The sequence below is a fragment of the Elephas maximus genome, chromosome 7 (genome assembly GCF_024166365.1).
Source record: "Elephas maximus indicus isolate mEleMax1 chromosome 7, mEleMax1 primary haplotype, whole genome shotgun sequence".
In the NCBI taxonomy this organism is placed as follows: Eukaryota; Metazoa; Chordata; class Mammalia; order Proboscidea; family Elephantidae; genus Elephas; species Elephas maximus.
This window is the reverse complement of record NC_064825.1, coordinates 91,014,883-91,230,996: the sequence shown is the minus strand read 5'-3', so window position 1 is coordinate 91,230,996 and position 216,114 is coordinate 91,014,883. Positions and strand designations below refer to the sequence as shown.

Below are 216,114 nucleotides of genomic sequence, written 5' to 3'. Positions count from 1 at the left end.
CTACTAACCAAAAGGCTGGCTGTTTGAATCCACCCAGAGATGCCTTGGAAGAAAGGCCTGGTGATCCACTTCTGAAAGATCACAGCCATTGAAAATCCTATGGAGCACAGTTCTACTCTGATACACACGGGGTCACTGTGAGTCAGAATCAACTCAACTGTAACTGGCTTGATATTTGGTTTGCAGTAATCTGAAGGCTTCACTTACCCAGCTGTTGGCTGGAGGCCTCAGTTGCTCACCATGTAAGCCTCTCCATAGACTGCTGGAGTGTCCTTATGACATGGTGGCTGGCTTTAGTTAGAGCAAGATGGAAGAGAGAAATAGGAGCTTCAATATCTTTGTCTTTTATGGTCTAGCCTTGAAAGTCACATGTCATCATTTCTGCACTATCCTGTTCATTAGAAGCTAGTCGCTAAGTCCAGCCTATACTCGAGGGGAGGGAAATTAGCCTCCATTTTTTGAAAGAAGACTGTCAAAGAATTTGAGGACATATTTTAAAACCATTATGCCAATAGTGATAGAATGCATGGCAAGTTAAGGAGAGGGGCTGCTTCCCAAATAAGCCAGTGTCTTTGTCCCTTTAATTACCCTTGAGAAACCTTTTTAATTCTCCTGGAATCCAGATTTCTGGCTTTCATGGAAGTTGGGGTAACCCACATGTCATGGATTGAATTATGTCCCCCCCAAAATGTGTGTATCAGTTTTGCTGGGCCATGATTCCCGGTATTGTGTGATTTTCCTGTATGTTGTAAATCTGCCTCTATGATGTTAACGAGGGAGGATGGGCAGCAGTTGTGTTAGTTAGGCAGGACTCAATCTACAAGACAGGATTGTGTTTTAAGGCAATCTTTTGAGATATAAAAGAAACAACCAAGCAGAGAGACAGGGGGACCTCATACCACCAAGAATGTATCACCAGGAGCAGAGCACGTCCTTTGGACTCAGGATCCCTGCACCTAAGAAGCTCCTTGACCATGGGAGGATTGAGGACAAGGACCTTATTCCGGAGCCAACAGAAAGAAAGCCTTTCCCTAGCGCTGAAATGTCTTGAATTTGGACTTTTAGCCTACTTTACTGCAAGGAAATAAATTTCTCTTTGTTAAAGCAATCCACTTGTGGTATTTCTGTTACAGTAGCACTAGATGACTAAGACACCACACAAGCCACTGCCCTTAGGATCCTTTTGAACCTTAAGCCTTGAAAAAACTGGTTTTTAAAAGTTACTTTTTAGTCACACTATGGTCTAGATAAACGAGTGAGACCATTTTGCTTTGGGCATTGTGCTCTTTTGATGAATTCAATCAGTTTCAGGAAACAGACTCAAATCCAAGGGTCAGACTGGGAGCTATGTTTAGGGTAAATCAGTAATTATTTTAATTGTTCTCCAAGACAACGCTGTTAATTATGGTTAAGACTGTGTGTCAATTTGGTTGGGCCATGATTCTCAGTGTTTATATGTGATCACCCCCATGATGGGATCTGCTGTGATTAGCCAGTCAGTTGAAAGGGAGTTTCCTTGGGTGAGTGGCCTGCATCTGACTATAAGTGGATGTTCTGGCTTTTGCTTCTCTGGATCCTGCAGCTGGATCTCGCTGCTGCCTCCTGTTCATCTGACTTCCGGTTCTTGGGACTTGAGCTAGCAGCTTACCTGCCCATCTTGGGATTCATCGATCTTCACAGCCTATGAACAAGAGCCCTGCTCTCCAACCTGCTGGCTGTGTTCACCAGCCCCTGCAGCTACGTGAATCAGAAGAAGCCTCTATCCTGATCCATGGACTTGGGTCACTCCAGCCTCTACAATCACATGAGCTGTTTCCTTGATATAAATCTCTATGTATTTATACGTTTTACTGGTTTTGCTTCTCTAGAAAACCCAGCCTAAGACAGCCATATGAAAATCCTTCCTGACCACAAATACATTTTTCAGTTTTCTTCTGGCCTTTCTTTTCCCATGACAATGCCAATAAGATTTGGTATAAGAGTGTTTTGATGTTCTCTCATCTTCTGAACATTTTTTGACTCTAAATAGTCAAAATGTTCTCTTGGTTTCCAAATTTTATATTAAATAAACTTCAGTTAATTTCTGTCATTGGCTTAATATGATTTTTGTTTTATCACTCTGTTGATCCTCCATGAAAAAGATGCAAAATTTCCAATTTCCAGTATAGTTGAACATAGGCTTAGAAATGGAAGAGAAAATGTTTCTAGTTCATTCCACAAACTCTTATCGAATGCTTTCTATATGCCTTGTTCTATGCTGGGCATTAGAAATAAAGAGGTGATTAATACAAATCTCTGCTCTCTGGGGGCTTGCTGCCTAACAGAGAGACAGATAGAAAATCAGAATAAAATAGGATATGGTCACTTTTATCTCCCCCTGTGTTTTCCATTTTCATGTGCTCTTCTTTCTCAGTTCTTATGACAAATAATATTTCCTCATTTATTTGCTTATTTTCTTGTTTATTATTGCTTTATTCCCCCACTGTATCCCCAATGCCCAGTACAGTAGCTGCTACATAGATGTGCTCAATAAATGTGAATGAATGACTGTGATAAGGTAAGCCCAGTGAACTATGGCAGCAGGTAGAAGGGATGCCCAACCCAGCCTTGGTAGATCAAGGAAGGCTTCTTGGAGGAAGTGATCCTATGTTGAGATTTGAATATAAACAGGAGTTAGCAAGGTGCAGCATGTGTATATTATTACCATTCCTAGGAACAAGATCCAAAGCTGAAAGAGAATCCAGTGTATTTAGGGAGGTGCAAACACTGGAATGGTATGGCTGGAGAAGAGAAAGTGGCTGGGGTATGGAGGGAAGAGGAAGGATTTCAGAGAGAGTAATGAGAGATAAGAGTAAAGATGCAGCAGAATAAGGTCATTAAGAACTTCCTTGTGAGATAATCTGAGGAATTTGGACTTTATTCTAAAATCAGTGGGGAGCTGTTGAAGGTATTGAAGTAGGAGAGTGACAAGATCAGGTAGTTGTTGTTTTTGCTGTTCTAGCAAAGACAAGAAGGCCTCCCCAAGCTACCCCCTCCATGTTTTGAAAGTAGGGGCTACAGGTGCCCCAGAAACCAGACTCCAAAAGGTAATACTACAGAAGTTATTTCTGTACCATCTTTCTGAAGAATGTACAACCCTTTCCTCCATCCCTTGGTGAAGGGCAGGAGCTCTACTTCAGTGGCAGAGGCAGGAGCATGGAGCACCATCTGCCTCAAGCCCATAAGGCTAGGCCTTGCTGAGACCTCACCCAGGTGCCCTCAGAGTTTATATAAAGCAAACCCCAGCTCCTCCTCATTCTCTGGCTCCCTTTCAGAAATGAAGTTAGAGTGGGTGCCTCAAAATCTAATTACTAGAGCTGAGGGACTATGATTTGGAAAGCACATTTCCCCCACAACTTAGGAGAACGTTCTGCTTCCTAGGATCTCCTCACTGGAATTATCTGTGGAATGTGCAGAATAACAGTAAAGCTGTTTTCTCTTGGAGGCATATGGAAAAATTTGTTTGCTTGGAGGAAAATTGTAACTTGTTGTTTTCCCCCCAGAGGAAAATTAAAACTCTCACACATTTAGTCTTTTCAATCCCTATTTGTCTGCACTTTTGAACCAAAATGCAGGCATGGGGAGAGTGATGCTTGCTGGTAAACAGGAAATCTTGGTTGAAGGGTTGGGTCCACTGGCCAAACTATAGGAATTCAAACTCAAATCACCCATTCAGCGTCTCTAAGGCAAGAATGGGGTCGTTGGGCCGCAAAGCCAAATGGCACATCTTTCACAGAAGGGAGGATGGCACTGACTATATAGTGTGTTTGTGTGGGGGTGGCTGGGTTGGGGGTGGGGGAATAGATAATAGGGAAGTGTGAAAAATCCAAACGTTATCTCCAAAGCAGGCTTGAAATAATCCTCCCTTTGGGGACCTGATCTTCCCAGTCAAGATGGAAACAAAAGAAAATGACCTGTCTTTCATTTGGTTCACTGGTCCAGAAAATAGGCCCCTGGAAGATGAGGCTAAGCTGGGAGTTTGAGGTGAATGCAAGGAGCTGGGATGCATTCGATGGGGATTTCTTTTGCTCCAGGGATTCCTCAACCTGGAGCCTCCCTCTCCCAGGAGACTCACTGAAGCTGCCCTTTCATCCCCTCAACATCCCACTTTGAACAGAGAAGAGCTCTGTTCTTGGTAACATGAGAAACTAACTATATGCAAGCCTTCAAGGACACAAGCTGAATGATGACTTACACTCGCTTGTTCATAGTTCATAGCCGCCCCTCCCCCCAATAATTCTTCCAGAAAGCATTTAGCTGATTTGGAAAAAGTATATTAAATTTCCCAGAGAACAGCATGCATCTTAACTCTGGATGAATACAATTCTGACCACTCTCTGAATGCTCAAACTTTATAAACTGAGTAACCTAAATGCACTAAAAACTTCTTTCCAGCTTCTGAGGAGGAAATTAGCTACACCTGAGTGGAAATTGAGAGTGGGTGGAGGATATGGAAAATGATTCTCTGGATAGGCCATTTGAAAAATCTTGTGTGGACTTCTAGAAATAGGACTAAAGTGATCCAAATTAATCATACTTTCCCCCTTAAAAACAAAAACAGCCCAAGTGGAAAGGACCTTTCAAGGTACTTCTCATCACCCATAAGGTGGTCAAACTGAAAGAAGTCAAACCTTGGATTCATTACACCCAGCTGAAAGCAGCACCTGCCCCAGACCCCAACCCTACAATGACAACTCTTCAGGACAACAGGAACTATGAGCCATTATAAGATCTGACCTATGTGTCTAGGAGACACTGAGTTTTTAACCCACGGTGTTCGTTAACTGTGGTTTTTTTCCTTCCTGTTCATATTTCACCGGTTTAAGAGAGTAAGTCTCTTAAGCTAGACCTTCTTTCATGCAAATGTGAAGCTGTAGTATCTTACCTTCATTCTTCTCCTAACTCTGTCCCTCACATAGTCTTGGCATAGTAATACTTTTATGAAGTTCGCACAATCAGCAGCAAGTGTGACCAACATGGCTAAATGTTGGATTTTGTCAATACATCAGAAAGTTACTTGGATTCATGTTCCTAACCAAGATAGGTCAAATATCTTTGACTGGCTCAAATCCTGGTTATGTAACTATAATTGGGTAAAGCATTTGTTTACCATTTTTATTTTCTTTAATCGTAACAGAAATTTTTGTCTGCTATTCTATAAGACATCCCCTACATCAAGGAGCCATTGCCCAATTTAGAAGATGCTCTCCACAACTCAGGGGATATGGGGATAAAAGAGAAGGAGGAATTGATAGTCAATGCAGTCAGGAGATGCTTAAAAAAAAATTGCTGTCACGTCAATTCTGACTCATAGTCACCTAGGACAGAGTAGAACTGCCCCACCATAGGGCTTCCATGGAGCTGGTGGATTTGAACTGCCAGCCTTTTGGTTAGCAGCCAAACTCTTAACCACTACACCACCAGGATTTCCAGGAACTTCTTAGCCATTTAAGTGACAGAACCGCCTGTGGCTCAACTGGGAGCTGCTCCTATCAAGTGGAACCTGCCCCCTCCTGTCCATTGTCTTCAAAGTGCTGGGTGTGGCTCAAGCCAGTCAAGCCCAGTTTACTAGCCTACATGCCAAGGAAAAACTGCAATTTGTCTTACTGCACCTGCATGCCATGATAACCTAGGTAGTCCATAACGTTTGTATGCACTTCCTTGTGAGAGACGGTATAAAAGCTTCTGCCTCCCTTTGTTTGGGGAGCTTGATTTGAAGTATATACCTCCTTGCTCCTTGCCTGCATGCTTGCAATAAACGCTCTTCCTCCCTCCTCAAAAAAAAAAAAAAAAGCTTACTAAGCACCTAACATGTGCCAAGAACTGCACTCAGTGTTTGTAAAGATTTACGAAAGCACGTTGAGTGAGTCCTGAGCAAGGGAAAACACATGAGGTAAGCCCCACGTTCAACCCAGCTTCTTTCCAGAAGACATTTCCTAAATGGCAGCATAAGAAAGTAGATCCCAAAGGGCAGCACTAGTGTCATTGGGTGAAGCAAACAGAATTCAGAGTTCAAGATGCTGAAGTGGCTGGAATTTGTGAGGCGGGCACTAAAGAAGAAAGAGCAGAAGAAACCTGCATAGGGGTTCCCTACAGTCTTTGGCCAAATAAAAAGCTGCACACGTGCAGGGCAAGATGCTGGATGGCCTGGCTAGTGATAGGTCATGGGCTGGATGGAGATTCTTGAGGTTTTACAATGCTGGAAAACAATGGCTTTCTGATCAGTCACATGGTAGAGATAATAGTGAACACTCTAGGCATTCAGTTGAGACCCCAGGAAGGCCAATTTTTAAGATTAGGACTACTCTAGCCAAAGCTTATGGCCTATTCTTGACCCAACTTAATAAAGTTAAACAACAAGCCTTAATTAAACCAATAAATTAAATCTCTGACAAAACAAAACTGAATGCTCTTTAAAGGAAAACGGCATAACCCAGATTCAACACTGTAGCATTCCAATGTCCAGCATTCAATAAAAAATTACTAGATATACACAGTAGAAGAAAATGTGACCCATATAGGAAAATAAAGTAGAAACAGAAACAGATCCAGAGGTGATACACATATAGACTATAGCAGAAAAGGACTTTAAAACAGTTATTACAAGAACATTCAAGGATAAAAAGGTGGACATCTCAATACAGAGAAAGAGAAACTTTAAAAAGAAACAAATGCAAATTATAGAAATAAAAATTCAACTTATAAAATGAAAAATTTACTGGATGGGCATAATATTATATTGGACAATGAAGAAGGAAATATCAGTGTAGTTGAAAACAGGTCAACAGGAATTATCCAAACTGAAGCACTAAAAAAAAAAAAAGAACAGAGACTCAGTGATCTGAAGGAAAACATCAGGCAGTCTAATATACTTGTAAAAGGAGTCCCAGAAGAGAGGAAAATATGTGGCTGAACAAATAACTGAAGAAATAATGCCCAAAATATCTCCAAATTTGATTTTTAAAAAAGTCAACATACAGATCTAAAAAACTCAATGAAGCCTATTCAAGATAAACATATGGAAAACCACACCTAAGCACATCATAATCACATTGCTGAAAATCAAACACAGGGAAAAATTTTAAAGCAGCCAGATGGAGAAAAAAGGTAGATTACATATAAGAGAATAATGATTTGAAAAACCACTGATTTCCCATGAAACATAATACAAGTTAGACGACAATGGAACATCTTTAAAGCACTGAAAACAAAAAACCCATCAACCTAGAATTTTAAATCCAGCAAAAACAGTATTAAAAAAACAAAGACGGGGGCGGTCCAAAACAGCAGAGTAGTCAGACACTTCATAACGTCCCTCTTAAAACAAAGACCCAAGAAAACAAGTGAATCAGATATAGATGACAACTTTGGAACTCAGAGCGTCAAAGACAAGTATGAAAAATCAGACCAAACACCAAATGGAAGGAGAAACAGTACAAAACAAGTGGACACAGAGAATTACAGATCACCAGCACCCTGCTAGCCAAACCTGCACAGTGTGGCCATATTGAGACAAGCAGGCAGCGTTCCCAGCCGAAACCTGCATCACCTGGTGCAGCCAAGCAGGAGAGACTCTGCGTTCATGTCCAGAGCCAGGCAGGAATGCTTCCCACCCTGCAAAAGTTAAGTTCACGCACCACACCCACCATGCCCACTCCACTGCTCTTTCCTAAAACCCTGTGGGCCTATGGGACACCCCCACCCTCTCACAAATCCCCCCTCCCCGCAACCAATCTCAGTCCAGTGACATCCACCACTACCCCACCCTCTAAGCTGGAAGCCCACAGACTGGAGGTGCCCAACCCTTCGCTCAGCCACTCACACTGGGGGCCCACAAAACTGTAACACCTCCTACTCCCCACAGCCACCCGCAACAGGGGCCCAAGGACCAGCAGTGCCTCCCACTCCCTCTGACCACCCACGCCAGGGGACTGAGGGCTGGCGGTGTTTCCCACTCCCTCCGGCTGCCCATACCAGGGGACCGAGGGCCAGCAGTGCCTCCCACTTCGTATGGCCACATGTGCCAGGGACCTGAGGGATGGTGGTGCCTCCTACTCCCTACAGCCAGTTGTGCCGGGGGCATGAGAACGGAATGCACAACCTCCTCTGTGATGCATTCTAGCAGACACAGGCATGTCCTCCAACTGGGCCCCCATGGACAGGTGACATCCTCCCCGTCTCATCCCCCGCATTGCCCACCCCCACAACCAGAAGCTTATGTCCACTCTGAACACCCCTGCATGCCTGCCTGGGACCATAGGTGCAAGTTTCTGCACCACCCACCTGATAACTGACAACCCAGGCACCCTCGCCCCGAGCACTCAGCAATCAGCAAAGCGCACACACAACACCCAAGCCAGTGACCAGACGGAACACCCTCTACACCCACAGCCAGGTGACCAGCCAGGAAGATATTTTACCTCACCAGAAATGCCAGCTACATCCTCAGCAGACCTCCAAGACCAATGAACAGAGACCCACGCTCACACACCCAGTCGCTGCCTCACCCACCTGGAGACAGGAGGTGAGAGCGTCAATGCAACCAGATTAGCGCGACCAGAGTAGCATATATGCCCAGCCTACTTGGATATATCAAAACAAAATAAAAATTGAGGATGCAGAAAAAAAAAAAAGCACATTAAATAAATAAATATAATAACTTCTTGATACCTCAGAGACAACAGACAGTATCAAATCACAAAAGGAACAAGACAAGATGGCTGCAGCAAGTGACCAAAATAAAGAACCAGAACCAAAAGAGACCTATATAAGTAGAAAAACATAACCTTGCTCATGGATAGGAAGACTCAACATTGTAAAAATATCTATTCTACTGAAAACGGTCTATAGATACAACACAATTCCAATCCAAATTCCAGCGAAGCCCACAGTTGCCAGAAGAAAGGAAATTATAAAGATTAGAGCAGAAACAAATGAAACAGAGAACAGAAAAACAATAGAAAGAATCAAAAGACCAGGAGTTGGTTCTTGGAAAGGATCAACAATATTAACAAACCACTGATGAAACTGACAAAAGAAAAGCAGGAGAGGAAGCAAATAACCCAAATAAGAAATGATATGGGTGACATTACAACAGAACCAACTGAAATAAAAAGAATCATATGGAATACGAGGAGAAACTGTACTCCAACAAATTTGAAAACCTAGAGGAAATGGACAAATTTCTAGAAACACACTACCTACCTAAACTAACATAAACTCAAGCAGAAAAACTGAACAGACCCATAACAAAAGAAGAGATTGAAGAGGTAAGAAAAATAACTCCCAACAACAAATAAGCCCTAGCCCAGATGACTTCACTGGAGAAATCTATCAAACATTCAGAGAAAAATTCACACCAATACTACTCAAACTATTTCAGAGTATAGAAAAGGAAGGAATACTCCCAAATTCATTCTATGAAGCCAACATAACCCTGATACCATAGCCACGCAAAGACGCTAAACAAAAAAGGAAATTACAGACCAATATCCCTCATGAATACCAAAGCCACCAAACCAGACCCATTGCTGTCGAGTCTATTTCAACTCATAGCGACCCTATAGGAGAGAGTAGAACTGTCCCACAGAGTTTCCAAGGAGCACCTGGTAGATTTGAACTGCTGACCTTTTGGTTGGCAGCCGTAGCACTTAACCACTACGCCACTAGGGTTTTCCCCTCATGAATACAGATGTAAAAATTCCCAGCAAAATTCTAGTCAGTAGAATTCAACAGCATAACAAATAATAATAATAATACATCACGACTAAGTGGGATTCATACTAGGTATGCAAGGATGGTTCAACATTAGAAAATCAATCAATGTAATCTACCATATAAATAAAAGAATCTTACGATCATCTCAATCAATGGAGAAGGGGCATTTGATAAAGTCCAATACCCATCCGTGATAAAAACTCTCAGCAAAATAGGAACAGAAAACAAATTTCTCAGCATAATAAAGGGCCTTTACACTGGGTTGGTTTTTTTTTTTTATACAAAACCAACGGCCAACATTATTCTCAATGGAGAGAGACTGAAAGCATTCCCCTTGAGAACGGGAACCAGACAAGGATGCCCTTTATCACCGGTGACTCATTCAACATTGTGCCGGAAGGCCTAGCTAGAGCAAGAAGGCAAGAGAAAGAAATAAAAGGCATCCAAATTATTAAGTGTCTTAGTTATTTAGTGCTGCAATAACAAAATACCACAAGTGGATGGCTTTAACAAAGAGAAACTTATTCTTTCACAGTCTAGGAGGCTAGAAGTCTGAATTCAGGGTTCCAGATCCAGGGGAAGGTGTTCTCTCTCTGTCGGTTCTGGCATAAGGTCCTTGTCATCAATCTTCCCCAGTCGAGGAGCTTCTCAGCATGGGGACCCCAGGTCTGAAGGACCCACTATTCTCCCGGCTCTTGTTTCTTGGTGGTATGAGGTCCCTGTGTCTCTCTGCTCGCTTCTCTCTTTTATATCTCAAAATACATTGGCTCAAGACAAGATCCAATCTTGCAGTTTGAGTCCTGCCTCATTAACGTAACTGTTGCTAGTCCCACCTTATCAAGAATATAGAGATAGAATTTAAAATACATGGGAAAATCATATCAGATGACAAAATAGTAGACAATTACACAACACTGGGAATCACGGCTTAGCCAATTTGACACACATTTTTGGGGGACACAGTTCAATCCATAACAGTAAGGAAGAAGTAAAACTATCCCTATTTGCAGATGATATGATCCTATACATATAAAACTCGAAAAATTTCATAAGAAAGCTCTTGGAACTAATAAGAGGATTCAGCAAAGTGGCAGGATACAAAATCAGCATACAAAAGTCAGTCTGATTCCTATACACCAATAAAGAGAACTTTGAAAAGGAAATCAGGAAAACAATAGTATTTATAATCGTCCCCCAAAAGATAAAATACTTAGGAATAAATCTGACCAGGGATGTAAAAGACCTATACAAAAAAAAAAACAAACTACAAAACAGTATTGCAAGAAACAAAAGAGACCTACATAAATGGAAAAACATATCATGCTCATGGATAAGAAAACTCAACATTGTGAAAATATCAAAGTGATCTACTGCTATGATGCAATCCCAATCCAAATTCCGAAAGCATTCTTTAAGAGATGGAAAAACTAATCGCCAACTTCATATGGAAAGGAAAGAGGCCTTGGGTAAGTAGCAGTATTGAGGAAAAACAAAGTAGAAGCCCTTGTACCACCTGATCTCAGAATCTACTATACAGCCATGATAGTCAAAACAGCCTGGTAGTGGTACAACGAAAAGCACAAAGACCAATGGAACAGAATGGAGAACCCAGACATAAACCCATCCACCTGTGGACAACTGATCTTTGACAAAGGGTCAAAGTCCATTAAATGAGGAAAAGACAGTCTCTTTAACAAATGGTGCTGGCAAAAAATGGATGTCCATATGTAAAAAAAACTGGGCCCGTACCTCACACCATACACAAAAACTAACTCCAAATGGATCAAAGACCTAAATACAAAACCTAAAAAAACTAAAGAGAAAATAGGAACAACCCTAGGGATCCTAATATATGGCATAAATAGAATACCAAACATAACTAAAAACGTACACACAGCAGACTAGCTAGATAAGTGGGACCTCCTAAAAACTAAACGCTATGCTTATTAAAAGACTTCTCCAAAAAAGTAAAAAAGAATTTACAGACTGGGAAAAAAAAATTGGCTTCAAGGTATCTGACAAGGGTCTAATCTCTAAAATTTACAGAAAACTTTGACATCTCAACAACAATAAGACAAACGATCGAATTTAAAAATGGGCTAAGGATACGAATAGACACTTCACCAAAGAAGACATTCAGATGGGTAACAAACACATGAAGTAATGCTCATGATCACTAGCCTTTAGAGAGATGCAAATTAAAACTACAATGAGATACCATTTTACCCCAACATTACTGGCACTAATCAAAAATCAGAAAATAACAAATGTTGGAGAGGTTGTGGGGAGGTTGGAGCTCTTATAGACTGCTGGTGGGGATGTAAAATGGTACAACCACTACAGAAGACAGTATGGTACTTCCTTAAAAACTAGAAATAGAAATACCATATGGTCTAGCAATCCCATCCTAGATATATACTCTAAAGAAATAAGAACCGTGACATGAATAGACATATGCACACCTATGTTCATTACAGCATTATTCACAATAGCAAAAAAATGGAAACAACCTAAGTGCCTGTCAACAGATGAATGGATTAACAAACCATGGTACCTACACACAATGGTATACTATGCAACCATAAAGAATAATGACTAATCTGCAAAACATTCACAACATGGGTGAATCTCGAGGGTATTATGTGGAGTAAAAATTAGTCAATCACAAAAGGACAAATATGGTACGAAACCACTACTATAAAGAAACTAAAAAGGTTTACATACCCACACAAAACTAAAAACATTCTCTGATGGTTACCAGGAATGGGAGGGGGAGAGAGAAAGAGGGAAAATTACCAAATAGATAGAAAACATGTGTTAACATTAGTGAGGATCCCTGGTAGCATAGAGGTTAAGAGCTTAGCTGCTAACCAAAAGGTCAGCAGTTTGAATCTACCAGCTGCTCCTTGGAAACTCTATGGGGGCAGTTCTACTCTGTCATATAGGGTCACTGTGAGTTAGAATTGACCTGGTGGCAACAGATTTGGCTTGTTTGTTTGTTTTAATATTGGTGAAAGAAAAGGCAATACACAATATGAGGGAAGTGGGTAAAATATGACCACGTTATGGGAGGACACTGAGAGGAACACAAGAACAAAGGACAACAGCGGTAATTACTACACCATAGACAATCCTGCAAAAATACTATTAACAAATACTAAGTTATGAATGGATACATAGGTAGATAGGTATGCGAAGAGGTGTGGGAGTGTGTAAGGGAACACACCCATCTGTAGATATAGGTTTCAAGAAAAACTCATTCCTGTTGAGTTGATTCCGAATCATAGTGACCTTACAAGACAGAGTAGAACTGCCCCATAGAGTTTCTAAGGGGTACCTGGTGGATTTGAACTGCTGACCTTTTGGTTAGCAGCCGTAGCACTTAACGACTACGCCACCAGGGTTTGGTGGTGGATATTTCTACATACATAACTATAGGTGCTGCTTATATATTAATACAGACAACAGACCACACAAAGGCCACTTCTTAGACATAATCAAATACCTCACAGGATGTCAGGGCAACTTCTTAGGCATAATCAAATACCTCGCCCTGCAGTCTTCCTTGATTCTCCCTGAGTGAAGGCCAGGTCAGATGCCCCTGCTGCCGCTCCTATAGTGCCCTGCACTTCCACTCTCATGGCTCTTACTACACTATTTTGTGCTTGGCTGTTCACTGGTCCACACCTCCTCCCCTTGTCCCTTTGAAGCTTTCGGTGAGTTTGTCTCTGAGTGTGTGAGGCAGGAGTGGGGAGAGTCTGCTCCTGTGTACAATCTTTAGACCCTATAACTGGGGAACGGGGTGTTTCATGAGTTGGACCTCAAACCTTTGGAAGGACACCAACTTCAAGTGGAAAAACAGAATACCTCCCTTTGGGTTATGGCAGAAACTGTTATAAATGGACATGTGTTGCTTTTGCTTACCCACATCTCTTTGGCCTTCTTTTTATAATAGCAGCTGGTTCTTTGTGGAATCATTTTTGTCCATCATATAAGGCTTGTGTCCCTTGTGTCCTGTGTTCCTTGATCTTTGTCCTGTGTTCCCTGTCTTGGCCAAATTGAGCTGATCAGATGCTCTCTCCCAGGAATCTCGAATCCTGAGGTGGAGCAACACCTGATAGGCAAACAGTTTGAACGGGCTTTTCTTGAAGGTAGTTTTTTAATGTGACTGCCCAATATTAGTTCCTACTACCCAGATTCTTAGAACTGCTGGGGCTTCTACCCTTGATAAAGTCCTTAGATTTAGCTTTTCCTAGGATTTTCTGAGTTATCCTATAGCCTTTCAACAGTCACCCCTATTTTGTTTTATTAAATTAACCAGGCTCAATTTCTATTACTTATAATTAAAAAACTACAGCTGATAACCACAACTAAATGTTCAACAATTTCGGATGCCACTCTGTGTCTTCTCTTTGATTCTGGTCCACCAGGAAGTGTGTAGGGTGTTTGGCAGCTCTTATTTAGGGTGAATTGACCTTTGAGCTCTTTTAAAGCTCATTGTAACAGGCAAAGCCCTGGATAATTCAAGGGTGTCAGCAACTGGGAACTTCAAGTGTATACATCTTTGCTTTGCCAAGCAGGGACAGGAACTTCTTGCCGCAGCTGGAATAACAAGTGGCTACTGGGTACTCTATACCAATTCCTGGACGTTAAAAATTTACGCCCAATAATTACACTTGCAGAATAGGTCTTTTGACTATTTTTAGTGCTTTAAGGAAGGAGGTCGCCAGTAGAAATTACCAAGACTGGTGGGCTAGAAGGCAACCTGGAAGTTACCATGTTGCATACCCAAATAAATCTCCCAACTGAGGAGCCTCTTTTTTTTCTTTTCATTTTTAAGCCAGGTGTTAAGGATTGAATTATGTCACCCAAAATGTATGTGGAAGTCCTAATCCCTATACTGGTAAGTATGACCCTGTTTCTTTTGCTATGTTAATGAGGTCAAACCAGAAAAGGGTGGGTCCTAAACCTAATCACTTCTGAGTGGTGTCTTATAAAAACAGCAGAATAGAGAGACACACACAGACACAAGACAGATGCGAAAGAATGTCAAGGAACACCGAGGAACTCCTGGGGCTACCGACAAGGAAGGACCCTGCCCTAGAGCCAATGCTCTCATTTGGACTTTTTGCCTCCAAAATTGTGAGACAATAAATTGCTGTTCTTTAAAGGCATCCGCTTGTGGTATTCTCTGTTGTGGCAGCACTAGGTAACTAAGACACCAGGCCTTAATGCACTTTCATAGGCCCTGGGCATTTTCACATGTTACATCAGCGAGACAGCATGTGAACTGATGCACTAACATGGCAGTTAGCCCGGCTCACTGAAGAGGAGGCCCAAGGCACAGCTCGGCAGCTGATCCTCGCTTTGTGATGAAGCCACTTAATGAGTGACAGTGTAGAACAAAGGCATCCACCCATTAGTTCCTGCTCGCCAGAAATTTACTCCACCCATGTAAAAACAAATTAGGGAATCCTGTCCTCATTTGGGACAAATGACACCCCTAGTTTATTCTTAATTGTCCTTCTATGCAAATTATTCTTTTCCTTTCTAATTTGTCGTGTGGGAAAAGTTAAATTAGCCTGAGCATGGGGGAACAGACTCTACTGATTTTGAGCTCTTCACTTCCTTCCCTCAGGCATTTAATCAGCTCTAATTTTTAGACTAGATTTGTTTGGCAAGTTAAAGAGAAGATAACAAGACAGGGGGTGGGGGAGGCAGTTTTTTAAAGATAGAAGTACAAAAGGAGCTGCCATTGGAGGTCTCCAATTAGGATGTAAGTCACATTCTCTACAGCTATAAAAAAAAAAAAAAAAAACAGCTATATCTTACCATAATTGAAAGTTTAAAACAGAGTGGATTTGATTTGAATCAAGAGGCAGCAATTAAATTTATTTTTCTGAGAAGTGCACTCTTAGTATATAATATAGCTTTAATGCCTGCTCTTCACAACTAACTTGGAGAAGAGTATATTTCATTGTAAAGATAGTTCATCTTAAAGAGTATTTTTCATTTTAATGTAAAGATTTTTGAGAGGCAATGAGGTACAGTGGAAAATGCATTAGGTTTTCAGAGGACCTAAATTTTGGCTCCTTTTCCACTACTACCTGCTGGGTGACCTTGCATAAGTCCCTTAACTCTCTGAGCCACAGTTTCTTCTATAAAATAGTAACCTCTGATCTGACCTGCCTAAGCTACAGGGCCCCTATGCTTAATAAAGGGTAAAACCAAAAAAAAAAAAAAAAAAACCTTTGCTGTCAAGTTGATTTTGACTCATAGTGACCCTATAGGACAGAATAGAACTGTCCCATTGGGTTTCCAAGGAGTGCCTGGTGGATTTGAACTGCCAAATGGTTAGCAGACAAATGCTTAACCACGATGACAAAAGAGTAAGGTGCTTTGTAAATGTGAGTGGCTGATAGGATTCACAGGGTGTGTACGCTGGGAGCTGGACCCAGAATTCCTGGCAACCAGCAACCAACTTGACCTGGACAGGTTCAGGGAAGTGGGCTATCCTGAGATAAAGAAAGAACCAAAGCCTTAGGTTCATCTGGGATGGACTTCCGGACTCCAGGGTTCTGATATAGTAAGTACTAAGAAGCCCTGATGGCACAGTGGTTAAGCACTGGGCTGCTAAATGAAAGGTCAGCGGTTCAAACTCACCAGCCACTCCAAGGGAGAAAGATGTGGTGTCTGCTTCCATAAAGATTACAGCCTTGGAAACCCTACCGGGCAGTTCTACTCTGTCCTACACGGTCGATATGAGTTGGAATTGACTCCCTTGCAGTGGGTTTGGTTTTGGTTCACATTTAGCATCCATAATTGCTGTAAGTTGAAATTGCCTGACCGCACCAAGTTTTTCAACAGTACGCAAATACCATGGGAGGGTAAAAATTGACATAGCTTTCTGGACCGCAATTTGGCATTCTCTATTTTTTTTTATTAAAAGTAGGGAGACTGTGCGTGGCGCAAATTGTTAAGCAATTGGCTAACTGAAAAGTTAGCCGTTCAAATCCACCCAGAGGTGCCTCAAAAGAAAGGTCTTCAATCTATCTCTGAAAACCCCAAACCGAAAACCAAACCCAGTGCCGTCAAGTCGATTCCGACTCATAGCGACCCTATAGGACAGAGTAGAACTGCTCCATAGAGTTTCCAAGGAGCATCTGGCGGGTTCAAGCTGCCAACCCTTTGGTTAGCAGCTGTAGCACTTAACCACTACACCACCAGGGTTTCCTCTGAAAACCTAGCCAAGGAAAACCCTATGGAGCCATAAGTTGGAATAGGGGCGCCATGAGTTGGAATCAGCTTTACGACAACTTTTTTTTTTTTTTTTAAAGTAAGTAAATGATGAATGCACCCTTGAATCTGGGCTTATACTTCTAGTAATTTATTCCACTGAAATACCTACACAAGTCATAAAAAAAATAAGGATAGTTGTCACTGGATATTACCAGGTACTACATATAAACTACCTAGGACTTGGTACTAGGTCCTTCATATGTATTAACTCATTTAACCCTCACAACAACCCTTTGAGATTATTATCTCCACTTCACAAATGAGGAAACCAAGGCACAGAGAGGTGAAGTAACCTGCACAGGGTCGCAGAGCTGGTTGATGGCCCCACTGGGATCTGAAGCTGGGCAGTATGGCTCTGGAGCCTGCATGTTCATTATGCAGGGATGGATCCAGGTTTTGTGGAGCCAGAAGCTCACATAATTTTAGAGGGCCTCATTAAAAAAAAAACAAAATTATACATACAAGTCAGGCACAAAAGTGAGTATTTATTTAGAATGAGAAAAACAACCCCAAAACTTGTTTTAAGTTTTAAAAAGCTGCATATTTTTGTTAATTTACTATCTGATGCACCTTTATAAAGCCTTTTTTCTACATTTTATTGGCTGTATATTTTTTGATCACTTCCTATGATATCAATTTTCAATATCATCTTCTATAAAGGGAATAGAAAGATAATTCAGTCCTTCCTATAACACGGTAACTAGAAATTTGTTTTTTCTATTAATGATCGCTGTGATGCATAAAGCATGTGACTTCTCACAGACATATACTCACTGTAGTACTGCTACAGACTTGTGCCCTACAAACTCAGAAACTCTGATAAATTCTATTCTCCAGGGTTCCCATCAAAAAAGAAAAAACTGTATGGGATACATGATGAAGTAGAAAGCACAAGTTGTAGGATAATATAGCTAGTATATTCCTGTTTGTATATTTAAAAAATTGATGTATTTGTCAATGCAGAGACACATATCAGAAGAATAGATAAGAAAATGTGAAAAGTGATTGTCTCTGGGGAATTTGGACTAGGGATTCATGGGGTGGGAAGGAAGACTTTTTTTTTATTGTGCTTTAAGTGCAAGTTTACAAATCAAGTCAGTCTCTCATACAAAAACTTATATACACCCTGCTATGTACTCCTAGTTACTCTCCCCCTAATGAGACAGCATACTCCTTCTCTCCACCTTGTATTCCTGTGTCCATTCAGCCAGCTTCTATGCCCCTCTGGAGAAGAAAGACTTCTAATTTTCACTTTATACCTTTCCGTACTGTTTGAATTATAGCATAGATTGAGTCTATGTTTATGCACACACGCACACATGCATTTGCAGATAACAGAAGACCAACTCAAAACAGACTAAGAAAAGGACACTGACTGATTTTATACAACTGTTTTGGCCAGGATCATCACAGGGCTAAATCCAGGTACTCAAAGGTTATCATCAGGAATCTGCCTTTTACATCTCTTCACTTAGCTTTCCTTCCCATTGCCTTTACCCCTTGGCTTTCCTCCCTGCAGACTTTATCCCCAGACAGACTTTCCCTTTGTGGTGGCAAATGGCCACCAACAACCCCACACTATATTAGCTCAGCAATCCCAGTAAAAAGAGAATTTCTCTTTTTAGAGGCTCCAGTAAAAGTCCTAGGGTTGACTCTTGTGGAATCAGTTCTGGGCTCACGTTCATCTGTAAACCATTCACAGGGACCAGAAAGATGAACTAGGCTGATTGGCCAGATGAGATCATACGGTAACCCTGGACCAGGAGGCAGGGTTGGTTCAACCCAGACTACATGTGCTGAGTGTTGTAGAGGCCGTTGGGGGGAACCCACCAATGAACATTGAAAGGAAGATGAGGAAATGATCACTGACAGGCAAGAACAGCCATCTACATCGCATGCATTACATTTATAATTTTAAAGACAGAGTTTAAAAAAGAAACAGTATGGATTGTCCAAGGAAAATCTCAGAGCAGGTCAAAAGTCAAATATATCATTGCTAGTAACGCAAAGTAGAAAATACTGATGACAACAACTGAACTTCAGGGTAGAGAAAATTCCTTTCTGCTATCTTTGTGAAAGAATCTAAACTTGTATTGTTTGCTGGAAGAATTAACCCAAAAAAACAATTAGGCTGATTGAATAATTACTAGGAAATATCAGGGTAAATTTAATAAATCATAGTATATGATAGATAATACGCAGCCATTAAAATGATGTAGTAGACAAATACTAATATAGAAAAAGTTCCTACAATTACTTCCAGAAAAAAAATGCAGGTTATAAAACAATATTTATAATATGATCTCACTTTTACTTTTAAAATGTGCATATATGTTTGTACATACATTGAACTGTGTTTTGTTGACTATGTAAAGGCATTTGACTGCATGGATTATAACAAATTATGGATAACATATGAAGAATGGGAATTCCAGAACACTTAATTGTGCTTATTAGGAACCTTTACATAGATCAAGAGGCATTTGTTTGGACAGAACAAGGGGATACTGAGTGGTTTAAAGTTAGGAAAGGTGTGCATCAGAGTTGTATCCTTTCACCATACCTATTCAATCTGTATGCTGAGCAAATAATCCGAGAAGCTGGACTATATGAAAAACAAGGCATCAGGATTAGAAGACTCATCAACGACCTGCATTATGCAGATGATACAATTTGCCTGCTGGAAGCGAAAAGAATTTGAAGCACTTACTAATGAAAATCAAAGATCACAGCCTTCAGTATAGATTGCACCTCAACATAAAGAAAACAAAAATCTTCACAACTGGACGAATGAGCAATATCATGATAAATGGAGAAAAGATGGATGTTGTGAAGGATTTCATTTTGCTTGGATCCACAATCAACAGCCATGGAAGCAGCAGTCAAGAAATCAAAAGACGCATTGCATTGGGTAAATCTGCTGCAACCGACCACTTTAAAGTGTTGAAAAGCAAAGATGTCACCTTGAAGACTAAGGTGCACCTAACCCAAGCCATGGTATTTTCAATCGCATCATATGCGTGTGAAAGCTAGACAATGAATAAGGAAGACTGAAGAAGAGTTGACGCCTTTCAATTCTGATGTCGGCGAAGAATATTGAACACACCAAAGACTGCCAAAAGGATGAGCAAATCTGTCCTGGAAGAAGTACAACCAGAATGCTCCTTAGAAGCAAGGATGGCGAGACTGTGTCTTACATACTTTGGACACGTTGTCAGGAGGGATCAGTCCCTGGAGAAGGACATCATGCTTGGCAAAGTACAGGGTCAGTGGAAAAGAGGAAGACCCTCAACGAGGTGGATTGACACAGTGGCAGCAACAATGAGCTCAAGCATAACAACGACTGTAAGGATGGTGCAGGACCGGGCAGTGTTTCATTCTGTTGCACATAGGGTCGCTATGAGTTGGAACCGACGCAGTGGCACCTAACAACAACAACAACAACATATGTTTGTACAGTAAAACTCAGAAGAAATGCACCAGTGTTTTATCAGCAGCTTTTCTGGGTGATATGGTATGAATTTTTTTTCATCTTTTTGCATATTTGTATTTTCTCAATTTCATCAATGGGTATTTGTTAGCTTTTTAAACAAATTTTTAAATTTATCAAGGTTATAAATGTTCCTGGTTTAAAAAGCCAAACAGGACTATGAAGCCTATGAGCAAAAAACAGCCCTCTCTTCACCCCGTCCTCACTCCTAGAGGCAACCAGTTTCAAGCCTTTTAGATGTTTCTTCTGATATTCACCTCCATTTTTCTAAGTTGTTAAGTTGCCATTGAGTCGATTCTACCCCATGGCGACCTCAAGTGTACAGAGCAGAACTGCTCCAAAGGGTTTTCAAGGCTGTGACCTTTTGGCAGCAGATCACCAGGCCTCACATCTGAGGGGTCTCTGTGTGGGTTTGAACTGCTAACTTCTCTGTTAGTAGTCCAGTTCTGAATAATCTGTACCACCCAGGAACTCTATTTTTCTAAGTAGTAGGTTTAAATGGCTGTTCTTGACTTTCAGACTTAGGTACTATGTTCTGACTTCCTAATAAGGAAGAGGAAGATTCAACTCAGTTAAAGCGCTCCTCACACACACAATTCCCCTTCACCCATCCTCCTAGTATGGTTTAAGTCACCTTTTGACTGGAGGAGGAAGTCATTCTCTAGAAGGGATGTTCTTGAGCACCATTTTCTTCACTAACCTGTTTTGGGCTCTTGGTTATCTTTCACTCAAACTGCACTTAAAAATAAAGGTAAAACATAGAAGAATATCTTAAGGGAAAAATAAAAGCTAAATATGAGAGTGCGTCAAAACACATAGAAACAGAGTACCCACCCAATAGACTGAAGAATTGTAGGTCTTTCTTGTTTGGTGTTGCTTGCATTAACAAAGCATTTTGAGTTCATCCAAACATGGCTAGCAATTCAAACATGTCCAATATGCTAGTCTCTGACTGGAAACTCTTGAGTCAATTGGTAAGTGTGTCATTGCCTGAAATTATAATACCAAAATATCACTTCTTACAGCCTACGTATTTAATGTGTTTCTTGTGAAAATGTGTTACCCTCAAAATAAAAATCAAATTAAAAAAGCAGTTGTCTGAAAATCGGTGTTATTTTACAAAAGACCTTATGGAAAAAAATTGTAACAGTCCTTTTATGAGGTAATCGTAAAATGTTTTATTTTTCTTAGATTTACTGCTTTTTTAAAAAAGAAATTGGTGTTCTTCAAATTTCTGGCGCTATGTTCTGTCAACTATAGAATACCTCTCCGTGCAGTCAAACATGTTAAATAATCTACCAATTTCATTTTTTACCCCCAAAGACACTCTATGTAGAGACCTTAGTTCCCCAAGATCTACTCGAGATTAATTTTCCTCTTGAAACAGCTGTTTTCCTGGGTCTCTTTGCTATCATCCTGAAAATTCTCTTTCTTCTCTCTCCTGCTACCCAGACCATTCTCTTGTGCTAAAAACCACATCCTATCCCTTTTTCTCAGTTTACGCCCTCATTTTGATGGAGCACACCCATCGGTACCTTCTTTAGAGAAGTATGCGGGAAGTAAATTTTTAAGACCTCATATTTCTGAAAATGTCTCTATTCTATCCTCATTCTTGATTGATAGTTTGGCGGGTTATAACTCAAGGTTAAAAACATTTTTTCCTCTGAATTTTCAAAGCATTGCTCTGTAGCCTTTTAGTTTGATGCCATTCTGATTCTTACCTATTTCTCCCTGACAGCTTTGTATTATCTTCTTTATTTCTGGTGATCTGAAGTTTGGGGATGACAGGTTTTGATCTGAGTCTTTGTTCACTGTGCTGGGCTCTGTGAAGGCCCTTTCAATCTGGAAACTTACATTCTTCAGTTCTAGAAAAGGCTCCTCTATTATTCTTTGATATTACCTCCCCTTCATTTTCTCTATTATTTGAACACTGGATCTCCGGAGAGATCTTCTCTTTTTCTCTCTTATTTTCCATTTCCTGTCCTTATGTTTGTATTTCTGAATTCCTTCAATTTTCTCATTCATCTATTATATTTTTATTTCTGTTCCCACATTTTTAATTTCCTGGCATTCTTTCTTGTTTCCTGTTATCTTTTTATGGTCTTTCATTCTTGTTTTATAGTCGTAGTATATTCTCTTATTACGGTTATTAATTACAAATTTGGGGGAAGTGTTACTTTGTCCCCTGCTTGGTATAGTCTCAGAGTTTTCTTCCTTCCTTCCTCCCTTCCTCCATCCCTCCCTTTTTTTCCTTCTGCCCGATTGTTTAGTCTGTCTTTCCTGTTGAAATCTGTCCCTTAGTATCTGATGGACACCTAGAAGAGAGGCTCTAAACTGCTGGGTGGGGGTCCTTTACCCACTGGAGTGGCTTCCAGTGGCTGGACTTCACTTCAGGCAGACTGGGTGGGACCTGGCTGTTTCACTGAAGACTCCCAGTTGTTTATGTTTAGACGTCATTTTTCTGGGTTGATTAAAACCCTCTAAGCTCCTGCCTGCGAAGAATGGCAATTCCAGAACACTTTAATTGTGCTCATAAGGAACCTTTACATGGATCAAGAGACAGTTGTTCGGAGAGAACAAGGGGATACTGATTAGTTTAAAGTCAGAAAAGGTATGCCTCGGGGTTGTATTCTTTCACCATACCTGTTTAATCTGTATGCCGAACAAATAATACGAGAAGCTGGACTATATGAAGAAGAACGGGGTATCAGGATTGGAGGAAGACTCATTAACAACCTGCGTTATGCAGATGACACAACCTTGCTTGCTGAAAGTGAAGAGGACTTGAAGCACTTACTAATGAAGATCAAAGACCACAGCCTTCGGTATGGATTGCACCTCAACATAAAGAAAACAAAAACCCTCACAACTGGACCAATGAGCAACATCATGATAAATGGAGAAAAGATTGAAGTTGTCAAGGATTTCATCTTACTTGGATCCACAATCAACACCCATGGAAGCAGCAGTCAAGAAATCAAAAGATGCATTGCATTGGGCAAATCTGCTGCACTGGACCTCTTCAAAGTGTTGAAGAGCAAAGATGTCACCCTGAAGACTAAGGTACGCCTGACCCAAGCCATGGTATTTTCAATCGCATCATATGCATGTGAAATCTGGACAATGAATAAGGAAGGCTGAAGAAGAGTTGATGCTTTTGAATTGTGGTGTTGGCGAAGAATATTGAATATACCATGGACTGCCAAAAGAATGAACAAATCTGTCTTGGAAGAAGTGCGGCCAGAATGCTCCTCAGAGGCAAGGATGGCGAGACTGCGTCTTACATACTTTGGACATGTTGTCAGGAGGGATGAGTCCTGGAGAAGGACATCATGCTTGGCAGAGTACAGGGTCAGCGGAAAATAGGAAGACCCTCAACAAGGTGGATTGACACAGTGGCTGCAACAATGAGCTCAAGCATAACAACGATTGTAAGGCTGGCACAGGACCGGGCAGTGTTTCGTTCTGTTATGCATAGGGTTGCTATGAGTTGGAACCGACTCGATGGCACCTAACAACAACAACAAGCTCTTGCCTGGGGTGGAGTGGACTAAGTCTGGATGCCAGCTCCCTGAGATCCAGGTAAGAGCAGTGGGTTGAGGGTCTGACTCCTCAGAATATAAGTCGCACGTTTAGTAAGCATCACCCCAGCTGTGCCCCATGTCTACAAGTGGACCTCACCAGAAAATAAGTCTGCTGTCTACTGCCAGGGTAAGGGAGTATAGTTACTGGACTGTGAGGATAGAGGTTGGCCATCTGGGTACCTATAGGCTGTCTTAAAGGTTCACCCATGTTTAAGTGGACATTGTGCATTATGTTTTCGTTTTTTTAAAGATCGCTATTTTAATGGAAGGGCAATTATACTCCACTTAAATCAAACTTCACCTCATTAAGACCAAATGATTCCAATAGCACATACATCCTGGCCCTGCAAGATACCTGACTGCTCACCAAGAAAATGTTCAGTAAGCAGAAAACCAAGAGCGACTTCTTGAACTCTGAACTGTAAAGAACAATGAAAATATAATCCCGAGGGCATCATATCTCCATCACCACCTAAGTTGCCTCATGTACTCCCATAACTACAAATTCTTACTCTGAAGGCTAACGCATGCCATTTTGTGAATTTAACGTAAGAGTAATAAACCTATTTTTTGGCCATGACTTATCCAGCCCCATCTAGCTGCCAGGCTATGCTGGGTGCTTTTAGCACATTATTTCACATCTATATTGCCACAGAAGTTGGTACAGGCTGTGCCCTGCACAACCCAGGAACTGTCATTGACATTGTAGCCCATATAAATGGTGGCCCTCTGGAATTGTGCAGTGTACAACCTGAGCAGCAATATATGGAGGCTCTGAATTTAATCCTCCCAACAATTTCACATGGGAGGTATTTTTCAGATTATTTGAGAGATAACAAAACCATCGTTCAGAGAGGCTAAGTGGCTAAAGTTCACAAAGCTAGCAAGTGTGGGGGCTGAGATTCCAACCCTTAAACTGCCTAATTCTCAAGTCAGTGCTCTTTCCTGACCCGCTTTTCTCACTGCGGCAGGGAGGGCAGCATAGGGTAGGATGGGGTGAGGGATGGAGGGACTGGGGTGGGCACTCTATAATCAGCAGCTGTTCTGAGCAGGTGCCACCCTGCCCTGGAAGCTGCCTCTTAGTCCAGACCTCAGAGTGCCTTGTCATGGTGGAGAAGTCCTCCAGAGAGTTGCTGCCTTTTTCAAGTCCACTCCATGATTCTCCAGTTTAGTGCTGAGCAGGGACAGATTACCCAATAAGCAAGGTACACACAGGTTTACTTGTGCTTACTCACTAATCTGTAGTGCACAACTTCGCCTGTTTTTCACCATGTCAAAGATGTGGCGAAACTGACGTGAAATTATGCTACAGAGTATTATGTAGACACAAGTAAGCCTGTGCATACCTTGCTTACCGGTTAATTTGCCCCCGGTGTTGAGGCTTCTCTGGGTGGCGCCTGAGGCCAGGACTGGCATGTGTATACTCAGAGCTGTCAGTCCTGCTCATACCCAGACCACTAGAGGGGTCTGTGTCTTGAAGGGATGAGTGTCTTTGAGGGGCTGCCCTCAACAAGGATCTTTTGGCTCAGAAAACGCAGTCTCAGGTGTCAAGAGGGTCACAGAAGACAGCCATGCTTGTACTGGGCACAGGGTCTAGGAAGGAACTGGAGGGCAATAGTGGCTGTAAGGGTTCAATATCTTTCCCAAGTCCTCCAAGCCAGGCACAGTGAGGTAACTGCACTACACAGAGTCTCTCCTTTTAGGGGGAAGGGGGGCGGGAGAGTGGAGGATGTATGTTCATGTGTGCATGTGAATCCATACATGTGTGTTCAGGCACATGTGTGCACATGTGGTGTTCACAACATCTAGGTATATTCATTCTGGGGAACAATGGCAGTGGGGATGAAAAGAGCATGAAGCCTACATCTTCTCTATGAATGGGACACACGTACACATACACAGGCTTACATAACTAGTCTAGTTTGCACATGATGTTTGTTTTGTTCCTGATCCCCAACCCAGGCATATTTGGAGACTTTTATTTTTCTTTCTCTGAAAATTTCTCAAACTTCTTGGTAATAATAACCACTTATTGTTCTTGCAAGGAGCCCTGATGGTGCAGCAGTTAAGCACTCAGCTGCTAACTGAAAGGTTGACAGTTCAAACCCACCAGCCGCTCTGCTGGAGAAAGATGGGGCAGTCTGCTTCCACAAAGATTTATAGCCTTGGAAACCCTATGAAGCAGTTCTACTCTGTCCTATAGGTTGCTATGAATTGGAATCGACTCAGCGGGAATGTGTTTGGGTTTGGTGAGTATTGTTCTTGCAACAGCAAATGGCTGCCGGTTATTTATTTTTTTTCTAAGCCAGATGCTGTGCTCAGCCCTCTACATCCACTATCTAACTGACTCTTCCCAGGAATCATACCAAGTAGATATTCTACCCAATTTACAGATAAGGAAATTGAGACTCAGAGAGCTGAAGTAATTTACCCAGAGTCTCATTGTTCATAACTGGCCAAGCACATATCTGAACCCAGGTCTGACTGCAAACATGGGTTCTTTCCAATGTATTCATAATTCTGCAAACATTTACTGAACACCTACTATGTGCTAGGCTGTGTTCTGTTTGCTGAGGATATGGCAGTGAATGACACAGACAAAAGTTACTGACCTCATGAAGTTTATATACTATCAGGAGAAACAGATAAAACAAATTAAATGATAAAGTTATTTAATGTTAATACTAAGCAGGGAAGGTGAATAAAAGCAGTTTGGAGTGGCTGGAATTTTGGATAGAGTGGCCAAGGAGGGCTTCATGGAATAAGTGACATTTGTGTGAAGACCCAAAAGTAGCAGGAGAGTAAGCCATGTGGATACCTAGGGGAGAAGTACTCCAGACAGAGGGAACACCAAATACAAAGGTCCTGAGGTAAGGGTGTCTCTGGTGTGTTCAAAGACAACTGAGGAAACTAGCATAGAGGGAGTGGAGGGCACGCTTTACTTCCTTTAGTAGTGAAATAAAAGTCTGCATGTTATCACTGCCGGATATACATTGGTGTTTTAACTCTGACAAAGCACTTTCACCATACTCTTCATTTCTCCATACTCTGCATTCCTGTATCTTTCACTAAACTCCACAGAGACTGGAGGCTGCTTTTGTCTATAGAGAAAACAAGGGAACTTCTAGATTTCCATGATGTCCACCAAAGCTGAAAAAACCTGCAGGGTGGAGGGATGGTCCAGTGAGGGACTGGAAAACCTCATCCTTCTTATTACAATGGTGTTACCCTCAAGGAACTTGGCAGCTAGCCTTATAGCAGTCCTGAAGGTCCCTGTACAATTATACCCCTAAGAATTACCTATGGTCCTGGCTTTCTCCTTGTTGTTGGAGCCAAAACCGAAGCGCTGTATAATCCTTAAGACCACATATTTAGCTAGCCTGCTCTGGCCCAAGTGATGTTTTATGAGGAATTAGTCTAGTGGTTGACCATCTTTCACACCCTGACAGTGGTTAATGTGTCCCAGGGAGACCTCACTGCTGAGCCAGCTGCCCTGCTCTTGGCAGGGCCTGGGCCTGGGCCAGAGAAACGGTGCATGTCTGGCCTTGGTTCTAGGTGCAAGCTGAGTCTAGGGGTTTTGGAGGTCTTCAGGAAATCAGGGCCAACCCAAAGGGAATAAGACACAGAGAACAAAACAAATTGAACTTTTTGAGGAAATCGCTTTTTGCCTCTCACGTCTAGTTTCCTTTTATTTAATTTTTGGGACTCTGTATGAGTTAGTTACACACAACTGACTCAGTGTTTTCCACTCATTCATCAATAAATATTAAACAGTAAAGAATCCAATGTTTGGATGGCTGGTGAGCCTGGACAGGCATAGTTCTAGAATCCCTGCTATGCCTCTGCCTCCTTCCTGGGGATCCCTTCCACTAAGCTGCCTCAGTAGTACCTCGTGACTCCTGTCTCCCTGGCCATTGGGAATCGATTCCCTTGCTTAAGGACAACCTAAGCCGGGTCTAATAGGGACAAGGGTGACTATCTGGTCCAGTAGATTCCCTTACTGAGAGAATCTGACCTCAAAATCTGGGCACTTGAATGCTTGGTAGCAGGAGCTACAGCTAAACACCCAAAGAGAAAGGCAGAGACAGAGTAGCTAAAGTTTGATAAGAAGGGGTAAAGAGGTAACTGGTTGCAAGAATGTTCTAGATCCTAGACAACCTCTCTTTTCTCTCCACTGTCTTCTCACTCCCTTTCTCTCTAACCTGCACCACTTCCTTCCACCATCTTTTTCTCTCCCCATCTCCAAGCTGTGAGACCTCATACATTCCAGTGGCAAAAAGGTAGAGGAGGGAGAAGGTATGGTCCAAACTATGTAAGCTCTTGGCTTACATCACTGTAGCTGGAAACTCCAGCAGGAGAAAATGCCAGGGAAGACCTTTGAGTGGTCTGTGTGGGTAACACGCTACCCCTCACATGGCAAATCACTATGGCTGCGGGATGGGCTATTTGGTTAGTCTGAGTTAAGTCACATGCCTAGACCAGGGACTGGGCAGGCAGCCCCCTGAATCACACGGAATGAGATGAAGTTCCTTTACAATATAAAGGAATTCATCATTATAGACACCACTATCAAAGAAGACGCTAAGCACTGATGGCCATACACAGACCTACGCATCAGCTGTCCATACCTAATAATCCACCCTGTTCTAAGCACCTGTGAGCCAATATGGGCACAGACCCTCCCCTGTACTGGAAAAGATAGCAAACCCAACAGAGACAACTATCGGCTCTTACAAAGCAACAGGTCGCCATGGGAAAACTGGGATTCCTCCAAACCAAGGGTATTATCTAGTCACTTACTGAGCTCCATGCCCCGCCCCATCTGCTTCATAGGGCCTCGCCGTGTTGTGTGGAGAGCATGTGGAAGGCAGTGTGTGGGACCACTTCCCTACAGCCCCTCGGCAAATTCTCATGCTGTTGGACACTTGACAATTGGGGGAAAGGAGGTGAGTTGGGTGGAGGAAAATGTGTACCAGGCTATGACTGTCCCTATCTAAAGACAGTCAGGTGATTCAGAGGACGCTGAGCCAATGGCAGATTGTCCACCAGTGTACTCTCCCTGAGTTACTGAGTTGAAGGTAAGGTATGAGGAAATGCTTTAAAAAACACAGGTTTAGGGGTCAAACCAGAAGTGGCGGTCCTGAACCTGGACAACCTCATTAATGCAAACCACTTATATTGGGCCTCACTCCTAGCAAGGTCAGACTGATTATGGGAGTGGCGTGGCCTACAGATTTAGGAGACGAGAAGGAAGGTAGGGTCCCTGAGTGATGAAAATGGTTAACGCTCACAACTGCTAACCCAAAGGTTGGTGGTTCGAGTACATCTAAAGGTGCCTCAAAACAAAGGCCTGGAGATCTACTTCTAAAAAATTAGCCATCGAAAACCCTATGCAGTACAGTTCACCTTGGACACACACAGGGTAACCAGAGTCAGGGTCAATGTGATGGCTACTGGTAAGTGGCTGAGGAAGCCCTGGTGGCACAGTGGTTATGTGCTCAGCTGCTAACTGAAGAGTCAGTGGTTTGAACTTGCCAGCTGCTCTGCAGGAAGAAGATGTGGCAGTCTGCTTTTATAAAGATTACAGCCTTAGAAACCCCATGGGGGCAGTTCTACTCTGTCCTATAGGGTCACTGTGAGTTAGAATCCACTTGACAGGAGTGGGTTTTTTTTTTTTTTTTTTGCAACTGGTTAAGAAGGAAAGCAAGATGGGGGGAAGTATGGAGAACAGTTTGGCAAGCTCCATCCACTCTTGGAATAAGAGTTGAAAAGAGCTTATAGATACCACCTCAGATGCTTTCAAGCACTAAGGGCTAGAACCAAAAGACAGGGGGATGAGGTTTTTGAGGAAACAGATGGAGCTCTGAACTGAATATATTAAGAGGAGACTAATAAATGTCCCTTGGTCTCAGGAGAAGGCCTCCAGACCAGGTGACACTCATTTTCTAGAAGAAAAGCTATATCCAGATTTAATTAGGAGGAAGGGACATATTATCCAGGACCAAAATGGAATGGAGGGGCCAGTTGGAAGTAGAAGAATTGGAAGCCAAGAAGCCAGGAGAGGTCCACAGGGCTTCAGACAAGTAGGGTCTTTGTCCTGGAGCCATAAAACAAGAACTTTCATGGAGTATCTTTCATGTGCCAAGTTCTTTTAGACCTTAAATGAGTTAATCAATGTAAATTGATTATGTCCCCTGCTAGCACAGCCACTTCAGGTGAAAGGTGGGATGGTCGTGGGGTAGAGGCAGGGAGGGGGAGGCCAGGCAGGCCTGGGGTACCAGGAGGCAGGGAGCAGGCAGCAGAGAACCTGTACTGGGGAGGCAGGGAGGTGGTGAAAGGAGGGACCACATGTGAGCTGAGGCTTCAAGCCCCTAGTGCATGTTCTGTTGTCCCACTGGACTTCACTTGTAAAGCACAAATTTGAAGATAAAATTATTAAGAGTTTCAAGACAGTGATTAAAGAGCAATAAACCCCACGCATGGGCCCCTGTGTGACTACACTGGTCACATGCTTGTAAAGCTAGCCCCGCTCAGGTGTAACAGAGGTGAGAATTAGTGTCTCAGAAGCTGGCCCCAGAATTCGTCTTGGGGAGTGGGCTGAATTTGGGTTGAAGGCAATATCCCAAAAGCATGGGTGCTGGCAAGGTGACAGAGAACAAAACTAAACTGCTTTGAGTGAGCCCAGGAGAAGAATCATCCCTTTGTTTCAGAGGGGCAGGAAGAGACATACCTGTAAGAGAGTATGAGGCTGGAAACCATATAAACGTGTAGGGAACAGTGGTGGAGAAAAGTGCCCGGTGGCGTGGTAGTTGGAGGGCCTTTTAAGCACTGGGAAGGATAATGTTGAATTTTTAAAGTTCTTTGCAAATATGTCATTAAAACTCTCTTCTATCTCTCCCTTCCAAAGCACCATGATTTGGTAAACCCCAAATCCCCACATGCTTTGGATGAGTGTCTGTGGGTATATGCACCCAGGTAGGTTGAGGAAGGAGTTGAGTTTCATATCAGGTTTAAAATAATACATGCCAGAGAAGACATAGAATCAGAAGCCTCGAGAATATAACCTCCTCCCCAGCTCTACCCCAGGAACAAGAAATCCTGGGGACGGCTTTGCATTTCTGTGGGGTTTTAAAGCGGAGAAGGGAGCATCCAGGCCAACTCTACCTAAATCTCCAGGGGCTACATGATTCATGGGCCAAACAAACCGCTGCAGTCTAAGATCTAAGTAGTAATCCTGAATTACCTAAGTAGTGATGGTGACGGTAATCACGATGTGAGGACCGTGTCAAAAACTGTTCAATATAATTCTTAAACCACCCTATCAAGAAGGAACTCTTTATTGTTCTTTTATGGACGAAGATACTGAAGCACAGAGAAGTTAGGTAATTAGTCCAAAGTTACCTATCTATTAAATAAAACAAAGTCCATCTTGACTGAACTTGTGTTTTTATGGTTTGCCTGACAGGATGGGGTGTGGGCACGTCCATCCGTACTGCTGTGCGTTGCACAATCCATGGATTCTGTTCCTACTGTCATCTATGTCAATGGTGCTCCCTGCAGCTGTGCAGGGCACAGCCCGAGTGACCACATCAGTAAAGCATTTCCTCGATATCTCAACAATCAGCTGGGTATGGCATAACTGACTCATTCAACACCAAATGGGCATGGAGACTAACAGCGTGCCAAGAACTGTGCTGGGCCCTGAGGATACAGGGAAGATGGCATGGTTCCTGAGAGAGACAGTCACATGGGGTTGTGTTTGTATAACTGTCCAAGTGGTAGGAGTAGAGAGAAGTGAGCATTTTATTCTATCTAGAGTTAGAGAGGGTAGTCTGAGAAGGCGTCAAGAAGGAGGTGATACTTGAACTGAGGCTTAAAGGGTAAAGAGTTCATGAGATAGACCAAGAATGGTAGGAAGGCCCACTCCTGGCAGAGCAGACAGCACATAATACAAAGGCAAAAAAAAAAAAAAAAAAAAAAATGTCCTGCCTAAGGGGGAAAGCTAGTTTAGATATTTTAGTTTGCAGTGGTGTAGGGGGAAACCCTGGTGGCATAGTGGTTAAGTGCTACAGCTGCTAACCAAAGGGTTGGCAGTTTGAATCCACCAGGTGCTCCTTGGAAACTCTATGGGGCAGTTCTACTCTGTCCTATAGGGTCGCTATGAGTCGGAATTGACTCGACGGCACTGGGTTTGGTTTTTGGGTTTTGGTATGGTGTAGGGTTTAAATGTGTGGCTGAGTAAGTACTGGAATAGAAATTCTGATCTTGAAGAGCCTCAAGAGTCTTGCTATGAAGGTAGACGTCCATACTGAAGAGGTATATAAAGAAGCAAGGACCTCGGTCTTGTGTAACCTGTAAAGGAACCTCCATCTCCAACCTCTAAAACATGGGATGCTAGTGGAAGTAATGAGAAGGGAAATGGAGAGCCTCTTTGGAGGGGCCTGAGGGCAGAGGCACTAAATGTATGTGCCTACTTGCCAAAAGGGACTATACTTACTAAAAAAGGCTCTTTAAATGTATTAACCAAATGCCTACTGGGGAAGTAGGTAAAGAGTGAAGTTGGCAGGTGTGAGAGATAATGGGGACTGGCGGGGACTCTGGTGGACTGAAGCATGCATGCCCCATCTGAAGGACACAGCCAGTTGTTGTCAATTCTAGTCAGTTGTTGACCCAAAGGAATATGGGCCCAGTTTTGGTGAAGCTTCCGTTTTCAAGAGAAGCCAGAAATCCAGGTTTTTAGGTAAATTCTTCTGCTCTTTAAATGAGACCAACTAATTTAAATGGTTTCAAAATACCATGCAGGATAAACAAAATTCAAACATGGACAGGATTTAACTAGCCATCTATCTCCCTCACCCATCCATTCATTTATCCACCCACCCATTTATCCATCCGTCCACTCACCTTTCCAGGCATCCATCCATCCATCCACCCACGCATCTATAAACACACCCATTCATCCTTCCATTCATCTTTCACTGTTAAAGTACATTCCCTCCCAAACCTCTACAGGACTGAAACACTCATTTTGTTTCCATCTGCCCTTGGCCTTTAGAAGTCCTACTTCCCTCCAAGTGCAAGTAAATTATAAGTTTGTAAAGAAGTGCAAATAAGAGCAAGCTTGTGCCTGCCTCTTTTTACAGGGAAATTTTTGCTTTCTCTGTCCTTGCTGTGCTGCCTGAAGCAGGAGGGCATTTTTTCCTCCCCTTGGATATGAGGCTTCACAAGTGTTCCAGGACAAAATTAAACCAAGTGGAGAATTAGATTCCCTCCCTTTTTCTTGGAAATATCTTGCCACTGGGCCATACTCCCTGGGAATTAAACAAGTTTTCAAAAAAAGATCAGAAACAGATTTCTTAGCGGGGTTTCTAGATGTCAGTAAATGGATTTATGGAAAGTGGGTTAGGTTTGGCAATTTTAAATTGTGACCGGGCGAATGTGCAATATATCTGCGCAAATGGCCCTTCTTCCTCTTTACTTCTCCTCCTCCATATCCAATTGGAACTCCTGCTCCGTTAATGTCCTGCTTCAATTGTCCTTTCTTGCTTCACCTCTGCCTCAAGGACGGTGGATTGGAAAGGTCGGGGGGAGGGGGGTAGATAACCAGTATTTATTGTGCTAAATGCCTTGTATCTGCATTTTCATTCCCAGTTTCAGTGGCATATATTCCAGCATGATCTAAATAGGAGGGCATCCTTAGATGTATAAAGTCTTGGAGCCTCAGTTTCCTCATCTGTTAAAATGGGACAAAGCTTCCTCTCCAATCCAAATTAAAATATTTTCACAGGGTCTGCCAACGTGCCTGACACCACCACCACCACCACCACCACGATTAGTTCACCTCAGAGGAATTAAAACTTTGTTAAAATATAAATGTTCTCTAAGAGCTCCTCCTACTGTCCAGTCAGCTTTCATTATTAATTCAAATGTATCTGTCAGGCCCCTGAGGGTATGGAACACAGGGTGGGTAGGTATGATGGAGCCAAAGAAAGGTTAGCATAGTAGTTGCCAGGGAGGGAAATGGGGAAGGGCATGATCCTGGGATCTGGGGAACATAAGGGGCAATGTGAATGCTGTCTGGGGAAGCGATGGGAGAGGAGATCCCTACTCTAGACTTTTTTGTCTGTTACTTTCTCAAGTGGAATACCTCCGTTTCTGTGAGGCATCATGGTGTATCCAACAGGATGGTGTCATGGAGATAGATGGTCATCATCTGTGACCCTCAATTTCCCTTTCTATCAAATAAGCCTACCTCACTGGGTTGCTGTGAAGGACCAAACAAGATAAATCAGGCTAATCCTGTGTGGGGCCTGCCTTCTCCAAGGAGTTGCTTCAGACAGAGCTTAGTCATTCTGGGATTGGGCCTCTCCTGATACCAAGAACTGGAGGGCAGAAAGGGGTCTTCACAGATGGGACCAGATGTGAGGGCAGAACAGGTGACCTATTAGCCTTCAATTACCCACAGGCTTGCAAAGGAAGTAACAAGAATAACAATGCAGCGTCCCTTAGTGTTTGAGTCAAGCACTCTGCAGATGTTTCAGTTAATACTGTCAACAACCCCCTGAAGTAGGGACTCTTCTGATTCCCACTGTATAACTAAGGGAATTGAGGCACACAGCGCTTAAATAATTTCTTCCATAGCCCCAGAGTGGAGCAGTAGGACAGAGTGGTGCAATAGAGACAGTATGGCCCACAAAGCCTGAAATACCACCTAGCCCTTTATAGAAAGTGAGATAGCTGCTATAGTGGAGCAGAGCTACTGCAGGAACCCCAGCAAGGCAGAGAGGGAGGGAAGGAGGAGTACCCTGGCTGCTCTTTCCTCCTGCTCTCAGTATCCACCCAGGAACCCAGGAAGTCTGGGTCTAGCAGTTGTGCTTTCAACCACCAGACTTTGCAGTCTTCCTGTTTAAAGGCTTTCCTATGAGACAGGAAGGTTCTGGAAGACTGTCACGGATTTTAGGCATCAGGATAGCTCAGAAACAAAGATCCAAATCCCGACTTTCTCGCTGTGTGAACACAGCAAGTTCGTAATCTTTCTAGGCCATAGTTTCCCCATCTTGATAATGGGACTAGTGTTCACACCCACCTCATAGGGTCAATGCAGGGTCTGAGGGAGACAATCTTGTAAGGCTCGAACAGAGCTCCTGGCGACAGAAAGGTCTTTATCTGAACTTGCTCCTTGTTCCTTATGCCTTGGAGATTCTTCCTCAGAGAACCTCCCTGACCTCCTCCCTCCCCTCACCCTGCTTTATTTTTCTTCACAGCATTCACCTCTACTCATGTTTTACATATATGTATATACATACGAGCCCTGGTGGCACAGTGGTTAAGAGATTGGCTGCTAACCAAAAGGTTGGCAGTTCGAATCCCCTAGCCGCACCTTGGAAACCCTATTGGGCAGTTCTACTCTGTCCCATAGGGTCACTGTGAGTGGTAATCAATTTGGAGGCAATCGGTTTTTTTTGTTGTTGTTATATACATATGTAGTGCATATGGCATACATGTATTTTATATATTAAAAAAAAAAAAACCGATTGCCATCAAGTTGATTGTGACTCATAGACTGCCAACCTTTTGGTAACCAGCCGTAGCACTTAACCACTATGCCACCAGGGTTTCCATTTTATATATACACATGCATATGTATTGGTTACATACATATGTGCACATGTATACATGCAAACACATACATGTATTAGTTTATTATCTCACTCCCACCTTGTGTCATCTTATTCATCATTCTATCCCCAGTGCTTAAAACACTGACCCACTCGAATTAGGCATTCGATAAATGCTGGTTGAATGAATGAATGAATGACATAATTAACGTTAGTCTGTTTTAACAATTTCTTTTGTATCCCTGTTATGGACTGAACTGTATTCCCCCCAAATATGCATCGAATCCTTAACCTTGTACCTGTAAATATGACCCTGTTTGGAAATAGGGCTTTTTTTTTTTTTTTTTGCTATATTAATAAGATCATATCAGACTAGAGTGGGTCTTAAATTTAATCACTTCTGAGTTATAAAAAGGGCAGGATAGACACAGAAACACACACAGGGGAAGAGAGATGCCATGAGGATCATCTACAACAAGCCGAGGAATGCCAAGGAACCAAGGAACAACCGGGGCTGCTGACAAGGAAGAAATCCACACAGCTGAGACCGATTTGGACTTTCAGCCTCCAGACCTGAGAAAATAAATGTCTCTTCTTTGAAGCCATTCACTTGTGTTTGTGTTGCAGCAGCACTGGGAAACTAAGACAATCCTCTTGACTGCCCGGCTGGCCATGGCTCTCGACTCTCACCACATGTGGAAGCTGTTCCAGGTGAGAGGAGGTGTTTTTGATACGTATGTAAATAAGTACATCCTAGACTGGGATCCTTAAGTGGGGCTGGGGCCCACAGTCTACATGAGCAGCTCTCTGACCATCCTTGTGCCCTCGGCTCTGCCCCTCGCCCTGGACTTGCTTGCCCTTTGGATTAGCCCACCCTCGTTTCCTCTCCCAACAGCCTTAGGTGGCTGGTGCACAGGGCAAACAGCTGTGCTGCCAACCAGCACCAAAGGCAGGGAAAACATGTGCAATTTCCTGAGCAACACATGAGGAAAGCGAGGTTCATAAAGAAAAGGAAAGACGAATTATGAGGCTGGCTGGCAGCTTGCTAGCTTCATTTCCTGGGGTCTCCTGCAGCTGGCAAAGAATGACTGGAGTGTCACAAAGCAAAGCTCCTCTCAGGGCATCTGACTGGAAGTATCCTGAGAGAGAACCTATGACCGATTCCAAGGATGGGTTGCAGAAGAGTCTTTTTACCTTTACATGATACTCTCCTTGTTCTGTGTTTCTTAGGGCTTTACCCAAAATACACTTGGCATCTCAAATAGACTTATTTCAGGGAGTCTATTTCAGCCTTTGAAGCTCAGTGACTTTTTTCTACTTAGTGCTTGAACTGACAGGCATAATACAGGTGTAGCCAGTCTCCAAATTACTCACCCTTCTCTTAGGGTGAAAACGTAGTTTCTTTCTTTGACTATGACTACCTTACTTTTTCTTACAGGCCCCACCTGCTACAGAGAAGGGCAAAACATTTTTTTTTAGTCCAATCCTATAAACTTTGACAAAAATTTTAGAAGCCATTTTAGGTTAATGGTTAAACTCTTTAAGAACACAAAAACAAAACAAAAAACCCTTTCAGTTTCTCATGTTTCCTTCCTGTTCATTACCGCTTTCTGAAATAGTGCCTGACTGGGTATGTGGAGAAAGACTGTGGCTCACACACGTTGCTGCAAACAAAGATGATGGCTTTCAGATTCTTGCTGGTTATAACTGCGGACTGGCTGGTCCGAGCTACTCCTTGGACTGGGCCTGCTGAGTGCGACTGGGTCACACCTGGCCTCCAGGTGCAGGCCATTGAAGTCTGCGGCTGGTGTGATATGTTGTCTGGCCCCTCTCTCTTGGCGTGGTCAGGTCCTGGGCATACTTTCTGCCTGGATCAGCCACATCTTGGCTCTCACCCTTGAGCATCTGCCATGTTCTCCATATAGTTCTTGATCTAGCACTCCACAGAGCCAAGGAACAAGTCATATCATTTTCACCTTCCAAAGCTCTTTTTTTCCCACTATTATTTTCATTATGGAAAATTTCAGTGTCCTGGCCAGAAAAAGATGATACAGTCACAAGGCATTTAGCTGAAAAGAACTAAATGGAGGACTAAGGAAGGCATGGCCAGGGTTAATGGAACCAGAACAGAAGAGTGACACACCCAGAGATTAGCAATAGTGGGAGCTGTTTGTTACCACCCTTCAGCCTGAAAGGGCAGACACCATTGAGAAGCAGACACATGAAAAAGGGGCTGCCCAACAGCAGCTAGCGCCAGAACACTAAAGCCAAAAACCAAACCCACTGCCATCAAGTAGATTCCAACTCATAGCTACCCTACAGGACAGAGTAGAACTGCCCCATAGAGTTTCCAAGGAGCAGCTGTTGGATTCTCATTGACGACCTTTTGGTAAGCAGTCATAGGGGGTTGTTAAACTATATAGCCTGTGTGCCAAATCTGGCCTGCCACCTGGTTTTGTAAATAAAGTTTTATTGGAACACAGCCACACTCATTTTTTTACATACTGTCTACAGCTGCTTTGTGCTAAAATGGCAGAGTTGAGTAATGGCAACAGGGTCTGCATGGCCTGCAAAGCCTCAAATACTTACTATCAGGCTGATTACAGAAAGTTTGCTGACCACTGCTGTAGCAGAGCAAGAATTACTCCAAGATCGACAGGAAGGCAGAGAGGGAGTGAAGGGAATTAATACCCTGACTACTCTTTTTTTCTGGCTCCTGAGCTACTGTTGGAACCACTGAGTAAACCCACCTAGAAGCCACCCAACAAAGGAGTCTGGGTAATGCAACTGATAAAGGTTGGCCTCCCAGAGCACACAGCAGAGCAGAACAGAGAAAGCAGAACAACCAGCACATACACAAAATACTAGAAAGAATGGTATAATGAACTCCTGTGTATCCATGACCCAGCTTCAATTATCAACATTTTCCCATTCTTGTTTCATCTCTCTCCTCACTTTTTTGTTGTTCTTGGAGTATTTGAGAGTGAATTCCAGTAACCATATCATTTCAGCCAAGTAGTTCAATATGCATTTATAATAGTTTTTTTTTTTTAACACGGCCACAACGCTCATACCTAATAAAATTTACAAAAATTCCTTAATATCATCTTATCCCAGTCCATTCTCAGATTTCCCCCATTGTCTCACAAATGTCTTTTAACAGTTGTTCGTTCTAATCGGGAACCCAAGCCTATCATTACATTCATTTTTTTTTTTTTAAAAACTTGGTCATTTTCCTGCAGATTCCACATTCTGTACCTGGCTGATTGAATCATTGTGTCATTGTTTAACTTGTTCCTCTGTCCTCTGAATTTCCTGTAAATTTATTGTTGTTGTAAGGTGCCGTCAAGTTGGCTCCGACTCATAGTGACCCCATGTATCACAGAACAAAAAGTTGCCCAGGCCTGCACCACCTTCACAATAGTATGTCTGAGCCCATTGTTGCAGCCACTGTATCAATCCTTCTCCAGGGATTGGTCCCTCCTGATTATAAATTGGTAAGTAGATTCAAAGGCTTGACTAGGTTCAGGCTCAGTATTGATGGTTGGTGCCTTCTACTGCATCACATTACAAGGCACAGAAAATCTGCTTGTCTCACTTTTGGTGATGTTGTGAATGCTAAGTGCGTTCAGGTGTGCAGCCTGATAACTCCTTTATCAAGTCCCCCAATAACCTTTAACCTAACAATGTTAGTGTTCATTGATGATCACGGCCAAATCCATTATTTCATTAGGGTTTGCAAAACGGTGTTTTCTCAATCTATCATTCCTTCTGCATTTATTAAGTGAAATTCTTCTGTAAAGAAAAACTTTCCCTCATCAATTATTTATTTACTCTGAAGTACAATTTGCCCAGGAAAGACAGAATAGATCCATAATTCTTACTCTTTATCAATTTTCAGAATACCAAATTGGTAGACTAGCTACCAATGCATTTTTTTTTTTTTTTTAGTATCATTAAGAACTCATGATTTTAGTGGACATCTAAGATACTCGACTGGTCTCACCTCTTCCGGAGTAAGGGTGGATAAAGAAAACTGAAGACACAAAGGAAAGATTAGTTCAAAGGACTAATGTGCCACAACTAGCACAGCCTCCACCAGACTGAGTCCAGTACAAATCGATGGTGCCCAGCTACCACCACTGACTGCTCTGACAGGCATCACAATAGAGGATCCTGGACAGAGCGGGAGAAAAATGCAGAACAAAAATCTTTTTTTAATATAAATTTTTATTGTGCTTTAAGTTAAAGTTTACAAATCAAGTCAGTCTCTCACATAAAGCTTTATATACACCTTGCTATATACTTTTTACACTCCTAGTTGCTCTCCCCCTAACGAGACAACACATTCCTTCTCTCCACCGTGTTTCGTGTCCATTCAGCCAGCTTCTGTCCCCATCAGCCTTCACATCTCCCCTCCAGACACAAGCTGCCCACATAGCCTCACGTGTCTACTTGATCCAAGAAGCCCATTCCTCACCAGTATCATTTTCTGTCTTATAGTCCAGCCCGATCCCTGTCTGAAGAGTTGGCTTCGGGAATGGTTCCTGTCTTGGGCTAACAGAAGGTCTGGGGACCATGACCTCCAGGGTCCCTCCAGTCTCAGTCAGACCAGTAAGCCCGGTCTTTTTACGAGAATTTGGGGTCTACATCCCACTGCTCTCCTGCTCCTTCAGGGATTCCCTGTTGTGTTCCCTGTCAGGGCAGTCATCGGTTGTAGCTGAGCACCATCTAGTTCTTCTGGTCTCAGGTTGATGTAGTCTCTGATTTATGTGGACCTTTCTGACTCTTGGGCTCATACTTACCTTGTGTCTTTGGTGTTCTTCCTTCTCCTTTGCTCCAGGTGGGTTGAGGCCAATTGTTGCATCTTAGATGGCAGCTTGCTAGCGTTTAAGACCCCAGATGCCGCTATCCAAAATGGGATGCAGAATGTTTTCTTAATAGATTTTATTATGCCAGTTGGCCTAGATGTACCCTGAAGCCATGGTCCCCAAACCCCTGCCCCTGCTACGCTGGCCTTTGAAGCTTCTAGTTTATTCAGAAAACTGCTTTGGTTTTAGTTTAGTCCAGCTCTGCTGACCTTTCCTGTATTGTGTGTTGTCTGTCCTTCCCTTCACACAAATTAGTTCTTGTCTACCATCTAATTAGTGAATACCCCTCTCTCTCCCTCCCCACTCTCGTAACCATCGAAGAATATTTTCTTCTCTGTTTAAACATGTAAGAATGTGCAGCCATTTTCTGGTATTGTAGAAGTTAGTATAAAGAAATGGCCACCATGAGCTGGAGGGGTCAGGGAAGGTTTCATGAAGCAGGTGGGAATCTGAGCAAGGCTTAGAAGGATGGGTAGGATTTGGAGAGTTATAGTAACAAGGGGAAGGCAAGCCTGGCAGAAGATGACATGAGCCAAGAAAAAAGGTGTATTTTCCCAGGTTAATGAAGAAACCCATTTGACTTACGATGAGCATCTGCAGAGAATATAATAATAGCACAAAGAATAATATAATTTATCTAGCACTTACTTTGTCCTGGATACCATACTAAGTGCTTTGCTGCATCATGCCATTTAATCCTCCTACCAATCTCATGAAGGTTCAATGACAGTGAAGCCTGTGAGAGCTGGAACTGGACAGGACTGCCTTGCTTCTCCAGGTCTCGAAAGTTTTCTGCCTTTGACAGGGTGCAGTCTTGCCACTTTTCTATCGCTCGTTTCTTTATACTAACTTCTACAATACCAGAAAATGGTTGCACATTCTTACAACCTTTTCTTTCTCTGACAGGTTTCTGCCTTACACAGGTTCCAGCTTTCACAGGTTTGACTGTATTACCCTAAATACATACATGAGAAAACAGAAGACTATCAGTGCCATGTAACTTGACAGCAAGTAGTAACAGTCCAGATTTGAAACCCACAATTTTACTCCAGAGGTAGAGTGGAAAAGTGGGCTGGGTAATAACTCCGAAGGCCTTGAAATACCAGGTGTATTCATTTTCTATTACTGCATAACAAATTACCACAAATTTAGCAGCTGAAAACACCACCAAATTATTGTATCATAGTTTCATGGGTCAAAAGTCTAGGAGGGCTTGTCTGGGTTGTCTGTTTAGGGTCCCACATGGCTCAAATCTAGGTGTTGGGCTCTTATCTGGAGGCTCTGGGGGAAAAATCAGCTACAGTGCTCATTCAGATTGTTGGCTGAATTCAGTTCCTTTTGATTGTAGGATCAAGGTTCTCATTTCCTTGCTGGCTGTCAGTCGGGGAGTTCTCTTAGTTCCTAACTGCCGCCCATATTCCATGGCATGTGGCTCCGTCCATCTTCAAAGCCAGCAACAATGCACTGAATCCTCCTTCTGCCTCTAATCTCTGATTTCCTCTTTTGCTATCAACCTGAGAAAACTCTCTAGGTTTAAAGGACTCATATGATTAGATCAAGCCAACCTGGATAATCTCCCTTTGGCTGTGTAATTACAGCCAACTATTACATGATTACAGGAGTGCTATCTCATCATATTAACAGGTTCCACCCACACTCACAGGGGAGTGGATTATACAAGGGCAAGTGTCATTGGGAGTCATTCTTAGCATTTTGCCACCACACCAGGCTAAGAATTTTGTGTTTTGTCTCGGTAAAGGTGACTTACTGAAGGTTTTGAAGATGGACACATCTAACTGAATAGTGGGTTTTAGAAAGATTAGTGGATATTAGTGTATAGTTAGGACTGAGATGAGGAAAGAGTGAAGGCAAGGAGACCCAGAGAGCACGGAAGGCTGATGATGACCTCGAGTAGGGCAGGCTCACGGGAGCTGAAAGGAGAAAACAGATGGGAATGGATTGAGAGTCGTGGGCATCTGGTGATTCATTCATTCTGTAGAACTTCTGACCTTCCGGAACACTTTTTTATCTGCTACTTCATCGAATCCTCATTACACACCTGTAAGGCAAAAGGCATTATTCTCCCTATCGGACAATTGAGGAAACTGGAAAGTCCCCAAACATCTCTGTGCCTCAAAGGTCACACTTTGAATCTGGGGCCCAGGCACCTGACTCATCCCCATACTTCCTGGAGCTCAGGAAATTGTGCAGGACAGATTATGGCCGTATTATGACGGGCCACCCTTGCTTCTGCCATCTACTTGGGTCCATGGGCTGCTTCAGTGGCAAAGGGGCAGTTCCTTTCCACTTAAAATGTCTGGGGGAATCTGATTGACAAGTGCATGGCTTAGGCCAGAAGGAATTCCTTTCACATCCCTGGACTCCTAGCATCCTTAGTGAGGCTGTAATGAGGGCAAAGGGGAGTGGGAGAAAAGGAGAAGGCAGCAGAGACAGGATTTTCCTCATCCCTGTAAAGCGAGTGAGAGAGAGAGAAGACATTATTATCATTTTTTTAAATCATCACTTCAAACAGGGAAGGAGAAGGGCAAGAGAGAGTGGGAAAATCATGGAGAGTGAAAAAGGGGTGCAGAGTAGCCCAACAACACCTATTTGCTTACTGATTATAAATGATACAAGTTTATAGAAAATAAGTGAGGTATTAAAGACAAGCAATAAGGAAAAGAAGTCGCCCATAACCCTACCAGGCCAAATAACCCCTTTATGCTGGCTCCTAATTTTCAGATTTTCTATGTTAATACATATGTACTATAATCAGGGGCGGATTAACCAGTAAGCAAGCCATGCACGGAAACCCCGGTGGCCTAGTGGTTAAGAGTTCGGCTGCTAACCAAAAGGTCAACAGCTGGAATCCACCAGCCGCTCCTTGGAAACCCTATGGGGCAGTTCTACTCTGTCAGATAGGGTCGCAATAAGTCAGGATCGACTTGAAGGCAGTGCTTTTTTCGTGGGTTAAGGTGTTCACACCAGCTTGTGTTTACTTACTAATTTGTAGTGCACACATTTCACATGGGTTTCCCCACATCAAACAGGTGAAATTGTGCACTACAGATTAGTAAGTACACAAAAGTCAGCCTATGCATACCTTGATTATTGGGTACTCCGTCCCCTCCTGTAATAGGTATCTGTTGTTCTAGAATCTGCTTTTATTGTTTATCTATGCCAATCACAGCAGGCAGGGATGGATCCCTGGGGCCAGTCAGAACTGAAGCCTCTGTAAGCAAATTCCACCTGAGCTACTCTCTCAACCTCACCCCACCCCCCACCCCCACCAGTATGGACAGGCAGCAGGCAAGCCTGGGAGTGGTCTTCTCTCCAGGAAGGCAGTCCACTTTGCCTGCCCTAGGCCACCTATTCTTCAGTAACAAATCACTTAAAAAAAAAAAGACCATTTAGAAATCCAGCCCCAGTCATCTCATCCCTCAAATGCCTGCTTTTTCTCCAGTCTGCCTGAATAGGAGAAAAGCAGACAGGAGCATTTCAAACGGCACATATTGATCGGCTTGGCTCCCCAAAAGAAGGTACTTTTACCAGCTTTTCAAATTAAAATTTATTCAACAGTGAAAAAGTAACTCAATTTGAAAAAGAGCCCTGATTCTTCTTAGGAGTTGCTTTCTCTCCACTTAAGTTATATCAATAGCATGGTTCACTCATCACTCTCTGAAAACCACTGGGCATAAGCACAGTTCTTGGCACCTAGGAGGCAATCAATAAGGTTTTTAAATTAATGAGACTGTAACTGCCAGGGAAGTTCAAATTCCAGAGACTTGGGAAATGCAGTGTGGTAGGAAATGAGTTTAATTTGCAAGGTTTGCTCCCTTTTGTGGTGTCCCTGGGTGGTGCAAATGGTTGATACATTCGGGCGCTAACCAAAAGACTGGAAGTTCAAGACCACTAAGAGGTGCCTCGGAAGAAAGGCCTGGCAATCCACGGCCAAAAAATCAGCTATTAAAAATCCGGTGGAGCAAAGTTCTAGTCTGACACACATGGGGTTACCATGAGTCGAAGTCAACTCGATGGCAATGGTACCATCCCCTTTGGCTGGAACTAGGAAGATCGCAAAGTTTAGAATCAGCCTGAGTTAGGTTCAAATCCTGCCCCATTTCAACTCTGCATCTTTCACATCTCTGAGTCTTGTTTCACATCTCTGAGCCTTGCTTCTCAGCAATAATGGGATTGACACCCCTCCTGCACACGTTGTGAGAGTTCAAATAGACATTCTCCAGCAAGTGCATTCGACAAAACCAGACAGAGATGGTGTCAGCATCACCCCTGGAAAGTGGAGTGTCTTGCTGGAGACTGAGGTTTGCTTTCTCAAAGAGGAGGCAGCCATGCCTTTAGTCTACTATTTGTTCAATGAAAATGCAGAGCGGTAGAGTCCAGCTTCTCTCTCAGCAGCCCTCATCAGTGAGGGAGATGAGCCTTGGGAAAATGCTGACAGGTGGTCTTTGGCCTGGATTTCTCCGACAGCAGTGAATGCAGACTTTCCAGCTCATGGGTAAAGAGAACAGGTACAGAGCCTAGGAAGTATGTGGCTAGGACATGTGTTGCTCCCAGCAAGCTGACAAGCCTATTTTTAGGGTCCAAGAGACCCTATTTTCCTGGGCTTTCCTCTTCTTTCTGTATTTTTAGGAAAAGAGTAATTACTTCTCATAGCAGTGAGTCACTAACAGCAGAATCTCAGGTGTGTGTGTGCACATACACGCACTGGTGGTAGGTGGCATGGAGAAAAGGGGAGGGGGTTATTTGGGGCAGGGGACAGAGCCAGATCTCTGCCTGCTATCAGGAGTGCTTTTAGGCTTGTGAACTTCATAGGAAGTTAGGCCTCAGAGATGAGGTTAATCATGAGCCACAAAATTTGATACCAAGAGACAAGAAAGAGATTCAGAGAGCAATTTGTTTGCACAAACGCCTTTGGGTGACACGAGGTTTTCTTTTTTTCAATATCTGAAATCTCCAAGGGCAGAGTGAACCAGGCTAGACTGACTAAAGGCTCAATAAAGGTTATTGTCTTGAGCATTCAACTACACTTTTTAGGGGACCCAGTAGGAGTAAAAGAGATTAGCTTTGTTTCCAAACGGCCTGTAAACTAGCAAAGAAATAAAACACATACACACACGTACATAGCTCACAAATCTTTGCACAGGTTGTAGTAGCTTATAAGAGTGCACTATGGCTGGTCATGCATCCTTTCGTCATATTCACTCAATCTGTATGCTGAGCAAATAATCCAAGAAGCTGCGTTATATGAAGAACAGGGCGTCAGGATTGGAGGAATTCTCATAAACAACGTGCATTATGCAGATGACACAACCTTGCTTGCTGAATGTGAAGAGGATTTGAAGCACTTACTGAGGAAGATCAAAGACCACAGCCTTCACTATGGATTACACCTCAACATAAAGAAAACAAAAATCCTCACAACTGGACCAATGAGCAACATTATGATAAATGGAGGAAAGATTGAAGTTGTCAAGGATTTCATTTTACTTGGATCCACAATCAACAGCCATGGAAGCAGCAGTCAAGAAATCAATCGGTGCATTGCAATCCACAAATCTGCTGCAAAAGACTTCTTTAAAGTGTTAAAAAGCAGAGATGTCACCTTGAAGACTAAGGTGCACCTGACCCAAGACATGGTGTTTTCAATTGACTCATATACTTGTGAAAGCTGGGCAATGAATAAGGAAGACCTAAGAAGAATTGATACCTTTGAATTATGGTGTTGGCAAAGAATACTGAATATACCATGGACTGCCAAAAGAACGAACAAATCTGTCTTGGAAGAAGTACAACCAGAATGCTCCTTAAAAGTGAGGATGGCGAGACTTCATCTTATATACTTTGGACATGTTATCAGAAGGGATCAGTCCCTGGAGAAGGATATCATGCTTGGTAAAGCAGAGGGTCAAAGAAAAGAGGAAGACCCTCAACGAGATGAGATGACACAGTGGCTGCAACAATGGGCTCAAGCATAACAACTATCGTAAGTATGGCATAGGATGGGACTATGTTTCGTTCTGCTGTACACAGGGTCGCTCCGAGTCAGCACCAACTTGATGGCACCTAACAACAACAACAGGGCTGGTCAGGAGGCATGACCAGTTGGGCTATGTGACCTTGGGCAAGTTCCTTCCTGTCTCTGCACCTCAGTTTTCTCATATATAAGGGAAAGAGCTGGATCAGACAATCTTGAGGGTCCCCTTCAGATACGAATTCTCTTGAAATATCTAACAGACTATCAAACAAATCAGACTTTATTTATCTTATACAAGGCTAAAGTAGTCCAGGACTTATGTGGCAGCTCAGTGATGTCGATAAGACCCAAACCCTTTGTCTTTCTGCTCTGCCACTCTTAAAGTATTTGCTTGTTTCATAATCACTGTATCTCCAAGAATCACATATTTGTTCTAGGCAGTGAAAAGCAAAGGAGAAAAAGAGAAGAAAGGTGTATACCAACTGAGTCTGTCCCCATTTATAAGAGAAGCAAGGACTTTCCTGGAAGTCCCACCCTGAAGATTTGTACTTATATCTCATTAGCCAGAATTGTGCCCCCTGGCTACCTAGCTATAACGTGGCTAGAGAGAAGGGAATTCTGGACGGAGATTGGTTCAGTCAACCCACGGTGTCTGCTGCAAACACTAACTGTAAATTCATACAGTCCAGAAGGAGCACCTTTGGGGCTTTGTACCCATGGGATCTTCTGGAAAGAAGTCCCTCTGTTAACATTTCTCACATAACTCCATAGGGCTCTAAGTTGTGTGGGGACAGGACCTCGTTTGCTTGATCTCACCTGGAGCTTCAGGGCTTAGTTCAGGGCCTGGTATATTATTGGTTCGCAATAAACATCTGAGAATGAATGGATTTTCCATCAATGTGGCCTGATCTCAATAGACTGGGGACTCAGGAAGTAAGGATTCTGGTTAATTGGATTTTCCAGCAGCCTGAGGGTGAGGCAGAAAAGCTTATAACTTCAAATTAATTCCAGCAACATTGATTGAGTACCTTCCATGTCCAGGGCTCCAAGGTAATAAAACATATGCTATGTATGTATTGGTCATGGTTCCCGCAGGATACAGAAGGCGTACTCAATCAGGGAATAGACAAGAGTTCAATAAGCAACTACTTACAAAGGTGTGACAGGATTAAGGGGAGCCAACAAGATGCTAGCAACACTGGGGACTTGTTACCACCCCTGGGTTGAAAGAGTAAGGGGAGGGAATGGCTCCCAAAACAAGAAGAGAGCTATATACTTTTTCCTCACTTACTATCTCGTTATCTGATATTTTGCATTTACAATAGTAAGATATCTAATATCTGACTATTTTTCACACTGATGATGTACATCTGGCAGTAACAAATGGTGAGGTGCAAGGTGAAAGTAACACTGGCTGTGATGGTTAAGGTTATGTGTCAACTTGGCTGGGCCATGATTCTCAGTGGTTTGACAGTTACATAATGATGTAATTTGGCAGTTATGTAATGATGTAGTCATCATCCTTTTTGTGATTAGATGTGGTCATCCTCTATTTTTGCATAAGGCTGACATCATATAACAATCTGGTCTTTGGAACCAAACCATGTCAATAAGCGAGGAGAAGGTGTAGTGGTATCTGTGTGTGTAGCTGTATCTGGATCTGTAGGAGTGGGCTGCCTGTGGCCTTCCATAGAGGAACACAGCCTTCCACAGGGCAAGACAGATGCTACCATGGGTTGGGGCCCCAGCACAGAGGGAGCCAGGGAATAAACACTATGACCTCTCTTTCCTTCTATCCTTTCATTACCTGGTGCATCTCATTTGCTCGGCTGTACTGGAAGCCAGCGGGCAAGGGCCGCATTGATATAGTCCTTGAGATCAACTTCCAGGACACAAGGGAATGGGAAGAAGGATAGAGAGAGGATCTAGGGAGGAAGGCAGATGGAGAGTATTTCTTAACATATAATTTTACATTCTCACAATAACTCTTTGAGATGGATACTATGCACCCATTTTATAGACGGTAAAACAGAGGATCAGGTTAGGTCAGTCACTCATCCAACCTCATATGGCTAATTAGTGGCAAAGCTGGAACTAGGGCTCAGATCACCTGACTCTTATTCCAGTGCTCATTCCTCTGTTCCATGCCACCACCCATACCAGCCTTCTAGGCAAAGAGCCTGCTCATTCCTTTGACTGCTGAATTCTTGTGAATGATGAGACCAAGGTGGAAAACAACTGCCTTTCTGTGCAGCAGATTAAATTCTGCTAAATGCCAGAGTGGGGTGGGGATTTTTACTGAAGCCTTTTTGAAGTGGAAAGAGTGGGTTGGCAGTCAGCAGGGAAGAGTTCTAGTTCTGCCCCCCACTAACAACTGGTATTTTTTATTGAGCTGCTGCTATGTGCCAGACGTGCTGAATGCTTCATTTACATTCTCTCTAACCCTTCAAAGAACCTACTATTATTTCCATTTTACCGGCCTGAAAACTGAAGCACAGAGTGGTTCCATTACCTGTTATAGGTAGAAATAGGAATCAAAATCAGGACTGTCTGACTGCAAAGGCCAAGCTCTTTCCTTTTCCCAGTGGCTGCCCTTTGCAGGCCTGAAAAGCTGATTTTGATCCAGTTATAGGGTTGCAATGAGTTGGAATCAACTCAACAGCAACATGTTTGGTTTTGGGGTTTTTTTCGGGGGGGGGACACCAAGAATCATTAAAAAAATCAAATCGATGGCCAGCATATTGACTTGTGCAACATCACGTAAAAATCTGGATTTCAGACTTATATTAAAAAAATTGGCAGGTCTGAAACCATGGCCCACACTATTGTATGGTAATGATTGACAATGATTGACTGAAGCTGAGTAACAGCTGCCCACTTTAGATGGTGGATTTGCTGTTGATTTTGGCACAGTCCCTGCCACACCCAATTGCCCCCAGTACTGAGGTTAAGAATCAGTTACCATTTCTTAACCTGCTTGGACCACTGATTCTGCTGCGCTCAGTCCATTCCACTTATTTATGGTGCCTGCTCGGCTCATCATAAGACACCTGAGTTTGTGTCTCTAAAGTGCCCACTTCATTAAGGGTACGACATGAGCTACTGGCGTGAGAGAACCAAATACTGAACCTTCTGTTAATATGCATGATCTCGTTCCTTTTTAATGTTCATCTTCATATTTTATAATATATTGTATATTAATACAATAGTCATGGCTATGACTTATAAATGGTGCATATATACTGGCGGTATTTGCTCAGAATTTTTTTCTGATAGGGCTCCAAGATCAGAAAAGTTTGAAGATCACTGTTCGCAACTACTTCCCTTTATACTAGCTGTCAGACATTGTGCAAATCCATTTGACTTTCTGGGCCTAGACTTTTTCATCTGGAAAATTGAGATATTGATACTGTCTACCTTGAAGGGTTGTTTCAAAATTCCATACACCCAGCAAACTGTAAAGTACAGAGCAATAAAAGTGGAAGGTCACCCTGAGAGAAGTCACCGGGTACAGCCATGCAGTGGCTGCTCCTTTCAGGCTAATGTGGATCTGGAGGGCTGACTGGAAGGTTCTCGGTAGGGTGTTGAGTCATAAAGCCAGCATGGCTGGGCGTCCCAGCCCAACCCCCTGCACAGCAACAAAGATTGGTTTTCAGGCTTATTAGTGTTGCTGATGTGCTCCTGGGGAAGACAATTGCCATGCTCTCATTAAACAGAAGTGACTGCCCCATTTCTGTTCACCTTCTCCTAACCTCCAGCTTATACCTGGTATCCCAGGGAGAACATTTCCCATGTCCTTCAACCCACTGGCCTCCTTTGTCCTTGGATTCATTCTTGCTTAGGGATAGGCAACATTTAACCAGTGGCTCAGAGGCTCAGATGAGGGCGTCAACTGAGTGCTCACACTAGTTGTGGTCATGACAAGGCTCCCTACCCCAACGGAAGAGAGATCACACACCTGATAACTTCTCAAGGGCATGTCAGCCTGAGAGTGGGGGCTGGGTGGGCTCTGGGGGTTAGGGAAGAAGTCCCTGGGTGGCACAAACAGTTAAGCACTCAACTAACTGAAAGGATGATGGTTTGAACCCACCCACAGATGCCTTGGAAGAAACGCCTGGTGATCTGCTTCCGAAAGGTCACAGCCCTGAAAACCCTATGGGGCAGTTCTACTTTGCACGCATGGGGTCACCATGAATCGGAAATTGACTTGATAACAACTGGTTTGGTTTTTGGTTTGGGGAGTTAGGGTATAACCTGAATGCTGCTGAGTGTCTGGGACAGGACACCCAAAGCACTCACTTCTTTTATTCTAACTACTGAGAGTGAGAGTGATTTTAGAACTGCTTGAATCCCTGAGGTAGGAAGAGAGAAAGCTAGCTGAGGATCACAGCCTACCAAGGGTGAAGCTAGAGTGACCATCTTTCCTGGTTTGCCTGGACTGAGGGGTTTCCTGGAATGTGGGGCTTTCAGTGCTAAAACTGGGATAGTTCAGAGTAAGCGGGGGAGGGGGGCTTGGTCATCCTAGATGGAGCTGGAATTCAAACTCCTGCAATCTGTCTCCCAAACCCACGTGCTAAGTCACTACTCTAAAACATTTTGAATGAGGACAGAGAAAGCCAATGAGAGGTGTGCAATGTGACAGGCAGTGAATGCCCAGAGAAGGAAAGAAAAAGCTTCAAGTGTAGGGCCAAGTTCTCTGTGTTGTTTCTCTTACTGCCTTTTGGGGCAGGAGATGCCAGAGAGTATGATCTCCATAGCCACCCTACTGGCAAGATGAGATTCCAGTAGGAAGAGAGCCAAAGCCTGTGCAGATACCAAGAGCTACTTTTTATGGAGCATCTTTTACAATTATAACTTTGGTCCAAACCCTAGTGAGGTAGCTCTTATATGTCCTATTTCCCAGATGAGGAAACCAGTGCTTTGAGAGGTCCAGGAACCTGACCAATGCCTCCAAGTTCAAAGTAGTAGGATCTGCATTTGACTTAGGTCTGATTGCTTCTAGGACCTGTACTTATAACCACTATGCAACACGGTGTCTCCAGAAGGACTTCTGTAAAACATAGCATCATTTCTCATTATTATTATTAAACTCAGGAGCTGGTTGTGGTGGGGGGTATGTGGGTGGGAGCTTTGTTCAATCTTTCTCTGCCTTTTCAGTATTCTCAACTTTCCATTAATTGTAGGCTGCAGAGAGAGGGTCAAACTGCAGTGTCTCATATTTCCTACTTAGTAGCACCTGATCGGAGCCCTGGTGGTGCAATGGTTAAGAGCTTGGCTGCCAACCAAAAGTTCAACAGTTTGAATCCACCAGCCACTCCCTGGAAGCTCTATGCGGTAGTTCTAGTCTGTCCTATAGAGTTGCTATGAGTTGGAATCAATTGAAGGCAACGGGCTTAGCACCTGGTCAGGAGAGAAGGTCAAGGCTGTCAAGTGCCATGAGGTCTCCGAGCTGTCTGTGGCTCTCCATTATCCACCAGAAAACACACACACACGCGCGCGAGCGCGCACACACGCACGCACGTGCACCCACACACACCCAGCCTTTGCGTGAATTTAACTCAAAAGACACAGGAGGTGGGAGATTGCCTGAGGCTTTGGGAGGGGGCTTAGGGAGGGTACGGTATTGTCACACATGTGTACATTCTAGGTTTAATTCATCAGTGTTACTAATTGTAAAAAAAAAAAAAAAAAGGCTTTTCAGCACTGCCTACGGGTAAGCACAAAATTAAAGTCTTATTTAAAATACATAAGAGAGATGGACAGTCATTTAAATAGCTTAAAATAGTGTGAGACTTCACCAATTGTAAAATACTACCTTGTTGGGAAATTCATTCCAAAGAAGAGTTTATTCCTAGGTCTTAAAAGTACATGGTCACATCTGAGCAGAAGTCATTCATTCATTTATCTAGTCATTCCACAAACATTTATTAAATATCTCCTATGGGCCTTTTTTTTTATGGGCCAGGCACTGTGCTAGGTGCTGTAGGGATATCAAGATGAGACTGAATAGGATCTTCCCATCATGGAGTCTCTGGGTCATTAAAGCAGAAAAGACACAGAAAAACTAATAATCTATTGGGTTGTTGTTTGCAGTCGAGTCGATTCCGACTCTGGCAACTCCATGTGTGCAGAGTAGAACTGCTCCATAGGGTTTTCAAGGCAGATTGCCAGGCTTTTCTTCTCAGGTGCCTCTGGGTGGGTTGAACTGCCAGGCTTTCAGCTGGTAGTCAAGTGCTTAATCATTTGTGCCACCCAGATGCTCCATGAAGAAAGGGAAATGTATCCCAGGCAGGGTGAATTGGCTGAGCAAAAATCTGGATGATGGAAGATCAGTATACTTGGGGCTGGGGAAGAGCCTAGTTTGGTTTGCGTAGCACACAGGAACAAAGAAATACAGGATGCAGCGAAGAAAAAGCCCCTGACGCCAGATCTCTATTCCATAAACTGCCCAGAGATGCGGAGACACGTAAGCCAGAATTAGGATCCAGGAAGATACAATAGTCAATGACAAGAGTTAAATGTTGATAAATGACACAGATTTGAGGAATTGCCAAATCCAGGGCATGGGTAATGAGGTCAGAAACGCACTTGAGGGAGAGCTTAGAATATGAGCTGGCGGAGATTTAGTGTGTTTCATGGGCAGAACTGGAATTCAACCTAGAAGTGGGCTTCGAAGAATGCAAAGAACTTCCTTGGTTGGAGTGGACTGCCTGAGCAGAGAGACTGCCTGAAGAAAGGTAGGGAGGAGGGAAACAGGAGGTATGCCTGGGATGGGTGAGCACCCTGCTTTGCCCAGAGCAAAAGGGTCCTGCCCTAGCTTTCTCCCATTCAGGACAATTGGACAGACCAGTGTGAAGGGCGGCCCAGGTTTTGGAGGTTGACAGAGCTGAGTTGGGTTGAATTCCAGCTCTGCCATTTACTCATTTAAGAGCACGGGCACGTTTCTGTACCTCCGTTAGCCTCAGTATCCTCATAGGTGAAAAGCCCTTAACAAGGGCCCGCTAGTGCTGGTGCTGCTGTGAGGTTCAGGGCCTTTCGCCAATTAACACGCTTTCACCGCAGGTCATACAAGACACAAACAGACTTACCTTCTGCTTCCTCCTCGGGCTGCTAGGTCACACCTTCAGAAACCAATTGGAAGAAGAGAGACTGGACCATCCCCTGATGACAGGAAATTTCCCAGAAGCCCCCTCAGGTCATATGCCCATTTCTGAACCACTCAGTGGCAAATGGGGCGGGGCTTCCCTTAGGCCAGTCAGGCCTGCCCTTGCACTGAGAAGGAGGGGCCAGTGATCCAGGCAATTGGAACTGGTGAATGCCGGCCCTAAACACCGGAAGAAAGAATAAGGAGCCAAAGCGGCTTAGACGATCTGAAGTGGCTTTTTCAGAACTAGTTTGCAAAATGTACATAGTAGGTTCTCCAGCGGCAGGAACTAACATTGTGAGGATTTCGCAGACTGCCCTAGCTAGCTTTGGCGCCTTGGCGGCCAGGGACAGCTGAGCTCAAGGTGCTTTTCCTTAACTGTGTTACAATTAAAAAAAAAACCCCGAAACAAAACCTATTGCCGTCCAATCAAATTCTGACGGTAGCGACCCTATAGGACTGAGCAGACTGCCCCATAGGGTTTCCAAGGCTGTTAATCTTTAGTGGAGCAGACTGCCACATCTTTTACCAGCCCGGCTGGTGAGTTCGAACCTCCGACTTTTCAGTTAGCAGCCGAGTGCTTAACCACTGTTCCACCAGGGCTCCTTCTGAATAGAAGGGAAGGAGTAAATGAGACTTTAAGAGAGCGGAAACAGCTCAGAGTGGTTGGTATCAAAATCCTAGCGTTGTCTATAAAAAAAAAAAAAGTCCTTTTAAATACATCTCGTTCGACTTAAAAAAAAAAAAGTGGCATTTCCCCCCTATTCCCCAAGGTACAGTATAACATGTTTTCAGTTGGTCCTCACAACCACCCAGATTCTTGTGGGGGGAGTTTCAGAGTCCTTCCTGTCACCTCTTCTGTGCCATCTGAAGGTTCATTGCAGTTAGTGCTTGTGGTGATTGTGCCTGGTAAGGGTCCGGCTGCCTGGGTTAAAATCTCAGCTCCAATGCCTTAGAAGTGTGTGAACTTGGCAAGCTAGCCTCTCTGTGCCTGCTTCCTCACCTGGAAAAAATAGATGACTTAAACCTAGTTCTTCTGGTGGTTATGATGATTAAAAAGTTTGGTTTTCTCTGTCTGACAGAGGTGGCCTGGAGAATTTTTGAATCTCGGTAGACTGGATTCTTGGCCCTTCCTGTCATCTCATCAGAGAACAGAACATAGAACAGGGCTATGTGAAGGGAAGGGATGTGCAGCTTAATGAAAAGCATGCATTCCATAATTTAAAGAAATTACAGAACCGTTACTTTCCAGCACAGCAACAAGATATAAATAGATACTAATAAGTCAAATCAGGTTAAATGCTGAAAAAATTACAATTCATAATAGGGTTGCATTATATAAATGTTTGCACATGTAAAAGTCCTTTAATACACATGAATTTTAATTGCTGGATTCGCATGGAAAAATGCCAGCTCTGCCACTCTGCCTGTGTGACTTCGGGAAACTCTTCCCCTCTGGGGACCTCAATTTCATTGGCTATAAAATCAGACTAATAATTTTCTTGTAATAAAGGTTCACATGAGGTAATGTGTGTGAAGGGGCTTTGAAACTGGAAAGCATAATACTCTTTGTAAGTATTTAATGACTACTGTAACAGTCATCCCCAATAAAAATATGTTCAAGAAAGACTTGAGCTCACAGTTTGAAATACCAGCCTGAAGAACAATCCAGAAATACTGCATTCATGTTTTTCTTTACAATGGAGTCTATACGTTGGAGACATTTAATTTGCTCTTTGAGACCTTGTCTTTTTGATTAGTGTCACCTTCAGTCCTCATGGAAACCCTGGTGGTGTAGTGGTTAAGAGCTAGGTCTGCTAACCAAAAGGTTGGCAGTTCAAATCCACCAGGTGCTCCTTGGAAACCCTATGGGGCAGTTCTACTCTGTCCTATAGGGTCGCTATGAGTCAGAATTGACTTGATGGCAACTGGTTTGTTTTTTTTTGTTTCAGTCCTCATGGTATATTTTTTAGAGACAGAACAACAGTTAGTGAATTGTTTCAATCAGAAATCTAGATGCTCCAAGCTCCTGAATTAGGGTAGCCCTCTTTTTGAATGTATTTTCTGGGTAAACATGAAAACCAGATTAAACCAAGCACGTCATTGTGGATATGGAAAATCAATGTACTGTGGGCTGTGCTGTTTACAGTCTTACTACAAAAAATGGTTGCACTGTTTATACCTAGGAGTTCTGGTATCTCAAGCCATCACTGTGAGCTGCTCACTTCATGTTCGTTCATATAGCCCTCACAAAGGACAGTCATTGCGGGTTAAAAGCAACTAATGTCAGACCCCTGCTGGCCTAGTATGGCACTGCAAGGGGGAACACAGTTTCCAACTTCTAATAGGGGAGGCAGCTGAGAAGTCAAATCTTTGGTCTTGCCTCATTTTATATGTAGTTACCTGTATTCTTCAGAAAGTTTGAAGAAATGGGAGCGAGAAGAAAAGTTGAACTTAACTTACAATGGAGAACAATGGTTCTTGAGGGAGAACCAGAATCATAATCTCTCTATGGCGCAGTTTAAGGCTTAGATATGCCTGTCCCACAAGCCAACTCTTCATCGTTAACAGCATGTAGTGTAGCACGTTAAAAAAAAAAGCTGCCGAACAGACGCTGACTCATGGTGACCGTACGTGTATCAGAGTAAATTGTGCTCCATAGGATTTTCAATTGGCTGTTTTTTTTGGAAGATCACAAGGCCTTTCTTCTGAGGTGCCTGTGAGTGGACTTGAACCTGTATTCTTTCTGTTAGCAGACAAGCACTTAACTCTTTGCACCACACACTTTTTAATATGCTCTCAAATCATTGTAGGAGCCCTGGTATCAAAGTAGGTAAGTGCTCGGCAGCTCACCGTAAGGTCGGCAGTTGGAACCCACGAGCTGCTCTTTGGGCGAAAGATGTGGCAGTTTGCTTCCTAAAGATTTACAGACTTGGAAACGCTGTGGGGCAGTTTTACTTTGTCCTGTAGGGTCGCTATGAGTCAGAACAGACTGGAGAACAGTAGGGTTTGGGGTTTGGTCAAATCATTGTTGGTTGTATACTCTAACCTCTAGGGGGCGGAGAAGCTAACTCCAGAGCTTTTTGCTCTACCTCTATGGAGAAGGGACTATGAAGGGTCAAGGCCAAAATGGAGTGCTCAAGGATACATACAATGTAACATCATAATAGGGGTGGAGTCTGGGGATATGAGAACCTTCCAGAATTACAATTCTTTTTCTTCTTGTGGTCTGCACTGTCTCTTGGTTCTCTTCTTTCATGAAACTGAATAAAGTGGCATCTGCCCCTGTCAGGCAAAATGGGGTCTAGGGAAAAGGAGCACAAAATAGGCCAGGGAGAGCAAGAACAACCCAAGCAAAACAAGAACCTTGGATGAAAAGAGCAAAGCTCTTGTTTTGGGGGCGAGGGTATTGATTAACCTCCTCATTGGCAGAAATCAGACTTAGCGAGAATTATGAGTTCATTTTAGAAGACCAGAGGTAGAGGTGGCAAAATGGCGAGGGGCCCAGGCTCCACTCCCAGCCTAGTGTTTCTTGCTTTAGTGAACAGGTAAACCCCAGAGAGCAGCCCAAGGGCTCGGGATGGGGGAACTTGAAGGCAATGGGGAGGCATCCCACTTTCTGTGCTTCTTCCTCTCATACTGGAAAGCTCTAAGGAGGACTAACCCAGAACCCAGTGCCGTTGAATCAGGGCCTAACTCATGTCGCCAACCCTCCTGGCCCCATGACTTTAAAGATGGGGTTGTACCAGGAACCAGGGTATCATTTAGCTGAGCCCCTCCATTGCTTCCTCTTCAGTGCTTGTGCCTCTTCAGGATTTGGTTTGAATTATGCAAACCCACTTTTCCCACTAACACAAAATCATCTTATTAGCATCCCAGAAAATGTTCTGTGATTGCAAGAAGGAAAGCTACGATTGCCTTGGTGACTTTTGGAAGCTTTATTGCCTGGGCTGAGCGAGCAGTGAGAACCCCATCCTCAACTATCTGCAGAATATTCCTCTACATGGAAGTATCCTAAGGTACTTAGCCAGTTACCACTGATGGACATTTAGGTCATTACCGAGTTTTTTGCCATTAAAAGTAATGCTACAGTCCTTATGCAAAAAGCTTTGTATATGTGTAATGTTTCTTTTGGTTAGACAGATTTCTAGGAGTGGAATTGGATACCATCAAATTTCCCTTCAAAATGCCTGTTTTCATTCTTTACCGTATTTTATTATTTATATTTATAATAATGGTAATATTGATGTTTTATTGTAACAATAGTAATATTAAATAATAAATTATTTATTGAGGGCTTACTATGTGCCAGGTACTATATTAACCACTTCATATGAATTATCTGATTTGATTTTCTTATCCATCCAGTGTAGTAGGTTCTATTATTATTCCCATTTTAGAGGTGAGGAAATGGAGGCCAAGAGAGTTACTTGCTTGAAGTCAGTAAGTGTCAGACCCAGGCATTCTGACTCCAGAGTCCACGCTCCCATTGCTTCACTCAAAAGTGACCCCACCTTTATTTCAGGAAAAGAGAGCTTGGGTAAGAGACAGCCACTGGGCCTAGTGAATTTGGCTGCCTCTACTCAGGAAAGGAAGCCATTCTGAAGCTTAATGTTGGAAATATCATCATCTTGGGTCTTCTGTTAACAAATCTTTGGGTTTAGTGTTGATACAAGGACCCAAGGTCAAGTTCACAAGAGGATTTTACTCCAACCGTACCTATACAAGGAAACTCTGGTGGCGTAGTAGTTAAAAGCTATGGCTGCTAACCAAAAGGTCACAAGTTTGAATCTACCAGGTGCTCCTTGGAAACCCTATGGGGCAGTTCTACTCTGTCTTATAGGGTTGCTCTGGTCGGAATCGACTCGATGGCAAGGGGTTTGGTTTTTTTTGTTTGGTACCTACACAACCTCTTTTTAAAATACATAATTCATCAACCTTCCTCTCTCTTCTTCCTCTCATAGTAGAAAGCTCTAAGGAGGATTAACAACATTTACTTAACCTCTGCCAAACTAGTTGAAGGGAATTTGTTCCAATTAAATTAACTAGCCATCTTGGTATACTGTCATGTCAGGCTATGAGCATCATGAAATGGGATGATGGGTTGATTCAGTTCAGGGTATACTTGGTGCGCTGCATTCCTCAAAACAGAGTCACTCTACAGGAGTGAAACATCATTATGAGAATTGGGGACCACCGAGCAATAGCTTTTTCCAGGCGTATTTGTTGTCCACGAACTCCTTTGAGTGGTGCTCAGTTCTCTGTGGGAAAGAAAGAGAAGCAGGAGGCTGAGGAAAGGGGTGAAAAGGAGGAGGCGGAGGAAAGACAGCTGTTCCAGCAAGTGGGGATATTTATTCCTTACTATTGCTAAGTGCTCTTGCTACATTCCAGTGGATGTAATAATCTCCTAAGAAAATACCAGCTTTGTGTCTCTTTTTATTTGGAAGGGCATGAACTTTCTGTATGAGACAGCCGTGACCATGTGGGGGGTGTTTTGATCTGGGTGTCACATACACTTTCTATATAAGGAAGAGGGTCATAGCTAAATCACCAGCCTGAAGACACACACACACACACACACACACACACACACACACACACACACACACGACATAGGCTCGGTCTTGGGGGCATGCCAGTCTGTAAGGTGGGAGATGATGAAGCTTCACTAAAATTGTTATGAGGTGGAGAAGATTGTACCTCTCAGAACTCCTTTCATGGAGATAATTGTGTGGGTTTGGAAAGAATACTTTGAAAGCCATTTGGAAGTGGGCGCGGTGAGACCCCAAAAAGGGTAAGCTAGAATAACAACAGATGGTCATTAAATGATCTTCTAAAGAGGGATCAGGTTAATTAAGGTCAGGGCTTTGGTGTCTATGAGCATGGTGTGTAGGGAGGAACACAGCCTCCAGACCCCGCCCCCCCGGGCCACACACATACACCTGCTCCCATCATCTCCTCTAAAGAAGTGTTGATCTAATATTTAAAGAATATCAATTTGGAGGGGGTGCCAAGTCACTATTCTTCTTGATGTGCCACGTTTCCCTCTGGTGTTCTAAGTATGTGCATGCGCCCACAAACACAGCACACAGTGACACTGGCACTAGCCTTCCATCTCTCCCTGCCAGTACCACTGCCTGCCATACGGATGCTCCCAGGAGTGCACCTAAAGGTGCACTCTGAGGCCTCTGAGGCCTTATGGTAAGTGCCAGGGAAGGAATTTGAGAATGATCCATGATCAACACTGTAAAGAGTCCAGACACAATCTCCCATCTTCGATGATCTCACACCTGTTTCCCAGTCCAGAAAATGGGTGTAGCCATAGCACTCGGGTAAAGACATCTGCTCATGTGCAGAGCTTACCAAACACCTTCACCCTGGTGGTTGGTATATTGGTGTTGACAGAGACCTTAATCAAACAGTTTAGTGCCTCTACTTGTCACAACAGCAGCAACCTCAGAATGTAGCCAGGAAAGAACAGGGGATAGGAGGAGGCAGAAAGAGAGGCAGAGGGTTGTTGTTGTTACCTGTCATCCAGTTGGTTTAGCCTCATGGTGACCCTACGTACAACAGAATGAAACACTGTCTGATTCTGCTCCATCCTCAAAATCATTGTTATGTTGAGCCCACTGTTGCAGCCACTGTGTCAATCCATCTCGTTAAGGGTCTTCCTTGTTTTCTCTGACCCTCTACTTTACCAAGCATGATGTCCTTCTCCAGAGACTGATCCCTCTTGATAACATGTGCAAAGTATGTGAGATATAATCTCACCATCCTTGCTTCCAAGGAGCATTCTGGTTGTACTTCTTCCAAGACAGATATGTTCATTCTTTTGACAGTCCATGGTATATTCGATATTCTTTACCAGCATGACAATCAAAGGTTCCAGTTCTTCTTCAGTCTTCCTTATTCATTATCCAGCTTTCACATGCATGTGAGGTGATTGAAAACACCACAACTTGGGTCAGGCCCACCTTAGTCCTCAAGGTGACATCTTTGCTTTTTAACACTTTAAAAAGATTTTCTGCAGCACATTTGCCCTATGCAATGTGTCCTTTGATTTCTTGACTGCTGCTTCCATGAGTGTTGATTGTGAGTCCAACTTCAATCTTTTCTCCATTTATCATGATGTTGCTTATCGGTCCAATTGTGAGGATTTTTGTTTTATGTTGAGGTGTAATCCATACTGAAGACTGTAGTCTTTGATCTTCATCAGTAAGTGCTTCAAGTCCTCTTCACTTTCAGCAAGCAAGGTTGTGTCATCTGCATAACACAGCTTGTTAATGAGTCTTCCTCCAATCCTGATGCTCTGTTCTTCATATAGTCCAACTTCTCATATTATTTGCTCAGCATACAGACTGAATAAGTATGGTGAAAGGATACATCCCTGATGCACACCTTTCTTGACTTTAAAACATGCAGTATCCTCTTGTTCTATTTGAATGACTGACTCTTGATCCATGTACAGGTTCCTCATGAGTACAATTAAGTGTTCTGGAATTTCCATTCTTTACAATGTTATCCATAATTTATTATGATCCACACACTCAAATGCCTTTGCATGATCAATAAGACACAGGTAAACATCTTTCTGGTATTCTATGCTTTCAGCCAGGATCCATCTGACATCAACAATGATAACCCTCTTCTACGTCCTCTTCTGAATCCAGCTTGAACTTTGGCAGTTCCTTGTCGATGTACTGCTGCTTTTAAATGAACTTCAGCAAAATGTTACTTGCATGTGATATTAATGATATGGTTCGATAATTTCCACATTTGGTGGGATCACCTTTCTTGGGAATAGGCATAAATATGGATCCCTTCCAGTCGGTTGGCCAGGTAGCTGCCTTCCAAATTTCTTGACATACACGAGTGAGTACTTCCAGTGCTGCATCCATTTGTTGAAACATTTCAATTAGTATTCCATCAATTCCTGGAGCCTTGTTTTTCACCAATGGCTTTAGTGCAGGTTGGACTTCTTCCTTCAGTACCATTGGTTCCTGCTCATATGGTACCTCCTGATATGGTTGAATGTCGGCCAATTCTTTTTGGTATAGCGACTCTGTGTGTTACTTCCATCTTCTTTGATGTTTCCTGTGTCGTTTAGTATTTTCCCCATAGAATCCTTCAATATTTCAACTCAAGGCTTGAATTTTTCCTTCAGTCCTTTCAGCTTGAGAAATGCACAGCCTATTCTTGCCTTTTGATTTTCCATCTCCAGGTCTTTGGACACGTCCTTATAATACTTTACTTTGTCTTCTTGAGCCACCCTTTGAAATCTTCTGTTCAGCTCTTTTCTTCATCATTTCTTCCTTTCGCTTTAGCTAGTAGATGTTCAAGATCAAGTTTCAGAATGTCTTCTGACATCCATTTTGGTCTTCTCTTTCTTTACTGTCTTTTTAATGATCTCTTGCTTTCTTCGTGTATGATGTCCTTGATGTCATTCCCTAACTCCTCTGGTCTTTGGTCATTAGTGTTCAATGAGTCAAATCTATTCTTGAGATGGTGTCTAAATTCAGGTGGGATGTACTCAAGGTGGTACTTTGGCTCTTGTTGACTTGTTCTAATTTTCTTCAGTTTCAACTTCAACTAGCATTTGAGCAATTGACAGTCTGTTCCGCATTCAGCCCCTGGCCTTGTTCTGACTGATGATATTGAGCTTTTCCATCGTCTCTTCCCACAGATGTAGTCGATTTGATTCCTGTGTATTCTTCTGGTGAGGTCCACGTGTATAGTCGCCATTTATGTTGGTAAAAAAGGTATTTGCAATGAGTAAGTTGTTGGTGTTGCAAAATTCTATCACGCAATCTCCAGAATCGTTTCTATCACCAAGACCATATTTTCTACTACCGATCCTTCTGCTTTGTCTCCAACTTTTGCATTGCAGTCTCTAGGAATTATCAATGCATCCTGATTGCATGTTCCATCAATTTCAGACTGCAGAAGTTGGTAAGAATCTTCAATTTCTTCATCTTTAGCCTTTGTGGTTGGTGGGTAATTTGAATAATAGTCACATTAACCAGTCTTCCTTGTAGGCATATGGATATATATTATCCTATCACTAACAGTGTTGTACTTCAGGATAGATCTTGAAATACTCTTCTTGATGGTGAATGCAATGCCATTCCTCTTCAAATTGTCGTTCCCAGCATAGTAGACCGTAGGATTTCTGATTCAAAAAGCCTAATACCAGTCTATTTCAGCTCACTAATGCCTAGGATATCAATGTTTATGTGCTCCATTTCACTTCTGCCAACTTCCAATTTTCCTGAATTCATACTTCGTACATTCCATGTTCCAATTATTAATGGATGTTTGCCACTGTTTCTTCCGATTTTGCCACATCAGGAAATGAAGGACCCGAAAGCTTGATTCCATCCCCGTCATCAAGGTTGAATCTATTTTGAGGAGGTAGCTTTTCCCCAGTCGTCTTTTGAGTGCCTTCCAACCTGAGGAGCTCATCTTACAGCACTATATCAAACAGTGTTCCACTGCTATTCATAAAATTTTCACTGGCTAAATCTTTTCAGAAGTAGGTTACTGGGTCCTTTTTCCTAGTCTGTCTTAGTCTGGAAGCTCATCTGAAACCTGTCTGCCATGGGTGACCCTACTGGTATTTGAATACCGGTGGCATAGCTTCCAGCATCGCAGCAACACGCCAGCCCCCACGGAACGACAAAGTGACAAACACACGGGGGGAAGAAGCTGTTGGTCTTGTAAAATTCTATCAGGCGATCTCCAGCATCATTTCTATCACCAAGTCCATGTTTTCCAACCACCGATCCTTCCTTGTTTCCAACTTTCGCATTCCAATCACCAGTAATTATCAATGTGGTCTGATTGCATGTTTGATCAATTTCAGACAGAAGTTGGTAAAAATCTTCAATTTCTTCATCTTTGACCTTAGTGGTATTAACCAGGAGAAGAAGAGAGAAGGAAAAATCATAGCTTGTCAGAGCAAGCACCCAACTCTGTGAGCCAGGGCTGCTCCTCCTTCCTCTTGCTTCTCCACAGTAACTGTGCCAATAGGTACAACCCCGCGTTCCAGATGGTGCTACCCTGACAGGAAAGGATGCCTAGTTGCACTTGTGCTGAACGTAATGTCTATGCAGGTCCTGGAACTGAGAACTGCAGTCTTTCAGATGCTGCCCTTTAGTATCAAAGGAGGGACCTTGGAATGTCTCCCAGAATGTTCCAATGTGGGCTTTTGAGTCACTAAACAGCCTTTCTCTTCTGGGAGACAGTGGCCAAATTTGGATCAGAACTTGGGTTTCCTAGAAAGCCATATTACCTTGGTCAAATCATTTCATCTCTTTGGCCTATTTTCTCATCAGTAAATGAGGTTGAGTTGGACTCATCTCTAAGTCAGTTTTCCCTAAAATTATTTACATGAACAGCAGAGAACCATGCCCTATTTCCCTTTTGAAGCTCCACAGTGCACATGAACATGAAAGCTCCGAGAAGTCCTGCAGGTAAGAAACTTGTTCAACTTTGCTTAGCCTACTGTTTCACTTCCCAATTTAGCTGACTGCAGTGTATTTTTTCATGGCTGTATACCTTTGGAGAAATGCTGCTCTCCATAAAGTCTACATATGAGTCCAGTTCTCTTGGCATATCCCAAGACACAAACACACTCACATACATACACGTGTATGCACACACACACATGCAGATGTGCACACACAGAGGAAAAAGAAGAGGTGCAACTCTTAAGGGAAGTATCTTCACAGTCTGACACTCCTTTGCTAAGATCTTAGAATGTTAGAGCTGGAAGACAATCAAGAGATCCTCCAGTCTGGTCAACTGCACCCCTCGTTTTAGGGTATTTAGAGAGGGAACATGATCTGCCAAATGTTGCACAGCAGGATGGGAGCTGGGTTTCTGGTTTCTTCTGCTAGTATACCTTTTCAGCACACCTCATTGCTTCCCTCTTCTCCTATGGACAGTAGATGCCTTTTGGTGTGACCATCTGCCTTGGACATTCACGTTGGGGTAGATGTAGCCAAAGGTGTCTTCCAGTTTTCTGCATCAAGCTATAATATCCAGGGTAATTTTCGATACAAATGCTATCAAGGTGTCAGTCAGTGTACAAATATTTTTTGAGCATCTACTCTGTGGGAGGCAGTTTTGTTAGCACTGGCAATGCAGCAGCAAACAATATAACTTTCAAAGGGTTACAGACATTAACCACATGAACAAATAAATACACATGATAATTTAAGGCACTTATAATTGATTTTTTAAAAAGTGAGATTTGGTGATGTGGTGGGCAGAACTATGAAGTAGCCTTGGGGAGGATAATAGAGGCTGAGCAGATAAGCTTGGTGTGGGGAAAAATAGACAGGCTCCATCTACTATGTCCCCAACAGGACTCCACTGTGATGAGTGATTGTCACTACAATAAATAGTAATCATAAGTTACCATTTATTAAGTGCTCATTCTGTGTCAGGCACTGTACTAAGACCTGTAGATCCATCTGCTCATTTAATTCCTCACAGTGAAAGAGCCAGTACTAGAACCAAGTCTATCTGCTTCAAAACCCAGCCTCAGGAACAAACTCACTCCATTTTCCAAAGACAGAAGGCCCCACATTGCTCTTTTCCCTGGAGATGCAACATAGGGGTTAAGTGGTTCATAATGTTAACAGTTTTCCTCTAACAATTTCATCTAAATTTTATTTTTCACTTCATTCCACTACTCTGAGGTCTACCCTCCAGAGACCATCCCCTTCCCCAATGACACACACAAAATCAATTACATTGTATTATCTGATGCCAGTTGTGTTTATGCCTCAAAAGGAAGAAAAGTGTTTTTTATGAGTGGAGATTTTGTTTTTCCATTCCACTCCTTCCCGGGGTGGGGAAGGGAGGCAGAACACCTTTTCTGAAGGTAGACATTGTGTGTGGTTTTGGAGCTGAGTTGGCGAGAGGATACACCCCGCACCTTATTTATTTTCCCTTCTGTGGAAAGGTCTTGGCTGTTTTTCCTCCCAAATTGAATTCTCTTACTCTTGAAGGATGACCCAAGCAGAGAAATTTCCCAAACATCTGAAATCTGAGAAACTGTGCCTGGAATCCATGAAACTCTATGGTTTCCAGATGGGAGAGACCAGAAGAAAAGGAGGAGGAGTAGAGAAAGAAGGGTGGAAGGACAAAAGGCAGGGGGAAGCCTGAACTTTAGATCACTTCTGACTAACTTGTGAATGAAGCCAGGTCTTTTATTTGTTCTCTGAGTCTGCTATTTGACAATGTTCCAGGCCTGAAGATACGCAGCACATGGATGTGTCCTTGTGAAACTGTTCAGTGATTGTTAGGAAGTATGTCATTGTGAAGTTGTCTTTTCTGAGGGCAGAGACTGACCTCAGTACTCAGTAGCACAATGTAAAAGGAAGCCCATGGCTTGGCTATCAGGAGGGGCATAAACACTCCAGATGGATAGTCTAACCATCCCAGAAATGGCAAAAGACCAGACACTCCTAAAAATTTGGCTTTTCTACACTACTAAGCATATGTAGTGTGGACCTTGGGTGACCTAACTCTTCCTCCATATATTTTGTCCTCATGCTAGAGGTGGGGAATTGGGCTTACCAGGCAACTTTTCTTTGAGTAAATAGTAAGTATAGTTTGGCCACAAGTGGGCTAGGTGTGGTCTCAGAAGGAATGTCATTGTTTGATCAGAGAGGCCTGTATCTTCTACAGAAAATATGACAGTCTGGGAAAACAGATCAGAACTCACCTGTTAGCAAATGGGAAATTGGTTTAAGTGCTGAGAAACACCCATTTTTATTGTTATCAGTGGTTTCTTTATCATCCTCACCTACAACTGGCCTACTGACTTCCCCTATCTCCACCACCTAGTCAAAAGGCAATCTTGTTCCTGTCATAGTTTTTCCACTTGGAATAGGCTGAATTTGATACTAGGATATATATCCACCCAACTGGGTCCAAAAAGTCCCATAAACCAGAGTGTGTGGAGAGAAACCAAATCCAGAAAAGTTACTTCCAAGTGAACCCTCCAATCTCCAGATGTCTTAATAAAAATGGTCAGGCAGCAAACGATCACCCTCCAGCCAGAGTGCCACACTTGGACTCAATGTTTTCAAAAGCCAAGCAAAGCATTCAACCTCTTCTTAACTCGATCTCCTAGCCTGGGACTGTAAATGTTTGACTACACTCCAGCTTGGAGGAGAAAGCAAGCAGAGGTGAACGGATTATAATGACATCGCTTCACAGACCACTCACGTCGGGTAAGGAATGCAGGAACACTGCCTACCTCTTGAAGCTGAGCAGTGCTCAGAATTTATGAACTTCTGACTATGATGTGAATCTAGCATCTGAGCCAGACATTTTCAATGGGTAAATGGTGGACAATTTCACTCTCCCATTCCCCTCTTTTTCCTATTGCCAATTGTACTGTTCAGAAGTGAATTATGAGTTAATTCCTTCTGCTGTTAAGCGTGCCACAAAATGTTGGTCACAATGCAGTCAAAAAAAAAAATTTAGGAAAGAAATATAAAAAGAGAAGTAAATAGTGCTGTAGCAAATAACAAACACCATCACCACCAGCAAAAGATGGATGGGCATGAAAAAATCCTTGCTGTGGGAAGACAGTGGCCTGTATACCAAATGGAATGCATTTGATGAACTTAGATCATTTCTATATATAATTGATGTGGCCTTTGGGCTTTTACAACCACGCAGTGTTGAAAGCAGTGCATCATGGGAAAAAAGATAGCTCCAGTCACATGCTTCTTGGATTATCTTAGGGTCATCAGGCCAAGTTACCACAAAGTGCTCAATGATCCAGGGAAATGAATCGTGTCTTCCTTCATTCCAGGGCTTAATATATGCATTACATCACTATTAGAAGCAAGCAACTCTTTGGTTGATGACTCCAACATGGATTGAGGTCAAAAGTGGCCCTGGAGACCCAATTCCCTAGTGAGGAATTGCTATACAACTACACATGTCCTTTGCTTCTGAATTCTTTCTTCTCCTAGCAACAACTAAACACCAGCTTGCCAGGCTAGTATTGTGTCTACATAAGGTTTATTCTTCCTGCAGCGAAGAGTTGGAGAAACACAAGGGAGAATCTAATATTAGAGCTTAAATTGTGTTACACCCAAACTTGTGGTGAGGGTCTGGTTTCTTTTTTACCATACTCCAATTCTGTTATGACTAATGCCTGAAATAACTGGGCAGTCGACGGGGACTTAGAGATAACAGGGATGCTTAAGTGATTTTTATAAGTAGCAGTATTTGTTGGTTATTAGTTGTATTCATCACACTGGAAACTTGGCACTTCCATTGTTCATGCCATTATGTGCAAAGAATTGTAGCATGAAAGTCACTTATAAAGCTGTGGGGGCAAAAAAAAAACCTCTCCAAACACAAGAGGCTCATGGAACAATAAAATCTTAGCTAGAGGGGTGTATTGTTTTGTTTAGCCAGATGTTCTAGATAGTTACTAAGGGTTATTCCTTCTAACCACTAAGAGTTTATTACCATTTATGATACAAATATTTCTAAAACATTTGCAATACACAATCTTGCCTTATTCTGACTGTAATTTTGTTTCTTCATGTGTGATGTTTGGGGTCATCATTTTGATTATAGTTATATTGTCCTATCACACAGTGAGGCTCTTAGCGTTGACTGAGGTGTGCATAGAGCTGTTTTGGGCACTAAATGCCTCCTTAAAACAGTGCTTTTTGGGCTTTTCAGCCCACTTAAAATTTTGTCTTTTTTTCCTTCTTGACCTTAGTTTCCTGTAGAAGTCTTTTTTCCTCCTTAAAATCAATCTACTGTAGGCTTAGAAACCAGGCAACCAAACATCTACCATTTTTTGTGAAGAATAAATAGGTTTTGAGGGGGTGCTTGCTGGGTAAAGTGCGTGGCGTTTCTCTGATGTGTTTCCTTCATAGTATTTATTTCAGCTGATCGGAAACTTTACTTGCGTACTTCCTAGTTTCCAGTCCATTTGGAATGGGTTGAGCAGTTGCTGTTGTTGTTAGGTGCTGTGCAGTCTGTTCTGACTCACAGCGACCCTACAGACAACAGAAGCACTGCCTGGTCTCGCGTCATCCTCACAATCATTGCTGTTTGAGCCCATTGTTGTAGCCATTGTGGGCTGAGTGGAGGTTCCAGATTTTTCCAGTTCTAGCTCAGGTACTCATCGTCGAACCACATGTTTGGATTTCAGGTTTAGGCTATATAGACAGGTGAAGCTGTCAGGTGGCTGAGCCCTAGGTAAACGAGTTGCTACTGAATCCCTAAAATGGTCTGAAACTTGTGGGCCATTTTTTTGTTTCATTTTTTTGGCTATTACAAAAGTTCATTTAACAAAAAAATTTAATATGAATATATGAGGCCTGATTTTTACATCATAGTAAAACAGGCCCTTTGGAGAAGGGACACATGGAAATGAATGATAACTGGTGAACAGCCATTACTTATACTTGTTCCAAGGCTTCCAACATGTTACTATTTCCTTGTGTTACCACCATTCCAATTTCCTTCTTTTGTCCACTAGTTGCCACCTCCACACATTTATCTTTCACAAGATTCATAAAGGGACCAAGTCCCCACAATATTCCTTGGGCATGTCTGCCACCATTTAACTTCAATAACTTTTCATCCATAATTTTTTTCAACTTGGGCAGGTGAGCTTTGCTCATTGTGTCTTCTTGGAGAGTTCAAGCTGTCTTGAAACAGAATTTGCAGCCTCCCTCATGCTCTCGTGGTCAGCGGGTGTTTTTGCGGCTGACCAGTTGTGGGCCATTTTAGTAAGGCAAATGGTCTGCTCTGTCCATGATGGCTACACTCAGTAAATGAACTTGAAAACACGCAAGCTCCTTTTATAGTCCCTTTCCAAGAATATGAAGCTGGCCTAACATCAAGCTGTCAGAGGCGCCTTCAAAATGTTTAATTAAATTACAGACTCAGTGTCAAAGCTGGCTAACTTTTGAGGTTCTGAGACCATAGCAAAAGAAGCCATGTCTTTGCCTCTACTGCTGATTTCATTCTTTATAGCCTTGGAATAAAGGAGATAAAGCAAGTCTAATAGTCCCCTCCCTCTAAAAAGTACAATTTCAGGCGAGAAGAGGATTTCACAGGTATCCTTAGCCTTCTTTTCCTCACTGTACACTATACTTCCTATACTGTACAAAACAAGTCCTACCAAAGGGCAAATTCCTTTGCCCAGGGCCACACTGTTGGAGGTGAGGTTGTTTACCAGTGTATGGTGGAAGCAATGTAGCTCAGAGAGATGAAGAGTAGGGGTTTTGAAAAGCACTAGTCCTCCATTTAAACCCTGGCTTCCTACTTATTAGGGTATGACCTTGGACATGATACTTGACATCTGTTTCCTGAGAAATAAAATGGGGGATAATAATATTAGTCCTGTGAGAATAAGAGAATTAAAAATAAGTAACTAGGATACCGCATGGCCCAGGGAAGGAACTCACTAAATGGTAGTTATTATTGTTAACAAGGGGGATGATTTAAGCCTGGAGATTGCAATATTTAACAAGGACACACTCAATACAGCCAGGTATTGGCTATTGGCTTCAAGCAGTCTTTTGTTTTTCTTTTCTTTTTTGTGACATCTTTATTAACACAGGAAGCCTGACTTTCTGTTGGGTGTATCTAACTTTGGAGTCTTGTTAAAGCCAGGAGACAGTCCAGACAGGTTGCAATTGCAACCTCTTACAATTGTAAAGGAAATGGGTCTGTTTATCTGCAAGTTGGGCCAAGCAAGGATCAATGAAACAAAATAAAAGAGTTTTCACAGGGAAAGATATAAAATGAGAAAAGGCTGGGGGCAATGGGATGTGGTGGTGAGATGCTGGCATTTACTAAGTGGGGAAGAAAACCTCCAAACACATTGTGGTTTAGTAAAACACTGAGACTCCCAAGTGCTAGAGTGCTTGGTAGTCCCATCCCACCAGGAAGAGGTAGTGCCCTCTGCAATGGGGGAGGGAGGAAGGAGGGGCTAATGACTGCCACAGGAGACAGACAGTCTGCTTGCTGTCTTGGGCATGACACCAGCCTGACCTTGAGTGACTCATCTCCCTATCTTGGACAATTTTCCCAAAGTGAACAAAGTCCCAAGCTAACGGGTCTAATGAAGTCAAATGTGTTAAAAGGAAACAAATTGGCAGCCCTTCCAGACACACCTGCTGACGGGTTTTAGCAGGATTTTTAAAAAATTGAATTGGAAGGCCTTTAAGGCAAGGCTTGCACTTTCTCATTCACACGGTATCTACCATCATGGGTCTGTACATTTGGCTCCTGAAGGCCTGTGAGTATATGACCCCTGGTTTCAATGCAGCCTCTGCTCCTAATATTAAAAACAGATTGGAATTGCTTAATTTACAACTTAATTCTACCTCTTCACCAATTATATGGTTAATCCAAGTTATAAAACTTTAACGTTACTTAAAAATATCATATAGAACCAAGTATTCTTTCAGTTATGACTCACTTTGCTCAGAAAATTTAACCTAGGAATGATGTGTTTTATTTTGAGGACAAAACTTGCTCTAAATAATAATAATTTTAAGTCTGTCCTCTTGCCACTTCCCAGAGATTTCCTAAGGCACTCCAGGGAAGTCAGGAGGAGTAAATTAGACTCCCCTATCTAATACACCATCACCTCCAGCATTACCACAGTCAAGTATGCAGAGCATCATGAATATTTACACATAACAGGGTCCTTTGTGCACAACTCTGAGAGACAAATGGCATTTCCAGTAATAGTTTATTGATTTCCAAATGCACAGGGGCACTGAGTCTGAACATTCGGGGATAGAGGTAAATCTCTTTTACAAAATAATTTACAGTACGAAAATGATATACTGAAACGTTAACTCAAACGTGTAATTCCCTTGAAAGACTGTGTGTTCCCTTGTTTAACCTAAAGAGTGGAAGGGAAGATCACTAAGGAGGGAATGTGACTGCACAGGAAACAGGCAGAGGACTATGGATTCATTGGTTTTCTGCCCATGCAGCTCAGTCTATCACGGTGGAGACTGTCAAGTGTAAATTTGCTGTCCCACAAAGTTATATTAAGCCCACCATGGGCTCAGTGGCTTTTTGCACCAGTGTGCACACAAACGTCTTCATTTATTTTCCTTTTCCTGCTAGGGCCCTTTTTCTGGCTTTGGTTTATTCTTGTTGTTGTTCTACTGTTTCCAGTGTCTTCTCAGTTCCAAATGATAGTACTTTACCAGGCAGGTGCTCAGAGGGTAGGAACCACCTGGGTCTTATGGATCTTAGAATGGGGTTTCAAAAAACCGCTGGGTGAAGGCAATATTAATGGAGTCTGAGGCCTCCCCATGGGCCTTCTTTTCTCTTACGGCTGGGCTGCAGTCGATCCATAATGAGGTTTTATTTTAAAAGAAAAATCAGGACGGGCTTGGCACGCAGTAAACACACAACCAATTTCCTTATCAAAAAGCATGTATACGACAGCCATTAGGGACTAAGCACTGGGCTAGGTGCTGCTGTGGACACTGACTGAATAAATGGAGGGATATGGACCAAGATCTGTCCTTTATCTAATGGGTAAAGCTTCCCCCTTGCCCTCCTGACACTGATATAATTAATTACCTTTCCACCCTCAAATCCTCAAACCGTGCTCAGAACTTGCAGGTGAATACTGATTTGGCAGAAATACATTTAAAGAACCAAAGGAACCTTACAGGCCACCCAGTTTACTCGTCTCTCCACTTTTTACAGCTTAGAAGACTGAGGTCCAGAGGGGCCAGGCCGTTTGTCAATGTGGTCCCAGTCAGCCCTAAAACCCAGGTCTTCAGGTTACCAGGCTTTCCACTGTACCACTTAACTCTGTACGCTTCCCATCATAGCCTTAATGTGGTGCTTTCCCAGAGGTACCATTTTTGACGGGATCAAAACTCTCCTCTGGTTTAAGTCAAAGGCACAAAGCCCTGAGTGTGGAATTCCAGGTATCAGCAGGAGAGTATTTTCTAGGTGGGGAAAGAAGAATTCCTAGGCCCTGCCACTACAACAAGGTAGTGGATTCTGGAGCTGTGCCCACAGGCCAGACTGGAGCGGTCAGACTCTCAGGTCACCAAAATGGCTCCGTATCCAAATCAGACATCTTGCAGTAGGTAGGTCTGGAGTGCAATCTCTCTCAGGCTGTCACCTTGGCTCAATGTTTTAGGAACTGACAACCTTTGCCAGGGAGTTGCTCTTCTTGTAAGCAAGCAGCTAAGCTCCAGTTATCTGGTGACACTTGTAATCAGGACTGGCAGTAACCTTTGCAGTGGTGTGCAAGAAAATGAAGTGGATGCTCTAAGTTTCCCATAGTTCTTAAATGGTGTGTGTGAGTGAGATAGCACACATATACATATCTATCTATATATGTCTCACTCTCTCTCTGTACATATATAAATAAAACCAGGTATTGGCAGGAGAGTTCAGAGTCACTGGACTTCGAATCGACATCCTCACAGAGTACAGAACGGGCTAGGTATACTAAGATAATGAGTATTTCCTTTTCTGCAGCAGTGTAACAGCAGGCATTTTCAAATAAAGTCAGAGTGGACAATAGAACACCTTTCACTTTTACTATTTCCGAAAAGTTCTGTACTCTTGAAGGCGTAGAAACATTTATGGAAGATAACACCAAAAAGGAATGGCTCCCCAAACTCCTGGAGTGGGCTCAAGTTTGCAATGTGTACTAAAAGCATCTGCTAAAAAAGTGGAGGAATAAGGCCACCTTGACGACATTCCTGAACCAAACTACAGCCATTACACGTTATTGGAAAAAAGAATTCAGAAGGTAGGATGGCCAGATGACAGGGGGGAACCTGAGCCTTTCCTCCTTTTGTGTTTTTAGATCATTCCAGTAAAAAAAAGGCGCACAGTGTGGTACAAAGGTCCTGCCCCCACAGTTAGGGAGAGCTGAGTTCAAAATCTATTACCTAGCTATGTAACTTGAGGGAAGGGACTCTTCTACTTTGCATCTGTTTTACTATCTGAGAAACGGGTGCATAGGACAGGGCCTGGTTCATAGCAGGTCCTCAATATACTTCCCTTATCTGAACTGAGACTCCAAGCATGGCTTAGAATTGCCCCAGATTTAATGATATCAAATCAAAGGACAAACTCTTCTCGGCCTACAGACAGCCAACATTTGGAAGGCAGCCAAGGACCACTGTGAGTACCGATTCATTCTGGAGACATTCATTATCTGCCGGGGATTTTTGCAGCCTGCAGCCAGTCAGGACACAACTCTGAGTGCTCTAACTTGTACTGACCTGGCAGGAAGGAAGCCTCACGTGCTGAGTTTAAGGCAGAGCAGCATGCTGCAGCTCTGGGGGAAGCTGGTGCCACTACAGGGAGCCTCCGAGTTCTTACACTGATAAATGCTGCCGGCAGGAACTTAGAAGCCTGGGCAGAAGCTGCTGTGCTGTGTTTAATGCTTCCCTGGTTAAAGTTTTATCAGGTGCTGAAGACAGCAGGAGCCCATAAAGCAAATCTGAAATCTTTTCTACCTAAAAGCAAAAGTGCTTTCCTTGAGGATTACAGATACGATAATTTACTGAGACAGGCTGGCACATATTTTTATATTTCTGCTCACATCCACTGCATAAATGCTTGACTTCCCAAATACTGATTTAAGGTAATAACATATGATCAGGTATGGAGGAATCAATAATCTGTTCATTGCTAAGATAAGGCTACTATTTGGAAACTAAACACTAATTATTGGAGAAACGCAGCACAAGTTTCCAAATCCCAAAGTCTTCTTAATCTTCTGATGCCTTAACGATGCCTTAACTCTTTCAAAAGCGGCCTTTGGTCCTTCTTTTAGATTAGTTTTGTTGCATATGGTTGGGGTTGTAATTGGTGATATGCCAAATTCTCCAGTCTCTGCAGATAGGTAAAGCACCAAGATTGTCTTAGCCATTTCTGGCCACCACCATTTCAGAGAAAAACACTTAAAAAAAAAAAACAAAACAAAAAACAGCCTATACTCCCAGCCCCACATCTTCTATTTATTTAGTCAGCTGGGGTAATCCTAACCTAGAAACATACATGCCTGGTAGCTACCTGGCCTGAAGGGATAAATCATTTCACAGCACACACAGGACTGAACAACGGCATAAACAGGACTCCTACAGTAAGCAAGTATTGTTTCTGCCTCAAAGCCATCCTGCACACACACAAATTGGCTGGCCCTAAAGCTTTCTGATAGGTACACAGGTCAAAAAAGGGCAGGCAGGAAGAGGAGGATTTCCCCTCTAGAGGTTCCTTTGGTTCTGCCTTTGGGGCACTGGATGGCTAGGCACTGGGGTAGCAGCAACCCCAAAGCCAAAACATGGTTCCACGTGCACTTCTCCAAAGTGAACATCAAAATACCACTAAAGGCAGAGGAGGGAGAACACATACTTTCATTTGAAAACAAGAATTACCTCTGAGGTCTCCATTTTTTTCTTAACGGTTCATGTGTGTACATTCTATTTCATAATGTAATTGTCTGTTTCATATAAAAAATAACATTGTCCCCTTACTCCAAACCTCTTGTTGACTAAGAAGATGCAAGTTTTTTTTTAGCTTGTAGTTTTGTATTCGCCTAGCACATCACTGCTTACTTGGGGGTGAGAGGCTTGCTTGTAAGAAAATGTAATTTGGGAATGGGGAGAGGTGAACAAGTCCAACCATGGGTCTGTCTCTACTCACATCTTGTAAGAGGAAGAGAACCAAGGTGGGGGGTAGGAGCCGATCCCAAGGTCTGTGGGTGGGAATGCTATGAGAAGAAGGTTCCCGCTGGAGTATAAGGATGGTACACCTGCTGGCCATCTGCTGGGCAATGGAGCTCAATTCAGCACCACGAAGTGGCAAGAATTCTCCCTACATTGCATTTAAGCCAAATTAGGCTAAGCAGGGAGGCCAAAAACCTACACTGAAAATTCCCATTTGGTAATATATGTTCCAGTCTTTTATGGTGGGAGAAGACCCATAAAACTTGCAGAATTCACGCAAATAATTCAGCTTACATCATACCTTTAGTGACTGTTTAGAAACTCAGGCAATTTGTCTTGAAAATAGTTAATTCAACTTTTAATCAGATCTTTGTCTTTGGTCTTTTTTTTTTTTTTTTAAGGTTATTTCCTTTCTATCTCCTCATTTTTTTCATCTCCACAGTACTGAATTACGAATCTCAAGTCCTACATAAGCTCACATACTAAAAATATTTCCATGTATTTCTAGCACTTAATTCTTTCCTTCACTCTATTTTCAAGCCATCCATCCTAATTCATGTCACCACATTTTCAGGAATTTAGAATTGGACTTCTAGAGACTATCTATATGAGTCAATTCAGCCTCACGTTGCCCTCGTTTGTTTCATGCTTCGATACGAACCAACTGGGGTTTTTATTAGCAGGTAGGGAAAATTACGACTGTCCCTCAAGATTATCCCAGATCCTTCCTAATAAAGCAATACTGTTTGGTTGTACACTATTACAGAGGCTGCCTTTCCTGAGTCCATTCAAAGCAGCCATTGAAGGATTACCTGAAGGATCCTTCTTCATTGCTCCTGACTGATCAAAGCGGCAATTTTCCTTGACCTACTACAACCGAGAAAGAGAAGCTGTACAGTCAGTCAGTAAGCATGAGAACTGGTCGTCCCTTGGAAAGAATTTGGGGACATATCCGATGAAAGTACGTTTGTTGCTGGGCAACTTTCACAGAAATCAGAAGCCGTTACATACACGCTGTCACAGACACACAAGGGGGAGGGATGATTTCCCACTGGTGATGCAGGCCTTCATGTGTCCTCTTCTTCACTGGCACCACTGCAAAGGAAGACGAGAACGAGGTGAGTTAAGACATCACAAGGAAGGGAGGCAGTAGACTGGTTGAAGCCACAGGCTTTGTTGTCAGACAGTCCTGAATTCCAGTCTCAACTCCAGCATTTTCAAGCCGTGTGGGCTAGGGCAAGTTACTCTGCTTCTCTAAATTTAGATTTCTTTATTTGACTACAGGGACAACGATAATAATAAAACCTACTTTCTTGGGTTACTAGAGGATTAAGTAATACGAGTAAAATGCACAGTGCCTGGTACAAAGTAACAAAACCAAAAACCAAACCTGTTGCCAACCAGTCAATCTCAACTTGTAGTGACCCTACAGGACAAAGCAGAACTGCCCCATAGGTTTTTTCCAAGGTTGTAAATCTTTTAAGGAAGCAGGCTCACATCTTTCTTCCGCAGAGCAGAGTGGCTGGTGGATTCAAACCACCCACCTTATGATTAGCAGCCAAGTGCTTAAGTACTGCGCCACCAGGGCTCCTTGGTACAAAGTAGGCGGGTAGATATTTAAAGGAACAGGTGAGGGTCGATTTCTTTTTTTCAACTTAACTGATAAAATAGATTGCTAGTAGAAATCAGGAGTCTGACTTCCCCTAAGCCTTAAGTCATTTTTTTAGTGGAGTAGAAATCAGGAGTCTGACTACACCTAAGCCTTAAGTCATTTATTGTTAGGAGAAAATAACAGGGAGAAGCTATCATCCTGCACGCCCAATGGCTTGCCTCACTAGATTTCAACTCCTGCCACGGGGATAGTCACTGGGTTTAAATGTCATCTCTTCAGAGAAGGTACTATAAGCAGGACTCTCTGGTTGTTTTTCATCTCAGCACCCTGTTTATTTCTTTCATAGCCCTCATCACCTCCTACAATTATGTTTGTTTGCTATTTACACTCCTCTCTACCCCCCACTAGAGCACAACAAGTAGCAACCCTGTCTATTTTATTAATTAGCACTAGTATTCTGCTAGGCACATGAACGTGTTCAATAAATAATTGTTTATTAAAAAGGAGCAAGACAGTGAGAAAGAAAAATAACAGAGAGGAAGGCAGGAAAAAAGGAAAGCAGCTGAAAGAAAGTCAGCCACTACTGCCCTGGCCAGCATACCCAGATATCAGGGATGTTCCCATAAGCGAGACATTGAGCTCCAGAGGCCTGGGTAACCCTCAGCTGCTCAAGGTTAGAGCTTCCTTGGCTTAGTCCTGGAGTCCCTGGGTGGTGTAAATGGCTAACTGTTTGGCTGCTAACCAAAAGGATGAAGGTTCAAATTCACCCAGAGATGCCTCAGAAGGCAGGCGTGGGATGTACTTTCGAAAAATCAGCCATTGAAAACCTTATGGAACACAGTTGTACTCTGACATAGGTGGGTCACCATGAGTCAGGAATGGCTTGATAGCAGCTGGATTTTTGTTGTTGTTGTTGTTGGCTTGGTCCTGGGAGAGAACACTGTTGGTACAGGGACAGTCTACCTGGGGCAAGAAGGCAGGGGCAGAAAAAGAAAGGGGGCAGTGGTGAGCACACTTAACTTAGTAGAGCAAAAGTAGCAAAATTGTCTAGTTTGTCCTCAGTCACTTCCAGAGGTCACAAGTAGCAAAATTGCCTAGTTTGTCCTCATTCACTTCCAGAGGTTACTATCCTTAAAATGGTAACAAGAGCTAGCCTGGATCGAATATTCACTGTGTGCCAGGGCACTGAGCGAAGAGCTGCTTACCCATGCTTTCTATCACTAACCCTCACAATAATCCTAGGACACACCCACTACTATTCTCCCCATTTTCTGGATGAAGAAAGTGAACCTCTGAGAGATGTAAAATCCTAGGGTCACATAGTAAGACTTCTGTCCTTAAAAATCAAGGGCATTCATTTTGGTCCAATAAAGCCTTTGAAGTAGTTGAGCTGGGGGGCTTGGAAGGGAGGTAAATCTTCCTCTGGTGGAGGCCAGGGGCTAGAGTGGTGAAAGCCTGGGGTGTATCAGCTCCTAGCTATGACCCAGAAACCTTTCATCTCATAATAGGTTATCTGTGTCTATATAAAGTCTGTGCTCTTTTGCAATCATTTGTGAAAACCTGTAAGGGAAAATATCCTAAGCAGTAAATTTCTAGTGCTTCTGCTAAGGGCTAAAACATTTCAAGGTATCAAAAAAAAAAAAAAGAAAAAACAAGGTATGGGGCCTGTAAATTAAGGCAAGTGTACTCTGGGAGCCAAAAGAACCAACTCAGCAATCCTCACAATCCAAAACTGCCCTTTTTCCACTCCTTTTTCCTGCCTGTGTTCCAATCACAGGATGAAGGGTTCCTGTGCATGCTGGGAAGGGTTGGATAGTCATTAAGGAGCAGTGTTTGGTGGCCTGTGTCCCAAAGGGAACAAAGGGTCTTTTGTGAAAGCTTCTCAACAGAATCAAGGCCAAGCTAGAACCGGTGCCATTTCTCCCCCTTGGTATTGTATCCAAAGCAAGCGCTTGTTGTTTTCTTATCAATTTTACTTTAAATATGAGAGGTCTGGCATGGCAACTGCACCCTTTCCCTAAGCTCATTTTTTAGCCTTCTTAACTTGGCATCCATGGTTTTAAGGGTTCGTGAATCTACTGAAATTGTATACAAAAATGTCTGTGTGTTCCTTTGTCCGAGAGTGGATGTGATTTCCATCATATTCTAAAAAAGGTCAACAACCCTCAAAAGATTGAGAATAATCAAATTATAAATAAAGCAAATTCCTCTTGAGTTACTAGGTTCTTTACAATAAGGCTTGTAGAGTTGGCTTGGGAAAAAGGTCAGAAGTCCTGACTATAAAATCTCTTCTCATTCCACAAGAGTCCTTTTCTTCGGCCTTGTCTTAGTTATCTAGTGTTGCTATAACAGAAATACCACAAGTGGATGGCTTTAACAAAGAGAAATTTATTCTCTCACAGTCTAGGAGGCTAGAAGTCCGAATTCAGGGTGCCAGCTTCAGGGGAAGGCTTTCTCTCACTGTAGGCTCTCGGCGAAGGTCCTTGTTATCAATCTTCCCCAGTTAAGGAGCTTCTCAGCACAAGCACCCTGGGTCCAAAGGACACACTATTCTCTTGGCTCTGGTTTCTTGGTGGTATGAGGTCCCCCGTGTCTCTCTGCTCGATTCTTTTTTTTATATCTCAAATGAGATTGACTTAAAACACAACCTAATCTTGTAGACTGAGTCCTGTCTCATTAACATAACTGCCGCTGATCCCATCTCATTAACATCATAGAGATAGGATTTACAACACACATCATATGACAAAATGGTGGACAATCATACAATACTGGAATGGCCTAGCCAAGTTGGCAGATATTTTTGGGGGACACAATTCAATCCATGACAGGCCTGAAAGATTTACTTCACTCTATTAACGACTCGATAACACTATTTTTTTTTTTTTTTTTTTTTATGGCTATGAGTCGGAATCGACTCAACGGCACTGGGTTTGGTTTTTTTGGTTTAAAAGCATGAAAACTAGGGATTCTGGCAAATCATTTATTGATTCCTTATGTGTTCAGTGTTTATTGACTGTCTACTCTATTAAGCATAATGCTAGGCACAATAATGAATATGGTGACATAGTGGTTGCCTTCACTGACTTTACCGCCTAGTAGGTGAGAGAATAGAGTTTTTCTCTCTAGAAAAAACTTGTCCCTGGGTGGTACAAGTGGTTTGCACTTGACTACTAACCTAAAGGAAATCCTGGTGGTGTTTTGTTTTTGTTTTGTTTACTAACCTAAAGGTTGGTGGTTCAAACCCAGCCAGTGACACTGTGGAAGAAGGTCCTGATGATCTGCTTCTGTAAGATGACAGCCAATAAAACCTGTGACCCTGATACTCCCCAGCATGTTTTCCCCTTTTCAAAATGGGCAACTGAAAGCTTGACATAACTAATGCCACTATGAACCTCTGTTTTTCTCCTTCCTCTGCCTGCCTCCTCCTTCTCATACCTTTGTTAATGACTTTGTTTTGACCTAATGTTAATAACTTTGTTCTTTGTTTTAACCTGATGCAAATAACTTTGTTTTGTTCTGTCAGACCACCTGTGACTCACAACCCCCACAGGGAAGTCAGAGCCCGGGTGTCTGATATGTGTATCTTTAGCCTGATAAAGAGATGTCCTCATGTATCTCTTTACACTGGTAAGTCTTTTGTCACTATCTTGTAATGAATAACTCTCTGGCCATGCCATCTTTGGGCTACAAAGACACTTCCCAACAGCTTGTAAAACTGTATATAAGCTCTAATGTAAAATTGCTCTTTGGGGCTCCACGGAGACAGCCTATGTGGCTGTCGGGCCCCAGTGATGTATCCACCTCCTGAATAAACTTTCTCACTCTTTCTGACTTGGAGTATGGTTCATTGGCTTTCCGCTCCAGGGCACGACCCTAATCGGGCAACAAAACCCAACAATTCTATTCTGTAACACAGGGGGTTGCCATGAGTCAGAATTAACTTGACGGCAAGGCTTTTTTTTAAAGAAAGTATATTTTTATAATTAATTAATAAGCTGTCTTTCACAATAATGAAGAAACAGGATCTTAAGTGAATCTATGACACAGTGCTTTGCTAACCTTGCATGTGGTTTCTCCTGGAGCCTTATATAACAACATAAGCAGTGTCAGGCAAATGTCATAGATTGAATTGTGTCCCCCAAAAATGTGTATATCAGTTTGGCTGGGCCATGATTCCTGGTATTGTGTGACTGTCCACCATTTTGTTACCTGATATGATTTTCCTATGTTTTGTAAATCCTGCCTCTGTGACGTTAATGAGGGGGAATAGGCGGCAGTTGTGTTGATGATGGATTGGACTGTGTCTTGAGCCAGTTTCTTTTGGGATATAAAAGACAGAAGCAAGCAGAGTTACAGGGGGACCTCCTATCACCAAGAAAGCATAGCCAGGAGTAGAACGCGTCTTTTGGACTGGGGTTCCTGCGACTCAGAGGCTACGGAAATTCTTTTTATGTTTATATATATATATTTTTTTTGAGAATGAACTAAAGTTGTTAGGCAGTCAGTTCAACTGATAGTAGGTCTTTGCCAATGAAAGAGGTAGCATTATATAATGGCCTTGGAGTCACCAGACCGAGCTAGGTTCAAATCCCTGCTTTGGCACTAATGAACTGGTGGACTTTTGGTAAACTAAACCTCTTTGGGTCTCAGTCCCTTCACAGTAATAATATCTGTTGTACAGGATTATTGTGAAGGCTGTATTTTATATAATACAAATGATCAAGTGTTAGTCCTCTTCCTCAATCCAACTTCGTTCTTGTCAAAATCTGCCTCCTTCTAACTTTCTCTCAATGTTCCTAGTTCTGGCATCTGAAACACTACATTACAGGACAAGTGTTCCCCAAATCCTCTACAAACATCTGAAAAGCTACAGGGCCCTTCTTTGCTTGCTTGGAGAGTTACCTATGACAACTCCAAGCCTAATGAAATACAGATATTGAATAAAAAGGCTAAGTACCATGGTTCTGATCCTTCTACTTGGCAGGTCTCTAGAAAAGAGAAAACCGGTGAAGACAAATACTGAGTGAAGCCTAGTTAACTGGTCTCATTTCAGTCATGGACGGATCTAGTATGTAAAAGTGGAGTATACAAACCCTTAGTGTACATATGCCCTCAGGCATACATAATGACTTTCCAGGGGCTCTCTGGGCATGAATAATTTTAAAAAGGAGGCAAGCATGGTTCAGCAGTAGAATTCTCACCTTTCATGCAGGAGACCCCATTTGGTTTCCAGTTAATGCACCTCACGCGCAACCACTACCCGTCAGTGGAGACTTATGTGTTGTTACGATGCTGAACAGCTTTCAACAGAGCTTCAAGACTAAAATGGACTCGGAAGAAAGGCCTGGCAATTTACTTTCAAAAACCAGCCAATGAATACCCTATGGGTCACAATGGTTCAACCTGCAACCAATCACAGGGGACGAAGCAGCAACAGGCAGCATTTCATTCCGTTGTGCATGCTGTTGCCTTGAGTAGGGGGCTGACTCGATGGCAGCTAACAACAACAATTTTAAGAGAATAAATTTCCAGATCCTGAACTTTCATATAGACTCTTCTCTAAAACTCACCTGCTGAAGAACATGCTTAGGGGCTACAGGTTCTCTTTCCAGTCACCTCTACTTTCACAGTCACCTTACTTCCACTTCAGAAAAGACACACATACCTCTCACTGTCCTGGATTTACCACGGGACAATTCCAGAGTGCCCTGCTTCTAAGAGAAAGTCCTGTGAGAGTAATGGAGACGATCCCTTACTGCATCCAGGAAATAAACCCTTGGCAAGGCTGTGTGCCTCATCTGACTATCCACTCATCTAAGAATTAAAATTCAGAAGTGAGATGGCTGTCATGGTGTGTGTACAAATATGTTAATTAGAAGTGAAAAAAATTAAATCGGACTTAATCTGATAGAAAGCAAGTCTGATTTGGCCTGATGGTTTGATCATAAGAACCAGCTTTGCCAATTAGATTATATAATGAATCGTGCCTGTAAATTCAATAGGCTAAATTCAGTGCCAAAGTTTTGACAAAGTCGTAAAGTTCATATAAACTATATAATGTCAGAAATCACATCCTTTGCAACTATCTAAACTTGATATATAATTTCAAGACTCAAAAATGTACAAGGAGGCACATAATTTTTTCTAAATTCTTTTAGGAACAAAATGTTTAGCTAAAGGAACTGGGAGCTCCTAGTCTGACTGGAAGGACAATGTGAGATTTAGTGCCTCCCTGCTAGGAGTTAGGGGTTGAGGTGACAGGACGGAACTAAGAGGCCCAGCCAGCAGAATGCTGTCATGCCTGTGAAATTGAAGGGGTTGTCAGAGGCATGCCTCCAGCCCCAGTCACATTCAGCCTCCTAATGCCTGCTGATGAAGTGATTATGATTGAGGAGTGTTTCACTGCCTGACAATTTTTTAGACAGGCCAGATAGTCAGGCAGTTCAGGCTTTTTGTGTCTGTCCCCAGAGAGGGTAGCTTATGTGAGGCAGTTAATAAATGAGGAGGCAAGCACTCTGACCTCAGCAAGTTTAATCGTTTCTTTTCCTAAGCATATAATACAACTTAATTTGGTTTGGCATCACTCATGTCTGCTGAGTCCTTGTCTATTTATTAATTAATTATTGCTGTAAAAGGATTATTCAACTCAGGAGGATAGAGAAATTACGAGGTATTGGCAAGGGAGGAAGGCTAGATTCAGTTGAGATTTAAAACACAGATTTAGTATTCTCCAAAAATTAAGCCACACAGGTATTGTATGAGGAACTAATTGGGGAAATCTCAAGCTTTCAGTATCTGAGGCGGTAACTGCCTTGTTTCAGTAAGTCTGAGATCAGTGCTGCTGGGTGAGATGAACCAAACACTCAGATCCAGAGACACTCCCCCTCACTAAACTGAGCAAAGCTGCCACTTTTGACCCTTACATCCTACGCTCATCTGCCCATCGGCCTGGGCTGAAAGTGAGGGGGGTTATCATGAATAAGAGATCAGAACTTATGTTTAGGTGCCACCTGTGGAACTAAGTGAGATATAGATGTAAAACATAGTCAAATGTTCTCAGTTTATCCTGGGAAAACCTAATGAGAGGACTTGAGAGCTCTAGTCCTGACTCTTCTATGCAACTCGGGACCCAGTTTCCTCAACTGGGAAATTATGATGGCTTGGACAAATGAAATTTAGAAAAATTCCAAACCTGACAAAAGCGAAGCTCCTTTCTAACTTACACACTTGCTGAGTTAATTTGCTCTTATTTATAATGTTTTCTTTCTTGCTTCCTATGCCCTTTTTACTATCTCTGTTCCTCTCTACCTCAATCTGAAGGGTGGCCTAAATGTTCCAAGTTCTTCCACCTCTTTTCTGGTTGTGCCCAAACACCAAGGGAATGGCACTGCTTGATCGGCACCTAGTAGAGACTCAATAGCAAGCTCTGCCGTGAGCAGGAGCCCTGTGATTCCTCATCTCACCATGGCCCTTACAAAGTGTGACATGGCTCCAGCCTCTTTCTTCTCAAACCTTTTAAGTCACATTCTACTTTATCCTATGAACCCTCTCTCCTTCAATAATGGCCATTATTCACAGACAGTTTACTTAATGTTCCATGTGCTGTGCTTAGCACTTTATATACATAATCATAAACTGAGACCAAACAATAGCTACGGGGTAGGTATTAGTATTCCCATTTTATAGATAAGAAAATTGTGGCCCAGAGGGTCTGAATGACTTGCTCGAGGCACACTACTTGTAAATGGTAGATCTAGGTTAAGCAATTGGACTCTACAATGCTCAGAAATAAAACTGGGGAAGAAGTGAGACATGAACCTGTATTTTCTGACATCCAGTTACTCAGCCAATAAGTAGCAGCCATTTAAGTTCTCTGAGGCTCAATTTCTTCACCTGAAAAATAGGATAATACTGTTCACCTTCAAGAGTTGTTGCAGTGAGATGGAAAGTACATGCAAGTGCTTTTTCATTGTTGTTGTTAGGTGCCGTCGAGTCAGTCCCAACTCATAGTGATCCTATGCACAACAGAACGAAACACTGCTCTGTCCTGCACCATCCTCACAATTCTTGTTATGCTTGAGCTCACTGTTGCAGCCACTGTGTCAATTCACCTCATTGAAGGTCTTCCTCTTTTTTTGCTGACCCTCTTTCTTACCAACCATGATGTCCTTCTCCAGGGACTGGTCCCTCCTGATAACACATCTGAAGTATGTGAGATGTGGTCTCACCATCCTACTTTCTATGGAACATTCTGACTACTTTTTCCAAGCCAGATTTGCTTGTTCTTCTGGCAGTCCACGGTATATTCAATATTCTTTACCAACACCATAAAAATGCCAGGGAAGGGTAGGAGTACTATAGATGGAGAAGGAAATGCTGATGCTGCGTTTGTCCCTTAGCCCTCGCAGCTGACTGCCCCCTAGAGGCCTACGTGAAGACCTCTGAGAGAAGTATTCGCATGCCCATCACAATGCCAAGTTTGATCCCCAAGCATCTTGCAACCTGTTCTCACAGGTGGCTATCCCTTTTGCACTCCACAGGGGCTGTGTGGGTGGCAGTCTGCTTCTATGGAAGATGGGAAGCAGCCAGCAGGCCTGCTCAGGCAGTGCCCTGCTATACCGAGGTACTTGAATGGGAGCCTGAGAATGTTCCATCTGCTCTCAGAAGTCCCGCCTTTAGAACTGAGTGCTTTTCTGCTGCTACTGCTGAATTTAGAATGGAATCATTCCCAGCCCCCTTTTTTTTTTATTCAAAAACTTTTTTTTTTTTTTTGATGGTTTGTACTTTCTGGAGCAAACAGTTATTACCAGGGATAATCACCATTACCACACTGAAATATATCCATCCATACCCCCTTCTATGCATATAGACATATACATATCTATCTTTTATAAAACTGGCTTATACTTCACAGGCTCTTCATAATTTGCTTTTTTCACTCAACTATCAGTCATGAGTATCTTTCTTTGCCAAGAAATATATTTCTGTAAGATTATGATTCATGACTGAATTGTATGGATTTACCATTTTTTTTTTTTTTTACCATACCTAAGAAGCCCTGGTGGCACAGTGGTTAAGTGCTTGGCTGTTTAACTGAAAGTCTGGCAGTTCAATACCACCAGTGGCTCCAGGGGAGAAAGATGTGGCAACCTGCTAAGGATTTACATTCTTGGAAACCCTATAGGGCAGTTCTCCTTTGTCCTGTAGGGTAACTATGAGTCAGAATCATCTCGATAGCAATGGTTCTTCTGGTTTACTATACCTGATTTTGGACACTTAAGCTATTTCTATCTTTTCACTATTATCCATACCTCAATGACACAAATCCTGTGAGTGAATCTTTAGGTTCATCCTTAATTATTTCCTAAGAAAAAAGTTCCCTTCTAGGGAAACTCCAGGAGCCCTGATGGCTCAGTGGCTAAGTGTTCAGCTGGTAACAGAAAGGTGGGTGGTTTGAACCCACCAGCTGCTCTGCCGGAAAAAAACGTGGCAGTCTGCTTCTGTAAAAATTACAGACTTAATAGAACAGACTACTCTGTCCTATAGGGTCACTATGAGTCAGAGTTGACTCGACGGCAACAGGTTTAGTTTTTGGTAGAGAACCTCCTGGGTTACAGGGCATTCAAAAAAAACAAAGCTTTATTTTTTACAACAGTTTTAGATTTACAGCGAACTTGCAAAGATGGTACAGAGGGTTCTCATATCCAGTTTCACCTATTAACATCCCATATTAGTAAGGTACATTTGTTACAATGAATCAGTATCGATATATTATTATTAACCAAAGTTCATATTTTATTCAAATTTCCTTAGCTTTCCCCTAGCATCCTTTTCGTATTCCAGGATTTCACCCAGGATACCACATTACATTTAGTTGTAGTGTCTCCCTAGGCTTTTCTTGCCTGTGACAATTTCTCAGATTTTTCTTGTTTTTGATGACCTTGACAGGTTTGAGAAGTACCGGTCAGGTATTTTGTAGAATGCCCCTCAATTGGTATTTGCCTGATACTTTTCTCATGAGTAGACCGGGGTTATAGGTTTTTAGAAGGAAAACCACTGAAGTAAAGTATCATCTCAAAGTACCTACTATCAATATGACTTATCACTGTTGATGCTGACCTTGATCACCTGGCTGAGGTAGTGTTTGTAGGTTTCTCCACTGTAAAGTCACTCTTCTTCCCCTTTTCCATATGCACTATCTGGAAGGAAGTCACGATATGCAGCCTATGGTTAAAGAACGAGGAGTTATGCTTCCCCCTCCTTGAGGTGGAAGATCTACATAATTATTTCAAATTCTTCTGCATACAAAATTTGTTTCTTCTCCCTCATTTATTTATTCAGTCATTTACTTTTATCAGTATAGACTCATGGACATTTATCTTATACTTTGGGTTTTAATTCAATACTACTTTATTGACTTTGTTACTCAAATGGTTCCAGCTTTGCCTAACATACCCCTATCAAAGTGTTTTCAGAGCACTTCCTTACTTTCTGGCACAACAAGATACTAGTGCGTCATCCTATATATTTCCTGCCCTAGTCCTAGAATCAGCCATTTCTCAAGGAGCAAAAAAACCAAAAACCACTGCCATTGAGTCAATTCTGCCTCATAGTGACCCTACAGCTCCGAGCAGAACTGCCCCATAGAGTTTCCAAGGAGCACCTGGTAGATTTGAACTGCCAACCTTTTGGTTAGCACCCATAGCACTTAACCACTATGCCACCAGGATTTCCCAAGAAGCAATGAATATGTATTTTTAAAGGCTTCTGACATATCATTGCTAAACTGCCCTCCAGAAATTATCTTTTAGAGATTTACAATAATTACAGTAATAGGTATGACCCTTTGCCCATTCCCTTGGCAACACTGGAGTGACTGTGGGGAGATGACCTGGCATGGTATGGCATGTGTCTGTCTGTCTGTTCCTCTTCCCTGAAATAAATTCCATGTTATCATTCAGGTTTCTATTGAACTCCAAGACGAAAATGCCATGGGGCAGTAAGCATTCCCTTTTCTCTGCCGTTATGGTGGTCTTCTCCAAACTCCCTCCCTTGCCCCAGCAGTGCTGGATTTCACATAACTGTGGATGTCCTGTGGTGAGGGCTAAAAGGAATCTTTCCCATGTCCCCAATTAGGGCCCAGGCGACTCTAGGGGGTGGGACGGCTAGAAGCAGAAAATAGCCCAAGGGTTTACCTTCCCTGCTCCCCACACTTTCAGAAAATCCACCAGACCCAGTTTCCTCATCTTCTCTTGGCATGTGAATAATGGAAACCAAATTTCTCTCAAGCAGTTTCCTTCCACAGAAATCTTAAACAGAAGATTTAATAAAAAGCTGGACTTCAAATTTCCTGTTGCCTCAGCTCTACATCTTACAAGTTACTAAAGGAACAGGGAGAAAGGATCAATAAATAAATATACTCTCAACACTAATCTCTAATCTCTGTATGAATAGCGGGCTTTTTTTTTTTTTTTTAAGTGTCACAAAATAGTTCTTAGTAGTTTTGAGTGATGAGCTTGAATTGAGGCCCGGAAGTTGTAGAAAATTTGAAGTTGGACGCATACCAACCAACCCTCGAGACCTAGTGCTACTTTCCTTATACTGCAATGGGTTATGAATGTGGATCTAGGAGTTAGAAATACCTGGGTTTGAGTCACAGCTCTGCCACTTAACTAGCTGTGGCACTTTGAGTTCAGTGTTCTTACCTGGAAATAAAGGAAAATTTAGTACCTGGACAAGCTGTTGGGAGGATTAAATGAGATTAATGTATATGGAGTGCTTGACATGTGCCATGGATTGAACTGTGTCCCCCCAAAAAATATGTATCAACTTCGTTAGGCCATGATTCCCAGTGCTGTGTGGTTGTCTACCATTTTGTGATCTGATATGATTATCCTATGTGTTATAAATTCTAACCTCTATGATGTTAATGAGGCAGGATTAAAGGCAGTTATGTTAATGAGGTAGGAATCAATCTATAGTATTAGGCTGTATTTTAAGTCAATCTCTTTTGAGGTATAAAAGAGAGGGTAGAGGAGAGAGGAGAGGGACCTCATACCACGAAGAAAGAAGTACCTGGAGCGGAGTTCATCCTTTGCATCTGGGGTCCCTGCACTGAGAAGCTCCTAGACCAGGGGAAGATTGAGGACAAAGACCTTCCCCCAGAACCAACAAAGAGAGAAAGCCTTCCCTGGGAGCTGGTGCCCTGAATGCCAACTTCTAGCCCCCTGAACTGTGAAAGAATAAACTTCTGTTTGTTAGAGACATTTACTTGTGGTACTTCTGTTACAGCAGTGCTAGATAACTAAGACAGCATGTATATAAAGAGCATGACATGGTACCTGGCATGTGTTAAGTGCTCAACACACTTTGTAGTTATGTAGTAATATCACATGAAGAAACCAAAGCTAAGAGTGAGACTGACTGAAAGTCAGTTTCTTGTTCTTGAATACACTACCATACTTGAAACCTCCATTGTCTCTAAGACTATCATTTATTAACAAAAGAGAAGAGCCAACTTCTCTGTAAGCACCATGCTATCATTGGATTGTTCTCTGGTGTTTGATAATAGGCTGTTTGTTAATAACAACAATAGTTGCTATCATTTATTGAGTGCTTTTTATATGCCAAGCATTGTGCTCAAAGCCTTAAGGGCATCATCTCCCTGTCCACTGAGTCTAACAGCAAGTCCTGTTGACTCACCCTGCACAACTGATCCCATATCTGTCCATTCCACTTCTTCACTGCCACCATAGTTTCTTCCTTGAACTACCACAGTTGTCTCTTGACTGGTCTTCCTACTTCTACTCTTCATAACTGTCTATTTTTCAAAAAGCATTTAGAATAATACTGCTAACATGTGCAACAGATTATGTCACTGCTCCACTTTAAAATCCTTCAATGGCTTCCTATAGCTGTCAGAATAAAACCTATGTCCCACAAATCCCTACATGCTTTGGCACCTGCTTACCTGTCCAATGTGATGCATGCCACCTTCTGGCCACATTGGCTTGCTTTCTGTTCCTCAAATAAGCCAAGCTTACTCCTGCCTTAAGGGTTTTGCCTTTGCTGTTCTGTCTCAAAAGCTTCTCCTCACCTCTTAGAATGACTAGATCCTTAACATTCAGGTCTCACCTCCAATGTCACCTTTGCGGAGGCTTTCCCTGACCAAGCAATCTCAAGTAGCCCCCCTCCCTCTCCTGCACCATTACATTAGATTGTTGTATTGTCTTCATAACACTGATCGCTATCTGAAATTATTTTGAGATGAAGAAGGTCCTTAACTATTTTGTTCCCTATTACACCACCAGCACCAGGTAATGTGTCTTGAGGCAATCCCAATATTTTTTGAATGAAAGAACAAGTGAAAGACTAAAACAAATCCATAAATTATTATTGTTCTAGAAACTTTCCAAACCTTCCCAGACACACTGAGGGCAGCTGGCTGGTCTTGGAGATACTGCCCAAGAATCTCACAGATGGCTTATTTACACAGGTGAACCCAGGCTCCACCTTTTTTCTGTCACCACACTGAGCAGGCACATACAACCACTGGGGGCATCAGGTATGGATGAAAATGCTGCATCATAAACTATGACTACTCTTAGGAAAAACTAACCCTTACTGGTAAAGGATGAGTGTGGCCGGTGGACACAGAATGCTTCGTAAGACATCACTGAAGGCAAAGCAGAAGCAAGCTCATATCCAGCCCTCCCTCAGCAAGGAAACCTGAGGAACCAGTTCACCTCTAAGAGGAAATGTTCTCATCTGGCTTCCCTAGAAAATAGCTGCCTGTTTGGCAATGTCCAGCCCTCCACAATCCAGTGGTAAGCTATTCTTAAGGCACGCTTGGATTCCAAGATTTTACCCACTCACCCCTCACCCTAATGGTCTGTGGAGGGAGAGAGGTGAGGACTGTATCAAGCTTTTCAGGGAGGGAAGCCCTGCTGGTGCAGTGGTTAAGTGCTACGGCTGTTAACCAAAAGGTCAGCAGTTCGAATCCACCAGGCACTCCTTGGAAACTCTATGGGCCAGTTCTACCCTGTCCTATAGGGTTGCTATGAATCAGAATTGACTCGACAGCAACAGGGTTGGTTTTGGAAAACCTGGTGGTGTAGTGGTTAAGAGCTATGGCTGCTAACCAAAAGGTCGGCAGTTCGAATCCACCAGACGCTCCTTGGAAACCCTATGGGGCAGTCCTACCCTGTTTTTTAGGGTCACTATGAGTCGGAATCAACTCGATGGCAACAGGTTTTGATTTTTTCAGGCCAAGGTAGAGATTAAGGGGTGCTTAACTCACTGTTCCCCTCTTTCCTTCATATAAAATGTCAGTTAAGGCCTGGATTCAAAAGTGGGAAGGCTGTGTTAGTCATTGTGGTGGTAGTGACAGACAGTAGAAAAAGTACACATCTAAGAGCTGTCGACATGGTTTCAAGCTGACATTCCAGCACACATTACCTTGGGGGAAATTTCTCTCTAAAGTTTCCACAACTGTAAAGTGAGGATGATACACTATAAGTACTGTACTCAGTAAATGGATGCTATTATTATTATTTGTTAAGCTCTGAGCTAATCACTTCACCAATACTTTCCCATTCAGTTTTTGCAATAACCCTGTGTAACAGCATTAACACTCTCATTTTATAGATAAAAAATGAGGAACAGAGAGATGGAGTGACCTCCCCATGGTCCCACAGCTACACAGAGCCGGAACTGCAACTATGGCCTGGCCCTTATTTTTAACCCTGAAGAGTGAGACTCGCTGATGAATGAGAACAGCTACAAGGGGGCCTGAGAAGTCTGTTTGTCCAGGTTATTGCTAACATCTCTGGTAGCAACCTCTGCTGATTGCTACAGATTTTTCCAAGGCCTTGGCAGACTTGAACTCCAGTTCAGATACCAATTACTAGACAACTACCTCCCTGCTACAGGGGATTCAATAATTTCCCTTAAAAAAAAAAAGGCACAGATAGGTTTTTCAGTTTTTACAACTGCAGTCAGTCTGTGACTTTCCTGTTACAACCTAGCTGCAAGGTAATCATTTTCCTAGATTCTCACCTTGGTTCTTGTAAGCTCCACCAAGCATACGTCATGCAAACTGAGGGCCGGCCACCAAGACACTCTCTCTTGGACTTTGGACAGAATAAATCTCTCTGGGTTAGACACTGTTTTCAATTTCCATCCCATCTGTCCTGAGGTGAGAGACACTGTTTTAATTAGGCTGCACAGTAAATATCTTTTGAGACTTCAGCTGATTTTTACTCTCTTTCACTAGAGGATGGAGTTTGAATTAAGCCAAGATGGTATTCTCTTGTCTGCCTTCAGGGAAGCAGAGATGAAGGTGGTTGGACAGACCCCTGCTTTGCTCCTGCAGCCTCCAGGGGCTCAGTGATTCAGCACGCCTTAGCCTAGGTGTATTGTAAATGTCAGTCTTTGCCATTTGAGCTCCTTGCGGGCTGAACCTGTCTCTCATTTCCCATTTTATTCCCAGTGTTTAGCAACATGCCTGGCACTTAGGACACACCTGGTAGCTGGCACATAATTTCTCTCACAATTTGCCTTGGTGTAGGGTAAGGGATTCGCTGGGAGGTGAAAAGTGGAGAAGGCCAATCTCCAAGGCAGAGGCTACTTTCAGCAGGAAAGCAGACCTTTCTCCTAGGAGCACTAAGATCTGTGTACTTGGGAACTTCTATAGGAGGCAATATAATATGTCAGGATTGTCCACTTTGGAGTAAGAAAGACCTGGATCCCTGTGCAAATGTGACCTTGGCAAAGCTATTTAACCTCTCTAAGCCTCCATTCTACCACTCGCATGTCAGCTTGTTGTACTGTGATGGCTTGCATGTCGCTGTGATGCCAGAAGCTATTCCACCTGTATTTCAAAAACCAGCTGGGTCACCCGTGCTGGAAAGATGGCAGCAGAGCTTTCAGACTAAGACAGACTAGGAAGAAAGGCCTGGTAATCTACTGCCAAAAATTAGCCAATGAAAATCTTACAGATCATAACAGAATATTGTCTGATATAGGCTGGAAGGTGAGCCCTCTAGGTTGGAAGTTATGACACAATAGCTGCAACAACAGAGTCAAACATATCAATGATCATGAAGATGGCACAGGACTGGGCAACATATCATTCTCTTATACATAATGTCGCCATGAGTTGTAGTGAACTCTGTGGCAACTAACAACAACAACAAGCCTCCATTTCTTCATTATCTGTGAAATGGGGGCTCAATCATTCATTTATTCATTCATTCACTGAACAAATGTTTATTGATGACACTTAATATTTTAGGCACTGTTTAACAGTTGCTGGGATTACAGCAGTGAACAAGACTGGAGCTTAATTTCTAGTGAAGGAGACAAATAATAAACAAGTAAACATATAATTTCAGGTACTGGGAAGTGCTATAAGAAAATAGAACTGGATGATGGGATATAAAATGATAAGTATATGTGTGTCTCTGTGTATGTGAGAGCAAGTCCGGAAGGAGAAAATATCAGGATCTAGCTTTCAGAGTTGACATTAGCATTAAATGAGATCATGGATGTAAAGTGTTTCGCATACAGCCTAACAAGTAGTGAGCACTCAACCCAAGTCAACTGCTTTTATGTTACTCCCATCCAAAGTCAGCCCCTTCTCTCTCACCTCACAATGACTGCGCCCCTACTATGTGCCAGTGACTGGGCTGGGCTGGGTGATGGGAATACAGAGGTGAACCAGATAGGATCTCTACCCTTAAGGGCCTCGAAGTCTGGCAAGAATGGAGCCTAAGTGCTATGAGAGAAGGAGAACATGGTAAATTTCACCTAAAGAGTCAGAAAAGACTATCAGTCAGTGTTGACAGATGGGTTGGTATTTTCCAGGATGACAACGGAACCAGTAGGAGGGCATGCCAGGTGGAAGGAACAGCTTGAGCAAAGTCTTGGAGATGTGAAACAGATTGGCATGTTCAGAGAGCTGTGGAAAGTTCAGAATGGCCAGAGATGAAGTGTGAGAGGGTAGGCTGAGAAAGTGTCTCATCAGCAGCTCCTATAATGCTTCTCTTCATGGGTCATACTTGAACTGTCTCCTAAAAAGATGAGGGATGTGGATGGGAAAGAACAGGACATGAGAGGGGTACTAGGGCTCCATATGGCATCTGGCACAGTGACAGACACCAAAATATTAACAGGACTATGTATAAAATACTCAAGCTGTGTTCTGTGCAACACTCCACGAGGCAGCACACACAGATGTTTCAGAGAAAGAAGGAAAAACAAACACCCAGTGGTGACTCAATATACACCCTGCATGCGGGGAGGCAAGCAGGCATCAAGCTGCTCAAATGTGATTATATTATCAAGCACAGGTCTGAGACTCAGCTTGCAAGGATAACACAGGTGCCAATCTGATGGTGCTGGAGGTCTGGAGTGAACAGAGACTTGCTCCCAAGCAGAGATGACGGCCCTCTCTTTGCCAAAGTTAGACTCACTTGTCCAAGAGTCCTAAGGCCTATGCCACTGGCAGTGAAAGGGCTCTGGGGAACAGGAAACTACAAGGATGTTTCTTATGCCTGGGTAGGGAAAATCTCAAGACATTTATGCCAGCATGTCTTCTTTGAGATCAGTGTAACTGAGAGGTGGGTGTTTGTGAAAGGGAACCATTCAGACAGTGTCCCCGCTCTCCTGCTGCCTGGTTCCCTGCCTGTTTACTACTTAGTCCTATCCCTGTCCTTGCAGTAAAAGATCTGCCCATGAGTCTCCCCAGGAAATGGAGAAGGTAGTAAGAAAACTATCCCTCCCACCCCTAATATTCTAACAGTTCATGATACAGCCATCAGCTCTGGACTGTAGGAATCTGCCCCTATTGGGAAGAAGGCTGCTTGATGTGGACAGTTGAAGAGATGAACAACACATCCAATTACTCTCGGCTAACCCTCGATGGCACTAGTTTTTTTTTTTTTTAACCTTACCAGAGGCTCTCCCTGGACTTCAGTTCAGTGCTGCCAGATGAGAGAGATGACTAGTCTGGCCAGAAGAGATGATGATCCAAAACCATGAAAATACCAAGTAGGAAAGCTAAGGAAAAGAGAGAAAAGAGGAACTGGAAAGGTGGGTTCCCATTCTTTGCATGTCATCACCCAACCTCAAGCTTTTAACAAAGCCCATTGCTCTGAACTCAAAAGATTGCCCTACGCACTGTGGAAAGTGACAGATACCCAACATGCTATTATGTGAAAATTAGTCAAGGCCTTTGCCACATTTAAAAGATCTTCTCCCCAAAGGCCATTAAACCTGAAGTCTCTAATAGAGTCGTTCCTTTGGTTTAAGGTACTATACTAAAAGGTTCCTTCTGTCTGAGCCCCTAGAGATAAAAATCAGTATATATTACAAAAGAAGAGTAGGTCATGGGACTATCATAAACCACTTAAGCAGAGTCATGAGTTTCTGGGTGAGTCAGCTGTCACGTTCGGAGCTCATGGGATAAGGTGGTGGATGGTTAAGTTTTGCTGGGGAAAAAGAAATGATCACCTTTAAAAAGCCAGGACGAGGGTATAAACGCTGGGTACTAAAAGCAGATAAAGATTATTAAAGATAACACTGTCTTCTTCCTAGTTTTTCCTGAAGCCAGCACCCAAATAGCATAACCCTACCACTTCAAACTTGTTTTCTGTCATCAATGTGCAGATGATTCTGCTTATGGCTCAGTCTCAATATAAATCAGGTGTTAAAAGATTTATTTATGATAGCTGGAAATTGCTTCTATTGGCCCAATTACAAGGTATAGCCAGAAGGGGTAGTCCAAACACCACAAAGGGCACCAGGAGAATGTGCTCCTTAGAACCAAGTAAGGCCTGGTCACCCTTTAAAGCTGCCTACTTAAGGCACTTGTCAGCAATCTAGATGGCAGGGCTCCTGCTGTGGGAACTCTCAGCCCTGACCTTCAGATTGAGAAGCAGAGGCAGCACAGGCTCTGCGGTCAGAGAGGCCATGGTTTGAATCCAGTGCTTCCACTTTTTAACTGGATACGCCTGGATAAAACGTACTCCTCTGGGTCTCAGTTTCCTCATCTATAAAATAGGGTCAGTAATTGCCAGGTTCTTTATGAATGTGCTAGTGCAGCCCAGGGCCCAGCAACATGGTATATGCTCATTAAGTGCTAACACTCCTTATGAAAGGGAGTGCGAGGTAGTGCCCTGCACATAGCAGATTTTCACTACATATTGCTCGGTTCCCCTCCTTCTTTCTTGGATTAGATTATCATTAAGGCTCTCATATTCTATAAGCCTCAGTCAGACTTAAATTTTACATAGAATAATAAATGTATCAGATGGCTCTTTTACACCAGCATGAGAACTTAACAGAAAGTGTACAGATCTATTGCTTTTCTCACCCACTGGCTACTTAAAACATCCCACTGCAGTCTTCACTCAGCCCAGCATGGTGGGGCAGGACTGAGGGAATGACAACAAAATAAATAACTCAGCCTACCACTCTGAGAGAAAGACAAGAGAATTTTGGGGGGAGGGGGGGGGTTTCAAATTAAAAAAAAAATTTGCTGCAAAACAATAAACCTACTTCTCCATAAAAACTTATCTTGGGGGCCCTTGGCTGAAATACATTACAGAAAGGAAATAAAAAAAGTGATAATTCTGTGTGCTAGAGTGTAAGAAAAGCCTGTGGAACTACTTGCTTTATTATCAGCTGGAAAAGAAAGTGCATTTCCTTCCCAAGCTGCTTCTCCGGCCATCTCTCCTGAGTCAGATCTCTGACAGCACCAGGAGCCCTGATGGGACTGAAGGACTCTGGTGGCTGATCATGTGCCTCCTCTCGTCTACTGAAGAGAATGGGAAGGTGAGGCTTTGGAAATGGTGTTAGATTAACTTGGAGGGGTCTAGCGCTCAAGGCTGGGAACTACTGTCTACGTGAAAGACAAGATGATCACCCACTTTGGGCCGATTTATTTTAATTGGCTTGGATGGTCACAACGGGCTATAAAGGGAACTCTTACTTGGGGTCAAACCCGGAGTCTCAAATTAGGTTTAGCAAAGGAATGTAAAAATTGTCTGGAGGAGGCGAATAGAATGACTTCATGAATCTGACATTAACCCCATACTAGAATCTCTACGTTCTTTCATTTTTCCCTCCTTCTTTGGTAAAAGAACAGTAATGACACTGAAATCCATAGATAATCCTTAAATCTCAGTGGCTGCTCCAATTCCAAACTTCTCCTTCACACTGCTCGTTTTAACAGCTGTTAACAAGTTGTAACAAGGAACTCCCTTGCTCCAGCCAGGAATATCCATATCTTTTCTCTTTCCCCACCCAAATCATAACTAGCCTTCCAGTCCTACATCTTTGGTGAAGACCGTGCTGATGACTCCATCTTATAGAGACTCACTTCCAAGTTCTACTTGTAGGGCCCAGGGAAGCTCAGCAGTTACCTGTTCATGGAAATGTAGGAGCCTGAGACTGGTCAGACTGGGTGAGCAAGGCAACAACCATGGAAGTAAGGCTAGTGTCAGAACTGGCAAAGATGAGCAGAGTGGCAGCCCTGAGCAGGAAGCCGTGTCCATAAACAGGATACGGTAATTCATTACAAAGTCTGAATTTCAGCAGGTCCAAGTAGGCTTAGGAGATGGAATGCAAGGTGAATAGGGTTGAGGAGCTCAGGATGGAGCCTGTGAATAGTGCTGAAGTCCTGGCTGCGTGCTTTGGGGCTAAGGCTGCATGAAGCACCTAGTGTGTGATCCATTTCCCTGGCATTGGTCACCTGCTACCAGAGGTGTCTCTTGTGCTGATAATAACCCAGTACTGATACTTGGCTTCTCCTCTTCTAGACAACAAGCTGCTGCTCAAGAGCAAGTATTATGACTCATCACTTACAGCCCTGGTTAGAAGCTGCATGTCTAACATTTGTAGAATGAAGACACAAGGGGTTTGCCCTTTCCCTCCATTTCTTGTAGTTCAATCACCCTCCTCTTGGGGAAGACAGTCACAGTCAGAAGGTACAAAAACAAAAAAAGTGTATATGGAGGGGGCAATCTAGGTGCCCAGGTGGCAGGCCCTGGATCATAGATGATTGGCTCTAGCCGTACACAGGCTGTTCCTAAGCGTACCTCATTTCTCCCAACTGTCTTAACACAGAGACACTGTCGAAATGCACTTCTAGCTGCCCTGTGCTCATTATCTCTAAGTTTTTTTTTTTTGGTTGGTGGTGTTTAAGAATATGGGAGTTCACCCATACCACAATCCTCTACTGATTACACTTCCAGACGTGCAGGACAGAGGTGGTAGAAGGCGTGAGAACAATCTTCGGAGCCCCTCCTCCAGCTGCCTGCCAGCTACTCACGGACACTTCATTGCTTTGCTGGAGCAGAGCCTTACTCCCTCCTCCAGCCCCTCCCCTGCATTCCCAGAGGTCATCGGCAAGTTCACATCAAGCAACAAGCAGTGATTACAAATTGAAGGACTCTTGGGAACATCTTTCTAGTGTCAAGCAGCCATTAAAAGCACTTAAGGAAATCACAAAGGGGAGGTGAGAGAATACTTTAGGGAGAACAAGAGAGTGGGAGGCAGAAGAGAAAGCATCAGCCCACCTCCTACCTTGGAGGGAAACACAGGACACAAAAAGTAAAGTTGGCTCTAAAGAATGGACCTGCTTTTGGGAAACTAAAGAACATATTATCTTCCAAACACTCTCTTGCTGGGACCAAAACCCTTCAGGATGCCTGGGAAGTCTTTTGTTAACACAAGCAAAGTAAAATGGTATAAGGAGCTGTGTATTTTTTTTTTTTTTTTATTTTTATTGTGCTTTAAGTGAAAGCTTACAAGTCAAGTCAGTCTCTCATACAAAAATTTATATAAACCCACCCACTGCCATTGAGTTTATTCCATTAAGTCTGGTCTTATTATGAGAATTTGAGGTCTGCATCCCACTGCTCTCCTGCTCCTTCAGGGGTTCTCTGTTGTGTTCCCTGTCAGGGCAGTCATCAGTTGTAGCTGAGCACCATCTAGTTTTTCTGGTCTCAGGCTTATGTAGTCTCTGATTTATATGCCTTTCTGTCTCTTGGGCTTATAATTACCTTGTGTCTTTGATGTTCTTCATTCTCCTTTGCTCCAGGTGGGTTAAGACCAATTGATGCATCTTAGATGGCCGCTTGCTAGCATTTAAGACCCCAGACGCTACTCTCCAAAGTGGGATGCAGAATGTTTTCTTAACAGATTTTATTATGCCAATTGACCTAGATGTCCCCTGAAACCATGGTCTCCAAACCCCCATCCCTCCTACGCAGGCCTTCAAAGCGTTCAGTTTATTCAGGAAACTTCTTTGCTTTTGATTTAGTCTAGCTGTGCTGACCTCTCCTGTATTGTGTGTTGTCTTTCCCTTTACCTAGACTAGTTCTTGTCTACTATTAAGGAACTATGTGTTTTTTAAAGTTATTCCATGAGCACCTGTTAAGTGACACACATTATGATAGGTACTTACAGAAACTATCTCATTCAATTTGGAATGCATCTCTGTGAAGGAGGCACTATGATTCCTGGTTTTATAGATGTGGACACTTGAGGAGTCAGTGACTTGACCACATTTGGACCCCAGGCTCGTCTGATTACAAAGCCCATGTTCTCCCCACCAAAAAGAACCCTACGCTGGGCTGTGAAACCCTTCCAGGTCTGCATCACTCTGACCTAAGTGTCAGTAGCTCTTGCTCCTGAGTTACCTAGGTACTAATGTGGGTGGTCTGCAAAGCACCGTGGCTTTTTCTGTCCACCCTGACTAAAGAAAGAGTCAACCTATCTAAAGTGGGCTGATAAGAGTATCTTTCTTGAACCTTCAGGTGATCAATAGCCATATACAAGGGGAGAGCTGGAACCTGAGATGAGATTCCTAGGTCGCGCTCAACTACTAACATAAAGGTTGGTAGTTCAAGCCTACACAGCGGCTCTGGGGGAGAAAAACTTGGCAATCTGCTTCTGTAAAGATTAAAAAAAAAAAAAAAATTTTTTTTCTTTACGGCCAAGAAAACCCTATGCAGCAGTTTTACTCTGTAACACATGGGGTCATCATGAGTTGAAATCAAACGGGTTTGGGTTTTTCGGAACTGAGATAAGTAGATAATGTAACCTTGAGAAAGTCACTTTCCTCTCCAAGTTTTAGTACTTGTAACTGTAAAATGTGTCCAATAAAACTTACATAATAGAGTCACTGTGAACACTAAATAAGATACCTTATATAAAGTCCTTAACGTTGTATCCGGGATAAGGTAAATACTTTATAAATGACAGCTGTTATTGTAATTTGTTTTATTTCAGTTAATCATTTCAGAAAATACATAGGTTGGGCACCAACTTGTTCTCATTCTGTTGTTGTTCGGTGCCGTCAGGTTGGCTCCGACTCATAGTGATCCTATGTACAACACAACGAAACACTGCCCAGTCCCCCACCATTCCCACAATTATCGTTATGCTTGACCCCATTGTTGCAGCCACTGCGTCAATCCGTCTTGTTGAGGGTCTTCCTCTTCTTCACTGACCCTCTACTTTACCAAGCAAGATGTCTCTCTCCAGGGACTCGTCACTCCTGATAACATGTCCAAAGTACATGAGATGTAGTCTTGCCATCCTCGTTTCTAGGGGGCATTCTGGTTGTACTTCCTCAAAGACAGATTTGTTCGTTCTTTCAGCAAACCATGGTATATTCAATATTCATCACCAACACCACAATTCAAAGACATCAGTTCTTCTTTGTTCTTCCTTATGCACTGTCCAGCTTTCACATACATATGAAACGAGTGAAAACACCACAATTTGGGTCAGGCACACCTTAGTCTTCAAGGTGACATCTTTGCTGTTCAACACTTTAAGAAATCTTTTCCAGCAGATCTGCCCATGCAATGCATCATTTGATATCTTGCCTGCTGCTTCCATGGGTATTGACTGTGGATCCATATTAAATGAAATCCTTGACAATTTCAGTCTTTTCTCCGTTTATCGTGACATTGTGCGTATTGGTCCAGTTGTGAGGATTTTTGTTTTCTTTATGTTAAGGTGTAATCCATACTGAAGGCTGTGGTCTTTGATCTTCATCACTAAGTGCTTTGAGTCCTCTTCACTTTCAGCAAGCAAAGTTGTGTCATCTGCATAATCCAAGTTCTTAGTGAGTCTTCCTCCAATCCTTCTTGATATGGTCCAGCTTCTGGGGTTATTTGCTCAGTGCACAGACTGAACAGGTATGGTGAAAGGATACAACCCTGACGCACACCTTTCCTGACTTTAAACCACAGTATCTCCGTTGTTCTGTTGAAACAACTGGCTCTTGATCTATGTAGAGGTTCTTCATGAGCACAATTAAGTGTTCTGGAATTTCCATTCTTTGCAATGTTATCCATAAGTTACTATGATTCACACTGTCGAATGCCTCTGCATAGTGATAAAACACAGGTCTCTGCTTTCAGCCAGGATCCATTTGACATCAGCAATGATATCCCTCCTTTCACAACCTCTTCAGAATCCAGCTTGAATTTCTGGCAGTTCCTGGTTGATGTACTGATGTAACCACTTTTGAATGATATTCAGCAAAATTTTACTTGCCTGTGATATTAATCATATTGTTTGCTAATTTCTACATTGGGTGGGATCACCTTTCTTGGGAATAGGCATAAATATGGATCCCTTCCAGTCAGTTGGCCAGGTAGCTGTCTTCCAAATTTTTTGGCATAGACGAGTGAGCACCTCCAGTGCTGCAACCGTTTGTTGAAACATCTCAAGTGGTATTCCGTCAATTCCTGGAGCCTTGTTTTTCACCAATGTCTTCAGTGCAGCTTGGACTTCTTTCTTCAGTACCATTGGTTCCTGATCATATGGTACCTCCTGAAATGGCTGAACATCAACCAATTCTTTTTGGTATAGTGACTCTGTGTATTCCTTCCATCTTCTTTAGATGCTTCCTGCGTCATTTAGTATTTTCCCCATGGAATCCTTCAACATTGCAACTCAAGGCCTGAATTTTTTCTTCAGTTCAGCTTGAGAAATGCTAAGCATGTTCTTCCCTTTTAGTTTTCTAATTCCAGGTCTTTGTACATGTCTGTCCTCTTGAGCTGCCCTTTGAAATCTTCTGTTCAGCTTTTACTTCATCAATTTTTCGTTTTGCTTTTAGCTAGCTGACATTCAAGAGCAAGTTCTGGAGTCTCTTCTGACATCCATTTTGATCTTTTTTTTTTCCTATCTTTTTAATGACGTCTTGCTTTCTTCATGTTCGATGTCCCTGATGTCATTCCACAACTTCCCCAGTCTTTGGTCATTAGTGTTCAACTTGTCAAATCTATTCTTGAGATGGTCTCTAAATTCAGGTGGGATATGCACATGGTCATACTTTGGCTCTTGTGGACTTGTTCTAATTTTTTTCAGCTTCAACTTGAACTTGCATATGAGCAATTGATGGTCTGTTCCACAGTTCGTCCCTGGCCTTGTTCTGACTGATGATATTGAGCTTTTCCATTATCTCTTTCCACAGATGTAGTTGATTTGATTCCTGTGTATTACATCTGGTGAGGTACACGTATACAGTCACTGTTTATGTTGGTGAATAAAGGTATTTGCAATGAAGTCATTGGTCTTGCAAAATTCTGTCATTCAATTTCTAGCATCATTTCTGTCACCAAGGCCGTATTTTTCAACTACTGATTCTTCTTTTCTGTCTCCAACTTTCACATTTCAATCACCAGTAATTATCAATGCATCCTGATTGCATGTTTGATCAATTTCAGACTATGGAAGTTGGTAAAGAATCTTCACCTTCTTCATCTTCGGCCTTAGCGGTTGGTGCATAAATTTGAACAGCAGTTGTATCAACTGGTCTTCCTTGTAGAATATTGTCCTATCACTGACAGCATTTACTTCAGGATAGACCTCGAAATGTTCTTTTTGATGATGAATGTAACACCATTCCTCTTCAAGTTGTCATTCCCAGCATAGTAGGTCGTATGATTGTCCAATTCAAAATGGCCAACGCCGGTCCATTTCAGCTCACTAACGCCTAGAATATCAATATTTATGTGTTCCATTTCATTTTTGATGATTTCCAATTTTCACAGATTCATACTTTGTACGTTCCATGTTCTGATTATTAATGGATGTTTGCAGCTGTTTCTTCTCATTTGAAGAGATATGAAGGTCCCGAAGGCTTGACTCCATCCACGTCATTAAGGTCGACTCTACTTTGACGAGGCAGCTCTTCCCCATTCGTATTTTGGGTGCCTTCCAACCTGGGGGGCTCATCTTCTGGCACCGTATCAGACAATGTTCTGCTGCTATTCATAGGTTTTCACTGGCTGATTCTTTTCAGAAGTAGACAGCCAGGTTCTTCTTCCTAATCTCCCTTAGTCTGGAAGCTCAGCTGAAACCTGTCCGTCAAGTGTGACCCTGCCAGTATTTCAATACTGGTTGCATAGCTTCCAGCACCACAGCAACAAGCAAGCCCCCACAATAAAACAAACTGACAGACGTGTAGGGGTCTCATTCTGTAGGCCTATTATTGTGGAAAATTATTATTTTTTTAATTTTCAGCTATAACAGCATCTCATTCTGAAAGTACCATTATTATTGAAAATTAAAAAAAAAAATCTTGAGTTTGTTTCACGGCTAAGAATAGCTACAACGAAAGAATGGGAGTGGAAGCGCAGACAACTGCTCTTCAGGAAATAAAGTGCCTATTCCCTCTGGGGCTGGTCCCTTCCCATACGGTTCAAACATTTTAAAACAGAGTACAGAAACAGCTATTTACAGACTAGAAACTTATACTATATACATGGATGCGGGGGTGGGGGGGGCTTGAGCATTTTAGGAAGTGAATGACTTGCATAGGATGAACTAATGTAAATGGCTTTGCTTCTAGTTATAAAGTCCCCTGAAAGCACATTTTCGAGAAGAACTCCCTCAAGGTGAGCAGCTCTTCTAGCGGGCAGTTTCCAGGCTTGCCTGCCAGCGCAATTCAGCAGAGAGCAGTGACCTGAAGGAGAATTGGGCTGTAACTGTGTCATCAGCCCCAGCTCCTCACTATGGAGGCTGTGCTCTGGCCCCTAAGGGAGCATCAGACTCAGAGGTTCTTCTCAGGCTTAGTCCGCAATTTGACCCGAAGCTGCCCTGGTGGTAAACTGCATCCAGATTCTGCTCTCACTCTGTCCATGGAAACCTCAAGCCAGTGCTGCAGGAGACAGCTTGTATCTGCATTCTCATTTCTACAACCCTTTCAGGACAGTTTTCTAGGTAGAAGCAAGACTAACACTTCCCCAGGGCAAAAATAAATGTGCTTAGGATCACTGCCCCTGAGGAAATGGTGAGCGGTGGGGAAGACTGCCCAGACATGCAAAGCTCTGAATGGTTTTGCCTTTTCCTGTTTTCTTTTAGCTCTTACGTTAGATACAGCAGCCATTATTGGCATTAGAGTTCACCAATCTGGAGAAAATGGGATTCAGCTCGGAGCTGGATCCATTTAAATTTTAATTCCCAAAATAGTACATTTGGTTCTACAGTATTTCCTGTAAAATAATAGTCTTTTCAGTATAGGACAAGTGTTGGTAGCTTTTTGACACAAAGGTGTCAGAAGAATAACAACTTCTTTAAGGTTACTGCACTGGTCTTATCTGTGCTTTTATTTCTAGGTAGAGTTAGGAAAACTAGTTCTCACAACTATGTCTTCCAGGTACTGACATAAAGTCAGGTGATGCGTTGTGTAAAATTAATGCTGAAGACACTCAAAGAGGGGAAAGCACTCCCTATGAAACAGAAAATGAGAGATAATGAAATTCCACGGACTAGTTGTTTGATAGCAGATTTTCAGCAATAAAAAGCTGGCAAGATTTAAGACCACTTAGATACAGAGAGAAATTGTGCTTGCCCCAAGACAAATTTTAGAAAAGCTTGTCTTTTTTTTGTTAAATGGTAAAATAAACATTTCCAGGACCCCTAATGTATATGTGTGTGTGTGTGAAGCACACACATACACACACACAAAGACACACCCATTTTAACTTCAGCTTGGCATCTCTATTACCTCTGTACTTTGCCATACAATTGCTGAGCTGGTAATCCTACACTGTGTAGCCAATTTTTATTAAACAGCAACTCCTGCATACGTAAAAGATTTAGCTGGAATAGGTGTGGAATAAAAATGTAATATTTTATGGAAATGTGGGATACTTTAATTATATTCTGTGACCCAGCACTCCCCTTTTTAACTACCAGAACCTTTGAATGAGGATTCATAATGCTAGGTATCACTGTACATTAATCCAAGAATCCCCCTGTAGACAAGCTGAATGTCTATTGCATTATGGCCCACGTACTATCTCAAATATGGGGGGCATTTCTCAGGTGGTAGCTGAGTACCCCAGCCTCTCTCTCCAAAGGAGCTACATCCTATCACAACCCAGATTCCTTGGTTATTTCCATGGCTCTACTTTACAGACCTACTCTTACCATACATATCAGCTCACATAACTGATTCCAAACCAATCATATTCTTTTTCCCCGGTGGGCCTCTCACTATTCACCTGCAATGTCAAGAGAGCATCAAGAAGTGCCAGTGTGTGGATGACAGGCAGGGCGCTTGCTGGTACCAGATTATCAACAACCTTTTCTGGTGCGTACATGAAGGCAAGAAGACCATGGGGAACCCCAAATCGGCAGGACTGGAGCCCTCAATCAGCAGGACTCTCCCTCTTTTCCTCCTAACGAAGTTTGACTACATTCGTGCTCATTAAGTAGGTCCAAACACCCATTCACAAAGAAATCTGCTTCTGATGTGCATAGCAAATCACCTCCAATGTGCCCTTCCAGGAAAGGGCCAAACTCTCATTTCAGGCACCCAACTCATTCTGACCAAAACATCCTATCTGTATGCATGTATGCAAAAACATATGCACACACACAGGGTGTCCCTCATTTCCTCTGGAGTAATGGGAGCCTGGGCAATACTTTAAGTATTCATTTTCCAACATAAATTAGAATGGAACATCGAAAACACCAGTGACATCTGCACAGATACTAAATGTATTCATTATGGTTGGTGCTATTACAATGAAAGGAAATGCATTCATAATGGTAGGATATTTGAAATAATGTGTTGCTAAATTCCGTATCCATAAAAGCAATAATGAAGAAACAGGAGTGGGTCACATAAATTAAAAGGAGTAACAGGGCCATGGAGTGGCTTCAAGGGCTCTGGACAACGTCAGTGAGATGGCACATTTGCTGGAACCACAGGGAGAAAGCTCTGATACTTTAAAAGGTCCAAGAGGCAAGAAGACTGTCAGGCTCGCATTCTGGAGAACCGAGATTTGGATTTTCAACCAGCTCCTTTGCTATCCTGGGCAAGTTATATCAAGACCTTCTCACATGTCAGAATACTCCTTTATAAAATGAGGAGAGCCTACCTCACAGGACTGCATGAGGAAGAAATGAAAGAACATATGGAAAGTACTTAGCATAGCCTCTGCTATGTAATGAGCATACAATAAACATTAGCTTTTGTTTTCTTTTTGTTATCACTAAATAAAGGTACAGCTCTATGACCTTAGGCCCCATTTTGCTTTCCATGTCAGTATGAGTTGGATGGCAGTGGGTTTGGTTTTTTTGGTTTTTCTTTCTACCTCACGAGGTCAATTGAGGAGCAAATGAAATTATATGTGTTCAGCAAATACTACTGACTGGCTGACTTAGCAGTTGTTCCCAACTTGTTCTTCCTGGCAACCTTCTACTTTGGAGGGTGGAAGGGTTAAATATTTGCATTTCCAGCTTGTACTACAGTTAGGGGTGGCTGAGTAGCCCAGTTTAGGTCCATGACACAGAAGAATAAGTCTTTCGGTTTGCAGAGAAGTCTTATTGGTTTCCTCGGCAAAGTGTTTACTTTCCTGATTAATAGTGACATGGCCCTTCTTCTGACCCCTTCTTCATGCTTAAACATAGTCATGGCACCCAAAGCTGCAGCCATTTTTCAGTAATAAGGCATGAAGGAAAAGCCTAGGGAATAAGACACAAATAGCAGTTCTAACTTCACTTAGACGCTGAACCAAAGCCAGCAGTCGCCTCCCTCCAAATTCATTACGAGAAACAAACAAACCTTTATTTGCTTTAGCTACCGATACCAGATTTTTCTGTTACAACTGAACACAATTCTAGCTGATACAATTCATAAGTACTCTGGAGAATTAAAAGCTCTATACATAAGTACATGATCTTTCCTCTGCTAAGAATGTCCTTGCCTTGGATCTATCTGGCTCATTTATACACATCCTTTAAGGCTTTTAGATTTAGTAGTATCTCCTCTAGGAAACATTCCAAGGCCCTATCTCCCAGCTGGATTAGTCTCCCTGCAGCCCCTTGGACTTCTCAGAGCACTCCATAAACACCTCTATCAGTACATGTTATACTGTTTTGTAATTATCCATTTATTTGTATCTTTGCCCCACTAGACAGTTAAAATGTCTCAACAGCAAGGTTTTTTGTTTAGTCATTTAAAAAATTTCCTACCGCTTTGCACGGAACCTGATACAAAATAGATAACTCAATAAAGATTTGTTGAAATGCTGAATAAAACCAATGACAGAATGATCTGAAAGGGCATGGATTAAATAATAGCCAGGGTAGCCTTATTATTCATTCATATTTTTGAAACACCGAAAATAGCTCTCTAATTCCTATTACTACTTTCAGGGACTCTAGGTTGGGCTAGCGTAGGTCAAGGCAGTGATTTTTTTTTATTATAATTTTCAAAGTTATATCACTTCATCTCTCTTTGAGCTCGTAATATTCCACTACTTTTACTCCCTAAATTATTTTTGCTGTATATTTAGTCCAAAGTCCCCTATACAAATTCCGTGTTTTAGAATCTATCCCTTCTGATACCCAAAGACGTCCAGGGAACAATGCAACTTGGCACCAAAACAAAGTGGCTTCCTTCCTAGATGTCTGTGTTCTGTCTGTGGGACTGAGGCTTCAGAGGCTTCCTGCTGAGTCTGGCACATCTGGATCCTTCCTGTTGCTGAATACCGTCTGCAGCTCTTTGGGCTAAGCCCATGGTATAGGGGTCTCTGTCAGGAAGCTGATGTAAACTCTCATGTTCCCTTTCCTACAAAGCCAGGTTGTCTCCGTGACTTGAACAGATCACAGCTTTCTTGAAGTAAGGTTTCCTAGCATCACTGCCAAAATACACAAACAACTCCAAATAATGCTACCATTTGGATTATGTTGCTGTTGTTAAGTGCCATCAAGTCGATTTTGACTCATTGTGACCTCATGTGACAGAACACCCCACTGAGTTTCCTAGGCTATAATCTTTACAGGAGCAGATGGCCAGGCCCTTCTCCCATGAAGCCACTGGGTGGGTTGGAACTGCCAACCTTTCCATTAGCGGCTAAGAGCTTAACCATCGTGAGATTATAAATCACAGAAACATGTTCTACTCTTACGCATACTACATTTACTTAAAAAAAAAAAAAAGGTCTAAAAGGTGAGGCAGTTACTAGGGGCCAGACTTGGGCCTGAACTCTATGTTTCCTTCGTCTGGAATGCTCCCAACGCCCATTTTTGCTTGGCTGGCTCCTTCATTTAGTCAGGTTTCTGTTCAAAAGTGACCTCCTTAGTCCTTCTTTGAGCATCTTATCTATAGTAGCTTCTTTTCTCCAGTCCCTATCAAATCACCTTGTTTAATTTCCTTCCTAACACTACTATCTAATATTACTTTGTTCATTTAGTTGTTTACTAATTTTTTTTTTTCCTTATCTCTCTGTACTAGAATTGAATTCCACTACAGAAGGGATCTCATCTATTGTTTTCACCCTGTATCCTCAGCACCAGCTGTGCCTGGCGTAATGTAGGTGATTAATAAATACTTGTTGAAGATGAGTTAGAAGAAAGAGGACACCGTGTATTAACTTAGTAAGTCCATTGTGCTGGCCTTTACTTCAATTTCCTTTTGGAAATGGGGATACAGATGGGTTGATGGGCATTATGTAGGCTTAGAGGTGGTGAGGCTGGCACTGGGAGGCTATGTGGAGTTGGGAAAAGAGCCAGAGTCCTGGTCCTGCTACTTATAATGTGTATGAGAACTGTAACATGTCCCTTAATCTGAGCTTCAGTTTTGTCACCTGCCTAGTAAATGTTTCACAGGATCAGTGCAACAATTTAACGAGACTGCAGTATAAGAAAAGGGCATAGCATAAGTGAGTTCTTCTCCGCCTGTCCCTTAAGGCTATAAAATGAGAAAGCAGTTCCGGAGCCCCGGGGACAGCGGTCTAATACTTTTCCCATTCTAGCAGTCACCTTAGCAACTGCTGAGATTCTTCAGGGATGTAACCTCAGCCGGCTGTATGCGGGAGTCTGAACCACAGGCCAATTCCGAAGAACATGGAGCACACGTCTACCTCGCGAGGTTATTAGAGATTTATTCCTCTCTTCTCAGCCTCCCATCAACTTCCGCTAAACGGGGGCTGATGTTATCCCAGAGGGGAGCTTATCAATCTGTTTTAAAGAATTCTGGGTGCTGATCCTGCCACAGCACGTGCTTCCTCTAGTTTAATAAAAGCCAGGGCATCGGAGTCAGAAATCTGCGGTCCCCAGGCCTGCTGGAGATACTTTTGGTAACATCCTGGACAGCTATTTGACACATCTAATTGCTTACAATCGATTCATTCTGCCTACTCAATTGTTCGAGCCCTGGTGGTGCAGTGGTTGAGTGCTCCGCTCCTAACCCAAAGGTTGACGGTTCAAACTCCCCCAGAGGCTCTGCAGGAGAAGGATGTGGCAGTCTGCTTCTGTAAAGATTCATAGCCTTGGAAACTCTATGGGGCAGTTCTACCCTGTCCTACAGGGTCGCCGTGAGTTGGGGTTGACTCGACCCCAGCAGGTTTGGTTTTTTTTATTCAATTGTTCTATTAGACAAGCATCAATTGAATGCCAACTACAAATCCAGCCCTAGAAATAAGCATCACCATATATTGGACAGTTATTAAATGTTAAGCACTGTGTCTAGCCCTTTATAAGCATCAGTTCATTCACTCCTCAGTTCAACCAGTAGACACTATTATTATCCCCATTTTATAGGCAAGAAAATTGAGGCTGAAGAGTATAAACTGCCTAAGGTCAAGTGACCAATGGTGAGGCCAGTACTCTAACCCCAGGTCACTGACACCAAATCTCACTATATTCTAAGGCATGTCCTGAGGGTGGTGCTTATCATGATACTAGATGCTTTTGTGAATTAAAAAGAAAGAAGGCTAAACTATGATTTTCCTCAGGCGGAAGCTCTGTCTTGCTCTTCTTTGCATTCCCAGGCGCCAGCACAATGCCAATTATGTTTGTTGAACTGATGAACATGTGGCTCCAATTCTCAAAAACAGAATCAATCATTTAAGATTTACATGAAAGCCCTTAAAATAACAACATTTGAAGAAGGCTAATATACAAAACTGTAAAAGGCACAAAAGCTATGAGTGATCACAGCCAGGAAATGGGTTTAACTCTATAACCAAGCAAGAAAATAAGGAGTCTGGACTACAGCAAGCACCACAAACTCAAATGCTTAGAGGGGCCCGATAGGCGATGTAAATAAATGGATTGAGCCAGATGGAGACTGCTGTGAACTGGCAAGAGTGCATGCCCAATCGAAGGGGCCAGCTATTACTCAGCTCCAGCTGGTCACTGCTATGTGGAAATGTAGACCCAGCATTGCCAGAACTTTTGAGTTTTAAAAAAAAGCTAAAAATCTGCTTTATGATGTGAAATTTTCTAATTTTAAGCTCTGGCAATTTATTAAAAAAAAAAAAAAAAACTTTATGAGCCAAATAAAACACATCTTCCGGCCAGATCTGGCTGACAATCCATCAGTTTGCAGTCTCTGGACTAGATAACATTTCACCAACTTTTTACTACCATTTATTTACCCTTCAGAATTTGAAATTCTTTATCTAATAAACAGCACTTAAAAACATTTAGTTTTCTTATATGAATCAAATATAGCAATAACTACCAAGTTTGGGCACCATAGAGGTGCCCTAAACAAAGAAATTTGGCAATTTTGTTGCCAACTGTAAAGTTATTGCGGCAAAATGAAAGATTTTCCGTTACAATTTTCGAAATACTGAAAAGAGCATGTTAGGCTTCTATTCCTATCTTCATGGAGTCCCTTAGGATCTGAGGCCCCCAATAAGAAATTACTAGTCTAAGAAAGTGGCTCTAAGATCTGGTGGCAGTGTGGCATAGTGGAAAAATGTGGGATCTGGACTGAGACAGAACTGGGTTAAATCCTTGTTCTTCAACTTATTTGCTGTGTGACCATCAACAAATGATTTAGATTCTTTCATTCATTCACAAAATGGGAATAACCCCACCCCACTTATCTTTCAGGGAAGCCGTGAGAATTATATGGAATTAAGTGTGCAAGCAAACTTGCATGGTGCCTGGCACAAAGCAGAGAATTAAATAATAAGACCTTCTCCAGGCTCTGTTCTTTATGTAAACTTAAAGTCTGAATCCATGTTAAACTCTCTCTTTGGACCGCTTATTATCAAATCACTGCGTTTTCTTTCAGTTTTTGATCCCCATTCCCCACCTAAATTTCCTCCTTGTCCCTTCTCTGCTAAAGCTCTGCTAAGTTCTTTCTCCCTGAAGAATGTAAGTCAGTGAACGTAACGCTGTGGCAGAGGGCTGTGAGCTGGTGCTACGGACTGACAATGGTTCTAGAGAGCAACCTTCCTACCTCTGCATTAAAAGTTCCACAGCAGCTGCCATGTGATGGCCAACCTCCACCTGAGGAACCAGCTCCCAGGACCAGCGGCCATCAGGAGTCTGCCTAATCGTAACTATAGTCACCACTTACTGAGCATCTATGTGCCAGGGCCCGGCCTGGGAGATTATGCATTTTCTTATCATCTGCATTACACGGATGGGGGATCTGAGGCTCACAGAGGTTAAGCAGTTTCCCAAGGTCAGATGCATTAGAAAATAACTGACGTAAGATTTTATTTTTGAACTCACATCTGTCTAACTTCAAAACTTGTGGTCTTTCCACTACACCAAGTTGTTTCTCTTAAAAAAATATATCTGAGGTGGTAAGTTTTTTTAGGTATAGATGATCATCTTTCCCACAGATAAAGAACGCTATAAGAATAATGTTTCCTCATCATTCCCACCAAAGCACAGAGATGTGCTGGAACCACAGAAAAGGCAAAGAAAAAGAGCTGGCAGCACCTCCTACCTCCTCTCCTTAATTCTCCATCCTGGAACACAGCAGCAAGACTGAAGATCTATTGCACACCCCACCCGTGACTGACAGAGGAAGGAAAAGCGACGAGGTGACCTTGTATGTTAACAAGTCTGATCTTTTCTTCGTTCTTATCCACATCCAAGTAAAGATGGTCCTCAGTTAAATCACATTTGTGACACATTTTTCTCTCACTATCACCATCTAACTAAAAGAAGCACCCCAGATAACAGCTCATTTAACACCATTATAATGATTAAAATAGCTCCAGCTCAAAAATTACTAAAATGAAAGGTCCTCTATCACACACAGGAGCCATAATGCACACTGATGGGGGAGCGCACACGTATTACCTTCCATGACACCTTTCACTCAAAAAACTCCATGCACTTGATGACAATCTGAGATTTATGGCTGGCAAACCAATTGGACACTTTGGTGTGTTTGAGTCTTGCCTAAAGTCGTGCCCAGACGCAAGTAAGCAGATGCCAGAGGATCTATTCCTTAGTCCCTTTTGTTACATGCCAGACATGTGTTCCCGCCTCTGACATAATTTACTAATAACTGAATTCATCCGTACAGTGCTTTACTACTCACAAAATCACTTAACACATGGTCCTCATGTGCTCCTCACTGGCACCCAGGGAGGCTGGCCAGGCACAGGTCAACCCCGTTTTGTGGATTAGGGAGCAGAGGCTCTATGAGGTTGGACCTTGTTCATGGTCAACAAATCTATATCCCAAATTCATGTTTTTCTCATATACCCTGGCTTGGAAGTGGCTGCCGCAAGTCAGTAGCAGGGGTGCTGCTAGAGGCCATATGCTGGTTGAATGACTGCCACTCTGTGTATCTGTGAAATGCTGGGTGTGCGAGAATGGTACTTTTTCTGGGACACACATTAGATGTGGGTACTGAGGGGCACTCTGCTGTCTAACTATAAAAACTATAGGCTAAAAAAATTACCGTCTTAGACTATACAGTCATTTGCCTCTAGGGCAGCACAGCAGAACATCATTCATCTTCTCTGCCTTTCCCAATTTGCCCTCCCCTCCAGCTTGGGGAGGAGAAGCCCTACATACCACATCCCCTCTCCTGCCTTTTTACTACAGCTGATTAGACTAGTCTGACCCCCTAACTCAAGGACAGATAGATTTGCTGGGTTTTCCCTTGAGTCTGTGGTGAGGTCATGGTGAACCCCGGAGCAGGAAAAGCCTGTAGAGCTATAGTCAAAGTTGGTGGCAGGAAAAGCTGAAATTAAAAGGGAAAAGGAGACATGACAAGTAAACAGAGAAGACTGTTCTGCAGGAAGGAATGTGAAGCAGCAAGAAGAAAGAGACAAAGAAAAGAAAGGAGGCAGAAAGAGCAACCTCTGGTCCTCACCAATTCTCACTCCTATCTCCACCACAGACATACTTCCTTTGATTGGGTTCCATATCCTTTCCATAACCCCGTGTTCTGTGTTAGCTGAACCAGTTTGGGTGGATTTCTGTTTCCTTACAATCAGTCTCTGACTAATCCAATAAGAAACAAGAGACAGAGAACAGAGAAAAAGTAGGAGATGGTTAAAAGGAAACAATCTCTTTCAGGATGCACTGAGGGGGAAAAGAATCAATGAATACAACTTAAAAACTGAAAAGGCCCAAATTATAGCCGTCTCAAAATACATGTAAACAGATGACTTCTCTTACGTCCACGCTCTTTTTGAAACCAGAACGATAAATGTTGGGGAAGATTTCTTCTTACAAAATAAAGCACAATGCCAAAAAAGGACTTAAAAGGTGATTTGTTGTTGTTAGGTGCCATAGAGTTGGTTCTGACTCAGAGACCCCATGTGCAACAGATCGAAACACTGCCCTGTCCTGTGCCATCCTGACAGTCATTGCTATGTTTGAGCCCATTGTTGCAGCCATTGTGTCAATCCATCTCATTGAGGGCCTTCCTCTTTTTCACTGACCTTCTATTTTACCAAGCATAATGTCCTCTCCAGGGACTGGTCCCTCCTGATAACACGTTCAAAGTACGTGAGAATGAGTTTCACCATCCTTGCTTCTAAGGAGCATTATGGCTGTACTTCTTCGAAGACGAATTTGTTCATTCTTCTGGCAGTCCACTGCATATTCAATATTCTTTACCAACACCATAATTCAAAGGCATCAACTTTTCTTCAGTCTTCCTTATTCACTGTCCAGCTTTTGCATACGTATGACGCTATAGAAAATTGTATGGCTTGGGTCAGGTATACCTTAGTCCTCAAAGTGACATCTTTGCTTTTCAACACTTTAAAGAAGTTTTTTGCAGCAGATTTGCCCAATGCAATAAGTCATTTGATTTCTTGACTGCTGCTCCCATGGGTGTTAATTGTGGATCCAAGTAAAATGAAATCCTTGACAATTTCGGTGTTTTCTCCGTTTATCATGATGTTGCTTATTGGTCCAGTTTTGAGGATTTTGGTTTTATGTTGAGGTGTAATCCATACTGAAGGCTGCAGGTGATCTTCATCAGTAATAAGCGCTTCACGTCCTCTTTGCTTTCATCAAGAAAGGCTGTGCTATCTGCATATTGCAGTTGTTAATGAGTCTTCCTCCAATCCTGATGCTGTGCTCTTCCTTCTTTATATAGTCCAGCTTCTCAGATTATGTGCTCAGCATACAGATTGAATAAATATGGTGAAAGGGTACAACTCTGATGCATTTTAAACCATGCATCTAGTACATACTTTCCCCCTTGCGAACCACGGTTCAAAAATCCCCTTGCACCTGTCAGAGCTCACTACTATGACGTCCATTCTGCATCCTGCCACCAATCATCTTACTGTTTACAGCTCTGTTCAGGCAACTGGTATGAATGGGTCAGCATCTGTGAAACCTTCCCTGGTTCCCTAAGAAGAATTAGTCACTTTTTACTCTGTCTCCTATAACACTTAATACATTTCTCTATGTGATTCTCATACTGGTATATTGTAATCCTCTGCTCCTGAGTTTCATTTCTCAACTGAACTATAAGCGCCTTGAAAGCAGAGGCCATGGCTGATTCTTTACCTCTATTGTGCCTCAAACAGCGTCTGCCATACAAGCTTATGGGATAAATTCATGCCCATTAGCTCTGTCTTATGGAAGAGGTTCTGGAAACAATAATTAAGATTAAAAATTTTTTCTAAAACAAAGTAACTGGGGTTGCATCCATGTTCACAAATTAGTTCACCATTACAACTGAGTTAGCTTGTCATTTTAGTAAAAAAAAAAAAAAAAAAAAAGTACCAGTATCTTTGATGTCATGTCAGAATTAAGTACCTGCCAGTTAAAAACTTATAGTCCAAAACACTGTGTGTGATATGGAATGAGGGTGGAGGTTAAAAACACAACAACTATTAGTTACAACTCTCATCTTTGGGGAGCTCATAGTGTACAATAAATTTATTACTGAAAAGTCAAAGTAATCATTTAGCTGACATGGCAATCTAAAAAAGTATCAAACCTAGCATTTTAGCAGAAGTGGCTAAAATGCCAGGATACAGAGTTGGACTGAGTTTTTTGGAAATATAATTTATGGGTCAAGCTAGATACTGGTTGATGGTAACTCAACTTTTATAAACTACATCCTATGCAGCATGGCAAATAATGTCTCCTCTTTGATAACTGTACTTTCCTACTGGCAAAGCTGAGGAAGGCAGATAGAAAGCCATTGTAAGTGTGATATGATGTCGAAAGGATTCTGCTGAAGGTCACAGTGTCATTTATTCACCATCTTCTCCAGTTTCAAACAGGGAGAGTAGATACTTATGGAGCTACAACTGTGATCAAGGCACTACATCTGTTAATGGACAGCCAAGTAATTATGGGTAGCACTGACCAAGACGGACTGCCATCTGAGGCTGAAGTAGATGCCTCCTACCACCTCCCGTACTAAATCAAATTTATCTGAACCCTAGAAAAGAAGCGACCTGATTTACTCATCTAGTCACTGATGGAAAGTTGGAACAAACACCTGTCTGGGCCCATCAGAGGCAACTCTTTCCCAGTCTGCTTACTGCCATGGAGAACAGAAGAACAAGGAAGGCTCACCCTGCCTGAGGTTAGGTGATCCAAGAAAGCAAAAGAGAAGAGAGAAAGATGCAGCCATGCTCTTTTCAGTGCAGTGATTAACTAACCGTACACAACAGAGAAGAGAGGCCAAATGACTGCCAGACTCTTGCCAGAGAGTTGCTCCTTTTCCCCTTGGAAAAAACAAGTAAGGAGTAAAAAGAGAGGCAGAAATATGCTCTTGAGGAGGAGGAAGAGTTAGCAGAAGTTTCTGATTCTGTGGAAATGCAGGGGTAGGAGAAAATAAGGGTTTCTCCCCAAACAGACTCCTTAGGCTCACATCTGTGAAGATATTATCATTACGTGAAATATGTTGAAAGAAGCATATAAAGATGCCAGGATAACAAAATATGCTGGAAAAAAAATTGTGCACAAAGCTACATTAGTCCCATGACCTTGAGGTCCTTGTGTGTTCCCAAGACCACCACTTTGGAGATGAAGAATAAATTGTCTCCTTTTTGGAGTTACAACAGAGCCAAGGAGAAAGTGAGGGCTATGAAATAAGGCAAAGAACAAAGGCACACAACCCAAAGGGCTGAGATGAATGCAAAACAGGAGTAGCTATAACATCTTTCTCTCCAAACCAACCTTTCCTCCCAATGGCACCACCCCCTGACTCTGCTTTTTCTTCCAGGACAAAGACCTTGGAGGTAGAGGTGGAAAGAATTTCGGGGCCCATAGCAAACTCAGGCCTCTCATTTTACAAAGGTTCCAACACAAGGCCAGAGATGTTCAGTGACTCGTTTGAGTTTACACAGCTGAGTAGTAGCAGAGCTAGGCTTGGAGGCCAGAGCTCCCTGACTCATCAGATAGAGCACTCCCTAAGTTCTCCCCACACCCCTGTCTATGTTTTCCCCAAGTCCAGAACTTCAAAATCTTTCTTCTGAATCACTGCAACGGCCTTCTAATCTAATGGGCCTTTGGGACTCATCTCCCTGTCCGAAATCACTCCTTAGTCTGGTCCAACAGTGATCCCCTGCTCTACTGGAGTGGGTTGCATGGTATGCCATTTTTCTTTTCCCTCTGTTGGTATGTCCCTCATAGAGGTTGCTTTTACCCTTGGTCTTGGAATGAGGGATAAGGGAGCAGAGCTAAAGCCAATCCATAACGAACATGTAGAATGTGAGAAATAAACATTTATTGTAAGCCACTGAGATTTCAGGGTCATTTGCATGCTCCAAGCACTTAGAAGGCAAACGATAGATGTTTTTACTGAATGAGTAAATCATCATATTTAATCCTTATTTTAGACATTATTAACCCCATTTTAGAGATGAGAAAACCAAGGCCTAGAGAGTTTAAATCGTAGGCCTAAGATTATATAGCTAGTAGGTGGTAAAGCCGGAATTCAAATCCAGAACCTCTGACCCCAAAGGCCATATTCCATAAATCAGTGCATCACACTGATCCTGAGAACTCCTACAACTTCTAGAGTTTGAGGAAAAAAAAAAAATTGGTTCTTAATTATGTATTATTATTGTCTGATTATGTTGTATATGATAATCTTGACTCTCCTCCATCACTTAGCCTTGGTTAAAAGCAACTTGAGGGCAAAGATAAAAACTTTCTCGCTGATTATGGCTGATTTTGGGCAAGACTTGACCCTTCTTTCTTCCAGTCCACAGGGGGTCAGAAATCTGGCTTGGGCACTCCTCACCTTGCCTCAAAGCTCGAGAGGCAAAGACTGAATTTTAAACAACTTTTAGGTGTGACAGAGACATAACCTTTGAAGAAGGAGGTCACTTTCTTTCTTCCCAGATGTCAGCCCTATCACTCAAAGCAGGGGAGGAAGAGAACGGCTGTGTAGAAAGATTGCTTTAAAGATGAGGAAACAGTCAGGCCTCAGTTGGAAAAGTAGGAGTCAGCACAAAAAGTCTGTTTATTTTGGGAAATGTCTCAGGACGATAAATGTGATTTCACACTCAGCTCTTCCAGACAGCAGCCTGCACCACCCGCAGCTTAGAGAGGCAGCCATTCTCTGATCTCATTGTGTCCAAGGTACATGAGTCTGAAGCTAAGAGGGCAGCCACTGTCGTGCAAGCATCTCTCTCTGCAAGCCACTTGCCAAGACCTGGGAAAAGAGCACTGCCCATGCTTCTCCAGGAGCTCTTCTGCCACAGCCCTGATGGCACAGTTTACTTCCCACCCCGAACTCTCCTAGCAGCAGTCCTTTCCTTCTCTGAAGGCTCAAACAGAGCAGACACAACAACTGAGTCTGCTTTAAACAAAAAGAGAAAAGAAACCAGCCTTGAATAGCTAGATTAAAACTCATCTTTTGATCTGACATGCATGAGAGAACTTTCCTTTATTTGTTTCAGGGCAAGCCAACAGTGGTGATTTGAGAAGGCTGCAGAGAGAGGTAGGTTAAGAACTGCTTGCAGCTAGATGGCTTTGGTAAAACCCTGGCCCTATCATTTACTAGATGTGTGATGCTGGCCAAATTATTTTATCTTTCTATGTTTGATTTTCCTCATCTGGAAAATGGGGATGATAATTATCTACCCTCATGGGGTTTTTGTGAGGATTAAATGGAATAATGTCATGTAACACTTTTAGAACAGTGCCTGGCATGTAGTAAGCCCTCAATGAGTGTTAGCTGTATGGCCAGGATCATTATCATCTAAGGAATGGCCAGAGGTTCATGAGTCCTAGTCAGTCAATCACCAAGTCTGGAAAAGTATCACACATGTATATACCCAGAAAATATTATGACAAACCAAACTGTATGTTATGGAGACAAAGAAAAATCAAACACAGATGCTGCCATTCCACAGCTCACAGACTGTTGGTGTGATACAGCATATACATAATCACAAAACAGAGAAAAAAGATTAAGTCCAAACATGAACTATAAAGACTGGAGGATCAAAGAAGGATTCATGGAAGAAGCAGCAAGTTAGCCATAGAAGGCAAGGCAGGAGTTGTACAGGTAACAAAATTCGGGGAGCTGAGTCTCCATAATAAGGAGCATTAGAGTGGGTAGCAACAGAAGCTGCTGCAGAAGGCACAGCTGGGACACTGGCCATCAGCGTTACACTGGATCCGGAATGATGTTTCTGTGAGGCCTGTAAGGAAGCTAAGACTGTCCCCTGTCCTCTTTACTCACCTGAGGATTATTATAATACCAAAAAAACCAAACCCACTGCCATCAAGTTGATTCTGACTCATAATGACCCTACAGATAGCTTCCCTTTAACTAAGGTAATATTAGCATGCCTCTCTTTCATGACGCTGAAAGATTATCACTAACAAAGCTTCACGTCCCTGGCCAACACTCATGTATAAAGTGCTTAGGACTTATTAGGCACTTAGTAAGTATTCAGTAAATGGATTCTATTAGAATTTTACTAATTATTATTATTACCATCACAGGAAACCAGTTATTTTTTCCTCCATTTATTATTTTGACATGGGATTAACATTTGTAACCTGACTCACTTCAGAAAGGGCCAAAATGGAGGCAGGAAGGCATGATTCTTTTAGCCCCATATCCTAGTGCCACTGTTTCATTTACTGAAACTCTTGGTACTACAATCTGTCTCAGCCACCATGTTGTCTCCAGAAGCAGATTAACCATCCCTTCCCTCATCCCCTCCCTTCAACCTAGGATAGAAACAGCAGTAGGTTTGGTCCTAAGACTAGTCTAACTCTTCCTCTTCATGAAGAAACCATCTCCCATGAAACAACAGCATACTCATGATTAGATTTTACTTATTTGCTAAGAACTTCACTGCTCTGTGCCACAACTGTCAACACAACTTACAGCACTCGACCTTTTACCATATTACCTGTCGGCTTCTATTGAGAAAGAAGTGTTTTGGTACAAACGACTATATTGGTCAGAGGATAAACAAGGAGGCTCCTTAAATGAAGTATGGGGAGAAGAGGGTTGTGACTACTAAGACCACCACACAGGCTAAGTGGCTAGGGGCAGAAGATAGCAAAGAGTATGAATCTCTGCACACATAGGCCATAAGTCGGAATCGACTAGACACCAACTAATAACAACATGAATCTCTGAAAGGAATTCTGTCTATCTGGGGGTTACAATGCTCAAAACAGGAGGGCCAGATCCTTTGGATCAATTTTGGCAATTGCATGGGAAAAGGCTTTCTCATTCTAAACAACATTAGTGTAGCTCTGGTTTGAGTAACGACAAACAGCATTACTCACTTATGTAAACACAATCTGGCATGTTCTGAGAAACAAAACAACATTGTCTGCAAGTAACCAAGAGAAAACTTTCCTATCATTATGGTACCCCAAACAGTAGTCCTGACTAACTGAACTGTCCCTAAAACTAATATTACTTGGTTCTTAGCAAAAATTATGATGTATAAACATTATTTCTTATACTCATTTGGGAGCCATATGGCTTGGGCAAGTTTTTCTTTGGGCCTGGATTTCAGGAAGAATGAGAGGGTATAGGTTTAGGATTCTAACATTGCCAGAGTAGAGTCTCTGGCAAGCTGTAAGTGTATAGAGCAGCAGAGAAACATGGAAGAAATGGATTTGCACACATTCCCTACCTCAAGTGCTGTCCTTGAGGAGAAACGGGGTCTGAAAGTCATATACATGCTTTCTCTTCCATGTATATAACATCTTGCTATTTTCAAAGGACCCATACACACTTTCTCATTTAATCCCCCTAAAATTCTATCTTCTTATTGCAATTTTGTGGATAACAAAAACAGAATCACAAATAACTTCCAAAGTTCATAAGGTGATTGAGAATGTGATCAAGTGAACCTAGGGTTTTCCTACTGCAGACAAGAGCTCTCTTCACAACTTAGAAAATGTAGTTTGCATTAAGTATTTATTCATTCAAAAATCAACTGAATGCCTATTATGTTCTTGGCAATGAAAATACAGTGGTGAAAAAGACAAAGTTTTTACCCTGGTGACACTTTTTTTTTAGTGATGAAGAAAGAAAGAAAGAAAACAAGAAGTTAAAAAATACACTCCCATGTAGTGTCAAGCACATGCAGAAAAACCAAAGCAACTAAGGGATTAAGGTCTAAGAGATTAATATTTAAGCAGAGGCCTGGATAAAGTGAGAGGGTGAGTCGCGTGAAGATCTGGGAAAGGGCATTCCAGGCAGAAGGGAACACAAGGGCAAAGGCCCTAAGGAACTCCATGTATGCATGAAGAAGAGTAAGAAAGCAGTGTGGCTGAAGTCAGCAATGGTGTGCGGGCAAGTATGAGGATGGAGAGATACGCAGGAGTCACATCTTATATGATTTTATGGGCTCCCCTGTCCCCAAGTTATTCTGAAGCAAATTCTAGACATGATATGATTCATGTTGGAGTATTTGAATGGAAGAACTACATAATCTTCTTCGTATCCTAAAAGATAACTCTGGTTCCTATGTGAAGAATGGAACAGGGGAGGAGAGGAAGGAGAGATGCATAAGAACGGCAACAGGCGGAAGGCAGGATAACTCTTGGACCAAGATGCTGTGTGGAGGTGAGGAAGTCCTTGGATTTGATATATACTTGAGGGTAAATCTGGCAGGATTTGCTGATTAATTGGATACTGAAGGTGAAGAAAAGAGAGGTGTTAAGGGTAACTCCTAGGTTACTGGCCTGAGACACGATGATGACATTTGCTGAGAAGGAGAAGTCAGGGATAGAAGAGTGTTAGGCAGAGAGGAAAAAACAAAAGTTATATTTTGAACAGAAGTAGCAATGAGAACAAAGGCACGGGATGCAGAACTAGAAGGCCTTACTTCAAGTTTTGACTCTTGTCACATACATTTACAGCTGGGTAACCTTGGACAGGTCACTGACCTGCATTCAATTTCCTCATCCACAATATGGAGACAGCAAAAAATCACCTCTCAGGGTTGTTAGAATAAGAAAATGTTTATGTACACACTGTAAATTGTAAAGGTGTTAGGGTCAAGATCAATTTTCTTGTTTCCTTTGTTATTTCAGGTAATGTTTGTTTAGATGACTCATATTTAAACCTCAGGTTGTAAATACAATTATGTCTTAAAACATATTATAAAAAGACTTAATTTTATATCATCCAATCCTCTTTTACTTGTTCAGTGCTTTATACTTTTAAAGGACATAGACCATTCATTTGTATTTCTTACATAGTATTTTTTTTATATCATTCACATATACAGATTAAAAAAAAAAAAAAAACTCGTTGCTGTCGAGTAGATTCTGACTCATAGCAACCCTACATGACAAAGTAGAACTGCCATACAGGGTTTCCAAGGAGCAGTTGGTGGATCTGAACTGCCGACCTTTTGCTTGGCAGCTGAGCTCTTAATCACTGCACCACCAGGGGTCCTACATAAAGAGGATACTATTGTCCCTAGATGACAGAGAGGCCCTTCAGAAATCCTGACATCTGGTCTCACTGTATACCTCTCTTGCCTGAAGTCTAAATACTGTGATTCTGGTGTATAATCCATTTGGCATTATGGCCTGCTCGTATCAGGGAAATTTATGACATAGAATGCTGAGCACTTCCATGATCATTAGTGAAAAAGTAATGGAACTATTCCTTTGATGCAGTAGTTAACAGTCTGCAAAATACTTTTAAATATATTATTTTCTTGGCTCCTCCCTATAGGTGAAAAGCATGTGAAAACTATCAGATGTGAAAGATAATGTCATGAGACAAAACTTAACCCTACTATAATACTGACTTAAAGCTAGAAAAAATGTCATTGTTTTACATTGTTTTGTATTTAGTAAAGTACCTTTTCATTGACTGACTGATTTACTCATTAATTCAACGAGTATTTAAGGATCTACTCAGTATTAAGCAATGTGCAGGGTGCCTGGTATACAGTGGTAAGCAGTCAATTTTTAAAAATCTCCCAGTGATCCTTTCTAGGACTTCTTTTCCAAGAAATGTGGATCAGTTTCATTATCTACACTCCTGATAGCTACATTTCCAATTGTGTTGGAAATAAATTATATCAAGATTAGAGAAACAGTTCAGGAGTCTCAGTTATTTTAAGCAGATTACAGTAAGATTTCAAACTGAAGAGATACGGACTTGTACTATATTGTCTTACATTCCTTCCACTCTTTCTCTGGATCCTGTCCCAACATCTGGTGGAGAATGTGTAGCACTGCCCAATGCTGAAGAACACTGTTCTAAAGATTATTCATGTATCATGGGTTAAAAGAGTCTTATGTTCAGTAAGTTTGGGAATGCTTGGTTAAACAAAATAGAACAAGTTTCACTATCACAGGGCTGCTCACAGCCTTTATTATACTCCAGTACTTGTGGAACGGCAAGAGACAGGTAAAATACGCAGCACTTTCCAAGCATATTAGACCACGGAGCCTTAGTTTAGGAGAGCGACCCAAACAACTAGCGTCTGACATGATAGGCCTGAGAAACTCTGCACTGGGGGATTGTTTGCTACTGGTAACTATACATGACACGCATCTGTTTAGTAGGCTGCTCAGTCTTTAAGTTTGCAGAGTTGAGCGGCACAGAACAGATGTATGCCCCTGAAATATGAAGAAGAAACCATTCACTATATGGTAGGCGTCAAGCCAGAATTGCATCTAGCTTGCTTTCTACTGTAGCTCCAACATCTAGCACGGCCTGGCATAGAGGAGACACCTGATAAAACTTGTTAAATAAATGGATAAAGGAGAGAATCTTGCAAAAATGACAAGAGGGTCATGGAGATTTCAGAATGAGTAGCCACACTGCTTTTCTGTCTCCAATGATTTCAATTTCCATATCTAGACTTTTAGACAGTGCTTAATTAATTTTCTTAGAACAAAAGACTGAGAATTATTCCAACAGCCTTTTGTATCATGACCCTGCACTAATCTAATAAGAGAGAGGTCACATTGCTCTTTGCTGATGAACGGCACATTAATGAGATCTCCTTGAAATAATCCCATCTCTATTATGCAGGCAAAATTACATTTCCCAGTATAATTATTGTGTCAGTCGAGCTCCCAAATTTTGATATTGTTTCATTTACAAAGGTAACATCAACTTACTAGTTTGTCAAACTTCTGGAAAATTGAGGGGAAGCTCACAGTTTTACGTATCAATCTACACCATACTCTTATTCTATCTTCTGCATGTCTTCCTACTAGCCAAAGGACTGGAAAAGTTTTATTTTCTATACTAGCTATTAAAAGAAGGACCAATGGGTCTCTTTAAAAGGTATCTTTAAACTATATACCACCAACATTCTTCAATCCCTACTTGAGATTTTAGAATGTAAGTTCTTTGAAGGCAAGGGCCTTAAACATTTTGTTCACAACTATATCCCTAGCACTAAAGACAATGCCTGGAACAAAGTAAACACTGCTGAATGAATACCATGCCTCCCCTCCCAATGAGACTCCCTGTTTTAAAGGAAACCAATCAATCTCTCTTTTTCTCTCTTTCTGGCTTTCTCTCTCTCACATACACATACACACACTGATATATATAGGGAAGTCTTATTATACACAATGACATTTTCTCCCATGAAAAATACATATATCATGGGAGTTTGGTTAAAACAAAATGAGAGGAGGGGATAGCGTCTTTGCGTTATGTAATGTTACCAAGCCATCTCCTCCTCCAAGACTTGATCCACCCTGAGCTACAGAACTAGGTCAGGAAGGAATGAGGATTCACAGTGACTCGTATGATCAGGGCTGAGGATGTAGGGCTAATCTTGAGTTATAAGCCCGACAGGACTCAAAAGCACAAGAGGACATTCTCCATCCAATATTATTCATTATTTTTTTGTTTTGTAGCTTACCTTATTTTACCAGAAAGATGTTATTTTCCTTTTTATTATAAACTATTTAAAACAACTTATTTTGTTTTAATTTGAAACCATGATATCCCTACAGAGTAGTACAGGTTCTATTTTATAAATGCAAATCAATAAGATTCAATACATTGGCTTACTAGCTCTGTAATTTTGGGCAAGAGGCTGAACATCTCTGAGTCTGATGTGTGAATAACAAAGCACCTTCCTCCTAGGATGTTGTGAGGACTAAATGAGATAGATAATCCATGTGGTGTGCTTAGCTACTTTCATTACTACAATCTCAGAGGAGTTGATGAACATACAGCCACAATGCTCAAATACTTAAGAAGTTCATCAACTCTGTTAAGTCCTCCTTTTATTTTCTTTCTGATAAGCCACTCTTCTTCATTCCATCCACCAAAGTAGAAACTTCACAATGGGTATGCTTTGTGGCTCCTACTTTCTCCCCAAGCATGAACTCTTCTCGCAGAGTTTAGACAGCATTTCTGGATTGCTTCTGGCTGGGCAGTATCCTTTAAGTGGACTCATTCATCTGGTCCCCTGTATTTCTTTTCACGGGCTATGTATGCAACATCCCTCTGTTTCTCATGTGGTTCCTTGAGAAGACTTGGCTGGCTGGGGGACTCAATCCTTCATTTTAGTTTATCAAAAATTCCTAACCAGAAGGGATGAGCACCAAATGCTAGGGGCATGCTGGGCAGGAGCATCTGTGCCCTGCCTTTTCATCTATGCAGCTTGTCGGTAACTGCCAAGTTTTCCCTCCTGTAACAATTATCCCTCCATTTCTCTCCCCACCCCATCCCACCCCCAGTTAATTATCAGTTCTAGAATTAAACTGCTTGCCTCTCCTACCGTTGCCATGACAACAATTGGCCTGCACCTGCCACTGGGTGAACAGTGGCTCTTTCAGAAGAGGTGATGGCAGTTGCTGGCTCCACAAAAGCCAGGGAGAGTAAACTAATGTTTACCTGTCTGGGGAGAAAAGTTCCTGTTCATTCCACCTCAGGCACTTTTCTGGCAAGCCCCACCTCAACTCCCTTCTCAGACAAACTGCTTGTTGGCATTCAACAAAGAAAAGGAAAATCTTTTTCTGATAAAAATGCCAAATCCCTATTGGCTTGTCACAATCCCATCCATCAGCTTCACTTACTCCTTCCCAAGATATTGGAGTTTTTAAGTCTTCCATCGCCAGACAAAGGCAGTATGGTATACTGGTTGAAGCAGAGACTTTTAAGCCTCATATATTTGGGTTCGAATCTTGACTGAGTCACTTTCCAACTGTGGAGCCATGGCTTAGTCACATACCCTCTTATGCCTTCAATTTTCTCATAAGCAAAAAGGGGGATTAGAATATCTATACCTCACAGAATTGTTTTACACCTTTAAAGACCTAATATATGTAGATCTAGCTCACACTTAATGTTCAACACATAGGCAGGTATCACCATTACTGTTATTTAGCTGCTAACCTTGGACAACCCTGAAAGTAAGAACAAAGTCGGTAGCTCGGTTAGTTTTAACTGGTCCTTGTCTGAGTGACAGTATCTGTGCAGGTGGGACACAATGACACAGTGCCCAACAGCATCTAGACCAAGAACAGCAGCCAGGAAAAGCTAAGAAATGCTTCTCTCCCTGCCTTCACTGCAATTCTGTCAGCTCCTCCCGCTCTGTACTGTTTTTCTCATGCTGAATCTCATTTTCCTGTAAATAGAACTGATGGAACCAGAGGGTAAGGAGACATGTACTCACCAAGGAAACAAAATGCTTCTCCGTTTTACAACTACACTGCAACCCAGAGGGAACAATTCACAGGGGTGATAAGGAGTCGGGGGAATGAGGCATTTGTATAGGAAAGTGTCTTTCTTCCCTGAAGCCCCTCCTTGTCTTGGGTAAGAAAGTATTTCTTTTGTGAACCTGCAATCACTCATGTCTAGGTCCCAGGTCTAAACAAGTACAGGCACGTGAATATCCGCCCTTGGCAAGGACCTTACCATTTAGGGTACCCTGGTTTTATCTCAGCCTTTGACTACCTTTCTTAAAGTTCTGAAGGCACCTTCCTACAACTCTAATTTTAAGGAAACTTACATGCATTGATTCTCAACTTTATACCATCTTGAAAAAACAAACAAACAAACAAACCACCAGCTTGTGCTCCTGGCATCTGTTATTGATGCCTGCTGCAGGTCTCTGGGTAAAGAGGTGGATGCAGTTCAGACAAATAGAGCTTACAAAGAAAAGGAAGGACCCCTTGGAAGCTGTTGGGAAAACGGAATTATCGACCTCTTGCCTGCCTCTCACTGGGAGAAAGCAAGAATATGCATGAGACCAAGAGGTTTCTCCTAAAATGAAAAAGAGCCACTAACAACAATTTGACAGTTTTGCTATTGCTGCCCACAGGTTAGGGGTACAGCACCAAGGACGTCATATTTATTCTTAAAACGTAGGCTGAAGTTTCGTCACTTCCAAAAACCTCTTATGCTTAATGCCAGCCTAAATGGCTATAAAGACAAATGATGAAGAAAACACCTACACTCCAGCCAGACTCTTTAGAGGGACCAGAGTGGCATGCTTTCACATCAATTTAATTCTTTGACTAGTTTTAAGTAAATCATCTACAGCCTTAAATCTTACAGGGGAAATGCTGGCGCTTTAGTATTTTTCTCCATTAATTTAGAAGGAACTAGAAAACTGCCTTCTCAACTTGATTCTAAGTTAGAGGAAGGCAGGAACTGTCAAAACAGGATACAAATCAAATGTACAATTTCCTTCTACAATTATTTTATTTGAGTTGCTTGTTTTGCCACCTAAAAGGAGACTACTTTCAACGCTTCATAGCATATTTGTCCTTCAAGTGTAAAAAGATGTGCTACTTTCATGAGGAAACTGAGGCATAAAAAAAGCAAACCCTTTTCCCATAACAAATCATGGAATGTGACTAGAAGAAGAAGCCCACAAAACTCAGAAGTCTGTCCATTTCTTATATAAATGGGGCGACGCTGCAGTCCAGAGGTAAAGTTCAACAGGATATGGTATGAACCTTTGGTTCACGGCATACAAGGCCCTCAGCAAAATGGACTCAACCCACCTTTTAGCCTCATCTGCTGCCACAGTCCAGTCACACAGTTACTCCCCATAAGCACATATGTTTTTACTCCCCTGAGCTTTTTATACGTGCTGGTCTCTTTGCTTGGGTTGCCTTTTTATCCTTTCCATCTACAAAAGCCTGCCCCTACCCATTCTTCAATGTCCAGAACAAATGTTATCTTTTCTGATTCCCTATTTGTAGTTATATCCTACGCTATATCTAACAACTTTATTATAAAGAGTCAGTATAGTGCAGTGGTTAAGAGTCCACAATCCGGAGTCAGACTACTTATGAATGCCAGCTTTACCACTTTTTAGCTATGTGACCTTATGTAGGCATAACCTTTCTTCAATTGTTTTCTCAACTCATATGAGAAGTGAAGATAAGGTACTAACCACTTATTAGGACAGTCCTGAGAAATAAACAGGATAATATATGTAAATGTTTAAAGTATTTTCTAGCACACAGTTGGTACTCAATAAATGCTTATTCATAATAACTTACAATTATATTGCACTTAAATGTGAAATTATAATTGCTTACTTAGCTCTCCCTTTTAAACCAGACTTTGAGATCTTTAAATGGAGAAATAATCATCTTCATATCCCTTAGGCCTAGCATAGGGCCTGGGGTGCAGTAGGTGCTCAAAAATAATTGCTAAACAAATCAAAAAAATAATTTCTTTACACTACCATGAGATTCTATCTCACTCCAACAAGGGTGGCATTAATCCAAAAAACACAAAATGATAAATGTTGGAGAGGCTGTGGAGAGACTAGAACACTTTATACAATGCTGGCGGGAATGTAAAACGGTACAACCACTTTGGAAATCAATTTGGCGCTTCCTTAAAAAACTAGAAATAGAATTACCATATGATCCGGCAATCCCGCTCCTTGGAAAATATCCTAGAGAATTAAGAGCCTTTACAGAAACAGACATATGCATACCCATGTTCATTGCAGCACTGTTAACAATAGCAAAAAGATGGAAGCAACCAAGGTGCCCATCAATGGATGAATGGATAAATAAATAATGGTATATTCACACAATGGAATATTATGCATCGATGAAGAACAATGATGAATCCATGAAACATTTCATAACATGCAGGAATCTGGGAGGCATTATGCTGAGTGAAATTAGTTGCAAAAGGACAAATATTGTATGAGATCACTATTATAGTAACTGGAGAAACAGTTTAAACAGAGAAGAAAATATTCTTTGATGGTTACAAGAGCGGGGAGGGAGGAAGTAAGGGAGAGGAGTTTTCACTAATAGTAGATAAGAATTGTTTTAGGTGAAGGGAAAGACAATACAATATACGCGAGGTCACCACAACTGGACTAAACTAAAAGCTAAGAAGCTTCCTGAATAAACTGAATGCTTCAAAGTCCAGGGTAGCAGGGGTGGTGGTTTGGGGACCACAGTTTCAGGGGACATCTAAGTCAGTAATAAACACAACATAGGCATAATAAAATCTACTAAGAAAATATTCTGCAACCCACTTTGGAGAGTGGCTTCTGGGGTCTTGAACGCTAGCAAGTGGCCATCTAAGATGCATCAATGGGTCTCAACCCACCTGGAGCAAAGGAGAATGAAGAACACCAAGGACACAAGGTGATTATAAGCCCAAGAGACAGAAAGGACCACATAAACCAGAGACTACATCAGCCTGAGACCAGAAGAACTAGATGGTGCCTGGCTACAACCAATGACTGCCCTGAGAGGGAACACAACAGAGAACCCCTGAGGCAGCAGGAGAGCAGTGAGATGCAGAACCCAAATTCTCATAAAAAGACCAGATTTAATGGTCTGACTGAGACTAGAAGGACCCCACAGGTCATGGACCCCAGATCTTCTGTTAGCCGAAGACAGGAACCATTCCCAAAGTGAACTCTTCAGACTGGGATTGGACTAGACTATGGGATATAAAATGATACTGGTGAATAGTGAGCTTCTTGGATCAAGCAGACACATGAGACTATGTGGGCATCTCCTGTCTAGAAGGGAGATGAGAGGGCAGAGGGGGTCAGAAGCTGGCCTAATGGACATGAAAATAGAGGGATAGAGGGTGGAGGGAAGGAGTGTGCTGACTCATTAGGGGGAGAACAATTAGGAGTACACAGCAAAAAAAAAAAAAATTTTTTTTTCAAGGCGTATATAAATTTTTGTATGAAAGACTGACTCAATTTGTAAACTTTCAATTAAAGCACAACAAAAATTTAAAATAATAATTTCTTTGCAATCTTTCCTGCTTTAGAGATTAGGGAACAGAGCTCCTAGGGGCAAATGTTATCCTGATAATCTCTAAAGTCAAATATAGAAACAAGGTTAGCCTGCCAAGCAACATAACTATTGCACTGAATGGCAAATGAAAATTGATTAGAGTAGAAGCACAGCAGGAAGAGGGCCTGGACAGCACTTTACATGCTGGCCTTTTTCCTTGGCATTATGAAACCAGGAAAGGCAGGCACATGTATGTTGGAATGCTGGCTGCTCCTTGCCAGCATTTCCAGTGTTAGGCAGAGGCAAGAGGCTAGAGGCACCTCAGCTGAATTTTTCAGTTGTAAATGGATTCTCTGGTTATACACCAACATGCACAAAAGAAAATAAAGTTGTGACTTTCACAGGCAAATATCTGAAAATCAATTACTTTAGCAAGGCGGCTTGCTTTTGTTACAGACAGGCAGCATAATGCCTACACTGCTTCATCCTTCATCTAGTTGAAGTAGGGGATAAACAATCCACGTCAGCCTGGGAAAACGAAGAACAGCTCAGGCTCCACAACAGGGAAAGGTGACAGTTAAGGGGCTCTATTTTTTTATGCCGAAGTTGAACTTAGATGTTGGAATCCCACTCTGCATAATAAGCAGCCTTGAAAGCTCCACTCCATTTCACAAGTATCAGAGCCATTTCTAGCTAAACCAAAACCAAACCCATTGCCATCAAGTCAACTCTGACTCACAGTGACCCTATAGGACAGAGTACAACTGCCCCACAGGGTTTCCAAGACTGAAATCTTAATGGAGGCAGGCTGCCACATCTTTCTCCCATGGAGCAGGTGGTGAGTTCAAACCACTGACCTTTCGATTAGCAGCCCAGCACTTAACCACTGTGCCAACAGGGTTCCTGGCTTCCAGTTAAAAACCAAAAAACCAAACCCACTGCCATCGAGTCATTTCCAACTCATAGCGACCCTATATGACAGAGTAGAACTGCCCCATGCAGTTTCCAAGGACTGCCTGGTAGATTCAAACTGCAGACCTTTGGGTTAGCAGCTGTAGCTCTTAACCACTACACCACCAGGGCTTCCAGTTAAGCCTCATTAAATGAAGATAATGCAACAACCAAACCATGATTTGCAATCAGAGGACAGACAAGAGAAACCTTAGTTATCACCACTGACTTAGTCCTCTCTCTCTCTACAAGCAAGGTGATAAGAAATGCCATATCTAAGAACATCCGGTTATTATTTTAGAGGAGGAAAAACACTACCTAGTATACAGATAATTTTTAAAGAATCAAAATTGAGATTAAAAAAAAATTACCAAATTTCAGAATCTATAGGCAGATTTTTTTTCACCCCGTATTTGATACAAGACTGGCATTCTTCCTCAAAATTATATCCCCCAAAACCAGCTATGTGGGGGGCGGGGGAGAAGGCTAGTAGTTACAAAAAAAAAAAAAAAGTAGTTACAGGGAAATAAAAACAGAGTACAAAGAGGTTAAATGACTTGCCCAAGGTCACACAGTCAGTCACAGGCAGAACCAAGCATAGGATCTACATCTGCTGACTCCTGTTCAGCTCTGGCTCCTTGAGAACATGCTTCCCATTTGATCACTGAATCAGCAGGGGCCAGATTCACACTGATCTTTCTCAGCAGGAGCTTTCTGCTTGAATAAGAGCCAGCTTTGAGATGAGAAATTCTGTAGACGTCCCAAGTATGGCTGTTACTATTAGAAAGCCATTTTCCTCTTACTAAAAAAAAAAAAAAATTGCAGAATACCTCAAAGGCAAATCAAAATTTAACATTGATCTTGCTCCTTCTCCTTTGAGCACAAGAGTTTAAAGGTCTTTCCCTTTCCGGCTTCCTCCCACTACAGAATAGTTTTCAAGGCAGCAGATCCACTGCCACCCCCTCTCCCTGAATATATATTCTTTCTCAGCAGGCTCTGGAAGGGGTGGAGAAGAAGCCAATCTGTGATGGAGTCAACACAAGATCTCCCATAATAGCATAGAGAAGACAGAAAATTGCTGCCAAAAGTGTAAATTGCTTTTTTTGCTTGGAAAAAAAAAAAAAAAATCCCTCTGGGTTTCAAAGGCACCCTCTTAAAAGATGACTCCACAGCGGTTAAGAGCCTTCTTCTACGTATTAGGACTTTTTTCCTCCACGTCCTCTGAGAATCCTTACTGTCTATAAACTCTCAGAAGGAGAGGCAATAGGCAGCTATTCTGTGGGGTCAAAGGACATCTTGCTTTGCTGCCTCCCAGTGATTCTAAAAGCACCTCTTCTGCTGCTGACCCTCAGAGGACATTATGTGAGGATAAAGAAATACCTCTTTATAATGACAGAGGCTCAGGAGAGAAGAAACAGCTTCCAGAAAATAGAGGCCACAGGAATTCAATGTCAAAGGAAGTAAGAACACCTATGTTACCGGAACAAAACCAAAGTGATCCTCTGAGGATTATGTGTGAATCCTCTTGGCTTTCCTACGTGGTCACAGAGAGAAGTGTGCTGGTCCTGGGGGTAGTCCAAACGGTGATTGAGGGCATGGGCTCTGAAGCCTGACGAGATTCAAGCCCCTAGCTCTGCCACTTAATAGCTGTGTTGTCTAGGGCAAGTTAATCTCTTGGGGCATTAATTTCCTCACTCCACAAATGGGATAATTACTACATCGTAAGGTTTACATGGGGATTCAATGAGTGCATATAAAGCACTTTGTACATAGCAAACTTTCAATAAATGGTAGCTTTTCAATTACTGCTAATTAGCAGGACAACTGCACAGTAAGATTTGGGGCAAAGGATAGATATGACCAAAAGCATAATATTTGGCCATCTCATGTCAAACAGCTTAGGAAGTCAAAACTGAAAAGAGAAAAGAAGGCAGGGAAACTCCAGCTGGTAAGAAAGGAGAAAAACATATACAGAAAAATACGTTTCAATAGGAAAGGAATGTTTCTTTGTTATTGCCACTGGGGAGACTGGTTGGTATCCAACTCTCCCTGGACTTTTGTGCAGACAAGGGGGAAGTGGCTGTGTGGAAAGAATGCTAGCAAAGGAGATCCAGGTATAATAATACAGACTGGAACGTAGGGTCTACAGATTCATTTCTCTTCCATCTCCTGTGCAGGGAGACCCACACTTCCTACCTGCCTCCATTTCACATCAAGCCCTCGTTTAATACTGTCAGCAATACAGGAGCCTCTGGAACAAAATTCTGTTTGGCTTGTTGAGATGGTAAAGTGTATATCATAAGAGAAATTTCAGATCAAAGGCACTCTGCTCTGGTGTTAATTAGAAGAAACTGAGCCAAATGATAGTTCAACACAAACAAACCAAATGGAACCAACAAATGATGAATTTAAAGACTAAAAAGAAAACTTGACTCCTCTCTTTCTGCTGAACTGGAACGTTCTCTTCAAATGCTCATTGTACCCCCGTGCCAAAAAATAAAAAGGTTCTGTCATGTCCCAGTCCAACAGAATCCCTGCGGACATCCATGGCAGCCTTGCTTAACGGAGACAGCTTGACACCTTGGTTGCTAGTAAAGAAACTGTGCATCACCTCTCTCTTGTCAAAATGACATGAAGGCATCGGCAATTAAACTCTAAAGCCCGTATCTTACACTGTACAGTATCTTTGAAGGGAGTTAATCTCTTTATAAGATCCTTGTATTCTTCTAATCAGGTGACTCTGGCATGTGGTCATAAAGACGATTGTGTTCATCCCATTACAACTGCTGAGGTATGTCCTTTATATCACAGTCTTATTTGAGCTCTCTTCCTGGGAAAGAAGGAGGTCCAGGGCTGTGAGTGCCCTGGATTTTAGGGAGCTAGAGATTTTTTTAGAGATAGTACTGAGGAGCCCTGGTACTGCAGCAGTTAAACATTCAGCGGCTAACTGAAACATTGACGGTTTGAACCCATCAGCCACTCTGTGGGAGAAAGATGTGGCAGTCTGCTTCCCTAAAGATTTACAGCCTTGGAAACCCTATGGGGCAGTTATTTCTACTCTGCTCTATAGAGCTGCCATGAGTCGGAATCGGCTCAATAGCAATGGGTTTGGTTTTGGCTTTAGAGCTAGTATTAAGAGTCAAAGAGGTGATATGCTAAGGAGATAATCTGAAGAGTGTGTCTTAACCAAAGGTCTGTGCAAAATGGTGAACTTGGTCAATAACAAGAAAAGATGTAGGCTTAAGCTCTCATTATCACTAGCCTAGTTGAACTACTCCCCCAGGCTTTAGTCTTGACCCACCTCCAATTCATTTTTTTTCATTCTGCAGGCAAGGGAGGCTTCTAAAATGCAAATCTTCTCAGGTTAATTCCATCCAAAATTCTTTAATTGCTTCCCACTGCCTTCAGGATAGAGCTTAAATTTCCTTAAGGAGGCCTATAAGGCCCTAAATGATTTGGGCTCTGTGCTTTCTTTCCTCCACTTTTCTCTGGCCAGTCTGGAGCTTTTAAACAAGTTGTTCCCTCTACCTGGAACAATCCTATTCCTGCTCCTCCTTCCCTGCCTTCTCATATTTCAGACCTTTGTTTATATATAACCTTTTTTGGTAAGCCTTCCTTTATCCTCCAAGACTGACAGAGAAGCCCTTCCCAAAGCAGCCTGAACTTCCATCATCATTGCACTGCCTCCACAGTATTAGTTCCCAGTTACACACTAGTCCCTTTCATTAGACAAGGACAGGAACCATGTTTATCTCTGTTACCAATGTATATGCAGTGTATAGCACAGTGCCTGACACACAGAGGATGATCATAATAAATATATTTTAAATGGATAAAGGAAGGGAGGGAGGAAAAGAAGGAGAGAGAGGAGAGAAGGAACTGAACCATAACACAGAGGGAGCCTGTTCCTGAGTGTGGCTGGAAGATGGAGTTTGAAGGGATTGCCTGAGGCTCTACAGGTTTAAAGCAGAGTGCCTGTGGCCTTAGCCACAGTAGACAAGGAGCTGAGTAGGTCCTTGCAGTTCTAGAGTAGAGGCTGAGAACCACAGTTCCCAAAAGGGGGAAGTGCCAGGAGATGCAGATGTGGGATAACATATGGCACTAAAAAGGGGCTCAGGATGAAAAGAAAAGGAACTGTATTTATTGCTTTGTAAATAAAACCAAAAAAACCCCACTGTGGTTCTGACTCACAGTGACCCTATAGGACAAAGTGGAACTGCCCCACATAAAACCAAAGAAGGGTCAAATCCTGGCTTCGGTAAGGTGACCTTGGACAATTCATTTAATTTCTTTCAATAAGGGCTTGAACTAATGATTTTCACAATGAGTTCTGAGGAACCCTAGGTTTCCACAGTAGCCCCTCCTGGTCTATTATGAGGAAGAAGGAAGGTTCACAAGCAAATGCAGCCCCCAACTTTAACTAGGGGAAAACAGTTTTATACATTGGGCTTCTACTTAAAGTCCATTTTTTGAAAAAGTGTGCTTCTGCTAAAAAGACATTTGAATAGCAATGGCCTGGATGACCTCTCTGATACCTCCTAGCATTAACGCTCCTTTCTTCCATGTGACAGATGGGACCCATCTGGACATTGCATTTTACTTGGCACAAATGCCCCTCAATTGTGTTGATGGCACAGCTATAGCATTTCCTAAAGCTGGTTCTCACTGCTTGAGCAGAATGACAGGGAAAGTAAGTAAAATGAAGTTCAAGACCACTGCAAAGTTAGGCAATAATGAAATGGACTTTTAAATTCCATCCAACTGTGGTGATACAGAAGCTCAAAGGAGCATTTTTCCCCTAAACAAAGTTTTGTATACCTATGACCTAGGATTCATTGAATAGGTGTCTTAGGTGAGACACAAAGATGTTATAGGTCAGAAATAGAGAATACTGGCTCTAGAGCCCATTAAAAAGGGCAATCCAATTGTAATCAAGGAAGAATAATGAAGTTTATCTAGTCAGTCCAGCTGATAGCCTAATTACCATTCAAATGTAGTGTCTGCTCTTCTTAACAAGGTAGTCTGACTGTGCCAAAGAATAAAGCAAAGTTACTGTCATTTCATTCTTTAAAGTCTACTTTTATCTGAAGGAAACTGGCAGGAAATAACTTAGATGGGAAGGGAGATGGGAGTCTTACAAAAAAAGATCTTCAAAGCCCTGGCTTAAGAAGGAGATCCCTTGTCTGTGCTGTGCCTTGGCTGTCCATATTTCATGAGGCATTAAAAGGTCACAAATGTCACACTACTTCAATTCTGAGGACAGACAAGCAGCAAAAATGTGATCTTACCTGGGTCCTTCCTCGTCACCCTGAAAGACAAACAGAAAAAAACAACATTAAAATCAGGATCTGGTAGAGACCAATTTAGATTTCTTTGTTTTCCCCCTCCTTTCCCAACCTGAAAGCAAGGCTTGTGGATTTATTGCAGCAGAGACAGACCTGTAGATGTCTAAGGACTATGACGAGGGCTAATATAATCAACTCTATGTTCAAACTGTCCAGCAGAGATGAATTGATAATTTGCCCTTGCAAGCAGAGAAGTAAAGGCACAGGCCTAGGAGGCCTAAATAACAGCCTTGCCTTTTTATTTGTATGGCCAGCCGCATTTAGTTCTAAGCAAACAGAGAGCCCAAAATAGCAGCAGGTTTTAGGCAAAAGCTGACCAGCTCAAAAGCATCCAGCTGTTTTCTTCAAAGACTCACTTCTGCCTGGGTCTAGCATTCCACCACCCCCCCCCCCCCCCCGCCCAACACAGAAACTCTAATACATGGCACACTGTGGTGGAAATGGCACTGAACTCAGACTCAAGGAAATTGGGATTCTAGGCCAAATTATGCTACTTATTAGCTATCTGCCCTTGGGCAAGCTAATTAATTAATCTGTAACTTGCTTGGTCTTCTCTTCTGTAAAAGGGTAGTTCTGGCATTTGATGGCCCATATCATTCTTCAGCCAAGCAATGGTTTTCTCCTCACTCACTTTTTTGTGAAAACGTGTGAGGGTTATTTTTGCAGGTAGTACATTCTCTCAACCTTTGTCAGTGATCACAGCAGATTCCTGAGCCTCTTTCTGTGACCAAACAAGACTTTTCAGAAGGCTCTCAAGCCTTTTCTAGGGCCTTCACTCAACCTTTTGTTAACAGAGCATCTTTTACATCCTGTCTCTTTAGCCATTCGGGATTGGTTTCAATAGAGAATATATCCCCTGGCTGCTGATAACTCCCCAGAGAATTAATTAATCAATTTATTTTTAGTTTCTACTGGTATAAAGGAAAATGAGTTCTGGAGTCAGACACTCTGGGTTCAAATCCTGGTTCCATCACTTGTGTGCTGTGCTACCCTGATTGAGTTACTCTGTCTCTCTTAACTTCAATTTCCTAATTTGTAAAATGGGATAATCATTCCTGCATCATAGAATAAAAAAAATGAAGATTAAATGAAATAACGTATATAAATGTCAAGCACAGTGACTGAGACATAGGATGCACTTATTAAAGGTTATTTATCAACATCAGTAGCAATTCAGTATGATTTATTGATAGCTGCTGTTGAGTCGACTCTGACTCACGGCGACCCTATGTACACCAGAACAAAACATCGCCTAGTCCTGTGTTATCCTCACAGTTGCCAGCATGCTCAAGTCCATCATTGTAGCCATTGAGCTAATCCATCCCATCGAGGGTCTCCTTTGCCCACACTGGGCCTCTGCTTCACCAAACATGATGTCCTCCTCCAGCGACTGATCCCTCCTGATGACATGTCCAAAACGACCAAGTCAGATAGTGTTCTGCTGTGATTGTAAGGTTTTCACTGGCTAATTTTTCAAAGTGGACTACCAGGCCTTTCTTTCTAGTCTGTCTTAGTGTGGAAGCTCCACCGAAACCTGTTCACCATGGGTGACCCTGTTGGTATTTGAAGTACCAGTGGCATAGCTTCCAGTATCACAGCAACATGCAAGCCACCACAGTATGACAAACTGACAGACAGGTGGTGGACGATTTATTAAGAAGTTACTATATGTAAGGGCTGAGATGAAAATAATAAATAACCCATAACAACATAACTTTCTAGGAAGACAGAAAATGAACTATGACTAAATGCATTAAGGGTTCCACCAAAGCCATGATCAGAATGTTTTGAGAGTCAAAGAGAAGGACGAATGTTGTCTGGAGAGGGTTCAGGGAGAGGGTGACATTTATATAGGCACTTGAGGCATGATTAGGATTTTCCCAAGCTGACAACAGAGAAGGTGGGAAGGATACTAGACGAGCAAGAGTAAGGACACAAAATTTTTTTTAAAAGCACTGTTTGTTCAAGAAACTTTGAGTTCTGTGAAACTAGAGAAACAGGTTGTGTATGGCTTGGACAGGGGACGTGTGTATGGGGGTCTGGAGTCAGGATCGGGGGTGGAAGTATGAATGGTAAAGAGATTGCCAGCGCACAAACCTGTAAAGAACAGCTGCGGCCAGGAAGGTGATTTAAATCAGATTACACACTGGAGGCTGAATAAGGGCATTTTTAGCAGACTGTTAAGGATTTGCAGTAGTGGAGAGGATGCTAATCATCCGTACTCTGATGAGAGAGAAGTAGGGCGGGTGGTGGAGAGAGGGTATAGGGATGGTGGAAGCCTTCTTTGCATTTTGATCAACTAGTGTGTCTTATGGGAACTATAATCTAGTAAGAAAAAAGTCATATAATTTAAATTTAACATGAGTTACGTAACTATCAATGACACAATTAAACCTCAATACCATTTTTTCAATTAAGTTTGGACATTTAAACATAATTGTCCAAGAAAACCTTATGGAAAAAGGTATTCAAACTTTCTCCCATGATTTAGAGCAAGCCCTCCTCACTATCACATATTTTGGTACAATGCTTAAGAGATGGGCTTTCTGAGTTAGAGAAACATGGCTTCAAATTCTGGTTCATCAATTGCAACAGCAAGGCTTTTGACAATTTACTTAACTTTTCTGAGGTTCAGTTTCCTCATCTGCAAATAGGAAATCCTAATCCTTACCTCACAGGGTCGCTACGTGGATTAAAATAAATATGTAAAACACCAAACGTCTAACACATTATAGGTGTTCAACAAATGGTGGCCATTGTTGTACCTTCCCTGAATTGTTAATTAATAACACCTCTAGGATAGAGTAGAGAAGGACAAAGAAGATGGGGCACAAGGTTTTATGCTGCTTACAGACACATGGTTCTTTTCAGAGATAATAATCACTATTATAATGCATGGGGAGGGCCAGGTGAGACTTTTACTGTTGAAAGTGAATGAATGAATGTAAGAACAAATACACACGTATGATTATAAGAGCATTTTCAATAGGTCAGCAGACATTCAGAAGACTGCTGATCTTGGTAGTAAAATATATCTGCATGCTGTTCCTGCTACCAGATATGTACATCCCTATTCTGAAAGCCTGGCTAATTCCTATTCATTCTTTAAGATCAAGCCTCACTCGAAAACTATTCCTCACTGAGAGCCTGAGTGGGGTAATCTCCTTCTGTCTTCCATGTGTGTATGATGCACACTTCTAGGTTAACTGACTCAGCAGCAACAGGTTTGGTTTTTATGGTTTCTAGGTAAATACTTTGAGACAGGAACTAACACGAAAGTACTGTACAATGCCTTCCTCTTCGGATTTCAACTCTTTGAGAAAAGAATTTGTGTTTTGTTCACCTCTGTATTCACTGCACCTAACAGAGTACAAGAGACATAGTAAATAATTATTCAGAAAAGGAAGAAAAGAGGGCATGATGTAAGTAGGATTTAAGAAGCTTAATTTCTAGCCCCGTTATGAGTGAATTCTTGGTCTCAGAGAATCCGAATGTCAGAGCTGAAAGTCTGTTAAACACCAACTTCCATTTAAATGACTTGTTAGATTAAACAATGCTCTCAAATCCCTCTGTAAAACATACTGACTAATGCTCGCCACACCTGGAATGTTCTCAACTGGTAGGCTATACTCTAGTACAACCTCCTATTACTAGTTCCACCAGTAGAAATGTATGTTCACCAAGAACCAAATACATTTGTTCTTGAGCTTATTCATGCCACTTGAACTTGTAATTATAATGACATGTTTTAATTAAATAACAAAAAATGAGTATGAGTGAGCCAGTGAGAAAGAAAATTGTTTCTTCCATGAGTTGTTGCTTCAATGAAAACTATGGTGAACACTTTGGAATCATTTAATAAAGCCGAATTCCTTAAAAATTGCTGTCAACTGTTGACAATAGCAAAAAGTTGGAAGCAGCCAAGGTGCCCATCAACGGATGAATGGATACATAAATTATGGTATATTCACACAATGGAATACTAGGCAACGATTAAGAACAACAATGAACCTGTGAAACATTTCATAACATGGAGGAATCTGGAAGGCATTATGCTAAGTGAAATTAGTCAACTGCAAAAGAACAAATATTCTATGAGATCACTATTATAAGAACTCTAGATGAAGTTTAAACACAAAAGAAAATATTCTTTGATGGTTACGAGGGTGGGGAGGGAGAGAGAGGGATATTTACTAACTAGATAGTAGACAAAAATTTTTTTAGGTGAAGGGCAACACATAACAGGGATAGTACAACTAGACTAAACCAAAAACAAATAAGTTTCCTGAATACAACCAAAAGTTTCGAAGGCCAGAGTAGCAGGGACAGGGGTCTGGGGACCATCGTTTCAGGGGACATCTGGGCCAACTGGCATAACAAAATGTATTACAAAAACGGTCTGCATTCCACTTTGATGAGAGGCATCTGGGGTCTTAAATGCTAGTAAGTGGCCATCTAACATGCATAAGTTGGTCTCAACCCACCTGGAGCAAAGGAGAATGAAGAACACCAAAGACACAAGGTAAATACGGGCCCAACAGACAGAAAGGGCCATATAAACCAGAGACTCCACCAGTCTGAGGCCAGAAGAACTAGATCGTGCCGGCTACCACCAAATCACTGCCCCAACAGGGAACACGACAGAGAATCCCTGATGGGGCAGCAGAACAGTGGGGTGCAGATCTTAAATTCTCATAAAAAGACCAGGCTTAATGGTCTAAGACTAGAGGGACCCTGACGGTCACAGTCCCCGGACCCTCTGATAGTCCAAGATTAGAACCATTCCCGAAACCAACTCTACAGACATGGATTGGCCTGGACTATAAGATGGACAATGATGCTCGTGAGGAGTGAACTTTGTGGCTCAAGCAGACACATGACACTATGTGGGCAACTCCTGTCTGGTGGCGAGATGACAAGAGGGGGACAGAAGCTGGCTGAATGGACATGGAGAATACAGGATGGAGAGGAGGAATGTGCTGTCTCATTAAGGTGAGAGCAGCTGGGAGTGCACGATGGGGTGTGTATGACTTTTTGTATGAGAGACTGACTTGATTTGTAAACTTTCCCTAAAGCACAATAAATTTTTTAAAAAAGCCGTCAAATTTTTATGTATGTAGGACATGTCTCAGGACATGTACAAAACATTAGAATTATAAAAATCTAAGATTCTGCATTCAGCTTCCTTCGCACGTTCCCCCCACCCTCCCTTTAAAGAGACTGAAACCAGACATCATAAACAGAATGGGAGAAACATGACATCGAACTCCAAACAGCAAACCTATATTCTCAAAGAAAAAGCCTTGACTCTGAACTAAGACCGTACGGATATGTTTTAAGTTAAAATAAGTGTTTAAAGAATGCATATATCATTTTTAATGATTTCCCCATTTCAACTGACTTTTTCTAGTATCTCACTGCAACTCAGTACTCTTCTCTCAAAACGGACAAAAGATGGAAATGTTCATGATATGCAAATACAATAAAGACACGCAATTTTTCAATACTTGACTCTGGCAAAGAGTTTTTTTTTTTTTTAATGATATACAGTCATGCATCATTTAACATCCATGAAACATTCTGTGAAACCAGACATTATATGAGTTGGACGTTGTGTGAACACAGTGTCAAATCAGGCCCCTGGAAGCCACTGTACCCCTGCCCAGGGTAGTCTGGAGGGCAGGGGCCATAAAACATCAGGGCACAGAGACCCCAGGGGCCCAGGGAAGCTCGGTTCAGTCAGCACAGGTTATCCACAACCAAACCCTCTGGCTTTCCAAAAGGACGAAAGGACTGGGAAAGTTTCCTTTTGTGTTGTGTTTGGTCCTGTTCTCCGATTCAGATTTCTGAACTCTATTATAACCTATGTGACCATGGACGTACATGCGGTCAGGCGTTGCCCAAACAGATGTTATGTGGTACGTGACTGTAACTCAATTCAGGCAACTACAGGTGAGACAGTCATTTTCAAAACTGGTGATGAGAACATATGCTGATATAATAGTTTTATGGATAGTTTGTTATGATCCACGCAGTCAAATGCCTTAGCATAGTCAATAAAACACAGGTAAACATCTTTCTGGTATTCTCCGCTTTCAACCAGGATCCATTTGACATCAGCAATGATATCCCTAGTTCCACGTCCTCTTCTAAATCCAGTATGAATTTCTGGCAGCTCCTGGTCAATACACTGCTGCAGCCGCTTTTGAGTATCTTCAGCAAAATTCTGCTTGCGTGTGATATTAATATTGTTCGATAATTTCCACATTCGGTTGGATCACCTTTCTTGGGAATAGGCATAAATATGGATCTCTTCCACCTGGCTGGTCAGGTAGCTGTCTTTCAAATTTCTTGACACAGACGAGTAAACACTTCCAGTGATGCATCCGTTCTTTGAAATATCTCAACTGTCAGTCCATCAATTCCCGGAGCCTTGTTTTTTTGCCTCTGACTTCAGTGCAGCTTGGACTTCTTCCTTCAGTACTAACATTTTTTGATCATATCCTACCTCCTGAAATGGCTGAATGTTGACCAATTCTTTTTGGTATAGTGACTTTGTGTATTTCTACCATCTTCTTATTGATGCTTCCTGTGTCATTTAATATTTTCCCCATAGAATCCTTCAGTACTACAACTTGAGGCTTGAGTTTTTTTCTTCAATTCTTTCAGCTTGAGAAATGCTGAGCATATTCTTCCCTTTTGGTTTTCTATCTCCAGCTCTTTGCACAAGTCATCATAATACTTTACTTTGTCTTCTGGAGCCGCCCTTTGAAATCTGTTCAGCTCTCTCACTTCATTGTTTTTTCCTTTTGCTTTAGCTATTCGATGTTCAAAAGCAAGTTTCAGAGTCTCTTCTGACATCCATTTTGGTCTTTCCTTTCTCTCCTGTCTTTTTAATGACATCTTGCTTTCTTCATGTATGATGTTCTTGATGTCATTCCACAGCTCGTCTGGTCTTTGGTCATTAGTGCTCAATGCATCAAATTTATCCTTGAGACGGTCTCTAAATTCAGGTGTGAGATATTCAAGGTTGTACTTTGGCTCTCCTGTACTTGTTCTAATTTTCTTCAGTTCCAACTTGAACTTGCACGTGAGTAATTGATGGTCTGATCCACAGTCAGCCCCTGGCCTTGTTCTGACTGATGATATTGAGCTTTGCCATCATCTCTTCCCACAGATGTGGTCGATTTGATCCGTGTGTATTCCATCTGGCAAGGTCCATGTGTACAGTCAGTCACCGTCTATCTTGGTGAAAAAGGTATTTGCAATGAAGAAGTCATCGGTCTTGCAAAATTCTATCATTCAGTCTCCATATCATTTCTATCACCAAGGCCGTATTTTCCAACTACCGGTCCTTCATTTCCAACTTTTGCATTCCAATCACCAGTAATTATCAGTGCATCCTGAATGCATGCTTTGATCAACTTCAGACTGCAGAAGTTGGTAAAAGTCTTCAATTTCTTCATCTTTTGCCTTAATGGTTGGTGTGTAAATTTGAGGTAGTCACATTAACTGTTCTTCCTTGCAGGCATATGGATGTTACCCTATCACTGACAGCATTGTGCTTCAGAGCAGATCTTAGAATGTTCTTTTCGATGATGAATGCAATGCCTTTCCTCTTCAGGTTGTCATTCCCTGCACAGTAGACCATACGATTGTCCAATTCAAAATGGCCAATACCAGTCCATTTCAGCTCACTAATGCCTAGAATATCAATCTTTATGCGTTCGATTTCATTTTTGACTTCTAATTTTCCTGATTTCATACTTTGTATATTCCATGTTCTGATTATTAATGGATGCTTGCAGCTGTTTCTTCTCATTTTTTTCATGTCACATCAGCAAATGAAGGTCCTGAAGGCTTAACTCCATCCACATCCTTAAGGTCAATTCTACTTTGAGGAGGCAGCTCTTCCCCAGTGGTATTTTGAGTGCCTTCCAACCTGAGGGGCTCATCTTCTGGCACTGTATCGGACAGTGTTTTGCTATTATTCATAATTCACTAGCTAATTCTTTTCAGAAGTAGACCGCCAGGTCCTTCTTCCTAGTCTGTCTTAGTCTAGAAGCTTAGCTGAAATCTGTCCACCATGGGTGACCCTGCTGGTATTTGAATATTGGTGGCATACCTTCCAGAATCACAGCAACACACAAGCCCCCACAGTACGACAAACTGATGATGCATGTGGAGAATGGGAATTCTGGAACACTTAATTGTGCTCATGAGGAATCCATACATGGATCAAGAGGCAGTCGTTTGAACAGAGCAAGAGGATACTGCATGGCTTAAAGTCAGAAAAGTTGTGCATCAGATTGTATCATTTCACCATGCTTATTCAATCTGTGTTCTGAGCAAATAATCAGAGAAGCTGGACTATATGAAGAATGGGGCATCAGGATTGGAGGAATACTCATTAACAACCTGCTTTATGCAGATGACACAACCTCACTTGCTGAAAGTGAAGAGGATTTGAAGCACTTACTGATGAAGATCAAAGACCACAGCCTTCAGTATGGATTACAACTCAACATAATGAAAACAAAAATCCTCACAACTGGACCAATAAGCAGCATGATGATAAACAGAGAAGAGATTGAAGTTGTCAAGGATTTCATTTTATTTGGATCTACAACCAACACTCATGGTAGCAGCAGTCAAGAAATCATAAGACGCACTGCACTGGGCAAATCAGCTGCAAAAGACCTCTTTAAAGTGTTGAAAAGCAAAGACGTCACCTTGAGGACTAAGGTGCGCCTGACACAAGCTGTGGTGTTTTCAATTGCCTCATATGCACGAGAAAGTTGGACAACTAATAAGGAAGACTGAAGAACTCACATCTTTTGAGTTGTGGTGTTGGCGAGGAATACTGAATATACCACGGACAACCAAAAGAAAGAACAGATCTGTTTTAAAAGAGTACAACCAGGTTTCTCCTCAGAAGCAAGGCTGGAGAGACTGTTTCACGTACTGTACACATGTTATCAGGAGGGATCAGTCAATGGAGAAAGACATCATGCTTGGTGAAGCAGAGGGTCAAAGAAAAAGAGGAAGACCCTCAACGAGATGGACTGACACAGCAGCTACAACAATGTGCCCATGCACGGCAACACTGGTGAGGATGGCGCAGGACCAGGCAGTGTTTTGTTCTGTTGTGCACAGGGTCGCTCTGAGTCGGAACTGACTTGCTGGCACCTAACAACAACATGGATAGTTTGTAGGTATGTACAAGAGCCAAAAGATGTCCATACCTGTGACTCAGTAATTACTCCCAGGAATATGACGCTAAAAATATTCATGAAACTGATTTATATACATTCACTACAATATTATAAATGACAGAAGTTGGAAATAACCCAAAATGCAACAATGAGGTAAAAATTGAATTTGAATCTTTGATTCAGAATTTGAACATTATGTCTATGAAGAATTTCTAATAATACGAGGAAATTTTTAACTTTGAAAAGAAAAATGAAACAAATACACTAATCTATCAGTTTAGTGGTGTGTGTGTTTTTACTTTGTGCTGTGTCTATAATTTTGAAATATTCTATCATGATTAAGAAAGCAACAAACTTTATTTACTTAGTTATTGAAGAGTAATTTTGGACCGTATACTGGACATTTTGAGTATAATGTTACAAAAATCTGGTTCCTACTTAAATCTTCTATCTTAGCAGGTAGACAACTTGTTTAGGTTCAGAATGCATGTCCTGGATCACTTTTGTGGGCTGTGGTTCAGATGTCAATGCAGTTTACAAAGCCTCTGCAATGCTATTCTGGTCTGCCCCACAATGTGTTACTCAGATGATAGAACTTAGCGCCACAGTCTCCACAGTGCTTGCTGGGGAGAAGTACCGACTAATTTCTATAGGGCAGGGGCGGAAGACAAGCTTCCACCCACTGACTCAGGCAGGGAGGGGTACCGCCTAGTTAACACAGGGGTAGGAGGCAGAAGTAAAGAGTTCAGTCCACAGTCTCTGAAGAACAGGGGAGGGGTGCTACAGGGCAGGGGTGGAAGTCAGAGTACTGCCAACAGGCTCCATGAGAGCGGGGCATTACTCATTACTGCAGTGGGATGGCGGAGGAGGAAAGTCAGAGTTTCACACACAGGCTCTCTGGGGGAAGAATGACGCCTCATTACTGCAGGAGAGGGTACAAAACAGGTTTTCACCTCCCTGGCTCCACCACCGCAGTGCCCACTGAAGTAGATAAGGGGGTACAGCTTTTTTCCTAGATAAGGCAGGTATGGTTAAAGAGCTTCTCTAATGCTGGGCCGCCCTTTTCCCAGACCTTTGTCTGGAGAGAGTAGGCTTTACTTGGGACTCATTTTTTGTAGCTGGGTCCTTTGGTGTTTTTGGTTTGCAGGCTCCTCTAACACCACACTAGGACACATAGAAAGTAAGAAAAAACCCCAGGGAACTCACTGTCATGTAGTTCTTCAAATCCCAAGGTCCCAAGCCAGTCTGCCATCTTTTCAACACCTTTCAGAATCTTCTGGTAGGTGACTTAATATATTTTGTTCAGGGATTATTGTTATAATTAGCAAGAGGAGTAAAATGCAATGTGTTTGCTCCATCTTGTTCAGATCCAGAAGATGCAATTTGCTTTTAAATGCCTTGAAAAATAAGATGGATTGATGAATGGAAGGCTGAAAAGATTGCTAGATGTGTAATGAAGCAAGTACAGTAAAATGTTAACGGTAGAATCTAGGTGATGGATATATAGGTATAATCTGTAAAATGCTTTCAACTTTGCTATATGTTTGAAAATTCTCATAATAAAATATTGGAGGGGGATCTTTTGACTAAATTCAAAATGCAAATGATTTTTTAAAAAGTTCCAAGGTGTATAAAGGGAAGAAAAGAGGACTAAAAAGAAAGATTGTTAGAAGAATGGAATTAAGAACCATAAAATTTTCCATTTTTATTGAATTCCTCTGTTGAGTGTAAAAGATGTACCAGAAATTTGCTCTGACCAATCAGTTACCAGATTAGCTGGAACAAGAGACTATTAGATGACAACAGCTCTTTACAAAAGCCCTAGCAAGCTGAATGCTACTTCTTTTTTTTAATAGCTTATTTTGTTCACAGCTTGGTCCTTAGGCTTGTCAGCTCTTGCATTCATAAGAGTAATTCCATCAGAGTTAACAAGCATAGTGCAATTCAGGTGCTTACAGGATGGTTAATGTTGGGGAGGGACTAAATACATTATTTTAAATGACAAGAGGGGGGATAGAGCTCAAATTGAATCTTTATTTTTAAGAAAACAACCTCATCAACACAGAATAAATGTGAGAGTCCAATTTGAGGGGGGCTGGGGACAAACTTATATCACCGATCCCTTGAGTTGACTTTGGTTGAACTTTAAGTTTATTAAGACACAAAGTTAAGAAAAAAACACACAAAGTGACTGCCTCAACGTTGTAAAAGGTCTCAGGGATGCAAAACAGTCTAGGACACTGATTGTTCTAATTCTTCCCAAGATACAACTGGCATGCTTGTCAGTGTCTCTGCATTTCTCTGCCATCTCAATATTCCATCTGTAAAATAGAGATAACTGGCGGAGTACTGATGTAGGGATTAAATGAAAGGATAAATGTAAGTGCTCCGTTCCCTATGTAGAAGCTTACCTAGGCGCACACACAATTCTGTGGAGGATGAATGAAAACAACAGGAGTTATTGTTTGCACACACACTGATGAGAAGTAATCAAGAACCCCGGATAGATGCAGCAGGTAATTGTCCAATAGTCTCTTGCATTTCCTGTCAGTCAGGATGGCCTGGACAATATCTGCCTCGTGGATTACACCTGGACTCTCCTATTAGCTGGTTTATTCTATGGCCAGGCTCTCTTGGGCCAAGGCAAGACTGCCAGTTAAGGTTGAGCTCACTGAATCAGCAGCAGTCCTGAAAGTCCATAGGACTCTTCTAGGTCTTCTTATAGAAGAGTCTAGCCTAAATCTGACATAAACTTGACCTAAATTTTCAACATAATGCTGATGAACATCTTCCCAGTGGGTAAAATACGTTATTAGTTTGTATGTTTTTTAAATGGCTGCCTTAAATTATTTTTTAGAAATAGGTTCTAAACAGGGCTTCAGACCAGTTCTTGCCAGTTCAGTCATGGCCAAGGAAGCAAAACTAGAGTAGAGTAGATTTGATTTTTTAAAATTTGGGTAAACTGGAAGGATAACCAGAGTGGGAAAAATGACGGATTGAAGCCCTGCTGGAAACCTAATCTCCCTCTTAGAAAACAAGGGCAGCATACACGCTGCATAACAATCAAATCTCTTGCCCACTGGATTTTGAGTAGAGTAGAAAACAGAGGTGCCCTGTTCAAAGACGGTGGCCGAACAAGCTGCTATGAATGTGTGTCACTTGCCACAGTATTGCCAAGAGTCCATTTTCGCACATTACGCTCCTGAAAGAGCCCATTACACCTTTTTGAGTCTCCCATTCCAGGGCTTCGACTTGTAATTTTTCCTGTTCTGGTTGTGGTTCCGGATCACCCAAATATAAAAAATTCCAGTCTGTTCACTTTTCCCTTCACTGGCCACGACTGAACTGGTTCAAACTGCTTCAAAGCTCTGGTTCTAAATGCTTCAGTATGTTGTTTGGTAAAATGCCTAAGACCCTGTTATGCTTGTCAGAAAATAACAATGAATACCGTGTCTAACATTTGTACAGTGATTCAATATTTACCTTGTATCTTCTGTTCACACTGTCTTTTTACAGTCTTCACAATGCCCTATCCTACATGCCTCTCTTAATAAGTTATGCCCCTAATTAATACAGTTGGCTCCAAATAAAATCCAGCTTGAGGCACCCATTCACTTCCCCACAGAATCAGTCCAAAATGTTCCATTCTGGCATGCCTTATGCTCTACTTCCTGATCTGTTCTCATCCAGCCCAGTTCTCATTTGTATGATGACTTTCTTTATAGACTCAACCTACTCCTCGAATCTGTCAATTGCCTTCTCTCTGGCTCTGATTTCTGGCCTCCCGTCTTAACTGTGATTAGTATCCGTCCTACTGACCATACTTCTTCAGATAATGGTGGATATAGTGGCCAATACTTCTGTACTGTTACACAACAGTGTAAACACGTATACCCTATGTAAACTTTCAGTTCATTTTCAGGGACCACAGGAGGCATTTCCAGAGCTAACAAATATGGCAGTCACTTTCTTCCTATTTCTCCTGCTATTAATAATTGTGGGGATTCTCCTTTACCTCTGCCTTTGGCTCAGCTGATTCATTAGAGGTATCAAGTTGTTCCTTGGCTTGGGCCATCTGAGTCATCAACCTGTCCATATGGGATTGGATGTCTGCCAGTATCTCAGTCACATGAGCCGTGGCCATTGCCTCCTGGATGTCCACTAGATGAAGGGCCTTCTGTTCCTCATCAGCAATCACTTTCTGAACTTTCTTAAACTCCTGCTGTATGAACATCTTCATCTGGTCCCGCGTTACCTGTAGAACAAGAAGTAGGAAACATAAAATTTAGAGACACAAAGAGAAGTACACAGATACCGCTGTCAGTGCTAGGCAGCCCTGAACAAGATACAAACCATGGTTCCTATCCGATCCTGAAGATTTTGGAATATCCTCTAAACAGTGTTCCTCTAATAGCTTTGATGATTTTTTTCCTGCTAATCTTTTTTTTTTTTAATTAGTTTTTATTGTGCTTTAAGTGAAAGTTTACAAATCAAGTCAGTTCCTCATACAAAAATTTATACACGCCTTGCTATACACTCCTAATTGCTCTCCCCACAATGAGACAGCATACTCCTTCCCTCCACTCTCTCTCCTCATGTCCATTTGGGTAGCTTCTGGCCCCCTCTGCCCCCTTATCTCCCCTCCAGACAGGGAATGCCAACTCAGGCTCATGTATTGACTTGATCCAAGAAGCCTGTTCTTCACCAGTAACATTTTCCATCCTATATTCCAGTCCAATTGCTAACAGAAGGTCTGGGGACCGTGACCTCCGGGGTCCTTCTGGTCTGACCATTAAGTCTGGTCTTTTTACAAGAATTTGGGGTCTGCACCCCACTGCTGTCCTGCACCCTCAGGAGTTCTCTGTTGTTTTTTGCCTGTCAGGGCAGTCATCGGTTGTTGCTGGGTACCATCTAGTTCTTCTGGTCTCAGGCTGATGTACTCTCTGGTTTATGTGGTCCTTTCTGTCTCTTAGGCTCATAGTTACCTTGATGCATCTTAGATTGCCACTTGCTAGCGTTTAAGACCCCAAACGTCACTCCACAAAGTGGGATGCAGTATGTTTTCTTAATAGATTTTATTATGCCAATTGACTTAGATGTCCCCTGAACCCATGGTCCCCAAACTCCCGCCCCTGCTTTGCTGGCCTTTGAAGCATTTAGTTTCTTCAGGAAACTTCTTTGCTTTTGGTTTAATCCAGTTGTGCTGGCCTCTCCTGTACCATGTGTCTTTCCCTTCACCTAAAATAAAACTTATCTATTATCTAATTAGTGAAAACACCTCTCCCTCTCTCCCTCCCTCCTCTCATAATCATCAAAGAATATTTTCTTCTCTGTTAAAACTATTTGTCCAGTTCTTATAAGAGTGGTCTTATACAATATTTGTCCTTTTGCAACTGACTAATTTCACTCAGCATAATTTCTTCCAGATTTCTCCATGTTATGAAAGGTTTCATGGATTCATCATTGTTCTTTATCAATGCGTAGTATTCCACTGTATGAAATATACCATAATTTATTTATCCATTCATCTGTTGATGGGCACCTTGGTTGTTTCCATCTTTTTGCTATTATAAACAGTGCTGCGATGAACATGGGTGTGCACATATCTGTTTGTGTAAAGGCTCTTAATTCTCTAGGATATATTCCAAGGAGTGGGATTGCTGGATCGTATGGTAGTTCTATTTCTAGTCTTTTAAGGAAGCGCCAAATCAATTTCCAAAGCGCTTGTACCATTTACATCCCCACCATCCTGATAATCTCTTTGCCTTTTTCATTCTTCAGGAAGTAATTCCTCATCCCTTCTTTTTGCCTTTCATAATTTTCATATGAATACATAGATTTCTCATATGCAAGTTCAAGCTGAAGCTGAAGAAAATTAAACAAGCCCACAAGAGCCAAAGTACAACCTTAAGTATATCCCACCTGAATTTAGAGACCATCTAATAGATTTGATCTTATGAACACTAATGACTGAAGACCAGACGAGTTGTGGAATGACATCAAGGACATCATACATGATGAAAGCAAAAGGTCATTAAAAAGACAGGAAAGAAAGAAAAGACCAAAATAAAGGTTAGAAGAGACTTGCTCTTGAACGTAGAGCAGCTGAAGCACACAATAGAAATAAAGACCTGAACAGAACATTTCAAAGGGCAGCTTGAGAAGACATAGTACTATAATGAAATGGGCAAAGACCTGGAGTTAGAAAACCAAAAGGGAGAAACATGTTCAGCATTTCTCAAGCTGAAAGAACTGAGGAAAAAATTCAAGCCTCGAGTTGCAATACTGAAGGATTCTATGGAGAAAATACTAGACGATGCAGGAAGCATCCAAAGAAGATGGAAGGAATACACAGGGTCATTATACCAAAAAGAACTGGCTGACTTTCAGCCATTTCAGGAGGTACCATATGAGCAGAAACCAGTGATAGTGAAGGAAGAAGTCCAAGCTGCACCGAAGGCATAGTGGAAAACAAGGCTCCAGGAATTGATGGAATACCAATTGAGATGTTTCAACAAATGGATGCATCGCTAGAAGTGCTCACTTATCTATGCTACGAAATTTAGAAGACAGCTACTTGGTCAGCTAACTAGACAAGAGTCATATTTATGCCTATTCTCAAGAAGGGTGATCCAACCAAATGCAGATATGATTGAACCATATAATTACATCACACACAACTGAAATTTTTGCTGGAAATCATTTGAAAGCAGTTGAAGCAGTGAGTCAGCAAGAAACTGCCAGAAATTCAAGCTGGATTCAGGAGAGGACCTGGAATGGGGGATATCACTGCTAATGTCAGATGGATCTTGGCTGAAAGCAGAGAATACCACAAAGATGTTTACCTGTGTTTTATCGCAGGGTTTTCAAAGACATTTGACTGTGTGGATCACAATAAATTACTGATAACATTGTGAAGAATGGGAATTCCATAACACTTAAGCGTGCTCATGCGGAACTTGTACATAGACCAAGAGGCAGTTGTTCAAACAGAATAAGGTGATACTGCGTGGTTTAAAATCAAGAAAAGGTGTGCATCAGGGTTGTTATCCTTTCACCATAATTATTCAATCTGTATGCTGAGCAAATAATCAGAGAAGCTAAACTATATGAAGAAGGAAGAACAGGCATCAGGATTGGAGGAGGACTCATTAGCAACCTGTGTTATGCAGAAGACACAACCCTGCTTGCTAAAAGTGAAGAGGACTTGAAGTACTTACTGACGAAGATCCAAGACTACAGCCTTCAGTATGGATTACACCTCAACTTAATGAAAACAAAAATCCTCACAACTGAATAATAAGCAGCACCATGATAAGTGGAGAAAATATTGAAGTTGTCAGGAATTTCATTTTACTTGGATTCACAATCAACACGTATGGAAGCAGCAGTCATGAAATCAAACAATGCATTGCATTGGGCAAATTTGCTGCAAAAGAGCTTGTTGAAGTGTTAAAAAGTAAAGATGTCACTTTGAGGACCAAGGTGCACTCGACACAAGCCATGTTATTTTCTATAGCCTCCTATGCATGCGAAAGCTGGACAGTGAATGATGAAGACCAAAGAAGAACTGATGCCTCTGAATTACGGTGTTGGCAAAGAATACTGAATATACCATACACACCTTTCCTACAAGAAGCACAGCCAGAATGTTTCTCAGACGCGAGGATTTCAAGATTGGTCTCACGTACTTTGGACACATTATCAGGAGGAACCAATCTCTGAGAAGGATATCACCCTTGGTAAAGTAGAAAGTCAGTGAAAAAGATTAAGACCCTCAATGAGATAGATTGATACAATGGCTGCAACAACAGGTTCAAATATAGCAACAGCTGTGAGAATGGTGCAGGACTGGGCTGTGTTTCATTCTGTTGTACATAGGGTCGCCATGAGTTGGAACCAACTCAACATCACCTAACAATAATACATAATTACTTAAAAAAAAAAAAATTTTTTTTTTTTATATATTTATCCAGTAACCAGTTGCTATCAAGTCAATTCTGACTCATGGTGACCCCATGTTGTTATCAGAGTAAACCTGTGGTCTGCAGGGTTTTAAAAAGCTGATTTTTTAGAAGTATATCACCAGGCCTTACTTCTGAGGTACATCTGGGTAGACAAAAAATGGAAATGCTCATGATATGCAAATGAAAATAAAGACATACCATTTTTTAAAAATACCTGACTTTGGCAAAGAGTGCATTCCACAATAGATCATGGGGATGGCACAGGACTGGGCAGTGCTCCTTTCTGTTGTGCATGGGGTTGCCATGAGTTGAAGGGCAAGTCGACAGCAGTCAACAATGAAAGTGATGTAAAAACTCATGCTGTTGTAAGAATTAAAAAGTAAAAATAATGCAAGGAAACTTTCAACCCAGTGTCAGCATTATTGTTAGTTGCTGTTAGCTGCTGTCAAGTTGGTCCCCGACTCATGACAACACCAGGCACAATGAGACCAGACTGTGTGATCCACAGGGTTTTCACTGGCTGATTTGTGGAAGTAGATAACCAGGTGTTTCTTCCTAGTCATCTTAGTCTGGAAGCTCTGCTGAAACCTGTTCAGCATTACAACAGCACACAAGCCTCCACTGACAGACAGGTGGTGGCTGCACGTGAGGTACACTGGCCAGGAATCAAATCCAGTTCTCCAGCATGAAAGGCAAGAATTCTACCACTAAACCACCATTGCCCCAGTCAGGCTTATATTACCTTGCTATTATTGCCATTACTGCTAGACAGTAATCAGTTATAAATCAATTGGGAAAAGAGAGATGATGCAATAAATTTTGTGTAACTATAAAGCACATAGCCCAATCTTTTAAAGCTGTGCTTCTTAAACTTTAATGTGCACATGAATAAAATGGGGATCTTGTTAAAAATGCAGATTCTAACTCAGTAGATCTAAGGTGGGGGCCAAAATTCTGCGTTTTTAACAAGCTCCCAGGTGATGCAGATGCTTGTGTACGTGGACCCTACTTAGAATAGCAAGTCTTTAAAGGTTATCAAAATTTATACAGTGAAATGTGAATGGTCCCCTTCAAAATTGTCATCTTGAGGTGATATTTAATTATTCTAAACACATGGCCCCAGCTCTGAACACTTTGACATTATTTTTTGAAGAGTAGAACTTTTCTCATCATAGTTATTTGTACTCTATTTCTAGAGACAGGCCTCTGTGAGCTCTCTTGCCATTCGTCCTGGAGACTTAGAATTATGCTCTTATAGAAGACCATAAACAGTCCTGTCCCAGGTGGTCCTGGCTATCACTTCCTACTGCTGATGTATCACCTGGAACTCACATGAAGAGTCAATAAATCTACTCCTTTACTGACTGCCTTGGAAGTCCAGAAATCTTTCAGTTTATACTGAATCTGCTATCCAGAAAATTTTATTAATTCTGAAGACTATCCAGGCTCTTCTGAGCAAGGTTTACATACCTGCATAAATGCACCTTCTCTAAATAAACTACAGCTTGTAAGTACGACCAGAGTGTGATGTATCGTCTATTAACACTTTCAGGTGATCCCCACTAGATATGAGGGTGGGGGAGAACATGACACAGAATTTACGATTAAGTCACTTAATTTTATTGATATCTCTTATTCACTCATTTGTGCTTTAATCTTGTTTGCTCGTCCTATTCTGACATTCTGGAAAAAAGCAAAAAAAAAAAAAAGGCATCAAAGGGTACCCCTATAAAGGGTACACTTAAAGGAAATGCAACAGAGATTAAGGAAAAAGAGAAGCAAAATTAATTCAATAAAATAATTAAGCTTAAGTATGAAGATAAAAATATAAAAATATTCAGATTTTTATAGAAGACCCCTTACGCTGGAGGAGCTTTCTTGGCTGAGGTCCTAACCACTTGACTAGTCCCAGGAAAGCTGATCCCTATCATTCCTGTTCTCTGATTGCTGGCTGGGGTCATGCTTTTAATCTGCAAAGACTATGGACAGACACCACTAGAAATTGTTGCTGCCATGCCAGCTCCTATCAGCCTGAACTTTTGGACGTAGACTCTGGCCCGGTCTGGATCTAAGTTCACAGGCCCCACTGGACAATGCCATCAGGATCTTTACCTGCTCCAGTATCTACCTGAGTAAAGCAGGCCAGTGGAGATGATGGAAAAGTTAAGGGCTCATGCCTATAATCTAAAGGAGCAACAGGTGCTCAGTTCCAGCAAACTGTTGCCATGTAGAAGTGCAAGTTCCAAATTAACACATCTCTGATTTATCCAAAAAAAAAAAAAGTTGAAAATCTCAGTTTTTATATGAATTCTCCTGACTTTGTATTTTGGCAACTAATTCAAATTAAAACCTATCAGTGAGGAGGGAGGGCCAGGTTGGCGGAATAGATGGATACTTCCTGCCATCCCTCTTACAGCAAATACCTGAAAAAACAAGTGAATTGATTATATATGTCAATCTAGGAATACTAACCATCAAAGCTGAGGACTGGACTGAGTGGCAAGTGGAAGGACAGACAATTCAAAAGCTATAGAGAACTACAGATTGTGAAATCACCAGTGCCCTGCTAGCTGAGTATGCACAGTGCCCATGGGCTGAGGCAAGCAGCATCATTCAAAGATGAGCTTACCACATCGAGTGCAGTCAAACAGCAGTGAATCTCTACGTACCTCCAAAACCAAGTAGGAGTGACACCAGACCTGTTAGAGTTAAGCGCAAGCTTCTAACCTACAGCAAGGGGACAAAATAACTCCTTCCCTTCCTAGAGTTTCACAGAGGAAAACTGCTTCCTTCCCCTCACCCATCCCCCATCCTGCTCTGCTCTGACACCAGTCCAGCAGTATTCAACAACTGCCATGCCCCTTAAGCCAGGAACTCAGGACTCTTAGAGCCACACCGGTCTCGCAGTTTTAAAAAAACACCACATCCCTTAAGCAAGGAACTCAAGGCTGGACGGAAGCCATGTCCCTTTGCCAACCCGCTGGCATAAGGGGTCTATGGATTTGCAGTACCCTTCACCATGCTCAGACATGTGTGGGCTGATTCAACACCTCATACCCTCATTAGCATAAAACAGTAGGGCATACACCTGAAGCCCACTTTCAACTGCAGCAGCCAAGAGGGTGCTGCAGATTCCTGACATCTGACACTGTCCTGCCCCCTAAGCAGGGGTCTCACCCTCCTACACTGTGGGACCTGAGGGCTGGTGGTACCACCCATTCCACCTAGCCTCCCACAACAGGGGTCTGAGAATTAGTGGCAACACTGGGTGCCCAAGGACCCACTGCAATACCCGCTCCCCTACTATGTGCTCTAGGGGATGGGGACACACCCTTCATCCAAACACCTGGGGACAGCTGTCAGCCCCCTGCCTGCTCTACACATAGGCCTCCACTGCAGCCACATACCTGAGCCTGCTCCAAACACCCCTATGCAGCCCTGCTCACCTAGGACTATAGTTGAGAGTCTGCACACACACTCGGTGACCGAAGACCTGGACGCCTGTGCCACATCCCCACAAGAAAAATGAACAGGTTCCTGGGCTTACACATCTAATAGCTGCTCTGACTACCTGGAAACAGGACGTGAGAACTTCAAAGAAGCCAACAACCAAAGAGCTCACATGCCTAGCCTACTTGGGAATATCAAAACAAAATAAAAAGGCAGGACATGGTAAATGAATATACAATAAATAAATAAATATAATAATTTATTGATGTCTTGGAGACAAAAGTCAATATCAAATCACATAAAGAAGCAGTCAAGATAGCTCCAGCAAACGACCAAAATAAAGAACCAGGAAACATTCAGGAGGAAGATAAAGTGATGGAACTACCTGAGAAAGAACTCAAAAGACTAACATACAGAGCTCTCCAACAGATCAGGAAGGAGATCAGTCAAAATTCACACCAAGCCAGGGAAGATGCAGACAAAACAATAGAGGAATTCAGGAAAACAATAAAAGAACCAAACAACAAAATAAACAGGCTGCTAGAAACCACAGAGTGACAGGAACTAGAAATCCAAAAGATTTAACAATAAAATTTCAGAATTAGACAACTCAATAGAATGTCATAGGAGCATAATTCAGACAATGGAAGTCAGAATTAGTGAGATGAAGATAAATTCCTTGACATCGACTTATTTGAGGGAAAATCAGAAAAAATAATTTAAAAAATGAAGAAAGCCTAAGAATTATGTGGGACATTATTAAATAAAAAAGAAGAAAAACATAAAGATTCAGCAAATACAAAATCAACAACAATGAAAAGAAGATACATAAAGAAAAATAACTCAGCACAGAAAACTAAGTGGAACAAAGAAACTATCAACACAACAACAACAACAACAACAAAAATACATCAAAATGACAGGAGTAAACTCATACCTACCAGTAATTACACAGAATACAGAAGATCTAAATGCCACAATCAATCAGCATCACCTCATAGACATATACAGAACACTCCACCCAACAGCAGCAAAATACACATTTTTTTCCAATGTACATGGAACATTCTCCAGGATAGACCACATTTTATGCCACAAAGCAAGCCTTAACAGAATCCAAAACAAAATAATGCAAAGCATCTTTTCTGATCATAATGCCATAAAAGTAGAAATAATAACAGGGAACAGCAAGGCAAAAAAAAAAAAAAAAAAGGAAACTGAACAACACTTTGCTCAAAAACTACTGGGTTATAGAAAAAATCAGCAAATCAATATCATTTACAATAGCCCCCAGGAAGATAAAGTACTTAGGAATAAATCTAACCAGAGACATAAAAGACCTATACAAAGAAAACTACAAAACACTACTGCGAGAAACCAAGAGACTCCCTAGATAAGTAAAGCACTATTGAAGAAGAATAAAGTAGGAGGACTCAAACTACCTGACCTCAGAACCTACTATACAATTACAGTAGTCAAAACAGCCTAGTACTGCTACATTGACAGATACATTGACCAATGGAACAAAATTGAGAACCCAGATGTAAATCCATCTACCTATGGTCACCTGATCTTCAATAAGGGCCCAAAGTCCATCAAATGGGGAAAAGACAGTCTTTTTAACAAACAGTGCTGGCAAAACTGGATGTCCACCTGCAATAAAATGAAACAGGACCCATACCTCACACCATATACAAAAAACCAACTCAAAATGGATCAAAGACCTAAATAAAAAAATAATTTTTTTTTTTTTTTTATAAATAGAAAGCCAAAAACTATGAAGTTCATAGAAGAAAAAATAGGATCAATGTTAGAGGCCCTAACACACAGCATTAACAAGATACAAACCACAACCAACAACACAGAAACTCCAAAAGATAAGTTAGATAGCTGAGATCTTCCAAAAATTAAACAGTTATGCTCATCAGAAGACTTCACCAAAAGAGTAAAAAGAGAACCTACAGACTGGGAAAAAAAATTTTGGCTATCACAAAGCAGACAAAGGTCTAATCTCTAAAATCTACAAGAAAATCCAACACCTCTACAACAAAAAGACAAAAAAATCCAATGAAAAAATTGGCAAAGGAAATGAACAGACACTTCAAAGAAGACATTCAAGCAGCCAACAGACACATGAGGAAATGTTCATCATCACTAGCCATTAGAGAAATACAAATCAAAACCACAATGAGATATCATCTCACCCCGCCATTACTTGCAGGAATTAAAAAAACAGGAAATAACAAATGTTGAAGAGGCCGTGGGGAGATCAGAATTCTGATGCACCACTGGTGGGAATGCAAAATGATACAGCCGTTTTGGAAAACGATATGGCTATTCCTTAGAAAGCTAGAAATAGAAATACCATATGATCCAGCAATCCCACTCCTAGGAATACATACTAAAGAAATGAGTCATGACATGAACAGACATATGCACACCCATGTTCACTGCAGCATTGTTCACAATAGCAAAAATATGGAAACAACCTACATGCCCATCAACAGAAGAATGGATAAACAAACTGTGGTACATACAATGGAGTATTACGCACCAATAAAGAACTATGATGAATCTGTGAAACATTTCATAACATGGATGAATCTGGAAGGCATTATGCTGAGTAAAATAAGTCAATCACAAAAGGACAAATATTGTATGAGATTATTACTGTAAAAACTGAAGAAAAGGTTTATATACAAAAATAAACACTCTGATGGTTATGAGGGAGGGATGGGATGGGGATGGAAAAACACTAAATAGACAATAGGTAAGTGGTAACTTTGGTAAAGGGTAAGACAGTACACAATACTGGGAAGCCAGCACAACCTGTACAAGGCAATGTCATGGAAGCTCCACAGACACATCCAAACTCCCTGAGGGACTGAACTGCTGGGCTGAGGGCTGTGGCAACCATGGTCTCGGGGAACATCTAGCTCAACTGGCACAACCTAGTTTATAAAGAAAATGTTCTACATTCTACTTTGGTGAGTAGCGTCTGGGGTCTTAAAAGCCTGTGAGCGGCCATCTAGGATACTCCACTGGTCTCACCCCTTTGGGAGCAAGGGAGAATGAAGAAAACTAAAGACACAATGGAAAGATTAGTCCAAAGGACTAATGGACCACATCTACCACGGCCTCCATCAGACTGAGTCCAGTACAACTAGATGGTGCCTGGCTACCACCAATGACTGCTCTGACAGGGATCACAATAGAGGGTCCTGGACAGAGCTGGAGAAAAATGTAGAACAAAATTCTAACTCAAAATGAAAGACCAGGCTTGCTAGCCTGACAGAGACTGGAGAAACCCTGAGAGTATGGCCCCCAAACATCCTTTCAGCTCAGTAGTGAAGTCACTCCTGAGGTTTGCCCTTCAGTCAAAGACTGAACAGGCCCATAAAACAAAATGAGACTAAAGGGGCACACCAGCCCCGGGGCAAGGACTAGAAGGCAGGAGGGGACAGAAAAGCTGGTAATAGGGAACCCAAAGTTGAAAGGGGAGAGTGGTGACATGTTGTGGGGTTGTTAACCAATGTCATAAAACAATATGTGTACTAACTGTTTAATGAGAAACTAGTTCGTTCTGTAAACCTTCATCTAAAGTACCATAAAAAATAAAAGAAACCAAGAGACCTACATAAGTGGAAAAACATACGATGCTCATGGACAGGAAGACTCAACACTGTGAAAATGTCAATTCTAGCTCAAGTGATTTACAGATACAATACAATACCGATCCAATTCCAGAGCCATTCTTCAATGAGATGGAGAAAGAGATCACCAATTTTATATGGAAAAGGAAAAGACCCCCGTCTTAATCATCTAGTGCTGCCATAACAGAAATACAAGTGGATGGCTTTAATAAAGAGAAATTTATTTTCTCACAGTCTGGTAGGCTAAAAGTCCAAATTCAAGGCATCAGCTTCAGGGGAAGCCTTTCTCTGTCGGCTCTGGAAGAATGTCCTTGTCCTCAATCTTACCCTGGTCAAGGAGCTTCTCAGGTGCAGGGAGACCCCATGTCCAAAGGACACGCTCTGCTCCTGGCACTGTTTTCTTGGTGGTATGAGGTCCCCAACTCTGCTTGCTTCCCTTTTTTTTCATCTCTTGAGAGATAAAAGGTGGTGCAGGCCACACACCAGGGAAACTCCCTTTACCTTGGATCAGTGAGGTGACCTGAGTAAGGGTGGTGTGACAATTCCACCCTAATCCTCTCAACATAAAAATTACAATCACAAAATGGATGACAACTACACAATACTAGGAATCATGGCCTAACTAAGTTGATACACACATTTTTGGGGGACATAATGCAATTCATGACAGCCCCGGATAAGTAAGCATTACTAAGAAGAACAACTAAGTGGGTTGCCTCACATTACCTGATTTTAGAACCCGTTATACCACCATGGTAGTCAAAACAGCCTGGTGCTGGTTCAACAACAGACACATACGCCAATGAAACAGAACTGAGGACCCAGATGTAACTCCATTCACCTACAAGCTGCTGATATTTGACAAAGGCCCAAAGTCTGTTAAATGGGGAAAACACAAACTAACAAATGGTGCTGGAACAACTGAATATCCATTTGTTAAAAAATGAAACAGGACCCATACCTCATGCCATACATAAAAACTAACTCAAAATGGACCAAAGGCCTAAATATAAAATCTAAATCAATAGAGATCCTGGGAGAAAAAATAGAGACAATGCTAGAGGTAAACAGAATATAAAACATAATTAACAATGCACAAACACCAAGAAGAAAACAGTTAACTGCGAGCACCTAAAAATCAAACACTTAAACGCTCATCCAAAGACTTCACCGAAAGAGTAAAAAGAAGTTTTTAGCTATGACATATGCAGTAAGGGTCTAATCTCAAAAGTCTTCAAGATATTTTAACACCTCAACAATAAGAAGACAAATAATACAATTAAAAAACAGGCAAAGGATATGAACAGACACTTCACCAAAAAAGATGAAAAGCTCACAATCGTAAGCCATTATGCATACCATACCCATTGCCGTCAAGTCAATTTTGACTCATACTGACCCTATAGGCAGAGTAGAACTGTTCCATAGGGTTTCCAAGGAGCAGCTGGTAGATTCAAACTTTTGTCAGTAGCCAAGCTCTTAACCACTGTGCCACCAGGGCTCCAAAATAGAAAATTAAACAACCCATTGCCGTCAAGTCAATTCTGACTCACAGAGACTCTAGAGAAATGATACCATCTCACCCCAACAAGGCCGGCACTAATCCAAAAAAACTCAAAATAACAAATGTTGGAGAGGTTGTGAGCAGACTGGAACTCTTATGCACTGCTGGTAGAAATGTAAAATGGTACAACCACTTTGGAAAATGATGAGGCACTTCCTTAAAAAGCTAGAAGCAGAAGTATCATATGATCCAGCAATCCCACTCCTAGGAATATACCTAAGAGAAGTAAGTCATCACCCAAATAGACATGTGCACGCCCATGTTCACTGCAGCACTATTCACAGTAGGAAAAAGATGGGAACAACCTAAACACCCATCAACAGATGAATGGATAAGTAAATGAGGTACGTACACACAATGGAATACTATGCAACGATAAGGAACAATGATGAATTTGCAAAACATCTCACAACATGGATGAATCTGGAAGGCATTATGCTGAGTGAAATTAAGTCAGTTACAAAAGGACAAATATTGTATGAGAACCACTGTTATAAAAACTCAAGAAAAGGTTTAAACACAGAAAAAAAAGCACTCTTTGATGGTTATGAGGGTGGGGAGGTAGGAAGGAGAAATCACTGACCAGATTGTACACAAGTGTCAACTCTGGTGAAGGCAAGGACAACATACAATACAGAGGAAGGAAGCACAACTGGACCAAAGCAAATGCAGTTTCCTAGACACATCCAAACACTCTGAGGGACAGAATAGCTGGGACTGGGGCCTGGGGACCATAGTTTCGACAGACATCTAGGTCAACTGGCATAACCTAGTTTATAAAGAAAACGTCCTACAGCTCACTTTGGTGAGTAGCATCTGGGGTCTTAAAAGCTTGCGAGCAACCATCTAAAATACATCTATCGGTCTCATCCTACTTGGAGCAAAGGAGAATGAAGAAAACCAAAGACACGAGGAAAATACTAGCCCAAAAGACTAAAGGACCAAATGAACCAGAGACTCCATCAGCTTGAGACCAGAAGAACCAGATGGTGCCTGGCTATCACCAATGACTGCCCTGACAGGGAACATGACAGAAAGTCTTGGACAGAGTAGGAGAAAAACGCAGAGCAGAATTCGAATTCACGTAAAAAGACCACACTTAATGGTCTGAGAGAAAGTGGAGGAACCCCTGAAAGTATGGCCCCCGGATGCTCTTTTAACCCAGAACTGAAAGCATTCACAAAGCCCGCTCTTCAGACAAAGATTAGACAATAGTACAAAACAAAAAAACTAAGAAGGAACATGCTTCTTAGTTCATTCAGATATGAGACCAAATGGGCAACTCCTGTCCGGAGGCAGGAGAAGAAGGCAGGAAGGAACGGAAACTGGGAACCCAAGGTGGAAAGGGGGAGTGTGCTGTCACATTGCAGGGATTGCAACCAATGTCACAAAACAATATATGTATAAATTTTTGAATGAGAAATTAACTTGAGCTGTAAACTTTTACCTAAAGCACAATAAAAAAAGAAAACCTATCAGCACCACCATTGCAACTGTGTATACCAAATACGGAAACACTGGTGACGTAGTAGTTAAGCGCTATGGCTGCTAATCAAGAGGCTGGCAGTTCAACTCTGCCAGGCGCTCCTTGGAAACTCTTTTGGGCAGTTCTACTTTGTCCTGTAGGGTCGCTATGAGTCAGAATAGAGTCGACGGCAGTGGGCTTTTGGTTTATACCAAATACAGAATGACTTGGCCAGGGCATACGGAAGGCAAACAATGCGAGAAATTACCAAAATAAGAACTTCTAAACTCCAAGTCTTGCTGGCAACTACACTTTACTGTTTTCTCACAACCATGTTTATTTTATGAGTACAGCAAAACCTGTGAAAGCCAAAACCCCTGTAAGGAAGAAAGCTATCAGCAAAGGAAAACTTCCACTAACAGAAAACGACAGAACGACAGAAAAGTGTTAAGACCGCAAAGGCAGAAAACTTGCAAGACCTGGATGAACAAGGCAGTCCCGCTGAGTTCCAGCTCTCAAAGGTTTCACCGTATTTTTAAACAACTATGGGTACTGAACAGGCACTCTAGTGGTGCAGTGGTTAAAGTGCTCAGCTGCTAATCGAAACGTCAGTAGTTTATACCCACTAGCTGCTCCACAGGAGAAAGATGTGGCAGTCTGCTTCCATAAAGATTCCAGAAGCAAGCCTGTTGCTGTCGATTCCAACTCGTAGTGACTTAAACTGGTGTATGTTTTGCTGTATATTTCTCAAGGAGAAAAAAAAAGTTCACCTGGCAACATACACCAATTCTACAACTTCTACAATTCGGTGACACTGATTACATTCTTCGAGTTGTGCAACCATTCTCACTGTCCTTTGAGATGAGGCCATTTTTAATTAGACGTTTAAAAACTGAAAGAGGCTTGATATCTTAAGCAGCAGTTTTGTAACACTGCCACAAGGAAGTCAGTGCAAAATAAGGCCTGTATGATGTGTACCAACTCACACACATCAAATGACTAAGTGAAATAAGCCCTCAGGAATTCATACAGACTCTGCAGGTGCCCTCCCCGGTGCAGGAGAAAAGGGGAGGAGGCGTGCTAAATGGTATTAATATCCTTGCAAATTCTATACCAGGTTGAGAACTGTGAGTTGTGTTTATTTATGAAATTCCTTTTTATATTTAGTGTATATAATAATTTCGGGGCTGTTATGCTTTATGACGATCATTTATTGATGAATCTCTACCCCTGAACTAAACTAGGTCTATCCTTTTAAGATCTACGTCTTTCAGAAACCTAACCTCGGAACTTTTAGCTAAGGGAAGAACTTTTCTGAATGCCCTGAGCGACTCGAATTGTTCCAAGTGGCTAAAATTGAAGACCATAATAAAAACTGACTTGCAACCTATTTAACTAGACCTCACATACACAGGGGTTCAAAGTTAGGAAAGCTGACATCACAGTCAAGAAAGGTGTGAACTTGACTGCAGCACGTAAATTATATGATGGTTTAAAAAAATTAAATTCTCTACTTCTCATTATTTTAAATAGGTTTTCAACATGGCACTTTATTTTATACGGCTCAGGCCACAAATGTAAACTGAAGGCACAATAATCTGCTCCATAAAACCTTTATGCTTCTTCTCATTCTCTATCAGGAGTACTAACTAACAAACAGATGTTTTCAACCTAGTCCAAAATGCTAAGGACAAACTTATGGATCATGACATCCACTGAGATTCAGAGCCCAAAGAACAGATACCCTGGGAGACAGGGTGTATGGTAGGTTGGGTACTAGGGGGAAAGGACATACTAAGGGCAGGAGTGGAACGGCTTTACAAATTTCCCTTTCAGGTTCCACTTCACTTCCTGGCCATCAAAACCCCATCTTTCTAAAAATTTCACAGTTGTCCAAGAGCAACAGGCCCTTCAGGCACCCTTCATGCCGGCTATCTGGGAGTCATGCGATTTCCAAGTGGGTTTCTTAGGACTTCGGCCTCTGTCCTCTAGCTCCCCAAAAGTGAGAGGTGTAGCCTCATACTCCTAACTATAACTACATGTGGTGTTACACAGAAAGAGAAAATTCGACATACTCAGAGGAAAGACATAATGAAAAACCCCAAAATAAAACAGAGCCAAGAGAAGATAGGCCTGGCAGCCTGCTTCTGAAAGATCACAGCCTTAACAACTTCTACAGCACAGTTCTGTTCAGCACACACGAAGCTGCCATGAGTCAGAATCAACTCCACAGCAACTAACAACACCATGAGTGGAAGTAATTTGATTAAAAGAAACATTTACCCCTTCACCTCCTTGAAATACTTCCCAGTGCCTTGGTAGTGGTTCCCAGGAAAACCTCGCCTGAGGGACCTGGGTTCTCTATGCATAAGTAACCTTACAAGGAGGTTTCCCCCTCTGGTCAACTGACTGACCTCGGAGTTTTGAAATCTCCAGGCCCTAGATTACAAGTAAGATGATATATCTTTACCACAGTTGCATCAAGGCAAAATGCTACGTTTAAGTTATGTGAGTATGACTAGTTTTCGGTGATGTAATTTGAAAGAACTGGAGATTATTTGTGAATGGTCAAAACTAACTAGTAAACATATGATTGTTCTCATTAAAGCTGAGTTCAACCTTCTAGATTTAACAAAAAAAAAAAATGCTTCTGAGAAGTGCAGTGACAAAGTCAGGTTTAGAAATCAATCCTCCTCTGGTCCAGTCCAGTGTCCTTTCTGCTACAACATATTTCCTTTTAATGATCTCTTTCTGCTTGCTTCAGGTTCTTCAAAATCATTTTCTCTTAATTGAGATGTTTCCTCAGTTAATAGGCTGCTTCTGTTGTTATCCCCATCTTCCCCCCTTTTCCCTCACGTGAATCTTGGGATAAAGGGTTTATATCTGAAGAGTTAAGTCTCATCCCATGGCACTTTTTGTATGTTCTTGTAGTTAGTTATTTCCAAGCTAGGCCAGACCCAAGGGGCTTGTAGACTGGCACTTTACACATACATAATTAAACACATAAAACCTTGAATTAGACGTCTGTACTTAAAAACAACACCCACTCAATGTGCTTGACATGGGCTGGAAGTCATTAATTCTCAGCTAGCTGGCCTGAAGGAAACCAAGGTTTTACTCACTTTTCTATTATGGGCAGATTATAAAAACAAGACTTCTAGATAGAAAGCACCATGGTTTAAGAAAGATTTTGTTCCAGAAAAGTGCTGCCGAGGTAAACAGAGAAAAATGGAACAGGGTCAGGAGCAGAAAGCTACACAAGAGGAAAGCATTCCGGTCTATATGGATTGAAGATTTCAGAAATACTAGTTCTAGTAGCCAAATTTCCTGCAAAGTTTAAAGATGCCACCTCCAAAATCAACAAAGAAAATTGTAGACTGCATGAAAATATTGTGTGAACACCCTAAATACCTCCCCCCAAAGGTCAAAAAGTCCATTTTTAGACTCTTCCTCATCTGTATGGCCACTATTCTAAAACAGAAATACCAAAAAGCAGGAAAAGGAACTTTTTCAGATGCTGCAAGCTGTCTGCATTCCCCAGCACAGTGTTCTCCCAGGCTTCACAAGAACTTTCAGGTTGGGAAGCTCAAAGTCAAGGCTTCTGCACAGCCTCCAGGGTTTACTCTGCAACTGTACTCCAAGGGAGCTCCTTCCAAGCTGCTGCCAAGGCTTCTGTGAAGACAGGCGAGGGAACAGCTTCATCAATGAGGAGGACAGAGGCATTTTTCAGTGGATGACTAGATCTCCTACTTCCTATGTCTCCTGTGTATGGGTGGAACAGCCACTGTTGAACAAAACAACTGCTCACTCTCCAGGTCTGGAAAATTATCCAGCAGCCAGCCTCAAAACATGACAGGAACCATGTGCTAAATACCATTACTAACATTCTCACTGATGTCAGACATATTCCTGACAATCTGGACAGAAGCTGGACTTGCTTGGGTTTTACAAATGGGGTGTTGAGAAGGGTGGAGGAAAAGATTATCTTTTTTAAACCATTTCTCTCATCATCAGAAGCTTCCAGTCAAAGGCAGTTATTTTTACCTCTTTACCTCCTTTCATTACCCCTACCCTTTGTTAATGATGAACCATCCATTATCTACTTAATGACTCCTGGTATCCACTCAATGAAGTTGTAATGATATTTATTACTGTTGTTATTATTATTTCTATTATAAAAGACTAAGAAATACATCAAAATGTTGAAAATGGCTATCTCTGAGTGGCGAGATTACAGTGGTATATAGCTGGCAAGTAGTAAGGCAAAGGAGGTTTACCCTCAGGCCAGGCTGTTCTAAAGACAATGCTCTGACAACTACTGTTATGTCACATTCTGCTATGGAAAAGGAAACTGAGCCTCTGAGAACCAGGATTAGACCCCTGGGAAGCAACTTGGTACAGAAGAAAGCACTGTGGATGGGATGTCAGAGACCCTGTTAGTCAGTCCTGTCTTTCGGAACTGAGTAGCTGTGTGACTTTGGGCAACCCACTTACCTCTCAGGGCTTCAGGCTCCTGAGATGTAAAAAAAAGAAAGGCCAAACTCAGTCTCCTTTATTTCCAAAATGATACAACTGCTGTATTCATTTTAGAGTCTTGGAGCAATAATTTCCCAATCTACATTTGTCTCTAATTACATTTGCTGCCAAAACAAGACTCGTGGGACTAGGAATCTAATTTAGTAGTTGTTAGGGTACAGTCATAATAACAAGTAGAGTTCAGAATAATCCTTTTCTTTTGGCAATGTTTCTCTATCAAGCATTTATCCTCTCTTACCTTTAACCACCAAGTTTTTTAGAAAATTACATAACACTTGCTGCCCTGACTCCTCCACTAGTAAAGACTCCACTAGGAGACTACTAATCACCACCTCCATTCCACCTCACTACCAAGCTCTCTCGAGCATTTAGCACTACTGCACCTCCCTCGGTCTTTTCCATTCTTTCCTCCCATGCTTTCAGTGACCATGAACTTCTCTGGCTCTCTGGTTACTGGCTTCATCCCTGCAATTTTACACTCTCTCCTATTGACTCTAATGGAGAAACTCCTCTATACCAGGGTTTCTCAACCTTGGCACTGTTGATTTTTTAAGCTGATAATTCTTTGTGGGAGAGGAAGGAGGGAGGACTGTCCTGTGCACTGCAGGATGTTTAGCAGCGCCTCTAGCCTCTAAGGACTAGATGCCAGTAGCATCATCCTCCCCAGTTGTGACAACCCAACATGTCCCTAGACGTTGTTAAATGTCCTCTGGGGGCAAAATCACTTCCCATTCAGAAGCACTACTTTATACCCTCTTCCTTAGCTATTTCAAACCATTAGGAGATGGTGCCTAAGCCTGGATTCTCCCTCCAAGTTTCCAGGCTCATAATTCCTCTTGACTGATGCATATCTCCACCTTGATACTTTTCCATTACCCAAACCATCAAGTATCAGACTGAAGCCTCCTTATCACTGCTACCTGTTTTAAGTGCCCCACATACTAGGCATTATGTCAAGCACTTTATACTCACTACTTTAATTAATCATCACAATGATAGCATGAGATGGCCATTATTATTATAACCATTTTACAGATGAAGAAACTGAGATACAGACAGGTAAGAAACCTGCCCAAAGTCGTACACGTAGTGATACCATGGCTTAGGCAATCAAGTAGGCTCCAAACTCTGGAGTCAAGTTTTATTTTCTCCTCCAGATAATAGGTTCCTTGGCTTAATATCTTGGAAGAAATCATGACACCTTAGCTTAGGGCCTTGCACATAATGGTGGGCAATACATACTTGCTGAACTGACTGAATGTCAAAAACTATCTCAAATCTGCCCCTCTACCACAATCTGGCTGAAGAAGAAATGCTCCCCCACATATACATGAAAACCCCCTTCTGTGCATTCCTGTCCTCCTACTCTCCATTAAAGTCTCAGATCCACTCTTTGAAGCTCCATTTTAGCTCCACCGCCTACCCCACCTAGGTTCTTTAACCTAGTCCCACTCCTTCATACCACTAACTTGCTGAACCAAAATTCTAAGTCACAAAGAGCTTCTAGGTGACTGAGGAAAACTGCTTATGATCCTGAGCCTACCTCTAACTTGTTCTTGGCCCTTTCTTATCTCTCCATGGCCCTGAATTCTTAGCTTTTTAATTCTGACCTCAAATCCCACCTTTGCCCCCTTTAGACTTAGGGCCTCTTCTCCTTTATATTTAGACCTTTGCTTTGTTTTATACAGTCTTTCGCTTAGCTTGTACCTTTGACTTCCAGAATCACACTCCCTCTGATAAGAACCTCAGACCTCAGTCATATTATTCCAGACCTCCTCTATTTCTGCCTAGAGTACTTCTTCCTGAGACTATGCATTTTTGTACTTCAGCTTAAATACTGTATTGTTTTTTAAGAGTTTCATAAATATTACCCTGTAATATGCTTCTTTTGAATCTCCCCCCTTCATGTTTCTCCCTCTCCATATACAAACATAAATACACATCCATGTCTATATGCATAAAATACACCTAAATTAATAAAGCATTAGAAGCTTAGGACCATGCTTCCTAGAGGCTTTGTACTTGAAAAGCACCTAATAAACACTTGAATTGAGTCTGCTAATCAGCTGTGAAGTGGATAGCAACTGTGCATCCCTAGTCATTGAGGAAGACATAATCACAGCAGATTGACAAGCAGACCTCGGTGAGAGAGGTAGGAGATCTAACCACTATGGTTGTGGCATCACTGCCAAGCATCTTCTCCTCCCAGGGCTGCTTCTTCATGCTGTCAGTTGTTATGACTTCATTGCCATGACAACCTGATGTGTAACCTAGTGACACAGCACTGAACTGGATGTACCAAAGAACAGTTCACAGGGGATGCTGGGCTCACTTTGAATCAATACTATTACTGCTTTTAAGATGCTTCTTTCTTTGCCTGACCCCAGGGTGCAATAAAGAAAGCAATTACAAACTTCTGAGCACCACTTTTCCTGAGTGAACAGGAAAACATTATGGGTGACCCTCCTGCAGAAATGTGAAAATATAAGAATGGGTTCCCAGAGACACCCAGGACCTGTAACAACCAAGAGGGAGAGCTTCTATTGTATCTTGTTTTCTTGCTTTATTTCTACCTTAATCTGCATATAAACTAGAGAGACAGCTTCTGCTTCAGGAGTTATTGTGTAGTTAGTGGGAGGTGAAAAGTGACAAAACACAGAATTATACTATTTTTAAGCCTGTTAGACTTGAATATACAAGGAAAGCTATTTTATCTGAAGATTAAAGCAATTTTAAAACAAAACTCACCTCAACCTCCATTCCAATTCTCCATCCAAAAACCTCCCCTGCAAAGCCGGTTATTTGTATATGATAGAAACCACAAAACCAAAACAACCACACGCCACCAGAAACGCTCAGGCAAAGGGCACTGAAATGTAAGCTTCCTGTTTTCTGAAGCCTTCTTTGCTATGAGGCTCACAATGGTGAAGCATGTGGAGTGGTAGAAAAAGTACTGGTTCTGTTAACTGTATCCTTCTGAAACTCAGAAAGGTGAAATGGGGGTAGTAATATTGACCTCATAGATATTTCTGTGACATTTACACAAAATAATACATGGAAAGAACTTAGTCTTCTCTGGGCACATAGGAACATGTTCTGGAACATGCTCTGGTAATTAGGGACAATAGTCTCTGTGAACATGTATTATGTGCTTTTCATGTGGCATGCACTGAGTTCTCTCAGATGAAGAGTCCTCAACAAGCTTACTTAGAGGAAAAGAGGGCCTACACCCTTGGAAGTTCAGATTCTAATCTCCGAGGGAACACAGGAAGGACTTTTGTAGGCCCTAAAGAGTGAGGATGTCAATACAGTGGCTTCTTGCATCAATTCCAACAAATGGCCACAGGCTGTCGGGGAGCAATGGCTGCCTTTTCCAGTTCGATAAGATCTGACTGGGCTTCATCTCAGATACAGTCTACTTCAACGATACAGGAGCCAAGCAGAGAGAGAACAGGAAGGCTGGGTCATATCCTGGTCCTCAGCACTTACAAACAGTCTCTGGATAGAGTCAGCTGTTCAGCCTCGCCACTTGCCCCTATCATATTTTCTCTCCTTTGCCGAATAGAACCCTATTCCATCCCCTTGGGCACCTAACAACCTGCTTACCTATGAGCCACAGGGCTTGTTAACTAGCTACAATTGTTAAAATACGTCTTGGGTTATCAAAGGCCCTGATACCAAATCATCCTCATTTCTCATCTCCTCAAAAGTTTCCATTTTCAGGGTACTCATTAATAAAAGTGTAATACGATTAGTCCCACTTTACAGAAGACACTAAAGGCAAGCTCAGGCACATTAAATGATACAGGTAAAAAGTGCCAGTATGTGGACTCAGGTCATCTGACTACAATGTCTATGCTCTTTTCGCCATACTCAAAGCATGATATACTCAATATGAGATATCCCCTCAAAATTCTGAATAATCTCCGGCACAGTATACTATTCCCAATTCATCTTATATATGTAAAAAGTTCATAATTTCCTACAACTACTACTAATTCTATGTAGCTGTCATAAAAAGGCAATTTATTAGCATCATTAGCCCTGTGATCTTAAACAAGTCACTCCAGATGTTTCTGCATCTGTAAAATGAAGATCATAATGCCTAACTAATCAGGTTGGATTAGGAACTGAGCTATCACCTGTTGCGGAAGCGAACAAAGCAATTCAACAAGGGGATAGTGATCAACTGGATCACTGGGTTGAATGGAATTTCTTTAAGCCACAGAAAAACCTGATGTATTTTGCCTTTTGGCTAAATGCAGAATCAATCAAGGGAGAAGGTATTTTCTCAAACCTTATGTTTACATATACATAGAAGCATCTACGCATAGGCCTGATACAGACTGGGGTTTGTATTCTGTAGGTTTAGCCTTTTAAGATGGTCAAAGAAAACACATTTTTCCTTGAGCAAGCCTGAACTCTATATCCTAACTGAATGAGAGGTTGAACTAACATGAAAAGGGAAGGAGGGGGCAGGAGACAAGGTGACACTTAAATAAAAGTCTGGGTGGTTTTATCACTATTATCACAGGAAAGTTTTATATCTAGGTACCCGGCCTCCTAAATTAAATGTCAAATACAATCCCGCAGTGGAAATGTGAAGCACTGCTGCCTATGGGGAAGTCCTGACAGTTCTACTCCCCTCTCCACGTCAGCTGCTTAATCAGCCCTTCAAGCTGTTGGCAAGGAGTATATTATTGAGTCTCCTCCATCAGTGCAGAGGGGAGCTGCAGGACGCAGAGGAGGATAACGTGTTAATTTTAATAAGTCATTTAAAGTTCAACCACTTTGCTTTCTAACAATGCTCTAGCCTACCAAGAAGCCCCAAAACCATAACTACTGTAGTTTTAAAATTCCTAGTGTCCACTGAAAGAGCCCTGGTGGCACTTCGTTAAGCACTTGACTGCCAACTGAAAAGTGGGTGGTTCAAACTCACCAGTTGTTCCACGGAAGAAAGATATGGCGGTCTGCTTCTGTAAAGATTACAGACTTGGAAACCCCATGGGGAAGTTCGACTCTGTCCTACAGGGACACTATGGTTGGCATTGACTCAACAGCAACTGGTTTGGTTTTTGGTTAGTGTCCATTGGTACACTGGCTCAATTAGCAGTTCTGGGGTCCTAAGAGAAATAACAGCTAAAGGGTAAAGCTGCGGGAGAAAGGGTAAAAGGAAGTAGGAGGGGAGGGAAGAAACTCAGTGGTGTTTGCTTTAAAGTAGGGATATGGCTCCTAATGTATCTCTTAAATGCGACTCTTAATTTTTCTTTTTCTTTTAATTCGGCACCAGGCAGTTTTGCTAACTAGAGAGTATGCTCCATAACAATAAACATAATTGCTTCTATGCATTGATTTCTTGTTTCTACTGGGAAGATATGAACACACAGCTGCACACTCCCGAGGCAGATATATTTGCCTTGATTTGAACAGACAATAGAGTTATACTGAACAGTTACTCTGCAGGCAGGCAAGGCTCACAGAGCCAGACAGCTAGGTTGCACTAGCAAGAGATTTCCAACTGTGGAGATTTAACTCAGTTTACCTGCATATCATTATCACTCAAAGAGTTATCAATGGCCCTTTTTTTAATTAAATCAAAACCTGCAATCTGTAAGTGTCGCTAACCCTGGGAAGTGTTAATTGATCAAAGTATAAAAGTCTGTTGTTGTTGTTAGGTGCCATAGACCTTATGCACAACAGAAGTAAACACTGCCTGGTCCTGAGCCATCCTTACAATCGTTGTTATGCTTGAACTCATTGTTGTAGCCACTGTGTCAATCTACCTCCTCGAGGGTCTTCCTCTTTTCTGCTGACTCTGTACTCTGCCAAGCATGATGTCCTTCTCCAGGGACTGATCCCTCCTGACAACATGTCCAAAGTATGTAAGACGCAGTCTCACCATCTTTGCTTCTAAGGAGCATTCTGGTTGTACTTCTTCCAAGACAGATTTGTTCTTTCTTCTGGCAGTCCATGGTATATTCAATATTCTTCACCAGCACAATTTAAAGGTGTCAATTCTTCTTCGATCTTCCTTATTCATCATCCAGCTTTCACATGCATATGATGTGATTGAAAATACCATGGCTTGGGTCAGGCACACCTTAGTCTTCAGGGTGACATCTTTGCTCTTGAGCACTTTGAAGAGGTCCTTTGCAGCAGATTTACCCCATGCACTGCATCTTTTGATTTCCTGACTGCTGCTTCCATGGCTGTTGATTATGAATCCAAGTAAAATGAAATCCTTGACAACTTCAATCTTTTCTCCGTTTATTATGATGTTGCTCATTTGTCCAGTTGTGAGGATTTTTGTTTTATGTTGAGGTGCAAGCGATACTGAAGGCTGTGGTCTTTGACCTTCATTAGTAAGTGCTTCAAGTCCTCTTCACTTTCAGCAAGCAAGGTGGCATTATCTGCATAACGCAGGTTGTTAATGAGTCTTCCTCCAACCCTGATGCCCCGTTCTTCATGTAGTCCAGCTTTTTGTATTACTTGCTCAGCATACAGATTAAATAGGTATGGTTAAAGAATACAACCCTGACGCACACTTTCCTGACTTGTAACCAATCAGTATCCTTTGTTCTGTCCAAACAACTGCCTCTTGATCTATGTAAAGGTTCCTCATGAGCACAATTAAGGGTTCTGGAATTCCCATTCTTCACAATGTCATCTATAGTTTGTTATGATCCACACAGTCGAATGCCTTTGCATAGTCAATAAAACACAGGTAAACTTCCTCCTGGTATCTTCTGCTTTCAGCCAGGATCCATCTGACATCAGCAATGATATTCCTGGTTCCACGTCCTCTTCTGTAACCGGCCTGAACTTCTGGCAGCTCCCTGTCAATATACTGCTGCAGCCATTTTTGAATGATCTTCAGCAGAATTTTGCTTCGTGTGGTTTTAATGACAAAAAAAAAAAAAAAAAAACCCCAGTGGCGTCGAATTGATTCCGACTCATAGCAACCCTATAGAACAGAGTAGAACTGCCCCAAAGAGTTTCCAAGGAGCGCCTGGCGGATTCGAACTGCCAACCCTTTGGTTAGCAGCCATAGCATTTAACCACTACGCCATCAGGGTTTCCGATATTAGTGGTATTGTTCTATAATTTCCACATTCGCTTGGATCACCTTTCTTGGGAATAGGCATAAATATGGATCTCCTCCACTCAGTTGGCCAGGAAGCTGTCTTCCATATTTCTTGGCATAGACGAGTGAGCGCCTCCAGTACTGCATCTGTTTGTTGAAACATCTCAACTGATATTCCATCAATTCCTGGAGCCTTGTTTTTCGCCAATGCCTTCAGAGCAGCTTGGACTTCTTCCTTCAGTACCATCAGTTCCTGATCATATGCCACTTCTTGAAATGGTTGAACATTGACAAATTCTTTTTGGTATAATGACTCTGTGTATTTCTTCCATCTTCTTTTGATGCTTCCTGCATTAACACTTTCCCCATGGAATCCTTCACTATTGCAACTCGAGGCTTGAATTTTTTCTTCAGTTCTTTCAGCTTGAGAAATGCCCAGCGTATTCTTCCCTTTTGGTTTTCTCATTCTAGGTCTTTGTACATGTCATTATAATACTCTGTCTTCTCGAGACGCCGTTTGAAATCTTCTGTTCGGTTCTTTTGCTTCATCAATTCTTCCTTTTGCTTTAGCTGCTCGACGTTCAAGAGCAGGCGTCAGAGTCTCCTCTGACATCTACCCTGGTCTTTTCTTTCTTTTCTGTTTTTTCAATGACCTCTTGCTTTCTTCATGGATGATGCCCTTGATGTCATTCCACAATTCGTGTGGTCTTCGGTCACTAGTGTTCAATGCATGAAATCTATTCTTCAGATGGTCTCTAAATTCAGGTGGGATATACTCAAGGTCATACTTTGGTTCTCGTGGCCTTGCTCTGATTTTCTTCAGTTTCAGCTTGAACTTGCATATGAGCAACTGATAGTCTGTTCCACAGTCGGCCCCTGGCCTTGTTCTGACTGATGATATTGAGGTTTTCCATCATCTCTTTCCACAGATGTAGTCAATTTGATTTCTGTGTGTTCCATCTGGTGAGGTCCATGTGTATAGTCACCATTTATGTTGGTGAAAGAAGGTATTTGCAATGAAGAAGCCGTTGGTCTTCCAAAATTCTATCATTTGATCTACGGCATTGTTTCTATCACCAAGGCCATATTTTCCAACTACTGATCCTTCTTCTTTATCTCCAACTTTTGCATTCTACTCGTCAGTAATTATCAATGCATCTTGATTGCATGTTTGATCAATTTCAGACTGCAGCAGCTGATAAAAATCTTCTATTTCTTCATCTTTGGTCCTAGCGGTTGGTGCATAAATTTGAATAACAGTCGTATTAACTGGTCTTCCTTGTAGGCGTATAGATATTATCCTATCACTGACAGCATCGTACTTCAGGATAGATCTTGAAACGTTCTTTTTGACGATGAATGCAACACCATTCCTCTTCAAGTTTTCACTCCCAGCATAGCAGACTATGAGATTGTCTGATTTCAGCTCACTAATTTCATTAGCTCACTAATGCCTAGGATATCGATGTTTATGCGTTCCATTTCATTTTTGACAATTTCCAATTTTCCTAGATGCATACTTCGTACGTTCCAGGTTCCGATTATTAATGGATGTTTGCAGCTGTTTCTTCTCATTTTGAGTCGTGCTACATCAGCAAATGAAGGTCCCAAAAACTTTACTCTATCCACATCATTAAGGTCAACTCTACTTTGACGAGGCAGCTCTTCCCCAGTCATCTTTTGAGTGCCTTCCAATGTGGGGGGCTCATCTTCCAGCTAATGCTTTTCAGAAATAGACTGCTGGGTCCTTCTTCCTAGTCTTAGTCTGGAAGCTCAGCTGAAACCTGTCCTCCATGGGTGACTCTGCTGGTATCTGAATACCGGTGGCATAGTTTCCAGCATCACAGCATCACACAAGCTTCCACAGTACGACAAACTGACAGACGCGTCTAGTTATTAATAAACAGGTAGCTTATTTTTCAGCAAGGCTCAGAAAGCCTGCCGAACTCTGTGGAGGGGAAGCTGTCCCCACATCCCTCACAGTCATACCGTTGCCCTTCGGCTGGAAACAGTGGCAGTTCTCAGGAGCAGGAGGAAGTGAGAAACAACTACCATTTATAGGATGCTGACCACATGTCAGGCACTTAAAACGGATTATCTCATTTAGTCTCCTTAAAACTTTATGAAGTATGTACTATTATCCCCTATTTTGCAGCTTAAAGAAAGAAACAAAAGCCACTAAGAAATGGAGAAGTTAAATTCAGAATTTGTCCAAGGTTCCACAGCTATCACTGCTGGAGCTGACCTGTCATGGTACAGTCTGAATCCAGGGGCTGAGCTTTTAATAGCTGCAGTATACTGCCCTCCCTGTCAGAGGCTAACATCAGGTTTCTGACCCTTCATCCCTGCCTACAAGAGGAAAAGAGAAATAAAAAGAGTCACTGCTGACACTTCAAGTGAAAAGACTGAAAGGAAAAAAAAAAAGTGATTCAGACATTAAATTTTTCTCTCTCTTGTATCTCTCTTCCCCCTCCTTTTTTTCTGCCTCCTTACCTCTCTTTTCTAATAGCTATATTGAGAGAGTCTACATACCATACAATTCACCCATTTAATTTAAAGTGTACAATTCAGTGCGTGGTAGCATATTCAGAGTTGGGCAACCGTCAACACAACTTCTGAACATTTCATCTCCCAAAAAGAAACCCATTACCCTTTAGCAGTCACCTCCCATTCTCCCATCTGTCCCAACCCTCCAGCCCTGGGCAACCACTAATCTACTTTGTCTCTAAGAATTTGCCAATTTTAGACATTTCACATAAATGGAAACATAATATTTAATCTTTCGTAAGTGGCTTCTTAACATGTTTTTAAAGTTCATAGCTATTGTAGCATGTATCAGTACTTCATTTTTTTTATTGCCAAATAATACCCTATTGTATGGATATGCCAACATTTATTTATCCATTCATCAGGTGAGGCACATTTGGATTGTTTCCAGGTTTTATCTATTACGAGTAACACTGCTTGGAGCATTCATGTGCAAGTTTTTATGTGGACACATGTTTTCATTTCTCTTGGGTATACATCTGGGAGTGGAAGTGCTGGAATATGGTAACTCAATCTTTAATCTTTCGACAAAGTGCCAGACTTTATTCCAAAGCAGCTACACCATTTTATACTCTCATGAACAATGTATGAGAGCTCCAATTTCTTTATACCCTAACCCAGTGAACTTCTCTTTACTGAGAAAAATGTAGAGCTGTAGCCCTGAAAGCTGTCAATCAGACTCTGCTATAATTGGCTGAGTGACTTCAGACAAGCACCCTTACCCTCTCTGGTGCCTCAGTTTCCTCAACTGTAAAGTAGGGAGATTAGAGGAGATGGTCTCAGATTTCCCATTAATCTCCATATTTATTTAGCCACATCACATGAGACCCTCTGACCAATGAAGAGGCAGATCCTGTGAAATGGGTAGTTTGAGGCTGGCTGTACCACTATGTATCTGATTTTCCACTAACTTGTTTTCCACTGTGCCCCAACAACCTTAGACTGTGACTGTAATGCCTGCCTTAAAACAAAACAAAAACTGCTCAAAGAATCTGTTTTGACAACTAGGAAGAAAACAGAAACATCTCTTTAGGTAAAATTTCCCACTGGTGGTAATGGCAGATTGGCCTAGAAAGTTCAAGGAAGAAAGGAGATTCAAATGATAAAAATGCATGCATTTATAAGAGATAGTGTTAGGTGAAAAAACCAGAATCTAAAACTATATATATTCATTTTAAAATGGTTAACTTCAGGTTATATGATTTTCGCCTCAGTCAAGTTTTTTTTTTTTTTTTTTTTGAAAAAAAAAAACTACATACACAGAATAATACCAATGTTTGATCTAAAAAGAGAAGTACCATAAGTGCTTCTCAGAGTATGGTCTACAACCATGTGCATCAGAATCACTCAGACTGCATATTAAAAAAAAGCAGATCCCAGAACTATTGAGTTAGATACTCTGGGTAGCTCGAGGGCACTGGGTTTTTGGGGTATGCCTAAGAACCTGCATTTAAAAAAAAATGCAGGTAGTAAAAGAACGGGTGATTTTTTTCTTTCTTTCTTTTTTATACTTGTCTGTATTTTCCAAATTTTTCTACAGAGAACATGAATTACTTTTAGAACTGAAGTTAGAGGGGAAAGAGAATTGTTTTGTTTTGATAAGGGCAGGGAGATGGTAAAAGGGGGAAAAGAGCTTATTTTTCCCTCTTTCTGCTACCCAAGTGTCTATGGAGGATGGAAAGGAGCGACTTTTCCTTCTGAGTGGTATCCATGCCTCAGAGCCTAGACTGTGCCTTGGAAGGCACTGGTGCTTTTCCTATTTGGTGTCCTCTATTAACCAGTTCCAGCTGTTGAACCACTTGGCTCTGCTCTTCACTTAGCCAGGGCTGGGCCTCAAGGATTATTGTTGAATGCCATCAAGTCAATTCCAACTCATAGCAACTCCACATGACAGAGCAGAACTGCCCCATAGGGTTTTTGTCTTTTTTGTTTGTGGCTATATTATCTTCACAGGTCTTTCTCCTGCAGAACCACTGAGTGAGTTCGAACCACCAACCTTTCAGTTAAAAGTCGAGCTCTTAACCATTGCGCCAGCAGGACTCCTTAGGTCTCAGGAACAGGAGTCCACATACAGTACCCAACCAGAAAGGACATCTGTCCCCCTGTTCTAGGAGGTGTTATGCCTTCTTTGCCATCTCCCCACATTTTCTACTGCAAAAGGCCATTCTCCAGTTCTGGGGCTCTGGGATTGTGTGGAGCTGTGGCTGCAAGATGCCATGAAAAGGGAAGTAAAAGAAGAGTGTAAGGGAAAAATAGTGAAGAGCCTTATTGCTAGGGATGTCAAGATGTACGCATGTCTACTCACTCATAGATTCAACAACAGTGTGGGTATGAAGAACACGGGTTTCGGAATAGACCAATCTTTAAGTTTAGGCATGGTTCTACCACTTACAAACAACTTAATCTCTCCAAGCCTTGTTTTACTCATCCACAAACTAGGGCAAATAATACTGCTTATTTCCATAGGATTGGTGTAAAAGAAATATGTAATGCCTATCTATTACTATGTGCCAGGAACCATGCTAATAAAGGATTAAGACACAGAGATAAAATAAACACAATTCATACTCTCCAAGATTCCCTGAGGAGCCCTGGTGGTGCAGTGGCTAAAGCTCTCAGCTACTAAGCGAAAGGTCAGTGGTTCAAACTCACCAGCCACTCTAAGAGACAAAGATGTGGCAGTCTGCTTCCATAGAGATTTACAGCTTTGTGAACTCTATGGGACAGTTCTACTCTGTCCTATAGGATCGCTATGAGTAAGAATCAACTAGATGGCAGTGAGTTTGGTTTCTTGGTTTGATTAAGGTTCCCTACTTACAACTTCTCTTTTTTTTTTTTTAATGAAAAATACAAAAATAGGTCAATAATTCTCATAATTTCCCAACCAAAGGAACACTCTCACATGAAGCAACTTCATAACTGAGGCATCTCAATTCTTTGTCTCAGATGGTTGAATAAGCACTGCCCCAGCGAATACTTCTGTCATGGGTTGGGCATGGATCAGGATGAGGCCTGGCTTAAACCTGGTGAATAACAGGCCACTAACAAGAAGAATTCAAACTAGGTTTTGCTTACATTCATTACCATTGTGCACATAAAACCTACAATTATGACAAAAGCTAGATCAGCACAGGAAAGTGAAAGACTCGGCTATGTTCTATGCCAATGATACCAGCTATTAAAAAGGACTATAAAGCTTTTTTGCAATTATGAAATCTATATAAATGGTTAATAAAATAAGAAAACCATTCTCAGATCTATTTAACTAATTTCATGTTGTTAGACAATTATCTGGTTTCATGCTTTGGAAAGAACATCTCTACAGATCGGAAAAAAGAAGAAAAGAAAACGACCTGGTATGTTTCACGTAATCTTGGTATGACCAAATTCCATGTTTAATCTCATTCCAATTAGACACAACAATGTGAGCCACCTGGCTCCAGTTTTTCAAAGCTTCTTTTTTGGAGAATAACTTTTTATAAGATTAGTATGAAGTTGAGATATGTAACTGTGTTTTCAACTGTTTGCTTCAAGCACACCAGTTATAGGAAACAATGAAAAGCGCATCTTAGAGGGATAGAAAAAGCAATCAATACATAACAGAGAAAGTGGCTGTTATTAACTGCATAATAAAAGGTTAGTTTGATTGAGCTTAGCATGTTATGTTTTTGGCTCAATGCCTTCTGAGGGTGTGGGCTGGGAGAAGGAAGGGAAGAGAATCAATGTATTTTTCAAGCCTAGGTTTCCTCTGGATAAACTATGGAAGATAACTGCATAGTCAATACAAAGGAAATCTGTGAATGTAAAGACCTCAGAGTACTTTAAATTTCCTAAAAATCCAGGTATGCACATGCGCGTGCGCACGCACACACACACACACACACACGCACGCGCCTAACTACTACATCTTTTAATTTCCCTAAAGCAAGCCTAGCCCAAAAATCCTGCTTTGTGCAACAGATGTTTCTGAAAATATTGGGTGTGAAATTTTTTTTTTTTTTTTGCAAACTGAATCGTCAAACATATGAGGATGGCTTATTATTTAAAAGACCACTTCCTATTAATCCTTTTTGCAACTAAAGGTTGCTTGCGTTTACAAGTAACTTTTTCACTGTATTCCAGGTTCTAGTTCTAGATACCTAGAAGTAGTCACCTTTAAAACAGGGCTTGCCAAAGAAACATGCAGTGCTTACAACTTTGTCTAGTCCTGTGTCTTATTCAGGGAGCCCTAGCGGCACATTGGTTAAAGCGCTCAGCTGCTAACCAAAATGTCAGTGATTTGAATCCACCAGCCACTCCATGGGAGAAAGATGTGGCAGTCTGCTTCCATAAAGACTTACAGTCTCGGAAACCCTATAGGGCAGTTCTATCACGTCCTGTAGGGTCACTATGAGTCAGAGTCAACTGAAGGGCAATGGGTTTTGTTTTGTTTGTGCCTGGTTCCTGTCCGCAGGCTGGCCCTAGTGGCTGGAATTTGATGTCTCCTGCTGTTCCTCTGGCTTCAGGACTCAAGGTCCATGCTTGGATCATTACATGGGCTTTGATCATCCTCCTAAATCCTGACTAGGACCTCTTTCCCTCTTTTTGGCTTTGCTATTTCTCTGATGGAAGTGGCAGTTTAAAGCAACCCTGTCCTCTTAGGCAGCCTGAGCTGTGACTCCCCAGCCTACCTCTCACCTCCCTCCCTTATGCCTCTGCCACCTCTGCTCAATTTTTGTTTTGCTTGCCTGGATTTTTATTTACTTAATTTCTTTTCAAGTTGAATTACTTGGACTTATTTCCAGGGGCTTCTTCTGGTTATTTGCTGAAAGCAATGCAAAAAATCAAAATAAGAGAAGGGGAAAGTAGCCAAGGTCCAGAACACTGGTTCTCAAAGTATGGGCCCTGAACCAAAAGCACCAGCATCAGCATTCCCTTCAAACTTGTTAGAGATAAGAATTCTCCAGTCACCCAGGTGTATTGAATCAGAAACTCTGGGGGTGGGTCCAGCAGTCTGTATTTTAATAAATCCTCTAGGTGATTTTCATACACGCTAAAGTTTAAGAACCACTGGTCTAAAAGGAGAAAGAAGGCATCTGACAAATGTTTTGGACAAAATGAGGCTAACATTAAGAAAAATTCAGTCTATATTATTGATGAAGAATGCCTAGGATATTCTGTGTAATAAAAAAAGCAATTTTAAAACCCCAGGTATAGTATAATTTTTGCAGAAAATTAAAAAAAATATTCCCATATGGGAAAATGTCTAGAAGATTACACAGTAAAATGTTAATACTGGTTAACTTGGGGGAAATAGGTTTACTTTTTTTCTATGAATATTTTTATTTGTTTAGTCTATAAGCATATATCATCTTATAATTTTAAAAATGGTTAATTTAGGCATCTTCCACTCCTCTTTGGCAAAACTCAGAAGTAAAAATTAACAGAGGCCCCAGCAGTCTTCAGTGTCTGGATTAATCAGGCTTTGTGATGCTTTAGGGAATTCTAGGGGAAGTGAGGCAGAGATAGTGCTTGGTCCTCCATGACTCAATCAGTGCTTCTATGTAACGGCACTGTGGCAGAAATGACAGGTTATAAAGCCTGAGAGGTTCTGCCTTTCTTAAATAGGCCAACTTAAAAAAAGGGAATGGTGGGGTTCTGAGGGAAAACAGAACAAACCAGAATCTTAAAGATTCTCTTGGGACACACCAATTTATTTCTACAGAAATTTTCTTTGTTGCAGAAATTATATATTTAAGCGGCCTATTTTTTAACCCCCTTTCTGACCTGGCAGTCATTCTGCAATTATGTTCTCCCGTCTTCAAGCTGGCTTTAAGTATACACAGCATACGAAGATGGCAAACTAGGAAGGGACGTGGAAGTGAAATAGGTTGGTGGCAAATGATCCAGGCAAGAAAAAGAGAAGTAGAAAAGAGGTGAGTCTGCGCAGATATATTCAAGATCAAGTCAGGTCCCTACAAACATTCTTTAGCTTATTATGATGCATCATGGGAAAATCCTAAGGCTTCCATTGGTTGCTCTTCATGGGGCCACTCTGGCAAGTTTCCCACCAGAAGCACTACATGCATCACAAAAGATCCAAAAGCATTTACCTGTGTTATACACAGAGGCCACTCAGTCTCATTTGCACACATCCTCTCCCTCCACTGTCCGCTGACTACAGTCAAGTGGGTGTGGCAGAAACAGAAAATACAGTTGTCTCCCTCAATATAGCTGTTGCCCCAGAAACCAGAGAAGCTTGGTAAGAAAAGCTTTCAGTAACCTTTAATAATTAATTGGTTCATCTTCACTAAAGGAAAAACTACTCACACCAAGAGTCCTCCTACCCTGGGCTAAGAAAGTTGATAAAGGTTACCCCAATATTTCAATATTTTTGTATCTAATCTGGACCCCTAACCATACCAGAAGACAAGAGATCGCCAATCCCCCAATACTCTGAAGCTGTATGAAGATAAAATTATTTTGTAGACTGGTGGCAGCAGTCACCTTTTGAAAAGACTGTTATGTCTGTGGCTTGGCCTCATATATAGTGTTTCAGCTTGGAAAACTGAGGCACAATGTGTTTATATGGCAGAAAGGAGGTGGAACTCAGTGCTTGGTCTCCAGCATGATATGAAAGAAAGAGCACAAGCATTAGAATCAGAGTTTGAATTCCAGCTCTAATCTATCCTAGATTTGATGCAAACGACTCTACCTCTCTGAGCTTCAGTGTCATTATTAAAAAAAAAAAAAAAGGGAATAATAAACTCTACTTTACAGGGTATTGCAGTGATCCAAGGTATGTAAGACTCCTAACACAGTGCCTGGCTCTCAATAGGTGCTCAAAAATCGTTAGTCCCATTCCCTTTATAAAAAACTTCTAAAGGAAAAAAAACAAAAAAAGAGGAGATACGAAAAATAAAACGAAGTCCTGCTCCTTTCCCTATTTAATTGCGAGAGGGTCTGACTCTCAGGCTGAACCAGCTGGCACCAAGAGCAGGTAGTGAGCGCCACAATAAATGTCTGGGTACGAGAAGGAGTCTGTGTTAAGTCATAATCCGTTCCTAATCCACCTCCGCCCTCGCATGGCATTTCTCACAATATCAACCATCCAGCCCCCAACATTTTACAGAAAAAACTGGAAGATTTAAACCATTTCCCAGATCAGACTCCAGGTCATGAGGACAAAAGCATTCTCAGTGGCAGCTGGTTCTTGCAAGGGGGGGAGAGATAAGATGCAAGTGCTGAACACCAACTGGATGGGTCTGGCCCCTGTTCCAGTCCCCAGCATTAAGCTGATCACTATCTCAGATGCCTTTGGCTGCATTTAATGGACATGGAGGACACAAGCCTCAAAGGCCTGGTAAAGGAAGATGAAAAAATGTATTTGTCTGTAGTTGGGGGAAAACAATTAATGGTTTTGTGTTCTAAGTCAAAAAATAGAGAAGGGAGAAAAAATAGATGACTTACCTCTAGGCATATTAGGACTCTGCCCTGTTTCTGATGAGCAGGCTTAATTAGGTCTTACTGTAATGTTCAGAAAGATGATCATTAGCGTCCCTCAAACTTAGCTCCAGAAGGATGAAATGGGGATACAACACCCAATCAACTTCCAAAATAATACTTACTTTAGGGTCTGAGCTCTTGAATTTTAACCTTTCCACCAACTCTATCATAGCCGCCTTCAATCCGCCTGAGTCTTTGCTCTGGAAAGAAGAAAAGTTAGGGATCACTAGACAGCATTTTGTTGCTCTCACAAACACAAACAGCATTTCAGAGGACAATGAAAAGGACCTTAAGCAGTTTTTTCTTCTTATTAGCCGAGAGCACCGAACCACTAAGGAGAGCTGTTACTCCTCTTCCCCTTCTCTACAGAAAAAGAGGGTCATGACATAAATTGCCCAGTGACCTGGGAAAACTACTGAAATGAAAATTAAATGCAAGTTGTACACAATGACTCATCGCTTCATCTCAGGGCTCAACTGTGCTAGTGAGGGCCAAGGCTCTGCAAAAAAAAAGATTTCCATTCAGGGTGTCTATTTTATGGTCTAGTGATTTTTATTTTGAACTTCTACATGTCAAACACAGGACTGTGCAATATCAAATATTCTTATAAAAATGAAAACAAAGAAAAAAAATCTCAGGATTTAACTGGAAATTATTAGGAGCTCAGGTTTTTGAGTCAGACACGTAAGGTTTTGAATTTGGGATCTGTTTTTAACTGGCTGTCTAACCTCAGACAAAATACTGAATTTCTCAAAACTTCTTCCTCTTCTATATGAGAATAAAAAAAATTTTTTTGAAGCTTAACTGAAACAGTGTTTGTTAAGTCCCTAGCACAATATGTGGCACACAGTAAGTGCTCAAAAAATGTCAACTGTTGTTATTATTTCTGCACTGTAATGATTTAGAATTCTGTAAACATCAAATAGAAGTAAAATGTGAGCTCCAAATGCAAGCCACATATGTAATTTAAAATCTTCTAGTAGCCACAATAAAGACAAGTGAATTCATTTTAATAATATATTTTACTAAAGTCAACATGACCAAAATATCACCATTGCAACATGTAACTTCAACATGTGACATTTTATATCTACTTATTTTTTATACCAGATCTCCGAAATCTAATGTGTATTTCACACCTACAGCCCCATTCAATTTGCCCTAGCCACATTTCACGCGCTCTACAGCCACATCGCTACAAGTCAGAATCGACTCAACGGCAACAGGTTCAGTTTTTCAGTATAGCCACATGAGGAGTCCTGGTGGCACAATGGTTAAGACCTTGGCTGCTAACCAAAACGTTGACAGTTCGAATCCACCATCACCTCCTTGGAAACCCTATGGGCTAGTTCTACTCTGTCCTATAGGGTTGTATGAGTCGGAACCCACTTTACAGCGGCAGGTTTTTTACAGCCACATGTGGCTCGTGGCTGCTGTACTGGTCAGCATAGATTTCGAGCATAGACTCTACAGTGGCACTAAAAACCCAAGTTAAATCCACTGCCTTCAAGCTGATTCTGACTCATAACAACCCTGTAGGACAGAGCAGAACTGCCCATAGAGATTTCAAGGCTATAAATCTTTACAGAAGCAGAATGTCACATCTTTCTCCCACAGATCAGAGCAGCTGGTGGGTTTGATCCGCCAACCTTTCAGTTAGCAGTTGAGTGCTTTAACCACTGTGCCACCAAGGCTCCAGAGAGCTTCACTGCCTACATTCAAATCCCAACTCTACCACTAGCTGTATGACCTTGGGCAAGTCACTTAGCCTCTCTGTGCCTTAGTTTATCTGTAAAACATGGCTAATAGTACCTACTTCATAGGGTTGTGGTAAGATTAAATAAGTTAATGCCTATCAAGGTGCTCAGAACAGGGCTGGCACACGGCAAACACAATGTAAGTGTGAGACATTATTATTACTGTCTGTCTCCCTCATGATGTTTTAAGTTACTTAAGGGTAAGAACCATATTTTTTATTTCTTTATTTCCTGTGCACAGCATCAAGAGGTATTTTTAAAAGTCTGATGAATGAACGAACACACAATATTGAGACATGAATGCCCTGGTGATAATACATTACATGTATGTAGCACAATCTAATGTCACATGATTTATTTTCTTACCTAAACAACTCTATAGAGTAGAATCAGCACCCTCATTTTACCAGGAAGCATGAAGTCATTTTACCAAACAGTTGTCATTCTTATGGAGAAGGGATAGTAAAGAAGTATTAACAAACACTACAAATATCTCTTACTCAAAACTGGCCCCAGGATCAGGGATATTTTCCAAATTTCAGGAAATGGCAAGATACCATTATATGGATTAAAATATACTGAAGGCAGAGTTTTCCCCCTCTAGCCTCCCTTTTCCCTCAAGACTATACAGCAAAATCTGACAGAACCCAACTCAAACTGCTATCTGCTTCAGATGTGTTCACCAAACACAATTTAGATCACATTTCCATTCAGATGTGGTTCTGAGTTTTAATAATTTATATTTTTAAAAATGATAGTTTATAACTCGCCTGATTTCTTCATCAATTTCAAGTCTTTCATTTCTGTGGTCTCGTACCAGAGAGTTGGGAAAAGGAATCTGGAGGTCACATAACCAGGGAGTGGGTGAGACTTAAAGTACCTAAAAAAGGGTTAAGTTGCCAGACACAATCCTGCTTTCATAAGATGATCAGACAATAAAGCCTGCCTGATGAAATCATTCCTCTAACCTGCTTCTCATTGGCTGAACAAGCAGGTCACTTGTCCCTGGAAAGCTCTCTCCCCCCACATCCCAGCTGCCAGCGCCCATTTTAAGCTCTTCAGCAAGAGCCCTGATATATTATGACTATCCCCCTGGCTTCAGAGAACAGAAAGGAATGCACCAAACTGTGCCTTAAAACCTTCAGAAAAGAAACAGGACGACGACGGAGGACTCCCTAAGAAGCAGCCAGCCTGTGTCACGCAGATGTGCCTTGCACAGAAAGATAAGGAAACCCTTAGCCTCATTTCATAAAAACGTAGCGTCAGCAAATCCTCCCTCCTTTTCAAAAACAAAGCATCGACAGCACTGCCTACCCAGGGGACAGAGAGCCTCCCTTCAGGAAATTCACCCATTCCCCCTTCCAACCCCACTCTTTAAGAATTTGTCTCAAAGATTAACTGGACTCTATGCAGAGCCGCATATACTCTGATGGCTTTTTTAAATTATAAAACAAGCAGTTGGTCAGAAGGGAGAGGCTCCTCTGGGCAGACGTGACCCTGACAGCTGCAGGGTTGGGGCTGGAGTACAAACAGAGAACCTAGCCCCAAATCTACCCCCTTCCTTTTCCCACACCTCTGTACCCCAAAGAGCCTTAGGCACAGGTGACAGACCCCATTCAGCACATCCAAGATCTGGGAACGCCTCTCCCAAACAGTTGCCCCTTGACCACACCTGGGACTTAAGGATTCATAATCCCGCCATCATTTTCAGTTCATAGTGTCTTGATCCATCCTTACATCCTTGGGAGGAAGGGCTCAGTAAGAGTCCCTGAAAGCCCTGGAAGCAGGTTCAGGACATTTAGCCAGGTGTATCTTGGATCCTGGGTATGTGAAGAGTGGTCTAGAAGGGGAAAGGCATGACCAGAGGACTGGAGGAAGTGCTTTCTAAGGATGGGGCTTTGGGAAGGGGCATGGAGATGTCTGGGTCTAAGGGTAGTACGAGTGTGGGTGCCCCCAAACCAAAGAGTGGTATCAGATTTTAGTTAATTAACTATTTGCAGAGGGCAGCCATTAGTTAAAAGTTAAGAACAGAAGATTATACCCTCTTACTCCCCCTGACGTGGTAGGACAGAACAGCTACCTCTGAAACTTGTGTTCTAATTGAGAAGGTGATCAGGACAGTAACAAATGACAGGCTGTGGATTAGAAAGTTTCCCAGGAAACACCTGGCCTAAAAAGGAAATAACTGACTACAAAAATAAGCCCCTTTCCCTAATTCTAACCTTATAAATGTTCAATTCCGTAAATGGCCAGAATCTACTAGGACAATCCTTGAGCCAAGCACTGTAACCAGCTAAGAAATGAAATCTGCCTGATATCCATACTCTCCACTTCCGTCCTACTCAACACATTCCAAGAACAAAGGAGTTCAAGGTGAGCATGTCTTGTTTATGTACCTCTTTCCTCCCCCAAGACAGCATAGAATAAAAAGACACAAGTGCTATGTTGTGACACCCACCCCTCAGAGTTTGATCAATCTGTGGAGGGTGTGGGATGTTTCACAAACGCCAGCTCCTAGGGATGAGTCATAAGAAAATCAAAAAGAGGACAAAATGACTTAAAGGTATTCTTTAGTTCCCAAAGCACTACACACTTCATTCACTGGAATTTCACAATAACCCTAAAAAGTAGTATATTCTCACCTTACAACTGAGAAAAATGGCTGGTAGAAACCAAATGTTGAACCCAAAAATTACAGAGCTCATACACTTTCACTGGCATCTCACAGTAACTCTAAGAGATTGAGTATTCTCACTTTACAATGGAGAAAAATGGGTTTGTGGAAGTCAAATGATATTCCCCAAATCTAAGAACTAGTCAGTGGCAAAACCAGGTTTGGAAAGATTCAAGTGAAAAAATTTATAACATATGTAACAGAAGAGACTGGTATAAAGAATACACAGAAAACACATATGGAATTCCTATAAATCAATAAGAAAAAGCCAAATAAGCCCAAAAGAAATCCCAAAAAAGGATATGAAAATAGCAATGTGAAATGGCTAATTAACTTATGAAAAGATGTACAAGATATTCAAAACTTAGTAGTAATTAAGTCACCACTCCTTATCCATCAGACTGAAAAAAAAATTTTTTTCAATCTGTTAATACCAAGTATTGAAGAGTCTTAGTTACCTAGTGCTGCTGTAACAGAAACACCACAAGTGTATGGCTTTAACAAGAGAAATTTATTCTCTCACAGCTTAGGAAGCTAGAAGTCTGAATTCAGGGCACCAGCTCCAGGGCAAGGCTTTCTCTCTCTGTTGGTTCTGGGGGAAGGTCTTTGTCCTCAATTTTCCCCTGCATCTAGGAGCATCTCATCACAGAGACCCTGTGTCCAAAGGATGCCCTCCTTTCCTGGTTCTCCCTTCTTGGTAGGAGGAGGTCTCCCTTGCTCTCTGCCCACTTCTCTCACTTATACCTCAAGAGTTTTACCCAACATACAACCTAATCTTGTAGATTAAGTCTTGCCTCATTAACATAACTGCCTCTATTCTGCCTCTTCAACATCATACAAGTAGGTTTTACAACACAGAAAATCACATCAGATGACAAAATGGTGGAGAATCACACAATACTGGGAATCATGGCCTAGCCAAGTTGACACACATTTGGGGGGGGGCAGCGGGGGCACAATTCAGTGCATAACAAGGGGCTTTGGAGAAATTGAGAACCTACCTATGTTGCTGATAGAAGTATTAAATGATACTGCCATTCTGAAATTACATGCTTAGCAAGTTCACTCCTCCCTTTCTTCCTTGAGAAACACTAGCACATGTGTCAAGGAGGCATCTATAAAAATATTTATTGCAGCATTCTTTGTAGTACTGGAAAACTGGAACCACCATAAAAAAACAAGCCCATTGCCATCAAGTCAATTCCAACTCACAGCAACCCTATAGGACAGAGTAGAACTGCCCCATAGGATTTCCAAGGAAAGGCTGGTGGATTCAAACTGCTGACCTTTTGGTTAGCAGCTGAACACTTAACCACTGCCACCAGGGCCCCAATAAGAGTCCATCAATAGCAGGTGGCTAAATAAACAATGGAATTAACACACAGTGGGCTATGAAGTAGCAATAAGGATGATGTGGATCTGTATGTACTTGTATACAAAGCAAGATGTACTGTCGGAAAAAAAAAACTTGCAAAAACATACGATAAATATCATTTATTTAAACACACACACACGACTTTATTATTTTCTGTGGGTGAGGTAAAAAACAAAACAAACCACCGCTATCAAGTCGATTTTGACTCCTAGAGACTCCACGTGTGTCAGAATAGAACTGTGTTCCATAGGGTTTTTAGTAAATGATTTTTCGTAAGTAGATAACCAGGCCTTTCTTCTGAGGTGCTCTGGGTGGAATCAAGCCTCCATCCTTTTGGTTAATAGCCAAGCACATTACCCCTTTGCACCACCCAGGAACCCCACAGGTGATATATATATGTAGGTAGGCAAAAGACTAGAAAAGCAATTACTACTGGAGGGACTGATTTAGGGGATAGCAGTAGGGCGGTTTTAGACTTACCTAAATGTATTCCTATTACTTGCATAATTAAGATTTAGTATTCAAAAAGAGGCAAGAGGCAGGAGCCCTGGTGGCACAGTGGTTAAGCGCTTGGCTGCTAATGGAAAGGTCTACACTCACCTAGCATCTCCAAGAGAAAAAAATACGGCAGTCTGCTCCTATATTTATAACCTTGGAAATCCTATGGGGGCAGTTCTACTCTGTAGTGTAAGTTGCTATGAGTCGGAATCAACTCCACTGCAATGGGTTTGGTTTGGTTTTTTGGTTTATCCAAAAAGACAGACAAAAAGGTGGAAATAACCTAAGTGCCCAACGACAGATGAATGGATAAACAAACTGTGGTACGTACACACAACAGAATACTACACAACAATAAAGAACAATGATGAATCTGTGAAACATCTCACAACATGGATGAATCTAGAGGGCATTATGTTGAGTGAAATAAGTCAATCACAAAAGAACAAATACTATATGAGACCACTATAAAAACTCAAGAAAAGGTTTACACACAGAAAGAAATAATGTTTGATGGTTACAAAGGAGGGGAGGGGTGAGGTTAGGAGGGAAAAACACTAATTAGACAGCAGATAAGTGGTAATCTGCTGAAGGGTAAGACAGTGTATAATACTGGGGAAGTCAGCACAACTTGACCAAGGCAAAGCCATAGAAGCTTCACAGACACATCCAAACTCCCTAAGGGACTGAGTTATTGGGCTGAGAGCTGGGAACCACGGTCTAGGAGGACATCCAGCTCAACTGGCATAACACAGTTTATAAAGAAAATGTTCTACATCCAACTGTGTGAGCAGTGTCTGAGGTCTTAAAAGCCTGCAAGCAGCCAGCCATCTACGATACATCTACTGGTCCCATCCTGGCTGGAGCAAAAGAGAATGAAGAAAACCAAAGACACAAGGGAAAGATCCAAAGGACTAATGGACCACAACTACCACAGCCTCTACCAGACTGAGTCCAGAACAACTAGATGGTACCCAGCTACCACCACTGAGTGCTCTGACAGAGATCACAATAGAGGGCCCTGAACAGAGTGAGAAAAATACAGAACAAAATTCAAATTCACACACACACACACAAAACCATACTTGCTGGTCTGACAAGAGACTGCAGAAACTCTGAGAATATGGCCCCAGACGCCGTTTTAACTCAGTATTGAAGTCACTCCCAAGGTTCACCGTTCAGTCAGATTAGACAGGTCTATAGGGCCAATAATAACACACATGAGGAACATGCTTTGTAGTTCAATCATGTATATGAGACTACGTGGGCACCCCAGCAGGAAAGCAAAGACCAGAAGGCACAAAGGGACAGAAAACTGGACGAATGGAAACAGGGAACCCAGGGTGGAGAAGAAGACAATGTTGACATATTGCGGGGTTGGCAGCCAATGCCACAAAACAATTTATGCATTACTTGTTTACTGAGAAACTAATTTGCTCTGTAAACTTTCATCTAAAGCACAATTAAAAAAAAGAAAAAGAAGGAACCCAGGGCTCCTGCTTCAAGTGCTTCTTCCCATTAATTTGTCTGAGTATAAATACCGAGGCACTGTTCGCTCTGCACTGCAAACATATGAACCAGCAGGTACAGGAGAGGGCTTTTACCTGGTCTGCTATTGTCAGGTGCCGTCGAGTCAGTTCCAACTCATAGCGACCCTATGTACAACAGAATGAAATACTGCCCAGTCCTGCACCATCCTCACATACATGGTATTCACACACGGATTTCCAAGGATCTGAAATCCCCAAAACTGTATTCAAAATTTGGGATGTACACACACTTTTCGCAGCCCTGGTGGCATAGTGCTTAAGAACTTGGCTGCTAACCAAAAGGTCAGGCACTCCTCTGAGGCAGTTCTACTCTGTCCTATAAGGTCACCGTGAGTCAGAATTGACTCGACAGCAACGGGTTTGGATTTATGAACTTTTCTAGGCAAAGAGGAGGCATGAGCTTGCTTCGGATTCCCAAAAAAAGTTTTTAACAGTTCCTAGTGCAAACAGCATTGCACACAGAAAAAGGAAATCCAAGTCCTATTCCTAGCTCTGCCACTAACTGCTGTGTGAACTTGGGAGTCGGTTTATGTCTCTGGGTTTCTGCTTCTCAATCTAGACACAGGGAAGATGGACCAGATCAGAAGCTGCAAACTCGCAGCCTGCAGCCTACTTAACTATTTTCTTGGCTTTTATAGTTGTTCTACATAGCATACTAGGATTTTTAAATTAGGTGCTAGCATTTAAAAATCAGGAGATACGACAAAGATTTTTAGCTTCCTCTGAAAATCTAAAGGGTATGATTGTACTGGGCTCCCATTCCCATATAGCAGCTACTTGCATTAGGCAAGGCAAGCTCTCTTCAGTTCGCATACTTTGGTTTCTTGTCTCATTTACATTGCCTTCCTGGTCCCTGCAGGCACCTCAAGTAGCTACTCCTGGAAGCAACTCTCTGAGAGTTCCTTGTTTTTGGGCACCAAGGAAGTTGGGATATCTTTCTTCAAAGTGGCTCAGAATACCTCATACGCACATATACATATATCCATCAATTCATCCCACTCACCTTCCCACCCCAAAACACATAGACTACAGCTCATTCTAATGTAAGCATTCTTTGAAAAAGGGCAAGGGGCAAAAACAAAGGTGGTATATGGGAGTTAAGAGCTGCATCAGAACAGGAAGAAGTATTTCTTGACAAATGGCCTTTGCACTTTTACTGGAGTCAGTCCAGTTGAAGGCCAATAACTGTGCACCAAAAGAAAAAGTCATCTGTCAGCAGAAATGTAAATATGGATCACATACATTTCCTAACTGCCTCCTAATATTTGAATTCTGTATTACAACGAATCAGAAGATAGAGAGTTAAGAATACTGGCTCCCTGTCCCCGCTCGCCCCCCGTCCCCGCCATCCCACTGGCCTTATATTAGTACCGTGCTTGGAAACAAAATCAATCCAACTTTCTCTCATTTTACAAAAAAGTCTTGCTTGGGAGAAACACTGGAAAAGGATCAGAAGACAGAATATGAAGGGGTCTTCCTAAGGAATTAACTAAGAAAACAAGGCTTTGTCAAAAGGAAATGAAACTAAATTTTAATATCACCTTCCAAGGTATAAAAATTCTTTACCATCTTCTTCACATTAACTTGATTTTCCAACTCCGAACGCACTTCTATGTTAGGCTTTCCCATCTTGAGTCTGAGAAAAATCTACTCTTGCCACTCTACAGTCCATTCTCCACACAGGAACCGGAGTGAACTTTTAAGAACATAAGTCAGATAACTCACTCATTCCCTTCTTTAAGCAGTCTATGGTTTCCCAGTACACTTAAAACGCAAAAACCTTGTCATGTACTACTTGGTAATCTGATTTCATCTACTAGTCCCCTACCGTTAGTCATCATACTCCAGCCATTCTTGTCATCCCTCAGTAAGCATATTCCACCTCAGTTATTCTCAGTTACACTCTTAGACTACTATGCTCCCAGATCTCCCCATGGCTGGCTTCAGCTATACCCAAGTCATTACCCCAAAAAAAGTCCTTCTCAGAGAACACATTCTTTTGTGGTTACGAGACGGGGGAGCGAGGGATGGTGGGAGATGGGCATTCGCTAGTTGTTGTTGTTAGGTGCCGTCAAGTCGGTTCCGACTCACAGCTACCCTGTGCACAACAGAACGAAACACTGACCAGTCCTGCGCCATCCTTACAATCGTTGTTATGCTTGAGCTCATTGTTGCAGCCACTGTGTCAATCTACCTCGTTGAGGGTCTTCCTCTTTTCCACTGACCCTGCACTCTGCCAAGCATGATGTCCTTCTCCAGGAACTCATCCCTCCTGACAACATGTCCGAACTATGTAAGACACAGTCTCACCATCCTTGCCTCTAAGGAGCATTCTGGCCACGCTTCTTCCAAGACAGATTTGTTCGTTCTTTTGGCAGCCCATGGTATATTCAATATTCTTCGCCAACACCACAATTCAAAGGCGTCAACTCTTCTTCTGTCTTCCTTATTCATTCTCCAGCTTTCATATGCATATGATGAGATTGAAAATATCATGGCTTAGGTCACGCACACCTTAGTCTTCAGGGTGACATCTTTGCTCTTCAACACTTTAAAGAGGTCCTTTGCAGCAGATTTGCCCAATGTAATGTGTCTTTTCATTTCTTGACTGCTGCTTCCATGGCTGTTGACTGCGGATCCAAGTAAAATGAAATCCTTGACAACTTCAATCTTTTCTCCATTTATCATGATGTTGCTCATTAGTCCAGTTGTGAGGATTTTTGTTTTCTTTATGTTGAGGTGTAATCCATACTGAAGGCTGTGCTCTTGGATCTTCCTTAGTAAGTGCTTCAAGTCCTCTTCACTTTCAGCAAGCAAGGTTGTGTCATCTGCATAACGCACGTTGTTAATGAGTCTTCCTCCAATCCTGATGCCCCGTTCTTCATATAGTCCAGCTTCTTGTATCATTTGTTCAGCATACAGATTAAATAGGTATGGTGAAAGAATACAACCCTGACGCACACCTTTCCTGACTTTAAACCAATCAGTATCCCCTTTTCTGTCCGAACAACCGCCTCTTGATCTATGTAAAGGTTCCTCACGAGCACAATTAAGTGACCTGGAATTCCCATTCTTCGCAGTGTTATCCTTACTTTGTTATGATCCAGACAGTCAAATGCCTTTGCATAGTCAATAAAACACAGGTAAACATCCTTCTGGTATTCTCTGCTTTCAGCCCGGATCCATCTGACATCAGCAATGATATCCCTGGTTCCACATCCTCTTCTGAAACCGGCCTGAATTTCTGGCAGTTCTCTGTCGATAAACTGCTGCAGCCGGTTTTGAATGATCTTCAGCAAAATTTTGCTTGCGTGTGATATTAATGATATCGTTCTATAATTTCCACATTTGGTTGGATCACCTTTCTTGGGAATAGGCATAAATATGGATCTCTTCTAGTCAGCTGTCCAGGAAGCTGTCTTGGCATAGACGAGTGAGCACCTCCAGCGCTGCATGTTTGTTGAAACATCTCAATTGATATTCCATCAATTCCTAGAGCCTTGTTTTTCGCCAATGCCTTCAGAGCAGCTTGGACTTCTTCCTTCAGTACCATCGGTTCCTCATCACATGCCATCTCTTGAAACAGTTGAACATCAACTAATTCTTTTTGGTATAATGACTGTGTATTCCTTCCATCTTCTTTTGATGCTTCCAGCGTCGTTTAATATTTTCCCCATGGAATCCTTCACTATTGCAACTTGAAGCTTGAATTTTTTGTTCAGTTTTTTCAGCTTGAGAAACGCCCAGCGTGTTCTTCACTTTTGGTTTTCCATCTCCAGCTCTTGGCACATGTCATTATAATACTTTGTCTTCTCGAGACGCCCTTTGAAGTCTTCTGTTCGGTTTTTACCTCATCAATTCTCCCTTTTGCTTTAGCTGCTCGACGTTCAAGAGCAAGTTTCAGAGTCTCCTCTGACATCCATCTTGGTCTTTTCTTTCTTTCCTGTCTTTTCAGTGACCTCTTGCTTTCTTCATGGATGATGTCCTTGATGTCATTCCACAACTCGCCTGGTCTTCGGTCACTAGTGTTCGATGCATGAAATCTATTCTTCAGATGGTCTCTAAATTCAGGTGGGATATACTCAAGGTCATATTTTGGCTCTCATGAACTTGCTCTGATTTTCTTCAGTTTCAGCTTGAACTTGCATATGAGCAACTGATAGTCTGTTCCACAGTCGGCCCCTGGCCTTGTTCTGACTGATGATACTGAGGTTTTCCATCGTCTCGTCCCACAGATGTAGTCAATTTGATTTCTGTGTGTTCCATCTGGCAAGATCCATAGTCGCCGTTTATGTTGGTGAAACAAGGTATTTGCAATGAAGAAGCTGTTGGTCTTGCAAAATTCTACCATTCGATCTCCAACATTGTTTCTATCACTAAGGCCATATTTTCCAACTCCAATTTTTGCATTCCAATCACCAGTAATTATCAGTGCATCTTGACTGCATGTTCAATCAGCTTCAGACTGCAGAAGCTGATGAAAATCTTCTATTTCTTCACCTTTGGCCCTAGTAGTCGGTGCATAAATTTGAATAATAATCGTATTAACTGGTCTTCCTTGTAGGTGTATGGATATTTTCCTATCACTGACAATGCTGTACTTCAGGATAGACCTTGAAACGTTCTTTTTGACAATGAATGCAACACCATTCCTCTTCGAGTTGTCATTCCAAGCATAGTAGACTGTGTGATTGTCTGATTCAAAATGGCCAATACCAGTCCATTTCAGCTCATTAATGCCTAGGATATTGATGTTTATGCGTTCCATTTTATTTCTGACAATTTCCAATTTTCCTAGATTCATACTTCGTACATTCCAGGTTCCGATTATTAATGGGTGTTTGCAGCTGTTTCTTCTCATTTTGAGTCGTGCCACATCAGCAAATGAAGGTCCCAAAAACTTTACTCCATCCACGTCATTAAGGTCAACTCTACTTTGACGAGGCAGCTCTTTCCCAGTCATCTTCTGAGCGCCTTCCAATGTGGGGGGCTCATCTTCCATCACTGTATCAGACGATGTTCTGCTGCTCTTCATAAGGTTTTCACTGGCTAATGCTTTTCAGAAGTAGACTGCGGGGTCCTTCTTCCTAGTCTGTCCTAGTCTAGAAGCTCAGCTGAAACCTGTTCTCTATAGGTGACCCTGCTGGTATCTAAATACTGGTGGCACAGCTTCCAGCATCACAGCAATACACAAGCCCCCACAGTATGACAAGCTGACAGACACGTGGGGGATTCACTAATTAGACAGCAGATAAGAACCACTTCAGGTGAAGCGAAGGACAACTCTCAATACAGAGGAGGTCAGCACAACTGGACTAAACCAAAAGCAAAGAAGTTTCCTGAATAAACTGAGTGCTTCAAAGGTCAGCAAAGCAGAGGCAGGGGTTTGGGGATCATGGTTTCAAGGGACATCTAAGTTAATTGGCAAAATAAAATCTATTAAGAAAACATTCTGCATCCCACTTTGGAGGGTGGCATCTGGGGCCTTAAATGCTAGCAAGTGGCCATCTAAGATGTATGGATGAGTCTCAACCCATCTGGATCAAAGGAGAATGAAGAACACCAAGGACACAAGGTAATTACGAGCCCAAGAGACAGAAAGGGCTACATGAACTAGAGACTACATCAGCCAGACATCAGAAGAACTAGATTGTGCCCGGCCACAACCGATGACTGCCCTGACAGAGAACACAACAGAGAACCCCTGAGGGAGCAGGAGAACAGCAGTGCAGACCCCATATTCTCATAAGAAGACCAGACTTAATGGTCTGACTGAGACTAGAAGGACCCCGGCGGTCATGGTCCCCAAACCTTCTGTAGGCCCAGGACAGAAACCATTCCCAAAGCCAACTCATCAGACAAGGATTGGATTGGACAATGGGTTGGAGTGAGATGCTGATGAGGAGTGAGCTACTTCTATCAGGTGGACACTTGAGACTATGTTGGCACCTCCTATCTAGAGGGGAGATGGGAGGGTAAAGGGGGTCAGAAGCTGGCAAAATGGTCACGAAAAGAGAGACTGGAAGGAGGGAGTGGGCTGTCTCATTAGGGGGAGAGTAATCGGGAGTCTGTAATAAGGTGTATATAAATTTATAAGTGAGAGACTGACTTGATTTGTAAACTTTCACTTAAAGTACAATAAAAATTATTTAAACAAAAAACAGTCCTCAGATCTTAAAAGAGGCTTTCTCTCATTCTCCCACTTCAGTCACTCTCTATCTCCTTCTCCTAATTTGTTTACTCCTAGCACTTATCGCTATTTGAAATATTATTTATTATTCAACTTACTTATTGTCTTGCCCATAGAATATAAACTCCACGAGACCAAAGTCATAAAATTGTTGTCAGGTTCCCTCCTGCCCAAAATACTTTACCTGACAAATTTTAACCCTTCAACAGATACATGTTGAATAAATGTATAGGTCAAAGGAAAAAGCATCATGCCACTGATTTCAAACAATATATAAACATAAACACCACACGTCAGAGAATTGTAAAAATTACATGAGATAATGAACCTAAGAACAATTCTAAGACTTTGGTCTCATGGAATTTACATTCTACGGGCAAGACAGGCAGAAAGCAAGTTAAATAATACATAATATTCCAAATAGTTATAAATGCTATAGAAAGTTCACAGTGTAGAACGTGGCATACACTAAGTGCTCAATAAATTTTAGATATTATTGCTGCTGTTATTCTTGTTATTATAAACTGAATAATAATATCCACCATTTAGTGACTAAGTATCAGGCACTGAGTCCAGAGAAGTGCTAAGTAGAAAAAAGTGAAAAAAACAGGTTGTTAGTGATCAAAATACTGTGTAAAATATCTAAGAAGAAACTTCAGCAAGGAGGGAAAGAACAGTTTTACGGTATTTACAAAGTATTTATCTATAAATACCTCCATACAGATACTAAATATCAGAGAACTTGTCAGTACAACTGTAAAATCAGCATGGGGGCGGTGTCTGTCCTCCAATTTCACCAGGGGGAAAGAGAATCAAGATCAACAGTCCACTGGCTGATTCCTATGAGGTGGGAGTCAGACATGCCTCCTCTCTCTGCCATCTTTACCAATTCTGACACTGACCATCTCCTCCCACAGCACTCTCTACTGTGTTTGATAATTCACTGCAATGGCCACGAAGAACTCACAGACCATACTCACAATTATGGGGTTTATTACCGAAGCACCAGTCACAATTCAGGCTCAGGAGCACCCAGGATATAGTTCTTCCATGAGGATGGCCTCTTCCTAGCAGTGCTCACAGGCACACCTCACCCTACCCTTCAGTCTCTGCTCAGAGGCACTCAGCTTTCTCTCTCCTTGGGCCGGGAAGCCCAGTGGGCCATCTCCTACTGCCAGATCTCTCCTCTCTGCTCTGGAATTGGTTTTGTGTGTGTGTGTGCTTTAAGTCAAAGTTTACAAATCAAGTCAGTCTCTCTTATATAAACCTTGCTACATACTCCCAATTGTTCTTTCCCTAATGAGACACTCTGCTCTCTCCCTCCACTCTTTTCGTGTCCATTTTGCCAGCTTCTAACCCCCTCTACCCTCTCATCTCCCCTCCAGGGAGGACATGTCAACATAGTCTCAAGTGTCTACCTGATCCAAGAAGCTCACTCCTCATCGCATCCCTCTCCAACCCATTGTCCAGTCGAATCCATGTCTGAAGAGTTGGCTATAGGAATGGTTCCTGTCCTGGGCCAAGAGAAGGTCTGGGGGCCATGACCACCGGGGTCCTTCTAGAGCCAGTCAGGCCATTAAGTCTGGTCTTCTCACAAGAATTTGAGGTCTGCAGCCCACTGCTCTCCTGCTCCCTCAGGGATTCTCTGTTGTGTTCCCTATCAGGGCAGTCACTGGTTGTAGCCGGGCACCATCTAGCTCTTCTGGTCTCAGGCTGATGTAGTCTCTGGTTTATGTGGTCCCTTCTGTCTCTTGGGCTCGTAATTACCTTGTGTCCTTGGTGTTTTTCATTCTCCTTTAATCCAGGTGGGTTGAGACCAACTGATGCATCTTAGATTGCTGCTTGCTAACGTTTAAGACCCCAGGCACCACTCTCCAAAGTGGGATGCAGAATGTTTTCTTAATAGATTTTATTATGCCAATTGACGTAGATGTCCCCTGAAACCATGGTCCCCAAACCCTACCCCTGCTACGTTGGCCTTCAAAGCATTCAGTTTGTTCAGGAAACTTCTTTGCTTTTGGTTTAGTCCAGTTGTGCTGACCTCGCCTGTATTGTGTGTTGTCTTTCCCATCACCTGAAGTAGTTCTTATCTACTATCTAATTAGTGAATATCCCCTCCCATCTTCCCTCCCTCCCCCTTCTCATAACCATCAAAGAATATTTTCTTCTCTGTTTAAACTATTTCTTGAGTTCTTATAATAGTGGTCTTATACAATATTTATCTTTTTGCAACTGACTAATTTCACTCGACATAATGCCTTCCAGATTCCTCTATGCTATGAAATGTTTCACAGATTTCATCATTGTTCTTTATCGATGCGTAGTATTCCACTGTGTGAATATGCCATAATTTATTTATCCATTCATCCACTGATGGACACCTTGGTTGCTTCCATCTTTTTGCTATTGTAAACAGTGCTGCAGTGAATATGGGTGTGCATATATTTGTTTGTATAAAGGCTCTTATTTCTTAGGATATATTCCAAGGAGTACGATTGCTGGATCGTATGGTAGTTCTATTTCTAGCTTTTTAAGGAAGCACCAAATCAATTTCCAAAGTGGTTGTACCATTTTACATTCCCATCAGCAGTGTATAAGCGTTCCAATCTCTCCACAGCCTCTCCCACATTTATTGTTTTGTGTTTTTTGGATTAATGCCAGCCTTGTTAGAGTGAGATGAAATCTGATTGTAGTTTTGATTTGCGTTTCTCTAACGGCTAATGATCGTGAGCATTTCCTCATGTATGTGTTAATTACCTGAATGTCTTCTTTAGTGAAGTGTCTGTTCATACCTTTTGCCCATTTTTTAATTGGGTTATTTGTCTTTTTGTAGTTGAGTTTTTGCAGTATTGTGTAGATTTTAGAGATCAGATGCTGATCCAAAATGTTATAACTAAAAACTTTCTCCCAGTCTGTAGGTAATCTTTTTACTCTTTTGGTGAAGTCTTTGGATGAGCATAGATGTTTGATTTTTAGGAGCTCCTAATTACCTACTTTTTCTTCTGCATTGTTAGTAATGTTTTGTATACTGTTTATGCCATGTATCAGGGCTCCTAACATTGTCCCTATTTTTTCTTCCATGATCTTTATCATTTTAGATTTTATATTTAGGTCTTTGATCCATTTTGAGCTCGTTTTTGTGCATGGAGTGAGATATGGGTTTTGTTTCATTGTTTGGCAGATGGATATTCAGTTATGCCAGCACCATTTGTTAAAAAGACTTTCTTTTCCCCATTTAACTGCTTTGGGGCCTTTGTCAAATATCAACTGCTTACATGTGAACGGATTTATGTCTGGATTGGAACTGGCTGCGTTTTAAGGCAAAACTGACCAATCCCCTTGGTAGGCCACAATTACCCTATTACACAATCACCTAGGTAAGGGTCACAAGACCATGGCTAGGAAGTCCACACACAAAATTAATTAATCGCACCACAACGACTTAGAAAGCTTAAATACAAGTGGGAATTATCAAATAAGAGTAGAAGCAAAATGGGATACAGACAATGGGATAGAGAGTAGAGGCAATAGGTACACTGGTGTTCCATTTACTGGGTGACCTCTGGAAAAACTCAACCTCTTTGAGTATGTTTCCTATCTATAAAATGGGACTCACAATAGCACGGCCTATTGTGGCGTTTCCATCCATGTCATTAAGGTTGACTCTACTTTGAGGAGGCAGCTCTTCCCCAGTCGTCTTTTGAAAGCCTTCCTGCCTGAGGGACTCATGGTCCAGCACTATATCAGACAATGTTCCGCTGCTGTTCATACGGTTTTCACTGGCTAACTGTTTCAGAAATAGACCACCAGGTCCTTCTTCCTAGTCTGTCTTAGTCTGGAAGCTCAGCTGAAACCTGCCCACCAACAATGACCCTGCTGAAACTTGAAATACTGGTGGCATAACTTCCAGTGTCACAGCTACACGCAAGCCATCACAGTATGACAAACTGATAGGCTCGTAGGGGCAATAATATGGTCTATTATGCTGAGAATGATATTGAAGAGGAACGGCATTGCATTCATCTTCAAAAAGAATTTTCAAGACTATCCCGAAGTATAACACTGTCAGTGATAGGATAACATCCATATGCCTACAAGGAAGACCAGATAATACAACTATCATTCGAATTTACAGACCAACCACGAAGGTCAAGGAAAAAGAAACTGAAGATTTTTACCAACTTCTGCAGTCTGAAATTGATCAAACATGCAATCAAGATGCATTGATAATTACTGGCAATTGGAATACTAAAGTTGGAAACAGAGAAGGATGTGTAGTTGGAAAATACGGTCTTGGTGATAGAAATGATGCTAAAGATCACGACAGAATTTTGCAAGACTACTTCCTCCTTACGAATACCTTTTTTCAACAATATAAATGGTGACTGTACATGTGGATTTCCAGATGGAACACACAGGAACCAATTAAACTATATCTGTGGAAAGAGATGATGGAAAAGCTCAATACCATCAATCAGAACAAGGCCAGGGGCCGACTGTGGAACAGACCATCAATTTCCCATATACAAGGTCAAGTTGAAGAAAATCAGAACAAGTCCACGAGAGCCAAAGTGTGACCTTTAGAATATCCCACCTGAATTTTGAGACCATTTCAGTAATAGAGTTGATGCATTGAACACTAACAGCTGAACACCAGACAAGTTGTGGAATGACATCAGGGACATCATACATAAAGCTAGAAGTCATTAAAAAGACAGGAAAGAAAGAAAAGACCAAGACGGATGTCAGAAGAGACTCTGAAACTTGCTCTTGAACATAGGATAGCTAAAGAAAAAGAAAGAAATGATAAAGTAAAAGGGCTGAACAGAAGATTTCAAAGGGCAACTCGAGAAGACAAAGTATAATAACGAAATGTGCAAAGATCTGGAGATAGAAAACCAAAAGAGAAGAACATGCTTGGCATTTCTCAAGCTGAAAGAACTGAAGGAAAAAATTCAAGCCTCGAGTTGCAATACTGAAGCATTCTAGGGAGAAAATATTAAACGATGCAGGAAGCATCAAAAGAAGATAGAAAAAATACACCGAATCACTGTACCAAAGAATTTGTCGACATTCCTCCATTTCAGGAGGTAGCACATGATCAAGAACTGATGGTAGTGAAGGAAGAAGTACAAGATGCACCGAAGACACTGACGAAAAACAAGGCTCCAGCAATTGACATAATACCAGCTGAGATCTTTCAACGAACAGATGCAGCACTGGAGGTGCTCACTCATCTACGCCAAGAAATTTGGAAAACAGCTATCTAGCCAACCAACTGGAAGAGATCCATATTTGTATCCATCCCAAAGAAATGTGATTTAAAACAATGCAGAAATTATCAAACAATATCATTAATATCACACACAAGTAAAGCTTTGCTGAAGATCATTCAAAAGCAGCTGTAGCAGTATACTGACAGGGAACTGCCAGAAATTCAAGCCAGATTCAGAAAAGGACATGGAATGAGGGATATCACTATTAATTTCAGATGTATCTTGGCTGAAAGCAGAGAATACCAGAAAGATGTTTACCTGTGTTTTAGTGACTATGCAAAGGCATCTGACTGCATGGATCATAGCAAATTATTGATAACACTGTGAAGAATGGAAATTCCAGAGCACTTAATTGCCCTCATGAGGAACCTGTACATAGACCATGAGGCAGTTGTTTGAACAGAACAAGGGGATACTACATGGTTTAAAATCAAGAAAGGTGTGTGTCAGAGTTGTATCCTTTCACCACACTTATTCAATCGGTGCGCTGAACAAATAATCAGAGAAGGTGGACTATACGAAGAATAACACAGCCTCAGGATTGGACGAAGACTCATTAACAACCTTCGAAACGCAGATGACACAACCTTGCTTACTGAAAGCGAAGACAACTTGAAGCACTTACTGATGATCATCAAAGACTACAGCCTTCAGTACGGATTATACCTCCACATAAAAAGAAAACAAAAATCTTCACAACTGGACTAATAAGCAACATCATGACAAACACAGAAAATACTACAGTTGTCAAAGATTTCTTTTTACCTGGATCCACAATCAACACCCATGGAAGCAGCAGTCAAGAAATCAAACAATGCATTGCTTTGGGCAAATGTATTGCAAAAGACCTCTTTATAACGTGTCAAGAAGCCAAGAAGTCATTTTAAAGACTAAGGTGCGCCTGACCCAAGCATTGGTGCTTTCAATCGCCTAATACGTGTGTGAAAGCTGGACAATGAATAGGGAAGATCCAAGAAGAACTGATGCTTTGAATTATTGTGCTGGAGAAGAATACTGAATATACCACGGACTGCTAGAAGAATATACACATTAGTCTTGGAAGAAGTATGGTCGGAACGCTCCTTAGAAACAAGGAAGGCGAGATTTCGTCTCACATATTTTGGACATGTATCAGGAGGGCCCAGTCTCTAGGGAAGGACATTATTCTTGGTAAAGTAGACAGTCAGCAAAAAAGACAAAGACCTCATGCAGATGGACTGACACAGCGGCTGCAACAATGGGCTCATGAATAACAACAATCAAGAGCATGGCACAGGACCAGGCAGCATTTTGTTCTGTTGTACACAGAGTCACTATGAGTTGGAACTGATTCAACAGCACCTAACAGCAACAACAACATTGTGGGGTTGTACTGAGGATTGTTATGGATTGAATTGTGTCCCCTCAAAATATGTGTCATAAATCCTAACCCCTATACCTGTGGATGTATTCCCATTTGGGAATAGAGTTTTCTTTACGTTAATAAAGGCATATCAGCATAGGGTGTGTCTTAAACCAATCACTTTAAAGATACTAAAAGGGCAGATGAAACAAGAAACAAGGAAACACAGATGGGGGAAGATAGATGCCATGCCACATGAAGATCACTAAGGAACCAAACAACAGAAGCTGAAAAAAAGGTAAGGACCTTCCTCTAGAGCCTTTCCCTAGAGCTGGTGCCCTGAATTAGAACTTCTAACCTTCTGTAAGAAAAATTTCTATTCATTAAAAATAGCCACTTGTGGTTATTTCTGTTGTAGGAGCATTAAGAAACTAAGACAAGGATCAAAAGAAATCATGTATGAAAAGCACCTGACCTCAAACCACTCAATAGGTGATAGTAGCTTTGTTATTGTTCTCATCTTTGGAAAGAACCTCAAAATTCAACAGCAAATACCAGCTTCTAGACTTTCTTTCAGTTGACTCGACGGCACTGGGTTTTGGTTGTTTTTTAGACTTCCTTAGTTTTATAACCTCAGACATGGGTTAGCATTTCCATTCTTCATACACATGAAATCAGAATCTACCACTCAACACAGGTTACACTCTGCCAGGGTTCACATAAAACAAAGCACAGAGAGGAGAACAGTGGGGTGCCAAAATATCCCCACACCTCTCCCCATGACTGCCTACTGGAAAGAAACTAGAGGGAGGTTATTTCTAAGCAGAAAGTAAAGGGTGTACTGCCCCTGCCTCCCCTCTGCTTCTAAAAAAATTTCCCACATTTCTGATGGAAATAGAATTTTAAGAGGACAACCAGCAAGACTTGTGAACCTAAAATTAGACTTACCAGCTGTGTTTTGGTTAGGTAGTGCATATGGCACCAGCGGGACACTGAAATACAGGAGCCTCTTCTCTGAAGACAAGTTTTTCACCAGCCTATCTACCCCCCAGAATAGAGGAGGCAGAAGGAGAGGAGGCTGAAGAGTTTCCCCCAAAGAATTTTGGTGTCCAGAACTTCTGCTGCTGTCAGGCTTATCTAAGTACTGAACTCAGAACAGAACCTTAGATGGTTCTGTAATGGAAATAATATTAAGAGCCACCAATTACTGAGGGCTTATTATATTCCCACCACTGTGCTAAGCTCTTTACCTCTAAAATCTTGTTTGTTCCTCACCAAAATGCTGTGAAGAGAAACAATTTTTACGTCCACGGTGGAGATAAGGAAACCAAGACTCAGAGAGGCTGAATGAATTACCCAAAATGACATAACTAGTATGTAGCATAGCCAGTACTTAAATCCATAATTGCAAAGGCAACTGGGGTTAAGACTGATTGATCCTTTAATACTCATTTTCCCATTTTTCTTAGCAACAGAACTCCAGCTTTTAGCTAGACACACAATAGCCTGGGGAAAAGACTATTTCCTTGCAGCTCTATAAGGCCCTATGACTGAATTCTGACCAATGAAATATAAGCAGCAATATGTGCAACTTCTAGAAAATTCCTTTAAGATGTACTGGCTGGACCTCCAGCTGTCATCTGGTCCAGAACAAGGACTATACTCTAAGGATGTCAGAGGAGAGCTGGAAAGAGACTGGATTTCCGACAACTTTGTGGTTCCTCCACACCAACCTTAGATTGTCTGCACCCAGATTTCTCATATATGAAAGAGAAATAAATATCTACCTTATCTGAGTTGCTGTTATTTCAAATTTTTCCAAATTATTTTATTATTTTAAACGCAGCTGAACTTATGCTGCTGCTGTTAGTTGCCAAAAAATTGATGCCGACTCATGGCAACCCCGTATGTGCAGAGTAGAACTGTTACAGAGGGTTTTCAAGGCTGTGATCTTTCAGGAGCAGATCGCCAGGCCTGTCTTCTGAGGCACCTTTTGGTGGGTTACAACTGCCAACCATTCAGCTAGTAGTTGAGTGCCTCACCAATTGCACAACCAAAGGACTCCAACCTTAATGTAACCACTATGCAATACTGTTTTTTTCAGTTTGCGATACGGTGAATTACTTAATATGGCCATTCTAGTCATGATCTTTGTAAGTCCCACCAAATGACTGAGTGGCACCAAGCAAATGAAGTACTCGTGGCCCACAAGGGAACTGGAAAGCTTGCTAATAATGTAAATAAGGTTTACGGTACACTTGTGGGGGTGGGACCATGCAAATAAGGTGTATGGAACCCTAACGAGGGGATTGGTCGGTTTTGCACTCTACTAGGCTTAAAGGGAGATACCAGAGGAGGAGCAGAGGATCTGTTACCTGGTGCTGCAGACGCCAGGAGCGAGGAGATCAGCGCGAGACGGCTGCAGTGGGGCCTACCGACTCACCAAGCTAAGAGTTTTAACACTTGCTGGAGAAGGCCCTGAGCAGGGCCCTGCAGCAGAGGGTGAGAAGCAGCAGTCCTGATCAAGAACTGCATCCTGAGTTGTTCCTGATCCTGAAATGTAACTTGTTCCTTCCCTAATAAACCCCTTAACTGTGAGTATGGTCTGTGAACTCTGTGGCCACTGCAATGAATTACTGAACCCAGCAGAGAAGTAGAGAGTGCAGTGGGAGGAGCAGTCGTTGTCAGAACTGGTGGAAAGGTTGGAGAGAGGAGGTATGTCTGACCTCCGCCTGGCCTCACAGCACTCAGCTTTGGGCTGCTGATGCTGATGATGATTCCCTCTTCTTCCCCTCGTGAAGCTAGAGGAGGTCGAATGCCTCCGCCATGCCATTTTCACAGTTTTTCAAAGTTCCCTTAGAGTAGATAAAATTATTATACTCCACATTATATATTTACCAAATATTTCATGTACCTCTACTAACTAGCAGGCACTGTGCTAGGTGCTGGGAATACAAAGATGAATAAATATAGTCCTAGTCCTTGAAGAGTACACAACCCACAGGAGACACGGACATGGAAAAAGATAACATCAATACAGTATACCGTATTTACTAACACGCATATGTATTTAGTAATACTCATGGGGTTGCTATGAGTCAGAACTGACTCAATGACACCTAAAAACAACATCCAGTAACACAATAAATGTACACAGGCTGTTGGTATGGGAACACAGAGGAGGGGTACCTAACAGCCCGTATCTTCCCGTAGTAAAATCCTATCTGTCCTTGAAGGCCCACTTCAAATACCACTTCCTCCAAGAAACCTTTCCTGGTATGTGAAATACTACTATGAGAGCACTGTCATGCTCTCTAAGCTTCTAGCAAGGCTAAGAATGGAGGAACCCCAGAACTGTTGCTCTCGCATAAATTTTCCATAGAACCATTTAGGGGTGGCTTGAATTAGTGACACCAAGCCATATCCTTTATCTTAATTTTAGTTTTTATCATATTCTGTACAAACTAATAAGATGCCAAGTGAAGCACTGTGTAGTCGGTGCTTCACGGTTTTATTAGAAAGTGCCCGAATCCTTTCAGGCAAAAATAAGAAAGAAAAACTATAAAGAGGTACATTACAGCAGACCTTCAACCTCTTGCCTCCCCACTAGATCTTCTCCTTATGGATAGATGAGAGAGCCAGAGCCACTGACCACAAGGGTTACAGCCTGGCATCTCTTCACCTCCAGTCCCTCTGGAGTCCCAGCTGTTCTGGGCATATGCCTATATCCTCCCAACCACTCCTACCTGTCCCCCTCACTGGCTCCCCTATGCAGCTGTTCCCAATATCACTGAATCAAATGTTCTTCTCCTCAAGTACCCATCTTAAAGGCACACTCTAGGGAAAGGGGTCCATAGAAAAGCCATGATAAGAACTCAGAAGGTGCTCAATAAGCACTTACTGAATTCTGCCAACTACTTCTCCCTTTGTTGCTGTTAGGTGCCGTCAGGTCGGTTCCGACTCATAGCGACCCTATGCACAACAGAACGGAACACTGCCCGGTCCTGAGCCATCCTTACAATCGTTGTTATGCTTGAGCTCACTGTTGCAACTACTACGTCAATCCACCTCATTGAGGGTCTTCCTCTTTTCCGCTGACCCTATACTCTGTCAAGCATGATGTCCTTCTCCAGGGACTTCTCCCTTTGCCACCATATAAAGCTCCACCTTTCCTTCAGGTGATCTCAGTGTGAGCTGCCACACAGATTTTCTACACAGGTACTTTTCAAACCACAGGACATGACCCATTAGTATATCAGGAAATCAATTTAGTGGGAGAACTCAAATTTTTAGAACAGACTAGAATAGAAATACAACACATCACATGTAATAAGTTAGTGTCCCATTTAGCTATTTAACTGTCACTGTCTCGCTCTCTGTGAAAATGTGTGTTTCTGTCAGAACCATAGTAATATTTCACATACCCCGCATATATCACAACTAGAAATAAAACAAAGTCACCAGGATGTAGAGGAACCCAAAATGTAATATAAACTCTAACAAATAAATCTAACTGTATTTAAAGTGAATAACAGAACTACATTCAAGGAGGTAGGGAAGAAAAGAATTAACCTAAGTAACAGTGGAGAACAATTATTTTGGCTGGATACTGTAAGAATAAATGCTGCTAGATAATTGGTTATTCTTACGGGGGAAAATGAAATTGAACCCCTACCTCCGTTACACAAAAATCAGGGACAAGGGACAGAAGACACAAGAAGCACTAACCATTAAGGGAGGGAGGGAAAAAGGAAGATGCTACAGAGAGAGAGAAGAAGAAAGAGACCGAGAGAGGGAGGAAGGGAGAGAAAAAGATAGGGAGGGAGGAAAGAAGAGAAAATCACAGAGTTAAAGAAGATATTTGCAACCAATACAACCAACAGAGAAGTCAAAACCAAATATATAAAAAAGCTTCTATAAATTAATGAGAAAAAACATAAACAACCCAATAGAAAAATGAGCAGAAGACCTGATGGGCACGTCATAAAAAAGGAAACACAAAATATACTAAAGTCATTGGTAGCTAGAGAAATGCAAATTAAAACCACAGTAAAATACCACTGCAGGTCCACAAGACTGACAATTTAAAACTCTGCAACAGCAAGTGTTGGTGAAGATACAGAGTAACAGAAAGCTCGTGTGTTGGTCAGAGTACAGAGCAACAGGAACTCTGATGAACTCTTGATAGTAACATAAATTGGTACAACTACTTGGGAAAACAGTTGGCAACATTTAGTACTACTGGAGATGTGTATAGCCTCTGACCTAGCAGATGCACTCCTAGGTTTATGTTCCATAAACATGTATGTTAATATGCACCGAGACTTGAACAAGACTGTTTATACCAACATTGTTTGTAATAGCTCCAGAACTTGGAAACAAATCGAATGTTGACCTACCATGAATAGGTAAATTGTGGCATATTCATAAAATGGATTCTATACATCAGTGAAAATGAACAAATCACAGCCACCCCCTAGATGCATCTCCTAAACACAATGTGGAGAAAATGAAGCAAAACCCTAAGGAAGGCATACAATATACCAATCACGTCAAGCTCAAAAAAGTCTAGAAGTGCACAGTATGTGGTAAAATTATAAAGATAAGCAAGAAAATTATCACCATGAAAGTCGGGATGATGGTTACCTATGGGGAATGGAGATGATAACTGGAGAGAGGTATGGGGTGGGGCAGACATCAGTGTCGCTAGTAATGTTCTATTCCTTAAAACTAATCATTAGACTGTGCATATGTTTTTGCATACTTTCTGAATGTGTATTTTACATAAAATACAAGAATATAAAAGGAAAAACCTTAATACAGGGGGCCATCATTATCGAAGTATTTGTTATCCCAGTTCCAACGACTGTAAGGTTGCTAAGGAGAGTAAGTCTTAACAGAAAACATTCACTAAAGAGCTGATCCCATAATGAACTGTTTGGCCCTCTCAAACTTTCATCTCCAGCAGCCTCTCTACTTGTAGACATCGCAATGTAAATAAAAGGCAAATAATTTGCAATTCATTCATCCAACAAATATTTACTAAGTGTCTATCACTTGCCAAATGCTGTTCTAGGAAAGCAGTATGGTTCAAGAAAGACAAAGGCTCTGCCCTCTTGCAAAAGATGGAGGACATCGGAGCCCCTCACCGCATCCCAATTTGGCCTCCACCTTCTCAGCCTCCTTTCCTATCTAGTTTCAAACATGAAGCACCCAAAATGAACTCACGGCACACATGAAGTTATTTTCAAAACCACTATCTTAGGGAGTCTTTCACTCAGGGCTTCAAAAGGGTTCATTTCCACCCCAGATATACTAGACAGGAATCTAAAGTTTAACAAGATCCCCAGGTGATTCTTATGTATAACTTCCTGGCAACTTGTTAGAACACAAATCCTCAACAGGGAACTTGTTAGAAATGCAAATCCTCACCAGGAGTTTGCACCAGGACAAACAGGTTAGAAGCCCTGCATTTCACTATTGAGACACTACCTGCTTGGATTCATTTGGCAAAATCAGTTTCCCATGTATTCATGTAAGTAAAGAAGTTGCCTTCTCCAGAACGCTAAGTCAAGGTACAACTCTAAGCAATGGTGAAGCGGTGGGAAATGGTTTAAGTTAGGCCCAAACTCCCAAGAGGCGCCTCAAAAGAAAAGCCTAGTAATCTGCTTCCCAAAAATTAGCCACTGAAAATCCTGTGGAGCACACAGTTCTACTGACACACACGCGGTCACCAGGAGTCAAAATCAACTCCACTGGCAGCTGGTTTTTAAGCTTCGAAGAAATGTTTTATCTGGGATCCACAGACCAAAGGCTTTTAACTTTCCACCAACTGCACACTAGATTTTGAATATACATGCCTTTTTCTTGGGTGAGGATCCAGAGCTTTCCCATCTTATTCTCCAAGGTGTTCAAACGAGCAAAAAACAAAAGTGGATAAACACTGCTCCCCAACAAGCTGAATAGCTTTTTAGGGGCAGGTAAAAACGAATGTAGGCCTGTGTTCTGAATGTCCAATACTTACTCTTAGTTCTTCGAAGGCTTCGTCTAGGGTGGAGAGTTGGTGGCCCTGATGAGCCCCAATGACTGGACACAGGACACAGATGAGCTGCCTATCTTCCTGACAATAGGTGCTCAAATCTAGCCCATGGTCCGGACACTTTCTCTTGGCCACTCTCTCTGCTTCCATTTCTATTTCTGGGTCGAATTCACTCTCTGCCTCAGTTTCTCCCTCAGCCTCAGACTCTCCTTCTTCCTGGTTGTCTTCCTCTGCCTCACTTTCTTGCTCATCCTCCATTTCTTCCTCGCTGTCTTCTTCACTCTCCTCATCGCTCTCATCCTCACTCTCTTCCTCCGTCTCGCTCTCCTCTGATTCACTTTCTTCCTCAGACTCACTCTCTTCCCCAGCTTCGCTCTCTATCTCTGTCTCATTCTCCACCTTGGCTTCAACTTTGTCCTGCCCTTGGCCCTCCCCCGTGGCTCCCGAGGGCCAGGCCCCAGCGCCATGGATGTACTCTGCCAGGTGGTGACTGAGGAACTTCTGCTTGTGCGCCTCGGCGTGGCGGAGACAGTAGCAGAAGCCGCATTCTCTGCACACTTCCTCTGCCCCTGGAGCCTCGTCGGGCTCGCACTCGTCACACGTGCCGTCGTGAGGCAGCTCCTCGAAGGCCGCGCCCACTCCCGAGGCCATGTGGGTGCTGGGACGCGACCAAGGCCCCAAGGCCTCCAAGCTCAGCGCCTTCGCGCGGCCTCCTCACTTTCTCCTCCCCACGAGGTCACTCCCCGGGAAATCAACGCCCGTCCGGGCCGCGCCGTGCCTCAGAGCAAGGCCTGACGCGGCTACCGCTGCCTGCTCCCGGCAGCGGGTCGGGACCGAGGAGCAAGCGGCCTTCCCGCCGGCTAGGCCTGCTCCGCGCGCCGCTGCGCTTCCTCTGTCGTCCCGGGCACTTCCGGCGCGGGGCGGCGCCCCGCCGCCTCCCCGCGCCCCGAGGCGCCGGCGCGACGCAGCGGCTCGGACTCCCGCGGCCCCCGGCAAGATCCTGGCGGTCGGCGACCCCGCGCCGCCCCGGCGCTACATTCCTTATCACTGTCAGTAGGCCCCCTTTCACTTCCTGAGTCATTTAAAGCGGCAGTGGCCCTTTTCTGCTTTTCCCGCGGGGCTCAGCTCCGCCGGGCGGATTCGCAGCTTCCCGGGGAGTAGGAGGATGGACCCAGTGCCGCGCTCTCTCCCGAGGCGGGAATTGGGCCCCGCTTCCCCCACTCCCTACCCAGAAAAGTCAACTTGACTGGTGGTGCAGTGGTTAAGAGCTCGCCTGCTAACCAAAAGGTCGGCAGTTCAAATCCACCAGCGGCTCCTTGGAAACCCTACAGGGCAGTTTTACTCTGTCCTATAGGGTCGCTGTGAGTCGGAATCGACTCAGTGGGTTTGATACTGTTTTAGACTGGGCTCCGTGTGTATTTCAGTCTCTCTCGTTCCAGTTTGTCGCCGCCTGTCACAGTACCGCGCTGCTGCTGTGTATCCTGCAAGAAGCCAGGGCAGAGTGTTGTTCACCAGATTGAAAGTGGCCGCCCGGAATTTCTAGAGGGCCCGGGAAGGGTTTGTGTTTGTTCTCCTAGGCTCTGGAAACCTGAGTCAGACTAAGCAAACAAATATCTTCGGTCAGAAGCAATGCTATGCTTTGTCTGTTTGCAAAGCCTATTTGCACTCTTACCTGCTAAGGGCTTAAAAAAAAAAAAAAAAGTGGTAACCTCTGTGCCCTCTCTGACAGCCTGCCTTGACTTTGCCTGAGATGTCAGGTGAAGTGAGGTGGGAAGAGACAGTATTTGTCGAAGGAGAGTTCCAGTTTGCATGTCATTTTCCTTTATGTAAGGAGCCCCTCTGGAATTAGATTGGGTCCCTTAAGAAAAAAAAAAAAACCGGTTGCCATCCAGTCGATTCCAACTCCTAGAATAGAACTGCCCCATAGGGCTTCCAAAGAGCGCCTGGTGGATTCGAACTGCTGACTTCTTGGTTAAGCAGCCATAGCGCTTAACTACTGTGCCAGCAGGGTTTCCAAGAGAGAGGAAGGGGACCGTTATTTATAGAGCAATATTAAAGTGCGAAGAGTTGGGCTAGGTGGTTACCTGGCTCTTTAAAACCTACTTTGGAAGAGCCACGCGGGGGGGTGGGGGGGGCAAATCCTGGTGCCACTACTTACTGGCTTTGTGGCCGTGGAAAAGTGGACAATTTACCACTCTGTTTTCTACTTTTTTAAACCTGTAAAGCGGAGATAATGATAATACCCAGCTCATACGGCTGTTTTGTAGGTTAAATGTAAAGGTGTCAACACTCCAGAAGTATCCACTACATTTTAACTATTATTACTGGCATACATTATTTAGTACTTACAGGGACTCCGAAGATTTGTAGAAAATATTTTTAACATGTAGGACATTTTTGGCTGCTCGCTGGTGATGTCCTAGTGGTGCCAGTGATTAAGAGCTCAGGCTGCATAAACAAAAGGTTGGCAGTTTGAATCCACCAACCCCCTCTTGTTTTTTGTTTTTTTGGTTTGCTGGTGGTGTAAGCAACCCCTCTCCCACCTCTACCCCATATCTGTGTTTCTGTGTTTAAAGAAGAGCTTTTGTCTTGTATTTGGGAGAGAAAGGACATCTTGATCTGGTCAGGGGAGAAGCTGAGGTGTG

The 216,114-nt window shown here is 42.1% G+C and overlaps 2 protein-coding genes across 7 annotated transcripts; both read right to left on the bottom strand.

Annotated features, from left to right (window-relative positions):
- Positions 1-212: 212 nt before the first annotated feature.
- Positions 213-214,137, bottom strand: TRIM44 (tripartite motif containing 44). 6 transcript variants are annotated; one of them, XM_049889415.1, is made up of 5 exons: positions 213,455-214,137; positions 185,891-185,968; positions 150,033-150,272; positions 136,746-136,765; positions 213-291 (listed from the first exon to the last, which is right to left on the bottom strand). In XM_049889415.1, the coding sequence occupies exons 1-5, from the start codon at positions 214,118-214,120 to the stop codon at positions 228-230; spliced, it is 1,068 nt and encodes a 355-aa protein (XP_049745372.1). In that variant the 5' UTR covers positions 214,121-214,137; the 3' UTR covers positions 213-227. The 6 variants fall into 6 exon arrangements, with proteins under 6 accessions (XP_049745372.1, XP_049745374.1, XP_049745373.1 ...); XM_049889417.1 differs by lacking the exon at positions 213-291 and adding an exon at positions 42,628-42,677; XM_049889416.1 differs by lacking the exon at positions 213-291 and adding an exon at positions 75,890-76,586.
- On the bottom strand, positions 58,058-71,567 carry LOC126078719 (small nuclear ribonucleoprotein G-like). The gene has a single exon (XM_049889434.1). The coding sequence runs from the start codon at positions 69,432-69,434 to the stop codon at positions 69,210-69,212; it is 225 nt and encodes a 74-aa protein (XP_049745391.1). The 5' UTR covers positions 69,435-71,567; the 3' UTR covers positions 58,058-69,209.
- Positions 214,138-216,114: the final 1,977 nt, after the last annotated feature.

Bases quoted from the DNA above. Each gene is read 5' to 3' on its own strand.
- LOC126078719 (XM_049889434.1), bottom strand. From the start codon at position 69,434: ATGAGCAAAGCTCACCTGCCCAAGTTGAAAAAAATTATGGATGAAAAG.
- TRIM44 (XM_049889414.1), bottom strand. From the start codon at position 214,120: ATGGCCTCGGGAGTGGGCGCGGCCTTCGAGGAGCTGCCTCACGACGGC. The intron at 185,969-213,454 runs GTAAGTATTGGA...TCTTCTTTCCAG, and splicing joins AAGCCTTCGAAGAACTAAGA to AGCAAAGACTCAGGCGGATT. The intron at 150,273-185,890 runs GTAAGTATTATT...CTTGTTCTACAG, and splicing joins TCAAGAGCTCAGACCCTAAA to GTAACGCGGGACCAGATGAA.